Genomic DNA, 274283 nt, shown 5'->3' with positions numbered 1-274283 from the left:
TCTCCCTGTCCCCGGTGCCGGCTGCCACGGGCTGGGTGCCGCCAGGCTGCTTCGTCTCGCCCGCCGTCCTGCACGCTTCATTTTTCAGTCTGGTGTGAGACAGCTGCCGTGATTAATCTCACCGGGGCTCTGCGAGCTGAGGACACGGCTGAGCTCTTCTCCCTCCATCAGCGGGTGGGTGCTGGTGCTCCCGGCCCCTCTCCCCCAGCACCCCCATCGTGCCTGCCGGCAGTGCTGCTCGGCTCTGGAGCGGCTCCAAGGACATCGCCTGTTTTGCCAGAGATGTTTCCCTCCCCAAAGCTCAGTGTCTGCTGTTGGGCCCCAGCCTGTGGCGGCATTTCCCAAGGCTTCTGCCTCTGCTGTGTTTCGTCTGCTCCCAATCAGTGTCTTCTGTCAGTGTCTTTGCAAAGACCATGAGATCGCCTCTCCTCACCGCCGTCAGCCCGCCCGCACCGCGGCCGCTGCATCCTTGAGCGAGAGCAGCCGCAGCGGGACTCGCCGGGGAGCTGCCGCTGCTCCTCGCTGTTGCCTTTGCGGGAGCGTCTCTCCACAGGGAGGTAGGGCAGAGGATGGAGCCTTTTCCTGCCACCCGAGTTGCCAATTAATTTTCCTCGGGGAGGCAGCCTGCAGCGTGGGTGTTGGAGGCGCGGGGATGCCGGGCAGTCCAGGTGCGCTCCCAGCGCCCGCAGTGGAGGATGGGGATGCCGCTGTCTCGCCGTGATCTGATCCCAGCTGAGGTGTGCAGCCGAGTGTGCTTCATTTTTAATTGCTTTTGGAGAGGGGAGGATGGGGTTGGCCTCTCCTTGCTGCGGCCTCTGCCCCGGGCAAGTTGCGTGGCTGAGCTCAGCCCTGGCACCCTCCCCTCTGCCTAGGGGGGAACGGAGGTCGGGAAGACCCCAAATGCAGAGGCAGCAGCCCCAAATGCAGAGGCAGCAGCACACGGAGATAGGTGGGGATGGCAGTGCTGGCTGTTGTCTGAGCCTGGCTATGCCCGTGACAGTGATATGCTGGTGAGGATGGCAGCCCTGCTGCCAAGCGAGCAGCAGAACACTGCCAGGCTGTTCCAGATGTGCCAGGGAACGCCAGGCTGCTGCCACAGCAGCCACCTTCAGCCACCAAACAGTCAATTCTGTCAGGGGGAGGTTGCAAGTGCATCCATCCTGCGCTTCCCCATCTGCAGACCCCAGGCTGAAGCATATTTGGATTTTCTTTTTGGTTTTTTTTGGCTCTTTTTGGTCTAATCATTGTGGTCACAGCGTGCCCGGGTGGCAGGGAGAGGGGCACCACGTGTGTTCACGGCACAGCTTTATTTGTATGTGCTGCAGCCTGGAGTTGGGGCTGCAGCTTCCCCCCTCCAGCCTGCTGTGCAATCATTACCAGCCAGTATTTGTCGAGTACAAATTACAAACCATTCAACGTCTTAAAGTGCTGTCAGTCAGCTCCCACTCATTATCCTAATCAAATGCACTAAAAATAGTGACAAAATTTATTAGTAGGGGGAAGGAGAGGCCATGAAAACAAACCTGCACTGGGGCACGGCCTCTGCATGCTGACACTGGGATATTCCCCTTAGAGGAGGTGTGAAATCCGGGATGTTGCCCTTGGATGAGGTGTGAAATCTGGGCTCCAGCTGGGACAGAAACTGTTGGGATACTGCTTGGGGCCTTCGAGTAGGGTCTGAATCCCCTCTGTGCCGGAGCAGGAGCCCCTCGGGGCTGGGTGAGCAGGGCTGGTTGGAGAGAGAATTTCCTTTCTGTCGGAGAAGGGGGAGCAGCTCCTGCAGGAGCTGGGGCTGGGAAAGTGTGGCAAAGCCCGGTGAGGGCTGCCCTGGCTCTGCGGGGCCATATCCTGCTCTGCTTTCTACCTGAAGCTCTGCCCCGAGCTGCTGCTGTTGAAAAGGGTCCCCCATCACTCACACTTGTGACATAAACCTGTCCTTTTTGAAAAATTCAGCTAAAATACGCTTTTCTGGACGAGTCGGGGCTCGGGCAGCACAGGTTGCTCCCACACCTTGTGCACGGTTTGTGCCGTAGCGTTTGTCTCTGCTGTTGGGAATGGAGCAGGTGGCTCATCCCGGGGGGCGAGGTGCCTGCTTGGTGGCCGACCATGCCTACCGCAGGTCGTGGCTGTCCGGAGATGGAGCAACAGGGCTGGGAATGCTGCTGTGTGTGGAGGAGCCGGCTTCGCTTTCCCCCAAGGCAAAATCCCTTGCCGGGCTGGGGCTGCCTGTGCTCCCCTTCCACTCCGGGACACGGCTGCAGCCGCCTCCCCTCCCATCCCCAGTGGGGTTGATGAAGCGGAGCAGAGAATCATCCCCGCTTCACACATGAGAGATCAGAGCGAGCGGCTGGGAGCTGCCGGCCCCACGCCGGAGGGCTGGGATGGCAGGAGGAGGAGGAGGATGAAGGCAGCCCTGGGCACCGGCCCGTGCCGTGGGGGCGGAGGGTGTCGGGGCGCGGGTGCTGCCGCTCCCTCTGCTCGCAGGCTGCGGCGGGCGCTGCGCGGAGCTCCCGGGCGGCTCCTCCCCGCCCCGCGGCGGGGCTGCGCCGACAGCAGCGGTAAGACATCGCCGACGGCCGGGGAGCGGGCACCGAGCTGCTTTACCCTCGGGGGGCTCCCAGCCGCGGCTCTGCGGGCTGTGCCGCGGCCGGACTGGCCCGGGGCATCCCCGGGTGGGCCGGGTGCGGGTGGCACAGCCCTCGGCGGCTCTTCCCCTCGGCCCGGCCGGCGGAGCTGAGGCCTCGCAGCTCATGCCGCTGGTGGTTGGCGATGAGCGGCTGGAGAGCGGGGAGTTCCTGCAGGCTGCGACGTGCCCGGGGTGTTGATCGCCGCCGCAGGAAAGCCGCCTGTCCGCGCCTCGCATCGCTCGGGGCCGGGCAGCTGGCCGTGCTCCAGCCCTCTGCACGAGCCTCGGGAAGGGGACAGGGGCATTCCTGCTGGGAACCGGCCGGGATGGGGAGCAGCGCTGAGCCCCCCGTGCCGGCACTGCCGGCTGTGAAAAGCACAGGGCAGCGGGGCAGTGTCCCCCTGGGCATCAGCCAGGCTGTCCCGAGGAGCATCCCTGCAGCCCGCTGCGTGTGGAGATGCTGGACTTAGCAGACATAAATTTATCAGACATACACACAGCAGAGCTGCTGGCGGTGGGTATTTTTTGCAGTCTGGCTGCTGCCACGTTGTCCCACAGCTCCCAGTGACGCTGCTGGGCCGTGCTGGTTGCCACCACACTTCTTCCTTCTGCCCTTTGGCTCCGGGGGGTTTCATTGGCGACTGTGCCAGAGGCAGGGGGGATCTGTGCCTGATGCCTCCCCAGGACCTGAGAGCACAGCACATTCCTGCTGTCATTAATCACTCCTTTGCCAGGCTCTTGCACAACCCAGGGGAATCTGCACTCTTTCCTTTCTGGCTGCTGAGAGGATGTGGGAGCTGTAAGGGTTTTCTCAGCCCCTCTCCTCCCTGGGGGCAGGTGGAGAACCTCAGGGCTAAAGCCACATGGTCGTGTTGGCTGGATCACCTGGGACTCAGAGTGGGGGTAGTGTGAGGCTGCCAGTGCCTCTGGGCACAGTTTGGGGTTGCCAGCCTGCGTTTTGCGCTGGCCAGTTTGAAGTCAGAGTGTGCAGGTGTGTAGATGCAAAGCAACAGGAGAGCTTGGAGTGGGGCTCTGCAGCCCCTTCCCCAGAGAGCTGTGGGCTCGTGCCTCCTCCTCCTTCTCCTCCTCCTCTATCTTTGGCTCTTGCAGCCAAAGTCCTGACAGCTGGACTGGGCCCTGTCAGGGCATCGTGTCCCAAAACCCTGCACATCCAGTAAAGGATTTGCCTGGGAGGGTCAGCACCCCAGTGCGGGGTGGGAGCTCTCCCTGCCCAAACTGCTGCATGAGGAGGGATGAACTCACAGTTCAGGGTGTTCCTGGCCAGGACATGCCTGGAAGTTGCACATCCTGTGCCCACAGGCTCACAGGTGTGAAGGTGAAGACACCCCTGTTTTAGGGAAGTGCCTGGGGGATCCCCTGTCCTCTCTCTGCTCTGCTCCTGGCTCATCTCTGGGCATATTGACTATTTTATACCTTAATTTCCTCAGCACACTGATAAATCATTTTCAGACCCACGCTCAGAAAATGTCCTTGGGGGACAGTTGTGTCCCCAAAGTGCTGCTAAATCCACCACCTTGGCTGGGCTGTTTTCCTGCCTGGGGAAGTGCTGCTTCCAGGGGAAACTCTGAGCAGCTCTACTCTTGCTCATGGTCCCGTGGGGAGTCACAAGCCACACGGTCACGGCCCTGCCGTGCTCCCACTTTTCTCCCTGCACTGCCACTGGCATCCCGGGAGCCCCAGCGGGTGCCGGAGCCCCGGGCAGAGGTGAGCACGGGGCTGGCTGGGGACAGGGAGGTGGGGGCTCCTCGTCATCACTCCTCAGGTCTTGCTCTCCCCTGCAGTTCTGCTTCTACTGCAACGAGCTCTTAAAGTGCATTTATTTACTGGACAGACTCGTTCCCCTTGGCTGCAGGATCTGCCTCTGGATTGCCAGAAGTGACCATTTGCAAGTCCAAAGCTTTTGTTTGACCCTTATTTGCTTTGTTTGACCCCCAAAGCTTGGCACAGATGTGGGTGAACTGAGTCCTGTGGCAGAGAGAGGCATGGTCCCTCCCCATCACCTGCATCCACGGGAGGAAGGACAGCTCTGCTGCCCACTGGAGTGGCTGCTGGAGCCTTACCCGGCACAAAAAAATCAGTTTATTACATTTCCCAAACCACGGCAGGATCTGAGCCTGCCGGCATGGGTCACACAAGGACGCTGCTGGTCCTCTGTGCAGTGTGGGAGCTGGAAAACAGTAGATGGAAATTGTGTCTTTTGGGAAATAAGCCCTGATCGTCAGTCAAAGCCCTTGCTGTGGGAGGGGAGCTGAGAAGGACAGGGAGCAGCTTGTGCCTGGCACCCCTAAGCTTTCCCACAGCAAGAGCCAAGGGCTTTGCCCCAGTGACACTGGGGCTGTGCAGGCTGCTGGGGCTGCCCATAGCTCTGGGGGGCTCGGCCTGAGCTGGGCTAGAAAAAGCCTCTGTTGGATGAGACTGAGCCCTCCCAAAGCCTCACAGATGGCTGCATCCAGGTCTGACCCTGTGGGCAGCAGCTGCCTCCTCTGCTGCTCCCCTGCTTGTTTTCTTATCAGAGATCCTCTCCTCCCTGCTTGTCTCCACCTCCCCTTTCCCTCCTGCCATGCGTGAGCTAGCCTAAATATTTCCTTCCATAGCTTCAGGACACTGCTGGGTATCCTGCCATCTTTGGAGACTGCAAATAATTCCCTGCCTTCATTTATGTCATTACCTTGAAGGTATTTATAGAGCGTGGTCTTGAGTGGAAAGGAAGGCTATATATAAACTATTTGACTATATATAAAGGCGAGATCCCTTGGTCCTTAGCTGCAAACTGCCTGGAACTGCTCCTGATTTCAACTTTTATCTTGTTGGCTGCATGTTTTGGACTTCAAAGGCCCATCTTTAGTACTTAAATCCCCATTCTGGTAGAAAGTCATGTGTAGGAGGGAACATGTGGGGCCTGAGCTGTGTCCCGAGGCAGATGCTTGGCCCCAGAGCTGCCACAGACTCAGCACACGTCCAGGTTCCACGCTCAGCATCTTTGCTCTGCACTCCCACGGCTCAGCGTGCTTCCCTCTGCTCCCAAAGCGTGCCCTGGCAGTTTCTCTGGCTGCTGCAGCCACACAGGAGGTGTCTCCATGTTAATGAAGGGCGATGGTACCCCAGGGCAAGGGCAGGATGGCCAGACTGCCCAGCAGCTGCTGCTTCAACACACCCCAGAGGTTGTTTCATTTCCTGGTGGGCAGGCATCTGTCACTCGAGCCCTGGGAAACAACTTCTTATTAACAGTTACAATTACAGTAACAATAACAATAATAATAATAATAATAATAGAAGCCCTCTGTGTGTCCTCCAGCCCGGGACCATGGGGAGCAGCAAGAGCAAGCCCAAAGACCCCAGCCAGCGCCGGCGCAGCCTGGAGCCCACCGAAAACACCCACCACGGGGGTTACCCGGCCTCGCAGACCCCCAGCAAGGCGGCTGCTCCCGACGCCCACCGCACCCCCAGCCGCTCCTTCGGGACCATGGCTGCCGAGTCCAAGCTCTTCGGGGGCTTCAACACCTCTGACACGGTCACGTCTCCGCAGCGCGCCGGGGCGCTGGCTGGTCCGTGTGGGCCGGGGCTCAGCGGGGCGGGGAGGGACCGCGGCTGCTCGCCGTGGCTTCGGGGCTCTGGGCTTGGGGGAGAAGCAGGTCGGTGTTGTCGGGCAGTGGGAGGATGGTGGCGTGGGGGGTGCCCGGCGCTGCGCCCCTCCTGAGCGCTCTGTGTCACAGGCGGAGTCACCACCTTCGTAGCCCTCTACGACTACGAGTCCCGGACCGAAACGGACTTGTCCTTCAAGAAAGGAGAGCGCCTGCAGATCGTCAACAACACGTGAGTGTCCCTGCGGCCGAGCCCACGTGCTGAGCCGTCACCTCTGTCCCTCCTGTGGACCCCCCAGGCCAGCCCGGCAGGACCAGCTGTCCCAGGGATGGGCTCAGAGAGATGTGCCAAAATGCACACACACGCACGGTGACTTGGCCGAGGACACTGACACTGAAAGGGGTCATTTACCTGCTTCCTCATCCTCCTGGCCCTGCTGCTGGTCGCTGTGGCCTCACAGCCTTGTCACCAAGCCACATCCTCTCTTTGCTGGCCGTTCTGTGCCCTACAAGCCAGAGCCACATCCCCACCAGTCCCGTCCCCACCCATGGTCAGCTCCCTCTTGTCAGCCTGGGTACATCCCTCAGCTTCACGGGTGCTTTTCCCTGCGCTTGTACGCTGTCTCTGGGCTCAGCTTCTCTCTTGACTCTTCTTTCTCTCCCTCCATGCTGTCGTTTAGGAGAAAAGTGGATGTCAGGTGTGTATTGCACATTCTTACTGTTATTATGAATGACCTAAATGATCAAAGCCTGTCTGCTGCCCACTTGAGGGCAGGTTGGGTGGAGCAGGGCTGGGAGGAGATGGTTTCCAGATGGTTTTGAGGTCGGTTGCATTTGTCCTCTCTGAGTGACCAGAACAGAGCAGGGAGTCCCTTCCCATGCTGGGGAAATGTTCCATCGAGAGCTGTGTCTGCACCTGGGAGCTCTGAACCCATCCCTTTTCCTTGTCCATGCGTGGCTCCTCTCTGCACTCTCTTTCCCGTTGGCTCTCCACTCCCCCCTGCCCTTCACATTTTTCTTTTGCATTTTTAAATTTGACTTTTGTATTTCCTGAGTGGCTCTGGTGATTCAAGGTTTTCCTTAGGGGTCTGACCCCCTGGTTTGCTCCACGCTGGTCACCACGGCACATCCATCACGTGCAGGGCAGCACGGCCAGCTGGAAAATGCTCCTGAAACTGATCCTGTATTAACCCCACGTGTGGTCTGTCCTGACAGGAGGCACACACAATCCAGGCTGGCAGAGCTAATGTCCCCAGTGTCCCCAGCTACGGAGCTGCCACAGGGTCCTGAGGGTCTGCAGCTCCCCCTCCACTGCTGCCTTCCAACATGGGCACCCAGCCCAGCAAAGGCAGAGGGTGGAAAGACAAGGGAACATCCCAGGAGTGAGATTTCTCCTGCAGTGCTTGGGCAGTGTGGCACAAACATGTTTTCAATCTGATCCTTGTTCTCATTGTTCCAGTGCTGTTTATTAATGGTGATTTATTTCATGTATGAAGTCTGGGATGTGCAGCATTTCAGTGTTGCAGGAAAAGCCTGAATTTGGGAGTTCTGCTGCTTCTTACTTTCAGTCTCAGCAGTGTGTGAGCTCCTTGCTTGAGTTCTGCTTTCCAGCTGTTGCAAAGTGAGCTCTGCCCATGGGGGTCCAGACCAGGTCCATATATGAGGGGTTTTTCTTTACATCTTCTATCAAGTCTGGGAGTTACACAGATAGAAATTCAGTTTCCTCTACTGCTGTTTGCCAAAGGCTCGGTCAGAGGGAAGTCTGTGATGGGCTCTGCAGCATCCTGGGGAGGGAAAGGCTTTTTTTGGTGATGCAGTCCTTCAGTGGAGGGTGCAGGATGTAGCTGCCAACCTTCCCAGTGCATGTGTGGGTGAGATGTCCACAGGGAGAGAGGTGGTGGAGGAAGTTGGGCAGTTTGTGCAGTGCTCAGGGGTGAATCACTCTTCTCAATGACCTCCCAGAGATGCTCACACAGTCTGGGAACAGCTTGGGCTGCTGAGCTTTAGGGACAGCAACAGACAGATGTGTGATGTCCCCTTCCTCTGGGCTCCCTGGCAGGACAGTCAGTGCCCTGGAGCTGCAGGGAGGGGACTTGGGTTCAGTCCAGGAGGGTGCTGGGAACAGCAGGAGCCCATGGCCAGGGTGGCTTTGCAGGGTGGCAGCAGGTTTTGGCTGCTCTCATGGAGCTGGGGTTGCTCAGGGTGAGATAAGAAGCCTCCACATCGTTCACCTCCCTGCTCTGGGTCATCCTACCAATCCACCCAGTGCAGAAAGGCTCTTGTGGCACCATTTCCAGTGGGAAGAAGTCTCCTCCCAGCCAGCAGGCAGCCAGCTGGGATGTGGTGGAATATTTTGGGTAAGATTGTGCAGAGAATTGTTGAAATGCTTTGTTTTGATGATGATGATTATTATTATTTTTTTCCCCACGGAGACATTTTTGGAATAGTTTGTTTTGCTGAATTCCCAGCTTGTAGCCTTGCAGCCCAAGCTGGAATAAAGCCACAAGTCAAAAGCTGGGCATTTTTCAAGCAGATGTTTGCTCTGGTCCTGTGGGAAAGGAGCCCAATCAGCCTCCCGTCCCCTTCAGAGCCACCTCAGGAGAGGTGACTGGGGCAACAGCCCTGGCTGAGGAGCATGAGCTGCCTGCCATGAGGTGTGCTGGGGCTGGGAGAAGCTAAAATGTCATCCGGGGCTGCTGTGAGGCTGTTCCAGGGGAAGAGCCCAGCTCTATGAGTAGGAAGAGATGCCTGGAAGGTCTCCACCATCCCCACCACACTGACAGCATTGCGGGGAGCTGGGGGCCGTGTCTGGGTTAGCCCAGTGCTTTGAAGCACCCCTGGTTTAGCTGGGAAAAGCACAGGTCACAAGCAGCTGGTGAGTCTGGAGGAAGGATGGAGGTTTACACGTCTGCAGGGTCAGGGATGGCTCTGGATGTGGTCTGGTGATCCCTGTAGCGGTGACTGAGGTTCTTGGTGTTTTTCTGTAGCATGTTTGTGGAGGTTTTCCTGCCAAGTTCTTGTATCCTTACAATGCTGTTCCCACGAATCTGCACTTTTCCCTTAGCCTCGTCTCCCTTGCGGTCAGGATGAATTCAGTGACTGTCTTTGATGGGCAAGAAGCTGCAGGTGGTGGGAGGAAAAGCCCTGCTGTCCGCAGGAAGGGGAAGCCGCCTCCTGCCGCCCTCTTGTTCTTCACTATTTGTTGTCCTTTGCAGCCCCGTGCGGAGCAGGAGCCGGTGGGAAGGAGGGCAGAGCCCCCTGCAGCTCCTGGGACGTGCTGTGCCCGGGGCAGGAGGGCTGGAGGGTGGCTCAGCCGCAGCTTTCTGGGACAAGGAGCCTCACTCGTGGCCGTGCAGGCACAGCCCTGCCTGGGGCAGCGGGAGGCTCACGGTGGGGGCCGCGAATGGGACACCAGGGCTGGACAGATCCCGCTGCATCCAGGCTGGACACCACGGATGGGCAGGGCTCAGCCCCTGCCCAAACCTCAGCCCCGTCCTGCTGCTTTTCTGCAGCCTGCGTTTAACTAACTCCCTTGGGTTTTCCCGGTTCCTTTTTCAATCGCTGCCGTCGTTCTGTCGCTTCTCCACGTTTCCTGTCCCTCCCTTTGCCTGCTGCTCCCTGCTGCCAGGACCCCCAGTGCCTCCCACCCTCCAGCCAGATACCCTTCCCCTTCAGGGGGCTCCAAAGGTGTTTTGGCTTTGCTGGCTGCCCTGCCTGATCCAGGTTTAGAGCATTCCCTCTGTGCACGGGTGGCCGCAGTAACGAGAGCTCATCCAAGCAGAGGCACGGGCTGGCAGCAGGAGCGCTCCTGGCTGGGGCTGGCTGTGGGGCTGGGGGCTCTGGGGCTGCACCTTTTCCCCGTGGGGCTCTGCTGGCTCATCCTCCACCTGTGGGCGGGTGAAGGGCTGGCCGGGGGGCTCCTGCCTTCACACTGAGTGTGTTTTGGTTCTCTTGCAGGGAAGGTGACTGGTGGCTGGCTCATTCCCTCACTACAGGACAGACGGGCTACATCCCCAGTAACTATGTCGCGCCCTCAGACTCCATCCAGGCTGAAGAGTAATTGCCATCTTTTAGACAGTTTATAAGCAAGGGATAGCAAACACACCCCTCCATCCACCCCTGCCCCACTCCTGGGAGAAGCCTCCAAGCCCTCTGGGTTTTTCCTTTTTGTTAGTTTTCCCCTATTTTTGTGCAAACCAGCCTTTCTTTAAGGCCGTAAGTGCAGTGCTGCAGCGTGCTTGCGTGGTGGAGGGTGAGTGGTGGCATAGCAGGGCTGTGGATGCTTTTGGTCTGGTTTTTATGGAGAGCCTGGAGAAGAGAAGGCTCCAGGGGAGATCTCATTGCAGCCTTCCAGAACTTAAAGGAGATTCTAAAAGAGAGACGTCTTACGAAGGCAGAGAGGCCTGTGAAAGGACAAGGAGGAATGTTTTTAAACTAAAAGAGGAGAGATTTAGATTAGATGTTAAGAAAAAATTCTTTACCCAGTGGATAGTGAGACACTGGCATAGGTTGCCCAGAGAAGCTGTGGCTGCCCCATCCCTGGGAGTGTTCAAGGCCAGTTTGGATGGGGCTTTGAGCAGCCTGGGATAGCTGAAGGTGTGGCAGGAAGGTTCCAACCCCGATGGCAGTGAGGCGGTGCCCAGCCCAGGCTGTACGGGGATGTGGCACACACAGAGGTGCCCGAGCCCAGACACAGCCCCTGCCCTCCCAAAGCTGCAGTGGGTGGGCCAGGGCTGAGCCCCCTGCTTGGGCAGGCAGTGCAGGGGGTAGTGCCAGGCGCTGAGCCATTGCCTTTCTCCTGCAGGTGGTATTTTGGGAAGATCACTCGCCGCGAGTCTGAGCGGCTGCTGCTCAACCCCGAAAACCCCCGAGGGACCTTCCTGGTCCGGGAGAGCGAGACCACGAAAGGTGAGCAGGGCTGGGGGTTGCTGGCCTGGAGGAGACCCTCTCTGGGCGTGTGGGGGTACCCTGAGCCCCCTCAGTCTCTCCTGCTGGTGCTGGTCTCCAGGGAGCCAGTGCTGACGTGGCCATCACGTCCCAGTGACACGTCTGTGCCAAATACAGTTACACCACTGAGGCCGTGGGATGGAGGGATGTGCCCTCTGCTCTCCTGCATAGTGAGTGCCCTTCACAGGGGTGGTTCAGCTCATGGCAGGGTGGGAGCCAGGGGTCTCAGCAATTCTGGCAAGACCACCAGGCTGGATGGTCTCTTTTCCTCTCTTTTTTCTGTTGTTGGTTTATTTGGTTGGGTTTTTGTACACCCCCAAATAGATGTTTTTTTGGTTTTCCCTGATTCCTGTTTAGTGACTAAATGTTGAACATGTTCTTCCTGGGCAGCCAGGCCAATGGAATGATGAACTTTAGTCCTTTCAAGTTTGACACTTCTGAAAGTGCGGGTTGTGATCTTTGAGGTTTGACTGCCTGAGGATGATGTTTCTTACGTGGTTTAGTTTGGTTCTAAATGCACCTTTGGGAAAAGCCCCTTGATGTTCCTTTCTGGTTTTATGCCTTGAACTTATCACTATTTGTTTTATTCTGATGGAAGTAGCGTCTTCAACCAGCAGCTGAAATCTTCCCCATAGCATAAATCTGCTATCTGTGGCTCCAGCAGCACCACTTTGTTCCCCTGTGGGCAGAGCAGGGCAGAGCTCCTGAAGCGATGTCCGTGGTGGGATTTGTGCAGGAGGGAATTGGGCCCACCAGCCCCTTAGCACCTCTCTGAGACACTGAGGAGTTGTTGGGCAGCAGCTCCCCCCAGGCTCTGCCTGCTCCCATCCCCTGGTTAGCACATCCCCTAGGAAGGCTGCTGGCAGAGCTGCTGTGCAAGCAGAGGGCAGCTGGAGGTTGTGATGGTGTGGCATGGCTGTAGCTGGGGGATATGTGCCGATCCTCCCTGGCACCTGGGGCCAGCAGCTGCCGCCAGAAGCTGCTCCTCATCCTCTGCTTTTGGGTGAAGGCAGCACCTCCACGCCCAGTCCTGCCTCCCCCGTGCCCACCTGTGGTGGGACCCCGTGGGGAGCACCCATCCGTGGCACATCTCCTGCAGCCCCTCTGTCCTGCCCACAGGTGCCTATTGCCTCTCTGTGTCCGACTTTGACAACGCCAAGGGGCTCAACGTGAAGCACTACAAGATCCGCAAGCTGGACAGTGGCGGCTTCTACATCACCTCCCGCACCCAGTTCAACAGCCTGCAGCAGCTGGTGGCATACTACTCCAGTGGGTAGCCATGTGGGTCCTCTTGGGGTCTGGGGGGCACCCTGGGTGCTGTCCCTGCCCTCGCTGCAGGGCGGGTGCTGCTGGGAAGTCACCGCTGCACTCGGGGACACCAAACCAGCTGTGTGGGGCTGTGGTGAAAAGCTGGGTTTTAGGGCAGAGGGTGAGGGTTGGGCTATGGGTCCCCAAGGTGTTTACAGAAAAGGTGTGGGGTAAAGACATCACATGCCTAAGTACCCATGTGCCACCCTGCTGTTGTCCCTTCCTGTGCCAGAACATGCTGACGGCCTGTGCCACCGCCTGACCAACATCTGCCCCACGTCCAAGCCCCAGACCCAAGGCCTTGCCAAGGATGCCTGGGAAATCCCCCGGGAATCGCTGCGGCTGGAGGTCAAGCTGGGACAGGGCTGCTTCGGAGAGGTGTGGATGGGTAAGGAGCATTCCCACCCTGCTGTCCCCTCTGTGTCACCACCTGCATCCTGTCCCCAGCCATCTGCAGATGCCTGAAGCCTGTGGTGGGCTGGAGGAGGGACACAGCCCCCTGCCCGGTACGTGTGTCCTGAGCAGAGTGTCCTGTGCCACAGGGACCTGGAATGGCACCACCCGGGTGGCCATCAAGACGCTGAAGCCTGGCACCATGTCCCCAGAGGCATTCCTGCAGGAAGCCCAGGTCATGAAGAAGCTCCGACACGAGAAGCTGGTTCAGCTCTACGCTGTGGTGTCCGAGGAGCCCATTTACATCGTCACCGAGTACATGAGCAAGGGTGAGCACATCAGGGACACCGAGGGGCAGCTGAGCGGCTCTGCTCCTCCGGATTGCTCTGACCGTGGTCTTCCTCACAGGGAGCCTCCTGGACTTCCTGAAAGGTGAGATGGGCAAGTACCTGCGGCTGCCCCAGCTCGTGGATATGGCTGCTCAGGTGGGTTTGCTCATCCCTGGCCTTCCTTCATTCCTTGTGGGGACTCTGGCTGCCTGAGCCCCTCACTGGGCTGTAGTGGCTGTCACTGATCAGGTGCTCTGCAGCCTTGCTTGGCTGGGTGCCACTGTTGGGTCTCAGCCCAAAGCGGGGTTGCGCTCTGGGACCATCATTTTGCCCATTTCTGTTGCTGCCAGCTCTCCCTGGCCAGCAAACCCAAGTCTGCATGGCATTTCTTGGGCAACTGGTGCTGAGCATCCTGTCAGCGCCACGTGCTGGTCCCCACAGATCGCATCTGGCATGGCCTATGTGGAGAGGATGAACTACGTCCACCGGGACCTACGGGCAGCCAACATCCTGGTGGGGGAGAACCTGGTGTGCAAAGTGGCCGATTTTGGCTTGGCACGACTCATCGAGGACAACGAGTACACGGCTCGGCAAGGTGCGTGCCCAGGGCTGCTGGCACCGGAGCGATGGCCCCTGCTCCCCACGCTGTGTGGTGCCCGGAGCCAGCATGTGGCTCTGGTTGCACGGGGGGTCCTGGAGGCACCCCCTCACCCCGCCTCTCCATCCAGGTGCAAAGTTCCCCATCAAGTGGACGGCCCCCGAAGCAGCTCTGTACGGCAGGTTTACCATCAAGTCAGACGTCTGGTCCTTCGGCATCCTCTTGACCGAGCTGACCACCAAGGGCAGAGTGCCATACCCAGGTGAGGGCTGGCACTTGCTGGCAGAGGCCCTGTCCCCGTTGTGGTGTCCAACACCAGCTGTCCGTGCCCAGTGCTTGCCCCTGATCTGCCCCTTCCCAGGCTGGATCCTGCCCCACTGGGTTGAGCAGGCCAGGATGCAGCATCCCAGCCAGCCTGTCGCACTCTAGTCCCTGAGTAGGGTGACAGGGACAAGTGCTGCTAGGCCAGGGGTCCCTGGGTCACTGGGATTGCCCCTAAGGCATGTCCTGGCACCCTTGGTGTCCCCTCTGGCACTGTCGTGGTGCAGGACCGGCCCGGCTCTGATCGGTGCCGTGTCTCCTCTGGCCGCACGCAGGGATGGTGAACCGGGAGGTGCTGGACCAGGTGGAGCGAGGGTACCGCATGCCCTGCCCGCCCGAGTGCCCCGAGTCCCTGCACGACCTCATGTGCCAGTGCTGGCGGAAGGACCCGGAGGAGAGACCCACCTTCGAGTACCTGCAGGCGTTCCTGGAGGACTACTTCACCTCGACAGAGCCCCAGTACCAGCCTGGAGAGAACCTATAGACACGGGGCTCCTCCTGGCACCAGGGACACTGCTGTCCTCCCCGCGGGGCACCGAGGGGTGGCCTCCCCACCGAGGGGCTGTGTTTGTGGAGCAGCCCTGGAGCAGGACAGGGCATCGTCTCCAGATGCAGCCAGGGGAGCCGCTGGGTGCTCCCATCGCTCATTAAGACTTGTGGCCCGTGTTTAACGAAGCGGCGCTGTTCTGCTGGCGAGAGGAGCCTGTGGGCACCAACAGAGCCAGCTCAGGAGGGCAAGCAGAGTGTTTCCTGCCAAGAGACTTGAATCTTGGGAGACTTTTCCCCCCACAGCTCTGGGGTGAGCCAGGAGGAATTGGGGGACAGCATCACCCCATCTCAGACACACGGTCCCAGTCTCCTGCGACCCTTTCTAAATCAGCACAAATTTCCCTGCCCCTTCACCCTCCCCATCTCCCTCTTGGCTCTGGCTCTCCCAAGGGTGCTGGCAGAGATGTTTTGCCAGAGGGATGTCACAATTCCAGGCTGGCTTGAATGGGGTGATGTGTGGGGTGGTGGTGGCGTGGGATGACAGCAGAGCTCTGGTGGTCCCTCTGGCCTTAGTGGCTGATGGGTTCTGGGACTCTGAAATGTGACAGCTCCAGGCTCTGGTGACCAACGCTGTCCCATCAGAGCACCCGGGCACACGATCAAATCTTCCAGCTATGTCTGTTCCCTCAAGAGGCACATCTCGCATCTCTGAGGAGCAGGACTGGGGATGCCAGCAGAGCCCTCACCCTGCTGCCCTTTCTCCCACCACATGCTCCACGTCTTCCAGCCAGACCCTTGGGAAGTACCCCCAGCCACCCTCCCCAGCTCTGCCACCAGCTTTCCCACCAGCAGAGTCCCCTGGGCTGGCCCTGCCACCAAATCCAGTGCCACTGTGGTGCTTGGGTGCATGGCCCATGTAGCTGTTCCAGGCGTGGGGATGTTTTGGAGGAAGTACTCGACTTTCACAGATGGTTTTGTCCACCTGGTATGTTTTTAGCCGCCTTCCCTCTACCCACTGTGTCTCGGCTTCCAGGCAGCAGTCCCCATGCAGCATCCCCAGCCTCATACCCCCGTCTGGAAGTGCCGTGCCACATTTGCATCCTCATCCCCCCACTGCTCGCTCCCAAAGGCCTCAGCCGTGTCTCAGCTGTGGGTGGCTCTTCCTGCCCAGCTTTGTCCCACACACATCCCGTGGGGCTGATCCCTGGCAAGGCAATGCTCATTCCCTGCCCTCTCCCACCCAGCACCGGCCTGTACATAACCCTTGAGCGATCCTGCACCGTCCCAGACCCTGACTTCATTGCATGTGTGTCGGTTTTCCCTCTCCTATGGCTGTACCCAGCTGGAAACCTTTCACCACGGTGGTTCACAAAGCTTCATTCCTTCACCTCCCGGGTCCCAGAGACCCTTGGGGTCTTTGGATGCTCTCCTGGAGCACGGTGGGTTGGGGGCTCAGGGGGTGCTCTGGGGCAGGGGTGCTGGTGGGAAGGACCCAGAGAGGGGAGGCAGTGGCTGTGCCCTCCTCTCAGTCCTCAGGCAATGGGTTTTGTGTGCCTCCACGTCACCCTTGGGATGGTGTTTGCCTCTGGAACAGCCTCCTTACAGGCAGCAGACCCAACCCACCCCTCACCAGCCCCTGCCATGGTGCCAGTGTCCTACAAAAGCTGGGTGGGAGCCAAGCTTGGGCAGGAGGTGGCCAAAACCCCCGCCCCAGATCTCCACCAGAGCAGGACCCAGGCAAGCCACTGCCACTCACTCACTCACTCACTCACTCACTCACTCACTCACTCCCACAGTGCCCTGGTGTGGTTTGACCCAGCCACTTATTTATGAACCAAGTACATGGTTGGTTGTTTGGTGGCTGCTTTTTTAATGAGTAAAACATTTAAAATCAATTTGAACAGGCTCTTCAGCAGTATGGAGAAATCATGCTGGCTTGAAGAGCAGCAGCTGGTTTCATGGATTTTTTTAAAATCATTTTGGGAGTTGGAGCCTTTTCTCCCCCCCGCCTCTTCCTAGCAGGTTGGCTGTGTTGGCATTTCTGTGTTTGGGCAGGGACTCCCCAATCCTCGGTGTTCTGGGTCTTCCCATGTTTGCAGCCTTTAGGGATGGGCAGCTGCCACAAACGCCCTGTGCCTTGGTAGCTGTTCCAAGGGGTGGCTTGTGCCATAGCTCTGCCTGAATTACGCAGATCCCTATCCCTGGGAGAAACCTTTTGCAAATGTAATGTGGAAGCCAGATTTAGCCTGGAAGCTGGGGAGAGAGAAGGCAAGCACAGGTGCTAAGGCTTGGCCTTTGGTTGTCTGTGGCACGTGCAGGGTCTTGGGTGCAGCAGGACAGGCAGGACTAGGCAAGAGCAGCCTCTGGCTCTTTCCAGAAGGCAGCAGGTGCAAGGAGCAGCCCGGGATGCCTTAATTCCCCAAGGCTTTTTGCAAGATGTGGTGAAGGAGACGTGCTGGGGACACTTCAGGACAGAAGGCAGTAAGGTAATCCCAGAGAAGCCCTCCTCCATGGGGCTGTGTCTACATGTCCGTGTGTCCATCCGTGTTTCTGTGCAGCGCTCGTGGTGGGACCCAGCACCCCCGGACTCGCCACCACAGCCAGCAGGACCTGGAGGCCCTGGGAATGCAGAGCTTCCCCTCCATCATCATCCTGTCTGCCAATTTACTTTTTTCAGCCAATAAACTCCAGAGGGGAGCCCCCACCTAAGGATGCTCTTTGGCTTCCTGGGGTCCATAAAACCCTACAAGTCATTCTCCTCTGCTGTTATAATTTTTTTACACAGTCTTTTGTAAGATCTCCAACTGACTATGCAGAGAACGTGTGGATCCGTGTCTCTCTCCCCAGCTCCCCTCACTTGCCTTTTTTGGTGTCTAAGTAAAATATTTAGCTTTATTTTATTTTTTTTTTTTTAATAGTAATAAAACTTTGGAAAAAAAACCTGAAAAGGTCCAGCTTTGTGGGTGGTGGGGGGGGTGGAGACGCTTTGAAACTCTAACATTGATGTAAATACTTTGCTATTTGATAATTAAATACAAACAGACCTCACAAAACAGAAGTGTAGCTTGTGAATGACAGGACTAACAGCTCCTTAGCCTTCCTGTTAGAGAAGCTGATGCTCCCTGGGGCACGTGCAGTACGCATGTGGAGCTCCTGGTGCTTCAGACGCCTTTTTTTGGAAGATGCTTCTGGGATCTGGCGGGGCCTCTGTGCCACTGGAGCCATTCCCCAGACAGGCTCGTGGTTCAGCGCAGGATCAGGGCCATGTCTGGCATCTCCAGCAGTCCTGGAGGAAAAGCAAGTGACACAGGCATTGCAGTTAGGCCCTGAGGGGTGTTCCCTGTGCCCCCAGCCTGGGACACGCCAGCAGAGCGGGACTCTGCCATTGTGTGGCCCAAAGCAAGCGCAGGGCAGGGCAGGGGTGGTGCTTGTGCTGCCAGAACCCGGGGCATGGGGCACGGTGTCCTTGAGTGAAGCCACCCGGGCTGGGCTGGGGGGGACAGGACAGGGACAGCCTCCCTTCAGCAGAATCTGCTTTATCAGCAGCTCTAAGAAACAAGCCTGCTGTGTTAAGGTAATTAGTGGGTGCTGATTGGGATCCCTCACTCGGTGATTAAGTAATTGACATAAAGCACAGAGCTGGGCAATACGGGGTTTTCTAAATTGCGAGTGGATGCTGCTGCTGCTGCTCCTTCACCACCACCACCATCACCACCACACTCTGGGGTGGCTTTAGTGCCCCGAGTCCCCCAGTCTGGCTGCTTGCTCTTCCTCGGACTGGTAAGTGACTCGGCCTTATCACCTTTAAAGTTGAATGCTTTATGTTTTGTTTGTCTTTAAAGCAATTAAGCGATTGAGGGATTATCTCTTGTGTGCAGGTGCCTTGGTCTCTGTGCAATGCGTGGGCTGGGGGTGGGCTAGCCAGGTCACCCCGGGGGGAAACTGAGGCCGTGGCTGCGCCAGCCCTGGGATCTGCACCTTTGGCGCTGCTGTTTGAGCATGGGATGGCCATGGGGGGTGAAATGGAGCAGGACGTGGTGGGTGCTGCTGTCCACCTAACCTCTGGGGAAGCGCAGGGAACTGAGGTGGTTTGTGTACAGGGGATGAGGGGACTAGATTTGGTACTTCCAAGCCCTGCCTATGGTACTGTTTGTTCCCTCCTCTCCCTGTCTTGTCCTCAGCCTCAGTGGCAGCTGAGGCATCTTAAGAAGGTACTAGGGTGGGGCCGTGGCTGCCCCTGAGCAGCTCCAGTGAGGAAGCAGGGGTCTGTGCCGTGCAGTTTGTGTTGGCAGTGGGCTCTAAAATGGTGAGGATGAGTTGTTTGACTTGAGCATCCCCTTCACTTACCCACAGCTCAGTGGTAGTGCTCCCCAAGAACGTGGAGTCCTGGCTCCCACAGGTTAAATGCTTTTGAGGACACGGGGTCAGTGCAAATCCTGAGTTGTGCTGAGGGTCTGGGGTCTCTCCCACAGGCTAAATGCAGCAGAAGATCCCCTGGGGCAGGAGCAGGGTGCTGTATGTTAAGGGGCTGGCTCACAGCAGGACTGTCCCCGTGTCAGGCTCTCAGGTTTTGCTGGCAGTGCCACCAGAGCTCCCACAGTGCCCGTTACTCACTGGTAACAAGGGGTGGACAGGAGGCTGCCAGCATGTGTTCTCTCAGAGGACACAGCCTGTTGTCACTTGGATCTCATCTCCTCCAGCAGCAGGTCTGGGTGGCACCTGAGCCATCTGTCCTCCCTTGCCCTACTCCGAGAGGATTTGCCTTTGCAGGAAGAGTAGCAAAACCCTCTTGCCAAGGGTTAATCTTCAGGCTCTGGAGGGGAGGGCTAAAGTCCTTGCCTGACTGTAGCTTACCTCCCACGGCTGGGAAACAAGCTGGTGCCAGAGAAAAGCTGCAGGGCAGGGCTACCTGTAACCCTGAACGATGTTTGTGGCTTGCCTGGCTCGGCAGATGGGCTGGAGCAGCCTGGGTGACAGCATGAGGGGACAAGGCTGGTGCTCCGTCAGTGGGACTGTGCCTCTGGACTTGATGGCCTCCTTGAGCCCACTGGTGGGTGCTTCCAGCCCAAATGGCTCCTCCACAGGATCAACCTCTTTCCTCTGGCTGCTGCTGTTTGTAAGGCCACGTTGTGGGCCTGTCTCAGGGTGAGCATGAAGAGAATCCAGGCAGGAGGCACTAATCACCCAGCAAGAGCCCTGGATGGGAGGCAGACGCTGGGAGAGCAGGCTGATTCCTACCTGCACCCCGAGCAGTGCTGGGGAGCTCAATTGGCAAGTGTCAGATCCTGAAATGATGCACTGTCATGGATATCAGGCAGATCTAAAGCTTCCAAAAAAAGGCAAGCCTTGTGCTACTCCAGCTGCTCATCCTGGGGGTGCTCCCTCTCCCTGAGAAGGCTTGAGGAGGAGTATGAAAAGCCCCTGGACCCTAAGGCTGTACTGGGGAGCCCAAGGACTGTCTGAGCCAAGCTGCATCTCTGTAAGGATGGGAACCTGGGATGGCTTTTGTTTTGTTTTTGTTGGTTTTGTTTTATTTTCCTTTATTGACCCTGCTGTGTCACTGATCTGTTATATGACCTAGAAAGGAAAATGATCTCTTCCCTCACACGGAAAGACAAAGGAACAGCTTAAGGCTCCAGCTCCCTGTATCCAGGGAGCATCAGGCAGATGGACACTGTAATTCAGCAAGGTGAATGAGACTCACTCGGTGCCAAAGTGTCAAGTGACACTTGCGGGCAGCGTCCAGGCTCAGTGGAGCCTGGCACAACACAGCGGTTGAGTTCTAAATCCCACTGGTGCGGCTGCCCCTCTGTGCAGCCCCCACACAGAGACCCTGTGGTGGCCCCAGGATACCCGGGGACAGAGCCACCCCACTGCTCTTCTGGCAGAGAGGGACAAAACACCTCGCGTGAGCATTTTTCCATGTAGCTGCCAAACGCCTGGCTGAGCTGTGTCTGTCCAGGCTCAGCCCCATCTGTGGTGCACAGGCAGGGACGGTGATGCTGCTTTTCAGAAGCCATCGGGTTCGACCTGTTCTGCAGTCACAGGCTGGTTTTTCACAGTTTCTTTATGGAGAAGGATGAACCAGGCATTAGCATGGGATGTGAGACTTTGTCGGGTTCCTCCTTCTGCCCGAGGCTTTCTGTCTGACCATGACTAAGTTGCTTTACACTTCTATCTTTACAATGAAGATGGTATCTCAGGGCCCTAAAGAGGGTAATAGTGTGCTGGGGAAGGCTGTGTGCATATCAAAGAGTGCTCCTTCTCTGCATTAGGGGTGGGAGGCTTCCTACCCCACTGAAAGCTGTCCTGCAGCCTCCCTCTTTTGAAGTGCTTTTTTCGAGCTGGGTTTCACACAAGGCAAGAGCCCGCAGCTCTATCTTGTCTTGAACCCCACGTACAAAACCAAGGCTTGCTCTCATCCAAAGGATTGCCTGGCTTTGTGGCTAACATTTATTCCAATTGCTGTAAAGTGTAACTTGGCTAGTGAGCAACAGAAGTGTTCTCTTGACAGAACAGAGTGCATTAGCTTAAATACATTGGAACTTAAAAGTTGCTCAGAGTGTGGCTGTGCCATGCCTTGCAATGAGTGCCCTCCCCTCTCCTTTCCACTTGTTATTTATTCCTGAGTTGATGTGACAGCTACTGGGATTTCCCTCAGCCTGACAGGTGACAGAGCTGTCACATCTATTTTTGATGTGGCGCATGCTTTTATTTAATCATGTAAACAAAACTACGCCCTGAACTCTTTCCAACTTGGACCTGCTCTTCAGAGTAAGGGATAAAGCCAAGCCTGTTTCAACTCCAGCAACACAGTTTTCACACCCTTCAACACTCTCAGGTGCTGCTGTTGGATCCCAGAGTCTGTCTCTCCCCACTCTACACAGGGACACGGCCAAGGCTGGGGAAGCACTCACCACTGCGTGTCCCCCTGGATGGCTGGTGGCAGCTGGGGCTGCCCTGAGCACAGGGACAGGCTGGGGTGAGGTGGTGTCATGGGCTGGGCTTACACCACGTGGGCAGACACTTTTACTGTCGGCACTGGGGATTAGCGGCTTCCAGGACACAGCTCGGGGGTTTAATTCCATAAGCAGCAAGAAAAAGGGGAATCTGTCACGTAAGTGCAGAGATACACGCGACACAGGAGGTGCTTCTGGGTGTGAGATGAGGCTGTTTATGAACTGCCAGTCTGGCTCCCAGTCAGCCCAGGGTCAGTTTAAACAGTCAAGAAGAGTCAGTACTGGGAGCTACAGGGCAAACAGGCTCTGCCTCTTGCTGGAGACTGTTTGGGGTTGCTGTGCTGGGAACAGAACAATGCAGAGACACGTGATTGCTGGGCTAAGGCATCCACAATGAGCAGCCAATGCATCATGCTGGGCAGGAGGCCATAGACCAAAGTTTATAAAGCTTTATTAAACATTTTGAACAGCTGTGCAATGAACAAACAATACTCTGGAAGTTTCACAACCTCATAGCTTGAACTGCCTCAGGACAGCAACAGCCACTTCTCTGCTGCTCTCCACCAGAAGACTGAAGGAAAGACAAACAGATGGCAAAGGGGAGGGAAACCTTCAAAGTTTAGAGGTGTTTTGTGTCAGCCTTTAAGTCTTCTCACAAACCAATCTCTGCCCCAGGCTGTAGGCCTGACCCACCACCACCATGGATTCTTGACATCCTTCTGCCAGGGAAGCTGCAGACACCAGGCATTTTTTCAGCCTCTGCCCTTCTCTAGTCAGTACCACCAGCACCTTCTGTCACCTCTGGCCCAAAACCATCATCTCTGAAAATGGCTGAAGCATCTACTGCTTCAAGCCATGTCTCCACCTCATGGACCCTTTCCTGCCCCGCCCACATCCAGCCTTTTGGGCTAGTGACTTTTGTAGGATAAAGTTCACAGTGGCTTCCAAACCCCTGTGTCTTGCAGCATGCTGGTTCTTCCTCCCTACAGTCAATACCTTGGTAAACCCGGGATATGTAGGAGGAGGGGAAGAGATAGTCTCTGCTGCCTGTCAGGCTTTATAAAAGCAGCAGCATAACTGAGGCTTTCAGGCTGGGATTTTGGAGCAGAGAGTTCAGAAAGCACTGCACACTTCTCTTTGGCAGGCTGAGCAGGAGGAGATGACTCAACTGCCCCTGGCTCCAGCAGCTTTTGGCCAAGTCCATTTGTGAGCTGTTGCACTCGCCCTTGATCAGCAAGGTGGGAAGGCTGGCTCCCCTCAAAGAGAGGCTGAGAGAATCTTGTAGCTATTCAAGCAGGATCAGTGGGCCAAGAGCCCTGAGTTAGACCACCATGGCCTAATGCAGACAAGTGACACGACTCCAGTGCTCCCAGTTGGGCAGGGGCCAGCGGCTCAGGCTTCCAGCAGTGCTCAGTTGACAGGGCTGGTGTCTGTTCCCGGTGATACGGGAAAGGAAGAAAAAAAAAAAAGACTTCTGCTTCTAAAAAAGCAGGTGGTGCTGCCAGAGTTCACACAGTAAACGAGTCGAATTCACAGGCAGAGTGGGAAGAATTTGCCACTCCAGTCCACGCACAGTTACAGGAAACAGGTTGTCCTTACTCCAGTCCCATACCCAACACCCCCCTCCTCCCCGGCCCCACCCCCTTTTTAAAAGCAAAACAAGAGCCCTCAGCAGACTGGAAGATTACGATTTTCTAGGTGCCCACTATGTTGGGATCATGAGCTGATTCCGGCAACTGGGATCCTGTGCAGTGATACAAGAAGCAGTTCCCCCAGCAGCTGTAGCAGATGAGGAATAGAGCTGCCAGGAAAACCAAGGCACAAATCGTGCAAGGTTTCCGTTCCAGGAGAAAACTGAGCAGGTAGAATCCCATGAACATTGAGTGACTGAACCACAGTGCTGGGTTGAGAGGCTTGGGTATGAGCAGGACAGGCAGCAACCACTGAAGGCAGTACATCGTGGCTGGCTGGGGCCTTGTAGGCAGTAGCAGTCGGATGTGCTCCAAAACAGGCCCCAGCAACTCCTCTGGAGGGCAGGTTGCTCTGTAGGAAGGGGAAAATGTCAGACTGTCAGAGAAATACAGGGAAAAAATCAACTGACATTTTTCTACAGCTTCATTTACTCCCAAGCATCATATGCTGATGACTGAACTCCCTGTACTAAATTCTGGTGTGTCTTGGAGCTGGTGGAAAGCTTCCTGCTTTCTGAACCACTCAGCTGGGGACACGATCGGCTAATGCTGGTATAGAAGTGTGTCCTGTGTGCTCTGTTTTTCAGGCCTTTACCCAGACTAACAAGTGAGACCCTTTTGGCATAGTGCAGGAACAGAAAGGGGGAGGTGGAAATGGGAAACAAACTGCCACAGCCTTCCCTACACACACTGATCCAAGACAGTCCAAAGGCTTGAGGGATGATATAAAGAAATGCAGTTGAAGAGTAATCATTATTTGGTGCTACAGAGAAGTGTTAAGGAAGGATTTGTGTAAGGAATTGTTCTGCAAACAAATAATTAAGTCTTCCAGCAGGACAGCACTAGACCGGGTACACATCAAGCTACCCAGGAAAGCCCTGGCAGCGTCCAGGCTGTTAAAAAACAAAAGGGGAGGACAGTCCCTGCTTAAGGATTTATAATCCTTGCCAAACAGCTCAAGTCAGATAAGACAAAGTATGTGAAGAGATCAAATGGGGGACAGGCTCAAAACGGCAATTTCCATAAGTGCTGTAAACACAGGATTTCCTCACTTGGATTACTGTAAAACCATCTGGAAACTAAGCTTTAAGGGCTTTCATAGGCATAGGACAGCATATTACAAGTCCAGAAAACCTGCTCCTACCTTTAGAAACCACCTCGATGACACCAAGTGTGCGCTTTTGTTTTTTCCTTTGAAGCACTACATACACCTTCAAGAATTTCAAATGGCTTTAAAAACAATAAATGCCTCAGCCCCAGTAAGGAGAGTCTGGTGAGGACAGCTCCTTGCAGCAAGCCTTGTATCTGCAATTACTCAATGGAGCAGTGCTCCCTCAGAAGGATGAAGGGCTCAGCCGAGCTGTTAGGATTACAGCTGGGGGGTGGGAAGGTTAGTAGGATGAAGGAGTGAGAATGTAAACAAACAGCACATTCCACTGGCTCCTGTTGGCAGGAGAAGGGATTTCCGGGCAAAGGGAGGGAGAACGAGGGATTGCAAAAAGCCAAGAGAAAACCACACGAGGTTCTCTTCCAAAAGAGAACACTGAGGTCAGACTTGTCTCACAGGTACCAATGGGCTCTGCTGTCAGCAGCAGGAAATGCTGCCATCCTGCACAGCACAATCTGTTTTAATGTTAGTAGGAAAATGCTGGCCAACATCTCCACCAGCACAAACATTATGTGGGGAAAAGTACATTGTGCTGGTGCTCCTGCAAGGGAGTGTTCTCTAGCAGAAAGGGCAGCTGGAGTTCAATTAATAAAACTAAGCTGAAGCTCAGTAGCCAAAGAGTAAGGAAGAAGTTATTTTATGCTGCAATACAGATAAAGACAAGTCACGGGAATAAAGCACCCAGTGAAACAGTCCTGTTTCAGGCAGGTCACTCACTTGCATCTTTAAGGGCAAGTCTAGCCCCAAGCCTTTTGCCCCATCTATAAACTGGAATTAGCTACTACTCATTTCATAACAAAACATGCTGTCTGCTAGACTTTGTGAATTGCTCAGCTGTTTCTGGAGTGAACAATACCACAGAAGTACTAGAGAACTTTTTTTTCCAAGAAGAAGAATGGAGAGAAAAAGATCTAACAACAAATATTTGAACAGGAAGGTAATTAAATCCCATCACCCAGGTTTTCAGTTCAGATTGCATTGGAAGCAGCAAAGTTGTACTAAATCAATGATTTGCAGTTGCCTTAATTCTCCTGAAATGTTCCCTTCTTGAAGTTTCCTGCAATTTTTTTTCTCACAAGTGCTCCAAACACTGAGCATTAAAAATCACTGCCTAAACACCATGTCATGTTTTTGCTAGACCCAGCCCTAAGTTACATCAGCTTGACTTCTGTGGCAATTTGTGTCACTTGTTCTTGAAACTTCAGTTTAAAGTGCCTACTTTGCTTGGGGTTTTCTGTCTCCAGAGTAAAGAAATGGGTAAACAATTTGTCTGTTAAGCAGCACAAGCCTGAAACAAAGAACTAGAATTTTTCAGAGCTAATGTCACAAATCTCTCAGCTTTAATAAGGTCACACGTATCACTATTGAGCCTTTAGCCCCAAACTTTAAAACCGACTACAGTTAGAAAATAATTATAATTTGTGTTGTAGCCACACTTCGTACTTCATGATCTGCCCTCCTCACTCCTACAATGCTCTTAACAATAACACTCTAAGCACTGAGTTGATTCTAAGCATCTAAGCTCTGCTTGAGCACTTCCTACAAACACAAAGCCATCTCAGAACAAGGTACTCATTTTTAAATATTAGTATTTCCTGCGAGAACCAGTTGCTTTTAGCAATCAATACAACCACTGCAGGATAAAGAATCATTTAATAGTAGTTATTTTTACTATGAGGTTTCAATGCCAATGCCCTTTAACCTGCAATCCTCTTGGATTTCTGCCAAATGCAGCCATTCAAATAGCTGCTCTTTGTATCTGTAATCAGTCTGTTGTATTCTCACCTGCCCCTTTGCTACCAACTAGTTAAAGGCTGGCCCCTTTGCTGTATCCCATAGCTGATCCTAGACAGAGTACTTACTACTGGAGGCTGCTACAGCTCTGTCTCCTCAAGGGACTTTCCATTAGTAAGAAAAGTGTTCTTCACTAGAGATTCTTTGTACAGCTGGCATTGAGACTGCGTTTTCTGTACACTCTACGATCAAAGAGAAACAGCACCTCCTGCTTATCAGCTCTTTACTGATCAGGGAACATTCTCCTTCATGCCCAGGACAGGCAGATCCTTCTGGAAGCCACAACAATGTTCGGTTTTGCCTGGTTTCTCAAGCAAGGTCAAACTTGCAAATTAAAGCTTCCTACCTTGTCTTTGTCCCCTCCTTACAATCCAAGCCAAAGATTACCATGTTCCAGAGCAAATAATAACCTGTCACCCCACAGGACTGGTTTCACAACTGCATCCTGTTTTCCCTCAACCAGTTGCTCTTGTTCCCCCCTGCCTGACTTACCTCTTGCCTCAGCCAGCCCAGTGTCCCGCTATCCTCAAACCTGCTCCTGTGCTGCTCATGTCACCTGATTTGGAGGCCACTCATATTTACCTGACAGCTCCCTTCTCCTTCCACCCCTCCCCAGCACCTGAATCCACCTGAAGTCACTTCAGACCCCTCAGCAGCAGAGCTGGTGATGCTCTCACTGTGGCCCAGTCTGATCTTCACGTGTTGCCAGTTCCTGCAGGCAGAGGAGCAGCCAGGGGAGGTTCCCTGCACACCTTCGTAAACAAGCACCAATACTTTCCCACGTGCTTATTAGCCGGCTTCCATTGCATTCCAAGCCCTCCCTGCTGTCATCTTCCCTCCCAAAATCATTCAGGTCCTACTGGTGGATGTTTGTGCAGAGGATTTTGGAATTCCAGTGCAAAGGCAGTAGCAGACCTTTCCAAAGCAGAAACAAAATTTCAGTTATGACAGGTCACTCTAGTGAGTAGCACAGTGCTTTGCAATAGATCAATCACATTTTGGAATAAATCCATCTGAGGAGCTGGCAAGCTGTTCCTTCATATTCTACAAACTATCTCAGCAATTAACACACTGAGAGTTGTTCCTACGCCATAGGTTTGACACATCAATGTGTCAATACCAAGTCTGTACCTTTCTCAAGAACATTTGAATTCTTTAAAGGTCTATTTACCCTGGAAGGGGAGAATAATCAGCCAGCATTCCCCAAGCACTTCAAGGGCAAGCTTTACTAAGGCAGCCTTTAAGCCAGTGCTGTCCACACAGAACTCTCCCAGCAGATGCTACAGAAAGAGTATGGCGGGCTGAGAGCTGAAATGCCTGCAATAGAACACTGAGTAACCTTTTTATTGGGGCATGCTGGTATATCATCCTCTCCCTTTCCCAAAAGCTTCATGAAGTCTCTGCTTGTGATGAAACCCCACACTGGTTAGATAAAAGTCTCTCAAGTTATCCAGTGCATATCAACTGAAGAGTAAGTCTCAGGGATGTGTTTCTTACCTATAGTGCTCACCTGGCTGCTTAAAACCATTTTAATCAAAAACCCTGCCACAACTACTCACTGATGTGTGTGAGCAGTGCTTCACCCTGTGTTCAAAACCAACTCAAATTTATCACATAGCACCCAAAACAGCTGCTGAAAAACACACAACACTGAAAGTACTGGGACAAAAAGACAGATGAAGAACTATCAAGTGACAAGTTTGAAGAGTTCAGCTAAGAAAAGCAACAGCAGAGCAGCTTCCCAGATGCCAACCCTCTGTCGTAAACCCAAGAACCGTAACTGCTCAAACTTTAAGACCTATTTGCAGCAGGGATTAACTTCTCTAGGGTTTTTTTTTAGCCTTGCCATTATTTCAATTTTTAAAAAAGCTTTATCTGCTGGTATGACTCAGCTGGAAAGAGTCTACAATTTTTGGCAAAGGCCTTACCCTAGTCTTGGATCATGCCTTGGACACTTGATGTAGACTCAGAAATGGTGCAGTGCAATGACAATAGTTTCCAAAAGGAGCAACAATCTTTTAATAACCAAGCCTTGAGGTTAGTGTTCTGATTTCTCAAGCTAGACACAAGCCAAAGTAACTCACTTGGTGAAAAGTGGAGGCTCTCTGTTGAGCCACCACTTTCAAAGCTGCCCTCTGAGCTTCATTCCTGATGGGGGATGGATTAGCTTTTGTCCAGAGGTGGCACCCATTCCATCTGGACTGCAACGCCCTCACAGCACCAGGGTGAATCCTCCTTCACCCAGGAGCAGGAAGGCAGAGGAGAGATCCAAACTAAAACTGTTTTTTTCAGAGAGCTTGGAATGGGCCTGGAAATCATCAGGAATCAGAGGAGCAGAAGCTTAAGTCAGCCAGCTCTGTGGTGGGAAGAGATGTCAGCAGTCACAGTTGTCATCTGAAGTATTACTACTTTCATTTGTACTAATTCATTAATTTTCAGAAGTCCTCATTCTCACCTTTTGCCTTTGTTTAACTGCCAAAGATCACAACTTCCAGGCCCATTTCAAGTTCCTGGAGAAAAGCAGTTTTAATCTGGACCTCTTCTCCACCTTTTCTGCCTTCAGCAGGCCTCAGAGGTCCAAATACAGCCTGATAAGGGTGAGTTTTCTGCATCTCAGATCAGGAAAGGTAAAAATGCTGTTTGGGCAGCTATGAGGAATTGTGACCTATACTTTGGAAAGACAAAGGTTACTGGACTATGACAGTACTTGCAAGGTCCATTGAAATGCTTCAGTACCAGGGAAACATGGAAGATTTCAGCATGTTGTGGACTGCATTTAAGAGCTTGTTTTCCCTCTTCTCACGCACTTCCATGTTTGGGCTATCATGAGCAATGTTCGTATGACAGAACAGCTTGTAAACTCGCTTTGTAGCTGGCTCAAAGCACGTATGGGGGCTCAGGGAGGGTGCCCGGCTGGGCACAACAGCGACGGAGAGCGCTGTATTCACAGACTATCGCAGAATATCCTGGCTGGGAAGGGACCCACAAGGCTCATCCCAGTCCAGCTGCCTGGACAAAAGCTTTGCAGAGCATTGTGCCGCCCTGGGGAGAAACCGGCCTGGGTTTCCTTTCAGAAGGCGCTAACCACAGCTACGAGATGTTGGAGGCCGAGAGCAGAAGGAAGGGAGCAGAAGGAAGGGAGGGGAGGGCACACGCAGCGCTGTTATTTCCACGCTAGCACCGAGCTCGGGGTCGGTTGGAGCCTTTTCCATCCCGACGCGCGCAGGGCTACGATCCCCCTGGCAGGGTTCCCCCGCTCCGCCATCGCGCCGGCTGGGCCCCGACCGCCCCCCGCCGCTCCCCGGCCCGTACTCACCGCGCGGCGCCGCCGCCTCTCGCCGCCGGCCCGGGGCCGCCCTGAGGAAGGAGGGAGAGGCCTGCCGGGAGGCGGGGAACGCCCCGCAGGCCCCACGCGGCCGGCCGGCTGTCCCCGGGAGCGCCGCCGGCCCCGGTGCGCTGCTGCTCCGGCAGCGGGAGCGGGGAGCGGCCGCTCCTCAGGCGGGTCCGGGCAGCCCCGCGCGGCGCAGCGGAGCGCGGCGGGTACTGCGCCTGCGCGCACCGCGCTGCGCCTGCGCACGGCGCCGGCAGCCGGCCTCGCCCGGGCTCTGCGTTTGTGGAAAGGTTTTTGTGTGTTTGTGGAAAAGTTTTTGTGTGTTTGTGGGTTCTTGTCGTGAGCCGCGCTCGGGCTGCTCAGCCTGGAGGACGCAGAGGAGGAGGCCTGAGCGCTGCTTGCAACTTCCGCACGAGGGGCAGCTCCGCTCTGTTCATGACCAGTGGCAGGAGCCGAGGGAATGGCCTGAGGTTGTGTCAGGGGAGAGTTAGGCTGGGTGTTAGAAAAAGGATTTTCGCCCAGATGGTGGTCGGGCACTGAAACAGGCTCCCCAGGGCAGTGGTCACAGCACCAAGCCTGTCTGAGGTCTAGAAGGGTTTGGAGCCCGCTCTCAGGCACACGGTGGGATTCCTGGGGTGCAGGGCTAGGGGTTGGACTCGAGTATGCTGATGGGTCACTTACAACTCGGAATGTTCCGCGGTTATTATTCAATTCTGTTTGCATTTTCCATTGCACCTTGTGCTGCGCTGCCTCACAGAGCCGCGGAGGCCGGCGGGGCTGGGCAGGGAGCACTGCAGGCCGTGCCAGCCTCCCCCCTGCTCTGCTGCATCCCCTCCAGCACAGTGCTCTGGATCGTGTTCAGGGGCATGGGAATATCTCCAGGGAACGACCTGAGTGGCAGCCTGTCCCAGTCACCCATGCAGTAAAGTTCTTCATGTTCAGGTGGAACTTGCAGTGCTCTTGTTACCTTATCCCACCGTTCAGCACCACCAGGGGAGCCTGGCTCCATCCTCAGAACGCCCTCCCTGCAGCTGCTCACAGGCATTGATAAAGTCCCTTCTCAGTCATCTCTCCCCCAGCATAAACAGCCCCAGCTCCCTCAGCTTTTCCTACTAAGAGAGATGCCACCTTCACAGCCCTTGCCTCTGGGAGCTCCATGTCTCTCCTGCACTGAGTAATCCAAGGGAAAGAAGAAAAATAGTTCAGGAAAAACAAAAACAAAAGAAAAAAACCCCCAAAGACCAAGATTTGGCATTTTTGCAACCATTTAAAACCCACCCAGCCACAGTTGCAGGGCTACCCACATTTCCCACAGAGTTTTCCACTTGGCTGGCCTGTGCATTTGATAGCTGTGATAAGACCTGCTCTCCCAATGGCTGGCAAGCGTGTACCAAGCCTGGGAGAGTTTCCCTCTGCTCTGCCATTATTCTGAGCTGACCTCTTTATGGGGTGTTTAAAATTCCTGGTTTATGGCACTGCACAGGAACGGCCCCTAAAGCCTTTGGCTGATGCCAGCTCTTGTGGTTTGCAGTAAAAATAACTACTAGATGCCAGCTGATGATTCCCATGGCAGCCCATGACCACTCAGGGACTTCCAGGATCCCACCTAAGGCCAGCAGCAAGCAGGCTTCATCTGGGGAATTGAGGTGCTCCGAGCTGCCCCAGCACATGCTGCTGGTTGCAGTCTGCAGGACTGATCCTGGATCCAACCTGACACAACCTGAGTTTTCCAAATCATTATGCTAGCTACAGTGTGGAGATTCATGCCTAAGACTCTTGCCCTGCTGTGGGAGCTGTGTGCTTGCTTGGGTTTTGGTTGTAGTTCCAGCTTTCTATAAATTCTGTTTTGCACTTGAAACCTGGCTCACCAAGCTGTAGCTGGAAGCAGCATGAGCTCCCAGCCCTGTGGCACCTTTTTCAGCAGGCAGGAACAGAGAGGGATTGTCCAAAACTCGTGTTTCAGCAGGCTCTGCAGGCTGCATGGAGCCATCCAGTGGAGTGGATCTGTAAGGAGCTGCAGAGTAAAGAGCACCTGTGGCATGGAAGGGAAAGGTAATCCCAGGCCAGTGAGAATAGATTGTTCTGTGCAGGACAGGAGGCCGTGGGGTTTTTATGGCCTTTCTGTTCAAGCAGAAGCTTTTAAAGGACCTCTGGCTGTGCTCTGCTCTGGTTCTGAGGAGTATTTCTTCCAAAGATTTCCCTGTCCTTTGTTTAGCTGGTTGTAAGCAGTGTCTGTTCCAATCACAAAAGCCACATCTGAGATGGAGAGGGCGTACCCCTGAAAGCAGCACTGTCAGAGGCCGAGCAGCACCACCACTGACCTCCCGCTGCTCCGTGTGAACCACAAAAGGGTGGTAATTTGTATTTTGAGAAAATAACTGAGGAGCACAGTGGTGCCAGTGTTCTTAGATTCCCAGCCCAGGGCTGGCTGCAGCTCAGCATTTGGAGTCTGCTGAGCCAAGGCTCCCCAAAGCTCCAGGGACACTGTGGGTACAGAGGAGAATCTTGTGCAGTGGCAGAGGGGTGAGCAGGTGGAGGGTTTCAAAATCCTGCAAATAGAAGTTGAGCAAGAGAAGCTTTTTCCTGTGAAAGAAAATAAACCCTTGCTGTTGGTGAGGGGGCAGACATACGCTATGCCCAACAATTAATTTTCAAACTGGCTCCAATGTGGCCAAGTGTGACAGGACACGTATACGTGAAACATGGCAATTGTGAAAGGGGAGATGTTAGATGTTAAATGAATCCTTCTCTTTGCTGCAGATCAAACCCCCTTGCCCGGTCCTTCCTGCATCAAATCCCAGCTGATCCAGGCAGTGTGCTACAGACTTGGCAGCTCACAGTCTTAGAGGATCAACTGCCTGCGAGCTGAGAAAACAAAACCAACCAGAAGCAGCACAAACATACAAAACACTCAAGTTTATTTTCAGCACCATTCCCGGCATGTAAGTTACACCTCTCCCAAACAGAAGTCTTTTACTTTTCCCAGTCCCATAGCAGTGCAGTTCAGTAGTCAATGGGCTTAGAGCCATTTCCCATCTTAGCACTGGAAGTGGTCTCTCAGCTTACTGGATCCCAAGAGAGATTCAGGCAGCAAAGCAGAACAAGCTCCTTCCAGCAAGACAAGTGCAGTAGTGTTCTGCTATCTCAGTGTCCCCACAGAGCCCTGCAGACAGTGCTGGCTGCCCTGGTTCCTCTCAGAGTGGGGGTACCCCCCTGAATTTTCGGATGACGTTGGCCAGCCGCTTGGCCAGCCCGCCCCGGCTCGGCTCCTCCACGTGGAACGTTCTGGTCAGCAGGTTGTAGAAGGAGCCGTAGCACACGGCCACCACGGTGCAGGTGAGGCAGATGACGTTGTAGGGCATGCTGAAGTCTGGTGTTGGCAGGTTCACCAGCAGTGGCTCCGTGTACAGGCGCACAAAATAGCTGGAGCCATCAGAGGAAGGAAACCTGGAGAGTGGAAGAAGGAAAGGCAGGGTCAGCCTGCACAGGACCAGTGCTTCATGCTCACCAGAGAGGATGAGGGCAGCCACAGCCCGCAGGTTGTGGCACAGCCCCAGTCCCCAGCACAAGCGCACTCACAGTGAGGTGAAGAGAGGGCTTTGCTCCACATCCATGTTCTTCATTGCAGTGACACTGGGCACCAGGGCACTGAGCACAGATGAACTAAGGGCAAAAAAAGCATGCCAGTGTCAGTCCTGACAGCAAAGACATCTCCAGAGACCGGGACAGTAAGTCCTATGCAAAGCCCCGAAAGAGATGAGGAGCTGAGGAATGTCATTACCCGACATAAAAGCCATGATTTGGGTCAGGTGGGTACTCTGTCCACTTCAATAAGGCCCTCTCAAACTGGATTGTGATCTTGGTGACGGAGTTGGCTGGCAGCTGGATCAGCATTTCCAAGAGGTGGGGCCGTCTCCGGTCCTGGGCTGGCTCGTAGTGGATGTAACCTAACCCCAAAGAGATTTCAGCAATGGGAGACCTTGTCCAATCTCACATTGCCTGGACGTCTCCCATGAGGTGGGTCCTCCTGCTTCCACTGTCCCAAGAGAGGTTTTTTGGGCAAGTCAAGATATACCCATAGCAAAATGCATGTCTTAAAGTTAAATTTAGCTGGTCTTTAAAGCTACTGACACATGAAAGTCAGGTATTCATAAGAAGAGATATAAATGCAAAATAAAACCCAATCATAGCTTTAAATTGAGCTTCCTGTGCTACAAAAATTAATTCATGTTGGTTTAAACCTTTGTTTAACACCATCCATGTGCCTCTTATATTAAAACAGACGTAATGGTCTCATCTGCTCTGCTGTGAGCACTGAACTTGGAGCTAGGAAAACATCCTAAAACATTTTGTTTTACAATCCAGTTCCCCAGTGATCACTGTGGCCTGAGGGAGGGACTAAACCATCTTTGGAATGAGCTGCTCATGCCAAGGGAATCGTATGGCATGTGCTGCCGAGAGGGTTTACTTACTCGGCTTGTTTTCCTTCCCTTTGGTGATGATAGTCAGGGTGTGCACGTAGAGCCGCAGGTACCAGGGCACAGTCTCCAGCAGGATCACGGGGAAGGCTCGGTAAGGGTGAGTGTTGTAGATGAGGGTGCAGATCTCCCCGGTCTGCAGCCCGTACCCCCCCACGTAACGCTGAGCGTGGAGTATGGGAATGGGCATTTCCGCTGTGGAACAGGAAGGACAGCAGTGGGGTGATTTTCAGCCCCAGAGCCCTGGCCAGTGGTGCAGATGAAGTGAAGTTCTGCTCACTCACAGCTGTCTTGGGGCCGCTGCCACTTCAGCTGTACATTGAGGCTGCGAGATGTGTTGAAGAGTGAGGGGCTCAGCAGGTCATAGACAGCATAGGTTTTCTTGTCCCCCTGGACAATAGCTTCATGGACTGATGTTGGAGGGGGGGACACTTCCAGTAGCTCATTTTCCTGAGGAAGGGAAATGGACTATGAAAGGAGAAAGTGTCCCTTGAAGAAACTGGCACCACTGGGCAAAGTCCCTCCAGGTAGCCCTGAACTTTCCCACCCAACAGCCAGCTCCGTGCTCTTGCTAACACCACCAGGCTCATCCTCTCAGAGCAAGGAAATCACCTCCCTTTGTTAGCCCCTGAAGGGCCAGGCCATGCAGGGGATGGAGGTGAGGATGTTTCACAACCACATGAAGTGGCTGAACTGAGGGAGCAGGGCATGCTTTCTGACCCATGAGCTTACCTTGTTCTTAGGGGAAATGTCAACGTAGACTTTGCTCTGCGATGCCAGAGGACACGTCTCAGTCAATGTGCGAGAGAACATCTTAAAGAGGGACCAGTCTGTGGGAAGCAAGGTCAGGTGGCAGGTCAAGTGCTGCAGGCTGGGAGCACTCGAGCACAGCCACCAAGCTTACCTTTCTTTCCTTGGCCACTGGAAAAGAAGTCAAAGACCACAGTGAGAGTCTGTCTGAGCTCCCAGGACACAGCCAGGCAGGAGGCATCCTGGACAAGAAAGAGACAAGTGGCTCTGATCGCACTTTCTGGAGTGAGGGGACACCAGGATGGAGCTGGAACTCCACCAGGATTGCGAGATTTCCATTGGGGTTACCAGAGAAGCAGGATGACAGCTGTGTTAGACACAGTGAACCCATCACAGGGCAGCTGGTGTGATACCTTGCAGTGTGACAAGGTGGCTTTGGATTTTCTCTTGGGGTGCTCAGGAAGGGAGCTGAGCCCAGCACTTACCCTGCAGATGGGGCGGATGTGCACTGCCTGTGAGTGGTAGCTGCTGTGGAACAAGCGCTCGGCCTTCAGCAGCACAGCGAGCCCGGCCTGCAGGGAACAAAGGAGAAACTCAGCCCCTGCTCTGTCCTCTGCTCCCACCAAGAGAAAGGCCCTGAGGGAACTTCCCAGTGCATGCTCCCAGATTGCTGCTGGGAGCCCAGCTCCATCAGGAGTGGCCCAATTAGGCAACAAGACTTGTCTTTACCTTTGAGCCACAGGGCAGCAGCTTCTTCCAAGGGGTGAGGTTCTCTGTGCAGACGACTTCCCTGGGCAGGACAGCGTAACGCAGGAGATGGTGATCTGTCCCTGGGCAGGGAGAGGGAGGTCAGCAGGCTCTACTGCTACAGGAATGAGGGACAGCAGCAGATCTGTTCCACCCCCAGTGTACCCACATGCCACCACCCTCTCAGTATGCCTGAAATGCCGTGAGCACCACCAGAAGTAGATACCATTCTGTTCAGAGTGGTTGGAAAGAATAGGCAAGGATATACCCTAGCAGTTTTGTTTTTTTTTTCATGAGTGCTTTAAATCCTGTAGTCCTCACTGTTTCATAAAACACTTTTCATAGAGACAGGTAAGAGCCTGGGAGCATCTGCCATGAACTAGTGAGTTTCCCCTGTTTGAATCCAAGCCTTGTTTGCAGGGAGAGGAAATCTTTCCCAGAAGAGGTTAACAGATGCTGTTGTACACACCCAGACCCAGAGTCATTGCAGGATCTGCACCTGGAATGCTGGCAGTGGCATGGAGCAGAACTAAAGTGAGAGGGCAGAACCAGGCTCACCATTGGCTAAACCCAGGGGTTTGAAGGATGCTGTTGGAATCACTGTGTTAGTTGAATCAATGAAGTTGAGAGAAGCACAGAATATTCCCGAAAGAATGTTACTCAGTTCTTTCCAGGCTTTATCAACACTGTGTGAGAACAGACCAGAGATTACTCAGCAGCTCAAATCCTTGAAACAAGAAGTGTTAAGTCAGTAACATTCAATAAATACAGCAGGGTGACCACACTGCGCTACCAAGGCTGCATGGAGTGTGCAGAGAGACTGCTGGGCTTGTACTCCCCAGCTCTCTTGGCATTTTATTCTGACACATCAGATTTGAGGGACAGCAGGGACATCACAGAGCATCACAGAGCCAAGGGACACGGCAGTGGGCACATCTGGTATGTGAGGAGTGAGGCCAGGGGAGCAGGGAGCATGCAGGAGGTGATGTGTGTGAATGGGGATGGGGCTGTGAGACCCAAAGCAATGCCTTGGTGCAGCTCCAAAGGCTGACCTGACCGGCAGCCAAAGAAAGGACACTTGCAGGGAGGAGAGAACTCTGTGAGTCCCCACAGGGCTGCTGCAGCTTGAACAGGGGTGGTGTGCTAAGGGAGATGGTGACAGGTGTTGGATGGGAGTCAAAGGAAGTGAGTCATGGATGAGAGGTCAAGATAGAGCCCCACTGTACTAGTGCAGCAAGGGGTTTGTCATCACAGAGCCCACAAGGGAATTCCTTGGGCCTTTAGTGAACAAGGATTTGCCCTCAGCACCACACCCTGTCCTGTGAAAAGGTGGGGCATGTTCTGTGGTTTTTCAGAGCTGCTCCTGGGCTCTTCTTTCCAGCAGGAATTTTCAGCCCAGGAGGCCACACACTGTGGCTGCCTCATGAGAGACGAGCAACAGCTCCTGGGAGCAGTGGCCACAGAGGGGACCCAGAGGGACAGATCCATGGCTGGGGTACCTACTCGGTGACCGTGGGCTGGAACCAGACCCAGAGCTCAGCGCCAGCGGGTGCCTGCAGGGGCGGCTGCCCCCAGTAGCGGGTGCGCCAGAAGCCCTGGGTGAGCGCGAGGTGGAGCTCCCGCACGCCCAGCGCTGCCACCAGCCGCCCCAGCGCCTTCGGGAAGAGCCTGTAGTGAGAGACTGTGGGCAGCGTTAATCCCTGCCCATCTCATCCCCCGACCCCTTCCCCTGACATCACACCGGCCCAAACATGACGTCACCCAGACACTGCCTCTGCTTACACCATCAACACAGCCTCTCGTGTGACGTCACCGCAACGCTCCGTCACCACAGCCTCCCTCTGCCCGGTCCCTGCCCACCTCACCCCCGCCTCTGACGTCACTCATACTGGTGACGTAATCGCCGAGGCAATCAATCACATCGCGTGGTCCCTCCGCGGTAGCCCCGCCCCTGCGCCGCGCCCCAGCCAATAGCAGTGCGGTCCGTCCCCGGGCCAGCCAATAGCCGAGCCGTCCGCCCCCGACCCGGCCAATAGCGGCGCGGTCCGCCCAGGCCGGGCCCGCCCTACCTGAGCCCCGCTGCAGGTCCGCGTCCCAGCGCGTGCGGAACTGGAAGGTGGCGGCCACATCGCCGGTGGGCAGCGGGCTCAGCAGCAGCTCCTCCCGCAGCGCGTCCCGCCGCTCCCGCCCCGCGTCCGCCCGTCCGGGCCCGGGCCCTGCCGCCAGAAGCAGCAGTAGCACCAACACCGCCGCCATCCCGCCGCCCGCCCCGCCTCGCGCCGCTTCCGCTTCCGCCCGCGCCGCCAATGGCGCCGCTTCCGGGGCTGCCATGGAGACGCTCCGTGCGCCCGGCCTGGCACCGAGAGCTGCTGAACGGAGCCGGCCTGGAGCCTCCGCGGGGCAAGGCGCCAGCCTGGCTGTGCCTGCGCCTGCCCCCAGCCCAGCAGCGAGCGCCAGCGCTGTCACAGAACCGCAGAATAGTCTGCGTCGGAAGGGACCCGCAGGGATGATCGCGGCCAGCTCTGGTGGTTTGAGAGGGGGTTAAGCGGCTCCCCGAGGGTTCCCTTCCACCGCTCTGAAATTGGTGCTGCGGGGGAAACCCTGGTGCGGTCTCAGCTTGGGTGGTTCCCTGCAGGGCTTGGCTGTGCCCGAGGACGCTGCGAGGACTGTGCCTGTCCCCAGGTGACTTCCACTTCTGAGCTTTTCCCTGAGGGAAGAGCTCTCCCTCGCTCCTCATCTCCTTTGCGGAGGCCAGGAGATGCCAGATGACCGTGGCTCGTCTATCTCCGGGTGCAGAGCCATCCGGGAGAGCCCCGGGGGAAGGGAACGGCAGCCACGGCAGGGCAGCGCCGGCGGTGATGGACCGATGGAGCTCACACCATCTCCCGTTCCCCGGTGATGGTTTGAGTGTAGTGATGATTTCCTCCAGTAGAAAATAAGCATAAAAATCCTAACAGCGTGTGGTTGTCACTTACCAGCTGCTGTACCTTATTGATTACCCACTTACTTGCTCAGATCTAAGGTCCTCATGCAATGTTAACTTGGAACTGACAATGTGATTCAGTATTTGTAAAGAACAAGGAGTTACTTTATATCTTTTTTCCCTGTTGTTGCTAATTAGTGGCTTCACATAAAACCAGAAAGTCAACTTGCCCAGGAAAAAAAAAAAAAAAAGTCATATTTACAGAGTGTTGTTGGGTTTTGTTTTGTCTTTTTTTTTACACTGGGAAACTTCTTGCAACAGGATACTGGTAGGTAGTAAAGGTTTAGATGCATTTTGGAAGCAATCAGCCAAATTAAAGGTGAAAGCATCCAGAACTGTTAATTACCCTCTACCTAGGTAGGGAAGTCCATGTGCTACAACCTGAAAAGCCATGAAACCTGGTCCTTTTTTCTTGATCAATTTCCCAGCTTAAGGAAGCAAAAGCACGTGTTTGTGCTGCACTCAGATATGGGGTACTCCAGCTGATCCCACAAAGTGTTGGTTGACACAGGAAGAGTGCAGTAATATCTCAACACCCCCCAGGAAGCAGCCAGGACATGCAGCATTCCCTGGCTTCTGTTGCTTATCTCCCAGGCTCCTTTCCCCGTGGTGATCGCAGTTGTGCTGATGCAGGGGCAGGGACAGCGCTTCCCCTGGCCTGCAGCCACTGATGGTGGCCAGGGGCCTGTGGCCAGCTTTGTGCCCAACTCCTCTTGGCCTGGCCTGCAGGGACCAAGCCAGGGGGCTGCGAAGTGGCCTCGTGTTGGTAGTACTTCCCTCACTCGTGTGGAGCAGCTGCTGGTGTTCTCTCAGCCCATTTGCGTGGGAAGTCCCCACGGTGCTCATGGCTGGTGGTTCCAGGTCATGAGCACCCCAGCCCTGCTCAGGCCAGCTGTGTCTGTGCTGGCTCTCTCTGCAGAGCCCGAGTTGCTCACCATCGTGACCTGCTGCACCAGCAGCCCTTCTCTGCCGTGGTCTGTGCTGTCTGTTCCTGCCCTGGGCACAGGGACCATCCTTGGGCTGTGCAACAGGAGCTTTCATTTGCACACAGTGAGCACTCTGGCTTTGCACTGCTCTCCATCCTGCAATCCACTCTGAGCCCTCATCCATCCCCCAGGCTGTTTGCTCCCAATGACACGCACACCCGCTGCTTGGTTAGATCAGTGTTATTTCTCTCTGTGCCGTTGTTAAGTGCTTGTCTGGACAGAACCTTTGTCAGTAGGGCAGGGGGAACTGGGATCCTAAGGGATGGCTCTCTGGGAATGGTGGGGCTGTGGGATGCAGAGCATGTTTGGGGGGGATGAAGCAGGGAGTGTTAGCAGCAAAGCCTGAAGAGTTAATTTTGGGAGCTTACAATACCCCTTTCCTTCTCCTTTGGCTGCCAGGAGAACACATGGAGGGAGAGGAGGGTGAAACCATCTCTCCCCTCTGGCAGAGCGGCAGTCCAGGATGGGGTTTACTGAGCACCAGCGGCTTTCCTTCTTCTGGGCTGGCAAGTCCGTAGGGAGGAGGCTGGGAGCAGGGCAGAGCTGGCTGCTAGCTTCCCAGCACCTGCTCTTTGGGACTGTCCTCCTGCAGGTCCTCCTCATCCGACTGCACCACGGGGGTCTCGGCCCCCTCCTCGCTGGTGTCCAGGCTGTTCAGATCCGTGGAGGCAGAGGACGTGGAGGAAATGCGAGACTTGCTCTCAGCTGCGTTGGGCACTGGCAGGGTGATCTCCTCTGGGCACTGGCTGGCATCTGCCCCTGGGGAAGAGAGCAGTGTGAGAACGAGAAAGGCTTTTGGAGGTTTACTGCTGCCTAAGCTTCATGGATGGCCCCTCCAAGACTCACTCCTCAGTGGGCTGTGCGTTCCTGGCTGCTCCCCATGTGGCTGTGCACCCATTCCCCGCCTCACGCCCCCGGCTTGGCTCAGGGAAGTTGTGCACATTCCTTCCCCGTTTTTGGCAGTGGAGCCTCTTCCATCTTGCCTGAAACAGAGCTCAGAGCCATGCTGTGTGAGGCTGTATGCTGCAGCAGGTGAGGAGACTTTTGCTCTGACCTCACCACGGTGTGTGAGTGGGGAGGAATGTGCTGGCACCCCATGCTTGCCCTGCAGACCCCAGCCCAGCTCCGTGGGGTCTGGCTGGGAGGTGGAGAGGTTCTGCAGCCTTCCTGCTCAGCACAATGAGCTCTGCAGCATGGTGGGGACCTTGGGAGCTGTGACAAGGAACTGGCTGTTCCAGAGAAGCTTCGGGAATTTGACTCACAGACTATGGAAGGTGCCTGGGCTCTTCAATCTTCTGAAGCACAAGGTATTTACAGGGGTCTCTATGTCTGGGCTGTGGAGGTGGATACTGATGTGGACAGCCCAGTGTGAGCAACTTCACAGACCCAGCACCAAGAGGTATGGTTCTTTGGATGGGTATGGTTCTGCCCACAGGGTGGCTGGGGCTAAGGAATGGGTCAATGTGGGCACTGGGGGCAGGAAGGGCTTCCAGCCTGGCCCACAGAGGGCTCAGGACTGCACATACCTGGCAGAGACCCAGCAGCGCTGCTCTCCTCTGTCCCACAGCCCAGAAACACATCCACAGTGTCCTGGTCTGACAGGTCCAGCACTTCCATCTGCTCCAGCATGTCCACGTTCACCTCCATGGAGGAAATGCTGCCTAAGGGGGCTGCAGAGACAGAGGCCAGTGAAAAGATGAGTGACAGTGCCAGGCTAAGGGCACCATCAGCTCTGTGCAGGCAGGATCCTGAGGTGGGAGACCAGCCTTGCCACAAGGACCTGGACTCTACTTGGTGGTAAGAGGTCCCAGGGAACTCATGTTTCCTCAAAACATCCATCTGGAAGCCCCTGCTGTGTCACTGCTCCAAAATGCAGCCTGCCCAAAGGCAGACTCTACAGGGCACCAGCCTGGGTACCCGTGTGCCTTCGGTTAAGGAGTGTGAGTAATCCCCAGCACACCCACACACAGCCAGTGTGGGCCCAGCTGGGTTCAGGACATGCACGTCTTGTTTAGACTGAGGTGCCCCACCACCCTCCAAGCCCTGTGCCATTGTCCCCTGAAACGCCCCAGCCCTCTGCTGGTGCCCACAGCACGTACGTCTCCGGTGCTCTATCTGCAGGTGAGACATTGGGAAGAAGAAATCCACATCATGCTGGAAAACCTCCTCAAAGAACTTCTGCCGGTCCCGTAGTTTCAGCTGCTGCTGCTGCATCTGTTCTGCGTCCAGGTTCCGCTGGGGCTGCTCCATGTCAGCTGGGGAGAAAAGGTGAGGAGAGTTGGACCAGGCAGGGCTGTCTGAGCTCTTCTGCCTGTCCCAGCTCACACTGCATGGCTGTGCTGGATGGTTGGTGGTTCCCTTCTGCTCTGCTTTACCAGCACACATTGGTTTAGTCACCATGGATAGATGTTACACACCAGAACAGCAGCGTCACCAGCACTTGCTGTGCTGGAGCCTCAGATCCCTCTGCTGAGGTGCAGGGCGGCCAGGAACGGGGAGCTCATGCGCTGTGCTCACGACTGCTGAAGGGAATTACCTATCAAGGGGGAAAGGGAGCTGGTGTGAGATCAGCTGCGGTTTGCACACGTTCAAGTTTCAGTTTCCCTGCTACCAAACAGAGGGCTGTCCGAGAATGCAAACGAGCAGGGGAACTCCCGGGGTCAAGAGCTGGCTTCGGGCTTTCTGGGCTGAAGGATGTATAAGGAATAAAAGGAACCAGCAACCCTGTCACCCTAGCCGTGCACACCCCCGCCACCACCGTCACTCTAAATGCGGCCGCACCCACGCTCGCAGGCTCCCGCTCACACCCCCGCTCGCAGCCAGCTTGGCTTCTGCCTGCACAAACATTTTCATTCCTGTAATTCCTCGCGCAGTTCACCGCCGGTGCCTGTGTCCCCAGCTCACGGGAGGGAGCGATGGGAGCCGCTGGGCTGTTGTTGAAGGAGCTTGCTGCTGCATCCCTGGTCTTGGTAGCTTCCTTTTTGGGCTGGGTACCCAAAATAGCAAGGGCCCAAGTGGCACAGGGAGGCGGTGGCTGGTGGCCCCAGCTGTTCCCAGGCTGGTGTTTGACCTCAGCCATTCCACATTTCCTTTCTGCTGCACTTGGCCCAACCGGCAGAAGGAAAATGTGATTATTGGAGCAGGCAGTGTAATAACCAAGGAAACCAAACAAACATCCTGTGCTCTGCCTGAGCACAGCCCAAACCCTCCGTTCCTCCAGGCTGGGGAGGAGGGAACAGAGGGAGCAGCATCCCCACCCCGTCTGGCAGGAACAGGGGCAGGGGCAAGGACAGCAGTGGAGCTGGCTGCCAGCAGCATGGAGCAGCACAGGAACCACGGAGGAGAAAGGTGATGAGCCTGGTGAGATGTCATGGAGATCAATGTCACATCTTCCTGAGAGTTCTTCCAGAGCTTCTCTGCATCCCGTTTCTAGGGCATCCTTCAGTGAAACCCCATCATCTGCAGGTGGCAGCCCCGGCGGGCTGGGCTGGGTTGGCAGCACCACGTGGGGATGCACCATGACTCAGGGCGACTCACCACACTCTTTCTGGAAGAGGCTCTGGTCCTCTCCTGGCTGCTCAGTGTCTTCCTGCTATGCCCGGGGCAGCAGTCCAGGCTGCCTGAAGAGGTCTTTGCCTTGGTATGTCTGACCAAGGCCGGGTGCCTGCTCTGGCGCTGAGGCTCCGTGCAGGGCCCAGGATGGTGGTGCCAGTGAACCTTTCCTCCTGGGACAGCCGACTCACCAGGTGGCTGCAGCCCAGTGCTGCTGGGGCACAGCAAAACCCTCTGGCCTCCCTGCGCTGCCTGCGGAACAGAATGGAGCCAGGGACAAGGAGGAGATGATCAAGACACCGATTATGGAGCTGTCTCTCTTTAGCAGCTGGCTGTCCCAGGCAGAGCTGTGCTCCCCGGCCCAGCTGTGCCGAATCCATGGCAAACTGCCGCAGTTCACCACGCTGAGGAGAGCCCATCGGGCTCCAGCCGTGGGGAGGCTGGGCTCAGGGCAGAGGCTGTGCTGGCTTCGGGATTCAGGGTGACAGACCAGCTCTCCACGGTAGGTCTTGCCAAAGGGACCTTAGTGTGGAGGTAAGGACCAGCGTCCAAATTCTTCTGCAGTGCGAATACAAAATAAACCAAAATGCTCTTGCGTGCTGTCCTGAGTGCCATGAATGTGGCTGATCTGGGCTCTTAATGCTCTCCCCAGCACGTGACCGATACTCCAAGTGTCCTTGGGGAGAGTGATGACGGCTGCTGGTGGCAGCATTCCTGTGGGCGCCAGGGTTTCTCTTGAGGGAGAAATTAGCAGGACCTGTTTATGAACTTGTTTTCGAGCTCTGGCCGGGGAGTTGGGCACGAGCACTGAGATCCCATTATGTAAGGAACGCCGGCAGCGGGAGACAGCAGCTGGGGCTGTGCTTGGCCCTGCCTGACCCGTGACCGCGGTGAGAGTCGGGGATGGAGCCTTCCCCCCCTCGCAGGGCTCTTCCGGGCCCAGGGGGAGCGAACAGCCCCGCTAGTGTGGCTGCCCCTGGGCAACCCTGGCCGGGGAAATAAAGGAGCGCGGCGTTCCCTGCCGCGGCCCTTCCCCATGTGACGGCCGGTCACGCTCCGTGGCTGCCAGTCGCGGGGATTGTCTCATCCGGCTGGCATGTTCCCACCGCGGGACACGTTCGCACGCACAATGCGGCCCCTGTGCACCGCGGGGGATCTGTCGGTACCTGCTGGTGGCCTGGCTTTTATTACTATCGCCATGGTTATTACTCCAGCCCGCTGAGCCGAGGGGCTGGAGGCTGATCAGCATTCAGAGCCAGGCTCTGCCCCGCTGGCTGAACCGCCCAGCGCGGCTGCGGCGGCTCCGAGCGCCCCGCTGCCTTCAGATCCTTCCGGCTCTTACGGGTTATTCGCCAGCGCAGCTTGGAAGCTGGGAGCTGGGGCCGAACGCTGATGCAGAGTTTGGGCGGGCAGGGCAGGGCAGGATCCCCCGCAGGAAGGGCAGGCTGGGGTTCCCTTCTCACCTGCTGCTAGGCGGGTGGCCACAGGGCGGGCTGTGGGCGAGGACCACGGCCCCAGGGGTCCCTGTGCCCCGCCAGGGCACACCGAGGAGCCAGCACCCCTCGCGTTGTGTGGGCTCGTGGCCACGCTGTGGTGGGGAAGGGCGTGGGAGGGCTGGCTGAGAGGCAAAGCTTTGTCAGCTCTCCCGCCCGCACCTTCTCCAAAGCAGGCTTGGGAGAGGAGCAGCTCCTGGGATGCAGTTTAGATGGGACAGGGGCCAGACAGGGCTGGAGGGTGCTGGGTGTACCAGCTCAGGGTGTACTCGGACCCAGCTGCCTTTCCACTGGGAGGGAATGAACTTTTCTTCCCTCGTGGCCGACAGGATCCCGGCACACCCCCCTCTGTGCCGGTAAATAGGAGGGGTGTGTTTGGGCTGGGAGAAGGATTGTTAGTGAAGGCACAAGGCCAAGAGAGGATGGGAATGGCCTTTTCTTGAGGCCACAGCTCTGCAATATCTTGCGGAGGTTTTGAGGGATTTAAAGAAGGTCCTAAAAATATTATGTGCTGTGGAAAGGAGCAGCAAGTGCTGGGGAGGTGAGCAGAGTTTAAGTGGGAGATTGCTCCAAGCATGGGTCAGTTCTCTGATGAATAAAAGAGCTAGAGTAAGCTGCCTTTGCCCTTCTCCCTCAGCCTTCCTGGAGCCCAAACCCTGACTCTGCTCCTCCAGAGAAGCCCAGTATGCCCCACTGCTCCCAGCTTGCCAGAATGCACCTTACCCCCCCACCCCCCGCAGGTCTGTGAGGAGATGATTGGGGGGCAATGCAGCTCCTCAGCTGCCACGGCATCTTCTGGGAGGCTGTGCAGAGATGGCAGAGCCTTTCCCTCTCACCCTGCCCCAGCACAGCCCCTGTGGAACAAGGATAACTCCCAAGGGGTTTCAGCTCCTTCCGCATTGGGAGAAGCGGCTGGTGAGGAGAACTGGGAATGCCCCAGAGAATCACGCAGGGTCAGGCCGTGCAGAGGTAGGATGCTCAGACGCCGGCTGCCTGAGTGTTAATGCCCTGCACAGCTCTCCATCGGCACGTCTGACCTCGTGTTGCAGCACAGCAAAAAATAACCCTAGTCCTGATGAGAGGAAATGCACCAGGCGAGTGCGAGGGAGGCAGTGGTTTTGGCAGGGCTGCTCGCTGGGAAAAGCAGGGAGGGGGGGAACGGAGAGAGAGGACATGGCACCTCGTAACCCCTGTGTGTGCCGCGGTTTCATCGTCTGCGCTCCTCCGAGCGATCTCCAAATCCCCTGCGTCTCAGCACTAAAAATATCCTTCCTTGCCGCCCGGAGCTCTTCCCCGGCAGAGGCTGTGTCATAAGACCCTGCTATTTGCGGGGCCCTGCTTCCTTTCATGCGAGGAGAAGCATGAGAACGGGGCAGCGCGGTGCCCGAGGCACGGCGGGCACGGCCGGGGCACGGTGCCTTGGCAGGCTGCTCCTCTACAAGCCCCGCTCCCCCGCTGCCGCTCGCCGCTGAGTTTGCTCTGCTCAGCATCCTCAGCCCTGTGGGTACGGGGGGATCCGCTCCTTCCGGGAACCACGGGGCTCTGAGGGCTGCCGATGCAGCTCCAAAACCAGCCCGCGACCCAACAGGTTCCCGAGCTCGGCCACTTCCCAAGCAGGTGTTCCTTAAATCCCCCCGAGCATCCCCGTCCCAGGCGCGGAGCTCCCCGGGCAGCCCCTGCCCTACAGCAGCCGGGCAGCGCGGCCGGAGCAGGTCGGTGCAGCCAGGGGCTCGGGGGCGGCCGGGGCTGGAGGCTCCGGGGGCGGCAGGTGGGGCACAGCCGCTTTGCCAGGGGCATCAGGTGGGCGCCGCGGGGAGGATGCAGGGGATGCGACACCCGATCCCTGCCCTCCCGCCCGGTGCCGTGCCCCGCTCCCACCCCGCGGCCGGCACTTACCGGGCAGCCGCCGGCTGCGGCTCTGCGCCCCGGGCCCCGACATGCGGCTGCTGCCAGCGGGCCGGGCCGGGCCGGGCCGGGTAGAGTGGGGGGACGGGGATCAGTGCGGGCCCCCCCGCCGCCGCCGCTCTCCCAGCCGCGCTGCGGGGCGGTGCTCGCAGCTCGCAGCTCAGCGCTCGGCGCTCGGCGCGGCACGGGGCGGTCCCGGCGCGCCCATCGCCGCCGCACCGCGGCCGCGCCTCCCGCCCGCCGCCCCGCCGGGGTCCCGCACCGCCGGGGCCACCGGGAGCCCTGCGGCGGGGACGGAGGCTCCGGTCCGCGGGCACAATCAGAAGGTCCCCGCGAAGGGTCCCCGGCCCCCATGGAGAGCGGGGTCCCCGTGCGCGGTACCCGGTGCTCCGCGTTGTCGGGACCCACGGCGGGGCCCCGTGCAGGGCCCCTGGCCCCGAAGGGTCCCTCAGAGGGTCCTTCCCCAGCACAGCCGCCCCAGGCAGAGATCGGTGCCTGGGTGGTGGGCTGCCGGCGCCCTGCTCGGGCAGGAGCTGTGCCCCGCGTGGCAGGAGGTGGCAGGGGGAGGCCGGGGGAGGCAGGGGCTCTGCCTGGGCACGGAGAACAGTTACCATTCATGCTTGCTTTTTCTTTGCTCATCTTCTCAAAATGCCCAGCTCACGCATTCCCGCGGGAGAGAGGACAGCATGATGTATCGACGGGCCTTCCCCATCTCACTCCTGGCCTTGTGAGACCCTTATCCCCAGCAAACCCCACTCCGGAGTGCTTTCTCCCACGTTCAGCCCTGCACATCAGGGCTGCTCCTTGGCAGAGCCGAGGACTTGGCCGCCGCCTCCTTCCTGTGTCTCAGCAGGGTGAGTCAGTGCCTCGCCGTGCCCAGCGCCAGCTCTGCCCGGAGCCTGGTCACTGCCAAGCCGGAATGGGGGACATCCACTGTGCCCTTTGCTGTGGCTGGAAGGGAGTTTCCAGTGTCTGTGGTGTGTCCCGCCTGTCCCGATCTCAGTGTGTTCCTCTCACTCTCTCCATAACGAAAGATAACTGTGTATTGTTTGTGTCCCGGCTTTATTTTGGCTACTGTTGCTTTGCTGTCCCCCCTATACCTCCTGGGACCTCCTGCTGCCGAAAACCGGCTTTGTGCTGGGTACCCGGAGCCTGCAGCCTGGGGCTGGCTTCAGCTTGCACGGTGGTTTTGAATTTTGTCCACGTAAATGTTTATCCCTATCCATAAGCACTCCCAGCCCTTCCTGCCTGATGTTTGCACGCAGTGTGGGATGCCAGCACTGCGGTTTGGGGGCACCAGGCCGGTGTAGCACGAGTGGGGGCTTGTGGTCTCCGAGCAGCTGCATGACCAAATCTCTGCCGGCGCTGGCTTGTTCACAGCTCCGAGTGGCCCCTGGGCAACATCAGCCTGCTGGCACCGTCCCTACTGCCCCCCTGCCCTGCCCTGGCCGCTCCTGCCGGCGGAGGGGCGAGCAGGCAGGGCCGGGGAATTAGCTCAGGTCTCTGCTATGTGACACGTCCGTGTCTTTTGGCAGTGGCCGCTGCCGCGAGGCGTGGAGTCTGTTTGTGCACGCACGAGTTTCCGGAGCGCCCCGAGGTCCCCAGAGCTCACCGCATCCCGAATCCCCGCTGTGGGGACGGCACATGTGGATGCTGCCCGCGCAGAGGGACACGTTCCCAGGCCCCTCGCTGTCGCGGCCCCTTCATCCTGCCTTGCCGGGAGGGCGTTGGAAAAGCACTGATATCATCGGCACCGAGCCTGACTCATCCTGGCTCTTCAGCACAAGCCGTGCCGCTCAGCGGGGCACACATTTTATTCCAATTAAACCATTGCAGGCAAGCCAGCACTACATAATGATTTTTTTTTTTTTTTACTCATAGCAAAGCGCGCCTGCCCCGGGCCAAAAGGTGAGAGGGGACAGAAGTGACACTGGAGTCACTTCTGGTACAGAGCCCTAAGAGTAAGTCTTGTCAGGAACCTGCAGGGTCTGTCTCGACTGCTTCAGCATCTCTGCCTCCCGTGTGCCTCCAGAGCAGGCTCACAGCACTGTCTTGTGTCAACAGCCCTCTCCCTTACCAAAAATGCCCAGGTCACGAGCCCAGGTCAGAATGTCACCTCTTCTCTCCACGACACAGAGTCCAGCTCCTGCCAAAAGACCCCAGGGAGGGCAGCATCAAAGCGCACCTGTCATTGTGGGAAAATGTAAGGTGACTTGTTCCTCCTGCCCTTCCTGCTCAGGTTTTTCCCGTTTATTAGAGGTTTAATAGGTGAGTCAGGGAGCTGTGGGGTGAAGATGGAACTGGGGAGGAATCGGCAGCTAAGGGAAAGGCAAATCATTTCCAGGCACAGGTGAATCACTTGCTGGTGAAAACACATCTTATTCTCAGGGAGGTGTGCGTGGATGGGGCTGGGAGTGAGCAGCAGCTTGACTCCATCAGAAAATTGTGGAGTCAAGAGAAAAAACAAGGCAAGACAAAGCTGCTTTTCCAGTAAATGAGGCGATACATCGCAAAGGAGCAGCCTGCAGCCGGCAGAGCTCCAGCAACCCGTGGTCCTGCGGCTCCCTTAAAAGGGGCGATTTTAGCCTGGGACAGCGGGGAGACAGAAAAGCCATAAACACCCTCAAAGGAATGTGGCTGCCGAGAAACAGAATCTCCGCCGGCGAGGCGAGGCGAGGTGGGGGGAGCCTGGATGGGGTTTGCAGAACCACTGGAGCCAGCCAGCCTTGGCCATGTCCTGTCCCGAGGGAAGGACCCCTGTCTCGGTGCTGACAGTCCCGTGTGGTGCTGGGGGAGGCTCCTGCCAAGCCCCGGGGGTGTCATGTCCCCACGTCATCGGGCCCCACGCCATACAGACATCCCTGCTTGCCAGCTGCTGGCACGAGAGCAGGTAGAGCTGGGAGGTCGTGTGTGGGCAGCAGGACATCAGCCTTGGCCAAAGAAGGAGCAGGCAGGGCTGGGAGAGGGTGCCTGTCCCAGAGGAGTTTCTTCTTCATCATATTCCACTTCTTTACAGGCAGCTGAACTATTCTGCACAGACTTTGCTCTTAGTGCTATGGAGCAGCCCTGTGTCCTGGGACATTGTAGAGGTTCTTGGGAAGAGCCCTTGGGGCTGGCTTGTCCCTGCAGGTAGCTGTGGGCATGTGGTGACACCTCTGGGCCAGGCTCTCGCCTGCATGTCCCAGGCTGGTGGCAAATGGAATCTGCAGCAGTAGCCTGACTGAAATGACCATGCTGCTTGCTTTTCTTTCAGGACTGATGGAGATGCAGCATGTGGCACTCATCTGTAAATAGATGTTGTAGTTCGTTGTTTTTGTAAATAAATAGTCTTTGGTTTTCACACACCAGTGCCTTTTGCATTAGATTTGGGTACATGCAGTGTTTGCAGTGTTGTGGTTCCCAATCACTCTGGGTTCCTGGGGCTGGAGTTGTCTGGGGGGTGGTGGCACAGCTGCCCCAGGGATGAGGGTACCCGTGCACAGAGGGGTCCCTCTTATGAAGGTCCTGGTACTAGTCATGTTCGTGGGCTGGTGCAAAACAGTGTCCCCAAGAGCAAAGCTGTCACCAGCAAAGAGAGGGGTCTGACATGACCAGCTTCCACAGCAATGCCACCAAAGCAGGCAGGAAACTTTCTGTTCCCCTTCCTGCTGCAGCAAAGGAATTCCTGGAGCAAGAGCTGGGATCAGGCCACAGACCTGCAAAATCCCAACTGATGCCACAAAGGCCATACAGCCTTGGGAATTGCTGGAGCCAGGGTCTGGGCAGAAGGTTTTGGAGCCGTAGGTGCTGATGTTTAAGGCTTTGATCCTTCAAACGCTCTGGTCTTTGCTTCCCACCCTTCATTGTGTTCTCCTGCGCTGTTCGAGAGACTCGAGCCGAGTGAAGAGATCCTCCGCTCCCTGCCCGGAATCCTGCTGCTGGCGGCGGGCACTGTCCCATGTTCCCGAGCCGTGTCACGCCTGGAGCGGGCAGCAGAGCTGTGGTGGGCAGGGGGCGGGGGTCTTTGGGGTGAGGATGCCGGTACCGGGGCGCTGTGGGCGCTGGCGCCCGGAGGTGGATGCAGAGCGTGGGCAGCGGTGGGTGCTGGCAGAGTCTCGGTGAGGTGAGATGCGATGCGGAGCTGCAGGGCTGTGAGATCCCGGGGCTGCGGGCCCGGGGGTGCTCCTGGATGCTCCTTAGCCTCGGCCCAGCCCCCTCCTTAATTAGCCGCGGCCGAAGCCGCTCATTAGTGGCGACTGGGGACGGGTGCCCTCCCCCCGGGAGGGAGGGGAGCGCTGCCGGCCCCGGTAGTGCGGGCACCGGCACCGGCAGCGGGACTGGAGCCCGAGCCCGGCGGAGGGATGGGGCAGCGGCGGGGCCCGGCCGTGCTGCTCCTCGCCCTGGGTGAGGGGATGCTCGGGCGGGGTCGGGGCGGGGGGACCGGGCGGTGTCTGGGGTGTCCGGGGGGAGGGGAGGATGCGATGAGGTGTCCCCTTCCTCCCTCCCTCTCTCCTTTCGTGCGGGCAGGGTCCCTCTGCCGGGGCCGCTGGCCGTGCCCCCGCCGGTCACTGTCCACTGTCTCCGGCGTGCCGGTGTCGGGATGGCAGCCCGGGCTCACTGGGCTCGGTGGCCCCGTGTCCGCCGGGATCTGGGCAAACCCCGACAACGCCGGGCACTGCCGGGGGGCGGCGGGGAGTCGAGGCTGTCCCTGCACGGAAGGGGCCGCTCGCCGAGCCGGGACACCCCGGGGCGGAGGTGCGCTCTGTCCCCAGAGGTGCCGGGGCTCACTTCGGCTCCCGGTGCTGGCAGGGCACCTGGCCGGGCTGCTGGCAGCGGGACCCGCCTGTGCCGACTCTTACCGGGGCCTCTCGGACTGCGTCCTCAAGCTGGGCGACAGCATGGCCACGTACGAGGAGGAGGAGGGCATCGAGCTGCAGGGGCTGCGCCGAGTGTGCAGGTGAGTGCGGTGCGTGGCCAGCCTGGATTTTGGCATTGCCCCTGTCTGAAGCCTCCTGCCTTCCTGAGTCCCTTCGTGCCTGCACGCATACATGTGCTCCACACATCACTCCGGTTTCAGACAGACCCAGTGAACTTTTCTCTGTCCGTCCGTCCGTCCATCCATCTCCTACCTGTCTCCCCCCGGAGTTTGGGCTCCTTGGCAGCAGCTGCAGCACCCAGCACTGGTGCCGTCAGACCCTGCATGCCTGCAGCCAGGAGGAGCGGCGCTGGAGGGACCCGACCCACTCTGCACCCCAAGAAAATCGCCCCTGGACCCCAGGTTTCAGGCAGTGCTCTGCCCCAGTGCCCAGCGCTGCCGGGAGCAGCCTGCAATGGCACCACGTGCTGCCCAAAACAAGCTTTCTCCCTCCCTGTCTAGACCCTTCGTCCTTCAGGCTTGGATTTGTCCCAGCCCTGGTTTGCCCGAGTTTGTAGTGATGCCCCGAGATGATGATATTTAGGAGGATGTTAACTTTAACAGAACTGAAGAAGAGATGAGTAATGAGGGGTGGTGTTGGGCAGGTTTGGGGAAAGGTCCGCTTAAAAAGCAGATGAGCAGAAGCAGGAATGTGGATGTAAAATGTTTGCAGAGATAAATGGAGGCAGCTTTGCGTCTTCAGAGCGAGCTGGGGGAAGCGGAGTCACCAGGAATGAAGGGAAAAGCCATGAGCCTGGGGGAAGTGGAAACCTGGCAGAGCAAGGTGGAGGGCTGAGTGCCCTGAAGTCGCGCTTTCTGAGCTGCTGGAAACCACCCTGCAGGCTGTGACCTGCTCTGTACTACCCCTTCTCTGGGAGACAGCCTGGAGGAGGATGGACAGCCTCTCTGGGGCCTGCCTATGGGTGGGTTGGAATGAGACCTGTTCTGGTTTGGAGAGAATTGATACTTTTTGGGTTGTCTGTTTTTTTTGTTTTTTTTTTTTTTTTTTTTTTTTTTTTTAAAGGAGGTTTTTTGGTGTTAGAAAACACCCCAGCAGTCAGCCCAGCCCATGCTGCTGCTGGAGGAGCGATTCCTTTGTTGGAGCTCGTGTGAAATGTGTGAGCTGAGTTTTTCTTACAGCTCAGAGGCACAGAGCATCACCGAACAGGTCCTGGGATTTTCCCTTGCAGGAAGCTTCCTGACAGGAAATATTTCTGAATTACTTGCCTTTGATGTTCAGCCTTATCCACTGCTGCTTGCATTTCTGGTGCCGCGGTCCCCTCTCCAGGAGGGTGGGTGAGGGATGGACAGGGAGCCAGGAGCTGCTGTGAGGGCTGCTGGTGTCTCAGCTGGGTGTGCGGCTCTGCCCCAGAGCCGGCTGGGCAAGGCGCTCAGCAGCAGCCTGCCTGAGCAGATGGGGGCTGTGAAGGGTGAATCGCTGGGAATTGCCATCCCAGCTGAAAGCAGATCCAGGAGCTGCCATTCCCCTCCACCTTCCCTGAGCTTGTCTTTGCCTGAAGACATGAGGCAGGTTTAACTCTTACCTGTCAGAGCTGCCTGCCACTGCTGCAGATCAGGAGCGAGCGCCGGAGGTTGCCAGGGTTGGCACCAGCTTTTCTCATTATCTGGGGACGTTTATTCTGCCACAGTGACTCGGTTTAATGAACTCCCTCACAGCTGGCGTTCTGACGTAAGCCCTGGTTCTGAGCAAGCAGAGTGCTCAGGTTTGCCTGTCTGCACAAAGTGTCACCTCCAGCACAGTGCACTCAGCACCGTGCTGTCCTTTCCAGGTGCACAGTGTCCCCTCTCAGCCAGCTGGGCTGCATCCCTGTCCTGACAGGTGTCATGTGTGCCTGGTGTGTTGGCAGACACAGGGAAGGTGTCAGAGCCATTGCTCCTGTCCTCTAGACTCCTGTCTTCCAGCTTGCAGGGAGCTGGGCGTGGTGCCCAGCCCCAGCCCATGTGGGACAGGACAGCAGAACAACTCCCGCTTTATTCCCTCAGCACCACGGGTTATCTTTGCCTGCTTTGTCTTTTCCCTCTGATACTCCCCAAAAGCTTCTTTCCACTGAACAGCTTCTACTTGTGAAAGCAACACCCAGCAGATAAATGGAGATGATTCTAATGAGAACACCGTGAATAACTCCTCCTGCCCCTGCCCATACCTCAGTAAAAGCTGTGACAGCCTGTGGGAGCTCTTGTCCTTCTCCATGCTTTGTGCTCCCAGTTGCCCTTGACTCTGCTTGGAGAAAGTGATGAATGAGATGTGCTGGGCCTTTGTTTGCAGCCTGTGTGAGATACTCAGCTAAACATTTGTTGATGGAAAATAACGGATTTTATTGACTTCCAGAGAAAAGGGGGGGAAAAAAGGAATAAATAATTTCAGTGTTTTGAGATTTGGAGTTTTAGCCAAGATGCTCTGGCTGATGATGGAGGGGACGAATAGTCTAGGCAACTTGCACAAAACACGAGGGTTGTTGCTGCTCAGAGGGCAGGCTCAGGGCAGCAAGGCTCTGCCTGGCATCCAGCAGTGCAGGAGTGCAAAGGGGCTGACATTGTGGTGTCTCCATGGCTGCAGGTATTGGGATGAATTCCACACCTGTGCCCTGACAGTGCTCTGGGAGTGCCAGAAGGAAGCAGCAGCTGTCTGGGAGATGCTGAGAAGGGAGTCCCGAAAAACCAAATTTCAAGGCAGCTTGTTTGACCTCTGCAGCCCCAGCATGGCCCAAAGCTTTGCCTGGACCCGTGTTCCCAACATTTCCATCCTCAGCATCCCCCTCATCGTCACTTGGCTGAACTTATAAACTGCAACTCTGTGAGTATCCCAACAAAAGTGGTGGCAGTGTGTGGCGTGGCATTTTTCAGATCTGTTTTTCAAACCTTTGTGGAATACATTGTGTGGAGCTCAGAAACTCCATCCTGCGCCTGTGAGACATGGAAGAGCTCGGCAGCATCTCCAGGGTGTTGAAATGTCTCTGTAATTTGGAATAACTCCTGTCCCTTTCTGCCTCAAGGCACAGGCACAGATCTGGCTGTTGGGAGATTTGGGAACTTGTAAATACGGGGCACAGAATTTGGGGAGAAATGATAAATCCTGGAAAAAGGATGAATGCTGGACACTTCTGCACTTTTTGATGGCAACTGGAAGGAAACCTATTCACCTTGCTGACTCTTTCCACCAGATCAACTCTCCAGGTTTTGATTTGGGCACTCAAAACAAGACAGGTATTTTTCCCACTGCTCCATGAGGTGCAGGGAATGGTGTCTGTCCTGTCACAGGCTGAAGGGAGACCTTACTGCCCTGTATTGGTCTTTTCTCTTTGAGGATGTGGCAAAATCCCTGCTGAACAATAATCACAGTTGCATGACTTCTCTTGCACACATCTGAATTCCCGAGTAACTTCTGTGTTATGTGTAAATCCCTTTTCTAAGAATGGAGGTGAAAAATATTTATGGGGAGAGGGAGTATCAAGCTAGAAGGACAAAAGGCATTTGTAGCAACCCTACTCCTTTAAAGCTTACCCCAAGGTACCTGTAAGCAGCTGTGGGTAGAAGTATGTAATTCCAGAGTATTAAAGCCTGTTGTAGAGCCAACAGCATGGCAGAAGTTATTTGTCTGGCTCTTGCTCGACAGCACAGTCTCCTCTTGTCTCCTTTGTGGCTCAGAGTGTCGTCAGTTTTGCAGCTTCAGTATAAGCATGTGAGTGTTTGGAACAGAGAGGTGTTTGCAAGTGATTGCTGAGAATGTTGGAGAAACACAACAATATTATTGGTTAGCCTAAGGCAGTCTGTGTTTTAAGGATGCTGATGGATCTCTGTGCCCTGCCTGGCTGCACGGGGCCATGGGGTGTGTGAGCAGGGAAACCAGGCCCTGCTAACTCCACAGATCCCACCATGTGCATTCCAGGCAGTGGGCAAGCTTCTGGAGTAAAGGATTTTTTCCTAACAGTGGTGTTGGGTCATGCTCCTTTCCTCTGGCATTCACATGTTCTTCCTCTTACCTTCACTATCCCTCAGCCCTCTGCTCCTGCAGCAGCAGCAGGAGATAATGAAAAAATTGGGGCAAATTCCAAGAAATAAGCCAGAGCAGAGCAGCTGGTGTTCAGACAGCACTTCAGTGCACAAGTTGTTACTTATGTATTCAGTACTCAGCATCTGGGGCACAAAGCCTCAGGGTGAGCAGCGGAGAAAGTGTAAATCAGAGCATGGGAAAACCTGGAGTGAACCACTCAGATGCTTCATTTTTTCCTTCTTACTCCATGTGAACAGCACTGTTTGCTGTTTGATCCTGTTCCCCCTCTCATATTAACTCTTGTGGCTGGGGAAAGCTGAGGCAGAGGAGTCATGTCCAACCAAGACTGGAGTATTTGGCCTCCAAATCTCGTACTGGTTCTTTGTTTAGAACAGCTGATTAATGCCTTTAGGAAAAGAAGTAAGCATAGCCTCCTAAAATCCTACAACCCTTGCCTTCTCTTTGAATTTGGCAATTCCTCTCTTAAATTTTATGTTGAAACCGCTTTGGGGAAAGGGAAGGTAAAAGTATCAGATCTGCATGAAATCTTTTTGCAAAACCATGGGTGCAAATGGCTGCCACTGTCTCTGAGAAGAGCAGGTCTTGGGACATATCTTCCCTGGAAGCAAATCCCTCAACTATCCCTCAAAAAAAACCCCCAAAGATTCATTAAGAAACAAAGACCATCTGCCACTGTTCTGGTATGGAGCAGCAGATTTTTTTTTTTAAGCCAAAGGTGCTTCTAAATCTGACTGAAAGCATGTGAGAGAAAACTAGGTCTCACAGTATGGGAGTGATGAGTTTCCTCAATCAGTATTTCATTTTTAGCAGAACTTCCTCTATGACTAGGACAATTACAGTAGAAGTCCTTAAAAAAAAATAATAATACACAGATTCACTTCTCCTAGGCAGTCAGCAGCCTTTCAGAAAGATCTCTGATCCTACAGCACACTTCATGCTGATGCAGTGCAGCTCCTGGGATGTCCTACAGCCTCAGTATTAAAGCCCCATTTGTCAAGGATTCTTCTCATGGCCTTGCCATGAGTTTCTCCAGATACAAAGCTCCCCAGATTTCATCCCCCCAGGGAAGCTGCTGAAGTGGTTACAGCATAGCTCATGTATTCAAAAAGAAATGGGTTAAGTGTTCCTTAGTCCAAAGTCTTCACCTTTGTTCTTGCAGGGGAACGAAGGTGGCAGCTCTGTTAATACAGACCCACAGCAACTCTGGGAGCAGCTGCAAGAACGTGGCTTTGTCTCCTTGCTCTCAAATTCACCCTAATTAATCTTTAGCTCTCACTTGCCTCAAGAGGAGCCCTCAACACAGGAGTTCACACCATGCTTTGGTGCGGCATTAAGCCTTGAACTAAACCTGTAAACCTTCCCTGTCCCTGCAGGACTGGGATGTTCTTTCTCAAGAATAGCATCAAGAAGCAGCAGAGGACAAAAAGACCCTGAAGGAGTCTTAAAACGACTAACAGCACTGCCAGTGCTTGTCACCCCGAGGCAGCACTGCCCTCTGCCCCACGCCCTGATCCCAATCACATGCACACTCCCTGCTCCTTTCTGAGGGAGATACTGGCACCTACTGGAGACCAGTTTATATCCAAGCTGAGGAGACTGGGAGAAAGGCAAGTATCCTTGCATTGAAAAATGAGCAGATTTTGAGAAGGGATGGACTGTCTTGCTGCAGGAGCAGCCCTAGGAAGTGACCTGGGGGTGGCCCTCCAGGCTGGTTCCTGCCCAAAGAAACACTTGTGTAAACTCTTCCCTCTGAAAGGCTGCTGCTATTTGAAACTCTGCTTACAGGGGCCTTGGTCAGGAAGGGCTCCTGGTGAAATCCCCCAATATAAAAAGTGCTGGTTACATTTATTCAGACAGAAATCCTCCTCTGGAGACCTGCTGAGTATGTAAAGCAGCAGGACGTCATCCTGCCCCAATTTACAGTGTCTGAGTGTGAGAGCAGGGACTGAAACACAGCTCAGCTCCCCTGTAACAAAAGTCAAAAGAGCAGCTTCAGAGAGTTTATCAGTCTCACATCATCCCACCATTTTCAACAAACTGAATTAGCAAACAATTTATGCAAATTAAAACTTACAAACATTAACACAGAAAGGGAAGTTACTGCAGCAAGATGCTGCACAGGTGAAAAATCTGTCTCTAGACCTGGCTTTGCCCTTGTTTGGGATTGCACAACACGGCCATCCCTCAGTGGAAACCAGGCAGGATGTGGGGCTGCTTGCTTGGGCTGTTGGATCTGGAGGAACCACCCAGCTCTTGACCCTCAGCAATAAGGGGATGTCCCTGCCTTATGAAGTTTATTTGAAGGGCCTCTAAATATTCAAGAAATAACAGCAGTCTCTTACTTAATATCACCTCTACCAGGCCAGATCTGTTGCAGGACTGCTGAAGCCTGATGGGAAAGCCCATCCAAGGGGGAAAGAGCATCACGGCTCCTGGACATTTTTGCAGGTTTCCCCCAGGCCAGTGCAGGCCCAGGCTAGACATGTGGAGATCCTGGACTGCTGACACTCCCTCTGAAATGGGATTATGCCAGCTGACTTCCCAAAACAACACTCAAGAATGTCTTCCTTTTAGAGCAGAGGTATGAAATGTTTATTGTAGGAAATTTTATGTGCCCCAGACAGTGGGCACCTCACAGCCAAGTGTTCTCTGGCTGCATCCTTCTGTTGCCATGATACAGACACTCATGGTATTTCTTGAAGTGCTCAGCTTCCCAGGAGAGCCATAACACTCACAGCAACATTATATTTTTATTATTACAAAAGATTTCTTCAGCAAACTGCTGTCTTTCACCTCTATGTATCAAACATGGAAACAGCAAACAAACCCATCTAACGTTACAGGTTATTTAGTGTCTCAGCTGGTGATTCAGGTAAGTACAACTATTTTCTTTCTCCCCATCCATTCACTTCCTTGACTCTTTTCCCAAGCAAAGCCCAAACAAGTCAGAGATTGGAAGCAGCAGCTCCCAGCCCCACTGCTCACCGTGACAGCTCTGGCAAGAAGAGCTGACCATTGCATTACCCATTCGGGGCACTTCCACATCGTTAAATTCCAAATGCTCCTCACACGCCAAGTTTTGCCACCTGGCTTTTAACAAACAGTCTCACGAGTGAAGAGTTTAAGGGTACGCTCTCCATACAGTCATATTAATACTTTGTGTTAACAAAATAAACATCTGCTCCTCCCCCGTTGTCAGCTGATGCCAGAGGAGACGCTCACGCTCATGCAGTCACCGAGGTCCAAAAAAAAAAAAAGAAAAAAAAAGAAAAAAAAATCATAAAGTCTAAACAGACCTGCTGTGCTTCTTCAGGGATGATTCCGAGGCATTGGATGCGTTGTGCTGGGAACAATGACATAACGCAGCACGTCGTTGCCAGGGGCAGTCTATACGTTGGATTTGGGGGCGGAGTTGAGGGGGATCTCCCGCAGCTCTATCCTCATGCACAGGTACTCCCCGATGGCCGCCATCAGCGCCGTGCACACGATGTGCACCAGCCACCACGTCAGCGTCGAGGGGAAGCGCGAGTTGTAGATCCAGCAGCCCAGCAGGTGGAAGAAGTGAACGGTGACGGTGAAATCCAGGCACTGCTTCCCTCGCCGGATGAAGTACAGCAAGGCCAGAGCGCTGCAAAGGGGAGACAGGAGATTAATGAACTCCACCGGACCTGCGGAAAAGGTGGGGCAGCGAGAGCCATCAGCAGTTGTCAGTGCTGATTACACAGTAGGTTAAAAAAACCCATCTCAAATATTTAAAACTTCTTCAAATATTTTAAGAATATGTGGTTTCTGACCTCTCTCCTGGCTGCTGCAGCAAGACTTACAGGCTTACAGCTTTTTAGTTACGTGATTGCAGAAAAATGAGATTTTAGTGCAGGAATTTATAGATTCTCCTCTAGTCGTATCTGTTCAGTGGCAAAATACATTAGTGTTTATAGATCAGTGTTTGCTGAGATCTATTAATTCTTTTAGTAAAATCTCCCACAAAAGCAAATCTCATTCCAAGCTGGGAAACTGAGGCAGTGAAGTGAAATGATTTTTCACTTAGAAAAAGCTAAGAGTTAGCAGTTCCCAACTGCCCTCAGCAAACTCAGTTAAGAAGGCACAGGGATTTTGGGAGATGTTTGGAGAGAGGCAGTACATCACACTGAATTCTTTTACAGTTTAACGGTACAAAAGGACAAGGTGCAGGTGCTCCAGCTAGCTGCTGACTTACCAGGTGAGTGCATTGAGGATGAAAGCCATCATGGAGAGCCTCCCCGGCGGGGTTGAGAAGCCTAAAATCTACATGGGACTATTAGTAGGAACCCGCGGCACAAATCGCAGCCTGAACCTCCCGTGGCACAGCCCTGCGTGGATCAGGATCTACAGGAGGAGCTGGACATGTCTGTCTGTCTGTCTGGGGGCACGTACGGGAAAGGGAAAGGTCTGGTTCTGTGCTGAGGGGAACCACCGAAACTGGGGGTGGAGGGTATGCGTCCATACTGGGTTTATTTCTCGGGGGTAGGGGAGTTGCCTTTATACCGGGAGTACCTATACAGGGTATCTCTGTAAGGGGGCATCACCTATAGAGTGAGGTGCTCTCTCTCCAGGGGTACCACCCGTACAGGGTCTCTCTCTCTCTCTCTATGGGGGCACCATACACCGAAGTGCTGTCTCTGCCCCGCGGTACCAGCTATTCAGAGGGAGGACTTTACCCCCATTCTGGGGCACCTACACAAGACAGCAGGCCTACGTGTTAGGGGGCTGCTACACGGGGGAGGGGAACTCTGCGCCCACACCGGGGTGCTCCCTGGGCGGGGGGCTGTCCCTAACACCGGGAATGCCCACACGGGAGCGGGGTCTGTCTCCCCCAGGAGAGCCCCAGCAACTCCCCCCTGCTCCAGGGGCCTGTGCCCACGGCGGCTTCCCGGGGCGCGCCCTCACCTCGTCGCTGAAGACCTGCTGGAGGGAGGGCCCGGTGCTGCCCAGGGTGCCGAGGAGGGCGAGCCAGAGCCCGAGCGAGCTGTAGTATCCCGCCTGCAGCAGCACCATCTGCGCCACGATCAGCGCGGGGTCCCACACGTAGCTGCGGAACTGCGCCGCCATCGCCCGCCCGCCTCCCGCCCGCGACGGAAGCGCCGCCGCCGCCGCGCCAGAGCGCCCCCTGGCGCGGGGGAGGACCCGGTGCCGCCCCCGAGCCCCGCCTCTGCCCCGACCCCGATCCCGACCCGCCCCCGGTCGCGATCCCGCTCGATCCCGAACCGCCCTCGATCCTGATCCCTCTCGATTTCGTGCCGCCCCCGGTCGCCATCCAGCTCGATCCTGATCCCGGCCCGCCCTCGATCCCGATCCCACTCGATCCCGATTCCGACCCTCGCTCGATCCCGACCGCTCCCGCTTGCCCCCGACTCCGCTCGATCCCGACCCCGTTCGATCCTGATCCCGACTTCCCAGCGCGCCCGCCGACCCTCCGGCGCTCTGTGCCGTGTCCAGCACCAGCTCTCTCACATCTCCCCGCCAAGGGCGGCCCCAGTCCCGTCCCCTGCCCTGGGTGGGTGCCCTCAGTAACGTGGCCAAGAGTTGCTGAACAGGGACACAGTCCCTCGTGTTCCCCCGTACCCCTTCTGTGATCCGCCCTTGGCTGCGGGGGCTGGGTGTGGGGGCCTCAGTGAGCCGCGGTGTTTGCTTGGCTTCAGGTATGAGAATTGGGTGTGAACGGTGAAATCCCCGAGGCTGGGGGACAACGGAGGATTTTGGAGATAAGGCTTCCCCCGCCCGTCCCTGCCCATCTGCACTGGTGTCAGTCTGCCAATAACTTGGCTGAACAGCCCTTGCTAAAGACGCAAATACCAACCATACAAGAAATTATTGTCCCCGGGTATTTCCTTTCATTTCCAGGCCCGTTCCTGTAGGCGCAGAGGCTCTTGGCAGCTGCTGCCCAGCTGTGCTCATTTTAGCTTTAGGCCATTGGGTTCCAGGATGTTGTTCTGAGTCCTGGTATGCCCTGGCAGCACCTTTCCGTTACAGGGCTGGGTTGGCTTCTTTTGGGAGGTTTCTTTTTGTACGTGCTGATTTCTTCTATTTAACCTCATGACATGGCCAGGTGCCAGACACCCTCATGCTCCGCCGTACCCCTTCTGTGATCAGCTCCAGGCTGCTGGGGCTCGCTGTGAACCCTGCTGCTTGCTTGGCTTCAGGTATAAGATCTTAATAGCAAAATCCCCAAGGCTGTGTGGGACAACAGCAATTTGGAGATAAGATCTTTGGAAAAAGGAGAGGAGGCACCCACAGGCTGTTTCGGTGGACGGGGGAGTTGCCACAAGAGCCGTTTTCACCTGGAGAAGGGGGGAGAAGGAATAAAAAGGGGAATCCAGGTTCTATGGGAGGTGGTAGGCTCACATCGGTCGTGGGTGTGGAATATTCTGGCTGTGGGAACTCAGATTATGATCTCTGACAGGCTCTCATGACGTTTTTTCCATGCCTCTTATGGGAAGTTCCCTATGCAGTTCTGCTGTATGTTTTCCTTTCCTCATTCTGTGAATTTCTGCGCTGAGCCAGGTTTGACACATTTTGTTCCCTGTTCCCAGACCATCTCCTAGGAAAGATTGTGCAAGGCAGAGGCACATGCGTGCTGGATGTGGGCCACTATTGCTGAGTTCTCACTTAGGCCTTTGGAGAATTTATTTTTGCAGAAGCTCCAGCCTTAGCCAGTGCAGAAATGAACAGAGGAAAATCCCAGCCTTGCCAGGGCTGTCTTCTGCCAACACATTGCTGAGCGTAAATTGTGACACTTGACGCTTCCTCTGTTAATTCTTGGTAGAAATTGGTTTCCTTTCCTGAAATCTGCAGTGTTTGGCTCTCAGAAACAGGCAAGCCGTCACTTAGATATTAATTCTCACTTACCTCTTTCTTTCATAGTCCCTTATAAGACTCACTTTCCTTTGCCAGCAAAAAATTTGTCAGTTTAGACAAAGCTGAGTAAAACTCCAAGATAGTGTAAGGTAGGACTGTTGGTATCATTGCTGGGTGTTTTTCCACAGACAAATGTCTGATTTATCCAGAAGTCCACGGTATCACAAGATGCAAGCCAGTGTTTTGGGAGGTGTTGAATTGCTTTGGAATTTGAGGCTCTTTCCTGCTTGGTTGCTGCCCTGTGGCTGAAAGCATTGAATAAGCATGGCAGCAGCCAAGCCTGAGGTGTGGTTTGAGGCTCCCCCCTGCCCTGGGCGGGCAGAGCACCCATATGGACATGGGGAAGTGCTGTGGCACGGAGACATTTGTGCTGCGACTCAGCTGTAGCCCTGTTTGCGAACCTGTTTCCTGTCTGACTCTGTGACGGCATCTTTATGGTCGTGTTTGTTTGTTCCTGTTCCAGATTTGGCTCTCTCTCCTCTCCAGGCTGCTCCAGCATAAGGGACTGTGCCCTCCTTCTGGAAAAGAGGGTGTTCTCCCTATGGGGTGCCTTGCTCCACACCCCTGCTCTGTGAAATAAGGTTTAAAGTGGAGCTGGAAAGCAAACAGTACTGGAGAATCAAACAGCTTTCTTAATTCCTCTTTTCTTCCTCTTTAGTTTAAACAAAAAGTTGGAGGCAGCTGTGAAGGAAACATGTTAAAGAGGAAAAGGATGTTGAAATACAGAGATCATGATTTCTAGGGTGCCCCCACAGTGTGTGCTGCTCGCCTGCCTTCTGGTTAGAGCATCCTTTTTAACCAATGACTGTTCTGTGTGTGCCCCCTGCGTGTTGTGAAGAGCAGCCGGTGGAAGAAGTGGTGATATGTCCAGGACCCAGACGATGGCTTAAGGGTGTACCCAGATCACATGAAACTATTGTGGTCACTTCTTTATCAGGAGTGTAGAAAAAGATATTTCGCCACAGATTCTTTACATTAAAAATAGCTGTCTAGGAGGGTATTGTTTTTCTCCTCAGGAATTGTTGCCTAAACCAGAAAGCTGTTTATTTAGGTGATCTGTATTTTACCAGCTGGTGTACAAAGGGCGGTGCTGTCTGAATGACTTTTGCTGGAGTTCATTTCCCTCATGACAGGATGTTAGGAGTTGTGCTAAGGTCACCTTTGCAAGGCTAAGAGCACACATTTCCAGAGTAATTCAACATTAGGTGGCTCAAATCATGGGATGAGAGTTTTCAGTCGCTCCTCTTCCTCCACCCACGTGGTGTGCAGGTATGTTTTTCCAAAGGCTTCAGTGTACTGAATAGACTCTGGAAGTTGGGATTTTTTTAAAACTCTACTTAAGATTTCTTTTTGCTCGAGAATCCTGCTCTAAGCTCCTTTAAAAATTTTGCTGTAGGAACTGTGCTGAGCTTGGCTGGAGAATCTCTTTTCCTGATTAGTGAATGCAACAGAATTTATGATCAAGTTGTCTAAAGAGGCTTGTGCATGGCCTTCTTGAGATTAGCTAGACATTTCTTGATGTGCCATGCAAGAGTGAGATTCCCCTCACCCTCCAGATGTGTTGTATTTGGACACTCCATCCCACTTCCAGCATGTTTGTGTTGTGTTGGTAACTGACAGCTGTTTATTTTGATTTTCAACATGAGGGTGAGGTAATCCTTCACCGCTGAGCACTAGGTTAGGAACAATGGTGGCCAGCCTGTGTTAGTTCTCTGCCAACTGTGATTTTCGTATGGAGAATGCAACTGACACACCTTGAACGTGAGAATTCATTGCCCAGAACAAATCTGTTTCTCAACATGCATTTTGTTTTGCTTCTGCTCCTCTCCCTTGTGGCAAAGTTTGAGGAAAGGACATTTCAGTGGTGCATTTTTGCTCTATGGGCCCATTTGTCCTGTTGTTCTCTCTGCGTGTTATATACCCACGGATTTTCTGCATCATTCCAGAGAGGAGAATGTCAGCGTTTTGAAAGGGAACACTTGAAGGGGAAAATAAAGGCAGCTGTTTTATGGCTATGAGTTTACAGAACCATATTATATTTTTTATGACTGCATTTCCTCTCATTCTCTTGAGATACAGTCAGAACATGTGTGTGTGAGGAAGGGAGGTGGATCTACACAATGCACTTAAAAAATGTCATCGGTAAAGTCGCAGGAATTTGTTCTCAAGGTTGAAAAGTACATTAGGGTTCAGTTTAATTTTCTATTCTGTTTCCAGAAGCCCAAGATCAGTTTGCCTGAAGGATTGTGCATGCAGGTGTGACATGGATGGACAGTGTGTGGTCCCTGGGCCAGGGAGACTGACTCCTCTCCATTCTACCACAGCAGAACTTCCCTGGGAAGGAAAACACGGTCCTGTGCCATGCAAGGGGATTTCTTGGTGGAAGGGGTATGTGTTGAGGGGTATGATAAGCAGGAGCTCGGCATATTGTGTTTGTTTGGAGAGGAAGTTAACAGGTGAGTGAGCAGTATTTGTAGCCACAATACAGAAAGCTGGTTTTGAAAGCATCTTTGTGGTGGTTGCTTTACCTGGAAGGACGTGTAAAGAGGTCATGGCCACATTCACACAAATACTGGTGTGAATTTAGAGGGTTCGAGGGCATGGAGTACTTCTGGCCACGTTGTGCTGCTGAGGCTGTCTCCTGTCTGGCAGATGTCTCTTTGCACATTTGAACCAATCTGCGTGCTCTTGTTCCTCACCATCTATTGCTCCCCATCTCTGTTGAGTGTCCAGAGCTGGAGATTTATGGGAGCTGGGCTCCCTAGCTGCACCAGCAGGGATTTTTATCAGTTCCTCTGTGTGACAAAGTGAGGGTAATAAGGAAGGGTAGTAACCCAGCACACAGCATCACAAATCCCTCCCTCATGGCCTTGGGTGCTGAGGTGAACTGAAGGGTCAGTGACATATGGCTGTCCTGAGCAGAGCAGGTCAGCAAACACAGCCTGTTCCAGGTAGGTTCCTACCATTACCCACATGTGTGCTCTCTTCAGATCTTAACTATTTTTTAAGCGCTGAGCAGTGCTCTGTGTCACTTCGTATCATGCCAACAAAGCTCCACAGCCAGCTCAGCACTGTGCCGCTGGGAGATCCCTCCTGCCAGTGGTCATGTGTGTAGGCACAGTCCTAGCAAACACTGGAGACACATCTGGATCTCAGCTCACATCCTCTGCAGCTGTTTAATCCCAAAGTATCAGGCAGTTGGAAAGGCTGCTTCACCTTAGGCATCTTTTTGACTGGAGATGGGACAGCGGGAAGTTCTCTCGGGATAGCCTTGTAGTGCTGGAGGAGGCTGAGAAGCAGATTGGAGCTGGCATCCGTACCTGGCATGTGGGAGCATGGCACATATGCTTTGCTGTGCATTGTTTCCCTGCTGAGAAAACATTTTATTCTCCACAAACCAGAACCCAAGTGCAAATTGATGTGGCTGCAGCGTGAGCACGGGGCTGAAGTGTCATGGCATTTCAGGTGCCCCGAGGTTTAAGGGGCTGAAATAGATACTGTCAAGCAAATTCTTATGGTCAGGCAAAGTTATTAATGTGAGAAGAGAAATGGAAATAGTTAAACTGTGCTGTTGGGTTTTCCCCCGTCTTTATCAGTGTGGGTTTTTGCGCTTGCCGTTTACAGAGAAGACTGAGGGAACGGTTTCGTGTTCCATCCCCGACCAGCCCCAAGTGATGCAACACCCAGCGGATAACCGCGGCGGCGACACGCTGCCAGGGACGGGCTCGCTCTCGGTTTTCTGTAAAAGTGATTGCCACTCGTGGAATGCTGTAAAAGCGGATGCTGTGTGCCCGCTCCCCCCACTTTCTCTTTTCCTCCTTCTTACCCCCGCTTTCCCTTCCCTTTTTTCCTTTCCCCTCCTCTTTTCACTTCTCCCCCCTCTTTCGTTTTCCCTTCCCACCCTTTTCACTTTTCCCTCCCCTTTCCCATCCTTTCCTTTTCTCCTGACCCCTTTCTCTCTGCCCTTTTCCCCCCTTCCTTCCCTTTTTCACCCGCTCCCCCTTTCTCCTGTCCCCCTCTTTTCCTTTATCCCCTTTCCTTTTCTCCCCGTCCCTCTCTTTTCCTTTATCCCCTTTCGCCCCGCTCCCCATAACGCAGTGCCCGCGGCCGCCGGCAGTGCGGGGGTCCCAGCGGGTTCCGGAGCCGGGCCCCTCCGCGTCCCCCTGCAGTGCCTCGGTCCCAGCCCGCAGTGTCCCGGCAGTGTCCCCGCAGTGTCCCCGCAGTGTCCCCGCTCCTCGGCCAGCCCCGGTGCCGGTGCGGGGCGGTTCGCAGCCCCCGGTCCCGGCGGAGGAGCGCGGCCGGGCCGGGGCATTCCCGGCGGGGCGGGGGCAGCGCCGCTCCGCCCCGTGCGCTGAGCCGGCCCTATAAGGGCGGTGGCGGCGGCAGGGTACGCTCAGACCCGCTCAGATCGGACCCGCGCCTCGTCTCTCCGTGTGTCCCAGCCCAGCCATGCCGCTGCCCCGCGTCCCGCTGTGCGCCGCGCTGCTGCTCGGCCTCCTCCTGCGAGCCGCCGCCGCCGAGTCGGTGAGTGCCACCAGCCCCACGGGGACAGCGGGAAAGGGAGGGTCTGCCCCGGCAGCGAAGGACTCCCGGTGCCCGGGGGACGTGGGTGAGCCGCGGGTCTCGGGCCCCGCTCGCTAGCAGCCGGAGACCCGGTACCACCGCCGCCCCCCGGTCTGCCCATGCTGTTCGCCCTTCTCCGGGGAAAGGGAGGGGTGGGTGAAATAAGGAGACGGCGATAGGGCCGTTCCCGTTCTTCCTCCGGTTCCCTTGGCTCGGACGCCGCTTCCTCCGCAGACGCCAAAGCAGCGTCGTGCCGGCCCGGCCGTGCCCGGTGCCGCGCTGTCCCCGCGGCTGTGCCGCTCCTCACGTACCCCCGCTGCCCCGTGCTCGGGGTGCTGGCCTTACAGCGCTGCAGGGGACCCGGATACCTGGTGGAAATCAGCTGCTCTCCGTTACGGTTTTAATCTCCAGCTTCTGGTCGTGAAAATCCTTTAATTCTTCTTTTCTTGTGCGTGTGTGGTGGGTGGGATGCCCGCGATGCGTTACAGCACCTGGATAGGCTTTCCAAAGCCTTGCCTGATGTTGGTTGTGCTGGTGCCTGGTGTCTTTCTGCGTCTATCAAACCTTCCTCGCGTCCTCATGGGAGTGAAAAACGACGCATTACCGTGGAGGGTTTAAAAATCTCTCAAACGTATAATGGGGTGAAACATTTTGGATGCTTCAAGGCGGCGCATGTGGGGTCTTCGTGGTGAAGCATAGATCTGGGGATCCTGGCTTCCCCGCTGTTTGTTTTTGTGTGTGACCGTCTTGCTGATAATGCAATCAGGGAAGATTCCTCTGTCAGTGTGAAAGAGCTGCTGAGATTAAGGTAACTGCAGGAGATCAGGGGTTCCCAAAGTAGGTTTAATCATCCACATTGGTTTGTTTTGGACTGAAGGCTGGGTGGGCAGATCTGAACTGGTAAGGCTCTGCTGCTTTCTAGTAGGGGCACAGGGCTCGGGGCGGGGGGTTGCTGATTGTAGAGCAGGAATCTCCCACAGAGAGCATTTGTAGTAATTGTCAGCTACTCTCTAAAACCAAGCCGCCCAAATCCACTTTACTCTAATCTGGTGTGTTTATCCCTGCCATTAAGCACGTGAATTGGTCGTTTGGGAACTGGCCCAAACTAGTAGGGCAAACCTTTGGGGCAGACAGCATCTGGAAGTTGCACTGACCATGTTTGGTATGAAATGCAACTTGGTGTCCCTGGGGACTGGACTGGTCTGCAAGCATCAGGTTTCTGTGAAGACAACAAATTTTGCACAGATGTGGTCTAAATCCTTGTATAGAACTTACGTGGAATATTTATCTGTGACTTTTAAACTACCTAAGATTGAGTGTATGCTTGAGAGGTAACACTGGCCTACTATAAAACCTAATCCAAACAAATTGTTTGGGTTACAGGCTGTCGGGGAGGAGACAAGGATGACACACCGTTTGGGAGAGTTCTGCTGGCACTCCTCCCTTTTTTTTTTTTTTTTTTTTTTTTTTTTTAAATAGCACTGCCAAAACGTGCAGGGCTGCACAGCATGTGGCTCTTGGTTTTTCTGTGCGGGCAGGGTGAAGACAGGTAGCTGTTTCTTAACAAGATGGGGATTGTATTTCTTGTGCTTATGTAAGAGCGTGGATGTTGAGAGTGATTCGGTGCTTGAATATTTCCCCAAGCCTGTACAAACAAAAATGCCTTGGCTCTTTTCCCCTTCAGCAGCTTTCTGGTGTACATGGGATTTCTCCGAGTGAAGCAATCCTGGATGTGTAAGAGGGTGGGGAATATTACTGAAGTGCCTAAGTGTGACGTTGGAGCCCAGGCTGTGGGGTGGGTGGGTTGTGTTACAACAGCTTTGTGTGAGAACATTGCCTTCTTCCCGTGGGGCCGAGGGGGCTGGAGCTGATGCCTGGTGTCACCAGGTGGTCCCCAGCCCTCTCCGCTTGAGTGCCTTGGAAAGCAAAGGATGTGTGGGCAGGATGCTCCCCTCTGTGCTCTGCAAGGATGGGCTTCCTGCAGAAGATGCTTGAGGGAGGATGGACAGAAAGTCACCAGTGAGTCCAAGATGTGGGATCAGTGGGGTTAACAAAGGACGTGAGGTCTGCCTTGCTTGGGCAGAGTGGCCTGGCTGAGCTTTCCCTGTGCTTTCAGCATCCAGAAGTGCCCCTGGCAGCACAGGAGAGAAGAAATGGGTATTTCCCCATGGCAGAGGGCTTTCCCTCTGCTGCAGGCTTGGGCTCTGCTCAGTTTGTCCAGGCTGCAAAAGGGCCGAATGCTCAGCAGGGTTGTAGCAGTGCTAGTGGGCTGCAGGCTTGTTGCAGTTGTCCTACTTTTGTGCCTTGAACTATGCAGAAAAAGTCTTCGTGCAGCACCACATCGTGTCTGTGTCCTCAGCAGTACAGAGGAGCACATATCCAACCCAGAAGCTGCTGGTAGGGGATTGCTTAGGGAGAGGCGGGGGAGGCTTCATGCTGTTTGTGGGCTCTGTTTGCTGGTTTAAAGCAATCATGCTCAGAGGCCTCCTGATTGGCAAAGCTGGTGTCTTGTTGATGATAGCTGTGTTTGGAAAGTAGTGCAGCATTATTAATGTTAAAACCGGTTTGGCTTGTCCTGCTGCCATTGATCCCCGAGGCCTGTTCTTTCTGCTCTTTGCCCAGTTTCTCATCTGTCCCTCCCAATCAAATCAAGACATTGCTATCTGCACGTTTTACTTTATTTTACCTTGACTTGCCATGTTCACATTTAGAGCAAATCTCTGCTTTGCTTCAGTCTCCCAAAACACAGAGCAGCAAAATGACAGTGTCTGAAGTGACATCCCTTAGCCCTGAAGGGGAAGGAGCTCATGGCTTCTGGAAGCCAAACCTATAGCTGTTGGGGTGAAATTACTGTAATGTGTAGGGAAAAGCAACTTCTTTAGCGCCCTGTACTTTCTTGAACTGCACGCACAACTCCCGGGGTGGGAGTTCAGGGCTGCACGGTCCTTCCACAGCTGAGCACCTTGGCTGTGGATGTTCCCAAGGGTGGGAACAGTCACCCTGCAGCACTTGGGGCACAGTCAGGGAAGCAGCATTGCTGCCCAGCTCTCATCTGTCCCGAGTGCTGCCAGCTCCCATGCTGGAGAGTGCTTTCCTGTGGTTCAGATCTTTCCCGAACATCTTACGCAAGAGGCGAACTGGGGCTGAACTTGGTACTTTTCAGATTTGTGATACCAGAGGCTCATTCACCCTGGGAAGTAAAGGCTGTTACCCAATCTGATTGCTTTCTTTCCTGCCCCTCCTGTTGCTCTCTCCCCGAGGTCTCAGCACTTTGAGATCCTGCAAAGGTTTGCATCCAGTCCAGCATAGGAAAAACAGAAAATGTTCCTATGCATCTTCCCCTCTTCCTTCCCTTCCAAGCCTCTGTTAATGGCTGTACTATTGCCTAGAGCTGTTTGAATGGCATGGAGTGGCCATTTGCTCTCAAATGCCTCAACTAGAGCCTAATGTGACCTTGCCATGATTTTGCTGTAGCGTCATACTGCCTTTTCAAAATGCTTGTGTCCCACTTCCACCACAAGCTGGAAGCTGCTACCCTGACTTTCCAATTGATGATGGAGCGGGGGGCACACTGGCTTGCTGCTCAGCATGCAGGCTTCAGCACAGCTCCTACAGCTACTTTTCCTTCCCTTTTGGCTCCTGGTGCTGGTAAATGCTGTGTTGGAAATATTCTGGTTGCTTGAATCCCCTTGACTGTAAGTTACCACTAGGTTGTGTTGTATTTTGTGTGTAACTTGTTTTTCCTCAAATGAATGGATTGATGGACTTAGGTTTAAAGACTTCTCTTGATTAGTGATAGTATCTGTAGCTGTAAGGGGCATGGCCACTGTGGTTCCACGGTCTCCAATGTAAATTACTTGGTTTGACTTGTAAGATTACTTGATGAAGTTACCGTGGCTCTGCGATCCCACAAGAACTCCCCGTCTATCACCTCCAGCCAGACTAAACGCAGCATCCATCCTTCAAAACACTTCCTAGCTCTTGAGTTCCCATTTATCCTCTTGAGCCTGCTCTTAGGTCTTGCAGCTGCATTCTCCCCCTCTCCTCGGTACATCCTGTTCCTTTATGCCCTGTAACAACAGCCGGGCTGTGCTGCTTTTGCAGCCTCAAACAAGAAGCTGGTGCAGTTGAAGCACTACAAAACCGAGGGGACAAACCCTGCACACGCCTGACCTCGGGGCTGCTGTTGAGGAGCATGTGTGGCTGTTTGTTTGAGACTCGCTGGAATGCAAATGCTCGAGATTAAGGATTCAAATGATTTGCACTAGAATGAGACTCTTGTGATGAGACTAGGCTTGGTGGCTCTGAATAGACAGGGCAGCCCAGTTAAGAGTTTCACTTGTAATAAGCCTCTGCTCCGAGGGGCTGTAAAAGATCCTACACTAATGAGCAGCTAGGGCAGTGCTGCTAGGTTAGCTCAGACATTTTTTTGTCTCTAAGTGTGTGCCTGAATGTTTGTCCAGTAAATGCTGCTGGTCAGAGGACCAGCTCTGCTGTGTGTCGCCCTGACTTGCAGCAGTCATGCTCTGACTCAGGTTTCTGGCACTTGGCTTGGCATCCCAGCTCCTGGGGACACTGCTGTCACCCTCTGAGTAACGGCCCTGGCCCCTTACCCAAAGCGGTGACTCAGACTTCTGAGGCACTGCAGCACAGAGCCGGATCTCTTCTTCTGGGGCGAGAAAAGGGGTGACAGGCAGAGCTGGTGCTGCTGCTTGGCACCCAGTCTGTGCTGCCCTTGGCACCGAGCGCCTTTGCTGCTGCCTCCTGTTTAATCTGGTTGTGGCTTTGGTGGGCAGAAAAGCTGCTGGGCTCTGACATGTGACTGCTGCCAGCAGCCGAGTTGGTGTTGGCAAGGACAGATCAGAAAATGGCCCTGTCTTGAGCAGCCGTAACTTGCTCCGGCAGCTCCCTGGTTCCTTCGTTTTCAGGCAGATACTGTTGGGAACAAGAGTTGCATTGGCGAGAGGAAAGCAGCAGTATTATCCCAAATGACTGAAAGCTTTCAAAGCGAGCTAAAGGAGCATAAAGTCTCAAAAGAGGGGGTTAAATACTTAATCCTGAATCTGGAGAAAATGTCAGCGTAGGAGGGGGAAAGCATGCAAGATGTAGCTGTGTCCCTCTCAGTTTCTGAATGCTGGATGACTTGAAAAGTGTGCTTCTTGTAAAAGTCTTTTTTTTTTGCTGGAAGTATGCACTCTTGTCAGTTTTATCCTTAAATCCTTTGAGGCTGAGACTCTGCTTATGAAATGCCAAGAGGCTGTTGTTAGACAAATTATTAGGATAACTTAAAAATCAAAGCAGCTAATTAAAATCTCAGGGAGACACTCCTTGGGGCAGGAAGGAGACTGGGAGACCCATGGCACTGTTACCCAAGCAGCTGGTCTTATGTCAACCAAAACCACGGCTGCTTCTTGTTTAAACAAATTGTGTTTTGTCAGGGAAAGCAAAGCCTTCCATGGGAAGGATTTCTCTCTTGCTGTTGCGCTGCCTTAGCTGCTGAAGGGAAAAAGGTGTCCTCACCATGGTTCCTCTGAAACTGTGCTGCTGTCAAACTTGAATACAAAGAGATGTGGGCTTGCCCCAGTTACTTTGCTGTGAGGCTAACCCTGCCTCCTGCCCTTTAGCTGCTGTTACAGTCAAACTAGAGCAATAAAAAGCAATGCTAATGTGCATTAATGACTGTGAAAGTGCTTGGATTTGCACTGGAGTGGCCTGCACAGCGCAGGAGCCAGAAATCTCTGTGCAGCAGGCAGAGTGACTGAGAGGAGTATGGCTGGAAGGAAGGCACCAGGTGTGATGCTGTGCTGGCTTGGAGAGGAGTGAGACCCATAGGTGGAAGGACAGATGCTGACTGGTGTGGTGCCAGGAAGGTGGCAGGAGCTGCTTTAGTGGGTTAATGTCCTGCTTTAAAAACAGAGACTCTCCTACTCTCCTCCAAATGGAAATACAGCCCTTACTGATGTCAGGAGCTTTTGCTTGGAAGATTCTGTTCCCCAGCGAGGTAAATATTTATTGCAAATCCGCAGTGTGCAGTGGAGCAGAGTCTGGAGCCAGGCTCTTGCAGGAGACTATTTATGCGCGGGCTGTTCTTGGCGCTAATTCCAAATTTCCTGAGGCTGAGTATGAGGAGCTGGTCCTGCGCGTTGCTTACTCACAGACTCGCTCGTCCAGCCGAGCGTGGGCTCTGCAGGGCCGGGGAAGGAGTGACCAAAACAATAGCTGGGTCCCTCTGCTCTGGCTGTGGCACTGCAGGCGCTCAGATGCGGTCAGGGAGGGCTGGAAAACTGCTGCTGGCGGCTCACCCTCTGCTCAGAGAGGGGAAGGAGCCTGACTGGGAGTTCAGAGCCCTCAGAGGGAGGAAAACGCTTCTGGAAGTGACAGGTTTCCTGAAGTACAGCTGCATTATCCCGAACAGCACGTGCTGGGTCTGCTGCTTTCTGGACCCAAGCCAAGCCATAAATAGGCAATGTCTTAGTGAAGAAACAAACCAAAAAAAACCCCACCAAACCCCATGCCCTGAAAACCCAGCCTCTGGTGCTGCAGCTAGCCAGGAAAATCCCTGCTGTTGAAATGTTTGTTTGTATAAATGCTCACACGGGTATGGCTGATAGCGTAGCAGCAGCACTCCACTGTCTCGAGTGCTTTTGTGGTGATAACTTCCTCTGCTGCTGTTCTTTGCTGGCACCTTTGCCAGCGGAGCAAAGCTTGAAATAGCATAACTGTGCTGGCAGAGCTCAACTGCCTGGGCTAAGCCTAAATCTTTGGGCTACTACTTCTGATTAGATTAAAATGGACTGTGGGAGGGAGAGCATTCGTAGGGCGCAGCACTGGGAATCTTGACTGTACAAACAAGCTGAGATTAGCCGCATGGTGAGCCAGATAGGAAGGGCACTCTTTGAAGTTGGGTGTCTGCTTGGCTTAATTTTGCTAATGCTCTGGCAGGGGGGAGCATAAAGATCCCAAAAATGCATGTCACGCATTTCTTGCCAAGTGGAAATTCTGCTTGTGTGAGTGTTCAGGAAAGTATTGGGGTGTAGCTGTATTCTAGGAAAGGACAGTGAGGGCAGGCCTCTTCCTGGCATCAGGGGGAAGTGTGACATGTGAAATACCCAAGTCTGAAGTGTCAGCATGAAAAATCATCCATCATGGAAAAGCTGCCTTGCTGGGGCATTTATATCCTTTTTTTTCTTCCACAGACAAGGATGCACTAGAAGCATTTATTATAGACCAGAGCAACTCAGAGTGAGTTGTGAGCCAGAGAAACTGTGAATTCCTTTTTTAAGCTTGAACAGAACTTTTCCAGCTTTGGAGCTGAGCTCTGGACAGTGAAGCATACTAACTACTTTTTATTAAGTTTGTAAATACCGTAAAGCAAATATAATCTCTTTATGAAGTAGGTGTGTATCGTGGCCTGTGACCAGGAGAACCCTTCAGGGGTGTGAAATGTCTCTGTCACAGTTATTTTCCTCTTGAGTCACGTGAGAGCTCCTGCTTTTTCCTCCTGTAGTTTTCCTCTGAACTTTCTTTATTTGCTTCGGGGCAGGTGATGGACCCACAGCCATCTGCAGCTGCCTGCTGAGCTTTATCTCCCTGAGCTGGAGTGGGAGGTGGTCATCTCCTCCCGCTCAGGCTCCGGAGCTGGGAATCGAGTGTTTAGAGCAGCTGTTTTGCCACCATTGCAGTAAACACATCCCAGCATGTGCCTGCCTGGCAAAGGACTCGATCTTTATGGCTTTGCTCATGGCCGATAATCAGGTAAAAGCAGTTAAACGAGAGTTCATTCCTTTTTAATCTCCCCATCCTCCTCCTGCAACGTGGCCAGTGCGCAATGCGGGCTGGAGGGAGCAGGCTGTGTGCAAGCGGGAGCGCAGCAGCTCAAAGGTAACTGAGGTATGACTTTTTAAGTGCAAGGAAGCCTATTTTGAGCAGGCAGGGCCTGGGAGGGTTCATCCCTGCTGCAGGGGAGGCACCCGTGACAGCGAGTGGCTCTGCAGAGCCCGGGATTACAGTGTGATTGTCACGGGGATTACGGCTCTGCTGCTCGTGGCCACACAGCTTAAAGAATCCCAGGGGAGCGGGGCCGAGGGGGGAGAGGGCCAGGCTGGCACTGGGGTAGGGCTGGATGTGCCTTCTGCACGTGGGCTGTGGGGTGTGAGCACACCGGGCTGCCCGGAGGTGCGAACCCGGACACGGACAGGGCAGCATTCCCCGAACTCACCTTGAACAGGTGATGCCCTAACAGCTGAACGGTTCCCCAGCCTGCATGTCGCTTCTGCCATCTTGTTAGGCAAATCAGTTGAGAACAATTAAAAAACAATTCTTTTCCCCTTCTTTGGCAAGAGGCACAGACTGCGTAGTAAGTGCTGTGGGTGCTGGAGCTGCCTGCAAGCCCTGGTCTGGAGTCCTCTCTGATTTCCCCCTCAGTCCTACTGCAAGCCCTGGTCTGGAGCCCTCTCTGATTTCCCCCTCAGTCCTACTGCAAGCCCTGGTCTGGAGCCCTCTCTGATTTCCCCCTCAGCCCTCAGGGTGCCGTGGATTTGCCTTTATGGGTCACTCTGGTGGGAGTGCTGGACTGTGGCTGTCAGAGGAGATGGACAGGGCTGGCTGTGGCCCTGCTCTAGGGCTGCTTGGAAAGTGTTGAGCAAAGGTGGTGTTTAACTATGTCTGGAAGCCTCAGGTGATCCTGTCATGCAACTAAATGCAAACATATGCCTGGATGGAAGCTGTTTAACTTTCGTCCCTGGGCGCAAAGGCCAGTGCAGGCCGTGTGTGCTGCAACGTATGTGGGACAGACTGACCAGGAACGGGTGGTAAAATGATTCCTCCAGGCATGGTCATAAGGAGCTGGCACAAGTGGATCTTTAAATTATTTTACTGTAGCTGATGTGTTAAGGGAGTTCGGTGTGACTTTGATTGAAATGTTGATATTTGCTTTGCTCTCAGGACTAAAATGACTTTTGTGTATTTATTTTCTTCTTTCTTAGACAGGACTGAAGCATGGAGTGAGGGAAGGGAGTGAAGGGCATTTTGGGGAGGAATGTAGACCCTTCCCTCACTTGCCTGGAAGGAGCTGCCTCTGCTGGAAGCTCCTGTCACTTCTAATAAGGTTTTTTAATGCTTATTCGGATGGGAAGATAGAGCAGTCTTTGCCTGTTGTCACTGCACACCTCTCTCCTCTGGAGATCAGCTCTGTTTGGCTGTTTCACACTGGTTTGAGCTGCCCTGTTTCCAGTGCTGTGTGGCTCCTCTGCTTTTGGGGGTCTGTTGTGGCTTCGAGGGGATGAGCTCACTCCTAACCCCTGCTCTTTCCCGTGCTTGGCGTGAACTTTAAAACCATCCTGGTTTGTGGGCTCCTGCAAGAGCTGGGTGGAAGTGAACTGGATGGAAATCCCCTCTCTTGGGCTCGGTGTTTCACAGAGCCCTGCATCCTTGCAGCTGCTCATGTTGTTCAGGAGCCCTTCCTGGTTATGCTGATAGTTGTGTGCTGTGGTGGTGTGAGGTGACACCTGTCTGTGACAGCACAGGGTCTGGGGGGGATATTTTGTGTATTGCTGCTCACTGCAGTGAAATGAAGTGATTTGTATGACTGACCCTGAGTGCAGAGCACCTGAGGAGCCCTGGGAGCAGCTTACACCTACCTGTCCCTGCAGGCTACGCAGAGTTAACAGGTCTGTGCCTCTGCCCTCTTCTGCCACCTCCCAGGCTGCCCCAGCTCCATGTGCTTTTGTGTAGCAAAGGTTGACTTTCACCTTGCTCCTGTTTACTCCCAGGTTTATGTACACAGTGCTGGGGAGGGAGACCGGGAGCAAGCGCTGGGTCTCCATGCCAAAATTATAAACTTGATAAAGGGCTCTGTACACTGTGAATGCCCCAGTCCCTGCAGGTCTGACTCCCTTTGCAGCTTGCTGGCTGTGACCCTTCAAAGGAGCTTTTAATGGACTGTGTTTGATCAGAGACAAGGGACAGCTGTAAAAGCCAGCTCCACGTCTGGAAAACTTTGTCTCTGCCCCAAAACACCATTTGGGTTTTTTTAAAAGTGTTTGCAAAGGCTGTGGTGAGGACGTGTGGGCTGTGGCAGGTGAGCTGCCTGGGTTTGTAATTTCCCAGAACTTGCCAGTGGCTGGGGAAATTCGCGCATTGCACAGAAACTTTGCTTGCTGTCTCAATAGCTGATCTTGCTTTGATAAGAGGTGAATGGTATTCTGGAGCCATAAGGGGAGACCCCAGGAGCACGAAATGGAGTGGGATGTGTTAGGGATGGAGCCCAGCAGGGCTGCTGGGGTTTCAGGGGTGCTATTCCTGTGCCTCCACTGAGCAAAGAGTGCCTGGCATCAGCCAGTAGTGCAGTCTGTCTCTGTGCCCAGCTTTCCCTGGAATGACACTCACAGTTCACGTGCTGGACGTGCTGGTTGTCTGCCAGGGAATAAACTCTTATTTATTTGCCACTGGCAGGCAGGAAGAGCTTCTGCTCTCCGGCACGCTGTTTAATCTCCCTTCGTGCTTACTGGGGATAAAGCCGCTTAACATGAGGAAGAAATCCTTGAACTAGACTCCTGCAGGAAAGGTTGGTTCCTGTACAGACCCCTCCTAGAGAGGAGCACATTAACAGTAGGACTGTGCTTCAGCTGCCAGGGTGAGGTGGGGCTGTGCAGCCGCCCAGTCCGACTCTCCCAGCGAGGCCCTGGCCTGGCTCCAGCACAGGGAGAGCAGGTGGTGGAAAGCAGGCTCGGAGCAGTGCTGGTGCCCTTCTCCAGCTGGCAGCTGCAGGAGGTGTTAAGCTGGATGTGGCCAGGGATGACTTGGCAAGGGCTGGCCATCCTCTTGTGGCTGTCTCGGAGCTTTTCCCTCTTGGCCTCAGCCTGCAAGCCCGGAGGAAGTACGGGCACCTTCCGTGGTGCCTCTACACCAAGCGGCAGAGCTGCAGGGAGGACTGCATGCTCTTGGAAAGGGATGCACTTTATTTAAACAGTACTCCAGGGAGCTCTTCATGTGGCACTTGGGAAGCCCGAAGCTCTTGTTTAAGTCCTGTGGAGGTGCCTGTGTGCCCTCTCACAGGTGTGTATGCAAGGAATGTGCCTGCTCCACACCTGCTCTGTGAGCAGTGCACTCCAGTGTTAACTCTTCCCAGCCTGCCCATGCCCAGCTCCCAGGCAGAGCCTGCTTCCTAGAAGTACGTGCCTTGAGACCTGGAGAGTAATTGTGGAGGTGCCCAGCAGCCCTCTGACTTCACTGTCAGATGAACCTGTAATGTGAGGCCACTGCCCACAAGAAAAGTTTCCTGTACAGTTTGAGGAGTTCTTGTGGCTTCCAGGAACTTCCCCATCCTTGCTCAAGAGGATGATGAAGAATGAGTTCAGGGAACGCTCCCATATAATCTTATTTATGCTTGTGAGTCAGTAATTTCCTTGTTATGTGCTCTGCTGTAAACACTGTCTGTCCTGATTCAAGTAGGGGTTTTTGATAGCCGGACCTGGTGTGTTCCACAGCGGTGCCCTAATCACTGTGGCTGTGTGCCACCACTCAGCTCGTGGCTGGGCTGATCTGATAAGGCCAGTGGGCTGTCTGGCCACCCCGGGCCTTAAACCTGGGTTTTCTTGAGCCACCCTTACTTGGACATTACTGGCTGTGACTCATGGTGAAGTACAGCATGAGCTGGCACCGGGGTGTGGCTCGGCACAGCACTTGCCAATATCAATCTGCCTGGTGCAGGGCTTTTTGGATCTGCAGCAGATGTGCTCCCCAGCCCCAGGAATTGTGTTCTTCCTACCCCTCCATGAAATGGCCAGAAGCTGCCCTGGGAACAGCTACTGCAAGCTGGCAAGCAGTTTCCATCGCAGGGCTGGCTTTGGCTGGGTTTCGAATATCTTGAAATGAATTTGCCTTGGAGCAAGTGATCCGTAAAGTTAGGAATGCCTGATTCCAGGCTGGGAGAGGATTTCTTTCAAACTGACTTTCCTCCCAGCCCCCTTCCCAGCATCTAGTGCCCAGCTTGGCACAGCAGAGAGGGAGGGTCTGGGAGGAGGGCTGGCCTCAGCACTTCATGCCCTCTGGGCTGTTCATCTGGTTATCCTGGGTTGCTGGGGAAACCAAAAATGCCTCAGTGAGCAAGGAAAAGCACATCCAGTGCCGCTGCTCCTGGTGCAAAATCAGCAACATCTTGCGCTTTTTAGTGGCAAGCCCCGTGTGCCAGTGGGCAGAGGAACGGGAAGCGGGGCTGGGGCTGTGGGCAGAGGAAGCTGACAGACACATGGCTTGTGGCTGGTTGTTTGCCTTGGTTAGAGATCGATAGCGGATGTAATTCATCACCTCTGGGCTGTGGGATGGGCCACACCTGGCCAGGTGAGCAGGAGGGCTGATCCCGGCTGCTCAGGGCTGGGTGGTGCTGCCATCCTGCTCTAGGTGTCCCCAGGAGTCTCCGTTCCCCCTCACCCCAGTGAGGCTGTAGCCCGGTGAGCTTGTACCCTGAGAAAACCCCTCGGATGTGCAGGACTGTGGAATGCTCTTTGGGGTAGACAAAACCTTTGTCAAGATTTCCCGGCTGTCCTGTGAGGACAGCACAAAAGAATGTTGTCAGCTTAGCCCCCAGCTAAGGGACCCGTCCATCTGCATTGTGCCCCTTGCCTTGGGGAAGGGGTTGTCCCCCTCCTTGGTGATGATTTCAGGTCTGTGGTAGCATCTGGAATCTGTGGGGTGGTGTTGAGCAACCCCAAAGCTCATACCTGTGGTACCCTCACCAGCCTGGCCCCAGGGCTCTGGGGTGAGGAGAAATAGTTCTGGGAAGTTGCATAACTTGGGTGAGGGCAGGAGATTTGGGCTTGTGGCTCCTTGAAGGTCCAAGTGCAGATGAGCTCGGGTGTGCAAATTGCCATTGTGGCCAAACAGCTGATATCTGGGAGGCTCTCCAGCTGTTGTGCTGTAACTGCACTTCCTGGGCCCTTTGGATCCCGGAGATATTTTATAGGTTTGTTTGTTTACATGCTTTTTAAAAAGGTGATGCAGGGGAAGCTCTTCCTTCAGGCAAGTCATTACTGATAGTGAGTGCTCTTGAACTCAGCCTGTATTGCACTGCAGTTCAGCTTTTAACCCTTGGGTGATAAAAGAGCCTTGTTCTCAGTATAAAGAGTGAGGAATTGCTTTGGCATGAGGCTTTGGTGCTATGCAAAAAAACACGTGACATACTTTTTTCCTGGTAATAACAAGTCCTTCCAAACTCTCCCTTATCACAAACTGAAGGTATTGCTTTTCCACATGCTTTGCCCCAAACTCCTGACCAATGTCCTGTTGTGGTATTTTCACCCTGTGTATTCAGACGAATCTCTTCAATCTGTAACCATCAGGAAATTCCCCTCCCAGATCGGCTCTCACTTCTGTTCTGAGAAATTCTAGGGAAATTCAGCTGGTAAAGATAAGGCTTTTGGTGGAGAGGAAGTTCAGCATTTAATGTTTTTCTGGTGGAAGTGATGTGCTCGGGCTCTGAACCTTCTGTGAAATGCTTCTGGAGGGTTGTCTCATATTCAACTTGTCTCCACCCCCATTTACAGGTGAGAGAAACTGAAACCATGGATGCTGGATGGCTTGACTACCCTGCCTCTGGGGACTTGCCAGACGATGAAGACATTGGTGAATTCAGGCCTCACTTGACCTCTGATGGGCTAGATCTAGATGAGACATCTGGGTCAGGAGGTAAGTGGGGAAGTGGATCTCCCTCAGCTGTTGCTGTGAAATTTCCTTCAGCACCAGCCCTTGAGTGATGGGCTAAATCACAGCCAGAGCTCCAGAGGAACCTCCGTGTCAGGGGGAGATGAAAACTGTGACTCGTAGTCACTCAGATGAGAACAGTGAAAGTAGTGGTGCTGTGATGTTGAATCACTCGGGGAGGACAGATGGAGTCCAGCCAAGCTTGTCTTGCTGCAAATGAAAAGGCCTTGTGCTGGCTGGATCTTTTTCCTGTTGAGCTCCAAAGAAGTGCTGAGACACTTTAAAAAAAATATTCTATTGTTGAGGCAGTGTTAAAAGGCTTAAAGTTAATGTCTCAGCTGAGGCTAAACAAGGTAAAGGACTAACTGGTGTTCAAGTGAACTCTCTGTGACATGCAAAGCTCCCTGCCCAAACCAGTTTCTGTAGCTCTGTGTCCCTTTATGTGAACATTTGTTCTCTAAAGGTAAAAGAACAAATGCTGAAATCGGTGCCTGGCGTGTCTGGGCAGATCTGGAGGGTTGGTGAAGGATCCTTTAGGGATGGGCGGTGGGAGCAGTGCCCTTCTTTGGCATTGCCTTATAAGCTGTGGCAGACCTGCTCTGCAGGGGCCAATGGCTCCAGCTGAAGATCCCTCCCATCGGAGGGGTGTTGGTTTCAAGATTACATCTGGTGGTCTTGTGCAACCCAAGTCATTAAATGATAAATAGTATTAGCAGATAAGAGCAAATTGTAGATGACAAGAGCCCTGGTTTGCGTGCAGTTGCTGGTGTTGCAGGAAGTGTCTGAATTCTGTAAAAACAGTGTGTAATGAGGCAAAAACTTGACAGCCCTTTCTCTTTTTTTATTTATTTTTTTTTGTCCCTTCTGCAGACTACCCAGACTCTGAAGATGGCTTGTATCTGACCACCATGGATACCCCTGTGGTAGGTATTGCCTCAGTGTGTTTTTAAGCAGCATTTAGCTCCTCTATGAAACTTTCTGAACACCCTCCCCCCCTGCAAGACGTGGCATCAAGACGAATCCACCTGCATGGGCAGGCACAGTGTACTCACAGTGCACTGAGCAAACTTTTCAATTCCCTGCACACCCTCCTGGTTTCAGCTGTGGGAAGGCTGGGTGCTGCTTGCTGACGGGTGTGGTTTGTCTGTGTTCTGTAGATACCTGACAACTATATCCCTGGAGATACTGGGAGAAAGATAGAAGGTGAGAAGGAAAACACAATGGTGGACAACGAAATCATTCCAGACAAAGCTGTACCTGTCGAAGAGAACCTGTCCAACAAGATCTCCATGGCAAGCACAGCCAACAGCAGCATCTTTGAAAGAACAGAAGTCCTTACAGGTAACACTCCACCTTGTCCTGGTAAATCATTAATATTGAAAATCAAAATGGCTTCTGTTGCTCCCTATTTCTCTGGAGAGCAGCTCCCTGCTGACAGGGGAATAAGTTGCTTTACCTCTGTGACTTCCTGTAGCAGGGTGACTTCTGCTTCCCAGTCCTTGAACAACAGCAGAGCCTGCTGCTGTCTTTGCTGGGATAAACAGCTTGGTTTTGAGCCTGCCAGCTGACTGTTGGCTTAACTCATGTGGCAGCTGCTCTGCACCCAGATACTGCCTCCACGAGAGGCCATAAAGCAGTGACATCGTAGCCTTTCCTATCACATACAGGCATTTTCCTTCCAACCTCTGCCCAAGTTCTGCCTTTCCTGAGCTTTGCCAGGAGCCAAGCAACCCCTCTAAGGGATTCCAGCACGTGGTCAGCTGTAGGAATCTGAATACCAATGTCTAGGGCAAAACCAAGTTACTGCCTTCCCCTATCAGCACATGGGGCGGGTCTGTCTCCAGCATGTTGCTGCTTCAGGCACCTGGACTGATGGCCCAAGTACAAACCCAAGCCCTTTGTGCTGATCTGCAGCCACCCTCCCAGTCAGAGAAAAGAATGGAAGAGTGGATTGCAAAACCATCTAGCAAAGAAGCTAATTTAGTGCAAGGAATGGGTGTCACAACAAGGGACAAACGTCAGTGGAGTCTTGTTGCCACCCTTGGTGTGAGGAGAGAGGAAATCATAGTGGGTTTTTTGCAGGTTTGTGGGTTTTGGGTTTTCTGATTTCTTTTTTTTTTTTTGAGGGAAGTGATGTTGGTAATTGGATGTTGATGAATTGAAATACAGACTCCCCAGGGTGTGCTCACACAGGTAGTTAACAAAACATTCAGATTGGAGCTGTACCATTTTCCTGTGGGTTGTGGTAGGGCTTTTTTGTGTGGTTGGGTTTTTTTTTTTTCCATTTTGTCTCTCTACAGGGAGAACATCTTTTTGTCAACTTTTTTTTTGTTTGTTTGTTTAAACTGGAAAATTAGCTCAAGCTGGTTAATGTGGAACATGTGATTATTCTGTGGCTGGACTGGAAGCAGTCCTGGCCTTTCCCAGTAACATCTGCTGTTGCTGAAAGTGCCAGCACACACAGTGACAGGCACATGGACACTGACTCTGGAGGCAGCTCTGGGCGCTGCCACTCTTGAAGCGGATTTTGTGTTGTCACTCGTGGTTTGGGGTCGTCCAAGACTTACTCCAGTCTCTCTTTCCTCCCCAGCTCTCATCGCAGGAGGAGCAGTGGGTCTCCTGTTTGCCATCTTCCTGATCCTGCTCTTGGTGTATCGCATGAAGAAAAAGGACGAGGGCAGTTACGACCTGGGGAAGAAACCCATCTACAAGAAAGCCCCCACAAATGAGTTCTATGCCTAAGGCTCAGCAGCACCTTGTGCCCATCAGGGGACAAACAGACTGTACGGAAACACTGTGCCCTCAGATGAGATGTGCTGAACAAATGCGTTTTTTATGTTTTGGATTGAATTTCAAAGCGACTTTGAGAAAAAACAAACTTCCTTCATGACCCTTCCCGTCCCACTCAGCTAACAGGGGCCCAATGAAATACAAAGAGTCTGAAAAAAAACCTCAGTGTATTTTTTTTTCCTGAGTTAGTGTAAAAAGAGTAAAGATGCCAAATTTTCTGCTTGGTTTTATAGAGGGTATATAAACACAAACCAGACTGTATGGAAGCAAACACCATGTGTTTGCATCCAGCGTGCCGTGCTGGGATTGGCTGCTTCTATAGAAGATGGCTTTTTTTTTTTTTTTTAAATAAATCTTGCTACTAGATGTCTTGCAGCAGGCTGTTGATGTGAAGCATTTTTGTGGAGAACTATTTATGAATCTCTTACACTACAGATAATGTTGCCTTATCAGGGAGTAGAAAGCCCACAGGGGCTCAATATCCCTGAATGCCATAAAGGGCCTATGGGAATGTCTTCCCCAGGAGATTCCTGTCTCTTCCTGTTGGCCCCAGGGCAAGGGTCATTAGTCCTTGAAATCAGGACAGCCAGTTGTGTTTGGCTATGGCGACACCCTTTCCTTGCCTTCAGTCTCTTACCTTTTTTTAAAGGATTGCTTGTAGGATTTTTTTTTTTTTTTAAATAACAAAATTTTAAAGAAAATAGCCTAATGTTTATATAAAGTTTGTAGAAATTGTTTTGAAATAATAATAAAAAAATAATCTACTTTTTTAATTTCCTCAGATTTATTTTTTCAATCCCTTTGTGTTTCCTTTGGCCGGGCATTTCTCTAGAGATGCTGTTTTATATGATTCATGTTCTGAACTGAAGCAGAGTTAGCTACAGAGTGTTACAGGTTTCTTCTAGTTCTATAGCAGCTCCTATAGAGGGTAAAGATATTTATGGTTTTCTCATAACTTTTCTAGGATTTTTTTTTTAATAGAATTATTTATAGTTTCTGAAATGGCTGCTTTCTCATTTGGTAACTTTTATCCTTTTTATGTAAAACACTAATATAATGAGTCTCTGTGAAAACTATTTAAAGCTTTATTCTGTGAATTTCAATTACAAATTCAAGGCAATAACTTCTGTATGCAAAGTTGGATGCGTAAATATGATTGAAGTAGGGAAAAGACGAGTAATTCTAGGCTGTAATATATTACAATCAGTCCTATAGAGCTATATATTATATATTTTACTGAGATATATACAGATGAGAATGAAAAGGCTGGAGTTAATTCTTCAGCAGCCTTATGGTGCGTGTAAGAGGCTTTTGATCTTGTTTGTGCTGCTGTTTGTCCAGTGTCTCGTGTAGAGCACCAGGGGCTTGTGCTTGGGGAGGAGCCCGGGGGCTCCGTGGCCGTGTCCTGGCTCCTGGAGGTGGCTGTGGCCAGGATGTGCTGGGTCTGATCCACAGTCAGAGCAGAGATCCCCACCCCGAGGTGCCCTTGGAGCAGGCGTTGGAAGCTGGCAGTGTGGAGGTGATAACCTCTGCCCTGCCGTGCTGTGCTGAGCCCTGCCCCTTAGGGAAGGCTCCATCTGAGCTCTGCCTGGGTGGCATCTCCCACCGGGAAGCACTGAGCTTCCACAGGGGCAAGCTCTGAACTCCCCCGCTGTGGATCTTCCTTGACATCCCCTGTACATGGCTCCTACCTCCACTGAGAGTGGGACCAGCCCCCCAGTCCCCCAGAGCAAAGGGTGGTGTGTGCCAGGAAGGTGTTACAGAACCGGGAGCAAGTTGGGTCCTCCTGCATCTCTGAGTCTGACGTGGAGTGAGACAGAAATCTCAGTGTGGGTCCCCAAATTGAGCACCTGAGCAGGCAGCACTAAACCAGGCAGTTGCAAAGGCTGGTTGGAAATCTTGGTGGCTCCTGAGGCTTTGCTGTAGGCTTGAGGCCAAATCCAGAGAGGGCGATAGAAAAAATTGTGTCCCCTTCTCGGGGTGAGGCAGGAACATGTGTTGGTTGAGACATCAGTGGCAGAGGAGAGGTCCACCCCTGGGTGACTCACTTGGTCCCAGTACAAGTGTGTTCAGGGAAACTGTGGGCTCTGGGAGGCTCTCAAAGCTGCACAGAGTTCACTGGAGGCTGGAGAGGGAGGGCTGCACTGCCTGGGGACAGCACTGCCAGGCAAGCAGGAGCTGCGGCTGCTTCTCGGGATATTTCGATTCTCTTATGTAATTGCTCTTGGGGATTTTCCACTGTTACTGGGTTTTATTTTTATTTTTTTTTTTCTCTCAAATAAATGGTACTTTCTAAAACTGGCTTTTTGGACTGTCTCTGATCTGAAATTACTTTTGGGAGCTGGATAACCGGGAGCTAATGTTTGTGTAACTGCTTGCTTTACTGACTGGTGAGGCACGCTGGGACCTGCTGTGGTGACCTGCAGCTCAAAGGGGCTTTGTCAGCAGCTCCTGAGCTGCCTCCAGTGCCTGACCCACACATGATTCCCTTAAGACCAGCAGCCCTGGGTCTCTGGAGCTGCTCAGCTCCTCCAGAAAAGTAAAGCAGAGGCAGCACAGTGCCGTGGGCTGTGTCCTGCCTTGTAATCAGTTTTGTCCCCTTGTCATCAGGAGGGGCAGAGGGAGGTAGAAAGAGACCTGTGCCTGTCCCCTGATGGCAGCAGCACCTGCCTGTGCCCTCAGATGAAAGCAGTGTACTGGGTATTTTGCTTAACCAAGTTCCAAGGCAGCCCTGTATAACCAATGTTGGCCTTCCCTGGGGTGCAGAGCTGATCAGCTGCTCTGGGAGCAGGGCCACAGGTGCCTTTGTGCTGTTTGGGACTAAAACAGCTGCACTCTTAGGCAAGCTCTGGAGGAAGCTGCTGTTTGTCCAAGCCCCTGTGCTCTCTCAGCTTGGTGCTCTCCATGGACAGGACCCATCTCTCTGCCCAGGCAGGTGGGGAGCAGGGCTCTTTGCTGGGAACAGTGCTGAGGCTCTTCAGAAGTGCTGTATTTAAATGGATTATCATCATTGAGAAAATCTAATTCCCCTCTCCCTGGTGGGAATTCCTGCTCCAGGTGGTTTGGATTAGCAGGGACATAGGAAACAAATTGGGGCTAGTACACAGGCTCCCTCAGGGTGAGGGAGTAGCACATGGTCTTCTGCTCCTTGTTGCCTGCTCTGGGCCAGGTGTGCTCTCCAGGGTCCCCTGAGACTCATCCAGTGCTAAGAAAAGCAGAGCCATGTGCTCCCAGAGCGCTCCTGAGCTCCGTGGGAGCTGCTGTTTGTCAGCACATCAGTGACGTCCTCCTGCGATCTCCATGTTCTCGTGGCTCTGACAGGTTCTTGGAAGTGCTGCTTGGAACAACCTATGTTTGTTGCTTTTTTTTTTTTTTTTTTTTTTTTTTCCTTCCCCTTTTCCCTTTCTTTCTCTCCTGGGCTTCATCTCTTGGTTGCAAGAATCCTGTGTATTTTCCAAAACTGCCCTCAGTGTAAAAGTGCCTTGTTTTTGCAAAGCGATCTGGACGGGTTGTCTGCAAATCCCCAGAGCACAAGCCTGGCTGCCTGCCTGTCCTTGCAGAGCCCCAGTTCCTGAGATGGGTTTGTCATCATTCCCTCCATCTGCCCTTCTTGCTAGCCTGCCTGTACCTGGTTGTGTGCCGAGAGGCACTAATACCTTGAGAATTCCTGGTCTTCATCTCTGACCTCACAGATGGCAGTTCTGTTTTTCTTCTTACTGCTGCTCTGGGTTTAAAACTAAAAGGCTGAGGATCTGCTTTATCTGGCTTGAAAACAGCTGGAACCTTCCCAGGTACTGATGTGATCAAGCAGCTGAGGAAGGTCTGTCATTCCCGAATGCTCCCTGAATGAGGGACATGAAGGAGCTGCGAAATTAGGTGTAACCTTGCTGACCCCCTTTGCTTTATGGCTTCCAGGGGATTTTGGGGTGATGTTCGTGGTGTTTGGCTCCCTTGTTTTGCAGTGTGAGCTGAAGCGCTGGGGTGTGTGCCGTGCTGCGCGCCGAAGGTGCCAAAAGGGCTCACAGCAGTGACGTGCCGCTGATTGTGGTGCCTGCCCCAACACCTCGAACCTGCAGAGTCTGGGAGGGCACAGTTCCTGCACCCTGGAGGTGTGGTGTAACCCATGAGCATCCCATGAGCCTCGCCCAGCCCCCTGGGTACTGTCAGGTGCACAGCTGGGCTCCCTGTGGCTGCAGGTGGGGTCAGGGTGAGCCCAGGGGATGGGAGCCCTCCTCTGCCCACTGGGGCTGGACTGGGGCATCACTGGGCTCCCAGTTAGCTGGATAAACTGGGACTGTCTGGGAGGTAACAGGGCAGATTGTCCTCGGGGCTGGGGTCTGCCAGGTGAAAACCTTTCTTCCTCTGGCATCGCTGGGTGCAGGTGACCCTTTGCTGTAGGGATGTTCTGATACTTGGGGCTAAAACCTTTCAGTTCCTCCTTTCCTGTCCTCTGTCCCATCTTGCTCGGTGCGAGTCACGTTGCAGGTGGTGATTCCCAAAGTTCTGGTCTCTTTGGAGGGTCCAAGCCTGTCCTCTGTGCCGAAGTGTCCTTTCAATGGTTGCGTTTCACGTAATCAGAGTATGCCTTGCTTTGAAAGGGACCCCCAAATCTGATCCCCCACCGCCCCTGCTAGGGGCAGGGACAACTTCCACCAGACCAGGAGGCTCAGGGCCCCATTCAGCAGGGTTTTGGACGTTTCCAGGAGTGGGACAATCAGAATTTCCTCGCCGAGTGCCGCCGCATCCCCCGGCCCCGGCTCCGTCCCGCGTGTCTGCTGCGCCCTGCTGGGCGCGGCGGGCAGGGCGCGCTCCCTCCGCCGGGGGCTCTTTTTGGGGTATCCCCGATGGCTCCGACCGCCGGGAGCTCTTTTTGGGGTATCCCCGATGGCTCCCTCCGCCGGGGGCTCTTTTGGGGGGGCACCCCGATGGCTCCGACCGCCGGGAGCTCTTTTTGGGGTATCCCCGATGGCTCCCACTGCCGGGGGCTCTTTTGGGGTATCCCCGCTGCCTCCCACCGCCGGGGGCTCTTTTGGGGTATCCCCGATGGCTCCGACCGCCGTGAGCTCTTTTGGGGTATCCCCGATGGCTCCCACCGCCGGGAGCTCTTTTGGGGTATCCCCGATGGCTCCCACCGCCGGGAGCTCTTTTGGGATATCCCCGATGGCTCCCACCGCCAAGGGTATCTTTTTGGGGGCTCCCCGCTGGTTACAGGCTGTCCGACTGGCCCCCGCTGCGGGTGGGAATTCCTCGGCGCCAGCGGCTTCTGCCGTAGGAACTGCGGTCCGCGATCTCAGTAATGATGGTGAATCCTGCTGGATGCGGAGGTTTTTTCTTCTTTTCTTTTTTTCACCTTTTTTTTTTTTTTTTTTTTTATTTTTTTCCCCCTCCCCTGTGCTTTCCCCCCTGCCCCTTTCCGCCCCTGGGGTTTGCCGTGGGCAGGGGTTGATGCGAGTCCCCATGGATGTCCCCGCGGCTCTGTGAAGGTCCGGGCTGCTGGGGGCGTCCCCAGTGCCAAAGGCATCGGCTGACCTGCGGGCGCTGCCCTGTTCTGCAGTCACCCTGCCAGCCCTGGGCGGGGCGGAGGCTTGGGGCATTTTGCCCACTATTGGAGGGGGAAATCCTGTTTTTTAGTCACAGGCTGCTTATTTTGGGGAAGCGGGGGGTGCGGGAGGTGGTCTGGCTGCTCGAGGCACATGGAGGGGAACAATGGAGCCACTGTGCAGCCAAACGCCCCGGTTCCTGTCAGAAAGGTCCAGCGAGGGGTTTTCAGCACGTTTCTATTCCGCTGCTCAGGTATAATTACAGGGGGGAACAAAGAGCCCTTCAAACCCACCTGTTCCCCCAGGCCGGGGCTGTGGGCACACACACGTGTGCGGGGTGCCAGGGGACAAAAGCAGCCCAGCGGGGCTGGTGACGCTGGGCAGGGCTCGGGAACAAACCCTGGGTGCTTCCCCAGCTTCCCTGGGAGCCACAGCTGCAGTGGGGAGGCTCCTCACCCAGAGCCACACTGCTTGAGCACCCCAAGGTGGAAAGCAAAGAGAGAATCCTCCCCTGCCTCTTGGCACCCATCCTGCTCTTGCTGTTCGTTTAGACATTTGCTGGAGTGGGTTTATGAAGTTCCTTCCCTTCTGCCTCCAGCCAAGTCTGCTGCAGAGGTGGGGGGCACCAGTGGGACAGCTGAGGCTTCACCCCTAAGCTGTCCCAGCCCAAACCAGCCAGGGCAGGAGGTTGGATTTAGCAGGATATGGGGCACGGGGGTTCTTGCAGCCAGCACCACTGTGCCAGCCTGCTCCAGGCACGGTACTGCACGGTCCTGCCTGCTCCTCACAGTGCTCTGGCAAAGCCCCACAGCCCTGGGGCTGTGCATGAGCACCCAGGGGTGCTGCTCAGCTCCTCCACTGGCAGCTCCACCGATGCCAAATCCCCCCTGGCCTCACGGGGAGGGAGCTGCGTCCAGTCCTTTCCTTCTCAGCGCTGATCTGTTACTGCCTGCCTGCTCTGCACCCTAATTACTGCAGCAGTGCATGGAAATCAGGGCCGTGTTTTTCAAGCCCAGTTGTTTATTTAAGCTGTTTGGAAAGCTACTTTCCTTCCCTGGTGAATCCTGAGAAAAACTATCCATGTGTTTCTTTTGAGAACAGGATGAGAGGAGATTGCCAGTGCCCTCCATCCAGCGCCTGGTCACTGGATCCCAAACCCCCCAGCAGTGCTGCAGTGTGGGGCTGACCACAGGAGCCGTGTCCAGCACTGCCCCCACACCCCTAATCAGGCCATCAGCTTCAGCCTTGGGGCAGTGACCCAGCACTGCAGCGCTGTGGGACACTGCTGGCCCCTGGGCTCGGTCCTTCCCTGAGTTGCAGGGAGTCCAGAGCTTGACAGGAATGAGTTTGTTTGCAGCTTGCTTTTAGAAAAAACCAAAAACCACTGACAAAAAGGAAGCCTAATTTTCCACAGGCTTTTTGGCTGCCTGGGCAGGGCTGAGTGCCCAGGGCTGTGGGCACAGAAGCGTGGCAGTCTCCACCCCTGAACCGCCCATCTCGGGCCCGGGGTTACTAACACCCGCTCCTGGCATTGCTGGTGACATGGGCACCCATGGGTGCCTCGGGCTCACTCTGTCCTTGATGCAATTTGGGTTCATTTCAGAGCCTGGTCAGCAGGGCCACACGCCTGAGCAGTTCTCGATGTGCTTGAAGCCTCTCGAGCAGGTAATTGTAATTCCTCAGCAACCCAGCTCAGCTTATTTTGGCCCCAGCATAGTTTTGCATCCTGAGGCCCAGCTGGGTAATTTATAGCTTTGTCAGAAAAAGGATAAAATCAGCACAGGGTTTCTGGGCACTGTGCAAATCCATGGCCCTGTGAGCTGGATTTAGGAGTGCCCTTGGTGGGATGCTCAGGGACCCCACTGGGGTGTGTGGGTAGCGCTGGGACCGGGCTTGGCAAGGGAGAGGGATTTTATGGCTTGTATCTGGCCCCTTAGTTCAGTCTGGTTGGCTGAGTCCCTTCTGTGCACTGTCAGCCCTGGCTGGCGGGCAGAGCAGCATCCCCACATGCCCTGTTCCTGAGGGCCAAGGATACAGACACTTACACTGAACACTGTGGGCCATGGGTCCCCTGGCCTGCCTGGAGGCTCTGCCTGGGCATGTGGGGCAGGGACAGCCCCAGGAAAAGGGCTCAGAGCAGGGGAGACAGGCTGCTCTCAGTGGGTGTCTCCAGCACTGGCTGCAGCACTCATCCTGAGGAGATTCCCTGCTGATTCTGGCCTACAGCTCTGTGATTCCCTGCAGGGGATGGACAGGGACCACACTCGTGTCAGGGAGGTGACCAAGTCACAGCACAGCAGAGGGACCTGCCCTGGGGCAAACACCTCGGTGGTACAGAGCAGCCCCGCTCTTTCCAGCCCCCTGGCCAGCTCCCCCTTGCACTCAGAGGTTGCAAACCCCCTGCTTTAACCAGAGTTTTTCTGGTCTTCCTGCAGGCGTTGTTGCAAACTGCTCTACAAGCAAGCCAGCCCACCTGCCAAGAGTGGTGTCACCGGCTGGACGCGGGCTGAGCGAGCAGGCAGGGGACACTGCCCACCCTCCACGTGTTCCAGAGCCGCCTTCCCCTGTCTGAAAAACACCCAACCAACCCGCCGGGAGCCCTGACGCGTGATGTGGGGCAAAGCGCAATGCAGCGGCTGTTTGAAAAGCACCCGAACTCTTTGATGTGGACAGAAGATGTCGCCGGAGATGGCCAGAGGTGCCCATCAGGGTGTCCCCCGGGCTGGCCTGAGCGCCGGGCACCGCGGGCAGTGCGGTCACCGGGCTGGGCTCACTAGATGGCAGCAGCTTCTTTCGGACGGGCAGCGCAGTGACCGCCCGCGCGGGGCGGGAGACAGACCCGAAACGGGCTTAGCGCTCCTCTGGGACACGGTGTCACGGCGGGAAGGCCGGCGTTTCATTTTCTTCTTGATGTCTTTAAATGTAATGCTCTCCTCTGGGACCCGAAGGGGCTGCCTGATGTGGTGGGGCTGCTGGCAGCCCCGGCTGCACCCCGCCTACTGGGAGCAGGGGATCCCCATTGCCTTCAAGCCTCACCATCACCTGGAGATGCTCGTGCCGCGCCGCATCTTACACGTGAATTATCCCGCGCATCCCTAAAGCGTCCGATGCTTTTCCTAAACCCTCAGCTCTTGGAGCGCTGTAAATGTTGTTGGTTTTTTTGGTTTTTTTTTTTTTTTTCCTGCTCGGTTTTATACCCAGCCATGTCTCTGGCTGCCTGGAGGACAGGGAAAAGCTCCAGGCAGAGCTCAGGAGCACAGAGCAGAGCTGTCCGACGGGCTCTGCGGGCAGCCCAGCTGGCCAGAGCCGGCGGGACCGGCCGTGTTTCCTTCCCGGACGCATGCTGGATTATTGTGGGATCCGGCAGAGACAGGCGCTGCTGACTCCCGAGCGAGAACACGCAACTGGCTGCCTGGCTCCTGTCCGAGACGTTTGTGTTAATCAGCGATTATGCAAATAAACAGCTCTGCCACGCTCCCGGCTCCGCCGCGACGTGCGGCATATGTTCCTCGTGGCAGGCAAGTGTCGCCTCCAGGAGCTCAAAGCTCCTCGCTCCCAGTGCGGGACCTGCTGTGAAAAGCAGATTAAAGGCAGCCTGTGGCCGGTGGGGGAACGCAGGAGCCCCTCGAGGTCCCCCAGCCCGCCGCTGCCACCTCTCCCCTTTCCCCATGTGGCTTGAATTACTGCGGCTGTTTGCTTAATCCATCAGGCTTCAAGAATGAGCCACTCAGTGCTTTCTTGGCCTCTCCATCCAGCAAAGTGCTGCAAACATAACAAGGCAGGCTTGTTCCAAGCCCCTGAAGTCAATAAGCAGTGCTCCTCTTTGCCCTTTGGGTCTGGGTTAGTGCTAAATATAACCCAGGGTGCTTTCCATTCATAAAATGTGAATTATGCCCTGGCCTCTGATGGAGGGGAGCATGTTGAGGAGCCTGTGTGCTCTGGACACTCCTGATGCAGGCAGCAACCAAAAGGTTTCACCCCATCCTTCCACAGCCCTCCAGCTCTTCACTGAGCAGATGGGGCAGGAAACGCTTTTGGGGGAAATCAACCTCTGTCTGGGTTGATTAAAGTGTTTTCTTGCATGTCACCCTCAGGTGCACTAGGGCTGGGGTGGATTTTCTGGGGAGGGGAGTGCAGGGGATGGTCAGTGTGGGCTGATGGGGTGGCCCAAGCAGCAGCAGCAGCACAGGGGAAGCCCCCACTGCCCCCACCCCTGTGTAAGATACTCGAGCATTTTCCAGAAAGGGGAGCAGTAGGGTCTTGTACCACTGCTCCCAACGCCTAGTGAGCACATTAGGACTTTGCCACATGCTTGAGGAACTTGCTTTTGGGTCCCTTGTGGGTCTCTGTGTGATCACCCTTCTCCTGTCCTCCAGCCTTTTCCTCCACTCGCCCTTGGCTGTTGGCATGTGCTCTAATATTCTCCCAGTTTTTCCCCAGCAGCTCCAGATGCAGAGATGTGCCTGCCAACAGGTTTTTACCCCCAGTGAAGTTCCTGTTTGGGGGAAGAAGGCACCCCATCTCCTGGTGGAGTGTAGGGAGGTGCTGCTCCCTGGGAAGCCCTGGGTTAGGATGCTGGGGACCCAAGCTCTTGTGCTCCCATGGGAGCCAGGGACAGGGACAAGCTGCAGAGGGAGGAGGCCAAGACTCCAGGCATGCCTGAGCATCTCCCTGCTGGGTGGTGTGAGGCTGTAAATCCTCTGCAGCCCCAAATTCAGCACCTGGAGCCACAGTGTGGCACGGGGTGCACACGAGGCTGGGGATGGACAGCATGCAGGGCAGTGCTGCATCTGAAACATTCCAGATCACAGGAAACACAGAGGCAATCGGGGGTGCTGCTCCAGGGATGCTCATTTGTGCATCCTGGGGTGCTGCAGGTCATGGGGGGCTGTGCTTCCCCTGCCCCGAGGTCAGGGTGGAGTGCCTACCACTGTAGTCTGGCTACTGGGTTGTTTCAAACCCTGGCTCAGGACTGCCAAACCAGAAGGGTTCCAGGTACTCCATGGGCCTTTGGATGCCATGGAGATCTAAATAAAGCCTTTAAGACCCACTCTGCAAAATGCTCGTGTCCAGCTCCAGGAAACCTGGCTGCTTTTTATGGCCTCTAAATCAGCAGTTTCCTGCTGATGCCAGCACTGCATTTCTGCGTGATTCTAATTGTGTAAAACAACAGAGCTTGGCAGAGCCACGCCAGCTAGGGAGGAGCTGGGTTTCACACTGAAGTTTTTTTCTCTCTTTTTCCCTTTTCCTTCTTAAATAACCCCATTTGGGCCTCCAATAAAAAACCAAAACATCTGGTGCTGGGTATTTGGCTGGTGGGAAGCAGCTCCTGCTGAGCTGAAAAGCACAGCAGCAATGCAAGGATTCCTGGTATGGATCAGTTAACACTTAAGGTCGCATTCTGGCGTTATCCTTGTCCCTCCTGGCCTTTGAATATATGGGCTGGGGACACTGAGGGAGCTGTGGTGCTCTATGCCAGCATGCAGGTAAATCATTCAAGTCAGTAAAAAGGCAATTGAATCAGTAAAGAGTCCTTCAAGCCTGATTTATTGATGCTCTCATGTGAGATCTCAGCAGTGTTAAGATGCTGCTGTGAGAAAGAGATAAATGAGTAAATCCCAGGAGCATGGTGGGTGTTGGATGAGTGGGGAGAACACTTTGGCAGGGACACCCCAAGCTCTGGATGAGCCCCCCAGCATGGCTCAGGCCTGTTCCCCTTCCCTAGGCCAGCAGCGAGGCCAAGCCTCTGCCCGCCCAGCCTGTTAGGTCTGCATGAAGAGGTGGAAGTTGGTCCTGGTAAACTCCTGGTGGATGCTGTCGAGTAATTTGTCTGAGTCCTGGGGAACATCTGAGAGGATCTGCTGCCCTGGGATGCAGCTCTGCTCCGGGGTGTAGGTAAATGTAAATGAGCTGGAGTAGATGAGGCCATCGTCCCTGATCAGCAGGAGCGGGACCGTGATGGGATATCGCAGCCACCTCCAGTCACTGCCGAAGGCAGAGACATCAGGGACGACACACACAAGGGACTTGGGGCTCCTGGCAACAGTGCAGGAGAGGAAAATGTGCATTAACCCAGGAAGGTCCTATGCAGGAGCAGCCAGCAGTGAGTGACGGCACTTCTCCTCCATCCTGGAGCTCAGTGTGAAGCCTTCAGCCAGCTTCCTCTCTCCTCCCAGTGTTCCATTCCTCTCTGCCAGGGTTGCTTGGTTGTTTGCAGTTCCCTGAAATCCCTGTTGTCCCCCACCCACGGCTGTCCCCAGACTGCAGCCAGGGCAAAGGACAGGCACCCTCATCCCTGCCTCTGCTTGCAGTGCTCATGCTTGCTCCTGCAGGACGGGCAGTGCAAATGTCCTTGTCCCCAAGGTCTGCAGCCACATCCTTCCCAGATCTGCCCAGCACAGCCCACAGCTGGCTGCTGTTCCCTGCCTTCTGCCCAGCTCCCTCATCCCTGTTACCTGTACATCGTCTCTGCTTCCACATCTCCGAACCAGACCTTGAGGTGTGCATGGAAATACTCCCCCTGCACCTCCAGCATGGCCACGTCCCCGCCGCCCGTGAGCTGTGACGGGCAGAGAGCGTGCCAGGGTTATGTGCCACAGCGAGCCAGGCTCCTTCTCCCACAGGACGCTCTGCCCTTGCATCTCATTCCCACAGCGTCCCAAAGCTGGGAGATGCCACAGGAGAAATGCCAAGGGCTCAGGAGCAGCAGGCACGAAGCAGGCAGGAGAGAGAGAGGGGACAGCTGGTGGCGGTGCCTACCTGCAGGGCAGCGATGAGCGGCACGGGGCTGACGGGCTCACGCACGCACGCCAGGCTCTCGCTGAAGGTGTATTCCACCGTCTCCGTGCTGATGATGGTCCAGCACGAGCCGTCGTTCAGCAGCTCCCGGTTGGCTTCCTTCGGGCAGGGAGATGCCTGTGGAGGGTGTCGGAGCTCCAAACACGCTGCGGTGCAGGTGCTGGGGAGTGGGGCTGGGATGCCTGGGTTCTGCCCTCAGTGCCTTTCCAGCAAGTGACTGCTTTGCTCATGTGGAAATAGGGATCATGATTCCTTTCCAAAGACCTCAATTTCAGTGTCCCCACCAAAGCTTTGCTGTGATTCTGGCCTTAGTTTGGGTGCAAGACCCCTCCCAGTGACACTCTCCCCTCCACAACACAGGAGTTTGGAGAGATGACAGCAAGCACCCTGGGGTCCTCACCTGCTCCTGCACTGCCATACCTGGAACTGGATCACTTTGTCTGTGGAGAGACACAGGTACATGCGGTCACTGCCTTGGAACTGGAAGGCACACTTGTGCAGCTGGGAGATGGGCTCATCCACGTCCAGCATGGCGTACTGCTTCATCACCTTCCGGATGATCTGCGGGCGGCACAACCCTGGTATGGCACACCCCTGCTACGGCACATCCCCAGTATGGCACATCCCCGGGATGGCACATCTCTGGCATGGCCCATCCCTGGGATGGCACATCCCCAGTATGGAACATTCCCAGTATGGCACATCCACGGTATGGCACATCCCTGGCACGGCACATCCCCGGTATGGCACATCCCCGGAATGGCACATCCCTGGTATGGCACATCCACAGTATGGCACAACCCCGGCATGGCACAACCCCGGCATGGCACATCCCTGGCATGGTAAATCCCCAACATGGCACATCCCCAGGATGGCACATCCCCGGCATGGCACATCCCCAGCATGGCACATCCCCGGCACAGCACATCCCCGGCATGGCACATCCCCAACATGGTAAATCCCCAACATGGCACATCCCTGGCATGGCACATCCCCGGCATGGCACGGCCACTCGGAGCCGCCAGCTCTGCGTGTGCCCGACACCCGCGGGGACGGAGCTTACCAGGGGCGGCAGGGTGACGCCGGTGGCCGTGCAGACCAGCTGGACCACGGAGCCGTAGCGGATGTACCCTTCCCGCAGGGGGAACTCGCTGCGGGCGCAGCGCTCCTCGGCTGGCCGGGAAGGAGAGAGGCAGAGTCACCGCCCGGGGTGCGGGTTAACCTCGCCAGGCACGGGTCTGGCCCTGCTCCTGCTGCTTTCTCTGCTCTCCCTGCCCTGCACCTGCTCAACCTGCTCAGTGCTTGGAGAGAGCAGCATTCCCTGGGAGCCCGGCACGGGAGAGCAGGATGAGGATGCAGTACCTTGCAGGGACACTGCTGGAAGCAGCGTGGGCAGGAATACTGCTGGGCTCTGGCCTCTTCCAGACAAGTAATTTGCTTGGATTTGTGAGCCTCTAGACCAGCAAGCTCTTGCTGCCCTGGTCACAGCTCCTGTGCCCTCAAAGCCAGTGGGAAACGTCCAGAGACACCCCAGGAATGCCAGGCAGAGGTGAGACTGAGCAGGATTCCTGCACCTCCAGGATAATTCCCACACTTTTTGCCCCCAAGAACTGGCTTTGCAGGACGGGAGAGCCAAGGCTGGAGGCAGGCAGCCCTGGGCGTGGTGGCATCAGTGTCCCTTGAGGGTCCTTACCCAGGTGGAGGGTGAAGGCTGCCCACTGCCTGGCGCTGGCGATGAAGGCTCCTCCCTCCACAGACAGGTACCGGGTGCTGACGGTCTGGGAGCGCAGGCGGTTGAAGAGGGACACTTTGGAGCCCGAGGAGATGCAGACTGTGGGGAGAGGCAGCTGGGTTAGTGCTTGTCAGGACTGAGTGGTGGCTCTGTCAAGCCCTGGTTCCAGGACAGCACCCTGCCCACTGCCTTCCTCTCTGTGTGAGCACAGGTGAGGCCCATGCTGTGGGGTCCACTCTGGCATCAGGTCATTACACCTCGTGATGGGTGAACCATTTGGAAATGAGACATCTGTGTCAGATACATCCTCTTTTGGGAGTTCCCATGGGCTCTGGACCACTCCAGAGCCAAGCTGTGAGCAGAGAGCATCCCATCTTGGGCTGGCACCCCCCTGCCTCCCCACAGAGGATTCCTGCACTCACGGTCTGTGTTCTTCAGGGACTGCTTCTTCTGCGAAGGCTTGGAGATGACCTTGATGAGTTTGCTGTGGAAGGTGCCGATCTCCTGCCCGTTGCTGAAGAAGAGCTTCAGGACCAGGCGGAAATGCTTGCGCTTGTCCGTGTCCGAGATGTACAGGGCCTTGGCACAGCTGAACCCCTGCCAAGGGCACAGAGGAGGGGTCAGCAGCTCCAGCCCAGCCCCACCAGCCGTCCTCACCCTCCTCACCACCCCACGAGGACATAATAGCGCCCTTTCAACCAGCCCCGGGTTCATTTAAAGGGAGAAACGACCAGAGATGTTATTACAGGTGGAATGAAGAGCTGGGGATCGGCAGAGGCTTTATTTACACTGGGGGCAGAGTATTCCTTATGGAAATGAATGTTATGTGTGATTTATCCCACATAACATGAGAAATCACCCTGGGTTTATGGTTTCCCTCATCCTGGCCGATACGCTGTGCCTTAGCTGCAAGGCAAGCACTGCGGACAAAGGCTCTTTCTGTGAGGTTCCTGGCCTGCCTCAGACCCCAGGCTCTTTGGGGACCCCAGATAATGCTTTTTCTCCTTTTCCCCTCCAATCAAAAGATGCCAGAGTTCTGCTGAAGCTTTTGAACTTTGGGATCCACCGTGTTTTCTTTTTTTTAGCTGTTTATCTGCGAATGGAGGACCGGGCTTTCATTTTGTGACCTGCAGCAGTGCTGCTCATCAGGAGAAGGAACCAGGGCTGAGGGAACTGTGCAGATTTTGGCAGCCACAGGGCTGTCCACCTGAAAACATGGTTCCAGAGAAAGACAGGGATCTTTGGGCTGCCTGGATTGCTGCACATGCCACAACAGGCTGGCAGAGTGGGGAGTTATGGCTGGGAAGAAAGAACTGTGACAGGCTGAGGGTGTGTGATGTCCCAGGGTGTGTGGTGATGCTGGTGACAGCCCAGCCCCTGCACAAGGGGGATCCCCACAGCCCCAGGGAGCCATGGGCTTTACCTTTGCATCCGGCTGCTCCTCAAAGCTGAGCTTCTGGGTCTCCATCAGGCTGCTGCCCATGCTGTCCAGCCCCATGTACCCACACACCCGAAATCCAGCCTCTCCCAGGTCCCTGGCTGGAACAGACAAGGGGAAGCACCTTCCAGCCCCCTGCACAGGCTCAGCTTCTCCAGGAGTGGAGCATGGCCGAGCTCCAGCCCTCCCTGGGTCTGCATTCCAAGGAGCTCAGGCTTGAGCAGGAAAGGAGTTTGGGGGGCCAAAACCAACATAAACGGACTCACTGTCCCCTTTGCAGAGGCAGAGGGCAGCTCTTCACAGTGCAGGAAGGGAGGGAGGAGAGGTCCAGGGCTGCTGCTCTGTGCTCACCTTTTATCTGCTCCTGCTTTAGCTTCCATCCTGGCCCACTCAGGTAAACACAAGGTGGGGGGCAGAAAAACCTGCAGAGACAAGAGGGCATTTTCTCACTGCCCTTCAGCCCATGAAAATGTGCTCGGGAGCGGCTGGGTGGCTGTGCTGAGGGCAGAGACCTTCACTGGGGACCACCTGCACTGGGGACAACCCTGCAGCCGGGGAGGCACATGGAGCTCAGCGAGGGGCTGGGGACCCTCTGCCCTGCACCGCCTCCAGTGCCTGGTTCCAGCCTCCACAGCTGCCACATCTGGTGGTGCCACTGGTGGCCACGATCCCACCAGTGACAGGGTGGCCCTGGGATGGGGGGACAGGGACCCTGGCACCCGCACCTCCAGCTCCCCCAGAGACGGGGAGGGATCACACCCTGCCTCTGCCTGACCGCCATGTGGCACTTTCAGCAGGCTGGGAACAGTTTACATTCACAATCAGTTTTGGAGCCCAGTGCAAATAAATCTATAGCCAGGGGTTTGGAAAGCCATTTTCCTGTGTTTTATTTGGGTTTCCACTGTCTTTGCACTTGTGTGAATGGTGTAAATTCATCCTCTGTTGATACTGAGTAATGCACTAGCAGAGAAAACACCAGTGCAGGGGGGATATTTTGGAGCCCTAAAGTCCTGGGTACACGTTTATTTAAACAACTCATCCACAGCACAGCCTCCTGACTGTCATGCCACTGTTAAGGAAAACAGCAGCAGCACCTTCAGACTGTAACCTGGGACCTCTGTGCAGGTTTTCTCTCTTTTTCAGACCTCGTATCTGATTTTCACGCTCATCCCTTGCACAGGGTCAGGAGCAGAGGAAAGAGGCTGTGCTGAGAGGGCTCCCTCCTGGTTAGGAGATTCAGTCCTAAAATAACTTTTTTTACCTGTGGACCAGCAGCCCCTGGCAGGAGACTGGATGTGGTGAGAACTTTGTAGGCACAGCCAGCCCATCCCAGGGGTCTGGGTGGTTCCACCTTGGAGGCTGAGCTCGTCGCCTCATAGCTATTCCATACTCGGTAATAACGGAGGAGTATTTATATCACAAGGATTAATGGAGGATTAATTACATTGCAGTGCCGCAGTCTGACGTCACTGCCAGGGAGTGGCAATTTTGGAGATTCAAGCCAGAACCTCAAGGTGTTTTTGCAGTGTGGGAAGGATTTTCAAATATAGCAGCTTTTTGGAGACCACTGGCGTTGACGGAAACGCCCCAGCCCCTGCTGTGGCCGTGCAGATTTTAAGACATGAGTTACAGGGCAGTTAAAGTTTCCTTCTTGGGGGATGAGATTTGAATGGAATCTTGACTTCTTTTACTTTATCTTTCTTTACTGCTTCATGGAAAGAACCTAACCCTGGGAATGTCTAACTGGGAAGGATGCAGGGCTATTGGAGCTAACACCTTTCTGGTGTTATTCAGTCTATGGAGACTAAATGATGGTTTTGGATGCAAAGATGTCAAGAGTGAATGCAGAGGGGATATGTCAGATAATTTGCTTCACCAGCTTAGATCAGCGAAATCCTGCAAGGCTGAGATCAAGCTGTAGATAGCTGGGTTTAGAAGTGGCTATCAGGGAAGCTGGAACTATCTCCCACCTTTTTTCGTTGCCGTAGGATTTCTGTGCGACTTTGGCGTGCAGGATCAGCACTGTCTGGTCTGCTGGCAGCTGCAGGTACCTCCGCACGCTGTCCTGGAGCACGCTGGCTTGGTACGGGTTGGGTCTACGAGACAGAATTTCCCTGGCTCTGTGGCACCAGAGCCAGCTCCTGCAGGCAGCAAGGAGCTCCCTCCATGTCCAGCCTGATGGGGTGGGGAAGGTGGGAAGGCTTTCCCATCAGAAAACACTGCAGCCCAGCTGCTCAAAGAATGGGGTTAGCATTGAAAAATATAAAGTTTGGATAATGGAATAACTGCTTCGTCAGTTTGCCACCTAACACACACAGGACATTCCTAAGTCTTCCAGCCCCGTGCAGTGGTGGCTGAGCTCTAACTGAATGTTAATTTGTTTTTCCCCCTGATGTGCTTGTTGCTGCGTGGCTTTTGGGTGAGTTGGGAAGCGATGCTGCTGAGCTGTGAGTGCAGCTGGGGAGCTGCCATGCCAGGTGGAGCCACTCCTTGGCTTCTGCAGGGGATGTTGGGTGAAAAGAGCTGCATTTTTCTCTGAGACCTAAGAGGTAGGTGGTTCTGCTGATTGTTTCTGCTCTATTAACTAGAAGGACTTCCCAAGCACCTGGCATTTATCTCTGCTAACTCGGTGGGTTGGGTGTTAACCAGCTGGAGAGAGATGAGGTGGGTCTGAGATGCCCTGCTCTGCCACCTGGGCACACGTGCAAGGACTGGGGAGTGCAAGGGGGGAGAGCTCTGGGATGTCAGCTGTGGAGGCCCTCTGTGGTGCTGGCTTGCCTTCAGGGGAGGTGAGAGCACTCACTGAACAACACCAGCTCCTGCCCTGCTGAAAGCCCCTAAAGCCCTGAGTTTGGGGCAGGAGCATTCCCTCATTTTGGGATATTTGACTGGGTAAGATGAAACCAGAGGAGGAGGAAGAGGAGATGCCTGTGTCTCTCCTTCGCACTGAGGGGACCCAGCCCGGCTGGTGATGACTTTCCTGCCAGACAGAGGAAAAGCAGTGGCCAGGGAAGGCTCTGAAGCCCCAGTGGAAAACATCACAGAGTAACTGTGAGAGAGCATCTGGGGGTTGTGGGCAGCACTGGGGGATGACTCAGAGGAGAAGGGGTGACAGTAGGGACATCCACCACAGCCATGCAAGGAGGAACTTGCAAGAGGTGTGCAGGGGAGCATTCCCATTAAGCACAGTCTCTCTTCCCCATAAATGAGCTAAAAATGGAGAAAAGCTGAGAGCATAAATGATCAGATGTGTGAAGAGAGGTAAGTCTGGTCCTGCCATCAGCCCAAGGCAGGCTCCTCGTGGTGAGCTCCTCTGCCAGACCAAGCTCCCAGGGAGGGAAGTTCAAGCAGTCATCCCAAGCAACCTTCTAGAAGAGTTTGTCTGCCAGCTCTGCTCTTCCCAATGCAGTACTTTTAAAAAGGCTGTGCCCCTTACAGCTTTTAGCACCCATGTTGCAATTCACTTTAAACACATATCACTTCAGTTCCAGCTTTCCCACCTCTGGATGGAGCTGATCCTGTTGTAGGAGGAAGAGAAACACATGTCCCACACAAGCAAATATTTACCCAGTGTCTTCTCTGAGCAGTGCCATGGGGACCTGACACTTTGCACTGCACAGATGTGCTCTCTTTGGATACTAGAGGGGCAATACAATCTCCTGCCCTCCTCGTTCCCAGTTCTTTATCCTAGATGTGTTATTGGATCGCTAGTAAACATAAATCAACAGAGGCCTGCCAGAATCAGATTTACAGCCAGGGCCAGTGTCAGTGTCACCCACAGCATTAACTGCTACTCTGTGCCTGGAAAATGAGTATTTTATGGCCATTCCTGACTGCAGAGCAAAGGCTGCCACCAGGCTCTGCTGTTGTGGCAGTCCCAGAGCTGCTGCCAGCTCAGGGCTCAGGGCTTAGCTCTGGCTCACCCCAGGGCACTCATGGCAAGGCAGGAGGAGCTCCTTTGCCAAGGCTGGACCTGCTCCCTCCATCGTGGTGCTGGGAGACGCCTGCTCCAGCACACTGAAGCAGAGCTTTATCAACCAGTATCCCACCAGTGGCTGCTCCGTGGTGGGTCACTCAGTCTTGCTGAAAAGTTTCACTCCACTTTCTAGCCAAAGAATAGTTTATATCTTTGCACAGCCAAAGAGATCCCATAAGAAAGTTATTTAATCTTTTTCCATAGTGGCAATCTGCAGCTGTTTCACTCCTCTGCTGCCAAGCAATGGTGTGATTTCAGCTTTGATCCGCCTTTGCTATTTTTCCCTTCATATAAAAGCACTGTTTGGGAATCTCAGCAAAACTCTGGGTTGGTTTGGGATTTTTTTTCCCCCCCGGTTTTCTTGTCATTGTTTTTGTTGTTGTTTTTGGTTTTTTTTTTTTTTTTTGTTTTTTTTTGTTTTTTTTGTTTTGTTTTTTTGTTTTTTCCCCAGAACAACTGATTATGATTGGGATAAATGTGGAGATGTATCCAGGAAATTGGCCTGACCCTGGATACTCTTTTACACTAATGCCACACAGTGTTAAATAAGTACTGAACCCTGCTGGCTCCGCTCAGGAGCATTTCACCCTCAGTTTGTCAGAGACAACGGGCACACAGCAGGGAAGAGCCAGGCTGGGTGTGTGAATTTTTTCCTGGTGAGTCTCATCATTCAGTGTGCTGTGTAAAATCAGGAGTATAGCTTCAGGTCCTCGTGTCTCAGCTGCAGAGTCACATGCTGCATCCCTGTTCGTGTCACCAACGCAGTCACCAGCGCCCACCCATGCAGCTTGGGGTCTCCCTGTGGGGCTCCTCTGCCTTTAAGCCTTTGGCAAAACACGGAACAGCCTGGTACGGAGGCCAGGCAGTGGCAGGGAGTGTTCAGGAGCAAATTGCCAAACCCTGTGGATTAAGACGTGTGCTGACAGCTTGTGCCGCACCAACGCCTGCTCTGCAGAGCCTCCCGCAGCACTGGCCCAGGGCAGGGCCAGGCTTGTGCAGCTATCACTGCTCCCTGCCATCCTACATAATGCCAGAGGCACGTGGGTCACTGCCTGGAGCTAATTAAAGAGCCTTCTGGAACAATTACCCACATGATCCTTACTGCCTGAGGTGGGAATGTGCAAGCCAAAGGCAGGTAAAAAAAAGGCAGCTCTTCAGATTTGATGTCCAGCTGGAGGAACAACTACCTAGAAACTTGTCTTTCTTTTCTTTGTCCGTTCTCTGCAGCCCTTACCTTCCAAGTTTTGGGGCTAAATTGTGTCAGTGACGCACTTCTGAACAGTGCTTGCCATTCTGCCCACAGAGGCGACCACCCAGCATCCATCATCTGGTTTAAATTTATCTTCAGAGAGTCAAAGGGCTATTGCTAAGGCAGCTCAGTATACCCACTTGGCTCCTTTTGGCACCTACAGCCTCCTCAGGGTTACAGAGAATTATTCACTCCTTCTGACATTTATTATATTAAATTATTAAAATGCTTTGGTTGTAGTGCAGTGTTAGTTCAGTGTCATGTTAGCAGCACCACACGGGCCGGGCTCTTACAGCTCTCACTAAAAGCTGCCTTTTCAGAGCCTGAGCTCTTGGCTGGGGCTCGGCTGCTCTCCACACAGTTGGGCATTATGTAGAAGAAGGGGGGGAGCGAGGGGGGATCCACCTCCTTTCTCCTACACTGATTTCTGTAAGGCTTTCCCCTTCCCTGCTCAGCCTGGCACCACTCACCGAGGCTTTTCCTTTGCTGTAGGTCAGGATGTGCCTCAGGAGAGGGTGTGAGCGCATTTGTGGTGCATCTCTAGGGTGGCTCTGCCCTGGTGCTTGAGGTGGGAGAGACCCAAGGTACACAGGGAGATTTGCAAGCCCTGGCCAGGTCGCTGTGCCCTCTCCCATGGGAAATGAAGCAGAAAAGGAGGAATTTTCTGTGTGCTTTCCACAGGAGACACACAGCTGGACCACCTTGCAAAGGGCTGTTTCATGTGGGCACACAGGGAGCCCAGACAGGCGCCGAGAGGCTTTGGAAGGGTTGGACCCCACAGTCCCATCTCTGATTTTAGGAGAACTGATGTTTAACACCACAGCTGAAAATTATCCCTCTCCCTCCCAGCAACAAGTGTTCAAGAGCATCACTCAGTGCTTTGTCCTGCCTCCAGCTGGGGAATGCTGCTCCCTGTGTGGGACATGCCCTGGTCCAAACATCACCTTCTTTGTGCGCACCCTTGGGCAACTGCAGGAGAAGAAAAAGCACCTTGCAAGCACTGGGAGAAGCAAACTGCCCTCTGCCCTGCTCCTTTTCAGTTCAGTGAGCTTCACCAGCTCGGACTGCTGAGGAAGGGATCTGATATATTTTGTCCCCTGGGAATAAAAGTACCCGACTCTGGAGACCAAAACACAATCCTGGCAGCTATTGTTTGAAACTGGGTCTTCAAATCACCTCTTTACACAAGAACTGTAACTCACTGTAACAGTGTCCCCAAGTGCAGGTAGCACTGAACTGAAGGGCAGAGACTTAATTTGCTGCTTTTCTCACCAAAAAACGAGCTGCAGTTTGCCTCGCTCAGGACACAGCTGCCCTGAGACTTGGTGGGGACTTGCTGCCACAGAGGGCAATTGTTCTTCCCTCAGTTTGGGGAAACCAAACATCCTAATAAAAAATATCCATTTTAGAGGTCTGGGTTATATTTTGTGCAGATCAGGGGAGAAAATGCCTGCAGTGCTCTTGGGTATGGAGTCAACGCAATGTTTATGCAAAAGGAAAAGCCATTAGAAATCACAGAAATGAGAAGCCTGCAGTTTCTGGCTTCCCTCATTTTTCAATACCTCCTTTAATCCAGACCAACCCAACCCACAGCCCTTGTATGTGCATGGGTATTTATAAATCCTGTATTTTCCTCGCTGCACACACAAGTGAAATTCAGCCTTTTCTAGGCCTGGGGGATTTATCGACCACACCAAGGGCAAACAGCGGCCGAGAGCAGGAAGCACAAAAAGCCTGAGGCAGTGATCTCTGCAGGGAGCATGGGGCCAGCTGGGGTGGGCACCCCAGCAGCACCAACACCCCCAAAATGCCCAAGTTTGATAAAGCAGTATTGACACATCTGCTAGCAAATTCAGACAGTGGGGGTGATTTTATGGAGACTCCTTTCTCTGTTCCTCGTGTGCAGAGAGGAAGGGAAGTGCTGTTAAAGCACCACAACACAATCCTATAAAGCACTAAAGGTGGTTCCTGCCACTACCAGATTGATCTAAGTGCTGGGAGACGTGGAGGACTGGGAAGCTCTCTTCCAGGGTTTCCAAGAAGCCTCTGCTGCTGATCTCCAATGCACATCAGTTGAACTTCTTGATGGAAGCTTAACCTGAGGCTCTACAGCCCTCCAAGCTCTGGTCTGCAGCTTCCTAGTTCAAACTCACCTCCCCACACTTCAGCCACTATCTGCTGATGTTGCTAAACTTCCAGGACACTGTAGGTCAAATGAATATTAAGCTTAAAGTCTCCTTTTTCCATGAACTTTTGAGTTTATGGGGCTCCCAGGTGCATTCCCCCAGCAGGGGAAGAGACAAGAATAGGGGAAAAAACGAAAAAGAAAGAAAGAAAGGGGGGGGTAGAAAAAAAAAAGATTAAAAAACTGATAAAATGGATAAAAGAAAGAAAAATATAAAACTATAAAAAATAACTAAAAAATAAAGAAATAAAGAAAAATAAAAAAATAAGAAAAAGAAATAAAGGAGTAAAAAAGGAAAATTAGAGAAAAATAAAGAAAAAATGAAAATAAAATACTAAAAGCAGCAGGGTTAGCCCACGGCCGTCCCGGGCCGCGCACCCCTTCGGTGCCGGCTCCACCTGCGCGCAGCTCCCGCGGGGACCCGCACGGGGGGCGGGGGCAGGTGGGAGCCCCCGATTCCATCCCCCCCGCTCCCAGCGCTGCCCCGGGGCCGGGCCGTGCCCGCCCCGCCGCCCCCCCGCTCCCCCGCCCCGTTAAATGCCGGCGGGGCCCCGCCGCCTCCCGCCGCTGCTGCCGCCCCGCACCGCGCACCGCGTACCTGAGCCAGCAGCGCGGCGGGGAGCGGCTCCGCGGCCGGCACGGGTGAGTGAGGGGCTCCGCGGGCACCGCCGCCCCTGCGGGGAGGGAGAGCAGAGCAGGAGGGTGAGGAGAGCGCGGGTGAGTCCGGTCCCGATCCCTGTCCCTGTCCCGATCCCGATCCCGATCCCGACCCCGCTCCCGATCCCAGCCCGAGCGCTGCCGCGGGGATTGGCAGCCTCCGAGGGGGCTTTTCTTCGGAGCGGTGCCGGCAGGAAGGGGAGCGGCGATCCTGGGCGCCAGGAGAAGAAAGCAAAGCCGGGAGGAGGGGAAGTGCATTTGTTCCAGAGGATTTTTCCTCCCATCCGTGGGCTGGAGCCTTCCCGACCCCCGTCCGCACGGGCTCGGCCCCCGCAGCGGTGCCGGGGTGTGTTCGGGTTCGTGTGTCCGGCGTGGCACCCGCTCGGTGCCCCGGTGCTGTGTGAGGGATGTGGACTCTCTGCGCTGTCGGGATGGCTCAGGCTGCCTGCCCCGCTCACCTTTTGCCTAGCTGTCGGGCAGGTCCCTGCTTACACAACCGAGGAGCTCTCAGCAGAGAGTGATAGGGTCGGGTACACCTGGGCAAGGAGTACTGAGCAAGAGGAGATCGAGATCCTGCAGAAAGATAAGCTCAGAAGTGTGCCCTAAGTTTGTTATGCACCGTTTCTGCACGACTGGAAAATTGGGTCTGTGCATACTCGTTTGCACAAGCAATCACCCACCTTCGGCTTATCATTCCAACTGTTCCGCGGGATAAAATTAGCTTTGGGCACTTCTGTTCCAAGCAATTACATGGGAAAACTTGTTTGGAAAATCAGATTTTTCTGCACTCATCCTGTTTGTGTGGGCACGCACTCGTGTGAGCTAAGCGGAGCTGAGCAGAGGCACGGCGTGGTGCCGTGTGCTCTGCTGGGGCTTTGCCCCTCGTTCTGCAGGGACAGCCTTTGCTGTGGGGCAGAGAGCTGCTGAATCCATTCGGGAGGCAGGCTGCAGAGTGGGAACTGGTGTGGCTGAGGGGGCTGGCAGGGAAACAGCACTGTCCTGTGTCAATGGAAGCCACCACGGGTGTGCAGTGGGACTGAGGGGAGCAGGGCTCCACGAGAGGGGCCTGTTCTCAGCCCCAGCTCTGAGATCGGGCACAGAGCTTTGCCTCTTCTGCTTAGATACACTGGATTTTTGCTTCACTTAAATCCAGATTATTTATAAAGTTATTATGAAGTTCTCCCTTCGGGACCCTTCCCTGTGGGACCCTCTTCAGCATCTCTTGACAGTAAAGATTTTTTTTATTATTTTTGAAGGACAAGAGCAATTAATCCCAGGCAGTGAGTGTGCAGGTTCGCAATAACGAGTAGAAACTGCACTTCACAAGCAGATTCTTGTGATCTGTGCAGGAATTCATTAGGTTGCTGTTGATACCAGCAAAAATATGTGTGTGGGGAAAATCTCTCCCATCTCAGCCCTGATATTTGCCACCAGGATATGGATAAATTCTGCCTGATCCGAAATGCAAATTCCCTCCTGGAAGCCACGCGACAGATCTTGGTGTTTGCAGTGAAACAACACCGTCCATCGAAGCAGGCAGGGTATTGCTGCATCCAATGGGAGAAAGCTGTTGTTGATTTTTGTGGAAGTTGTAACTTTCATTTGTTGTTGAAAAATTAAAGAAACCATATGTGCTCAGCGCAAGACGGGCTCGGGAGCTGCCCTGGTTGGCGGCCGTAGCAAACAGAGGAGCTGTGGCCAACAAGGCAGCCCGTTGTAGGCAATCTGTGGTCACAGAAGATGTTTGTGCTCCGATTGCTCATAACATAGCGTTTCCCTCGAGGTTGGCATTAGGGGTTAAAGGTTTTCAAGAGAAGTCTTTGTTTAAACATCTTTAAAGTTTCCAATAGGGGCCCCTTTGTTCGCTCTGGAGCAGCGTGCCTGCCTTGTTAAAAACTCAGCGCTCATAAAATGCCATTTACAAATGCCTGATGAATAGGGCTGAAATGTGGAGGGGAGATAAGTAGCATTTGTATCTGCACACACAGAGGACTTACAGACAAGCCCTACCGTGAGTGAATACATGGGACCTAGAAAAAACACGGCCGAAAGAAATAGATGGAGTGGTGCCTATAAAGAAACTTATAAAAGTCAGCTGCTCCCCCAGCACCACTTGGGTCCTTTCATGCCAGATATCTCCTCCAGCTGAGCCAGGAGGCTGAGTGGCTCCTGACACTTGTCACTACCTCTCAGTAATTGTGTTTTCTCCACTTTGGGCCCAAACAGGAGCAAATTGACCACTTGGGCTCCATCGGGAGCTCATGCAGCTGCCATACGGGCTCCACTGATCTGGTGGGCACAGGGACCCTGACTCCGTGCTCTCATTACCTGCTGTGGGCTGGTGAGCATCGTCCCTCTGTAGGTACTCACAGCACAGATGCACCTTTAGGTGCCAGGTAATGTTTTCAGCTCTTAGAAGGCTCTGGCTCTCTCCTGTCTTGGCTAAATTGAAAGGGTTTTAAAGCATCTCTGTTAAAGCAGGAGAGGGTAGAGGCGTGTGTTCAGGAGACTCCAGAGGCTGGTTCCCAGCGAAGCCAGCATTTCCATGTGGGATGCTCCACACTGCTGTGTCTTATCCTGTGTCTGAATCTTTTGTAGTTCTCACACAGCTTGTCCTTCCTGGTGTTTTTTTACTGGAGTCAGAATTCATCTTCCCCACCAATATTCTGTCTTTGCCTGTCCATCTGTGAACTTCTGATCCTCTTACCTTGCAAGCCCCTGCTTGCACCTGTGAGTCCATACCTAGCCTGGTCCCTCTGGTGCCCCTCAGGGAAATCCATAGGGCTCAGCTGTTGTCCCTCGCAGGGAGGTGTCAATACCTTGGTTTCTCTCCAGACTTCAGCCTTTCTGTCTCTGGGCTGTGTTGTGCTTTGCCAGTGTGTAAGCTCAGGAGCCTTTGAGTGTAATCTGAGGGCCCATAGGAGTCCATGGTCTATGGCAGGAACCAGTGAGAGCGGATCTGTTGACAGCAGAGATAATCCCCTATACAAGAGTCTCTGTCTGGGCTGGAAAATTAGGCAAGCTCCACACATGGGAAAACAGTGCCTTTGGGAATTCACGGCTCGTACACCTGCAGCTGGGCTTGGATGTCTTCCTCAAAGTGTTACCTGCTCCTCAGCGTGGGCAGAGGGGAGGCCACAGCATCTCCTAAGGGCTGAGGGCACCCCAGTCCCAGGACAGCAGTTCTCCTGCTGCCAGAGGGACGTGGAAGCTGTGAAGCTGGGTGTGAGACATTTCCTGGGCTACCTTTGAGGTTCTCCCTGTGAAAAGCATCTACACAAAGCTTTTCTGTTCTGAGGAGGGACAAAACGTCCCTGCGTGCCTCTCTGCAGCTGCCAAGCGCTCCTCACTTTCTGCTATTTCAATTAAACACATAGCAGGAGGGGTAGGATAAAGGGGAGAGGCACAAGAATATTCTCCTGGCGTGTTTTCTTATGCCAACGCATTGAGTCACATCTCTAGAGTGAGAAATATGATATAAAGATTTAGAGAAGGAGGTCAGGCAATGAATCCATGATTGCTGGGCTGGAATAGCAGGCGGTCTCTGTGGTTGTCTGTGCCATGTAAACTTCCTGGAGGTCAGCTGGGGATAGTGGTCCTAGCAGATTTGGGAGACAGATGTGCTGCTAGTAACTATCAACCTCATACCAGCTCTGCTGCATCAGGAGCTCAGCTGAGAAACTCTGCACCAGCCCAGTAGCTGATCTGGGCCATGGCTTTTCCTTTGTGGTTGAACATGCATATTTCTGGAGGGAAAAAAATGCTCTCTAACACCTTCCTCCGAAAACAAGACTTGGGCAATGGACTGCTGCGTCAGCTTCTCTGGTGGATGGCCAGGACATCCTTCTCTCCAAAGTTTGAAGTCTCTTGGCCCAGCTCAGCTGTCCTCCAAGGACCTGTTTGTAGGAGAGCGTTTGCTCTTAAAAGAGATTCAGTAAGGTGGATCTGTCCCTTGTTGATCATTCTTCCTCAAAATCAGAGTTCCAAAATTGCAGTTTTGTTGAAAATATCAGTTAGGAGGTGGGCTGAGTTTGCCTGTTGTGCAGCTCTGGAGACAAGTGCAGCCTAACGGTCTCGAGTGGGACAGAGAGGACCAGAGAAATGGCACCAGCAGTCCTGAAACAGGAGCCATCTCTGACATGATTAGTTAAACAAGGAGATTTGGCAGATGTGTTTTCCTCTAGCCATGTTTTCCTCTTGGCTAGATCTTTAACATTTTAATTTGCAAGTGAGCGTGGCTTTTATTCGTGCAGCTGTTGCCGAAGCAGCCCAGGTACAGCTTGTTTCAGTGCAGGGCTTTCCTGCCAGGTGAGTGCCAGAGCACTGGGAGGTCTTTTAGAGATAGACTGATGGCAGAGAAAGAGCCATGTGCTGTTGTGGAGAACATCTAGAAGGGGATTCTCTGTCCATTGCTATACGCAGCATTTCCTTCCCAAGGGGACTTCAAATGTCGTGTCACAAGTATAAACCTGCCAGGACTTGTATGAGTCTATGAGCTGTGAGTCAAAGACATCTGTTACTGCAAAAGGACATGGTCAAGAAACCCACCTCCCTCCTGCCCTCCCTGAGAATATACAGGAGTGGGTCCCATAAAATGAGGCTTTCGTGGGGAGCAAGCAGAGCAAGAGAGAAGTTCCTTCTGCATCCAGCAAGGTTTTCCTGTTACAGCACTCCTGCTGATTTGCTCCTGTTGAGTTTGGAGCCTTGATGTGCTGTTGGAGAAATACAGCCTTGTTTTCCAAACAACGTGTCCTTCCAGGTGGCGCTTGGCCCAGGGAAACTGCCATAGAGTTGTAACTGGAGAGCTCTGCGACGTCCTGGAAAGAGTCTGCTCTGGTTCTCCCACAAGTGTTTGGGAAAAACCAAGGACATATCAGTCCTTAAACTGGGGGGAAAAATCCCTTTTGGGCTGGAAATTCATGCCATTTCCATGGTCTCGATGTGCTTGTGGTCCCTGAGTCTTCCTTGCTCTAAAAACTGCATTGCTGTCTTCTCTGGTGGGATTTGCCTTTCATCACCCAGCTGCTGTGGGGGATGAGCACTGAGACTTCGGAGCTGTGATTGAGTGCAAGGTCAATTCTGCCTATAAAATGGTCCTGAGGGTGGGTTCAGTGCTTGTGAGCAGCAGAGGTAGCACTGAGAGCTGAGCATCTGCAAGCAGAGAGCACCTTGAGATTGGGGATTATTGTTGGCAGAATCTTCGGGCAGCTCTCCAGGAGAGGGTGGATCCAGCTCCAGGGCTGTCTTGGGTTTCATCCTTTCATGCTGCTTGCAGGCCTTGCAAATACATGGACAATGTGCCAGCAATTTATTCATGTTTACACAACAAATTTTGGCATAGAGAGGATGATGTAAGTCGTCTGTATCTCTCCAGGTAGCTCTGGTTGCTTCATTGTCCTCTGGGGCAAGACACACATCACTCTTTCTCCCTTGGTCCCACATGCACTTTTGAGCACCTGTTCTCCCAGGCATGGGCCAGAGGGATGATGACTTGCTGTCCTGCTGAGGACATCACAAATTTTCTCCCCACCCTCCAGCTTGAGGGTGCTCTTGCTGTCTTTCTGCTGTTGTCCTGGCAGAACTCAGATGTCCTAAGCAAAAGGACTCAGGGCTGGGCCATATTTTGGTTGGGTTTTTGACATGCTTTCATCAAATAACACTGATGGAATTGAATTTCTCACAACCGCCTGGTTGAGTCTCTGCAAAGAAAAGCTCTGCAGCGCAGAGGAGGGTGCATGGAGAGGCAGATGAGGAGGGGGAATCTCAGCAACATCATGTCTAGGGCCTCTCTACCATTGACCAAGGCTTCCAGCACAGAAATAGGTGCTGTTAGCTTGGTAGCACGGGTGGGATCAGTGCCCTCACCCTGACATATGTTGTGCCTGGACCTGTTGTGTGTGCCTCCTCCTGTGCACAGCCCTGCTGCATGGGACAGCCCTCTGGCTTGGCTGGTGCTTGCTCACAGGCTCCCAGCTCTTCCCCACTCCTTGCAACTCATGGTGATCCCTTGTCCCAGCCTCTTGCAGGGTCGGCAGCCACATGGCTCCACAGCCTTGGTCCACAACCTGCTTTCCTCCCTGTGACACTATGGTCAGGGCTTTTCCTGGGCTGTGAATGCAATGCCACCTCTCCTTTCTCCATCTGCTCCATCCCCTCCACAGTTCAGTGCAGAAAGCCCCATCCCTGTAACAGCAAGGAGGGCAGGGAGCTGGCGGAATTCCCCACCCTGCTCCCTGCCATGCCCTGTCCTTTGGCCTTGCCCAAGGTAAGGTGAGCCCAGGTCCAACTTGTCACCATCTGGACGAACCAGAAGAGGAATATTCAGAGTATTTCTGTTAACCTGTAGCCAGGAGAGAGCTGCCAAGGAGGCCACGCTGAAACCTGAAGCGGCTGTTTTTCCTGAGACTCAGCATTTGGCAGGGAGAGCAGACGGACAAGTGGTGGAGCAGGGAGGGATGCAACTGCCCTGGGGAGCAGCATTGCCACTGGAGGTGCCCAGGGAAGGTGTGCTGGCTTACCTGTTTGCCTCTGGGGATCCATCTCCATGTCCTCCTTGTCTGAGATCACCTGCAGAGTCAAAAGGAGGTGACTCTTCTGTCCTTACACGTGGCTCTCCCCTTGGTCACCCTCCTTGCATCACGTACTGAGCATCTCCTTCGGCAGTGAAAAGCAATAACTGTTTCTCCCCTTGAGTTGCTCAGAAATGTCAGGAATGGTCCCAGTGTCCCCCTCAGGTGATCTGCAGGGTTCGGCTGAGCCAGCCCAGACAGCAGCACTCACCTTGCCTGGACCTTTTTTCCTTTATAGCTCGGTGTTATCTCAAGGTCTCTGGCGCCGTGTTTGCCTTGTCTCGCAGCACCTGCCTGCCAGCCGCTCGCTTCCCACGCACTTCCCTCCCACTCCTGCACAGCCTGGGGGGTGGTGTGCGATCCCTCAGGGGGTGAGGAGTCCCTGCACAGGGATGCGAGTCAGCCCCAGGGAAGAGAGGGAAGAGAGAAGTTGCCGAGTGAGGGATGGTGAGAGAGATACCGGGGGACATCCGTCCCATCATCTTTGCTTCCCCGTCCCTCTGCTGCTGGGGCAGGGCTGGGCATTAAATTGAATCAGGGACCAGCCTGGTCTCTGCTGCCAGGACCAGCATATGACTGAGCTGCCATGCCCTGCCCTGTCCAGGCAGCATCAGCCCATCCAGCCGTGGGGAGAGCCAAGACTTCATCCAAAAGCTGAGATGCTGTTAAAAATAGATCAGTCGTGAACTGGTTTTCTCCTTCTTGGTTCCTGGCCCGACAGCTCATTCCTCCCCCTAGGCTGTCTTTGAAGCTCTCTGGATGCTGTGAGGCACAGGCTCCATAGCAGCCTGCCACTGCAGGGAGGTGGGGAGAGAGGAGAGCTGCAGAAATGTTCTAGGTGGCATAGGTGTCCCAAAAATATTTAGTGGTTTGTGAGCGCTTTCTCCCAGGAAAGAAACAATGCTGGAAAAAGAATCTGCTAAATAAACGGGGAAACAAAGCTGGGGAAGGAGCACTGTTTGCCCCTCTGCTTGCATGTGGTGAAGGGACACACGTGTCTGAGCAATCCTGGCCACAAAGCAAAGCTCATCTCTGCCCCCTGGAAAAGCCCTGTCAGGTTTCTGTCCCTGCTCATCCCCTCAACCCTTCCTCTGCACGGCTCTGCAGGAGCTCCCGGTGTCCTGGGCTGGTGGGCTGCTCACCTCCAGGGAAAGGCCACGGTTTGAGACGGCCGTTGTGGATCCCAGTATCCTCTTGTACCCCTTTTCTGTCCTCCTAATTCTTTAATACAATTTTCCAGGTGTGAACACTGAGTCTCGAGACAGTTTTAAGATGCAGCTGTTAAACCTATTATCAGTGTCCCTGCTATCAAAGACGTGGTGTTCAGGGCTGCACGTAACCACTGAGCAATTAAACAGCAACCCTGGTGATGAATTACAACTGAGACCTCCTGGGGCTAAATAAATACTGGCCGATAACTACCGATAAAATTAATTTTTTGTGGGTTTTTTTTTTCTTAAAAGCACCCTGTGCCCAGTCCTGGCACTGTACATCTCCTGGGGAGAGTCACATTATCTGTGGCATTTCCAGCCTTAGCACCCTGGGTTTCCAACCAGAGCTGGAATAAAAATAAGCTAAATAAATCCATGTCCCTGCAGGACCCAGGAAAGGCAAGGCAAGACAGCACAGAGATGGACAGGGAGGGAGAGAAGCGACAAGCTGAGGTTTTGGTTAACGAGTTTAAATATCTTTTCCCCCAATGATCCCACCCTAAAAACATGAAAAAACTGTTGAGGTGCAGAGTATCCACTGGAAAAACCTTTAGGACAGGGAGAGCTGCAGAGTGCTGGTGGCAGAGTGGTGGGGACCCCGAGGGGATGTGAAGGAGAGCTGCAGGCTGGCAGTGCTTCACCCAGCCCCTGGCCAGGGGAAGGGGTGTGAGCCCACCTGCACAGGCACCCTCACACCCTCCACCTGCAGAGGCTTCTGCTCTCCCAAGGCAGTTTGGAAACAGGCAGAGAATGGAACTTCTTGGAAAAATGATCTTTGCCAGTGACTTTGAGAGACTTCTGAGCAGGTTTTGTCTGTGCTGGCGTTTCATCTGGGGGCTTCTCTTGTATGAGGAGGGCTGGTGCTCTGCATCCCTGCGTGCAGCTTTCTCAGTCTCCACTGGCTGCAGAGAACAGCCACACAGTCAGGGAAAAAGCATTTGGCTGAACATCCCCTCTGCCTGGTTTGCAAGTGAAAATAAAGCTTGTCCAATGGCCAGCTCCACCCAGAGCAGAAAATCAGACCCTTTGGCAGAGTCTTGCTACTGTAATGAAATTGAGCTGTGCTGAGACTGTCAGTCCTTGGAACAGGAAAGATTCCATGGGGGTTCAGAGAGGTTTGGGGATGGATCCATCAAAACTGCTGCTGCTCAGGGTTTTTGGCACTGCCCGGGCACACCCACCACAGCAGAATGCTGCCCCTTGGCTGAGCCCACCCCCAGCACTGATTGCACTTTGTCTCTTCCCTGCAGCACATCCTTCCAGCACTGGAACTCTGTCATCTCGCAGAGCCACGATGAAGCTCCTTCCTGTTGCCTCTCTCTTGCTTCTCCTGACAACACTGGAAGCCAGACCAAAACCTGCAGGTGAGCCCTGGCTGGTGGGGAGTGCATGGAGGGAGGGAAATGAGAACAAAGGGCAGGGGAGCCGTCAGAGGACAGTTTGCTGTGTGACGTGGGGGGAACATGATTCTCTTCTTTGGGAGCATCCCCAGGAGGATGGAGGATCCCTCCAGCAGTGGGACACAAACTTCCTGGCCCTAGCAAGTGGTGGCTCTGGTTCTGCTTGCTCTGGGCACCTTCTCAGCTGTGACACAGCTCTGTCCAGGGCTTGTCACCCTCCAGGCTGTCACCTTGGCAGGAGGTGCAGCTGTGAGGGGAAGCCTCCTCCTTGCTTGACTCTTCAGGTGCAGGGGACAAAGCAAACCCAGAGGTACCAGCCTGTCTCCTCCCAGGATCTAAATCAATTTTAGTTTAAAAGAGTGAATGTACCAAATGGAGAAAGGAGCAGGTCTGTCTCAGAGACCTTCAGGGCAATTGAGATTGGCATCATCCAAAAGGGACTCAAAGTGTTTCCTTATGATTAGGGCCCAATTCTCCCAGGCTTGGGTGCACACAGGCCAAATGAAATATGTCCATTGGCATTTCACTTGCTGAAGACTCTCCCAGTTTGCACTGGAAGTAGCATCCTTATGCTCAAGAGTAGCTCTTTGGCTCAATCTCTGCCAAGCGTGCGCCCTTAGCTTTGCTTTTTACTGTCTTATTTTCTGCCCTTAAAAAAACACCACCACAACAACCCACAGCCAGGGAGTGTCTCCCCAGCCCATTGGCCCTTCTTCCACTCTGCCGCCACCTTCTGTGGATTTACTGGGCAGTGGAAAGGTGCCGGTCTGTGGGGGCTGGCCAAACCCGCTCTCTCCATCCCTCATGAGCAGCCCCCAGCCAGCGGGCAGAGATCCCTCTGCTCCCCGCGGACAGCCACAGGACTGAACCTTCCCTTTGCCTTCTCCTTAGCACTGAAGTGCAGGACGGGTCCCCTGGACATCGTGTTTGTGATCGACAGCTCCCGCAGCGTGCGCCCCTTCGAGTTCGAGACCATGCGGCGCTTCATGATGGACATCATCGGCAACCTGGACGTGGGCCCCAACGCCACTCGCGTGGGGGTGATCCAGTACTCCAGCCAGGTGCAGAACATCTTCTCCCTCAAGACCTTCTTCACGCGGGCCGACATGGAGAGGGCCATCAACGGCATCATCCCGCTGGCCCAGGGCACCATGACGGGGCTGGCCATCCAGTACGCCATGAACGTGGCCTTCACCACGCAGGAGGGCGCGCGCCCTCTGCACAAGAGGATCCCCCGCATCGCCATCATCGTGACCGACGGGCGGCCCCAGGACCGCGTCAGCGAGGTGGCCACGCAGGCGCGGAACGCCGGCATCGAGATCTACGCCGTGGGAATCCAGCGGGCAGACATGAACTCTCTGCGGGCCATGGCCTCCCCGCCGCTGGAGGAGCACGTCTTCCTGGTGGAGTCCTTTGAGCTCATCCAGCAGTTTGCCAAGCAGTTCCAGGACAAGCTTTGCGGTGGGTGAGAGCTGCTGCTGTGGAGTGGTGAGGGGGGTCCTGGTGTCTACTCCTCACCCAGGCCAGGAGGTGACCTTCAGAGGGGTGTTTGGGGTGGCTGCCCATGCCAGAAGCAGGGTAGAAGCAGGGAGGTGCTAGGACAGGGCACCGCACAGCGTCTGTGTGCTGGAAATCCGTGGCTGAGCACTGGGCTGGCAGGGCTGGGGCTGTGTGGGTTGTCACACTGGCTTCTGCTGCAGGGACAGGGCACGTGCCAGAGCCAGGGTCCCCATGTGTCTGGTGTGCCTGTAGCCACTCTGATGCCCGTTCTGTCTTGCAGGGGTGGACATGTGCGTGGAGAGGGAGCACGGCTGCCAGCACAGCTGCATCAGCACCCCTGGCTCCTTCTACTGCGAGTGCAACCCAGGCTACAGGCTCAATGTGGACGGAAAGACCTGTTCTCGTAAAAACCCTTTTTATTTTCTGAACTTTCATAGGGAGCTTGTAGTTACGGGTCCCACGGAGGGAAGCTGGAACACGGCAGAGGATTCAGGGAGGCCAGCAGCAGCCTGGGTGCTCTGTTCACTGGGGCCACTGCCCCCCGGGTCTGTAATGACTGCAGACATTCAGCACTGCTAAATCCTGGCCACCTCTCTGAGATGGGACACTCGTGACTTATGTGGGCACAACCAGCTGCCTGTCAGCTTAGGGGTCCAGGGAGTGAGTACCAGAGGATTCACATCCCAACACCAAAGTGTGCAGTGCTTTTTCCCTGGATTTTAATGCAAAGCCGTGTTAACTGGTCAGGCCACCACACCAGGACTTTGCCTTCTTGTTTCATGGTGCTGGGAGCTGCTTCGAAGCCCTGGAGCAGTGCTGCCCTGCTGCCCCAGGGAGGCTGGCCCAGGAGGGTGACGGGTGTCCTGTTCCCCTGCAGCCATCGATGCGTGCGCAGACGGGAGACACGGCTGTCAGCACCACTGTGTCAGCGTGCGCGGCTCGTACTCGTGCCGCTGCCGGGCAGGTTACTACCTCAGCCAGAACAAGAGGAGCTGCACTAGTAAGTGGCTGTCCCCCTCCCTGTCTCTTCTTCGCTTGTTTCCCATTCCCTCCCTTCTCGCCTTTTCCTTTCTGCCATCGCTCACCTTGTCTCTCCAGTGATTGATTACTGCAGCTTCGGAAACCACAGCTGCCAGCACGAGTGTGTGAGCATCCCCAACGGGCACTACTGCCGCTGCCGCAGCGGCTTCACGCTCCAGCCCGACAGCAAGTCCTGCAGGGGTAGGTGCCAGCGTGCAGGCTGTGTGTATAACACGTGCCTTTCCGTCCTGCCCGGTCCCCAGGGAAGGGCTGTTCCCAGCCCACCCTGAACGGGGATAACCCCATGCCCTCGGCTTGTCTTCCAGCCACCGACCTCTGCAACGGGGTGGATCACGGCTGTGAGTTCAAGTGCGTGAGCACGGAGGGCTCCTACCACTGCGTGTGCCCTGAGGGCCAGCAGCTCCAGGCTGACGGCAAGACGTGCAGCAGTGAGTACTGGGACACAGCCCTTGACATTCTCCTTATCTGCGCTCTGTGCTCCTGGAGAGAGCTCACCTTGAACTGGGCTGGGGGGCTCTGTCCCCACTTGGGACTCTAAGCTAGGCTGGAAGAGGGTGGAGGGCTGGCTGTGGTTGGGAGAGCAACCTGGCTGCCATGGGGATGGATGCTTGTGTCCTCAGAGACATGGCCCAGAAGATGCAACAGCTTTAAGGAAAGGTTCAGGAAAAGAGAAGCCTAGGAAAGGCTTTCACAGGGTGTTGGGGTGCCAGTGGAGGTTTTTGGGCTGAGTTCCCTGGGCACTGGGACTGAGTCTGCTCTCCTTCCCAGCTGCAGTTCCAGGGTGTCCCCACAGTGTCCTGAAGCCTCAGAGCTCAGCCCCAGCTGAGGCTCCTTCTCTCTGACGTGGCCATGGCCAGGCTGCTCCTCTCTAACCTCCCCCTGTGCCCGCAGAGTGTGGAGCTGGGCACGTGGACCTCGTGATGGTGATCGATGGCTCCAAGAGTGTCCGGCCCCAGAACTTTGAGCTGGTGAAGCAGTTTGTGAACCGTATTGTGGACCTGCTGGAGGTGTCCCCCCACGGCACACGGGTGGGACTGGTGCAGTACTCCAGCCGTGTGCGCACCGAGTTCCCCCTCAACAAGTACCACAGCGCGGACGAGATCAAGAAAGCGGTGATGGACGTGGAGTACATGGAGAAAGGCACCATGACAGGCCTTGCCCTCAAGCACATGGTGGAGCACAGCTTCTCTGAGCTGGAAGGTGCCAGGCCTCTCTCCCACAACATCCCCAGAATCGGGCTGGTCTTCACAGATGGGCGCTCCCAGGATGACATCTCCGAATGGGCCAGGAGAGCAAAGGAATCAGGTGTGGGGGGTTTGGGAACCCCGAATTGCAGGGTTTTGGGCACCGGGAGATGGTTCCTCGGGGTGGCTGTCTCAGGGAAAAGCTGCAGCCTCCAGCCTTGGGGAGCTGCATGCCATGGTAGATGTGCTCTGTTGTGGCCATGGGATGCTCTGAGCAGAATCCTTCATGCAGCAGCCTGCACCACCACAGCGCTGCCATGCTCCTGCCTGTCCTTCCCAAATTACTGCCGTGTATTTGGGAAGCCCAGAGAAAATCCTGCATCCTTGGCTTTGCTCGCTCTGGGCTGGGGGCTGCTTGCTGCGGGGCGGCCAGGGCAGCGCTCAGGATCTGTCCGTGCCTCGCAGGGATCGTCATGTTTGCCGTGGGTGTTGGAAAAGCTGTGGAAGAAGAGCTGAGAGAGATCGCCTCCGAGCCAGTGGAGCAGCACTTCTCCTATTCAGCAGACTTCACCACCATGACCCACCTCGTGGAGAACTTCTCCCTGAACATCTGCCCAGGTGGGTGTTCCTGGCCACACCAGGGGATGTGACCCCAAGCCAGGGAAGGCCCTTCTGTCCCCACAGGGCCAGTGGGGTGGCTGTGTGTCTGTGTGTCTGGCACCCTGTGTCACGTACCCCAAGGCTGAGCTGGGCTGGTGTGAGCCCAGGCTGTCTCAGGATCTCTCCAGGCTGTTGTGGATCTCTGGGAGGGTTTTGGAAGAGGAAAAGGTGAAGCTGGGGAAATGAATTAAAAATCAGGAGGCGTTAATACAAAAGTATTAATGTGAGCAACCACTCCCGTGCCATTGCATGGGCAGAATTCAGGAGCGGCACCCTGCCTTGTGGGATGCTCTGAAGGTGGCCTGTGTGCCCTGTTCAGACCTGTGCTTCTGCTGCTGCTGGATGCAGGGTTACTGTGAGGGTCTCCCTGCCCTGGGACAGGCTGGGGCTCCCCAGGGCCCTTGAGACCCCCACAGGGCTGCAGATATGGAGTCTACCTGCCCCCTGCCACCCCAGCTTGAAGGCAAAGTGAAGCTCAGCACTGGCTGTCCTTGGCACGCTGTGACCACGCGTGTGACAGCTCTGTGGGATGCCTGGCAGAGAGCTTGCTGGATCAGCAGGGCAGCCTGACAGACAGCAGAGAGGCTGAAAAAAGAGGGCAAAATGCCGGGGAGAGCTCTGAGCCCCGGTGGGTGGCTGCAGGGACAAGGGACCTGTCTGGGAGCAAGGCAAACCGTGGGGCCACGGTCTGACTGCAGCCAAACCCCCACTGTCACAGAGGAGGGCAAAGGGGAGACGGAGATCCGCAGCCCGTGTGAGTGCGAGGCGCTGGTGCAGTTCCAGACGAACACCGTGGCCATCCTGCAGAGCCTGACCGAGAAAAATATCCTTTGGGGCGATGCCTGGGCTTGCCAGGGCACAGAACGGCTGAGGACAGAGCACACATGGGGGAGGGAGGGTTGGATTAATGGGAGAGGGGAAATTTTAGGCTCTTCTAAGGGGGTGAAGCCCTTTGCCCAGCAGACTCTGGCTCACGCTGTTTCCTTAACACGTCCACTTGCTCAGATGACAGCCAGACTTGAAGACTTGGAAAAGCAGATTGCCAACAAGAAGTGATCCTGGCAGAGGGCTGCCGTGCTCGGCGGGGCACGGGGATGGATGTACAGTAGCTACACGACATTGTTATTGCTAGGTTATCATAAAGCATCAGTGTTTGTTCTTGTATTGCAAAATCCCCAGGGGGGCGTGGACTGTATTTAAAAAATCCTAAAAACACACGAAAAAGGAACTTGAACAAAGCCCCTGCTGCAAAGCCAAGGGGTTCAGTTGTCGTTCCGTGGCAGGTCTGGGATGAGGGGGAGGAACTATGTGGGCAGGCTGGACAGACGTGACACCTGGTGTCCCCCAGAGGGACTGAGGTGGCACAGTCCCCCTGGACCCTGGCAGGCTGATTTGCAAGAGAAAAAACCTACAGTGGTGTCACCCTGAGAGCTTCTGTTGTCTCAGCATCTGCTGCCAAGGGGTGGGGCAAGGACAGCTGGGTGGGGCAGGCAGCACAGGGGGTGCCTGGTGCCCAGCTGGATCCCAATGGGGTGCCCAGGTGGGCTCCCATGGGAGGGTGGGCGGCAGGAATTCTTAGATCCCCTTGCCCTGGTTTGGCAGAATAGTTTGGAAATTGGTATTAATCTTGTTTGGTTTTATAATCACATAGCAAAACGGTAATTATTCTTTCTATCAATCTCTATGTGTGTGTGTATATATATATGTATATTTAATTCTGAGAGCAGGGTAGCGCTATTTTTAAACTCTTGTTTTCTATAAAGGAATTTCTATCGTGACAATAAACACCCTTAAGATTTGTATGACATGTCCCTCTCCTTTCAGCTGGGCTGCAGGGTGACAGAGGTGCCTCTGTGTCAGAAGTGGATTTTGCAGAGGCTCCTGTCCACAGGATCCAGAAATCTTTTGAGAACATCTTTGTTGTGTGGCACCCCAGGGTGCTGCAGGCCCAGCCTCAGCTGGAGGGAGCCAGTGTGGCATGGACACTGCATCCCCATGGGCAGGGTTTGCTTTGGAGCCTGTGCTTGTGGGAGCACAGGGAGCTGAGAGCTGAGCTGGGCACGGACCCACAGCCTGGCCAAGGTGCCCACTGCAGCTGCTCTGGGGTGGGTGCTGAGGCAAAGGGACACCGGGATCTGCTCCTGATGGATCCCTGCAGACTTCACAAAGAACCTCTGCTGACAGCAGGACTCTGCCTGAGGCGCTCTCCATTCTCTTGATTTTATCCCTCAGCAAAGAGCGCATTTAGTTCCTCTCAGGGGACAACACAAAACTCCCCTCTGCTCCCCATGAAGCTGCAGCCCCCACCCCAGGACCCATCCCTGCCTCCAGCTCTGGGGTCCTGAGCACAGGGAGGACCTGAAGCTGCTGGAGGGAGTGCAGAGGAGGCCATGGGGTGCTGCAAGGGCTGGAGCCCCTCTGCTCTGAGGAAACGCTGAAGGAGTTGGGGATGGTCACCCTGGAGAAGAGAGGGCCATGGGGCAGCCATGTAGGGCTTGAAGAGTCCCACAGGAAAGATGGGGACAGAGTGTTTGACAGGATCTGGGGTGGGAGGAGAGGGCGAGGATGGCTTTCCACTGCAGGGGTTGATTTGGGTTAAAAGGAAGCTGGTTTTTACACTGAAGGTGGTGAGGCACAGGCCCTGGCTGTACGTTACCACTGCACAGTATGACACAGCTGAAACCTTCTCCCAGTAAAGTGCACAAAACAACCACTGGCCCTTGTGTTACCCACACTGCACCCTGCTCTGAGAGCAATGCCATCACCCTGCTTGTCACCAGGTCCCTGACACTGTCATCAGTCCTGAAAGGTCCCTGCTGCCTGGATCTTGCACCCTCCCTGCAGGATGCTCACTTTTGTCCCAATGAAGGTACAGTGCCATTCCATGGGGGTGGACACCCCCAACTGCCTGGGGTGGGCTGGGGCTCTGTGGGGATGGGACAGGGACCCCACTCTGAGGTTTTGCTCCCAGTGCAGGCTGTCAGAGACACTGGGGAGGAGATGGAGGTGGGCATTAAGATTGAAATGGAGAAAAACATTGAAGCAGATGTAGATTATGGAGAGGAAGAGATGGAGTTGGATGTGGAGGAGGAGAGGGAGGTGGAAATGGAGGATTATGTTGAAGACATGGAAGTGGATGAGAAAGGTGAGGAGAAGAACATGGTCTTGGGATGAAGACCAACCCCAGCAGCAGGACAGGCAGGTGCTGGCCATGCTCTGCCCACGGGCAGAGGAGGTCCCCTGCTGCCAGGCTGGGCTGGGCTGGGTGGCCCCACTCAGGGACACGGTGCCCAGGGGGTGCCCTGGGTTCTGGTGGCACAAAGACCACCCCCAGCTGCCCTGTGCTTGCTTTGGGCCATGCTTTGTGTGTCATTGCCTGGGGCCCAGCCCTCAGCCCGAGGCAGGCTCAGTGCTGGCAGCAGAGTCCCTCTCTGCCCACGTGTCCCAGCCTGGGGGCACAGGGAACAGCCCTCTGTGCCTGACTGGAGTGACCGTGTCGCTTGCTTTTCTTCCAGGACTGATGGAGATGCCGGACAGGGATGCCACCCTTCTGGATAGATGTAGATTGTTCTTCAGTAGTCTTCTGTATATACACTTTAGAGAGCGTTTTTGTCTTTTGTAGAAATGTTTCATACGTAGTTGCTATATAGGTTCTTATATAAATACATTTTATAGTTGCTGCTACAGGGATTCTTACAATTTAAATACATGGTGTAGTTCACTGTTGTTTCTGCTCTTCTGTAAATAAACAATGTTTATTTTTCACACCTCAGCTCTGTTTCCATTTGCTTTGGGCACAGGCAGCATGTGCAGAGTTGTGGTTTCCTCTTGCTCTGGTTTCTCCGGGCTGGAGATATTTGGGAGTGCTGGGTTGGGGGTACCTGTGCACGGAGCAGGTCCCACTTAAAGGTCTGTTCACACTCGGTATTTGTAGAGGCAGATCCCACAGGGCCCTTTCCCGTGGGATTCCATCGGGGAGCAGGGCCGAGCCTGCGTGGTGCTGCAGAGCCTCATCAATGGCACTTCACTAGGTGGCACCAGACACCAGCGCTGGGACAGCGAGGCCGGGCCGCGGGCACCCCCTTCCCTCTCCCGGGCACCCCGAGCGGCTGGAGCCGGCCCGGGGCTGAGCGGAGCCGTGAGCCGGGGAGGGATGGATGGGTGGGTGGGTGGACAGGGATGGATGGATGGATGGATGGATGGATGGATGGATGGATGGATGGATGGATGGATGGATGGATGGATAATGGATGGGTGGGTGGGTGGGTGGATGGATGGACAGGGATGGATGGATGGATGGACAGAGGGATGGATGGATGGATGGATGGACAGAGGGATGGATGGACAGGGATGGATGGTGGATGGACGGAGGGATGGATGGATGGATGGATGGATGGATGGATGGATGGATGGATGGATGGGTGGATGGATGGACAGGGATGGATGGTGGATGGACGGAGGGATGGATGGATGGATGGATGGATGGGTGGATGGGTGGGTGGATGTGTGGATGGATGGGTGGATGGATGGAGCTCATCATCCAGCTGAAAGCTTTGTATCCCCTGCTGAGGGACTAGGGCTGCTTCACAGGGCACGAGCTGTTCCTGGGGTGCTTTGTGTATCCGGGTAAGGCTGGGGGACCTGGGCTACTGGTCACCTTCCCTTCCCTTCCCTTCCCTTCCCTTCCCTTCCCTTCCCTTCCCTTCCCTTCCCTTCCCTTCCCTTCCCTTCCCTTCCCTTCCCTTCCCTTCCCTTGGAATACAAACTGCAGAGCTTTGCTCTGGCTGGGAAAATGCAGCATCTGCCACAATACCCTCAAACATTGCACAACTGGGGCCTTGCAGCTCTGGAAGGAGGGACAAAAAGTGGTTTTCATGGAGAGGACCGTGGGCCCTGTGGGATGGGGACTGCTCTGAGAGGTGCTGGGGCAATGGGTGCTGCACAGGTAACAGAATGCAACATGAGGACTGCAGGCAATCCTATGCACAGAAATGCTGGGTCCTGGTTATTTCATGGGAGTTTGCAACAAAAAGAATTCACACTTTTCCCCCTGCTATGAATAAAGCATTCTTCTTTAGGTGGATTTCTTTCCCCCTCACTCCCCCAATCTTCTCTTCAGCTTAATCCAAGCCTTGGTCCTTGATCTTTTCTCTTCCCTAGGAGGCACAGGTCCAAGCACCACCTCAGCCAGGTTCTGGCACCAGCTGGGAGCACAGCATTGTCCTCTTCAGCCCCAGCAGCAGCTGAATGGCAATGGATTGCTTAAAAATTAATCCAGTGCTTGTATTTCTCATTAAAAGTGCTACATTGTTGGTGCACGGCCCAAAAAATCTTTTTAGGTTGGCTATATTTTCTGCACATTATTTAATATATGACTTCACAAAGAGCTAAATGCGGCCACAGAATCAACAGGGAAATTGGACAATGATTAACAGATGCCAGGTGAGTTGAAGTCCACTTAACAGGGTTCATTTAAACTTGAGAATGGAAGTCTGAGCAGGAAAGGGCACAGCGAGATGCCCACCATGCCCTGGATGGAAAGTGGCAGCTCCAGGGGCTGGATCAGTGCAGCTCTGGGGGGTTCAGGGGCTGCACAGAGCATGTAGAGGTGATACTGGGCTTTTGCTGCTCTTTGTCCCTGCCTGGTTGTGAGATCAGGCAATGCCCTTTGCAGGACTAGGGGAGGTTGGCTGTGGGAGCCTTCCCCTCCCCAAGCATTCCCAGAGCCTGTTTCCAGGACAGCTTGGACTCCTGCCAGCCCCAGAAGTCCCACAGAAATGTTTCAGGAACCTCTTACACAAGCTGAGTGGGACATTGACCAATTGGTGGGAAATGGAGTAACTTCCCATTGCCCAAGGGAAAGAAAACAGAAAAAGAAAACAGATTTACCTGGAGGCCAGGGCAGGGCTCCAATTTCCTTGGGAGGGGGAAATGGGTAGTGGGACCTTTGCCATCCAAACAAGGAATACAGCCCCTAATCCCTACAGCCATCAAGAGTTCGGACTTAGTCAAGTTGTCCTTGTGCTGCATCACGGCTGGTGACAGGTCTATAAGGAGTGGATTATCCTACCCCAGAGAGGTCAGCCACTTTCTTCCAGCACCAACCTGCTTCCCATATGGCAGAAGTCACCCAGAGAAGATACTGGGGTTCAGGTGACCCCCACAGAGCTTGAGAAAGACTCACCCTTGACTAAGCCAAGCTGTTTTCCCTACACCAGTTTATACTCCCAATGGGGCAGGAGTAAGGAGGATTTGGAGCTGGGGCAAATTACCTCTGGGAAAAAACCTGAAGGATCATCCCTGGGAGGGCACAGGCAGTCTCACGCTGATTTGGATCATGCTGTAAGGTTTGGTTTGCATGACCATTTAACAGACCTTCAGAAGGGAACATGGTCACCACGAGTGTGACCTGAAAAAGGATACCCGGAGAAGACACCTGCCCAGGAGAAAGCAGCTCCACTGCCTCCAGGCTGTCAGGGTGGACAATGCCCTGGCTCATGTCCCCTCGGCTTGTCCCTCAGTCCCAGGTGTGGCTGCAGGGGCCAGTTGTGCAATGGGATAGCTGCTCTTTGAGCAATCCAACAATCACACTTGAACCTTGCGCAAAAGGCTTTTCTGGAAAACACAATGCAACAGGCAGAGGAAAAGGGTACAAACATTGGCGTGTGCCCGGCCCTGCTCCCCACCCCCATCCTCCCCAAGGGTTTAAATGTTGGTGTCCCCCACCTCCCACGCTCGCACCCCTCGGGGACACGGCAGCATGAAGGCGGTGGCCGCCCTCCTCCTGGTGGGGATGCTCATCCTCTGGGCAGAGCTGCCAACAGGTAGGAGATGCCCCGGGATAAGGTACGGGGGGCAAAAGCTCAGGTGCTGGGGAAGAGCCATGTTTACATGAATCCTGGGGAAGGGAGGGGAAGGAAGGGGAGAGGAGAGGGGTGTTTTCCGGGCAGCATCTCCCCAGTGTCCCTCAGCCGCCCCGGAGCAAACCTGTCCCTCCTCCTGCAGGCAGCGCCTGGTCCTGTCCCCCCGTCCGCTTCACCTGCGCTCTGCACAACCCGCGGAACCAGTGCCTCCTCGACCGGCACTGCCCCCGCGGCAAGAAGTGCTGCCGGTCCTTCTGCGGGAGAAAGTGCCTCTCCAAGCCTCCTGCCATCCCCGTCTCCTACGGTAGGAGCTCAGGAACAGCCCCGCCTGCTCCCGGGATGGGATGAGGCGGCTCTGGGCAGGGAGCTGTGTCCAGCTGGGGGTGTCCGGCCGGCCTGGGGGGTGACTTGTGGACAAACACGTGGGATGGGGTGAACACCAGACCCGACCTCTTCCTTTCTCTCCCTTTCCTCAGTGTGAGCTCCGGCTTCCAGGACAGACTGAGGGTCATCTCAGCATTCCCATCCCACCTCAGCTGCAGGATCACTCTGGCAGCTGCTGCACAGTGCTCGGTGCCACTCGCTTCCCCTCTCTGCTCTCCCACCGCTCCTCTATAACAAATAAAAGAGGCTTTTTCCCAAGGGTGTTTGTGATGTGTGAGTCCTTTCCCCACCTCCTCCCTCCTCTCTCCATCCTGGCACACAGTCCCACTGCTGCTTTCACCCTGGAACTTCTGCTGGAGGAAGAGGATGAAAACAGCCTGGCTACACACCTGCAGTGTGGTTAGGGATGGCTTGGGGGCGAAAATCCATCCAGAGGCACACAGCCTCCAGGAGGAGAGAGCAATGGGAAGGGACTGGAACAAAACAAGGCAGGTTGCTTCAGGAAGGCTGGAAGGGCCCTGGAGAGCGGTGTTTCCTCCAGGCCCCTCCCAGCTGGACAGGCCCATGGAGGGGGACTGACCCTGCCTGCCCAGGGGGCACAGAAGGCAGAGCCGCCCTGTGAATACCCTACTTGGGGCACATCTGGAGAGCAGGGGAGGGGGTTACACAGACCCTAACCCCAAGAGGTGCTGAGCCCCTCACTGAACCTGAGCTGGTGGGGAAAATTCAGCTGAAGAATCTTGCCTGGGAAAGCCTCAAACCAGGGCGATAAAATCATGGATCCGAGGGGTTCTTGTAATTTTTGTACAGCTGACTGCTGGGGACAAAGATTCAGGAAACGCCAAGAATCATCAGCAGAAGAGAGTGTGTGCAGCCTGAGGGAGCTGCTGGCCTCTGTGCAGAGGCAGAACCAGGCACTGCCACTACCCACTGCAGGGGCAGAGCATCACCCAGCCTAACACCCCAATAGGGCCTGCAGCCGCCCCAGCTCATTGCTGACGCCAGGCTTGCTGTTCTCAGCAACCAGTCCAGCCCAGACTGGGGGGGAGCTTGGTCCATGTGCTCACACCGAGGGAACAGGGGAGCTGCTGCTGTGTAAGAGCTGAGCTAATGATCCCCACGGCCAGGCACCAGCAAAGCAGCCTGGAGAGCAGCACCAGCTGGCCAGATCTTAAACTACCCACAAACGCAGCAGGATGAAGGCTCTGGCTGTGGGACTGACACCTTGCATGGACCATGGGAGAGGCTGGAAGCTTCCTGGCCGAGACTGGGGAGAGCATCTGCTGGAGCGAGTCCTTCTGTGGTCACGTCCGTGCAGGTGATCTCTTCTCTGTGGAGGAACCAGAAGGAGGTAAAGACCCAGAAATTACTCTGGCTGAGAAGGAAGAAGTCCTGTGGTGAAAAAACACAGCTCTTTGCTTAGCCTGGCCACGGGAGGGCAGAGAGAACTGGAGAGCTCATGCAGCACTGGGGAGGCTGAAAACGCCAGGTGATCCAGCAGGGACAGGCAAAACAAGAACTGGGAGCTCATCAGCCAAGCTCGGAGTAAAATCAGACCTTGCTTCTGCCCAGTGTGGAGTCCTTGCAGGGGAAAACCCTCCCTGACACCAGCCCAGAGCAGGGAGAGCTGTGCCACACGAGCCGTGGGCTGGGAGAGCTGAGCCCCAGCGCTCCCGCAGCCGGGGCAGAGCCTGATTACACCTCCCGCGGTCATTAGTCACAGATCGCAGCCCTCCTCCTCCACCATCAGCACCAGCTATCATCAGCTATTAAGCAGGCATTTCCATACAGCTGGCTAATTTGATAATGCCGCAATTATCTTGGTTTGTTAACAAGATTAAATTGCTAATTGGTTTGATTAAGCACAGAGCTCCAGGCACGGGGTGCCTCTCAGCTGGCCCTGCATAACCCTGTGGACGCTGTGCCCGGGGCAGCAGCTCCTCTGCAGAGACAAGGAAATGGCAGGAAGGGTTCACCCTCCCCAAACCTGCTGCCGGAGGCCTCCAGATCTCCCTGTGAGAGGTCCCGCTTCCTGCTCTGAGACAGCTTTGCTCATGTCACCACTGTCACCTGCCTGCTGGCCCAGGAAGGCAGGAAGAGGTGGCTTTGGGCCGGAGGATGCTCTGAGGACATCTAGTCTGTCTCAGTCCTGTGGCTTTCTGTTTTGGAGCCGTGCAAGTGAGAAATCTCTGAGGAAATGCATCAACTGTGGCTCCACCTGCAGCTGTGTCAACAAATCCTCTGCCTTCCTCTTCCCAGGCACAGGTCCCTGCCTCCTGTGCATTTCCAGCTATCACCAGCTGAGCTGAGGAGCCTGGGGAGCTTCCAGCACTGGGTTAGGCTCACCTCTGGTGAGGCAGCACCCACCTGGGAGGAGCTGGGCAGTGCACCAAAACACACAGGTCAGGATCACTGATTGTGCTGCGTGCATTGGCTGGAATCCGTAGTTTCAGGTCTCTGGTGGGGAAGAGAATTTCCCTCTCTGTTCTAGATAGGTGCCAGCAAGACAAAGGGAAAAGCAGTGAGTGCTGTGTCAGGGAGATTCTTCCCACATCATCTGTTCCCCAAGGCCAGGGCAGCCTGGAGATGAAGGTGTTCATTTTCTCTGCCTGGGGGCTCAGGACTTCTCCTGGGACAGGCCCACAGCGTCTGGTGCTGGGAATGTGGGCAAAGGCTGCACTCAGGGGCCCAGCTTTGGGTTAGAAACATCCATCATGGATGGCACATCACAGCAGCACCACTGCAGGGCAGGCTGCAGGAGTGGCTTACTCCATCTCCCCTCAAAGCAAAGGTTTTCAGGCCGGTCCCTTTTGGACAATTCCCAAAGGAAACATCCAACACTCCCCAGCATCCCAGGGGATGGAATCCAGAGTGTCTCCCCGGGGATCCATCAGCACCACAGAGCATCCTTGCTCCACACAATATTCTTTGTTCCACTCTGAGATGTACACAGGACAGAGGATGGAGAAGTCAGGTCTCACCCACAGCAGTGCAGAACATCTCTAATATTTCCTTGGAGTCTTCCCCTGCAGATGTTATGGTCTGGCTCAGAAGACTGGGTGGTTGAGGTCTGAATACAGAACAGTTTGGTGCTCAACAGTGATGTGAGACCTTCTCAAGAGACGATTCCAACCAGCTTAATAAGAATTACTACAGCTTTGACAGCCTTTGAAAGGGGAGGGTTATTTAGCTAGCCTGGCCTAGGACTGGGAATCTGTAGTCCCAGCAGGATCTCAGCAATCACATCAGTTCCAGAGGAGAAAATACCCTGGGCAGAGCAGATGCAGTCAGCAGCAGCTCTGCCCATGGTCAGGAGCTATGCATAGCCCTCCTCATTCCTGCTGAGGAGCAGCAATATCCCAGGAGGGAAAAGGAGTCAATAGCCTTCTGCTCCCCACCACAGAAGGAATAGATACACACCTCTGCAGAAAAACAAACCATCCTCACAGTTAAAGGTCAACAAATGAATGAATTCACCTGTGCTTTTGCCCGTGGGATGTTTTATACAAACCCAGCTCCTCACCTGGACCTGGACCCTCTGCAGTGGCAGGGAGAGAGCGGTCTGGGCCAGAGCTGTCTCACACCAGCTGCTGCCCTCCAGCATTTTCTTTCTGAAGACACAGGGGTGCTTTGTCTTACATGGCCAGGATACACCAGTGACCTTTCCCAGTGCCCTCCCAGTCTCAGCAGTGAGCAGCAACACAGGACACCCACAGCTCCCACCCTGCTGGGAGAGCAGAGGGGAATCCTGGAATTAGGCAGTGGAGGGAGGCAGCGTCTGCCACCAGGGCACATCTGAGAGCAGGGATGGAAGCTGTCCCTTCTGCCTGGCTCTGGCACATCACCCCAGCAGTGCACTGCCCCCAGCCCCTGCATGGCGGGGAGATCCAGAGAGGTGGGGGCGGGCAGGGCACGGAACCACGGCTGAGGGATGCCAAAGCAGCCCGTTGTGATTTCTCTCCTAAAGCGTTGCCAAAGCTCACAAGCTGCTTGTGACGAAGGCTTTCAGTCTGGCAGGGAGCAGCTCTGCCTGGCCCAGCCAAGAGGCAGCAGAGCTGTGCTGAGCTGCTTGGCTCCAGCCTCCCTCCATCCCACCAGGAATCCTCAGCAGATTGCTCTTTGCTGCAGCCTCACAAGGCTGCACACACCCAGGAAGCCGTTCAGATGCTGGCAGGACTTCCCTGAGCTGGGGAGCCAAAAGAAAGGCAAAAAAGATGAGGCACTGACAGCACCCTGTAGCTGAGGGAGATCCCTACATGCCAGCAATCCTTTTCCCCATGCAGAAAGAGAAGAAAGCAGACATATCCTTTCTCTGCAGTAAGCCACACCACATGAAGACACATGTGAGAGCTCAGCAGGAAGCTGGCAGTGGTACAGGCAGGGCAGCTGGGCCTCTTCGTGTCCCATGGCAGGCAGGGCAGCTGGGCTCCATCATCCCTGCCCTCTCTGTAGCCCCATCTCTCAGCAGGGCGCTCCCTCCACAGTCCCTCAGAGAGGCTGATGTCTGTGTTCAGGCAAGCAGCTGGGATGTTCCACAAATAACAGCTCTGGCAAAGGCTGGTGAGACACTCAGAGACTCACATGAAGCAGTCTGCAGGGAGGAAAGCAGCTCCCATAGACACCAGCCCCTGCTCATGCACCAAGCCGCAGCACAGATCCCACCTTGTGGCCCACACTCACCATCACTCCCAAATCCACCAGCACGGGAGCAAAGGTACCTGCACACCCCTCCCAAATGGGGCTGCTCACCTGCAGAGAGCCCCTCCAGCCCAAACCAGTGCCTCCCTACAGCAAAGTGTTCTGGAAGAGGAGGGCAGGCTATTTATGCTGTAGGGCAGCCCAAGGAGCTGCTCTCTCTCCCCAGCTCCAGCCATGCAGGGGAAGCCATTTCCCAGCTCCTTCAGGTCCCACCAGCGGCACTGCACGGGGGAATTCCTGTCTCTTCAGCCCCGGCTGTGCCAAGGCACACACAGCTGCTCCTTTCCCTGACATTATGTAGGTTAATAACATGCAATGTGATGGCAAGACACAGGGAACCGCAACGCGGTGTCAATATTTAGCTTTTACACATTTGGCTAATTAGGGAGCAACCTGCGATCCCCTGAGAAGGAGGCAGGGCTGCTTGGCCCCTCTCCCTCCCCTGCTGTATGTTCCCCGCTCAGATGGGATAAACGTCAGCTCCCTATTTCTGGAGTTCGCCGGTCGCAAACGGTCTGTCCCAAAATGCTGTTCCCAGGCAGTGGATGTCAGAAATCATTATACTAAATAAAGCTTCATGAATGATTCATGAGGCTGGATTTCACATTAATCAGGGAGAGGATGGGCAAAAGCGGCAGAGCGTCGCCGGCCGCCCGGTCCCGTTCCTGCACAGCCGGGCAAACGGGAAGATTTGGACCTCCAAGGCACAGAGCAGAGATACGGTACCAATCAGAGGAGCACCCTGGTCCCAGCACGATTAGAGCCTGACCCAGCAGAGACCGAAAGAGGCAGCGGACTGCTGCCCAAATACCTTTCTGCTTCAGGAGCTCCGGTGACTCGATCGTGTTAATGACCCCAGGGCTGCTGCTCCGAGCATCCCGAGATGCACGACTGCCTTCTGCAAGAGCTTGGGAATCCTGTACTGACTCCCTGGCTTTGTGCACGATGGCCTCTAAAAATAGAAAAATGCTTTCCTGAAATGGCATCAGGAGGCTCTTTCCAGGGCTCAGGCAAACGGGGCTTCTGCCTGGATGCCACGCTGCATCCCGGCAAACCAACAGGCATCTTCCTGGGACACAAATGCTACTTCTACTGCTCCAAGAGTTTGGAAAGAAGGTCCATGTGTCCTCTCTCGGTACCTGAATCTGCCTAAAAAGGCAAGCTCTGAACTCCGTCAGGATCAATGAAAGAATGAGGGGTGCCCTCAACATTGCAGCTGGTGGAGGAGGTAATGAAACGTGGGATCCCATGTGCATATTGCAGGAGCGAGTGCCTGTGTCTCCCCCAGCCATCCAGACTCAGCCAGCAAGCTCTCATCCACCTGCATCCTGCATCCTTGGCTTCTCTTCTGCTGGCTGCTCAAAGATTCCTGGTAAAAAACCTTCAAAACTACAAAAATCTAGTGACGAGCAGCCAGGATGGCTGTACAGCAGGGAAAGATCCACAGCCAGCATAGCAAACCTGGGCTCTGACATGGAGACAGCAGTGATTCTCCATGCAGCAGCAGAGGAATATCTATCAGGGGACTCAGGAGCTGTCAGACACCCCTGCTCCCCCCTGCCCTGGCTCTGCAGCCTTCCCAAGGCTGGCAGTGAGTCACAGCCACAGAACCACGGCACGGCTGATCTGCTGCCAAGGGCACCTGGGGGGCTTGCGGGGTCCCACGCCAGTCTGGTCCCCAGAGCCACCCTGCAGCCCTGGGTGTCTCATCACCATCACCCCACTCCCCAGAGCTCCAGAATCTCCAGCCCCACATCCTTCTCCTTGGGCTGAGCTGTCCTGCCCATGCTGGGATGATGTCTAAAGGAGGGAGAGGCAGAGATGGGATGGAGGAAGCCAGCAAGTCCCTGGCATCCTTCAGAGCCTCAAGACCTGAAGACACTCTGGCAGCAGAGCTCTATCACCACCCCCAGCACGGCCTGAACCTTCTGCAGAGAGCCCAAAAGATGCATCCTTGCAGAGACAGGAGAGCAGATCCTTCCCTGTGCCCAAATATCCCCAGCTGTAGCTGCTCCTGCATGTTCATCCCTGTCAGCACAGAGGCAGCTGGAGGCAGAGCTGGAATGGGAACAGGGCACTCACCCAGAGCCTCAAACCACCAGGGCACTTCCACCTGCAAAACTACCATTGTGATAATTCACCAGCAATTTTAATTTTGAAATTCTCAGCTGTGTCATCACAGCTGGGCAGAGACCGAAGAGCCCCAAACCCAGTGGCCACTCTGTCTCCGGCTCTGGTGGAGAGGCAGAGCCTCAGGGCAGGTTTGCTGCTCCTGCTTCCACCAGCACCAGGCCCTCCCCTGGGTCTGCTGTGGGATGAAATCACCTACAGATCAGATAAATCTCAGGGAAATCACCCTTTAACTTGACCCCCTTATTGCATGAAAAGGCTGATTTCCAATTTGCCTCACTGTATCATTTCTAAATACTAATTTATGAGGCATTTCCACTTGCAGTGCAGCACAGGGGCAGGTGATGGACCTCCCTGCTCCACCCAGCCTGGCCTTGCTGGCAGGAATCAGAGGCCACCCCTGGCTCCCTCCATGGCCATGGCCTTGGCTGTGCACAGCTCCCAAAAGCAAAATTCAGGGCAAGTGTCCTCACTGCATGAGCCTGCAGAGAGTCAAAGCTCAGCTGACACTCTTGGTTACTTGCATCATTCAGCCTGCAGTATTGTAAGGTTTAATTGCAATTAAAGCTGTGCTTCCATCTTCACCTGTCTCTCTCCTGGCAGGGGACCCAAGCAGTGAGCCCATGCTGCCTGTACAAGTGTGGGTATGGTGACTGGGGTTTGTGGCTTTCTCTGTGCTGGTCAGTGAAGTGTGACTGAGCTGACACCAAAGATGGGTGACAGGGAACAGCAAGTCCTGCCATGAACCTCTCCTCTGACACCATGCTGCCCTTCTGCCAGCATCCCTGCCTGAGACAGCTCCTGGCCCTGCTGGGAATGGTCTGGAGGGGGCTTGGCCTGTGGGAAGCCCTGGCCTGAAATGCTGCAACAGGTTAATTATGAACCTGGGAAGACCCTTTGCTTTTGAAGAATTCAGTTTTGGTAATGTGTCCTGGGTGTTGGAGGACAGTGAGACAACCTGGAGCAGAACCAGAGCGGATGGAGGGGATGCAGCACATGGAGGTTGCAGGTTGCTGTGGGATGGAAGTAATCCATATGCTCAAGGCATGTGGGAACTCGCCAGACAGTAAATCAGCGCTCTGAAATGTCTGACCCTACACTGCAGCATCTCCCTGCTCCCTCACTGGAGGCTCTCCATCTGCATAAAAAATAGCCACTGCTTCGGTACAACTCTCCAGATTTTCTCATGTTTCCTGTTAGAGTTTTGGAGTCCAAACACAGGTCAAGGTTTCCAGCAAGTTGAATGAATGTTCATTAATCTTTCCTGGCTCAGGCACCCAGTGAGCTCAGTAAAAGTCAAGTCCAGAAGAGTTCTGGGCTGTCAGAGGGATGGGCTGTTGCAGACCATACTGAGAGCCTGTCCCAGGCCTGCTGCAGATGGGTTCCAACAAATCACCTTTCTGCAGGGGCCTGAATATGCAGGGGTATCTCAGGGCTCCAGAGACTGAATGAAGCTGGTTAATTAATTTCCAGCACGGAGCAGACTGACACGCCCCTGTCAGCAGCATCTACAGACACTCTGTGGCTCTGGGAGGAAGATGGAGGTTGTAGGGATGGAATCCTGCGGAGTTTGTATCCACATTCTTCTCCTCCTGCTCAGAGCATGCTGCTGTCACAGCTCACTTTCTCTCCTGCCAACCCATGAACTGGCTGCAGGGAGAGGCAGGGAAACTGGGACAGTTGATGGCACAAGGATGGGAACAGCCAATGGCATGGGAAGGAAAAGCCCCAACCCCTCCGGCTGGAGCAACCCCCTCCCATAGCTCGGGTAACGAACACAGCGAGCACAGAAACCGCCAGGAAATTACGGTATTAAGGAAAGCCCATGTATTGAGTATTAAGTCTTTGCCACTGAGAAACACAAGACCAGGCTTTTGCGTCTGCCCTAATTTAGCTCTTTCCCTCTGGAAAGGACTATTTGTGAAAAGCTTTGTGCTCATGTCCCCGGCATTAATCAGCCCCTGTCAGCCGCCAGCCCCGCGGATCCCCCTGCACTCGCAGGTGCGCTGCTCTATCCCACCCTCCCACGTGGCAGGTACCCAGCGGCTCCAGCCTTTCACAACAGATATCCAAGGGGCTCAAAAGTGCCTGAAGATTTTTCTTTTAATTAGAGGAGCTCTGGAGACATGCTATATTCATATGTATTTCCTGCTATTTTTTAATTTATTGCTACATCAGCTATTAAAAAAAAAAAAAAAAAAAAGGCAAAAAAGAAGAAAAGAAGGGAGCTGCCACAAGCTGAGCGCCTTTTGGGATGAGTCACTGCAGCACTGAAATGGCTGCTGGCTTCAGACTCACCCTGCCTCTGCGATTTGCTTCCAGACTGCAGAAGAGACCACGGCGAGAGGTTTTGCCCCCCGTGCCCGCGTGGAGGATTTGCCGTGTGGGTATCGACATAACCCGCCCCGGTGTTCGGAGACCTGCCTTCCTCAGGAGAGGAAGATGGGGGGAGACAGGAAAGGAAGAGATGGCGAGGCGTTTCCAGCTGACCTGATTTTGTGCTTGTCCCCATCTCCACATCACTGCCAGTGAGCTCAGGAGTGGCAGCGGGGACACGGGGCTGGCCCGTGCCCTGGGGAGCTGCGCCTCACCAGGGCCATCGCAAACGTGGCTGTGCCAAGGAACAGCCCTTACACCTCGATTTGCTGGAAAACAGCCTTAAAATGGGAGTCTCCCTTTCCTGCCACAGCGTACCGGTGTCAGTGTGAAGGCAGGCCAACGGGCTCTGGTTGGCTCATGGCAGAGTCAGGCCTTTTGCCTCTGAATTTGTGCAGAAAAGGGAAAATTCACCTCAGGTGCCACTGATGCAACAGCCAAGTCCCCTCTGAAGGATGCCGTGATGCCAGCACAAACCTGCACGGGGCCTCTGCAACCTGGGAAGCGAAATTCCCTTCTCTGCAGTTGCTTCCAACCAGAGCCTTGAGCTGGAGCAGGAAACACGGAGGTATCTCCTCTCCATGTGTCTCCAGCCCCTTCCCAGGGTGATCCCTCCAGTCTGGGGGCGATAAGGGCAGAGCCCTGGCAGCTCTCCTCCCACTCATGATTCTGCTCCTCCACACAGCCCAGGGACACTCAGCAAACATCCTTGTACTGGGACAGCTGATTTTGGGGGGACAGGGCTGAGGTCTACTCTGTAGTAGAGCATAAACAGGGCTTTGGTGCAGACACGAAGTGCCAGATGGAGTGGGTGCCCTTGCAGCGCCAGGCACAGCTCCTTCCCTGAAAAATGGCTGGATGAGAACTATTTTCAGAAGGGAAAAGAAAATTCACCCTGATCACCATATGTCAGTGACAGGCAGAGAAAACCCCACGTGGGAGCCAGCCCTCCTCCCACCCCGTGGGCTGCACCCCGCTGGGGCTGAGCACCCACCATCAGCCAGGCTCGCAGCTGCCTGGAGCAGACAAGGATGGGCATGTTTATCTTGCGGCTTCCAGGGATCCTCAGCCATCTCTAATTGCCATAAAAATAAATGCTTTTTGCTTCATATCACAGAACAGAGGAATTTCCCTCTTTTTTTTTTTTTCTCTTTTTTTTTTCCTTCTTTTTTCTGAGGCCTCCCTCAAAGTCATCCCTTCCCCCCTCCCTCCGCTGCTTCCTTGCCATGTAAACAAGCACAGGCACACACAGTCTGACACATCACACACATGGAGACACGCTGATGGCCCTGCAGCGGCCAGCACTGCCTGGCACGGGGACAGGACTGGCAGCACACGCGGGAGGCGGGCGTGCGGGCAGGGGGAAGGATGCTCGCCACCAAAAAGAGCTCTCAGTCCTCCTCGTGCGAGCCTGGAGAAGGTTGAGAGTCCTCAGGCTCCAGCCCCTCGGACTGCAAATCAGCCAGGCGGTGGAAGGGATGCAGAGGGTGCTGTGAAGTCTCGCCCCGTGCGAGCCGCCTGACAGACACAGCTGCTCTGCACTGGCTGCCAGAGCAATGAGCCATCGCTGCGGGGACACGCAGCCCCGGCCGTCACCCTGGGAGGGTCCCTCTCCCATCCTCTCCTTCCCATCCCTCTGCTCCAGCAGCTGATTCCGGGGGGAGCTGGTGCGCTTGCCGTGCTCCCCGGGCTGGCTGGGGATGGCCTCGGGCGGCGGCGGCAGCTCGCTGACCTGAAACCCGGCGTGTGCCATGCCCGGGACTCGCTGCCTTCACCCACCCCCCAATGAGCCTTTAAAGAGACACCGAGGAGCTCGGCAAGCCAGGGGAGCGCTTCCCCGCGGGGCTGCCCCGGTGCCCTGCACGCTCCCAGCTCCACGGAGCAAGATGGAGATGGATCGCATGGACGGCGTCTGCGAGGGCAGGGGTGCATCGTGTGCCCGGCGGCTGCCGGGGCCCTGCTAGGCCTGAACGGGCTCGGCTCGGCTCGGCTCGGCTCTCCCAGCTCAGCCGCAAGGGCAGCGGTTGCCGCCCGGGCAGCTTCGCAAAGAGCTGGGGTAGCCCGGGGCCGGGTGAGAAGGGTTCCCCCAACGCGGCTGCCACAGCCATCCTGTGAGCTCCCCCGCCTTCCGAGGGACTTCCAGCAGGTAAGACTTGAGGAAAGCCAGGGGTACCCTCGCCTGGTGCAGATTCCCGGCTGTGGCGGTGCCGTGGCAGGGGACACCGCCCGCCTCGCACGGAGCCGTGCCGACCTGTCAGCCGGCTTCGCCAAAATCCGGTCGCTGGTCTCGTCCGGTGGGTTCTCCCCGGGCATCCTTAGCCCTGTCCGCTGTACAGAGCTCGGGAGGGGCTGCTGGGAGGCGGAGGCAGCCAGGAACCGGGTACCGGCGCTCTGGAACCGGGAACAGGGAACCGGGGTCTCCCCGGCTGCTCCCGCGGCGCGGGCGGGCGGGGGGCGGCACCGGGAAGGGCGGCGGGCGGGACCCCCGGCCCCGCGGAGCTTGAGCCGCCGCCGGCTCCGCAGGGCTCGCTGCGGCGGGGGCGGCGCCGAGGCAGGTGAGCGGCGGCGCGGGGCCGGGCTCCGCCACCGGGGTGCTGCGGGCACCGGCAGCGCGGGGACCGCGGCACCGGCACCCGGGGCGGGCGGGGACCAGGGCAGCGGCGTCCCGGGGCGGGGTGGGGACCCGCGGCGTCGGCGTCCCGGGGCGTTGCAGGCACCGACATCCCGGGGACCCGCGGCATCGGCGTCCCGGGGCGCGGCGAGGACCTTAAGATCGGTAACGCGGGGACCGGGACACCGGCAACCCGGGTACCCGGGGTACGACCCCCGGGCGTTGCAGAGATCGGCGCCCTGGGGTGCGCCGGGGCATCGGCGTCCCGGGGTGAGAGGGCAACCGGAGCAGCGGCATGCAGGGATGAGCGGGGAAGCGAGGCACCGACATCCCGGGGTAAGCGGGGAGCCGCCGTGCCAGGATCCACACCCCGGGGTGCTGCTGGGTGCCGGGGCGCGGGGACACTCCTCCCCGTCCCTCTGCGGGCGAGTGTAGGGGAGTCCCTGGCCCCGGAGCCTGCCCCCCCCGGGGGCTGCATTCCCCCTCCCCTGGGAACGGAGCACGGAGGTTCCTCTGGAGAGCTGTGCGCGCACAGCCTGGGACCCGGGAGTGGAGGCTGTTGGTCATCGCCCTCTCCTGCGCCCGAGGCGAGCAGGGAGTCCCCCGTCATCTCCATCTCCGGCCCCGGGCATTTTGGTGGCCTCTCAGCGTACAGCAGCAGCTTGTGCTCTGCCTGCAGGGAGCAGCCAGTAGCGGGAATCCCCCTTCCATTCTCCCCGCTGCCCGCCTGGCAAACCCCGCACCGCCCGAGGCAGGGCTTGGTCCTGAGCATCTTCGAGCCGACGAGCGCAGAGACTCTCAGCGATGGGGATGGGGCACTGCAGGGGCAATTTTGGATGACCAGAAAGCAGATATCACCCCAGTCCTGTCCCAGCATATGGGGACACCACCCTGCAGGAGCTGGGATGCCGCCCAGCCCCACTGGCCCCCTCTGGCACTCATCAGGGGACCCCCAGTCGTACTCCAGTGCCATGGATCTCTTGCACTGGATCTCCTCGGTGGTTTGCAGCCATCGCCCCTGCACACCTGGGACGTGCACGGTCACAAGCCCCGGGTGACAGGGCATTTAGGTCTAGGCTACAGGCAAAGGATAAGAGGTTCCTCCTCCTCCTCTACGCATTTCTAATGGCTCCTTTGAGACAAGCCACACGACTCCCTGCTGGGAAGCCTCGCTGAGCTGTAAGTACAGGGGTTTTTATTTGGACTGTTAATCTGAATCCATTGTACCTGGTTGGGAAAGACCCTGTGTGCGATGCTCCCTGCACTTGCTGCATCCTCACTTGAATGTCTATTAGCACCTTCCTTCCCACTCCCTTGAGTTCCCTCTGCCAGGTAGAATAAATATACATAACTTCCATTGGAAGCCTTTGAGAAAAAAAAAAAAAATGTTGTCAAGGGAAACTCTTCTAGCATTTCTTATAGACATACTTGATCTGTTTTATATTTTATTTTTGCTGTCATAAATGCATATATCAGGGATTTTTTTTTTTTGCTCCACAAGATAGATATTAATTTGAACGCCCAACACCCAGCTCACACTGGGCTTGTGTAATTCTGACGGTTGTCTCAAAATAGCTTACAATATATTTCAGCATTTGTCAGAAAGAGACTGGCTTTATCTGTTCCTCTTTTCCAATAATTCATGGAAATTTTGGGTCAACTAAAGGAAAATTTTGCAAATTCACTATAAGCCAGACAGACACATTTGTATTCTCTGCCCGTCATGCTTTTAAATAAAAATCACCCAAGCTTCCCAAAGTAAGCTTCTGTTTCCCAGCTGATACTCCTGCAATTGTGAATGAGGTGCATGCTTTGGTGGTCCAGCAGGGGAGATCGCACTGGGTCCCAGTTCAAAGCCCAGTTTTGTTCTAAAGCTGAGCTTAGCTGCTTGTGAAACAAATAGGCGAGAGAGTTATAAAAGTATTAATTGCTGCTTTAGCTTCCTAGATGAAAGCTGTATGTGGGCAGAAATAATTTGGTCTATTCATAAGGGAAGATCAGAAAGGAACATCTCTGGCAGTTCGTGACCCTTCTCCTCGTTCTGCTTCCAGTGCAGGAGGGATGGAGGGATTTCCCTGGCGTACAAAGCTTGCAGGGTCCTGACATCACCTTTTAATTTTGAGCTGGGAGAGAGGTAGGAGCCTTCTCCCTTCAGGCTGTCAGGGTTTGGCACGTCTCACCCAGAGCGCCAGCCGTGCACTGGGGATGATCTGTCTGAGCTGGAGCAATGCTTCAGGCTTGTCCTGCCATCCTGGGCTGTCCTGTGCCCCGGCTCAGCCCTCAAACCACCTTGCCTTTGATTTTAGTGGCATTTGGCCTGACCTTTCAGAGAGGCTGCTCTATAGGGAGGGTGTAGAGAGAGTCTGAGGTTGGTTTTGGGATAAGCTGGATCCCACAGATGCACCTTCAGGGCCCCCCATCTGTGTGTGTGCTTATAGCCTGAATGCATGAGCATCCTTCTGGAAGAAACCTGGATTAGTCATCCCTACCCCACAGATGGGCTGTGTGATGTCTTCTCTGGAAAAGCTAATCTGACACTGAAATCCCAATTTATCCCTGAAAGAAGTGTTTACACCCCTTCTTCTCCCTAGCTTTTGGCTTAAGCATTAAAAAAATGGATCCTTCTCCTTCTTCCCTCCCCCTTGGAAGGCAAGACAACGAGTCCATTAAAGCTCTGAGGTCTGTCACCAGCTGGTGTAACGGGTGCGCTGGTTGTGGCGCAAAGCCGTGTCTTTAAGGAGCCCTGGCCAGGAGATGCAGTGGAGTTCTCAGACGCCTTTGCCAGGCTGTTTCACACAAATCTGGCATTTCCTGCACCCACAGCCCTGCTCAGTGTTAAAAACACCTCGGGGCCGGGGCTTTCCCGTGGCTCCATTACCTGTTCCTCTGCAGCTCTGTTCTGACCTACAGATTTAGGTGTGACCGTGTCCCCCAGGTCTCTCCCAGTCTGACAAACCTTTTACACCGAGTTTCTCAGACTAGAAAGCAGGTAGAGCCCTGGTGTTTGCCCCACAGATCCTATGGGATGGATGACAAGGAAGAAGAGGTTGCAGTGGGGTACACGGGACTCCCCAGGGTGGAGGGACCCAGCTCGTGTCACTGACCTGGCCGTGCTGTGGGAGCAGGCTGTTCTGTGTGGGGTCTGCAGGCACCTCCCCATCGCCGCAGGGGCTGCAGCCTTTTCTCATTTGGCTCCTGCTCCCTGTCTGTGCCCTCTGTCCCTGCACCTCCTAAAAGCTTGGAAAATTCTGTGGGTGACAAGACAGGAAAAAAAGTAATTCCTCAACCAAGAGGGCAAAGCAGTGTCCCTCAAACCCCTCCACTCTGTGTCAGGAGCAGGGGGATCCCATGAGTACAGGGCTGCTCCATGTGTCCCCTGGTTGTTCTGATGAATAAGGTAGGTGGAAAATTCTGATTTCAAGGTGGTGCATACAGATCACAATGCTTTTTATTTGCCTTTTTGCTCTAAATTTCTGGTCAAGACAGGTAAATGCATCTGAAGGTGTGGGAATGCTTCCCTTTCTTTGATGCTTTAACTCATTAGAAAATAGAATTTCTGCTGCACGAAAAAGCCTGGCTCCCTGAAACTTATAAATTCCTAAAACACAATAGAAATCAAAACTCCGTGTTTTTATTTTCCCATTGACATTCAGTCATCAATGATTCTGAATCATGTTTTTGTTATGTTTCAACATAACCAAAATAATCTTAATATTTTACATGGTAGAACACACAAGAGGAAACAAAACAGGCAGATGAATCGTTTTGACACTTCTTCCTCTCAAATTCTTCCTAAAATCAACACCTTCTGTGATAATACTTTGATTTTGGCAAAACTGTGCTGCTGGAAAGATTGCACCATCTAAGGACTTTTGGACCAGGTCTAATTAGCAGCGTAGGTAGTGGGGCTACAAAGCACTTTGGCAGAATCACAGCAGTGGTGATTTGACAAGATCTAATTTTCCTCCGGGAGACTCTTTGGGGAATAAATCTTCTCTTCAGTGACTAATTACCTGTTTGAAGAAGGAGAGCCCCACGGGTGAGGTGCTGGAGGTGCATTAAACTGCCCTCCTTAGGCCATTGACAGCCTGCAAAGGGAGAAACTTTAGGAGGTAAAAAAGCAAGGAAAATTTCACATGGAAAAATCATTGGCTTTTCTTTTTTTAGCTTCCATACCACAGGAGAATGATGGTCTAAAGCCATTTCTCTCCCCCTCTCTCTCTTCGGTCCTCACTTCTCAAAACACAAACATCTCTCCCCATGCCCCAGGGTGCTTCTGGCCCCACCTCACCCAGGAGCACCCCGATCTGGGGGAGCCCTGCATCCCCTCCAGCCCCGCTGTCTCATCCACAGGTGGAACCCGCTCCTGCTCTGCTGATCATGGTCAACAAGACCTTAAATTACTGGGGTCCCAGTTTTGAGGAGGACGTTATCAACATCAACGTGGGGGGTCTGAGGAGGCGGCTGAGCTCCAGCGCCCTCTCCAAGTTCCCCGACACGCGCCTGGGACGGCTGCTGTCCTGCGACTCCGAGGAGTCCATCCTGCAGCTCTGCGATGACTACGACGTGAGCGCCAGGGAGTTCTACTTCGACCGAAACCCCGGCTTCTTCCTCTACGTCCTCCACTTCTACCAGACGGGCAAGCTGCACGTCATGGAGGAGCTGTGCGTCTTCTCCTTCTGCCAGGAGATCGAGTACTGGGGCATCAATGAATTCTTCCTGGACTCCTGCTGCAGCTACCGCTACCACGAGCGCAAGCTGGAGAGCCGGCACCACAACTGGGACGAGGAGAGCGAGGTGAGCAGCGTGGACACGTCCCCCGATGAGATCTCCGACATCAACCACGACCTGCTGCGCTACAGCACCCTGCGCTGCGGCAACGTGCGCAAGCGCCTCTGGCTCACCATGGAGAACCCCGGCTACTCCATCCCCAGCAAACTCTTCAGCTTCGTGTCCATCAGCGTGGTGCTGGTGTCCATAGCTACCATGTGCATCCACAGCATGCCCGAGTACCAGGAGGTGGATGAGAACGGCAATGTGCTCGATGAACCCATCCTGCACAAGCTGGAGTATTTCTGCATCTCCTGGTTCACCTTCGAAGTGTCCTCCCGCCTCCTGCTCTCACCCAACCCCAGGAAGTTCTTCAAGCACCCGCTGAACCTGATTGACATTGTCTCAGTGTTGCCCTTCTACTTCACCCTCCTGGTGGACGTGACCATGGGCAGTGACTCGGAGCTGGGCAACCTGGGCAAGGTGGTGCAGGTGTTTCGGCTCATGAGGATATTCCGGGTGCTGAAGCTGGCTCGGCACTCCACTGGACTGAGGTCACTGGGGGCCACCTTGAAGGTAAACTGTCTCTTTATGTCCTTATCTACTCCTTTAGGGCAAGGAGGAGACCTCTGGCGTGGCTGTGGGATGTGGAAGACCCTATTTGCAGTGCGCTCCCAGCTCTGGGTGGTGCCCGGCGAGCTGGCTCACGTGGTGGGTTGAGCTGCTGGTGGTCTGCTGAAGCAGACGAGTGTGAGGAGCACTGACTGCATGAGTGCTCTGTGCACAGAGCACAAATCCATCCACCACTGGTGCTTCCAGGGTCTCAGCCAGCCCACTGTGGTATGAAAGCCTCATTGCACAGCACTGGAGCAGACTCAGCCATGCATGGGTGCGTGGGCATGTCCCACCAGAAGTGAGTCAGTGCCTGGTAGGGCTGAGAGTGACCTGCTGAGCAGGTAGCAGGCCAGCCAGCAGCTGCTGAGTCTGCCAGCACTGGTGTGTATGGCTCAGGGCTGCTCCTGTCCCCGTTCTGGGAAAAGAGGAGCCCTCCTAGGGCATGCTGCCAGCTGACCAGAGACCAGTGTCCAACCCCTGGTGTCTGCCCATTTAGGGAAACATGGAAATCCTGCTCCAGCTGAGTTGATACTTGAATGCTTCAGGATACAGTGAGGTAGGGAATGGCACAAAGCAGCCATAGAAAAGCAAAGGGTGAGTTGCATGGCCTGGACCCAGCCCCAGGCAGGGTCTATGCCCTCAGCAGAGCCTGGGTTGCCAGCAGCTGCCCCTCAGTGTGATGGAAAACTTGGCATGCAGGGCTGGAGGAGGCTGGTCCCAGGACCACATGGTCCTCGGGAGGAAGGTCTGGAGGAGGAAAGACTGACGTGTGGAGGACTGGGATTCAGGTAGGCCTAGAAGTGGAGGTTTGGTGAGAGGGTCCACATCCCCCATAACATGCCCCAAGGCTGTGTTTCTCCAGACCCCCACTCACAGTACCCCTGGCCTCTCCCGACAGAACAAGCGCAACTTGAAATCTGTCATGCAGTCCTCACTGTCCCCATGCTGCAGCCAGACCTGCATCACTGCAGCTCAGTGGTGAAGCAGGACCAGCTTCCACACCCAGTGTGGTGCTGCTCACCCCCACCATCTCAGCCCTGCACCTCCATTCTGCTGAGGGCTGTGTTCCTGAATCTGGGGAGAAGGAAACTCACCTCCTGTGCTTACACAGAAAATCCAGCCTGGTTCTTGGTGATTGCATCAATAGGAATCCTAAAGCTGATCCTTGAGCCTGCTAAGACTCAGAGTGACACAAGCTCCCAATGCCCCACCACACACGAGGCTCATGCTGGGCACAGGGGGATGATCACCAGGGAAAGCACTGCCCCTTCCTGGGGCAAATGCACAAATATCCCTGTGCTTTCCCCACTTCAAACAACTGGAGTGTCACAGCAATGGCCAAGGAAGCAATCTGTAAGAGACTGAAACTCAACCTAAGGGCCACTCTGCTCCCACTCAGTGCCTGGCATGGGAGGGAGCTGCAGCTCCTGATGCTGCTCTCTCTGAAGGGCCATGACAGGGATGAGCAGCTGGGGACACCCTGTTTTCACTGCTGCAGCAGTGACAGGGCTGGCATGGGGTGTACTGGCATCGGCAGATCTCGGCTGCTGGGGTTGGACCCATTCCCATGGCTGAGTCATGGAGAAAAGCAACCATTGAGTGTGAATGGAGGTGAGGATGGGCAGCAGGAAAGGTCTTCTGCCAGCTTCGGCCGTGAAGCAGGATCAGCCCTGCCCAGAACTAATCTTGCAGAGCCCACAGAGCATCAAAATATTCCTGGCACCCTCAAAACCTGAGAGTCTGGGGTGGATTGTTTGAAATGAAGACGCCTGAAGTCCTATCTGCATCGTACTTACTTCTGAACGCTCACCTTGAAAGAGCACTGACAAGTGACAGACCCAGGTAACACTGCTGGTGAAATTTAAATGGACTTGCACACGTGGAAAGGGCTCCCTAAGTCCTGCTGGTGCTCCCTCCGAGCATGAACACCTTTCAGCAGACAGGCACTGATGGACTCGTGCATGTTACTAAGCAGCAAAGGAGATCTGGAGAGCCAGCAGTGTCCCAGCTCCGGCTTCTGACGAGCGGCTGATTCACCCAGTGACGTGCTGGGAAGTGCCTCTTCCTGGGGACTCCGTAGCCAGCTCTAAATGGGGATGAGCAAAGACACAGATCTGATGCAGCAGCTTGGCATTGTGATTTAGTGGGCACATAAATTACGACGTCTTGTTAATCATAATTTACTTCCTATTGCGAGCGCAGAAAGCAGGGGCAGAGCGGTGCAGGCTGTTAACAGCCAGGAAGTGGGAGCGATGGCTCTGGCAAGCTGAGTGATTGTTCCCCTGCCATGGAAGTGCTAGCAGAGGGAATTCTGCCATTTGTGCATCGTAAACCCTGAACGGCGCTCGGATTGCTCGGGGCCTGATCCACAGCATGTTTAATTTGAGGAGAGGCTTCCTACACATCTCTGCTCTCCCTCCCCGCCATGCCCCACATCCATTGCCACTGCAGCTCTGTGGGTGTGGGTTTGGATCCCCTCTCCTGCTGGCAGTCCATAGATGTTTGTTCCTGTGTAATTCCAGCACAAACAGGGGTCTTCAGGAGTTGCTGTCTGTCCCCTCAGGGGCCTAAATATGTAAAGAGGTTGGAACTGCACATCACATGTCACCCTGCTGTCACTGCCATGGGCCATCTCTGCTCGGGCTCCACACCGGTGCTTCTGGCAAGACTCAAGGGGGGCTCTTCCATTCCCATTGTCTTCTGCTGCATTGGAGGAAAGATGTGCATTTGGAAGTGGAGGCTGCTGCTTGGGGGCTTTTTGCTGGAGTCTTTTATTACCTAGCATTGTCTCCCCCAAATCTGGCTATTTGCTAAGCCTGCAACCCACCCAAATCCTGGTTAAAACTGCATCCCACCCAAACCCTATCCAAGCCTGCATCCCACCCGATCCTTGGCTAAACCTGCATTCCATCTGAACCCTGGCTAAGCCTGCATCCCACGCAAACCATGGCTAAAACTGCATCCCAGCCAAACCCCAGCTGCAGCTGCCTCCCCCCTCAATCAATGAGCAAAGCAGAAGTTTTGCAGATAAAGGGCTGCAAATAGGTGGCAGCCAGGGCCTGAGGCTCAGCTGGGAGATTTCTGGAGCCTTCCCTGTGCTGCAAACCCTGACCCTGCTTGTAAATTGAAGCGGCAGGAGATATGGAGCTGCTTGGCTTCCTCTTTGCCTCCCCCCTCCAACACATCCCAGGGCCAGAACCGATACTCTTTTAAAAATGTATGAGGTTATTTGGTGCTGCTGGTCCCCAGCTGGGATGTACAAACCTGCTGTTAACTTCCAGCCAGGAGCAGGTCCTTCTTAGCCAGGTGATACACCCTTGGATCTGAGCTGCTTGTCCTCCTCGAGGAGCTCCCCTGGCACTGCTATAAGGCATTTGCAGCCACAGGTGAGGGAGGAGAAAGGGAGGAGAAGGAGGAAGGGGAGGAAGGGGAGTTTATTTGGTATTACTGGCATTAGCTGAGCAGCTTTTGCCAGCTGTCTAAGCAAAGTCTCCTCATTCCCTGCCATGAATCCACCTCCTTTAAGTCTCATCCTGACCACAGAAGCCGTTTCCCACATCTGCTGCTGTTTGCTTTGCTCAAATGTTATTTCCTTTAGCCATTATGTGGTCTCCAATAAAGCATTCTCTGCTTGTTAGGAGACTGGGAAAAAATCCCCACAATCAAAGCTCTGCTTTCTTTTCCCCAGAAAGATGAAGAGCAAGCTGGCAGGTCAGCGGGCAGAAACATCCAAAAAATTCGCTTGTGGATGTCAAAAAGTGATTGGAGAAGCCATGCTGGGAGGATAGTGGTGGCAGTGTGACCCCTGCCAGTCCCTTCCTGGCATGACTGCTGCCTTGTCCTCCAGCTGCCCGCTGCCTTTTCCCCCTGGATGCCTGGCACAGGTTTATACTTTGTTCAAATATTACAAATATACAAACAAAGATTGCAGCACAAAGGTTTTAGGTTGAAACCAGAGAAAGGATTTCGTCAAGGAGCATCGGGTACCACTGCCATCAGAGCTGGGTGTCCCACGGCTCTGTTCCCACCAAGGCTCCCAGATCCCGTGGGCTGTATCTCTTCAAGCTGGGGCTTGCAGCACCTGTAGGTGAGACCAGCCCATGCTGACACTGGATGGGTGCCTGGACTGCCCTGGTGACCAGGGATGATTGGTTTCGTGTCAGCTCTGATGTGATGTTTCTACACGTGCGTAAAAAAGGGTTTCATGAATGCTGAGCGGTGGTGTTGGGGTACAGCAGGGAACCTGGGGCTCAGGTGTCCCCGGGGAGCCTGGGCTGAGACCTGGGTAAGAGCTGAGCTGAGCCTGCAGCAGAGACCACGTCCTCCCTGCGAGCAGTGCCAGCGACTCAGGAAGGTACAAATTGCTTCTTTTAGTGGCTGCCTATTAGGTGGTTTCTGGGGACCTGCCAAGATAAAAGGAAAATGTGCTAAATACTGTTAGCTGAGATCAGGCCACAGTGAGTGCTGGAGGCAGGGGAGCAGCTCTGCCGGGGATGCCTGGCTGGGGAGCACAGATCTCTCTTCCCTCCCAGCACTCATAGGCTGGTGGAGTGCAGAGAGGCAGCTGGGGGTGCCAGGAATGATTCCTGGATGCACCACTTGCTCCAGATGTGAGTCGCCCGTGCCAGCGCCACCCCTGGAGCGGGACATCCCGCAGCAGAGGCGGACGGAGGCACTGAGATCCCTGTGGAGGTGTGCAGGCAGTCAGTGCAGGGCTGTGTTTGCACTGCGGGAGCTCCGTGTGCTGCTCAGTGGCCCCCGCTGACCGAGGCTCTGCTTTCCCTTCCAGCACAGCTACCGGGAGGTGGGGATCCTGCTGCTCTACCTGGCCGTGGGGGTCTCTGTCTTCTCTGGAGTGGCCTACACTGCCGAGAAGGAGGAAGACGTCGGCTTCGACACCATCCCGGCCTGCTGGTGGTGGGGCACGGTCAGCATGACCACGGTGGGCTACGGCGACGTGGTGCCCGTCACCGTAGCAGGGAAGCTGGCGGCCTCGGGCTGCATCCTGGGGGGCATCCTGGTCGTGGCGCTGCCCATCACCATCATCTTCAACAAGTTCTCCCACTTCTACCGCAAGCAGAAGGCGCTGGAGGCGGCCGTGAGGAACAGCGGGAAGAAGGACCCTGAGGAGAGGGGCAGCACCTCCAGCCGCGACCCAGACTCGGAGGCTCTGAGCGAGACCTCCCTGGACAGGGGCAGCCCCGAGCGCCGCGGTCTGACCCCCGGTGCCCATCCCAGCCCCTGACCCCTGCGCTGCGGCCCTGGGCCACGTGGGACCTGCCTGCTCACGGTGAGCACAGCACCGCATCACCCCTGCCCTGCGAAGGACAGGAGGGGTCGGAGGAGATGCCCAGCGGGTGCTGGCTGCTTCCAGACCCTGCGCCTGCCTGGACGTGTCTCAGCCTTCACCTTGTTCACCCGTGGCCGCAAAGGGAGGTTGTGGTGCTGGATACAGCTCTGCCAGAAAGGGAGGCAGAAAATAAGAAATACAGGTGACCCCCGATCAGATGTGCCGAGAGGGATTTTCCTCTGCCATAAGGTTTTGTGCTGTCCAGGGTGAGGTTAAATAGCTCAAGGATGAGGCAGCCCTCAAGCAGGCTGGCAGCCCTTACAGATCCTGTGCCAGGCCGACATCTCCAGCCCCAGCCTTGTCCTACCCCCGGCTGGAAACAGCCTCAAACGGCTCAACTGCCCCCCCAGGCATAAAGGAAAGGGAATGAGTCTGTACGGGAGGAGAGGCAGTGTCCAGCTCAGGGTGAGCCCCATGGTCCCCAGCCCTGCAGTGGGATCGACTGAACCTCACCTTGCCACTGCAGTCGGATTTCTCTGCTCTCCTGCACCGCCACTGCTGGGACCCCCAGGGATCAGTGTCCACTTGGGGGAGGGACAGCAGCTGGGGATGAGCAGGCAAAAGGAACACTGTCCCCTGGGGCAGCAGCAGTCAAAGGGGTCAAGCTGGGGGAACTGAGGAGCCAATCCCAGTGGGGCTGTCCCCTAAGCCCTGGTCTCCCTCGCCACAGCCCCTAGCCTGGCTTAATCCTGCCTCTTCCCTCCCTGTGTCAGGACCAGGCAGGGGCAGGAGGGCTGTGAGGAGGGGGTCACACTGCCCCGGGTGTCCCCACAGGGGGCTGAGCTCCCCGGGTGCCGCTGCACTCACCTTCCCTCTGCAGGGAGAGCTGGGGCAGAGGGGACCTGGCACCCCTTTTGTCACAGCCTGGAACACCAAACCCCCCTCCTGCCTGGACCCCCAGCCCACCTGAGCACTTCTGGGGCTGCTCCCAGCACAGCATTAATTCCCTACAGAGTTTTTCCTTGCCCTCCCAGCCCCTGTTCTCTGTTTGGAAATCGTGCAGCTCCGTTGCACGCAGAGGAGCGCACCCAGCAACGCCCGTTTCGAGCAGGAGAAACGTGCATCCAGCAATCCCACCTCAAACTCGTGCTGAAGGCTGCAGCATGAGCCCAGGTACCTGGATCACGGCTTTGCTGCTCGTTGTCCTGGCTGGGTTCCAGCACAGCTGCAGTTGCCTGGGCTGGCTCTGCTGGCCATGGCAAGGAAAGCCAAGCCACCACTGGTGCAGGTCCAACCTTCCCAAACCCAGTGGGACGCAGGGAGGGTGCCCAAGGAACGGCGCTGTGGGATGGGCGGGTGCTCACGCTTCTGGCATCATCAAGTCTTCCAGTACCAACAGCTCATGGTCTGCTCCGTGCTTATTCCTGCTGGGAGCTGGGACTGGAGAGCAGCACCCTCTGCTCCAACCAGCTCCTGCTGCACTTTTACTTGAATACAGGAAGGAGTTTCCCCTTCTCAACATAAATATTCCAGTAGCAAAATGTATTCAAATGTGAAGAGTAAATTACATCTATTAATCAAGAAGCATTATGCAAATAATTAGGAGCATGTAAATTAATTTTCTATCTATGCATGGGATGCATACTGTATATTTTATTAAAGATCTCAATGACCTGCTGTGGGTGCTGGTTCCTGTTTTGTCTCAGCTGGATGTGCTCATGTGGCCCACGGGCTGGGCCAGGGCCGGGTCGAGGTGAGCAGGAGCAGCCAAGCTGCTCCCACAGTGCTGCAGGTCCCTGTCAGCCAGCTCCAGCCCCACCTTGGAGCTCAGCGGAGTTCCCACCTCACCCCTGCTCCGGATGGTGTGCTGACAGCTACTCCTCGTGCCTGCACCACTGCTGTCAGCCTGGCTGGAGCAGTTTGAACAGCCCACCTTCCTGAGGCTCAGTGAACGAGGTATTCACGGGGTGTTGAGGGAATGGGTTGGAGCTGGTGGGCTCTGGGAAAAGCCTCTCAGGGAGCCAGGCATCACAGCTGGGAAGGAGGAAATCCTGATGCTGTGTGTGGCCTCTCTGAGGCTCTGGAATGAGGGGGTGTCTCTAGGCTGCTGCTCTGCAGGGGCTGGCTGGGGAGGGCACGACTTAGCGCTGCTTTCCCATTAAAAAAATGAAAAATGCACATGCTGCTAATCGTTCCAAGGCAAAACCTCCCCCACCTTGGGGGCTATTAGCAAGGCAGGATGTGCTGTGAGCCCCTCTGCCCCACGGCAAAGGCACATCAGAGGGGGCTGGAGCACGAGAGCTCCAAGCTGGGGTTCGGGAAAGCCACGGAGGATGTTTTCTTTTTTTAGCCTCCTGCTCTCTGTGAAGACATTAGGATTTGTATGGCTCTGAGCAAGTGCACTAGGAGAATCCTCCCACTGCTGTGCAGGCAGATCTGGCAGAGCTGGAGCTGTGCAGAGCAGGGAAGAGCTGGGTGCAGGAAGGTGCCCAGCAGCAGAGTGGGTGAGCACAGCCCACGCTCCCCAGTGCGACACGGCTGTGCAGCACCGGGCTGCAAGGACGGGCCTGACTTACTATTCTAAGGCAAGTAGGAAACTCATGTTCTTGTGCTAATCCCTAATCAGTTCTCCTGAGTGGCTGCATTTTCATCTGATACAGTGGGTAAATCAATTACACACTTTATCAGGTTATTCCTGCAAAGCTGCTTTCCACATTCACCAAATGATTGACTAAAGCATGACTCTCCTGCCTCCAGGGAATGGTGATTAAGGAGTGACCTAATTAAGCTATTTAATACAGCTGAGAATTAGACAACTCTGCTCAAAGAGACAAAGTAAACTTCATTACCTTTGTTTAAAACTTCTTGTCCTTTGCCAACTTTCAGATCCTTGACTACCCTGAGAATGGTCTGTGCACTTGACTGGTAATCAGAAAACCAGATTTTAACGGGCTTCATCTGTAGGAAGGAAAGACTCCTCACTAGTAGTGTTTCTGGGATCTCTCTGGATTCCTACAACCCTGCTGGCCTCAGCAAAAATGAGATCCCATTGCTTGAGCACACTGCTTGACATGTTGAATCAGTGTTACTTCTATTTGCTGCACTATGTATGGAGATCAGTAAAGACAAACAGTGCAGTAATTCCATTTTTCTTCTTTTTTTTTAACAAAATAATGCTGAACAACTTTTGCCTTGTAGTGGGCCAGCCCTGAGGTCTGCATATACTTATGGGTTCACTTTAGCCTTTAACTGAACCCAAGCTGCTAAATTATTGTAGGAAAAACACAAAATCAAGATTTCTATTCTAACCATCTGAGAAAGCCAAATGAGCAGCCTCGAAGGCATGGAATTAAATTAACCAAATGTGTCTAGACAGGTCACACCATTTCAGGGAATAAAAACCACAGGCCAGGCATGCGGGGAGGCACAGCACCAGCAATGCATGCTCACATCCAGACCTCGAGTCTGGTGAGAGCAGCAGGGTGGGAAAAACTGCCCCACATTTCTTTGAAGACCATGCTCCCTGTAGTGAAGGAATGATGGTCCAGAGCTTGTGAGCCCCTTGGGCTGAGGAAAATGCACCCCACAGCTCAGCTGTCTGCTGGCTGTGCACAGAGAGGTCGGCAAGAGGCTGCTGTGACCACTCAGGATGGGACTCAGGGACTCTGGGCTCCCTCCACGCCCAGCACTGTATTGATTTAGACAGCAACAGCCTAGAGGGGAGCAGAACGGTCCTTTGTAGATGGAATTGAATTGTTTTAAAGTTTTTAAGCACATTGGCTTTCTTCCTGGGCTCTTAAATTAAAGAGCAATTAACTTTCAGTCTGGAAAGAGCTGATGGGTATTTCCTGGTTTGACTCTTCAAAATTTTGCCAAAATGATTAGTAAAATGAAAAATTGTCAACTCTCGAGGCAGGGCTGTCAGCCAACACTCAAAGCATTTATCCAAGCTCAGGCTCTCCTGGCCTGTGGACAGCAGGAAATGGTACAGAATGAGGGTGTAGGAAATGAGTAGCTGGGCAAAAAGGACACTGGCACAGCAGCTCCTGTACCTTAATGCTAATAATTATTAAAAACTGCTGGTGCTGTGTGCTTAGTGGAGAGCTGACACTTCCCCATATGGGGGAGAAACCAAAGCTCAGCGTCATTCCCAGCATGTGGGGACCCGCTGCTGGGTTTGTTAGCCACATGCAGAAGTTTGTGCAGCAGGTGCAGCGCTGCCAGCACGGAGGGAGTGCACACAAACACTCCCCTGGTACGGCTGCACAACCCTCCCTCCCTTTGTTCTGGGGCTCCACAATATCCTGGTAACGTCGCTGAGAACACGTGAGAGCTCCAGGCTTCCCCAGTTACCAGAAAAGCCGGCAGCCTCCTTCCCTTTGATTTCCAAGCTCCTTCCCAACATTTAAAAGCTCAGATCTATTTTGTTTCTTCCGGAATTGCTAACCAAAGCTGACTCCTGAATGAATCCTGTCTCAGCTCCAGTTAGTCATCCCTCCAGGACAGATTTAGTAACTGCTCAGGGAAACCACATCGAAGCCAACAGTTCACCATTGGAAGGCAGCACCCACTTGCTGTCAGCCTCATCTTTTTCTGAGCTAGAAAGCTCAAAGTGCAGCAAGTGAGCCAGAATTAGGAGTGAGCCTCTAGCCTCACCTGTTGTGTAGGAAGGTGGATAAATTGATACGTACCTAGCCCCAAATCTGCCTGCAGGCTCAGGAAAGCTGCTGCAGAGACAGCAAGGATCGACAGCAGAGCTCAGCATCCCCGTCTGCCGAAGCACCCCGTGGGGAAAACATCCCTCCTGCATGGCTGGAGCTGCAGGCAGGGCTGCTCCCTTCCTGTTGGAACTGCCTGAGCATCACCTCCTGAACCCCACAAAGCTGCCAGCACATGGAGTTGCCTCTCTGCTCAAGCAATCTCACCCCGAGCTGCAGAATTAGTAACGTTTTAAAATGTGTGTCTGACATGTTCACTGCCTGTGCTCCTGAAAGCTTGTACTCTCCTCCAGAACATTGCATAACATTGGCTGACTAGAGGTGCATCACATTAAAATTTGTCCTGGTAAACAATAACACTAAAATTTGTCCTGGTAAACAATAACACCCCAAAGTATTGTAATGCATAAATACGAGTCACGACACTGATGCTTTCAGGGAGGGACAGTTTATTTGCCCCTTTGAACAAATAAGGCAAGATATTTCAGAAAGATCAAACAAAATCTCCTGTATCAAACTGAGAGGAATGCAATAAAAGTTACTGTTTCATACATATACAAACTAAAGACCCAACACTATTATATACAAACAGCCAGATCTTACAAAACAGCATTTCAAGTCAGCAGTTTATGCCAGTGTTGCTAATTTCTTTGTTACAAAAAGAGTTAAAGCTACAAACTTCACATTTGTAAGTCTCACATGACTGACACCATCAGTATCTCTGGGTTTTAGAAGCAAGGAGAATGGCTTGTCCAGAACCCTTTCCACAGTGCAGATGGACCCAAGGAGCACATGAATGCAGCTTCACAATTAAGCAAGTTTTTTGCTTAGAACTTTGTCAAAACATCCTTCCCTTATGGTACCAGCCTTGTTCATAGCTTGGAGGATTTTGGAGAAATGAACAGGTACTTTGCTCCCAGACGTTCTACAAAGGGACCAAAAAGGGAAGTATTTTCTCCAACAAACTGAAAACCTGTGAAGGGAAAAATAATTCCTCTGCACTACAGCTCCAAGTGCAAGAAACATCATAAAGTCTCACCCACTGCAAGCACTTAGGAAAGGTTCCAAGACAGTTAAGCCATTGGACCAGTTTTAGTTATTTTGGTTCGTTTGCTACATTTTAAGACAATCACGTCAGCAAAGCAGAGTATTTCAAGAGTGCTTACATTCAGTTACAGCAGTCACAGGTTGCATATTCTGTAAATAGACACCACCCCGTGGTGTTTCACCTAAAAGCTGGGGTTTCTAATGCCCTCTGATCTCTACAGAGTTATCTATACAGTGCAGAAGAAAAAAATCCTTCCAGCAGAACAGGCTTAACCCAGGCCACACAAGCAGTGCACAATTTACCACGGCACAGATCTGCTTGTCACGCCAGAGGTGCTGGGCCACATCCATCCAAATGACTTACACAAGGTCCAACACTGGCCAGAGAGCTCCCTGCTAATCTGGAGGAGTTTCTTTGATGCAAAGGATGCTCGTGGGAATCGCTCATCACATAGGGCAAAGCCTATTGCACAGGCTCAGAGGAGCACGGATCGAGCCCCGATGCTCCCCAGGACCTGAGGCTGTCACACTGCTGGCTGTCCCAGGATGTACTCCTCCTGCAGCCCCCTGCACACCCTGCTCACTGCCTCCCCTTTCCTTAGGGACAGCTGCGATCCCACCGCATCACCAAACAGACAAACCCATGCGACGAGCCCTGCGGAGGGTAAGAATGGCTTGGTTCCTTTCACAGCTGTGGAGCAGAACTGTGAGCAGCAGCCAAGAGCCTACAGAAACATGAAACAAACACATCACCTCTGTAGCAGCACTTGATTCAGGAGACACTGCTGTTTAATCAGCTAGGTGATGTACCAAGGCCTAGCTCAGAAGCACGACGTGGAAACCGTTCCCTCTATCAGAGCAAAATAAAAGAATATTGGCAGAAACACTTGCTCTGCCCAAACATTCCATCATATGCTAGGAACACCTAAAACCACACAGCTGTGCTGTTAGAGCCCAGGGGGCAGAGGCAGCGCTCAGTCTCTGCCCTGCAAACCGGCTTTGTGCTGCTCTCCACTGATGTGAGCTGATTGCACCGTCCTCACTGCGATTGTACGTGCTTGGGGCATTGCGGCTGATTGAGCTATGCTGGGCTGGGATGGCAGGGAAATTAAAAAAAACAACACAAGAGCATCCAGAGGAACTGGAAGAGGCTGAACCTCTTCCAGCAGGACATTGGTAATTGTCTTCTCATCCAGATCAACTCCGCCTTTGCTTCACCACCATAAATGCACATCTTTGTTAATTCAACAGTCTTTACTTTGTTTGACTCTCCTGATGTGCTAAACCTTGCAGAAATGTGAAGGATTGTGAAATCAAGTTTTTATTCAAGCATCCAAAGATGTAAATTTGAAATAAAGCCTATAAAATATTTCACAAGCTGTGGAGATTTTTAAGTCTTCTTAGACACAGCTGAAGTACCTAATTCCTGAGAGAGGTTCACACAACTTCCACCCATTCAAACACCGTTTTTTTTTCCCAGCACTCCATTCTCAGCAGGGTCTCCTGGAAGGACATTTCCAAACAGACAGACAAAGGGGTAGCAGATCACTGACTGGCTTTTGGTTTTAAGTGGGCGTGGATTTTAAATTACAGAATGTAATTTCTTATGGAGGCACAACATGCTTTATCTACTCGTATAAATTCATGAAGTACACAAAACGAGGACAAAACTGAGGTCTTGAAGAAATCACACTTGCTTAAAGCACACAGTGTAAGGCATGGGGCTTATTACAGGCTTTTTAAAAACTGAGATTTAAGTTTCTTTCGAAAGGCTGGAACGGATTGTACATGTTCTCACCTGCTCTCTTCAGTGACCTAAAACTTATCAGTACCTTAACAGCAGAAACAGTTAACAGCTTGAAATTGAGTCTGTGCATTCATGAAGGGAAACAAGAACAAAAAAACCCACAAAAGAATCAGCTGTTACAGACAACAATCTGTATTAACTTAAACCAAAACGGACTCCTGAAAGTTCCGTTGAAAAGAGAGTGAGCCAACTTTCATTAGCCTATTTCTATCTGGTTCCTCTGGTTTAAAAACAATCCTCCCAAAACCAGTAACAGAACTCTTTTGGGATAATGTTTTAAATATATGTCTAACATTAAAACATACAATCAGGATTTTCCACGAAATGGCATTCCTGAGTTCACAAAGGTGCTATGGAAAAATAAACGAGCAGAAGTATTGCCCTCTATTTTGCTAGCATATTTCAATAGAAATCAATCTGTTCAGTAGTCATAAAAGCAAGGGGCTGATTGTTTGAGGATGGAAGAACGTTCTACCCATGGCTCAGAAGTTCTGCTGCCGCCGCTTCTTGGCTTCGATGGCGTCGAGGATCGGCTGCCGCTTGGACTGGTACTTCTGGTGAATCTCCTCGATCTCCTGCTCCATCATGGGGTCCAGGGCAGAGAGCCTCTTCTGAAGCTCTTCCACGCTCCAAGTCTTCAGCTAGCAGGGAGACAAAAGAGGAACAGACACTGGCATCAGTGCAGCCACCACCCACACACCTGCAGGGATCCTGCTGCTCCTCTGACGGCCACGGCGCATCTTCCAGCAGGGAAAGACACTGAGAGCCCTGCTCCAGGCTGCTGCTCTCAGGGAGAGTGGTGTGAGCCTCAGATACTGCTTCTGCTCATTTCACAGGTGTATTACACGCTCTGGTTACCAGCAGTGTGAGCACGCAACCTACCAGTGAAATGCTTTCCCCACGGAGTTGCTTTTCTAATGCTTTGTTTTGCAGGCTAAGGACAGAAATGCTGCACTGAGATGGGAGGAATGCAAAGTTCTCTCCTCCTTCCCTTTCCTTGTAACTAAACCTCCTTATGCTAAATGAAAAAAGGAGACATAGGGAACAGGAAGAGAATCATATCACTGACAAAAACTGCATGTGAAAAAAAAAAAAAAAAAGGCAATTATGTCCAATCAGACTGAATCTCAGTCATGGTGAGGAATTCAGACACTGCCACACCAGGAATCCCAGAGCACAAACACGCACCAGGCCACTTTGGGTCAGCCTTGTACTGATGAAATATGCAAGTACAATTTGTATTTTCCTGTACATGTGAAGATGTCAGGCTCATCTGGACAAGCTCCCTCTGAATTCTCTCTGTGCCTGACCTCTGTTTAACTGGCTGCCTTGTCTGTGCCAATCTGCTCAGAACTGGCACAGGAAAGTTTTGCTCTGTTATTACAGGTGCCAAGTGTGGCCTGGGACAGTCTAGAATGTCCACAGCTACAGCCTTTATGTAATGCTGTAATATTATAACTGGTGGAACAGACAGGATTTTAGTATCATGTTAAAAATATGGACGCTGGAAGCGCTTCAAACGTTTACTTAAGCACCAGTCCTTTCCCCATCCAAGACCAAGTGACCACAGGAGAGATTGTTTTACAGGCACTCCAGCAGGACAGAAATGACTGTGCAGCACCTGCTAGCAGTAAGCACCTGCTGTGGATGCTAAGAATATGCAAAATAGTTTGGGTTTTTTCTTGTGCACAAAGAACTGTCAACTTTTTTTTTTTTTTTTTTCTTTCAACAAATGTCATAATTAAGTGACTTCTCTTTATTTTCATGCAAGTGGGGCTGTCCTAGTTTAGCTGTTAATTAGTCAGCCGTCATGGTTATTCTTCAAGCCGTTTCTGAACCAAAACAGGGAGTGAAATGTTTGCTGCCTACTATAAGGCAACAAATGTTTAATGGCAGTTTGCATGACTCCTTAAAACTAAGATATGGAACTCCTGATGCCTTTTCCTGAGGTGGAAGAGATACCAGTCCCTATATATCACAAAGTCACCTGTGACCAGATTTCTCACAATGTCTTTTGAAGTTCTTTAACATACTCTGCTAAACAAGATCCTTCCTAGTTGCTGTTTCAAGATCACAAATCCATTTTAATAATCCAGGCACATATAAAACAACCCTTCTGCCCAGGCTATAAAGTCTTTCAGCCTTTCCAATCAGGCAACTGTTCATTAGAAAGACAAAGCACTTCCTCCACAAAGATATGTATTATTTATACACATTAATGCAACTTTTAACAGGCAGCAGTTTAAGTTGATGCATGGCACCAGTTGCCTTTTCACACTAATTTATTAAGGAGCAGGTAATTACTCAATATTCCACTTCCTCACAGTCTAGGGAATTGAAAAGTCAAATAAAAATTCAAAAGAGAAGAAAATATTAATACAAGCACTGAATACATATACTAAGCAGCTACAGCTCTCCCAGTGCCAGACTCCTTAAAGAGAGTATTGGAACAAATCTAAAACTCCTTGCTCAAGGCTTCAGCCAACTATTAGATGTGAGAAATTGCCCTAGGGCTGCAGCCTTCCAGGGATGCCCTTTGAGCCTTCCCTGCCATCCTCCTCAAGTGCCTGGGTGCTGCTCAGAGGCAGGAACAAAGTGCCTGAGCTGGCAGAGCAGATGTGCAGCGACGGGCTCTCCAGAACACGCGGCAGCAACACGCTGCCCTACTGCTGTCCTTGAAGGGGATGGAGCATCAGGGGACATCCTTCATGGACACGGACACAGAGTCTCCCTGCAAAGAGTAAGAGCTGCTTGCCAAGGGAACAACAGCTTTGACAGCTCCTGGGACTGTGTGTGTCAGGACAGATGGCTGAGCAGCGTGGAAGATGCTGGAGCACAGCTAAGTCTGGAGTGGGCAAAGCCCACAGGTTTATATTAAGATGAACCAACTGGAAGTGGGTTACCTGCACGACGCAGAGCAAAGAGCTGCTTGCAGAGCCTCATCACGGCTTAAACACCACGGGGATGGTGGGAGAAGGAAGGGAGGCAAGTCCCATATGGCCCAGGATCCTGGGAGCACAGGAACATCCTGCGTGCAGTGCTGTGCCAGCGAGGATGAACCATTCACAGTGTTTCCGTCTGGAATAACGGCACACTGTCTGTGAATGCCACGCTACTCCTGGAGGAGGCAGACAAGCCAAAGTGCAGCACTGGTGGAAGGTTCAGGAGGTGACTGCTCAGCCCAGAGGAGCTGATGGGAGACTGACAGGCCCCCAGTGGGTAATGAGAGCCCAGGCACCTGGCCTGGGCAAACACCCAGCCTGTCCTTCCACTCACACACACACATCTTTAGAAGGAAAAATACCAACCAACTGTTCAAAATGTGATGGCCTCCATTTCACTTTGCTGCCTGGCATTTCACTGTAAGGCAATGCCACAGACAGGCTTTCTCCCAGAAATGAAGTTTTAGACTCCAGCATATCTGTTTCTGCACCTCTGGGACACTGACATTATTCTCTTAGAGAAACGCCAGGAGCAAAATAAGACAAGAAGGACAAGGACAGCATCTCATGACAGACGATTGCTCGGGGTAAAGTCTCAGCGCTGAGCAGCTGCAATTAGAGCTGGTTTTAGCCACGGGCTCAGTCCCATCCCTGTCCTCACTCCTCAGCAATTCCTCTGCTCTAAGAAGTCCAACTGTGTCTGTAAAAGCTATCTATTTTTGTCCATGCTGATCAAGTACCTAAGAGAAACTTTTAAAGGAACGAATCTCATTTCAAATGTAAAGCCGGATAAAAAAATACTTGTTCTAAGGTTGGCCAAACAAATCTATCAAAATGATGAGGAGGCAGCACAGTGAAATTCTTCCAGCAAGCTTCTATGTTGAAAAAGCTAATTTTTAACTATTTGATTAGCAGTTGTATTTTTACTTGAGGCTTTGAGAACGATCTTAACTCTGTCAAAATGCCCAACTGAAGACAAAGGTCAGAGGTGGAGGTGCTCATCTGAAAGCCTCAAGCCCACAGCTGTTGGATGCTGTTTGTTTTCTTCAGACACCACTGACAGCAATGTGTGTTAATATGCTGATGACTTCTACTGTGTAATTCAGAAGGACATACATAATTATGTCCTTTGGAAGGACATAACCTACAGCCTTTCCACACCTACGCACCAGTGACGGACAAATCAGGAGCAAATCATTTGAAATACAATTTCTCCCTCAAGGAGAAGATTTGTAAGATATTCATGACATTCCTTTGTCAGTGTTTCTGACAGATTTGCAGACAACTACCCCACTGAATAATGTTCAACTCAGCAAACTGCTTCTGAGTTGCAGTTCTTTCAAATCAGCATTTGAAAAACAGGGGGGGGGAAAACCACCCCACTTGCATTTCTTACAGTCAGGTAAAGTGTCACAGCAACATATTCTACTGAATGTAAATGAACCTAAGCAGCAAAAGGAGAATAAATATAAGCTTTCTGCAGACACAGCCACAGGTTTGGTATTCAAGGGCACCATGGTCTGAACTTTATACCTCTGCTGTTGTGTCCTAAGCAGGACTCAGCCCCAAACCCTGCCATGGTATTTTTAAACAGCCCATGCCAGATTTCTGTTTCACACAAAGCAAAAAGAAAAATCTGTTGTAAAACAACACAAAGCCCGGAGAATTAACTCAGCCTCTGCCCTGACCCCAGGAAAACCAAACAAAATCCCCAAATGGGAAAACTTCTTGAATTAGAAGCTGATGCAAATAATTTATCACAGTCCTCTTGGTACCCCCAGCCCTCACACCGAGGAGCACCTGGGCTGGTTTGCCTACAGCAATGTCTGCACCTTGACCAGTCTGGGACTTGGCAACTTCTCTGGTCCCTCAGCAGCAGCACAAGGTCACCATTGCCCAGACCAGCCTGCTCTACTGACATAAATATTGTCATCCAGTAACCCCTGAGCCACTTCAGCCACCATTCTTATTTGCTCCTCTAGCAAAACCACCGCCAGCCAAATCTCCTTGCTGCGTGAATTACGAGCATCAAATAGAAAAAAGCTGTTTCCCAGCAGCTTTCACACATTTATCCCCCAACAAAGAGTTCTGGCCAAGCTCTAGCTCACTGACTGCACAGGAATCAAGAAATGTTATCTTGGGGCAAGTGTTCCTTGTTCCTCCTGAAGCTTTATTTTTACTCACTGACACTGAATTTGATCCCTGCATTTAGCACAAAGCCTTTTCTCTGCATGCCTGCAACGTTTCAAGCTACCTGGGCTTTGCTTTTAAATCCTGTCTTTTGAAGTCCTGAGGCTTGTGCCAAACAGGAACCCTCCATCCCCTGGGCGGGGATGCAGCTTTTCTACCATCACTTTTCAAACGTGCAGATGGACCCTGACTTCTGGAACAAAACTGGAATATGTATGACACTAGCAAGATGAAGTTACTTTCCTCCCCTTGAAAGCGTTCGAACAATTTTTCAGAAGGAGAATATTTTCAAGCCTTGGTACTACAACCAATCCTACAAATAAAATTTGGAAGTTGTTCTCTTCTTCCTTAGCCCTCTAGACATATCCCTCTACCATAGTTCCTGGAAGTTTGAGCACTTGTCTTCCACATGCTCAGGGTGTTTTCTGAATATCCTCCCACTTTTACCAAGAGCTTGTGGCTTCTTAGAAAGAAAATACCCAGCTGCAGCAATCGCTCTGCCTTCCTTTCACCCAGATATTCCAGGTGGCATTTACTACTCAACATAACTTGATGTCAAACTTTTAAGTTTTATATAGCCTTTAGAAAAACTGGCTTTGGCAATTATCACTTCATAAGGGGCAGTGGGAGTTTGAAGACTAAAATACAGAAGTAATAAAATTGCAGCTTCCCACGCTACACAGGGAAATAAATTCTTAGTAGAAAAGATACGAGCTAGATGGGAGCTAAGGAAAAACAAATTAATTGTCTATTTAGCACAGCTTTTATTGTTATAGCTTCCTTTAAAGCCTAATTTCATGCTGCAATCTAACGGCTCCTGACTGCATACTCAGTGATCAAAGCCCCCCATAGAACTCATCAATCCCACCAGCAGGGAGCACAGCCCATCACTCTGCGTGTGTGTTTAGACAGGCAAACTCCAAACGTGGCTTGAGAAGGGGTTTTACCCAAACCAGGTTACCCAAGCCATGCTAAACATTAAATGCCAAATAGGAATTTGCTGTTAGAGATAACGACAAGAATTACCACGGTAATAACAGCAGCAGCAAGCTGCTTTGGAAAAACAAACCCAGGACAACCAACTGGGACTACAATTGTGTGGAAGCCCCTCAGGGGAGGCTGCTGATGATCAGAAGTGGCTACACATCAGAGACAAGTATAAAACAATTCCTCCAAGTTCAATTAAATATTCAGGTGTCCTTTAGGAAGGGAGGCTCTTCACAGAAGAGAGTAATTAAACTCTTGCTTCACTTCACCTTGGCTATCAAGATGCCTCCCTGCTGATAAAACCAAGGGCACACACACTTCCTCCTCCAGAACGCCGCAGATCAGTCTGATGTGCAACCACCTCAACTCCTGCACTTTTCTCCTATCACCTCCTCAAAGAGAGTTTTATTTCTGGGAGGAGCTCTCCCATGGGATGCCACTCGCTGTGGCTGTTTGCAGCACCCACCCTGCAGGACTGCAGTGGTGCTACAGACACCACGAGCCAGGGAAGGGTGTCAGAGCTCAGGGACCCAGGAATGTGAGCTCTGACAAGTGCAAGAGCTGAGATTATCCTGGAATTAGCGTTCTGTAACTCGAAAGACTGGTTAAACAAGCTAGCCATTAAATGCTCATATCAAATATACTCTGAGGACGCAGATTACTCAAAAGTACTACGCACTTTTTTTTTTTTAAACCAGAAAAAAAAGAGTCTTCAATTTCTCTGGCCAAAATTAAATGTAGAAGGTAATTTCTCACGCTAAGCAGTGCTCCAGACTTTAGATCTTGAGGATGGTGATATAAATTGGTGTTGGAACAGCATGCCATTTTTTCTCATAGCATTTTTCCTGAAATGCTGCCTCAATACCACTTGGCATACTTTCAATCACTGCTCTAAAAATTAAGTGCCTTGTTCTCGTTTACGTTTCCAGCACAAGGAAGCCTTGATGTAATGTATGAGCAGGCATTAACTATTTATTCACTTTAAGTTGTCAAATGCAAAGGACACAAGGATCTATTGGCACTTTCTGACCATTCTTCCTCATCCATCAGGTCCCCAGAACTTCACAGATCTGTCAAGCAGCCACGCTACAGAGGGGCTGCAGTAAATCAGAACAAGCCCTTGTGCCTACACAAGCACTAATTATCTTGATTTTCCTCCCTTTTAGCATCAGCATGTCAGTGAAGTTTCTCACTGTTATGAAAGCGGTGGATGAAATGCACTCATTGTGGGATTTCATGCAAGATTAAAAATACAGATATTAATCTTTCAGAGGATTTGAAAAATAAGTCTCAGCAGCACAAGCTTCTGCTTTTAACGCACCTTAATTATTTAGGCAGTGTACTGGCAAAACGCATCATGGACTGCAGCATCCAGCACCAGCCAAAAGAGCACTGCAGCTACAACTGCCCAAAGACAGAGAACAGGGGCTGTGCTCAGGGCACATCTGGAGACTGCTCTCAGGACACCTCACCTGAGCAGCACATGGCTTTCCATGAAGAAATAACACTTTCAATGGCATCATCAGGTGACCTAGAGGTCAAAGTCAGCTTAAGCCAGTTAAATATTTAAGCGCAATCACAAGCATCACTTTTGTGGAAGAAAAGATGGACACTACCACACACTCAGCTTTTGATCCCCAGCTGAACTGGAAAAGTGCATTTTCACAGGGAGTTCTACCAGAGGAGACCCAGGGCCTCTCAAGTGAAGTGTTTGGGATCTATCTCACTTGCACAGATGTGGAGCTATGGAAAGCAAAGCACTTTATTGCTATGATGCCAGTAAGGAGTCCAGTTCATTTTCCATGTAGCTCTGCGTACCTGATTAAAACAAAGGCTCACAACACCAGACCACAGTGCCTGTACTACCCCTCCATGTGTGCCACCCTTCTCCCTGCCAGACACACTGGGAAGATCGTGTCTGAACTGGAAACTGCCTCTGCAGGAATGACAACTGCCAGGACCCCTCTCTCTCTCCACCCTGCTACCTCAGCAAGGCTTCTCCCAAGCAGGCACAGGATCACAGCTCCTCACTTCGCTGCTGGAGCCTCACCAGGGCCTGCTGAGGCCACTGCTCCTCTCTAGCAAGAACTGCCCCACTACATCTTCCCTCAGGCTGCATCTGCACCCAGTGTGTGATCCTGCTGGGTCAGCAGGGACCTTTCTCAATCCCACCCTGAGCCCATTGCTGTGGCTGCTCTGGAAGAGACACACACGCTCTGCACACACAGCTGTTCCTGCCCAGCCCAGGGACACCTCTGCCTGCACACACAGCTGCTCCTGCCCTCTGCACCTCTGCCTGCACACACAGCTGCTCCTGCCCTCTGCACCTCTGCCTGCACACACAGCTGCTCCTGCCCTCTGCACCTCTGCCTGCACACACAGCTGCTCCTGCCCTCTGCACCTCTGCCTGCACACACAGCTGCTCCTGCCCTCTGCACCTCTGCCTGCACACACAGCTGCTGCTCCCCTCTGCACCTCTGCCTGCACACACAGCTGCTCCTGCCCAGCCCAGGGGCACCTCTGCCTGCACACACAGCTGCTGCTCCCCTCTGCACCTCTGCCTGCACACACAGCTGCTCCTACCCTCTGCACCTCTGCCTGCACACACAGCTGCTGCTCCCCTCTGCACCTCTGCCTGCACACACAGCTGCTCCTGCCCTCTGCACCTCTGCCTGCACACACAGCTGCTGCTCCCCTCTGCACCTCTGCCTGCACACACAGCTGCTCCTGCCCTCTGCACCTCTGCCTGCACACACAGCTGCTCCTGCCCTCTGCACCTCTGCCTGCACACACAGCTGCTCCTGCCCAGCTCAGGGACACCTCTGCCTGCACACACAGCTGCTGCTCCCCTCTGCACCTCTGCCTGCACACACAGCTGCTCCTACCCTCTGCACCTCTGCCTGCACACACAGCTGCTGCTCCCCTCTGCACCTCTGCCTGCACACACAGCTGCTCCTGCCCTCTGCACCTCTGCCTGCACACACAGCTGCTGCTCCCCTCTGCACCTCTGCCTGCACACACAGCTGCTCCTGCCCTCTGCACCTCTGCCTGCACACACAGCTGCTCCTGCCCTCTGCACCTCTGCCTGCACACACAGCTGCTGCTCCCCTCTGCACCTCTGCCTGCACACACAGCTGCTCCTACCCTCTGCACCTCTGCCTGCACACACAGCTGCTCCTGCCCAGCTCAGGGACACCTCTGCCTGCACACACAGCTGCCCCTGCCCAGCCCAAGGGCACCTCTGCCTGCACACACAGCTGCTCCTGCCCTCTGCACCTCTGCCTGCACACACAGCTGCTCCTGCCCAGCCCAAGGGCACCTCTGCCTGCACACACAGCTGCTGCTCCCCTCTGCACCTCTGCCTGCACACACAGCTGCTCCTGCCCAGCCCAAGGGCACCTCTGCCTGCACACACAGCTGCTCCTGCCCAGCCCAGGGGCACCTCTGCCTGCACACACAGCTGCTGCTCCCCTCTGCACCTCTGCCTGCACACACAGCTGCTCCTGCCCAGCTCAGGGACACCTCTGCCTGCACACACAGCTGCTCCTGCCCAGCTCAGGGACACCTCTGCCTGCACACACAGCTGCTCCTGCCCAGCTCAGGGACACCTCTGCCTGCACACACAGCTGCTCCTGCCCTCTGCACCTCTGCCTGCACACACAGCTGCTTCTGCCCAGCTCAGGGGCACCTCTGCCTGCACACACAGCTGCTGCTCCCCTCTGCACCTCTGCCTGCACACACAGCTGCTCCTGCCCTCTGCACCTCTGCCTGCACACACAGCTGCTCCTGCCCTCTGCACCTCTGCCTGCACACACAGCTGCTCCTGCCCTCTGCACCTCTGCCTGCACACACAGCTGCTCCTACCCTCTGCACCTCTGCCTGCACACACAGCTGCTCCTGCCCAGCCCAGGGGCACCTCTGCCTGCACACACAGCTGCTCCTGCCCAGCCCAGGGGCACCTCTGCCTGCACACACAGCTGCTCCTGCCCAGCCCAGGGGCACCTCTGCCTTCCCACCCTGCCCACGGGCTGCAGGTTCTCCCCTGTTCCTCGAAAGGCTTTAGGAAGCAGAGAGCAGCTCTGCTGTTGGCAAGGTACCATGGAATTCCCACTTTCAGAGGATTACAGCAAACATGCCATTCCCCCTCGTACCCAGACAGAACTGTGGGAACACCACAGCCCACAGGGACAGCACTGGCACCCCTGGGCTGCTCTTAGCCACGAGCTGCACCTCACTAATCTCCGCTCGAACCCTTCCAAGGCTCAGGGAAGTTCTGGTGTCACAGCCAGCACAACCACAGAACCTCTCCAAGCTGTTACTACCCTCAGCATTGTCCAGAAGTATGAAGGAAGAAAACCCATCCAAAGGTCTGCTCGCTGATATGAGTGCTGAGTGATCATGAAAAAAAAAATAAAATAAAGCTTTTTTAAAAAAGAACAATTCATTTTAATCTTCTAAGCTCCAAGATTAAATTTCCTTTTTCAGCCTTTGTGTCAATTATGAGTATGAATAGCCCCATTCACTTCCAAAATCATCCCAAGTCCTGTACACACTTAACCTAAACAAAGGGAATGACAAATTATGTCAGTGTTATTCCGCAGCGCTGAAGTCCAAACCTTGAAATCCTTTAGGAACTTAAAAAGTGGCTGACTAATCCTGTAACCACAAAGACAAGTTATCTCACTGCTATTCTTTTTTCAGTAACTGAATTACAAAGCAAGCTAAAAGGTCAGCCTGTCTGGACAAGCAAGCAAAAAAGAAAAAAAAAAAAGTGCAAAAAAGGAGTACCGTTTGCTTTTAAAAAGCACTTGCTTGCCAGTGGTTTGATTAAATAAAAACAGCAGGGTTTTTTTTTTTTTTTTTCCTTCCCTAAGTGATTATGATTTAATTTTCTTAAGTAAGAGTACAAAAATACCTCTGAACATGGTAAAATAAATCATGTCATTAGGCCATGACGATCTGGCTAGCTGCACAACTCAACTATAAAGTACAGAGCTGACCAACGTGGGTTTTTTTCTCTCTTTTTCTTAAGAAGAGCAATCTGTCAGAAAATGCTGATTCCTTTAAATCAAACAATTTTTTTTTTTTTACAAATCTGAATAGTTTAATGAAGTTCTTCTAGGAAGGGTACATATGTCCATAACAGAGCTCCCCTCCAGTTCCAGGTACCCTTCATCCCTCTCTCCCTTGCTCCTAAGGGCTCTACCTGCTGAAGGATTAACAATTAATTTCTTCCCTCAGGATCACTTATCCTGAATAAAGCAGAACAACTGAAGCAGTATGAATACCTGAACTCAGAGTGATTCATTCATACAGTATTTCTCAGAATGAAACACTAATGTAACTGAAGTGGCGGCCAATTAATTAACACGAAATCAGTACTCGAATACAGCCTTTATTAATGATGTGGAGTAAGAAGCATCATTAGCACATCTGAAGACTTCACACACTCAAATCTGCAAGGGACACTGAAGGCTTAAAACACACAGTTTCTATTTCAAAGGCTTAAGAAAACATCATCCATGGCAAGTAGCCATTATAGCTTTAAATTATTTGGGCCTACTTATCTTAAGAGTATTAAACTTTATTCAACAAACATTTTTGAGTCTTAGACTCCCATTTTAGTCCCAGCTCCAGAAGAGCTGTGAAAAGGGTTTGTTTTCAGGAAGACCCCACATTGTCCATCCAAAAGTGAGGCTTATTACTTTGGTCCAACAGTGCTCTGCCTCCCCTGTTTCAGCCAGGGAAAGGAGGAAACAGCTGCAGCTTGAAGGCAAAGAAGACAAGAGAGAGAATTACAAGCTTTCTGAGGAAAGACTGAATTACAGAGATTTCCAGGGCATTCTGGAAAAATGAACAGCTGCATGTTCATGCAGCTGTCTTTAAAACCAGGGGCATGTGTTTAGTATTTAAGACGCAAGGGTTTTTTGGGACAGTCCCCAATTGAACCATCTCAAATTAACCTGCAGAATTCACTACGAAAGGTTTGCCCAGTTGTTCACTATTACTTGGGTATCCATTTATAATGATCCTGCATGATGGCAGGACACAAAACAAGAAGGATTTAAACATTTCATTTCTGAATAGTACTCATTTCAGACTGTATCCGTCTATATGTGTTAAGCTGCTCTTTCTCTCTCTTCCTGAAGGTCAAAGATTTGCTTATGAATCATAAAATGATTTGTGTTGGAAGGGGCCTTAAAGATTATCCAGTGCCACCCCTGCCATGGCAGGGACACCTCCCACTGTCCCAGGCTGCTCCAAGCCCCATCCAACCTGGCCTTGGGCACTGCCAGGGATCCAGGGGCAGCCACAGCTGCTCTGGGCACCCTGTGCCAGGGCCTCAGCACCCTCCCAGGGAAGGATTTCACCCCAATATTTGATCTAAGACACCCAAAGTTTACACACAGCAGCTATGCTGGCAGTAAGCAGCGCCTCGGTGCTCCTGCAGGTTTTAAAGTAACACAGGAAGAGGCTGCACAAGGTCGAATGCACCAGGTCCAGCAGTCAGAGCTGGGATAACTTTGCTCCTCTCACAGCTCATCATTTCAGGCACTTGTCCAGATGAGACCCTGCCCATTGGGAAGCGTTCACAGAGGCCTGATGGAGGCTTCATCCCCCGGCTTTTCCAGATGGTCCAGACTCCATCCCCCGAGAGGAAATCCAGAGCAGCTATAACAGACTCTCCATGCAAAGAGCCTCCAAAAGGAGCCCTTTCTGCTACAGATGAGAAAAACCTGGACAAGCCTGTCTTTTTAAGCTACATTACCCTTTACAAACATTTGCACTGACAGATGAGCTGGAAGAAGATTTCAGAGGCATTTCAAATAGATCTCGTTTCAGCAGCAGTGTTCTTCCTTTAAGGGAGATGCTGTGCCAAGAACACATCCAGCCCTGAAAACACATCTCAAGGCATAACAAGGCTCAAACATGTTTTCTAAAGAATTCATTGTGGTCATAGAGTATTTTTCCAGCATCACACCTTCAACTACCAATTCCTCTCCCCTTTCTCCCAAAGCAGAAATGCAGCCTTAACCATGCAGCAGCAGTGGAACAAATCCAATAATCACAGACCCAGGAGGAAGTTCTCTTAGTTACTTAGTTCATCTGCAAAACTTTCAGTCAATGTCTTAGCAGATTAAATCTACAGTAGGCAAGGGGCCTCTAAGATAGTCCAGGATGTTGAATTTACAAGTCTGAGTAGTCTGATATGAAGCCGATTTCAGGTTACATTAATTCAGTCTCCATTAAGGGATATGACCTAAGCAACAAACTACAGCAACTCGTTTTACTTCCCACTCACTGCAAGTTACATCTAAAAGCCTCGTGCCACAGAAGGCCTGCTATATACAAAAATATAGCAAAAAAAAAAGGAAAATCTGACAGCAAGTTGTGGCAGAAAGTGCTTTGCAATCAATGTCAGTTTGCACCAAAGCAAAAGCCAGGTGGTGAGCAATGACCCTGTTACCAAATGGAAGAGAGCAGGGATCTATTCTCTTCCCCAGCGGAGACAAGAGTCACGTCTCTGAAGCACCTTTCTCAATTTTAAATATTGCTAACAAATTTTAAAACCAAATGTGGTATATTCTTCTTTCTGTCGTTGTTGTTATAAAGGGAATTTGGAAGGGTTTATAAAACCTACGTACGCAGAACTTGCTGTGAGTCACGCTGGTGGTTTGACACAGCCACGAACCCGATGAGGTTTGCAGTGAGGTTCAGAGTGTCTCCCTCATGCAAATGTTACAGAAGATTCAAGACTACCTAAACAATAAAAGAGGGAAGCAAGCTGCTCCTGGGATTATTTTTAAAAAGATTGTTTGACTACAAGGTGACAGAATGAGCCATTTGTCCTTAATAAAGATGTCACAAGTTAAAAGCATTCGCTGGGAAGAACATACTAAATATGCTGGAACACTAATGCTTAAAAGAGAAATAAACAATTAACAGAGCTTTAAAAATTCTTGGCAGATGGCTGAAGAGGAAAAAAAAAAGGAAATCCATTCAAGGAACGTCAATGTTATGAATCAAGACAGGTGACATTTAAAACCAATGAATAAAACATCAGGAAAACCTGTCTCTTTTTATAAATCATACTTCACAGTGGAACTACATCTACGTAATACATTTCAAGATCCTCCTCAATAAGCAGGAGATACCAGGGGGGTACAATTCAGGTTTGAAAGTTAATAGTTGTCTATCCTGGACTGCCTCCTGTTTGTCAGAAAAACAATCCTTTTATTCGAGTTTGTCTCCCTCCCTCCCACAAAAAAACCCCAAAATTGTAGCCTTAATGCTCTCCCATAGAAATAAATCTTTATTTTAGATTCAGGACAGCAGAAACAAGTATCTCAAGTTTTGTTGTTTTCCAACTAGGGATCTGCCCTCCTTCCACAGGGCTGAGACAGAGATATCAATCAGCCATCCCAGATCTGGCTTTACCTCTCAAACTGATGAATGCTCCAGCAAATAAGTTCACTTTATGTTCAAAGTAAGACTATTGGAAGAAATCAGTGCCTGAGAAGTAATTTTTATTCCAGTCACCACTGGGAAAAAAGAGAGTTCATGATAGATGAAGGGAAGAAACATTTAGACAGAGAAATCCCCGAAGATTCACTCAAAGTGTTCATTTTAGTCCTCAAAAAACGTTATTGAAAAATGCTCTACTTTAACCAAACTTTTTTATTCTTCTACACAAAACTATATATATTCAGCTGAATTTTTTGAACAATCAATCTTCGTTCATCACACAAGGGTCACAGAAACTTGCTCTCTTAGAAAATAAAGAATGTAATCTAAGTTTCATAATAATTCAATAGGAGTCACAAGATTACTTGATTTTCAGTGATGCCATTTGAATGACCTACAAATGTGCACACTCTAATACAGCTTTTTTCCCTCCTGTTCAAGCAGTCAGACACTTTCTAGTGTCTCAGTAACCAACTCAAATTACTACCTGAGTAATTTGGCTGGGAGAAAGGAGGAACAGAAAGATTAGTGCATCTGACACCTTTACCAAGCTGCTTGAAAGGCAGAAGTAAAAAGAAGATAAACCTAAGAGGATGACAGCAAAGTCAGGAAACACTATAAAATGATAGATTATAAAAAGTGACACACCAGCAGCTTTCCCATATAATGCAGGTATTCCTAGCATCTGCCTTAACCCTGCATCCTCAGCACGGCTTCGTCCTACTGCTAGCAGAGACCCAAAAACCAGTTCCAACTAAATAAGAGCCAATTATTCAGTCTGCCATCCTTTTCAAAGCTGGCAATTGTGCAGAAAACACTCTCAAGTTTTTAATCGATTGAACTTTTAAAAGGACAAAAGGTAGTAGAGCTATAAAGCATCAATATTAGATTGCTAACAAATGCTATCCAAATGGATGTTCAGAGAAACCAAAGCCGTTGAATGTTCCAGGTACTGGCAGACAGCGAGCTGCTCACAAGACAAATGACACCTTCACGGACAGAACGCAATAAATTAGAGACCCTGGTCATTGTAAAGCAGCATGTGTTTACTGTTATTGATAAGCAATAAATCACCTGCCCTCCAGCAGTTCCTCCCTATAAATCACCTCCAGTGAAAGAAACAGATGGCTGCAGCATGCAGCCATTCCTCACCAGAGCTGGGAGAGGGAATGAGCCGTGCTGAGCCACGACCACGTTGGCTGCACTTGTTCCACAGGCTGCAGGGGAGCAGCAGCAGCTGCAATTCCCTGTGCCATGACCACGTTGGCTGCACTTGTTCCACAGGCTGCAGGGGAGCAGCAGCAGCTGCAGTTCCCTGTGCCATGACCACACTGGCTGCACTTGTTCCGCAGGCTGCAGGGGAGCAGCAGCAGCTGCAGTTCCCTGTGCCATGACCACACTGGCTGCACTTGTTCCACAGGCTGCAGGGGAGCAGCAGCAGCTGCAGTTCCCTGTGCCATGACCACACTGGCTGCACTTGTTCCGCAGGCTGCAGGGGAGCAGCAGCAGCTGCAGTTCCCTGTGCCATGACCACACTGGCTGCACTTGTTCCACAGGCTGCAGGGGAGCAGCAGCAGCTGCAGTTCCCTGTGCCACGACCACGTTGGCTGCACTTGTTCCACAGGCTGCAGGGGAGCAGCAGCAGCTGCAGTTCCCTGTGCCACGACCACACTGGCTGCACTTGTTCCACAGGCTGCAGGGGAGCAGCAGCAGCTGCAGTTCCCTGTGCCATGACCATGTTGCTGCACTTGTTCCACAGGCTGCAGGGGAGCAGCAGCAGCTGCAATTCCCTGTGCCATGACCACACTGGCTGCACTTGTTCCGCAGGCTGCAGGGGAGCAGCAGCAGCTGCAGTTCCCTGTGCCACGACCACACTGGCTGCACTTGTTCCACAGGCTGCAGGGGAGCAGCAGCAGCTGCAGTTCCCTGTGCCATGACCATGTTGGCTGCACTTGTTCCACAGGCTGCAGGGGAGCAGCAGCAGCTGCAGTTCCCTGCGCCTGAGGTTCCAGCTCTGCCTGTGCCCGGTGGTGCCAGGCTGAGCAGCACCTGGCGCTCCAGAGGGAGTCCTCACTGCCCTTCCCTGGCCTCCAGCCCACTGCCAGCCCTCGTGGCTGGATCCTCCCTGCCTGGAGCACAGGCGCTGATCCACGGGCACTGCCGGGCTGCTGTCTGCCCATAAAACACAGGATAAACCACATATATATAAAAGGTACCACGATCCCAGTGCTCTGACAGCCTTGCTCTGAAAAAATTCCGCTTTCTACACACTTTTCAGAGACTTCGATTTCTTTCTATCACACCAATACCTAACTTGTCCAGCTGGAAGGAAACGGATTCACGTTCACATTTTCACTGCAAACAAACAGCCTCCTGTTCAGGCTGAACAAGCTGAAGACACCATTAGATCAACACACTTTCCTTTTTTGCTGGTAAAGATACCAGAAGTGGGTTTTCATACTTATCTATTTATTTTTAAAATCTCTTTCCAATGTAACATTTTAAATTACTAAGTAAAAGCACAGAAATGAGCATGCAAATAATAACAGAATATCCCAGGTGAGATCAGCATAATGAAACACTGTCCCCAGTAAACAGAAAATTTTATTTTTCTTTACTACTTAAAGAAAAATAATTATACCTGCACTCAGGGAAGAGGAAGGTTTGCTTTTATCTACACTATACTTGTAAAAAAGAAAAAACTAAGCATTGGCTGTTCAATGCCCTGGCTAGAAACTGCTTACAGACACACAAAGAAAATATCATAGTTTCCTATCAAATAATTATAAATGGACATCCAGTTATTCAGCTATTTGAAGGAGACTGCAGTTGTGATACCAGCTCTTGCAATTTAAGATCTCCAAAAGATGCAAATACACTTTTAGAAACTGGACTTAATTAAATTTTAACAGTTCCCTTGATTATTTGCTTCAACCACTTGCCAGGCCATTGCTTTGTTTATTTACCTGGACAAACTACAATTCCAAGTGTGAAATAGGTTTCTTTTGTCCACTCCTTTGTCCCACTGGCTTGGTGGGCCAGCACCCAGCTCCTACAGCTTCCAGCTCGAAGGAGCCCTGGGCAGGACTCAGGGTAAGCAAACAGAACCAGAGGGCACTGTAAGTGGTGTACAGACACTTCTGAAATGAAGAAGTCTCATCTCAACACTGGTCTATTTTAAGGAGCATGTTCCACAGAGGAGTCCCATATGGACAGCAAATTGTGGCCTGAGCACTTTGGAAGCAACAGATCAAACAACTGGAAAAGAGATCTGTAGGTGGGGGAAGAGCTGGGTGTGACCCCACACCTCCTGCAGCTCAGGGCAGCTCCTTCTCTGCCCGTCCCTGACAGGCAGATTGTGGAGACCAGAACTGTCACTTGTACCTGGGGGCTCTGCCTGTGCAGCCCTGAGAGGAGTGGCAGCTGATGAGCTCCTGCATTCTTCCTCCCAATTAGAGGCAATTAACACCTCCTGCTCATCCTTCTTTCTTTTGGCCTGGAAAAATTTCATAAGCCACAGGTCTTGCTTGCAGGCCAGCCCTCCCCAGCAGCAGGGAAACAGATGACACTGTGATCACTGAGAAGTGATGAAGGCTGTTTTGGAATCCAGGGAAATCACGGCAATCTTTCCTGTCCAAAGAAATTCCCATCAGCAGCCAGCAAGACACTGCTCAGAGGGAGCTAAAAAGATGAGCTTAAGACAGGGAATGGCACTCACAGCATGGACACGTGGAGCTGAAACACAGGCTCACTCCCAGCAGACTGTGGGGTGGTGGCACTGGGACCAAAGGCCAGGCAGCTGCCACCTTCCACAGAAACGTGACAAACTGGCCACGTCCACTCCTTCCACCTCTGCAAAGCCTGACATTCTCAAGGGTGTAGGTTAGTTGTATTTTTCTAAGGATGGAAGCTCTTCTCCAAAGTGTTTCTGCCTCAGTGAGACAACCTGTGGATGTAGATCCTCTTCATTAAGCCAAGGAGAGAGCAGGACAGACCTACATCAGGGCTGTTGATAATTGCAGGAATGGGCAAGGTCTGACTCACCAAGACCTTGCAGATGCAAACAAAGTTTTCCCAAAAGAAGCAGCATACCTCTTAGGAAAGAGACATAAGCCTTGATTCTGGTTCTATCCTCCTTCCCAGCGCTGGGGGAGCAGGATGGAGACTGCAGAAAATGAGGAGGTCCTGCAGGGGAAGGGCACTGCCTCCCTTCAGGAGCCCAGCTCCCTCCTGCTGCTCGGCCAGGGCAGCACAGAGAGCAGCCACACACCAAGGGAAGGTGTCTGTACCAACTCAGCCCTCCACAGGCAGCCTTGGAATGGTTGGCAGATGCACAGGCGCTGGAATCAAAGAGAGCCTTGGAGCAAACAGCTCCGATTCCGTGGAGACTTGATGTCCTGCAGAACTCCTGCCCTAATCTCTCTTACAAGTTCATGTCCTACTTGACTTCACGTCCAAAGCAAGCCCCCAGGATAGCAGAAATTCACTGCTAAATGAAAAAAACTATGGCAGAATTACAGCAAAACCTAAGCTCGACACTACAGGTATTAAAAAAACCCCCGCAGTCACATCACGATGGCAAAATTTGAGACTCACCAGGGCCCAACTGCCACTGATTTTTACCCGTGGAATCACACTTAGGAAATAAAATTGAAAAGGTTTCAGTGCTGTCACAGCTCCCATAAGCCAGGAGTAGCTGGCACCTGCTAATTTGCTAACAAAACAGGCTTTCAATAAAAGGATTACCGATGTAATACCAAACATTCATGACTGGCTGGTCCACAAATATGTGCTACAATAGGTTTGGCAACACTGAGGGCCTTTCAAGCAGGGCCAGAATAAAAACAAGTGACAACTTTGGCCACAAGTGATATTAGAATACTGACCTGCTCAGAGCAGTTAAAAGGCTTTAAAAATAGAAATGAGTAAAGGATTTGCTGTATCTAAGGGCAGGAAACACTACAGAACTAAATTTCCTATATGTTACAGTACTACTGGAAGATTAAAGTGAAAAAATGTAGGACATTGTCTAAACAAATCTTCTAGCATTATTAAGTCTGTGCAACAGCATGTGACTAATGCTTGCTGGCAAAATTAAATGCAACTACAAAAATGTTGAGATCTGATTATGGCAATTAGGAATTATCCATATAATGCAGCCTGCCCATTATCAGCCTACCCCTGCAGCAACCTCCTGCTAGAGTTTGTTATATTCTTCCTAAAAGCAAGGATTTTTTGCCCATAATTAGTGTTTTTCTCCCCATGTTAAATAAATGATAATGTTGTTGAAAATATTGTTCGCAGTCAATCAGGGCTTCAAAGATCCTTGATCAAACATGAGAGGGGATAAACATTAACAGCATCAGGCACTGACTAATCATCTAATAACAACTTCTACTTCAGAAATCCATGGCTGGAAATACTTTTCTGGAAATACTCTGGATGAATGCCATCTCTGACCACAACCAGAACACAGCCAGAGCATCACATTTAGGAGGAGTGGGGTTCATCACCTTGCAGAACAGGATCTCTGGGTTTGCAGCCCTGCAGTGGATGGGGTTGACTCAGTCTAACCCTCATCTAACGTGACATTGCCATTGTGATATAAATAGTGTCTTATTTGCCTGCTTCAGAAGAACCATGCTAGTCAAGGAAAGGTCAAACGGTTTTGCCACAGGCAAAAAAAAAGAGGAAAAAATCTTTTGTAATTTAATTTTTTTTCTTTTTTTTCTCTTTTGGAAGACAGGAGACTCCAGGTGCTAGTCACACAGGAGGGAGAGGAATAGAGAAAAGAAGAGAAGGTATATTTATCCAGTCTGCAGAAACAGAAAGCAATAATATTTCAATCATTTCTTAAGGCCCAGAGGAGCTAATATTTACCTGGCATCTCACTGATCTCATTTCTACTTAGAATGCTGCAAACTGTAGAAAAAGGCTGCTCAAACCTGCCTACTTTGGCAATGCAGAAGTTACAGCTGCAGGCAGATCTAGGATGTACTGGATACAACTGATAAATACCTTCTTTTTTCTTATTCAACGGTGCTTATTACATTGATGCTTTCAATTAATAATCATTAATAAACATGACCTCTCCCCATAGATAGTCATCCAATCAATCAGTTTTTAGCCAAATGGGAATAATACATGTTTTTAAGTCTTTGACTACATTGTGCTAGGTGAGCTTGTTACTAACCCTCAGATAAGTGCTATACAAACACCCACGTTATTTATTAAGGCCGCTTCCAAGCATTTTTCTCATCCTACAGGAAAAAAAAAAAAAAAAAAGTAGCTCTTTTCCAAAATTTACATGCAAAGCAGGCTGATACATTTATACACAACTGAACCAGAGAAACCCACGGAGGTGGGAAGTGAAATTCCTACAAATCACTTCACAAAGGTGACCCAAAGGCCAATTCCTGGCTCGCTTTTATTGCTTCCAGCACAGTGGGAATCTGTGCACATGGCAATACTGCAGTACTAATGGAAATCAGTAAACAGGGTCACACATGCCACAAAAGCTGCTTTTCACGTTCTAAAAATATTTGTGGGTCCTGCTTGCTGGAAAGGCAGCGACCTTTGCCGGTGTTGCCTTCACCTCCAGCTCCCAGTGTGCCCAGGGGGGCGCATCCCACTCGGAGGAAACACACTTCGTTATCAACCAAATTAGAAAGTAAAATAATTACAGCGAATTCCCCCCCTTGGGCCATCCTCTGCAGACTACAAAAGACTCCGAAGATACTCGCAAGCAGCCCACGTCTCCTGGGAAATGCCACTCATTGAAAAACAATTGTTCATCATTCAATTAAGGTACAGCACGAGGTGAGTGAGATAAATGAAGTATGTGACTCGACTGGAATCGTGTGTTGGGCACAGGCTCTGCGAGACACGGGCAGCTTGAGGGTTATTTCTGCACAAAACACGTTTATGCAGTGGCTTCATGCCTTGAGACCAAAGATAATGTAGCGCAAAGGGCTGCCAGGGAGGGAATGCAGGAGGTCCCTTCAGCTATTCTTTGCAGCCTGAGGAAGAAATAAGGAGAGCAGGAGCAAAGACAGCAAAATAGCAGCAGTAAATCTATACAATCTACAGAAAAGAGGACGAAAAGCTCCAGCTGTTATCCCAGCCTTGAAGGCAGGCATCTCCTCGAGTTGTGAACAGCAAAGGGATTTGGCTTTGCACACTTTGTGAATATCAGCAGCTACTGCCAGAGTGACAACCTGAACCACAGGCAGCATGAGCGGGCAGTGAGAGGGCACCCAGAGCAAAAAGGGCTGGCAGTGCAAGATCACTGCAGAAAAACGAGGGGGGAACGACATTCGGCATCTCCTGGCTTTTTGAAATCAAGCACGGAATTTTACATCCTCACACACACACAAAAAAATTAAATCAAATTTACGGATTATAGCTCTTTCTTTGAACTTCTGAAAAGTTCCTGAAAATTCTAAGCATGTCAGCATCAGGAAGGAAGAATGAAAATAAGGATTCGAAAAGAGAAATGAAGACAAGCTTGATGTTTGTATAGTAAAACAAAATCCAGTGCCAAAGCTTGAGAAAAACAATTCAATAGTTCTAACACTGTTCCTTGTCAAACATTACGCACTGAGGATTTGAATTTTCCAACTGCCATCTGGAATTTATTTTTTAAAAAATTTTAAATGCATAATAGGGAACTGAAGCAAGACAGCTAATACCTTCATGTCCTCGGGCTTTTTTGTTCCTTTGTTTGCTTTTAAACAAGGAATGTTTACAGATAATGACTGGCTATGAGTACTGAGAAACACATAAAGAAAATGAGTTTTTTCAAAACGCCCCATCCAAATGCATTAATGAGCAACTAGAACCTCCTCAAGTTTCCATTAGTCAGACAAACAAGAAATAGTCTCATGGCAGCTGACTAAAATTCTTAAAGATCATCACATTGATTGAATTTCAAAGTATAGACTTACAAATTCGTAGTCTCCATCCTGTGGTACTTTCCAATCAGATGAATTTTTTGTCTGGCCAGAAACATTCTTCCCAAAGCTATTGATCTGATTCTCCTTCTCCTTCTGTTCAAAGTATTCAAGGAATGATGGTCTGGCTGGCTGCATCGTTTCATCCCTCCCTGGAAATATTAAAAATGAGAGAAGAATAGCTGTTTTGAAAAATACAGTTTTGGTTATACAGCCCTACATCATGCCCAAAAGTGATTTTCCTTTTTTTAAGCACACACTAAATCACACTGCACTGCGAAAGTACTTGCTAAAATACTATTTTTCAGCAGCTTTTCCATCGTAAAACTGACTGCACAGCGAGAAAAGGAGAGCTGAAAGCCCAGCACAGAAGCGATTACAATGCTGGAGGCCTTGCCCTCTAGACCTGCAATCCATCCCTGACAGCACACCCCAGGTAACCAAGCTCATGCACTGAATGCCAGAACCCAACAGCTGCTGGCGAGACAGGCTGGGCTTTTTCATCCATGCACTGCAAAAGAAGCAAGCTTCAAAAATAACCAGTGCTGTTCTACAAGCAGAAAATCACCTCTACTTTTGTGAACAGAGCAGGACAAAAAATGAGGCTTTCAGAGACCACAAACCTTATAAATATCACAAAATCTGCCTTAGGTAGAACTGGTCAAGTTTTCTATATTGTTTGGGTAGAAAGGCTTATTGCTTGCAAAACTTTTTTTCCCCTCTTCTTATAAACAGTAAGTGTTCAAGTTTACTGCCCCAGTTTTATTTTTGTAAATTAGTTCTTCCAAACCAACTTTCTTAGTGGAAGAAAGGCTCAGACTTAGACTCAAACAAGCCAGATATGCAGATTAACCACTCAATTCTAGGCTGCAGTTGAGAAACTTGGGGCAATAAGAATTGGGAGGGTGGCTTCATTTGTGGGGTGATGACAGCACAACAAGGAAGGAAGTGATGAAATGTGAGAGGACGGAAATGCTAATTCCCAACACAGCAGAAAAAGAGCCAAAACAGGAAGAAAACATGAAATTTAACTTCACAGCAAGTCAAGGTTACAAGGCTTCCAACTTCTCCAAGGGAAGATTTCTTCAGAAGAGCAACCAGTCCAGCAGCAGATGCTGCCCAGGCTCTGCACACTTAAACTGGGCTGTCCTGAGTTTCAGCACAGCTAATTCCTTGAGAAAAGTCTCAGTCCAAAGTTAAGAGGCAAGCTGTTAAAACAAATGTGCTTTAACAGGGCTGCAACAGGAAGAGGAGAGCTGCAGACACAGCTGAAGGCTGCTCACAGCTTAATGCCACTGCACCGCTCTTGATGATGAAATCACCAAAGCCTGCGAGCAGCACGGAAGCAAGCACTGCAAGCCACTAAATGGTTTTGTTCTGTAACACGAGGCTCTGTAGAATAAGTTACTCATACTTGGAGCATATGTTTGAGGTGATGCAGAAACCATAATTCTCAGAAAGCAGGATCAGGACTGGAGTTAACAGAAAATGGCATCAGAACAGCCTAAGTCTGGACTGCGGAAAGAAGTTCAGTGCTGAACGCCATACGTTTGAAACAAATCTCATCTGTCAGGCAGACAACCAACCAAGAGTTGAGAGCTTCAAACCAGCACACAGGGGATGTCCTGTGACGGGTTGGCAGGGTCTGTGTAATGCAGAGACTCTCCCACAAGAATCTGCACAGAAGGCAGGCTGTCACAAAACAGCCCTCTCTAAGGACATTCAGCAGTGCTTTCCTCTTGAAAAAATATTAGCTGCTCTGGAAACTCATTAAGATTTAATCACCAAATATTATTCCTGCATATAAAATTGCCACCCAGTGATCCAGAACTTCACTGGCAGACTCTGTCTGAACCTCAGAGAAGTGGATGAAGCCCGTGGTCAGCTACAAGATACTCAAGGAAATTATTTGTCTACAGACACGTTAAATACGGAACAAATTTCTACAAAGTATGAGAAATCTTGGCAGGATATTTGGGTTGTGATACTGAGAGAAGTGTGGCTCTGCACAGCCCTAAATGTCATGATGCATTTTGAAAAAGCCCTGCATCCTTCTGCCTCTCCAGGGCCAGCTAAAAGCTCAAGCATGAACTGAAGTGCTGATACTTTTGCACTATGACAACTGGAGCAAAGACAAATTATTATACCCCTGGCGGTCGTTCCCCTTTTTTAAAAAACAAAACTAAAAAACTCATCATAGATAATTAGATCAAGAAAGACACGTTCAGACCAGCAGCGTGAAGGTCAGGCAGGGAACACGTCTGCGAAGTGGAGAACAGATTTGCTGGTGGGAATAATTACTGAAATACAATCGCAATCCAATTACTGCTGAGTGATAAAACATTTATTTAGAATGAAGTAAACACACCCCTTGTACTCTGCTGCAGCTCAGCCCGCTTGAAGCAGGAGGTAAGTTATTATGGACAATCATGGCAATGTTTAACACCAACTAATTCCGTAGAAAGAGTGGAATTCATAACTAGCCAGGCTAATCTGTACACAGCTCACTGCCAGCCAGCCTGGGTCTCAGCAATTCAGACTTCCTAGGGGGAAATAAAGAGAAAATCTAAATCATGTTTGTATTCTGTTTTGAAGATTACCGTTCGCAGCAGAGGAGACCGTGAAAGCAAATGTTTCACTCCAGCGACATTGGCTTGTTCAGTTCTTTTCTATTTACTTACTAAAAAACCGTTCGCTCAAAACAGAGCTTAATTCGGAGTGTCAGTTAAAATAATCATGTTCATTTCCTCACATCTTGTGTTTTACCAAGAACTGCGGTATTTGCACTCTGCAGAAGACATCTCTGCAGCGTGCCCAGGTCCCACTGGTGGAATCCCTTCCCTCCAGCATGGCAACTGCACCACACAGCCCAGTGTTGTCGGTGGAAAAAGGAAGAACAGGGAAATTTATGTACCTACGGAAGATATTCCTGCTGCCCTTGATGTCCCTGGCCATGTTTAACTCTATCAGGGTTTTAGCTCTCCTAACCGGATCCCTGGCTGCTCAGACAATCTCTGTGTATTCCTCCCAGGCTACCTGTCCTTGCTTCCACCCTCTGGAGGCTTCCTTTTCGTGGCTGAGCCTGTCCAGGAGATCCTTGTTCATCCATGCAAGCCTCATGACACTTTTGTCTGACTTCCCCATTGTCAGGATGCATTGCTCCTGAGTTTGGAGGAAGTTAGCCTTGGATGTAAACCAGGTTTTCGGGCCTCTTTTCCCTCCACAACTTTATCCCATGCACTCTACCAAGGTTATTCCTGAAGAGGCAAAATCTGCTCTCCTGAACTTTCTGAGTGCCTCTCCCAGCGAGAGGAGGAGGGGAAATGAACTGCTGCCAAGGGTAACTCAGCTGAACAAAAGGAAGAAAGTTCCACAGCAGGGATGGCTGTGCAACAGAACGGGACTGGAGTGACTTTGCAAGGCCTGGAGCAACCAGATCTGACACTGCACTTGTGCCATTCCAGGGACAACTGCACGCTGGGGATCAGACTCATTAATGAGCACCAGAGCTCCCTGCCCACTCAAGCGCCTCTGTGGCACGTGCTCGTCACACCCACCACCAGACACCTCTCACCCTGCAGTCACCTCAGGCCTTGCAAACACAAGCAACATTTAGTCACCAATTTAAGTACATTTAGTCACCAATTTTAGTAATTTAGTCACCCATTTTAGTACGTTTCCACACGTCAACACATTACACTGCATCTTAGCGCTGCTTTGTTTTGTAACTGATATAAAGCAGAGATTGCTAACTGACAAAAAAAAAAAGGGGGATAAAAGAGATGGTGTTGTAAAAGCTGTGATGCAGATCTAAGATATCTGAAATTTTAGTTGCTGCTGTGATCTCTGTAGGGGTGTGGATGCAGCAAGACCGACAGAAACTCTCCTGCGGACAGAAAGACGTTACACCAAATCAATTATCATCCCAGCACGACTGAACTTCTTCTCATCAATCTTAGCACTTAACAGCAGTGTCATCTTTCCAAAGATGACCTGCTATTAATCCAACACAAGAGTCACACCATGATATCTTTAAAATTTTGGTAACAGGCAGCCAAAGACAAAAATCGATCGCTGCTATTTGCAGAGGCAGATGCTGCTGAAAGATGACACCGCACCAAATGCGTCTGCGCCAAAAAGCATTTAACTTCCTAACTTTATAGGGTTAGCCTAAAATATGAACGTTTGACAGAAAGTGAGATCACAGCTGTGGTAGAGAAGAGCCTTTTATGAGAAGGTCACCCTGTGGTGACAAGAAAGGCTTCACTGTTGCATCTATTTTGGAATCTAAAGAGTTGCTTATAAGGATGAGCCACGAGAGCTCCCTGGAGCCATTAAAGGTCTATCACTGAGATGTGCAGTCATCTTTTAGCAGCTATATTAATTACACAAATGGAACACCACAGCTCTGCTGGGGCTGGTCCAAGTGACTGCAGAACTGCAGGTTCACAGTGGCTGTGCAGAGCAGGGAGGGCTGCTCAGAGCTCAGCCTGCAAAGAGCAGAAGCCCCCCATGGAAAACTCAGAGGTGGTGCCTGGTTTTTAAGTCACGTTTAAAAAGCACAACGACATCAGTACCGTTCTTGTACTTTTTAAACATGAAAAAGCTGTGAAACTAGTGGGTCCAAAGGTAGAGAATGCTGTAAATTGTGCACAACAAATAGCCCTGTAAACTTCAATTTCTGTGTTATCCATCAGCACTGGAAAGCAACGTCCGACTGCATGTGGCAGTGTGCAAGCTGGGACAGTCCCTCTCCAAGCACAAACAGCCCAGCAAGCCAAAAGACAACTGACAGGTACAGGCAGGGCTCTGCAAGCAGCCAGCACTGCATCCTCTCCTCTGCCAGCCTACACCAAAGGCAACTTGTAAGGAAAAAAACTGAACAACAATCCACTCCTTTCCAAAAAGTGTCACCAGTCTGAACAGCTGAAGAAATGGAATAGGTCAGTCTTAGATGCTGAGTGCAGCATACAAACCACCCCACATGAAGAAAAAGATGACAAAGAAGGTGTGGAGAGCCTCCAAGTCATTTGCATTTCCTTATGATGCTGCAGGGAAAGCAGAATGATAAAGAAGAAACAGCCCAGCCAATCAAACCAGCAAGAGATTTACTTTTCATTCCCAGCAGTAAAGAATATGCATGAAACCAGATCATTTGCTATCATCTAGCCCCAGAAATCAAAAGACTCATTTCGTTGACTTTGCCAAATTAGCTCTCACAATTGAAAGTTTTCAGAAGCTCACGAGCTTCAAAGGATGCTTTCAAAGAGAAAGGGAGATTTACAAAGACCTTCTATGTTTCTGAACAAGCTTGCTGAGCAATGAAACTAAAATTTCTGCTTTTCTCTAAAATTATTCTTCTCTACTCAAACTTGACATCAGAAGAACCCTAGCTTTATTATTTTTTCCTCTTGTAAGGGATTGCTAAGGTCTACCTAGGGTGAATATTCTGGAGTTACAAAGCTTGCCATGAGAGGGAGAGTAAGATAACCTCAGGAACACATTTTGTGTGCACTTTACTCTAAGCAGTTTATACAGTTAACACTTAAATTCCTGTTCTTGAAGCCACAATGATTAGATTTCCTCTCTATACCACAGAAATTGGAGCTGGAGTTATGGCTGGGAACAGTCAGGAGATAATGCTACAAATTAATTTACAATGAAGTTGACATAAATTGGCAACAATGAAGCGATCAATTACTACATTAGTGATTTTGAACTAAAACGCGATCCTTGGGACGTGCATTTGTCAAAAATTCAGAGGCTGCAATCTCTACTAAGCCTTAGTCCTCACTAATCTCAGTAAGCCGCTGCTTTACATTCAATTATGTAACTTTAAGACTGAAAATACATACTTAGGATGCACAAAAAAGTGCCTGACGGTCATGTGTAAGCAACACTTCATCAATATTAAATTTCAAATGGAACTGCAGTTTTCTTTGCTTTGGGCTATTTTTTAGAGATCACAGATGAACTTTAGCAGCTGGACAGCATAATTTGTACAGTCTGAAGAGGACTGAGTCATTTTAAGCAGCAGAGAAGAGAGATGTCAAATTACTCAACCAGAGCACAAATTGCTCCATCGTTAATAAGTTTATCCCATGGAAAGAGGAGCTGAAATTTCCTAGTATTAAAAGCAGAACACGTAAGACTTTTTATCTCTTTATGAGGACAAGTCTTCCCATAATTATGGCCTATCTCAAATTAAATTAAACCAAAACACTCCCAACAGGTTCTGCTATTAATAAGAACATAAAAATCAACCTACATCTCTTAATGAATAAGGTGTGAAAGACATCTGAGGAGAAGAGCACCAACACTCACCCAAAGCTGCAACATCTACAGCGAGAACCCTTCCAAAAATAGGGGAGGAAATCCTCAGAGTAATTCAAGGTGCTTAAGGCCAGGTTACCCCCTTTTAGCTCTCCCCTGCTTTAAATCTCAGACATGATTATAAATATAGAGCAGCTTTCCTCCTCCATCACAGATTTTCAGTGGCCACCTCATGTCTTTCACCTCATTAGCTTGAATTGCTAATTTATTCCAGCAGCCAGAGTGCGTGACAGGCAGCGAGATGCGAGGGCGCATCGAGAAAGAAGTGAACATTTCCTATTCTGCATCCTCTGCCTCAGCTCCTCACAAACCTTAATGAGAAACAACCTCATCAGCAGGGATGGAGTGATGCAGTCTTCACATCCAGCACCTGTGGGTAACAGCTCAGGCTCCCCAGATGGCACAGAACCAAGGAACCACTTCCCAACTCCCTTCCTATTCATAAGGCAGAAACTCATTTGCTTATCTGGAGAGGACAGAAAACAACATTGCAATGAACATCTTTTTTCCCCTGAAGCTTGAAAATCTGCTGGTAGAAACAAATTTGGTTTTAAACTTCTGCAATGAAGGAATTTAAGAGTTTTTCTTATTCCTGCTTAGGAGTAAGGCTTTCTCCAGGATTTATTTTGATCCAGAAGGGAGTGAGTTTATTCTTAGAAGAGGCTCCAGTTTGCCTGTATGTGCAAATGCACAAATGTGCATGGGACAGAGATGTACTTACTAAGTGATCTACTACTATTCTGTCTCTTGGCTGAGTCTCCTGAAGCACAGTGCTCAGGACCCTGTTAAACACACCTCCCATCTTCTCCAAGAAAAATGCTTCTGTCCAGAAAAAAAAAAGTCTCCTACTTTCTATCCCCCACCCTAATAAGTACAGGAGTGCTGTTAAAACCAGCAAAAAATAGCTGTTAAACACATACACTCTTTCTCCAGTTTCAGTATCTCTGAAAAGATAAACAGATAATTAACTTTGTCTTAGCAATGAAGCTTTGTCAAACGTGCAGGACAACCAAAGGTAGACAAACGTCCCCCTTAGATCCTGAACTTAACTTCTCTTCATTCTGCAGCCAGGACAGATCCAGTATTTCAATTACTAGGGCCAGTGTTCAAAAAGAAAAACAAAGCACACAACAAAAAACCCACAACAAAACGACACAACACCTCCCATCCCTTGGAAATTCTGTCTGCACGTTCACACAGCTTAATACTCTTAAGCAAATTTTGCTGGCCACTGCTCTTGTCAAGCTTGCCAGCAAGGCTGCTATTAAAAATCAAGAAGCAAAGCAACATTTCTCTGTGCAGATTTGTATTCTCCACACCCCAAAAGTGGCAGTAGGATGATTCTCACAGTTCAAGAACAATTTAATCAATGTAGGAGTTTGCATAAGCAGCATGTTATTTAAATGCATAATGCTGAGAGTGTTTTATGGTTCAATTATGACTAAATGGACCAATTTTCTTTAAACACAGAACTGCACCACTGGACATTAGTAACACTAAGTAGTGGGAAGCTGCTGCAAAGAGCTCTTACTGTCCACGGAGAAAACCAGAGGCAAAACAAGTACCTTTGGGCAATATCTTTGATGCACACATGATGTAAATCCTGACAAGATGTGGAGTTATTCTCCACAGTAGCTACATGAGCAATTTGGAAAACGTGCCACTGCACTTCTCTGGACAACTAATGATATTATCATCTGTGGCTCCATCAGCTATACACCAGCAACACTTTAGTCAATTACAATATTAATGCTATTACATAATCCCTCTGCCACCCATTCTCACTCTGCTGCTCACGCTGCAGGTTTTACAGTCATGGCTTTAACGTGAAAAATCTCAGGTTAATTCACGGGGAGAAAACGTTTCCTGAGTCTTGGCAGAAACATTTCTCTGGCTTAGGTTTAAGTGTCACCCACTGGATGTCTCACACAGCCACCAAGATGACAAGCTTACTCTGAATCATTTTTCAAATAGGAAATTGCCAAGTTTGCATCTTAGCTCATTTAATTTGCTAATGAAGCCCAGTTCCCCCTCAAAAGGGGAAATACTTTTTTAAAATGGCACAACCATGCTCAGCAGTGTGGGCATGGTGAAAGCACAACAAAACCCAAGCCACCTCAAATTGTGCAAGAATGAAGACTGGATTTTTATTTTTTTTTTTAACATTAAAGACTTTTTACCAGCACATTACATTATCAAGGAAGAGACAATAGTGTTATTAAAGCTTCTGGTCTTCCTCTGCACCAGACACTGCACAGAATGTGTGCCACGTGAACAAAAACCCCACAACCCTTCCCCTGTCTCCAGATCCTTCATTCATCTCAACCCAAACACCAGACAGCCCAACTCACATTATTGTGGGCAGTTCTGCGTTGCCCAATACAATCCATCAATTATTTGTGCTTAAACAAGCAGGATGTGCTTTAACAGAGAAAACAGGGCAGATTATAGTACTAGACTAACTAGATCCAATTTCACTTGGATCTGATCATATTGCAGGGTTCAAGGAAGGCAACGTTATTATAAAATTACGTTCCACTCTTTAAATCAAAGAGACAAATTCATGCCAAGATTCCACCATCTAAACACGTACAGCAAGTAAAGCACAAAGAGGAAGAGTAAAAGCATAAAGAGTAAAAAATCCTTCATTGTTTACTAGCACCATATATCCTCTCATAGGAAAATTAAAAAAGGACATTTCCAGACATATTAACAGCTCAAAAGTTATTCCAGCTCTCAAGCACAATGGAAATGTCTGTTATTACAAATCATCGCTCATCCATAGTTCTCCAGCTACATTTAAAGTTTTCCTGGAATAGTTTAACTGCAATCCATAAGTAATCTTTCAGCAATCGATTTAGAAGTAAAATGTGTCGCAGCACAATTTAGTATCTGCGGTCTCAGGCAATCACTTGAGTGCTTTCAGAATGTGTAACAGAATGTCACTGTGACATTTTTAATGCTGCCTGACTATTTATATTGAGTGCCCCGAATAAAGCCAAGCAAATGAAAGAATTTAGGCAAACACAATTACAGCTCAATTGACTGCAAAACAAAACTTCCCCTACAATGTAAAATACTGGAATTTAAGATTCCTCGGAGCCTAAGACGTCACAAATTGATTTATGCAAGAATCACTTTCAAGTCTACTGGAAGCTGTCTGCACTTTCAAGGCTATTGGAAGTTGTTTGCTAGAGATTTCTAAGACAACCCTATCTATAAAACACTGAAATACAACACTTTAAACACTTTTAACATTAAAAAGAAGTAGAACCAAACAAAAAACTAGTTAAGACAGATTTATTTTTTTAATTAGAAAGAAGGGCTAGAACACAACTTCATAAGCCTGCAGTTAAAAAGTCCAGGACACCTAGGGAAGCTATAACGCCATGTAAAAAACTAACCAGAAGTTTTTTATTGACTTAAAAATAGGTTCTATTGTGAGTCATAACACCAACTGCCAAAAAATACATATAGATGTCTTTAAAAATATTATTCAATGAAGCTCCTTAAAACTCAGTTGTTCTCAAACAGCATTATTATATTTATATTTAGGATTAAAAAAAAGCACTTTCTCCAGAGGATTCCGCAGCAGGCTGATGAGCTTTAGGGCCAAATGCATTTAACTGAATGCTATGAAAATGTAAGTGGCAAGCTGAAAAATGGATCTGGAGGGAATTCTAGTGAAGGGCAAGCTGCTCAGAGACACTGCCTTGCATCCCCAAAACAAACTGAGAACTGCTCCGTGCAGCAGCCAGCACTCCAGAGTCACACTAGCAAAGGAGGAGGAGAAAAAGGTGTTGAGGTGAAGCTCTCATTTTCATAAGCATCAGATTTGTTGAATGAAGCTACAAGCGGGTAAAACACAGCACAAGCTGCAGCAGAGAGTGGGTTCACGGGCACCACTGGGTGAAGCCCAGGGGCAGGGAGCGGTCCCTGCGTCACCACCACCTCCAGAACCCCCAAATGCCTCCTGCAGCACCGCTGCCACACACCTGGCTGTCAACACCTGGCACAGCTGAAGGACAGAGGTTTTAAGGAGCCTGAAGCCTCCTTAAGAAGGGTTCAAAATAAAAACTCTTTCCAGTCCCGGAGCTCTGGAGGTGTCGGAGCTTGTCGCGGAGCTCCCTCTTGAGGGTAGAGCTGCCCTGTGGTAAAGGCATGGCTGCATCCTCGTAACGCACCCTGCTCAAAACCACAGCATGTCCTTGCCAAAGAGGTACTGTCAAAGGCATCTCCTCGAGCCTCTGAGCACCACCTCACAGACAGCGCGAGGAGCCTTTGAGTGAAAAGCACTGTGCCTTAAAAAGAGAGCGAGAAGACAAGCACGTGTCAAGCACGGAGGATAAACTCCAGAGGTGCTTCAGTTACACAGTGCCTGCAGTGTAGCAAAGCCAGCAAAGCCTCTGATACTGGGAGCCATGAAATGGAACAGTACACACTGATGATGAGAAACTATCAGCGCTGTCTTGGAAAAGAAACTGCAGCTTCACCAGGTTTATTTAATACTGTTGAGGTGTCCCTTTCTTTGGATGATGTTTTTGCTGCTTTAAGCATCCATCCATCTCCCTGATGGACCAACCTTGTCCCACCACACCATTGTCTTTTGCTGCCCCATGGACTGACAATGCTGGGTTTTGATGTGCTGAATCATGTTTACCAAAGTTTGGAAAAATCTTGAAAGGGATTGTGCTGAAATCTCCCTCTCAAACCCAACATCCTTTCATAAGCTTCAAAGGGCGCTGACAGGGAGGAAGCTTTCAGCACAGAAATTCCTGAGGAAAGGATTTTCCCAGGCTCCTGTGAAGAACAGCTAAAGGCTCAATATCAGATGGGCAAGGAAGCCTTTGGAAGCAGTGCTGGTGCCAAAAGAACAAGCCTTGCATGTGATGGTCATACGTTGAGTACTGCTAAGCCCACGGTCAGCACTTTCCCCAATCTTTGAGCAAATAAACATCCAGGCTGGCCAGCTGAGACACCCCTGACTACCTCTGCCTCAGGACTGTGAGGTTAACAAACCAGTGGGAATGGCTTTCTATGACAATTCATAATTCAGAAAAGATTCCTTTTCTTGCAGCGATACTTTTCCAGGAAGGTTCTCCCTGCCATTCCTTTAATCTAAGAAATGCTCTCAACCCTTTTGCAGCTCAAGCTGTAAGGTCTTCCATAGACTATCAGTCACATAATTTTAAACCTTACATCCTCTGACAAGGCTTGTGGCCTTAGTAAGCTTTCCTGTTTTAGGGCAGCATGGATTTTTCAGCTTGAATGTCTGAAACAGCAACACATCTCAGTCGGCTGTCCTCAGTGAGTACAGCAACGCTAAAGAAGCAAGCACACCAGTCTAGAGAGATGCCAACCCCTGCCACGTGTGTCCAGCTGGGGTGAAGCCTGCAATGCATCTGTCATTTCATAAATCTGTCTCTTCACTGAATGCATCACTCCTAAAACAGACTGACTGCTTCCGAAGGCCAGGTAACAGCCAGATCACCATCTAAAGCAACACACAATTTGTGATTAACCCCTTGTTAGAATCCCCCTCTATATTCTGTGAAAAATACAAAACTCAGCAAAATAGAACTGACAAAAAACACCCCAGAACTACTACCTAGAATCAGATCTTATTTGATTAGCACAAAAGCTTGTGGAAATTGTGCACTTCAGCTATATGAAGTGCAAGACTATAAATCATGTGCTGAAACTTGGACCTAGAAAGGTTTCTCTCTTGCCAGAGGGCACTGACCTATGAGTCTTGGTTCCCTACAACCAAAAGACAAAATAACCTCCCAAAAATATCAAAGCAGGTTGGGAATATGTATCATAGCCCACATGAAGATTTAAGAAACAGGCTAGAAATCAGAGAAGTTTTCTTACTTTTCATGGTGCCCTCCTCCTCCTCCTCCTCGGTGTTGATGACCATGGTGCCCAGCTGGGACTCCAGGGTGCCATCGTGCTCTATCATGGTGTTGGCTCCATCACTCATGGTGTTCACAGCCCTGATTGTGCCAGTTTCATCCCCGCTCGCCCTCACCATGGTACCCGAATCCGTCTCATCCTCCTCCTGTTCAAACAAGCCGCAAATGTAGGTTTTACTGATGGTGGTGAAGTCTCATGAAGAATGTCTGTCTTTAAGGACACTGGCAAGTCACACGAATCCAGAGGTTTTTATAGACACACACACAGAAGCAACTTTTGGTTTATGCATTTCGTTCTCTCCCTGTCATCTCCAAACAGGTAATGAAAACTAATGAATACTTTTCTGCCAGCAGGATAAATAAGAGATCAGATAAATAATCAGCAGAAACTCCTCAGTGCAAGTTGTATCTCCTTTCTGAGCTGGTGTCGTGTTTGTAAGAGTAGATTAGAACACTCAGTCAGTCATTAGCGTTTCTACCCATGCAGGCAGTTCTGAGAGCTGACCCTAACCCACTGTCTCCAGTGGCACAGCTCACTGAGGAGTCACCAGTGAGTCACTTGACAGCATCAGGTCGAGGTCTGGAGGGTAGGTGGCACATGGAAAGAAACACCCTCATCCTGGTTTTTTCCTATTTCTAACATTTAGGTAGCTCTACTCATTGTAAACTTCAGGAGCACTGAAGAAAAATGAACTACATTTGTAGATCTTTAAAAAGGATTCAAATAAATTATCAAAGTTTGGTAACTTTTTTCCATGAAAATGACTTCTGATCTTTCCATTTGTTTAAAGGGACTAATAACAAGAGTTGGAATTACTGCAGCCACGGCTTTGGAGACTGATCCTTTAGGAAAACACAACCTCTTCAAACCAATTCTGGCAGAAGAACTTCCTGGCAGAGTTATGTTAGCCAAAGGTGGCAGTTCCATCAGGTGGTGTGTGCTTCACTAAGTGCGTGTTGTGACTAAGATTTAATGAAGAACAGGGTGAAGATTTCCACAATCCATTTGGTTTCTTGGAAATGTGGACCAGCTATCCAACTGCATGAACAGAAGTCCCTTTCTAGGTTTACAGTAGAGTTTCTAGGCACCTCACCTTAGATGAGATGCTCATGTTTTGTTCTGAGGATGAAGTTCACATTCTTTATGTGACCATGGCCTTACTGATCTGTGTTAGTGTTAGAAGGAAAACACACAGGTATTGCACATCAAGCTGTAATACTCCATCTCAAGGTCTTGGAAAGAAAGAAGTCACCTCTCCACATTCTGGTGTCCCCAGCATTTTACCTGTTGTGTCAGGAGTGTTAATAAGTAAATAAAATTTACTTCCCAACCACAAAACCAATAACAAGAGAGGAGAAAATGACACAAGATGTTAAGAGAGGAGAATTAATTTTGTGTGGAGTTGAGTGGGTGAGAGGAAGTAATAAATTTGTTAGCTACACATCATTTAACAAAGGATTACATCAGAAATTTTCACAGCACTTGGGAAACATTTGGGAAGCTTTTCTGCCAGCAAAAACAGAGTAGAGAAGCTTCAGGAGAACACACACACCAACAGAGAAGACTCAGCTCCACCACACAGACACCATCTCAGCATTGTGACCCCAGACCAGTCAGAAACGAGGAAGGGATGGCAAAGACAAAACTCAGGGCAGGAACAGTACTCGTAGAATCGACATCATGGCAACATGACCAATAAAGTTACTTCCACACTGAATAAATATCCAGTCCTAGACTGCAAAACCAGATGCACAACGTGTTCAGCACAGACACCGTGACCATGCTGCTCAAGTGTCACCCCTGAGCAGGGCTGGCATACAACGCCTTGGGTTGCCCGTTTCATTTATTCAGGCTGAAGCAGGCAGAGGCTCAAAAACCAGCTTTCAACATGCTTCCCAAATCCACATGCTGTAACCACTGAAACAAAGAGCCGAACTGAAATTCACAGCAAGCCCTGAGCACTTCCCATGCCCTCACCTCAGGCTTCTGTCGGTTGCTCTTGTGTAGAAGAAAGTTTCTACAAGGGATGTTCTAAAGCACAATGGTAAAACAACACAACAGACTTATATCACAGTGCATCAGAGATGATATTATTATTCTATATGAGGAGAGCGGTCTAAGACCTGAATCTACAATGAAAAAATTCTCACTACGGCATAAATAACATAATCCAACTGGGAAAATGAATCAAACCCTCTGCATTCAGCACTTTGTAGCCCAGCTCAATCCCAGCTCTCAAGCTACACCATAATGTGAACAGTACCCCATACTTGCTGCCTGTCCCATTCAAACACAGCTTGAGCAGGACCAAGCATCAGGTTACACAGTCATAAAGCAGAAAACTCCAGAACTAAGTCAAATCCACTGGCAATTGGACAAAATATTGACAAAACCTGAAGCACTTAAGCCTAATGAAAGGAGCAAGAGTTTGGACTTTACACACTGCTGCTATTAAATACTCACTGAATTTTCTTCATCCTCCTGATCGAGTTCACGCTGTTGTGCCTCTTGGCGTTTCAGCTTGATGTCCATTGCTTCATTAATCAGGTCCCGCAGAATTGATACTCCTTTGGCACTTTTAACAAATGGATGCTGGGGAATATTTTAAAAACCAATCAGCACTGCATCCAAAGCAGGACAGAACAGTAAAACACTGTTACTATGGCCTACTTCAAATCAAATTAAGGTTTAACCTGAAACATTACTAAAATAGAGATCCAGTTTGGCACAGGAGCGAGACCTTCCACCCTCCAAACAAGTTGTGCCCTCCTCCAAGGGCACAACTGATGTGAGACCTTGGGCTCATTCACCTCCCACAGCTCTTCTTACTTTTTTCCTTAGCTTAGCTGTCAAGAACCAATTACACAGACCATGACCATGCCTGGAACATTCTGAGCAACCAGCCACATTTAGCCTGCCCTGTTTTGTGTTTTCAGAGACAGTTTCTTGGCAGTGCTGGTTGGAATTCCAAAATAAAACAACAAATCCAAACCAACAAAACAACAAAAACCGCCCAGAGAAGACAAAGGAAGTTGAAGTCAGACTGGTTCTTGGAGAAGAACTGAAAAGCTGAAGTTGAGTGTGAGATTTTTACAATGAGTTATTAAAAAGTAAAATCTGTAGTGAGCAGGAGCAGCAAGAAACGAAACCAACATCTCGAGAGCCACACAGCACAGCCCACCCTGGGCAAGCCTCCCCCAGAGCTTATGCTCCCCCAAGAAAAGGCAGACCTGCAGCAGCTGTGTCGCAGTGGCTCGCTGCTCCGGGCTCTTCACGAGACACTGCTTCACAAAGTCTGTGAAATTGTCTGACCAGAGCTCTGGTTTCCGGAATGTTGGAGGTGGATTGGTAGGAATCATGAAAATTGCCTGAAAGCAGAAGAATACTTCAGATTGCCACAACAAAGCTTAAAAGTGACAATTCAACATAAATGCACCCAAGCAGACGCTGGTACTACAGGACAGTGGACTTTTCAAGGTGCTGCCTCTGAGGAGTTTGTGCCAACGTTACACACAAATCTGCTCACAGGGATCAAGTAGCAGGAAAACAGACTTTTCTCACTAGGTGCTCACACCTGCCTGAGCCATTATGTGCTCCAAAAGTGTGAAACTGACATTTTCAAGTCTTTAAAATTTGTGCTTGCATTAAAAAAAAAAAAAAATCCACTTTGGATATTCCAGCTGAAAATATCTTTCACGTCCAACACAGAGCGTCAGCTATGTCTTGACAGAGGAGGATTGTGATTTTTTTATTCCCATGCAGGTTCTTCTTGACAAAGACCCATTTTTAATTTAATCAACAGTAGAAAGAACTGACATTAAACAACCTGTCCTATATGTTAAAAGCAAGACTGCATGCTGATATGTGATTCAGCCAGCTATGATATCAAACCTCTTCCATACAGCGATACATTTAAGGCCACAGTCCTTACCCTCATGGGATGAATATCTGCATAGGGTGGCTTTCCTTCAGCCATTTCTATTGCAGTGATTCCCAAGGACCAGATGTCTGCCACACAATTGTACCCAATTTCCTGAATCACCTCTGGAGCCATCCAAAACGGGGTCCCTATGACTGTGTTCCGCTTTGCCATGGTGTCCTGAGGAGAGAAGGATAAAGATCCAGACAGTGGCAGCTGTATTAGCCACAAACAGTCATTAATGAATTATCACCCTGATTATCTTGCATGCATGCAGATTATTAGACACAGCAAGACTAGAATATGGAAGCCTGCAAAGAACAATTAAAACATGCTCACAGAATTTAAAAGTATCGTAAAGAAAGCAGTAAATGCCATTGCAAACCATTACTTGGTTGTAACAGCTTCCACAGAGGAAGATCTGCTCTAATCTGCTGCTGCTTTAGCATCTCATGTTGATGCAAAGTGCGAAAAAGCAGCTATGAACAATTTGTCAGTCACCACAATCCCATCACACTCCCACACAGGTTAAAATGATAAACTGAAACGTACACAGCCACCCTGGTTTTACTTACTGTAAGCTGTCCTGCCACTCCAAAATCAGCAAGTTTAGCATGTCCCTCTGTATTTAGCAATATATTTCCAGCTTTGATGTCCCTGTGTATTTTCCTCATAAAATGCAGGTACTCCAGTCCTTTCAGGGTCGATTGCACTATTGTAGCAATTTCCTCCTCTGTGAGCTGAAGAAGGGAAGAGTTACTGCCAATGAATCAGTGGCTGAGACACAGCACCCTTGTGCTTTGGTCTGCGTTTTACTGAGATTCACTAATTGCCACTTAATTGCCTTCATTAAGGGTTGCCATACCAGTGGGGAATTAGTGACTTACAGCATTATGAGGCAGAATTAGATCACAACCAGCACACCTATACACACTCCCACATTTCACGTGCCATAAGCCTTACCCAACTAGTAATTCTTATCCTGCAATAACCAAAGAAAGGCAAAGCAGGGTCTTACTTGGAATCAATCTGGAAAGCAAACATACCAAAACCTGCTCCACCAATTAAATTATCCAGATAACCAAATACTCAGTGTAATCAGTTTCCTCATTTTTAGAGGAACAAGACCTGCATCTCAAGTTATAGCTAATGGTTGTATCAGGCACTGAACACTGAGAGTTATGCCCTAAATACTCTTAACTATTTATGTGGAATTGCTGGTTTTAAGCTTTGTTGCTGCACAGCCTCATTCCCATCCATACACTCAAAGCAGAAAGCACGTACGGTTTTATTTCGTAATCGAATGATGTCAGACACAGATCCAGCGCCGCAGTACTCCATGACTATCCACAGGTCTGTGTTCTTAAAATAGCTGCCGTAGTATTTCACCACATGAGGACTAGGAAAAAAGGATGAAACAAAGGGTCAAACACCAGTAACCAGCATCACTGAATAAGCACAATACACTGCAGAGACCCTAAGTACATTTTAGAAACTCGGTGCTGAAGTGCCACTGAAACCCAGATCTGAAGTATTCCAGAGCACCCCGAATCCTGCACAGGGCTCCCCAGTCCTGCCAAGCCTGTTTCCACAGCAGGGCTCATATGACCTGCCAGTAAGTCACTCCAGGGAGCTGAACTGTCCAACAAATCCCATGGAAACAAGGAGTGATTAGCCTTCGGTCTGGCTGAGCTCCCTGAACCTGGTGACAGCAGGGTCAGTGCTGGGGCAGGACAAGGGAATGGGAAACAGGCCACAGCAGCCCCTGGTAAAGCTGCTGCAGAGCATCTGCAAACAAAGGGAAACATTAAATAAAGCCCACAATTTTCTATCATGCTCACTGAGACAAATGTTCCCTCACTATCACATGAACTTACTTATCTCTTCAATTTAGTCCAGGATATATATTAGGATCTCAGCACCACCCAAGACTCTGTCTCAGTCAGCTATCTGGCTGCCCAAAAAGCAAACAACCTAGTAAAGTACAGTGTCCTCTGGAAAAGGTAAAGCAGAAACTAACAGAAAGACTGTCCCTGATTTGATGGGACTGGAGCTAAGGAACAAAAGTGCGTTTGATCTATTCTCTGCTGAACATTTTCTAATGAAAAAACCTGAAAACTAGCAAGTCAGTCACACTGCACAGAAATGCTTGCACAGAAAATGTGATGCTCCAGTGATTCACTCCCTCTGCTGTTCACGCCTGTAAGGTGTCACTTTGGGGCTTACAAGACTAATATTTAATTTAAGAGAAAGTAGTAACGCATTTCAAGTTACGCAGTCAGATTTTTCAGGAATAATTTCTTTTCAGGGTACACTCTGCTGCCTGCCCCAAAGTCATCTTCATCTAACTACGGTCAGAGTGGAATGCAATAGAGTAAGTGACTGGGACCACAGTTTTATACTGCTCATGTAATTTATTTTAAATGGCTTTCCACACAGGAAAGTAGTGTTCCTTCACTTCAAAGTAGTGTTTCCTAAGGCCAGATTCGTAATACCAAAGAAATGAGTGTATTTTAAACCTTCAGCCTCAGACTTTGAGAGGGTCTTCCCTACCCACAGGCTCTTCACTGGCTAAGTCACTGCAGCATCTTTTCCTATAAAAACATGCACAAAGCGGGACAACCATCAGCCCACAGAGCTGCCAGCAGGTTATTCTGGGGATGCTCCGATCAGCAGCCAGCTCGTACTGCAGCAGAGCCTGCACAGGCACAGAGGACCAGGAAGGACAGTCCTGCCACCCGAGCAGGTGACAGCACGGAGGCTGTGCACATGCAAGAGCAGCCATGCGTTAGTGGCTCTCATCCACGTGCCCTTTAAAAAAGAAACAATAAACCTCCTTCTAGTTTCCTAGGCCTTGCTGGGAAGCCAGCAGCCCCGTGGGCACAGAAGCTGCTGCTCAGCACACACACAATCAAGTTCCCCCTGTCCAAGAAGCCGGTGCCCGGGCAGCAGGGCAGCACGCTTGGCTCTCGGCTGCAGCCAGTGCAGGGTTACTCCACTCAGCCCAGGGCTCTCTCCTGCTGCAAGCTACGGTTCTGCTGTCTTACCTTTGCACTACCCAAATGTTCAGCTAAGGTGACTCAGTTGATGCGAGGTAACTTGGTTGTACAAGTCCAGCCTTTTAAAAAACATTTAAGGCAAAATCATGGCTTTTATTTGATTCAATGCCAGGTCACAGGCGATACTTGTCCTTGGGTATCAATAACACAGGCAGTGCACACTTACCTGTCACATTGCTGCATTATGGATATTTCCTTTATGATCTCTTGCAGGTCAGATTCCACAGGAACTTGCTTAATTGCAACAACTTGACCCGTTTCTTTATGGATGGCTTTGAACACGCTGCCGTAAGAACTAGAAAACAAACCATTAAACAAACAATGAATATAAAAATGCAAATGTTACGGCTTTGCTCTTTGCAAGTGTAACCATCAGGTAAAACATTAACTATCCTTTTATTAAAAATATTTTGCATTTTAATGTAAATAATCAGCCCAGAATTTCTAAACACTGTAATACAAATTATTCAGCACAGAGACAGTGAGGAAAAGAGCACACCATCGTTACACTGACCACAGCTTTGGAATGGCCTTTTGCACAAATTCAACAACTAAAATTCTCTCTTTCCAGCATAGGGTACAAACTGAGCATCAGCAAGAACTACAGCTCTGGTCAGAGAGGTTTGCTTGTTCCTGTCAGATATCATCATTCTTATTTCCAAGTTCTTCACTTACAGCAGCCAGGCAGATTTCCAGCTCAGTCTTTTCAAACAAACTGCTTAAGGCAGTGAACATGTCATCCCTGGAGTGTTCCCATGCTGCTCTGCCTCACCAAAGGGCACAATGTCACTGAAGTTCACTTCCACCAGGCAGATCTTCCACAGGAGGAACCAGGGATGAACTACAAAATCTCTTGAGTTCCCACAGAGCTCTACCAACTCCAGGCTGGCATTTTTCAGTAACTTTTTAACTCCCTACAGCTGAGCCATAACCTGCTATTTGGATTAAGATACCGCACTCTTGGGAAACAAATTCCTTATTCTGTTATTAACCAAACACCGTCTCTATGTTGGTAGCTTCCTTTCAGAAGCAGGACCATGACAAAAGCGAAACATCAGAGTCCACTGAACACACCTTCATTACACAGATGTGTTCCTAGCAAAATGTACATTGGACCCTCTGCAACACAACATACCCTTCTCCAAGCTTCTCCAGGACATCAAATACTTCTTCAGGTTGTTTGGTTAAACTGTCTTCATCTAACTTCTTCAGCTGCCTATGAGAGTAAGAAGAGAGAAATTATTACATTTAATTTTTTGGCAGTTTCAGGATCTATATGCTGGTGGTCACACCTCAGCATGGCAGAGTCTTGAAGCCATTGAATATAGCTGCTAAATTTCAATATCTGGAATGTAAGGATACCTACCAAGGCCATAAAAAAGGGAACATCACCTTCCCTGATGCTTAGAGTATGCGTGGAATACATTTGTTGGGAGGCAGTACTGCTCTCACCTGTACATTTTTAACATCTGAACTTCAGATCTTAACTTCATGGGCCTGGACACATACTAGGAAAATTCTATCAGGAAAAAGGAAAAAGTATCTGACTCTCAGGATCTTAATGCCGTCCCTCTTAAATGTATTGCTAATAAGAGTCAGCTGAAATAATTTCTGGAACAATAACCTGGCATGTGCTGTGATTCTTCACATGGCCCCCCTTTCCCCCAGTACAGCTTTTAGGGAGATCCTGTACACAAAGCAACAAGAGCAATCATATTTGTTTGAGTCTACACTGGAGAGCTGTTCAGCAAACTTCCTGAAACAGCTATGGACTACTTAACAAAAAAGGTCTGAAAACAGTATTTGATTGTCAGTGGTAAGAGCATCCAACAGCCCACAAACAAGTGTTCTTTCATTTTCACATGAGCTAAAAAAAAATCTGAAACAACAATAAACAAAACCAAAAACCAGCCAACAAAACCCCGTCCAAGCTCCCTAAACCAGCTCATACAAGTTTTTTAAACATAGAAACTTAAGAGCCTCAGAGTTTTTAGCACTGACTGGTGTTTAAAGCAAAACATACGGGGTTGGCTGCAAACGCAAATTACTCCTGAAAGCTCTTACAGCTGCTAAGGATCAGGACTCCAGTCAAAGGAATACTAATTTTTATATTAAATATATGACCTTTTTCCCCAATTTCTTCAGAAGCAGAGTGAAAAACCATTCATTAATCCCTGGCTATTACGGTCATGTACAAAAGCCACACGGGAGGAGCAGCTCACGCATGGAGCACATACAATGGCTTCCTGAAGCAGAGGAAACATTATATAGAAGCAGACTCAGGAAGTGGTGAAATACTGAAAGTAACTGCTAGCTTCCCTGCTCAGATAAGCATTGAACAGAATTTACTTGTCCCTGTGAAAATGGAGAGGGAAGAAGGTGTGGGAAAAGGGGAAAAACAAGTAATACAAGCACCAGAAAACACATAAGCCACCATTTCCAAGGAGCCCAAAAAGTGGAAGAGGCAGACCTTTCTTGTTAAAGCGGGGCCTAAATTCTACTAGTATAAAAGGAAAAGGCTTCTCATGTACCCAAACACAATAACCAGACAACCGCTGCACTTGCAGCAAACAGCCCAATTTCTACTACAGACCAGCAGCCCAAATATTTTGCATTGTCCTGTTCCACGGAGTGCACTCACCGCTGACACACTCCCGTTCTCCTGGGTGTTTATACCGCACAGATGTAACAGCAACAAACCCAATCTCACCTCTGCTGTTATTCAGATCTAATCTTAATCACCTGGCCTGTAAACACTGGCACGGGCAATTAGAGAATAAAACTAAGGTTTGGTGGTGTGGTTTGTTTTTTTTGTTTGTTTTTCGTTTTTTGTTCTTTCTTTCTTTCTTTCTTTCTTTCTTTCTTTCTTTTGTTTTGTTGTTTGTTAGTTTTTCCTTTTTTAAGAGACTGCATCGCTGTTTAACCAAACGGGCCAATGCCACTGGGGACCAGCGCCAGCAGCTTCCTTTGTTCGCTGCCGAAGCGCTCCCTGGGCCCCAGCTGCGAGCCACTGATAGGATTCTGACACTGACACTTCATTCAAGCTGCCGCCGATCTGCAGCGCTGCCCCGCAGCCCCGGCCCGGCCTGGCAGCCCGAGATAGGGGACTCACGGCTTCCCAAGGGGGTCGCCCCGAAACCCCCGAGGGTCCGGGCTCGGCGCGCCCGGCGTGCGGAAGGCGGCAGTGCCAGGGCTGGGCACCGCGCCTGGACACGGCACCGGGGGCACAGACCCCCACAGAACTGCCCCAGGGAGAGACGCGACGGGAGGACAAGTGACCGGGGCTGTGTCACCGCAGCGGCACGGGCCAGCACAGCTCGTACAGCCGCGGTACCCGGCGGGAGCTCCCGCAGCAGCGCAGGCAGCGCCTTCTCCGCAGGGTTCCAGTTTAAGCGGCTTCCCCACCTGAGTGCGGTGCTGTCCCAGCAGGGACCCGCCGGCGCTGCCCGGTGCCAGGCGATTGCTGCCCACGGCCCCGCGGCTCCGGGCAGCGGCAGCGCCCCGGAGAACCGAGGGGGCCGGAGCTCGGCACGCCCGCGGCGCCGCTGCGACAGCACGGCGGGTGACACGGACCGGAGCATCCCCGGTACCGACAGCGACACACCCCGCGCTTACCGGCGCGGGTTCCGCAGCTGCACCGTCTCCATGGCGGTCTGTCGGCGAGCCGGCTCCGTCCCTCACTGCTCCATGGCACCGCTCCGCCGCCGCTTCCGCCCGCCGCCGGATGCCAGCGGGGAGCGCCCGCCCCGGCCCCGGCCCCGGCCCCGGCGGGAGGGGCGCGGCTTCCCGGGCGCGGCGGCAGCGGCGCGATGGCCGCGTCCCCCGGAGCGCTGCGCCGGGCCGGCAACGAGGAGTTCCGCCGCGGGCAGTACGGCCCGGCCGCCGAGCTCTACACCCGGGCGCTGGCGCAGCTGGAAGCCGCAGGTAGGGCACGACCCGGGGCGGGCGAGCGGGCGGGGGCACCCCTCCGAATCGCGGCTGAATCGCGTGTGCCCCGCGCAGGGGATGCCACCGCCGAGGAGCGCAGCGTGCTGCTGGCCAACCGCGCCGCCTGCCACCTCAAGGACGGCGCCTGCAGCCTCTGCGTGGCCGACTGCACCAGGTGAGCGGCGACGGGACACCCGGTGGGACCGGGGGCAGCGCTCAGCCGCTTCCCCCGGCTCGGCCGGCGCGGGCAGAGGAGCGGCGGCGGCCCCGGGGCTCGCTGGCTCACGGCGCCCCGGCGCTCTGTCCCCTCCGCCGCAGCGCCCTCGAGCTGGTCCCGTTCGGGATCAAGCCCCTCCTGCGGCGGGCAGCGGCGTACGAGGCGCTGGAGAGGTACTCGCTGGCCTATGTGGACTACAAGACGGCGCTGCAGGTGGATTGCTCCGTGCAGGCGGCGCACGATGGAGTGAACAGGTAACCAAGGCCGCGCGGTGCCCGCGGCGGGGAGCACCGAAAGGCTCCGGAGTCGGGCAGCTGCGTGCTGAACCCTGCTCGTTCTTGCTGCCCTGGCACGGCCAAGCTGGGTCCCAGGCACAGCAGTGAAGCAAGGCCTGGCCGTGCTCTCTGTGCCTGGAGCTTCTTTCCGTGGTGCTGGTCAAGGTCTGGGAATGATTTTTGCGGGATTGTTTTTGCTTTGCTCAGTGTCTGGTTTGAAGGAAATAATGAACTAAGGTTCAGTACCATATTCTTGAAGCTTCCCTATGATTACTGTTTACAGGCTGCTGTAGTTCTGTTCTTACTGGTGCCCTCTGCTTTGCTTCATGGCTTGCCACACCAAGGAGTGAAATGCATGTCTCTTGCTCACCTGAGCAGTCACAGCCCCAGCCCGTGCCCTGTTGTATTTGTAGCCCTGCTGGTGTGAAGTTAATCTTTCTGCGAATGTCTTGTCAGTAGAATGAACCTAGCTGGGATGCATGTAAAGAAATTAGCAGAGAGATGCTGTTCTTAATACAGAAGCCAGGTTAAAAGTCACCCTGCTACTGCATGGGCTACGCAGCCAACAGCCAGTGTGACTGGGAGCTGTCTCTTCCAGGATGACTAAAGCCCTGCTGGAGAAGGATGGTGTGAACTGGCGTCAGAAGCTCCCGCCAATCCCCACAGTGCCTGTTGCTGCCCAGACGAGGTGGAGCATTCCTTCTGCCCAGGCCCCTGGGGCAAACACTCCTCCTGCAACTGCACCACAGGGACAACGAGGTGGGAACGTGCCCTTGGGCTGGGCAGAGAGCCCTGTAGCTCGCAAGGGTGATGAACAAGACAGCTGCCACGCCTGCTTGGTGTGTCTGCAGCCAGGGCTGAGGCCTGGGGGAACCAGGCCTGGTTCTGCCGCAGCCTTTTCGGTTGGTTCTGGTTCCTTTGATGTCTCTGTGTCTTGCCTCTGGTATGGGGATATTTGTTTTCTGTGAAGGTGTGATATCTTTGTTGGTTTTATAGAGTTCTGTATCCTTTCACACCATTTTTAGATGAGACTGCTGCTGGCATGGAGAGAGCTAAAATGCTTAAGGAAGAAGGAAATGAATTTGTAAAGAAGGGAAACCATAAAAAAGCAGTTGAGAAGTACAGTGAGAGTTTAAAGCTCAACAAGGAATGTGCAACTTACACTAACAGGTACTGTTCAGCTCTTTGCCCAACTACTTCTCGGCCTTTTAAAAGCCACCATGGCACTTCCTGGCAGAACTGTTTAATGTTTGCTCCTGAACTAATGAATACAACAAAGCCACCCCCTCTGGTTCACCCCAAGTGCAGCCTCCCCTATAGTATAACATTCTTTGATCAGGTACTACAGAACCCCTTGGAGACACTCCCCTCTGGGCTGCCAAGGGATTTCTCCCTTTGACTGCTTTGTCTGACAGGACAAGGGTGTGTTGAGTAGTCTCTGCTCTCCTACAAACCACAAAGTGCAGATTGCTGTTCTTAAACACTCAAAGTACTTCTAAGGCAGTTGCAGCAAGCAGAGCATATGCTGCACTAGCAGAGGCAGCAGCCTGCATCCTTGAAGTGCAAGTGCAGGTTCTTTAGCTTTAGAGCAGGCTGCTCTAAACCTCTTCCTCTTTGTCTCTTTGAAAAACCGTTTCCCTTTTTTCCTCCCTGTAAATAGAACAAACTTAAGCTCAAGAAGTAAGACAGCCTAAGGCAGGAGGATGGTTTTGGAGTCCAGCTTTGTGCTGCTCTGTGTGTTGTGGCAGTAGGTGCTGCTTTCAGCCCAAGGTCTCTAAGCAAGCGTGTGTGTTGCAGAGCTCTCTGTTACCTGGCCCTGAAGCAATACAAGGAAGCAGCACAGGACTGCACCGAAGCTCTGAAGTTAGATCCTAAGAATGTTAAGGCACTCTACAGGCGTGCTCAAGCACTTAAAGAGCTGAAGGTAAGTGGGGAGGTTCTGGAGGGCTTTAGGCTAGGACTGGATGGCTGCTGATGCATGATCACAGCCAGAGATACCCTTTAGGGCTTGTTTCTGTGCTACACAACATCTGCCACCAGACCTTTAACGACTAAGAGTCAGACATCACACTTTGCCATTTGAGTCTCAGGAGTTTGTCAGGGTCAGGTCCTGTTTCTAGAGATGCTGAAGGCAACTGTTTTTCACAGAATATGCTGAGTTGGAAAGGGCCCACAGGGATCCTCGAGTCCAGGTCCTCACCCTGCACAGCACCACCCCCAGCAATGACACCCTGGGCCCAATAGTGTTTTCCAAAACATTTCTTGGACTCTCTCAGGCTCAGTGCTGTGACCATGGCCCTGGGGAGCCTGTTCCACTGCCCACCCACCCTCTGGGTGAAGAACCTTTACCTGATACCCAACCCATCCCCTGACACAAGTTCAGGCCCTGCCTGCAGACCCTGTCCCTGGTCACCACACAGACCAGCGTTATGTTGAGCTTTATCTTTTTGGCTCTTGGGAAATTCTGGAGTCAGTGCTGGAGTAGATAGTGCATTGGTGTTGGACTCAGAATCCTCTGGAGTGATGAAATTATTGTCTCAGCCCTAGTTTGAGCATGTTTTAGAGCAGCTACGTCAAGGTCAGTGCTTGAGCAGTTACAGAGAGGGAGACACAGGTTTATTGTGCTGTCTTTGCCTCTGTTGCTGGGTAGTAGTTCTGCCTTAAACTGCCTTTTTAATGCACTAACCCTTAAAAAATACTCTCTAGGATTACAAATCAAGTATTGCCGACATCAAGAGCTTGTTGAAAACTGAACCAAAGAACACAGCTGCACTGAGATTACTGCAAGAACTGAACAGAGCCTAGGGTAACCAAGCAACAAGGAAAGCTTTCTTTTCCACTGCAGAGCAAAGCTTTCTCCCTTCTGTTGATACAGGGACCAGTCAATGCAGGATTGGTGTTGAAGTCTATCTTCCAGTGCTGCTGGGGTCTAAGGGGTTCTGTACCAGCACAATGATTGTTAAGACATAATCTGTCTCAAACTCTATTCAGCTGGCTGTATGATCATGCATAGTTTTAATGCTCCTCCCCCAGAGGCATTTAGGTTCATTTTCCTGGTTGAATTCAAATTGCCTCTTAACTATTGGCCTCAGGGACTCTTTACATGTTGGCTAAGATGCATAGGAAGTGGCTGTTCCTGTCTGAGGAGCTACAAACGGGGGGTTTAATCCTTTTTCAGGTGACAGTTTTGCTGCATTCGTGCTGCTATTACCAAAAGAAAGTCGCTGCAAGTTGCCAGAGCACCACGTACCCTTCTTGTGACGGGGCAGAGTTAACTTGCACAGGGCCAAGCTTGTTCCCTCTCCCCGTTGATGCCTGCTGGCCCTCAGCTGGGCTCTGCTGCTTAGTGTGGCTGGGCAGATGTTTACAGTAGCAGCTTTCTTTAATTATTCTGCACGTTTAAGAAAACAGCAGCAAGTTAAGCCTGCCTTGTTACACTGTGCACTATTCTTTCAGGTTCTGGGTGCTGGGGAATTTTGCAATGGTTTTTTGTCTTTTTTTTTTTTTTTTTTTAAACCACTTTAGCTCCTCTGTGCCTTTTGGAGCAGTTGCTATGGGGTGTTACAAGGAGGAAAATCTGCAGTAATACCCCAGCAGAGGTCTGGCTTACTACTTCAATGCATGTTTAAATTGCTCCTGCTCTGGTATTGATGGCACTGATTTTAAATGGTAGATAAAGATCCTCGGTGTTACTTAGTGAACTGTTAAAACCGTTCTCATTAAAGCCATGTTTATTTTCACTCTAGGACTGTGTTTTTTCTGGTGGATGGAATAGGGGAAGGGAAAACCAAAGTTTAATCACTTTGTACTGTCCCCTCTGTTTGTCAGAGGACTTCAATCACTGCACAGTGAGAGACGTTTCTCTTTCAGGGACCTCGGCTCATAAATCCAATTGGGGTTTGGAGAACCAGAAAGCCTGCAGCTCCAGGGACACTGGGGGTGGGAAAGGCACGCCAAGGAGAGCACAGCACTGCATCAGGGTTTCCAGCCATTGCTCAGCCTTGCACTCTGCCTCAGCTAGTAAGATGCTGGGCAATGCTAGACCTGATCCAGCTCATAATACAGACCAGGAGACAGAAGCTAGCCCGTGGTCAGGGTTCAGAAATCTTTGTTTCCCACCTTGCCTCTCCCAGCAGTGTTTCAGGCAGGTACCCCACTGAATTGAATTTAGAGAGCAATCCCTCTAATGCCATTGGAGACAAAGTCTTCTTATCTTAGCCTGACATTAAACAGCTTTTTGTAGGTCCCAGGGCTGTGCTCCATCAGCTGTAATGGGCCAGGGCTTGGAACAAGTCTTCCCCAAGGGGCCCAAATTGCTCCATTCACTCCATTCCTGCTTCTAAGCGTGGCAGCTCCATTGATCCCACAGCCAGCCCTTGCCCAAGCTCTTAGCAGGTGTGATGGATTTCAGGGTGTGGAGGCACAGCAGTACTTGGATAAGCAGAGAAAGGTCACAGAATCATGGAGCAGGACTGGATTCACGTGGTTAAGAGCTATTCTTTTGGCAGCCCTGCTGTTACTTGAATGGCAGGTACCTGCATTTCTCACCAGCAGCTCGTTACAGCACCCCTAAGTAGCAGCAGTCACCACCTCCTTCCCCTCAAAACAGCAGTTCTGTTTGTGCCCGATTTCCCCAGCAATAGCACCAGGCAAACAAAGATCATGCACAGCAACCAGACACTGCTGCAAGCTCAGGGTCCCTTCTGCTCCTGCCCTGTGCAGGACACTTCCCAGGTAGTGCTGGCCACAGGGCAACAGAGAGGGTTTGGCACAGGGACACACCTTCACCTGCCCCATTCAGAAACAGCAGCTGCTCCAGGCTGGAGACTCCAGACTCATTTGCATTGCTGCCTCAGCTCCCTAAAGTCTCATTCTTCACCAAGGACTGCAGCCAGGGAGCTACTCTGAATAATTTCTAGTATCATCAGGGATCCAAGTGCCAGCTTCACCTTTACTGATTATGATTTTAAAACCTCTGGTCCATGTTCACGTCCTTTCAGAGGCTATTCTGATATCCCCAGGTTCCTGGGCCCCACTTTGCATTCCCTCTGGGTTTAAAGAGGGCTCACCCAGCACAGCTGTCTGGCACTGTAGGTGGTGTCACAGGCACACCTGAACTGCCCTGTTACACCTGAAAAAAGGCTGCAGCCAAGCTAAACAGCAGAATGAAGTTTACCTGTACAGCTCCATTCCAGCTCTCCTTATCTGCATTACACTCATGCAAATACCTATTTTTCCCCTAGAGACCAAGCAGAAAAGCTTCCAGCCTGTGACACTTAGAGAGAAATAACAAATTAGGGTCCTGAATATAAGGTGAATTAAAATCCTTTATAAGCATCTCACTGAGGTGAAGATATATAAACAGTCAACAGTTCAGGCTGAGGCATCCACTGAGAAGAAAATAAATATTTAAGGAGGTCAGGGAAAGAACTTGTGAAATGAAGGGGAGAAAAAGGAATGATGAAAACCCCCAGTGAAGAATCCCAGTGGAGCAGAGCAGACACCATTGCAGGAGCAAATGTGTAAGTGGTTCTGTTAAAATGCTGGAAGGAAAACAAAAGGTAGGAGGGGTGACTCAGCAGGGAGCTGAAGCAGGAGTATGAAACAGCACAGAAGGAAGATTGAGACAGCAAAACCAGCACAAGCTGCACAGAAAGAAGGTGGGTGGTGCTGGTGTAGGTGTGCTCATGCCAGCTCAAGGAAGCTGTCAAGTGAGGTCAGTGCATCACCAGCCCCAAGTATTGAGGAGTCTTAAGGGCTGAAATTCTTTTCCTAACTAGGAAGAGCAGAGGATTAAGGCCAGGGTAATGGCAGCAACACAGGGAGCACAACACAGCAATAACGTCCCAGCTCCCCCTGCCAGCAGGAAGTGTCCCCGTGGGACACAACACAGGAATGCTTGCAACCTCTTCAGTGACTCCCTTGGAACCTCTGGTCAGAGACACACATTGGAAATGCAGCTTTTGATTTACAGCTACTCCACAGTACCTCAAAAAGTTGATCTTGTGCACCACAGACACATAGACAGACCCTGTGGTGACCAGCAGGAGACTCTCGAGGCCATTACTGCAGGGATACAAGGTTCATTACAGAAGAACAGCAGTCATCCATCCTGTTTTGCTTAAATCCATCCTCCTAGGGAATCAGAAGGGACTAGAGGAGCCTGTTTGTTGGCAATTTGTTAATGTAATCCTGTGTGTCCCTTCTGTCAGCTCTCCAGACTGACACCCCACAAACTTCACTTATTACTGCAGCCTGAGTCCATCCTTCCTCCTGCAAGAAGCAAAATATTGGCTGTCTTTCTGCCAAGGGAACTAACCCATTTGTGAGGGCAGAAGTATCAGTTCTTTATTAGTGTCAGCTACACAAACAAATAAATCTACAGAACCAAATAAATTCACTAAAATGATGTGTGATCAGCTCTCGTCATTTCCTGGGCAACTGACCCAGGCTGGGTTTCACACTACACTTCACAAGGTGCTTTCAGTGGTGAGAAGAGATTTAATGTGAGGATTTTTACAGGTGCAGGAGGAAGCAATTCTACAGGGGTTGCAATACACACAAACAAGAGGATGGGGCATTTGAAGACAAGCCAAGGTCACTGTATGGGAATGATCCCAACAGCATGGTGGGGTTCCTGCTCCCGCTCTTGAACAGCAACATTCTCAGGGCTTGCTCTTGGTCCCACAGTCTGCAAGAAACAGACAAACCACATACGTAATTTTCAACTGCCAAAGGAAGAGCTTCAACCAGAAAAGATGAAATTCACCTGAACTTGGATTAACACAGTTACTTTGATATCGTAAGTCAAGAAAATATCTGAAATATCTTCAAAGGGCTACACAGAGTCTGAATTGCTTTGTCAGTGTGTCTATCCCAGCCTCAGCAGCAGGGCCAGCTCTCCTGATCAAGCACATAAAAGGATATTTTACAGGGTATCTACTGTCAAAGTTCTGCAAAAAAAACCACTGGGAATTCCCAGGAAAGACTGTGTTGGTCTGTACTAGATCTACAGAAAAGCAAGGACCCTTCCCATATTCCTTTCTGGTAGCAGAGTCATTGCCCTCATCAGCATAAAAAGAACCCACTCAGGTCTCTGCTGTAAAACTAAATCCAGAAAACAGAGGATGCAATTTAAGAAACAGAATATTACAGTCAAGGACACTGATATTGCTCATTAAACCTCGCTTGGCCCAGAGGAGAAACCCAATCCCCAGTTTCAGAGTCAGAAACCAGAGACTGAGCTCAGCACGGCTGCCAGCACGCACCTGGAGTCACTGCAGGAACGCCCCAGCGCTGCCCTTGTGGGGTGCCTCGGTGCTCTGGTGTGCCTGGAGAACCGTGACCGCCTCCTCGATCTGACAACACAGCACAAGGGGGAGAAGTTGAGTTGCTCCAGGGTGAACCTGCACTGCACCAGGAACTCGGTATTTCAGGTCCCAATGCGGCCTCCGCACAGACACGTTTTCAAGAGGTAAAGGACTTGAATAATTACAAAATCCAAGCCTGCTGCTTCTGCAGGAGACTGATCAGCCCAAAGACCTTTTCTGTCTCTTACCAAGGGGAATTCTGGGTCATCTCTCCTTTATTATCAAGTCAGAACTTGCTAGACAGAAGTGAGATTTCACAGGTGAAGCTACCTGGCACCACCCAGCAGAGCCCAGGCTCCTCAAAAAGACAGCAGTGGAAGGGTGAAAGTGGCTCCAAGTCTCCAAGGAGCAACAAAAAAGGTGCAGTCAATTCACTCCAACTACTTTGATGGGAACCAAAGCTAAATATTCACTGGAATTAAGAAGAAAACTGAAGAAATAGTGCAGAGGGGCAGCAGTTTGTCTGATTTCTATTCTGAGGAAAAAGTATCTTTCTGGCTGCTTCCACATAGAGATACCACCCTGCTTTTCCCCTCTCACTTCCCAACCACCCTCAGGCTTGCCCTGTGCTATCAGGGAGCTGCTTCCAGCTTCTCCTTTTGCTGAAGGCAGGCAGACATTCAGACTCTGGGTGTGATGACACCAACATGGGGCTCCTTTTTCACTCGAAAATATGAACAGCAGCAACTGGCTCTCCCTACAGTGATCAGCGTCCTGGGCTGTGCTCACCTTTCCTTGCAGCAGCAGATAATCAGGCCTTTGGGAAGGGATTTGTTTGGGCACAGAGTCCCTCCTACCTTGGAGCGCAGGGAGTCTGGGGACTCCAGGAGCAGCAGCAGCTCGGAGTTGTCTATCTCCAGCAGCATCCCGGTGATCTTGCCGGCCAGCGAGGGATGCATCACATGGATCAGGGGGTAGAGGCGTTCACCTGCTCCAAACACCAGCGAGGACTTGAGCACCGTGCAAGCCCTCCTGCCCTCTCAAGCAAAATGGGATGCAAGGGTGGTGATGGTGGTGGAAAAACCACTGCTCACAAGCAAAGCTACTCCAGCCTGTCACAGCAGTGAGAAGCTGCTGGGTGAAGTCAGCAGCAGGCACCCACAGTGGGCACAGGGCAGTGGAGCTGTGCACATCTGCCCACCTGTGCACAGGTGAAAGTTCCTGCGGGAGCAGTTTCCTCCTGGGGGGGAAAGAGCTGGTCTGTGACCTGCTGTGCTTTGGCCAGGCCAAGCAATGCTGTCCCACATCAGGGCACTGCCTGCTCCACCACCTGACACCCAAGGGTTGTGTGGCACAGCTGACCTTAACCCCTACGGCCACCCAGCTGTTCATCAGTGCCCAGGAGCAGCAGTACAGGATGGTTCAGAGCTCAGGGGAATTGCAAATGCCCTGACAGCGCAGGCAGGGGGGATGGAGCTCTGCTTCTCTGCAAAGCTTCACCAGACACTGTCTCACTGCCAGGCAGCTCACCAGACAGGGAGTGGTTTTATTGCTCCCTTCCAGTTCCAACTCAGACTGAATTTATTATTATTATTTTTTAAAAGTGTCATAATATCAGAGCAATCCCACAAAGCCTTACAGCTTCTCCCAGCAGCTCAGTTTGCCTGGGTGCCCCCAGGGCCCTGCAGCTGGACCTGCTCCAGCAGAGCAGCCGTGGCACCCACCGATCATTTGCTTCTGCTCCTGAGGAGGGGCTGCTGCAAGCAAGGATGCTGTCAGTGGCTCCTGCCCCTGGACGTGCACAGCAGGTTCTCCCACCTGCAGGAAAAACAGAGACGAACAGCAACCAAAGGCTGGAAGGGATGTGAGTTACCTGGCTTGCAGGAATGGTGCTCGATACCAGCCACAACAGGGCTTTTCAGCCTTCCAAGACACTAGCATGGTCTGTGTTCAAACACCAGCTTCCAGAAAAGCTGGAGTCAAGTATTAGATCTGTGTGGCTACTTGGACCCACTGCCCCCCAACAGCCCCTGGGAAAGGTCCCCACAGCACCACGCACAGAGCCATGGGCATCCCTGGGGTCAGCAGGACCAGGAATGTCACATTTCGGTGGCTGCAGAGCACTTACCTGTGGGGCCACCATGGGTGGCATGTGCCCCATGGGCTGCATGTTCCTGGCAGATGAGGAGTACTTGTACTGCTGGGCTCCCCGTGGCAGGGCAGACGAGGGCACCCGGGTGCTGACCGTCTGTGTCCCGATGTTGGCTGCAGTGGGGACAAGAACATTTGTGAGGAGGAGTCCTTAATGCATGCCTACGCCAAGGAGGCTGAGGCCACAAGGACAGTGTGCTTGTCTGGAGGGCCTGAAAAGTCCCACACAGGCTCAAAGGCAGCTTCCCCAGGACAGGCAGGGCACTGCCACCCTTGGGGTGGTCTGATGCTGTGCAGAGGGCAGGAGAGCTGGCAAAGGCACCCACACCTCATCACCGCTCCTCCAGAAACCCATCTGCATCAGCAGCCAGAGAACAGGAACAGCACCGAGCAGGGTGGGCTGTGAGACCTTTGTCTCCCAGCTCATCCTGAAGGAAGGCGAAGGCAGAGAAATGAGAGGACGATGACAAAAGGAAAGGGGACAAGCCACAGACAGCCCCTCCTGGTCCCACTGCTCACTTCAGCAATTAGACACTCAATGCCAAAGACAACCTTGGGAAAATCCCATGAAGATGGGAAGGCTGTAGGCAGTCACTGCCTCAGTGGTCACGTGTGGAGGGGACACCCCAAGAGCCAGGGTCAGCCTCAGCACAGCCAGGCACTGGGGATTCCAGCAAGGTCTGGTTCTCAGCTCCAGACCCCTCTAACATGAGGCTTGGCACTGGCAGCAGTTCAACCAGAGCCTGTCAGATCCCTTCCTGTGCCCCCGAGATCCTTTCCCACCCTCTGCCTTTGTCTGAGCCCAGGTGCTGTGGCTACATCACCATCTGCTTTAAGGATCACATTCAAGGCATAGCCACCAACAATACCAGTCTGCAGATCAGAGACCTGCGCCACGACCTGAAAGATCCCAACCTTCCCCAAAAGTTACATATCTAGCTCCTAGACACCGCTCCAACTCCATCACACCGTCAGACTGCTCCATGAGCACCCCCACGACCCCATCCATCCTCAGAGGGGACCTGAGCTCACAGTAAGCACCCTTGCCACCACGGCGATGTCCCAGCTGGATGTCGTGGGGGTCCTTCCCCCACTCACCCACTCTCTGGGCCTGGGGGGGCACACGGGGCACCTGTGTGGAGGCCTGTCTGGTGGTGCTGATGTTGGACAGCAGGCGCCGGGGCGGCACGGCAGCCCTCAGGATGGGGGTGGCTTCAGGATACACTGCTGCGGAGAGAGGACACACATTATGAAGCTGCGTGGTAGCAGAGGCACGGAAGGGCACGTGGGGGGAGGGACTGTGGCTGGGAGCACCTCACCTCTGGTGTCGCTGCCAACACCTCACCTCCTGGTGCCCATCACCACGGCCCTGCACACCTTTCCAAAATAAACCCCCACGGTTACACGCTTTGTGCTGCTTTTAAAGACCCTCAGTCCCTGACCGAGCCCAGCTGGTGCCGAGAGCCCCAGGGGAGACAGGCAGACTCACAGGGTGGGCGGGAGGGCTGCGTGCTCCAGCGAGTGGCCGGGCGGACTGGGACAACGGGGCTGGGGCCGTAGAAGGCAGCTCTGGTTTGTGGCTGGGGAAGAAGAACACGTCATCCTACGTGACTGAGGAGCAGAGCTGAGCCAGAACCAACCCAGAGCCTCTTGGTGGCTGCTGCACACAGACAGACAAGCCAAAGCCATGCTCTGCAGGGTGCCAGAGCACTTTAAAGACCAACCTCCAGCCCTGCTGTCAGCATGTCCTCCAGCAGCTCTATTTAACTCCTCCTCAGGAGCTTCTGCACCTCTGTAACCCTTCTCCTTTGCTCTCCATGCCCACACTCTCCCACCAAACTCCTCCTTGCTTCCCTCCTCTGAGGAGCAGCAGGAACTACAAAATCCCTGGCCCATTTCCTGGAGCTCACGTGGAAGCCCAGGCAGATCCCACCAGTTCCACGGGATGTGCCCAGATCTGCACAACCCAAGCTCTGCTTCTCAGCCCGACTGCCACCACGCTCCGGGGCAGGCCTGGGGCCCTGTGCAAGGCTGCCATGGGGGAGCAGGACTCACCTGAGGCATGGGGGGGAGGAAGTACCCCGGGGGGGTCTGGAAAGAGCCCAGGAGAGGCCCAGGCAGGGCCCTCATGGTGGCCAATCTCTGCATGTACTGGTTGGTGAGGATTGCTTTCCTCTCCTCTTTCCTCTGGGCGAGCGCGACGTAGAGAGGCTTTGTGCTGACGATCCGCCCGTTCATTTCTGTCACGGCCTTGGTAGCCTCTTCTGGGGAGGAGAAACATACAAACCCAAACCCTTTGCTGCGGCCACCCTCCGTCATCACCTAAAATAGGATTAGAACAAGACAGGTAAGTCCAGAGATCGCTGCAGCATCCACAAAGCACGGCGCAGGGGGATGTGTGGGATCCAGGCGCAGGGGGCTGTGTGGGATCCAGGCGCAGGGGGCTGTGTGGGATCCAGGCGCAGGCACCTCATTTCAGCCCCCACACGTGGGGTGGGATGGATGGGACTGCACCTCCCTCACTGACAGGTTTCTCTGGGGAAGGGCAGGATTTGCTCAGGCAGGAGGTTTGGGAAATGAAGATGGCAGAGCCTGGACCAGCCTGAGATCGGGAGCCTGTGGTTGTCTGGGGGGAATCTGTGCCTCAGCCCCACAGGGCCCCATGGGCCAGGAATGCTGTGGTCCTAAATGCTGCAGGAGCCAGCAAGGGATGGGGATCAGCACCCTGACAAGGATCAGGCAGCATCTGTCCCTGGCAGGTTACAGGTAGCTGATCTTAAAGCCAGACCATCCCTTACATGCTGCCTTCCAGAGAACCCCGACACCAGTCCCAGTGAAGAGAGTGACATTTCCATGGTGTTCCAAAAAGGCCAAACACCAGCCTGTCACCCCACTGTCCTGAGAAAGGTGCCTTGTGGGTCATTTTCATTTGTATCAGTGTCACAGAGCAGCTGGGCAATATCCAGAATGTTGCAGCTTTAAGGTCCCATACCTGGCACCTCACCAGGGCTGGGATAACTCAAAAAAGCTACAAAATATTTGCTCCTCAGGGACACTGTGAGGTGAAGCAGCATGTCCCTTACACCTGGCTTGAGATAAAGCGGTCAGCAGGGAAGTGTAATTCAGCAGGATGATGATCCCCATCCATCTCCAAGGGCTGAGTGTCCTGGCTCACCAGCCCCAGGAGCTCCAGTGGCAGCTCCAGTCCCTCACCTTGGCACTGGTGATGGTGCCATAGGGAGAGAATTCCTTCCTCAGCCTCTCGTCGTCTATCCCATCATCCAAGTTCTTCACATACAGGTTGACCCCCTGCACACGGGTGAAAAAAAAAAGCAGCTTTGGAATCCCACAGTTTACAGCAGTTTGTCACACTGGATGCACATTTCACCAGCACCTCAGCTGGAGGATGGGACATCCCACAGAGACATCCCCTGCAGGAGCAGTGACGTGGAGAGGGGCCAGGATTGTGCAAAAACTCCACTCAAAGTACAAACAACCAGGTGAAGAGGGCAGCCACACCATCACTGTGAACCTGCTGAACATCATGAGGCTGTCTCACTTCCAGACTAATATTTCTGGAAATTAGCAGACCCATTTGTTCATTCCCAACATCATCCCGGGTTTAAATCTCTCTCCTCTTTCCTGATATTGCTTCCCAGAACATTCCCAGGCAGTGACTGTGAGACATTAATTTAAAAAAATTAAAAATTTTTAAGAAAAATAAGATAAGTTGCTAAATTAGCTAAAGTAAATAAGTAAGCTTTATTTACAGTTAACAGAAGCCAAATCTTAAATAAGCTATCCCAGATTTAATAACGCATTACTTGTCAGCTTTATATTGGTGTAACTGTGCTTGTAACAAAAAACAAAACTTAGTAAATAAGATATCAAATAGCTGCAGGTTTCCTACTTAGAAAACCCATTGAACACAAGAAACTGTAAGTTCTACCAAGGATTCATTTGTCTCGAATGCATTAAAAAATTTAAAAAGTCAGAACGAAGAAGACTCATCATCTTAATTCCTCATTTCTAGTGACCTCTCCCCAAAATAAACCCCCAACTCATTTTAAGAAACAAACTACGCATGCTTAATAGCCTTTTTGCCAATTAGCATACGGAACAAAAAATAAGAAGTGACAAGAATATGAATATACGTTTGTATTTTAAGTATTCAACACTTTTGTAAAAAAAAAAAGCTTTGTAATTACCTATAAATTTCGCAGTGCATATTAAAAAGCTATCCCACATGCTGCCCAGACATAATAAACATACACTTTCTAACTTTAAATGGTTAAAAAGTTTTTGTCCATCACAGTTAAGTATTGATATTAAATCAACACCCATACTTCTTTAATAAGTCAACTGGAGCCCTGATTGCAGGAGGTACGAACCACGCTGATCTGCTCTGGAGAGCTCTGTGCTGTCCCCAGGCTGAGAGCGTTCCTGGTGCAGACCTGCAGGACAGAGCACCCTGCTCTCCCCTTACCTGGTACCTGTTCACCCGCTCCTGCTTCATCTGCTCAAATTTCCTCTTGAGCTCGCTCTGGCGCTCCAGCCGCTTCTGTGCCCGGCCCACGTACAGCACCCGCCCGTTGATCTCCTTCCCGTTCATGTCAGCCACCGCCTGCCAGGGGAGGGAAGCGCTCTCGGCTCAGCAGGAAGCCCATGGCCACGGCTCTGCTCTTCACCCACCACCAGCAGACACCCGCTCCCCCTTGCCAGGGCCTGCCCACCCAGGTACGCAGCACCAGCTCCCAGACAAGCACAGAGCTGGTGAGGTTCCCCCTGAGGAGAGGTGGGAACATCACCAGGTGACAGTTTCAGAGGAGAGACGGGCAGTGAGGAGCCTCTTGCCTTCTGGGCTTCTTCGTGCTTCTCAAAGTTGACAAACCCGAAGCCCTTAGAGCGGCCACTGCTGTCCATCATGACCTTGACACTCAACGTCTTTCCTGCAGGAGGGAAGCAGAGTCCAGTCCGAGGGGTGCCCACCGAGGGGTGCTGCCAGCGTGCAGCACTCTGCTGGGGAGCCACCATGAGAGACCAGCCCAGCGATGAGACCAGGCAGCCACGGCAGCATGGAAAAGCCCAGCAGGAGCACAGATAACGGGATCCCCACGAGGCAGGGACAGGAGGCTGTGAGCTTTGGTGAGGGTGATCCCTCCAACCTGGGCTGCTGCTCTCATTGTCCTGGGCTCTTCAGCCTCTCCACCCAGTGCAGTGAGATCCTTTGGCTAGAAAAATCTCATCTCCTTTACACATGAACACATAGGAAGGAAAAACACAAATTCCCTGGGATGACACTGACCAAGCATGGACAGTATTGTCCACGGGCTGGCACAACACTAAAATCCATCACAGGAGGAATCTTCCAGTAGCGGACTAAAGTGACAAACCTGTTTTCTTTAAATTCAGATTCAGCAATTCTTATTCCCAGGGTTCCTGTAACCAGACAGCATGCTGGTAGCAAGACAATTAAAAAAAAAAAAATCCAAGAAAGAAAAAACATACTTTTTTCAAGACAACACCAAGTACAAGTCCTCTGTTGTAGCAGGAAAGCACATGTAACATCCTGACAAATGAAGTGACTGCAATCCTTTTATGTGGGGGATGTTAAACAAGTCACATCTCACTGAGAAAAAGGGGTTGCTCTTTCAGCCAAGCACTCCCCCAGCTGCCTGTTCAGCTGCCCCAACCCCAGTTTATCAGACACGAGGACATTTCAACAACTGCACTCACCAAACTTGGAGAATATTTCCCGCAGTCTGTCATCATCCATGTCATCCCCAAAGTTTTTGATGTAGACGTTGGTGAATTCTATTGCCCTAGCCCCAACCTCTGCCTCGCGCTCTTTGCGGGATTTGAAGTGTCCAACAAACCTGCGGGAGGAAAGGAATTGACCTCAAACCCTGCATGTCCCCTGCAGAGGGAAGATGGACTCAGGCACACCTGCCTCAGTACAGGCCAAGAGAGATCCCACCACCTCAGGCCATGCTTTGCTCATCCACACACTCACCATGAATTCCATATACAGCAACTTCAGCATATCCCACTCTGGTGTACTTATACCCAAACTCTCACTTGGCACTGCCGAAAGCAGGGATGTGTCACCCCAAGAGACATCAAAAGCCTTCAAAGGATGCCACCACCACAGAAGACCCAAAGGATATCACCAAGTGCCAGCTCTCTTCCTCCAAAGTGTTCTCAAACACTCTGGGCACCCATTGCATCTGTGGGCTGTAGAGAGTGAGGTGATGCAATGCAAGCAGTGAGAGGAACAACAACCAAACCTCTTCCTGCCCAATTATCTGATGGCAACAGCCAAGGTCAAGGACCAGCCCCACTCTGTGGGCACTCATTTCACCACCTCAGCAATAAAACCCAGCTTGGGGCTGGAGTCCTTCCTCACCACCTGGGAACAGCTCCAAACCACCACCACACTTCCACCAGCACCCACCACGAGTGACTCACTGTCCCAGCAGAGCTGCCATGCCCAGCAGGGACGGAAAAGGGAAGATGCAGAGCAGCAGGAAGGGGATGTCTGAGCAGGGCATGCTTTTACTGCTGATAGAGGACCAAGGCAAGGGAGGAGCAGAGCCAAGTGCAGAGCCCAGGCTCCTCTCTCTGGCACTTACACCTTCCTGTCATTGAGCAACATCCCATTCATGGTCTCAATGGCCCGAGCTGCTGCCTCATGCGTCTCAAAGTGGACAAAGCCATAGCCACGGGATCCATTTTCATCACAAACCACCTACAAACAGCACGAGGGGCAAAGGAAAGAGACAGACACTGGTTTTTCTCCATATTTGTACACAGGTACGTCACAGGAAAACCTCATCCTGGGCATTTTCCCTCCCTGACATCCTGCTCCCACTGCAGCTGAGCTCTGTTGGGGTGTTGGCAGCAGGTCAGGGTGTTGGTTTGGATGCTTTGTATGATACCCAGGAATTTATGGCTCCCCAAGACCCACATGCCACTGGTGGTAACATTTCTGTGCAGGGACTGGGGAAAAGCCCCCATTCTGAAGGGAAACATAGCAAGGCCTTTTGGCTTCAAAGCAGCTGGGAATTTGAGGAATATGTTGTGGGAAGTGAAATGAGAAAGTGAATTCCAGCTGGCTGGAGCTGAGCATGCTTCCAAGAGTGAGGGCAGCTCTGCAGCAAGCCCTCTCCAGCAGGGCCCTGGGCACACCCACCTTGCATGACAGGATGTTTCCAAAGGTAGAGAATGTGTCATACAGGGCTTTATTGTCAATGGAGTCATCCAGGTTCTTGATGAAGACATTTCCAACCCCTGATTTCCTGAGCCCGGGGTCCCGTTGGGACCACATGATGCGGATGGGTCGGCCCTTGATCACCTCGAAGTTCATGGTGTCCAGGGCTCGCTCAGCTGGCAAAGAAAGGGGAGGAGAGGGGAGTAATAGAGACAGATCTCCCTCACATCCTGCAGCAGCTGAGATGGGCACAGGAAGCAGGGACTGGCTCTTGTTAACCTAAATGGGATAGGCAGCTCTGCCTCCCCACCCCTACAGCCACACCACTCTTTGGTTAATTAATTTTTCATCTCCAAAGCACGTTGGACTCCCAAGGATCAACCATTTCACTACAAGTTCCAGTCACAGGCCCAGCTAATTTATCCAGTAAGGATTTTGGTCTCTAGGGCAACTAAATCAACACCTTCCCATCACTAGGGCCTCACTTCAGCACAGAACACCTTCCAATTACAGCACTGTGTCATGCAATGCCTGCCAGGAGAGTGGCCTCACTTTACACTGTGAGCCAGTGGGCAGCTGGGTACCCCAGGGGAAGGGCAGAAGGGGTTTTGGTGCCCTTCTCTGATGGAGAAGAAGGAGGGAGGCAACTTTTGCAAGTCACCTTCATCTCCCCACCAGAGCCCAGCAGCTGCATCACTTCCCAGACCCTAGGAAGAGATGGAAGCAGGATGGGTCACCATCAGAGAGCAGATTTGGATTACTTAGAACCAAGCCATTCAGACAGCTGCTCCCCCCTCTTCCCTTGCCCTCCCTTACATCACTTGCACTCCCAAGTCCCCGCTGTGGGGCAGTTCCTCAGGGCTGTGTTTTGGGGAACGTACCATCCACAGGCTGCTGGAAGTTAATGTAGGCATAACCCAGCGACCGGCGCGTGGCCACGTCCCGGCAGACTCGGATGGACATGATGGGCCCAGCAGGGGAGAACTTCTCGTAGAGCATGGCTTCGGTCACATCTGGGTGCAGGTCTCCCACGTAGAGAGAGGCTAAGGGATAGCCAGGGCCACTGGCATTCATGGTCACCCACAGAGCTCAGCTGCAGAAGGAGACAGACCCGAGGCTGCAGCAACCACAGAGCCACACCGGGGCTGGCCCCACTGCAGCAGCACAAGTCAAAGCAATGCCCTTCCCACCAGCAGCACTAGGAACAGGAATGCCCCAAGGAAGCTGCAATCCCAAAACTTTCCAGGACAGAACAATTTTGGTGCAGAAGTTGAGCTGGGATCTGCACCTCACAGCCCTTGCAAGCCCTGGAAAGATGCAGAGGGACACACCACAGACATTTGCTCCTTAAAACATGCAAGCCACAAAAGAAATAAAATGGAGTTTAATTTCTCAGAAAGTAAACCGCCCATCAGCACCAGCACCATTTTAACTCCTTAATGGCTCCCTCCAGCCAGAGCAGACCCAAGGAGCGGGGGTTTGTACTGACGCCCAGGGAACAGAACTGCAGCCCACGCTGCTCCCTGCAAACAACTCCATCTCTAACAAGGCAGACAAGGCAAGAAGGGGTTTTAGCCACCTCTTCCCAATTTCTCAGCTTGATGACTACTGTTCCCAGAGCAGGCAAATCGATGCTCAGTCTCTGCCTGGTTTCAGCTGAGTATAAAGTTCTGTGTGAAGACAACCCAGTCACTACCTGGGATCCCCGGGGTACCGCTTAGGAACACAGAAATGCAGGTCCTGCCCCAAAAGCTTATAAATCCATCCGTGGGGGCTCTTACCTGAAAGCTCAAAAGTCCTGAGGCACTTGGTCAGATACCTATAGATACCCAAAATGAGCACGCATATCCAGGACAGGTGCATCGAGCAATCCCCCGGCCAAAGGCAGGTCCCCACGGCAGAGCCGCGACCGGCTCCGTGCCACGGCCCCGCTCCTCGCACCGCCCACAGGCGCCTCCCAGGCCCCCCGAAACTAACACAGCGTAACAGAGCAGCCCCAGCACCCCTTCACAGCCAGCGGGGCAGGGAGGGAAGGGAGCTCAGACGGGGAGGAGGCGGCCGGAGCGGGGAGCGGCCGGGCAGAGGAAGCACAGCGCCGCCGGGGAGCCGAGGGCAGCGCACACCGCCGGACACGGGACGGGGCTGCGGAGGAGCGCCCCGAGCCCTGCCCGAGCCCGCCCGCCGGCGGGGACCCCCGGCCACCCCCGCCCCGAGAAACAGCCCCGGCAGCCGGAGCTGGGCGCTGGGAGCCGGCCCCGCACTCACACCGAGCGCTCGCCGCGGCAGCACCGCTCCGCTGCGGCTGACGCCACCGCCCGCCTCTTCCGCGGCGGCCCCGGGACCCCCGCCCACCGCCACACCCCGGCCAGGTGCCGGAGGGACCCCCCGCCCACCGCCACACCCCGGCCAGGTGCCGGAGGGACCCCCGCCCACCGCCACACCCCGGCCAGGTGCCGGAGGGACCCCCGCCCACCGCCACACCCCGGCCAGGTGCGGCCGTGCCCCGCCCCTGCGGAGCGGACAGCCCTGCGGGCAGGGCAGGGCAGGGCAGCGGCGGCCCCCGCGCAGCCGAGGGTCTCTGAGGATCGCAGCTCCTGCGAATCCCGTGCCTTTCCGAAAGGGCAGGGGAACTGCGCTGCGTTGTCGCCCTGGAACACTGACGGCGTGTCCCACCCACGCGCTTTTAGGAAATCGCATGCACCTTCTGGTATGTAATTCCCTGGTTAAGGAGTACAGGCAGGAGCCGTACTCAGCTCGGTTACAAATCCCGCCTCACCGCGTGCTCACGCATTTCCAAACTCCACGGCAATCTCCCTCAGGACCCTACCGAGACGCAGGGAATATGGCCTCTGCCATCATCACCTCTTGTCTGTATGGCCCAGGAGTGTTGTAAGCTCACTTTCATCCACTGATCGCACCCCAGCTGTTCTGGACGTGATTGTGCTGCTGAAACGCTGCACGAAAGCACGCAGGAACCTCGTGCAATTCCAAAGCAGCTCCCCCAGCATCTGGCTCCACCCCATCCTGCACCCTCGGAAGGGTCAGCTGCGGGGCCATCGGAACTCTCATCTTCACAGAAACCTTCTGGTGGTTTCCCACACTAAGATGCCTCACCCGAAGGTCACACGAGCATCAGTGCCAAGAATGAGAAGCTGCAGCAGCAACAGTTAGATGAGTCAAAGGTGTAGAGTGCACCTGGACTCATACTGTGGCTGGGCCAGCTGGAGTGCCCTTTCCCAGAAAGACAGAATAAAATAAAAAATTGAGACTCCCCCTCAATTCATCACTGCTGCAGACCAGCCTCAGCTCATGATTTCCTCAAAAGAGACAGCCAAGGATGAGAGATGATATGTGAGAGGACTAAGATAGGAGGTGGTCTCTGCACAGGAGCAGCTAGCAAACACAGGGATTTTTCTTCTCAGAGCTGACAGTGTCATCAGCGTGAGTCAGACTGCACACTATAAAATAATTTAAGATGCATGGTGTATTAAGATGTATAATTTAAGATGTGCATCCATTTAGGTATGTCCATAAAGGCTGAAGAAAATGACAAAGTAGCAATAATTACAGACATGGAGGCACCACCATGTAAAGCCACGGCATAGGGCAGAGCAGCGCTCAAGATTTTGGCCTAACGCCCTAATTGGTCAATCAAGAGCAGCCAAGTGACATTTTTCACTGCGCACACTTCTGTGTTGCCCCACTCCAGGAACAGGACCAATCTTCCTTGAAGCTTTTAGGCTGCTGGGGATCGGCTGCCTGGCTACTGCCATCCATCCCTTCAAGTGCTCTTATGTCCAGTGCACCTCCGCTATTTGTGGTGTTCCTTCAGCCCAGCATGGACTGTATGTGCAGAGGTGAGGCCAGCTCCGTGTTCGGAGTGGGGATTTAAAACATTCTCAAGATTCTAACCCACAGACTTTTCTCATTTACAGTGTGTTCAACCCTACAATATGCAATGACTCATGGCAAGTTAAATTGTTATTTAGAGTTGCATTTAAGCCCTGCAATGACAATATATTACAAGTATGCCCTCTATGAAGAAGAAGAGAAACAGTGTTTTCTCCTACAAATCTGGGAGGGTGTGTGGGAAAGTCTCTCGGCAAAGGAATGAGTAACCCAGTATTTGTAAACCATGAATCAACTCACACAATCCACAAACTGAAAACTGAATATAAGTGGTGATTTTACTACCACAGCTTTTGGCACTACTACAGCAAAGACAACAACAGACAACCAAATGATAAAATTTTTTTTTATTATTCACTTTTGAATTCTTTTACACTTTCCTGATTATTTTGTGTAAGGTGAAACTAGAACTGTTTAAAAGACATACACAAATCTAGTACATCAATAACCAGGTATTTCTTTTTGCTATACTATTCTCACAACCACGTGTGTGCTAGGCAATATAACCGTCACAGAAGCAAACTTTAGGCAGAATACTGGTCAGTAAAAACAAAGCGAAAAGAGCTACCAGATATACAGACAGGCTCGGTTCCACATTCACTACTGCATTTATCAAGCGCCAAGTATTAACTGCACAATTTGTTCAGCTAGTAGAGGGGAGTTTTAAAATCAGTGCATGAAATTCTCTTCAGCAGACAGATGGACAAACAGATGGATCCTATACCTAAGTGGAATGTGAAGGCAGGGGATGATACCACGGGACTGATAGGTGACTATTCCTAATCTTTTCCACTGCATTATTCACACAACTCTTACTAGGTTTTGTTAAATGGGACATGTTTGAAACATGACAAGGTGAGGACGTTTGGAGCTCAAATATTACAAGCATTACAGATGTGTAGGTCTGCATTCCGGTACAAGATGGGAAATCCTGAATATTTGAGCCAGTACTTGAGCCAGTTTCCTGGTACTACCAAAGAATGGCAGACAAGAGCTGAAGAATGCAACAGCCCTGGCAGCTCTCAGACACCCAAGGAAAAACCTGTCCTTGGTGAGGTGCAGGCCTCATCCACCATCCTGACATCACCAGGAACCAAAGAAAGATGATGTGTATGTGGGAGTCCAAAACTGCTTTAATGGAGTTTAAACAGGTGAGAGGGTCAAGGATGAACAGAGTCCAGTGGGAGAAAAATTTCTATAACGTGAACTTAAAGATGGCTCAGTGGATTACTTAAGTTTTCAGGATAAATTGAGAATGGGAATACCATGGAGATTTTGATTCACCTAAGAGTAAAGTAATGCAAAAGTGGCAGATCACTTCATGGTATCATCCAAACTAATAAGGCCATTCAAAAAATTGAATCTTCTCCTATTGCAAGTCCATGGCAGCGAACCAAGAGTTTTTACTACTGAAGAATATCTAAATTGTAGCTAGGTAAAAGTTATTGCTGTGGGAAGGGGCTTAGTCATGCATGTGGTATGAGCATGAAAGCACTTTGAGAAGTCAAATCCCAGTTATCTGCCAGTGTAAAGAGTTTGGAAATCAAGCTGCTAACTCCCCCGTTTCCCTCCTCCCCAAAGCAAACCCCATCCCCAGAAAGACAGGATTGACAAAGTGAGCTTTTGACTGAAAGCGGTGCCTCAGACTCAGTTACAAATGTCTACAGAGTGTGCCTGTTCAACTACCTCATAGCAGTGTCCCTAACTGGAATGCCATACATTGGATTGTTTTCCTTCCATGCCCCAGTGTAACAATAGAATCTCTATAACTTTCTGTACAACTTTACAACAGAATTGTACTTCGACTATTTTGGTGCCAAATTAAGCTCGCCAGAGTTACATAATTGATGTCTACTTTTCTACCAATAAGAGTTTTGTAAAGTCAATTGCAATCACAAAACCCTTTATTTTTATTATTATCACAGTGTTCAGTTAAAAATATAAACACGGTAATCGGAACTGTAAATGTTCAGAATAGGAAAGTTCGGAATGCCATTGGAATAACCGACCTCCGCTCTAGGTACACAAAACACCAACCAACCGGTTTTACCCCACAGACAGTTTTTGCTACGTTGAGGTTGTGAAAGTCAATGTACTATTCTTTTTGCTTGTCGCACAAAGGGATTATGTGTAGGATACAGGGTGACATTGAACATATAGTGAAGCGTGACAGCCATTAGTTCTCTCCCTCCCCAGCATCCCCTTCATCTCCCTGGTTTTCCGACGTCCATAGCTGTAAGGAAATACAAACACGTGTTTATGCTGGAAGCACGGTTAATTACAATTGTCAGGAAAGGGAAGACAGCGTAATTAGGAGTAGCTGTGCAATTTTCTCAGCTAAGAGCAATGCAGAACTGAACTTAATAGTAAAGCTGAAGAATAATAATAAACTAGAACATGAATAAAAGATAAGCAAGAAGCTAGCACAAGCTGGGAAGTTCCACATAAAACTGCTGAGAACTCCACTCTGTGTTACAAAAGGAATCTGTGTTTGTTACAGCAGTTAACAAGCGATTCCTAGTTTGAACAAGTAAGTCTAACTGGTCTGGTTACAAAAAGCATCGCAGTTAACACATGCAGTTAACGCCTCAGAGAAAGCTTTTAATGGCACAGAACAGCTTTCAGATGCTGAGTCCCACTTCAGAGTGCAGCAGCCTAGAGTGCAGTGGTTTGCCCCATGGTACTCACAGTGAGGTTGTCCCTAAGCAGCTGCATGATCAGGGTGCTGTCTTTGTAAGACTCTTCATTCAGCGTGTCCAGCTCTGCTATCGCTTCATCAAATGCCTAAAAACAAACACAGCCCTTTCACACGCTGCTTTCTGAAGTCACTTCTGCTTATACAGACCTTACAAATTTGCCACATTACTATCCAAATTCTGTAAGAAGGGCTTCCAGTATTTTTCTTTTCCACCACAAGAAGAAATGTAAAACAAAGTGAGCACCAGATCCCAGACAGCCAGGGGAAAACAGAAGTCTTCAGTGGTGTCCAGATAAAAGCCCAGAAAACTTTACGAAACGCCAGTACCAAGTACTGAAGTGGCAAGAGCACACTGTGCTACGTGAAAAATGGTTCACATAGCTTAAAGTCAGGTTAAGGCAACACTTGAAAAAACAGACTTATTAAAAGGAAGGTCTCACTGGTCTAAACAAGTAGTGAAAGACAAAAGTACTATTACTTGAATGAGTGTGTGTATACATACATACATACATACATACATACATACATACATACATATATATAGTACATGAGTAAGTAGACAAGAAAATGGAACACAAGATTTTTCAACAGTGGGCAGGAAGGTTTTCCACTTCTTTTCAGAACAGCAGAGGAAATCAGGTATGTTCCACTAGAGATTAACAAAGCCATTCTTCCCATCCATCTGTTACACATAAAAATCAATACTGTGAGTCTGAGAGCCATAAGTGCTATTTCTTCATTCAGGTTTGAAACAGATGTAAGCATTTTAACTAAAAAAAAAAGCAAGAACAGCAGCAGCATTTTCAGCACAACATCACTTCTTGTTACAAAGTCTTACTGAAGTGCGTATTAAAACACAAAGATTCACCTAATGCCATGTTATTCAAGTTACTACCAGACAATTTTCACAGACACAAAAAGCTCCATTTAGAAGACTAATCCTATTTTAGGGAGAAGGCTAAGGAAAAAATGACTGTCTATTTGTTTGCCACAACCCATCCCAAAAGCTCTCTTTGGTCTCTGGAGAGAGGGACACACATGCATATGGATAACAACGACATTTAGGGCTACAAAGATGGGCACACAGACAACACTTCATTTACCAGCTAAGTGCTCCAATTTAAATAAATATTTCACTTTAGAAGTGCTAAATTAATTCAAGTGTTTTCAATTTTGACACAAATACATTCTAAGAGAATTAGGTGGACATTAAACAGAGGCAATTTGTCTTCCCCGTCACTGGAACAGCTGCAGTAGCAAATTAGCCTTACCCAAAGCTAAGCTAGTCCAGCAAACCAACTTACCTGAAAATATATTACAATGACAACCATTTTATGACAGCATTTTTAAGGAATTTAATATGAAAAAGCATAATCATCTACGAAGTGTTACTGTAACCATGTAATTACCTCCTCAGCCTCCACAAAAATTGGTGATATGAAGTGTCTGCTTACCGTCTTTGCCAGATTACAGGCTTTTTCAGGAGAATTTAGGATCTCATAGTAGAAGACAGAGAAATTTAGAGCCAAACCGAGTCGAATGGGGTGTGTTGGCTGCATCTCTTTCTTGCTAATTTCAAATGCCTCCTGATAAGCTTGCTGGGAGTTTGCTACCGTTGCTGCAAGAAGCAATTACAACCAAATAAATACACAGTACATCTCTCTACTTCACGGGGGAAGCAATTATATTCCCAGCCCAGACTACTGTGCCACCAGAAATTCATACAATTACCTATGCACAGACACTTCTTTCAATGTTTTTACATGCAAAATCCTTCCACTTGCTGAACAATAAATGCTGAAATAGATTTTTTAATAGAAACTTAAAATTTATTCAACAAATTCCAACCAATCTCAATGGACACAAACTCTTCTCAAGTGTTCTGGTTTTAAACATTCATTTCCAGCCCAGCTGAAAAAGTCACAGTTATCAATAACAAATCCAGACAAAACCATATGGGGAAGAAGAGGTAACTGAACTGCTGCATCTAGGTCATGAACTTTGTATTTCAGGTTGGGGCTTCAAGGCAAAACCAACAGTCCCTTCCTAGCTGAGTAACAATAAGCTCCATACTGACATCAAGCTAAGTTTGCAATACATGGACTACATCAGACACTCACAGGAATTCAGAGAGTTCAGCACTACTTTCCCATTTCAGAAGTTATGACTTTAGAACCCAGGAACCCAATACCCCATATTTTGTGCAGAGAGTTTGCAAATAGTGAAGACTTGAGCTGAATTCATAGTTTAAACATGAGATGAAACATACTAAGCATTTTCCATGAGAAAGAAACCTACATTCTCCAGGAAAATGATTTTACACTGCCACATATGCTTGAAAACTAGTTGCTGTGGTGAGGGGCTGCAAGCAGAGTTTGACTGCATTGAAGAACATCTGTCAATCACTTCTATTAATTTTGGTGAAGCCTTTCTCCAGAAGTGACTTGCACTGCACCTATCTTCATAACTACAGAGCAGTAGTGAAAAGAAATAAATACAGGATGTTGAGAAAAAGAATACAAGTGTTTTTTATACTTGATTCTGCTTGGTCCACAGAGAGAGATTTAATTTCTACTTACTTTGCTTATTGTCCCCAGATGCCACCTCTGAAAGGTATCTGTAGTAATCACCTTTCATTTTCAAATAGAAGACCTTGCTTTCTGGCTGCGTGGCATTGACAATAAGGTATTTATCCAGGAGTTCCTGAGAAAGATTAAAAAAAAATGTTTCCTGAGTCAGAAAAATAATGTCTGAAACAGAGCCTTTGTTACAATGGTGAGCATGAACTGTTCAAACAGTAACAATGACTTCTGTCATGACTTACGCAGACTCATGTGTTAATCACTTTGCCTACTGTTGTCTAAACTCTGGGCAAAAAAAAATAAACTACTTGTAGCATAATCTGTGGAGAGCTGAAAACTTGCTAAGTTGATCCTATCCACAATTCCCTCCAGTAGGATCTGAAGGCTATCAGGGCTTAAGCCTGCTGATGCAAACCCACATCCATGACCAAACTAATGAAAAGCAGCAGCTGGAAATTAGCATATCTGGTCACTTTTGCTGCCACAAATTTGAATTCTATGCTGAGCTGTGAAACTGTCACAAGAAACTGATTCTATCTCCAACTTAAGCTGAAAAGTCTGACAGTGGCACAGGGAGCACATGTGCACTCAGAAAGATGCAAAGACTGACTGCACTGACAGCATCTGCTCCTGAGCAAAATCAGTCTGGGAGAAAAACAACATACCTTCTCCATAAAAAAAGTACTAAACAAGACTTGGGACATCAGCATTCATTAATTAAAGAATATAAGCAGCAGGCCTTTTAGCAGGACTCATGTCAGTGCCCCAGATGTAAATTTGTTTTCATGGTGAACGCCCTCCAGCCAGCAGCCAGGGGGCTTCAACATGGACTTGGTTGTTTTTTGCTGCTAAAAAAAAAAAATACTCTTTTATAACAAATTCCCTAAGAAGCAAATTAAATGACTTAGGAGCTAGAATTGGACTCAAGTATGTAGCTATGCAAAATTATTCCCGTGCTAAGGTGCTGCAGTGTCTACAGCACTACTAAAATTCCTTAAGCCTCTCTGAAGAATGCTGCAGTACTAACTACTGTTATTTTTGCTGTTGGATTATTACCAGAACATCATTGCAGATATCCTGCAATTCAGCCTCAATTTTCTCACGATATTCTTTTCCCATCTGCTGTTTCTTCTCGTTTCTCTCTGTTTTCTGTTCGATGCTGGAAATCACACGCCAGGACGAGCGACGGGCACCGACCACGTTCTTGTAGGCCACGGAGAGGAGATTCCTTTCTTCATTGGACAGTTCATGTCCCTGCTCAGTGACAGCCTTCATAGCTGCAGCCATGTCATCGTAACGCTCGGCCTGCTCAGCCAGTTTGGCTTTCTGTACCAACTCGCTTTTATCCATGGCTGTCCTGCAATTAGCAAGGAATAAAAATAGAGAAAAATGTCCTGATGGTCAGCACTGGGGCAGTTCATGCTGAAGAGTGAAACAGATCTTACGGTCAGTACTAAGAGGGAAATCTATCTACTGTAATAAAGCAATACAAAGGATTTCTTTTAAAAAATCTATTCGACCTTTTGCCAAATAGATATCGTTTCCATGTGTAAATGACTAATGACAATCCTGAAGATATGAAAGCATCGTTCTTCAAAGTGCAGCAAAAGTCAGATTTGGCATTAAGCACAGCCCTACGTGAATCTCTGCTCTTTCCTTTACCAGCCACAGCTCAACTGGGGAGACATTAACCAAGAAAATTCCAGGTTGCTGGGGCTTTTTCAGGTTGGTTTGTTTGTTGTTTGTTTCCCTCCACTGCAGTACCAGAGCAACTACTCAGGAGCACTGAAACACTGGACAGCTCCTGACACTCAAGATTTTCGGCAAGTTAGAGAAGATGTTTCTGTGGGTTTACATAAACCATACCCAGGAAAGCCGTAGTCGTTGGCAACTATGGAAAACACATTTATAATGTTCTGTCAGAAAATAATGTGGGGTTTTTTACATATGCATCAACATGCACATAATGGACAAGTCTTCACAGTTAGGGTGGCTGCAGTCTCAGGTTTTCAAGACCTTTTAAATAACATTGACATTCATAAAATCTGAATGGGACGTGGCCCACACAATGGTCACTGCTACAAAACAAATTGCTTATATGGAAACAACTTGTTTATCATTTCTGATAATGCAGTTTAGCAACCAAAGCTGTGAAAACACATCACATGGCCACAGGGTCACTGAAAAGCTTATGCCAGGGAGAATGAATAAATCACCCAGGGCCAGGCTCACAGAAGAAAGTAAAGTTTCTTTGCCTTTATCAAAATGGACCTCAATACTACACAAACTTACAGATAACCCAAACTAATCTGTAAGATCTCTCCAGGTGTGCAGGTTCACTTTTGGACACATCCAGAACTGTTATTCTCATCAGTACTGAGCAATAATTATCCCCTCCTACTCCTAAATCCTAATCGGGGCTCTCACTGTCTAGGTAAGTTGACAGGCTGAGAACTGAACAGCCTAAAATCAAGTTCTAAAAGAACAATAAAAACCAAACAAGAACAGTAAGTTTACATTTGTATTTCACAGACTTCTGTTCATCACAGAAGCACTTACAGTCCTATTAGAAAGAACCAACACACTCGAAGTGATTGTTGCAGCCTTTTCCCTGGCTCTCACCTTTGAAGATTCCAGTCTGACAGGCTTCTGATGGAGAATATCTTGCAAATACTGCTCAGCTTGTATTCTACTCCAAGGATCACCTACCACATTATTACAGAAGAAAACCAATCCCCTGTACTAAATGCTCAACCAGGACAATGAGATGCAGACCCAGATTCCCATTGTGTGTATGAGCAGTTCCATATACTGCTCACACCACTGAGGACGAGGCCTAACTACAAAATTATTTTGAGATCAGCACATTCTGTCCCTCCAGCTGAAGATATTCCACTTTAGCAAAAAAAAAATTAAAAAATCACTCAGGATATCAAGTTAAACATTGTTATTTCACATAAAAGCTTCTGAAGTAAACCCAGCAATCAAATGTACCTGCTCTGTATCTGCAAGTCACACTCTCTCCCGCTTGTGTTTGATCCTTTGTAGATCCTAATGCACCCATCTTCATAAGGCACTCAAAGGACATGGAATACTAAAGCCAGTCTCCTGGAAAAGGATCTTTTGGAGACTGGTAAGTAAAGTTGGGCTGTGGTTAAGCTCCATTTCAAGTGCTGTGTTAAAACCAGTGGATTCTGAGACCTACTGGAAGGTGCCACACAGACTTCAGATCAAAGCCCTTAACAAGACAGGGTGACTGTGGGCAGCAGTGTGACAACTTGTGGTAAGGCATGATTCATTTGGTTCTCCCCTCCCCAGTAAGCTTTTACCCTGGGGATATTATCTTTGGTTTCCACAGGCTTATCAAACAGAGAGCTCCTGATGATGAAAAAGGTTAAGTGGGATTTGTGATGTGTATTGTTTCTCCCTACTTTGAAGACTGTCATAGCACCAGTGCAGAACAAGCCCAAGGAAATCATTGGATTATTTCCCATTGAGACAATCCATCCCACTCCTCCCGTTGAGTCTATGAGACCTTGTAAACCATTCCCTTAACTCAGCACTAATTGCAGACCATGTGTTTAAGGCAGGAAGTAATTTGTGAGTGGTGTTTCTCTAGCCACTCACTAAAATCTGAACGTGAGCAAAGTACACCTGAAGAATGCTTTTTACATTACAAGAGCCAACTTTAAACAACAGGACATTGAAACGAAACAGTTTCAGAGCACTTTTAGTTTCTTCATTGTCTGCACAGCTTCCAGAAGTATTTCTACTGCAAACATCTTATCTTCTCCTCTTCTCATGGAATGTGATTGTTATGTGGAAGCAGCCTGCTTGTTGAAGTGTAGAGGCAAGTAGCTCCAACTGAGTTTACATTTTGCCATTGAAAGGTCTGTTAGTTTTATCTTTGAACTGCGCTTTGCCAATAGTGGTCTAATCTGTAGACAAGTCATCTGTGCAGAATTCCATTTACAAACAACAGAGTTTAGTTTTGAAAGGGTGCCGTTTGTTTTATCAAGCTCTCTGACATATTTATATTTAGATGCAAGACAGTTCACAGCAGTCAATGGGTTCATATAAGGACACATGAAGGAAATCACAAAGGGAACTGCACATGAAGGAAAACACGGGGGCAAAAAGACCTAACAGATAAAAGAGATCCAGAAACCAGTTTAACATATCAATTATACAAGGGAAATACCAGCACAAAGACTAGAATGTTGCTTCTCATCAAGCAACTTCCCTCAGCAATGTAACTAATTTATGCACATTAAAGTCATTTATGCATATACGACACTCAAACTCATCACTAAAGATGGTGCTCCTGAGAACTTCACTGGCTTAGTTTTGACATAAGAATTCAGTGTACAGGGGCTTGAGTTTAGTTAATTTGTGTTAATAACTGTACTGTTAGTAGGCTTGCCATGAAACACAAGTATTATTCAGTAACATGGATTTAACAGGACTTAAATGCAGTAAGAAAATCATTGCCCACACCAAAATATCTGCCAATGACAGTAAGCCTACCAGTACTTCCTTCCCAGGGTGCTGCATAAAGGAACACTTAAAATCCTCATTTGATTCTCCATTGCTTACCTTGTTAGAAGCTTGGAGAGAGCTTTGCAGAGCTATGCTGGCTTGAGCTCCAAAAGAGGGAAGTGTTTGCCAGAAGGAAAAAAGATACAAGGAAAGGAGTGATGTTTGAAAAGGCAAAGAAGCAACTATCAGTTATAACTGGTCCCTCCCAGAGAGGAGATGAAAGCCACACTCTAACAATGGACCAGTGTGCCACAGTCTGAAACAAGCAAAGCCTAGAGCTAAAAATACACCTAGGCCACACACAGAAGCCATCTACCAAAGGTTACCTGCAGCTAGGAGCAAAACACACAGAGGTGATGAACAGGAGGCTGACAGGAATGATCTATTCTAGCACTGATAAAGCCATGCCATGGCGGCAAAGGGGAAAGAGGGAAGATGGAAAAAGGAGCAGAGACGTGCAGATCACAGCCATGGAGGAGTTCTGAAAGTTGCCTGTTCTAAGCAGAAGATTCTGATATTTGATGCATTAACACAGTTCAGATTCTTAAGACACTGTCTTCTTAAGAATCTGTCCAACACAACTTAGTAGCCCTCCAAAAAGATGTGGCTGGACACTGTTCACAACGAGGAATGCCAACCACTGCCCAGCAGTCACAGCCAATAGCACCAGCTGCTAGAAATTTCTATTACTTGAAGTCCCACATTCAAATTTTTTTACTATTTTTCCCTCTATCTCCCATACAGCCTAGAGCTCTTTCAAATCTCTCTTACAAATGCAGAAGAGCATGTATGGAGGCTCTGTAAGTTACAAGTGCTTACTCCCACTTCATAAAAGCTTTACACCTGTGTGGACAAGACTGAAACATATCACAAAGCATCAAAGGTAAAGGTCAGAACCAGCAGAACTCATTAGTTTGTAGCTGCCTGCATCTTTCAGTGGAAAATGCAGTGAGAAGGGGATGGTGTGACCAGCCTGGGAACAGCACCTGGAGCCAGTACACCCATGGATCTTTCAAGAGTGGATGGACACACAGAACTGGAGGTTTACATCTCATTAACAGCTGAGGGGTAAAACATGCAGCTACTGCTCTTCAGAAGACTGTAGGATTTTGAGAACTACAGCTTACTCCTCAGCACTTACTCCATCTGCTCTGTAGCCTTTATCGTTTCCCATTCCTATGGACTCTTTAGGACAAAGCCAAAATGGATCAGAACTCACTGTATTTAAGGTCTGCAGAAATCAAATGAAAACTGACACTGAAAATAATCTGGCTTATATAACATATCGAACTGACAGGACAATACTAATAAGCTTACGTTGGTCTGAAGTCTGCTGCTCTTGATGACCTGTTCTTCTGATGCTAATTAAGTCATTGATTTTTGTGCACTGTTTTTCTCTCTACAGCAAGCATGAGAATCTATCAGATAAACACTTCCACTTTGCAGAAAAGAACTGGTGAGAAAGCAGTGTAGTTATTGCTTTGACATACTGGTCCCTAATGAGTTGAGCAGATCTGCAGGTTCAAAGACCTGCGTGTTTCACTCTGAGAAAGGAATACAAAACCAGATTTGGTGAAATGGGAGGCAATCTTGCTTCCCAGTCACAAGCTCTGTAAGTCCATTCAAATTCTAACAGGAAAAGCAGCAGACTGGTACAGAATTTGCAGTTCGATATTCCAACAGTATGTGAACATACCTTATTTGATTTCTGGATAGACAATTCATTCTGAAATTAAACAATCGAGTGAGGTGAGTGGTTTTTCAAATTAGAGTTTGATAACTACAGAGAGTAAGAGCCTTGGAGACATTATTTCTAAAATAAACAGAAAATCATTCTCCACCATTCAGGTATACACACGCTGACGCAAGTATCTGCAAGATGGGGATATGGGGATGGTATTCCCTGTGAACTGGACATTGCTTCCAACATTTATTTTTTACAGGAAACGGAGTGCAACTCTTTCAATTGAGTGCAAGGAACCTTCTTTGCTTTACTGCAGTGTTAGGCATTTGATTCCATGAGTTGTGTTTCTCCAGTAGGTTCCCTCAAAGGCTACCGTGGATTGTTAAATAACTGATTAGAAAAAGAATGGCTCTGGTAAGATCTGAACAGTAAAATCTTCCTGTCATTAGTTTGGGTATAGCAAGTTCAGTAAAATATCCTGCAAACATAACGAGGGAAAAAGGAAAATGACTTCACAGTTGTGATATTCTTGCTGACCTTGTGCAGCACATAACTTCAGCCTCCTCTGCATCTACCCTGGCCTTCAACTCAAATCTCTATGCAAATGTTGAGATAAAATTAACATTCTGTAAAGCCATGCCTCACCCTGCTCTGGCCATCTGCTGCCATCATTACTTGTTGCTTTGTAAAATTGAATAAAATGACACTCTATGGTTTTCAGTCTCCATAGAGAACTACAAAATGCCTATGGTGACTACCAACAGCATGTGGGAACACTGATACTGTACGGACATCTTAAATTTAGTGACAGCAGCCTCGTTCTTCCTAATGCCAGGCTGAAAAGCAGAGCTGTGCTCCCTGCCTATGGCCCTTTGCTCAGGACAGCTGCAGGTGGAGACACGCTGGCACAGCATCCCCACATGGCAATGCCTTTTTGTTCCAACCAGCCAAATTGTTTTTTGTTAGAATCCAGGTGGAAATAGTGAGTTAACCCCAAAAATCTTCCCCCGGGCATAAAGTTCACGCCAAACTAATCTATTCATATCACAGGTAAATCATTCTTGTTAATAATAAACTGACAGTATTTATATTACAGGGAGGGGCAAGAAGTGTGGCAATATAACAGACACACTACTGTAATGCCTGGTATTAGGATACCACACGGATCAGAGTAGGAGCTTTTACCTCATTAACCAAACAATTATTTACTGAGCTCCTCCTCATCCGAGTTTATTCACATGCATCACAAAAAGCTGCATACTGGCACAGGCCTGCTCAGGAAAAAATAAAAAGACTCAACATCAAAATAGCAGAGATCAGAACATGCGGTACTGACATAATGAGGTTGAGAAAACCGCACCAGGCCCATCTGTGCAACGAGTCTATCACTTTATTGGTACCAATTTAATAAACAAAATATGATACAGGGGATATTTTTGCAGTCCTTAAATACGAAGGGAGAAAATGGCACTCGTGGTCTTGTTTTCTTTTCTAGACCAGGTTATATCTCATTCTTGCTTCAAAATAAAAGTAGGCTCATCTTTTTTCATATAAAAGTATTATAATTTCTGACTGGGGTGTCCTGTGTTAGTGAACATGTGAAAACACAAATATTCCTACAGCCAGTGAAGATACAAAACATTAGAGACATTGCCAAAATCTCTGATATTTTTCCAGGAGAATTTAGTTTTTATGGCGCTGGATGATGTGTTTTTCATTTTCCTATCAATGGAAAAGATATTTTAACTATTAATAACGAATCTATCTGAAAGCAACCAATTTATATTGTGATCTTTGCGTGAGATGCGTTTATGCCAATACAGTGATTGTGTGCCACTGTCATTTCAACATCCCAATTAATACCTGGTTATACGTACCTCAAACAAAACCCACGGCCGTTAGATCTGGGCTACTGCCCAGCCTTTTTGTAGGCTGGGACTGGCTTGAACCAACCTTCTTTCCCTGTGGAGTCCTCCCTAAACGCATCTCTATTCCCAAACGGACAAAAACGATCAAAATTGGAAAATAATAATAAACGCATTTTGCTCCCTTCTAAAGCGCTCATACATGGCCACGACCACCTTCGGCCCTACGTGGGCCGGCTCACGGCCCTCGGCAGCTGCGCTCTCCCGGGCTGCGCACGGAGCTCCCGGCTGTGGGAAGCCCGAGGCCGGCCGAACCGCGCGGCGGTATGTGCGAGCTCCGGGCAGCGCCGGGCCCGGCTCGCTCCGGGCCGGGGCGCTCAGCCCTTCCCGCCGGGCGGGCCCAGGTGAGCGCGGCCGCGCCCCGGGCACCGAGTGACTCACCGGGGCGGGGCAGCGCCGGGCGCTCGGGGAGGGGCGGCGCCGCCCGCCCGGGCCCGCCAGCGGCCCCCGAGCGAGGGTCACACCGTTACCCGGGCAGGGGGACGCAGGACCGGGGAGGCGGAACCGGGAACCCTCCCGCGGGAAACCCCCCCCCCCCTCCCACGGCGCGCCCGCCGCGGCCTGCGGCTCCCCGCGCGGGGTGGAGCGGAGCGGAGCGGGCCGGGCGGGCGGGGGCAGGCCGGCCCGCGGGTTCGCGTCGCCGATCATTCCCCCCCCGCGCCGACGCCCGCCGCCATGGCGGCCGCGGCCCCTCACCTGGCGGCGCGCGCGGATCCCACGGGCGGAGGCGACGGGAGCGGCGGCCGCTCGCACGGACACGAGCACACACCCTGCGGCGCTCGGCCCCGCTTCCGCCGCGCGGCACGCCCCTTCCGGCGCCAGGGGGCGCCACCGCCCCGCGCGCCGCCCCGGCGGGGGCGGTCGCCGTGGCAACGGGGCTCGTCCCGCCCGGCCCGGCCCGGCCCGGCCCGGCCCGGCTGAGCGGGGGGAAGCGGGCCCGGCTGCGCCCTGCCCGCACCCCGGGCGGGAACGAGCCCCGGGACACGGCCCGAGTGTGGCACGCTCGCACCGCGGCGCCCGCCGCGCTGAGCGCCCTTTGTCTCGGCGGAGCTGCGCGCTGCCGCAGGAAGCGCTGGGGTGGCAGTCCGGGGGAGGGGGTGCTGCGGCCTGGAAGTGCAGCAGTTTCTCCGGCGACAAAAGAAGCAGTTTCTGGTTTTCTTGCCGCTTCGCATTGCTGTTCTTTGGCTGGACATGGCGGTAGTGGTCACAGAGTCACAGAATTGATTAGGTTGGAAAAGACCTCTAAAATCATCGAGTCCGACCTGTGACGGAAGACCTCCGTGCCAATTAGAGCATGGCACTAAGTGCTGCTCCCGGTCCTAAACACCTCCAGGGACAGGGACTCCACCACCTCCCTGAGCAGACCATTCCACAGGGACATATAAGGGACATATCCGTGGAAAACAGGCAGTGGGGTTATCCTGTGCACCCTCACAGAAATAAAATTTCACAAATTCCTTGAATTGCAAAATCGCCTTTAAATGCTGTTTTAGTAGGAGCTGTTCCCTACAACTTCAATTGCATGTTTTCACTGAAAAATCGAGATCCTTATTGACTAGATAAGTTTTATGCAACTAATAAACTACATTTTCTAGGGAAATGGCAAACGAGAACATTTTTGGAGCATGAGGAAAAGTCTAGCTTGGTCTCCAAAAAAGAATCCAAGTAAAAGAAGTAGAGTTTTGTAATCCATATAATCCTTTTGGATAAGAAGTGACAGGACACACAACTCAATTGCACTGCACCCAGATCTCAAATTTATGACAGCACCACTTGTCAAAGTGTTATTACTGGGGCTCAGTTCAATTACAGCATCCAGGAGTCCAATTTTCTCCTCTGCTTTCAGATACAGTCCTGGGCCCATCAAAGTCACTGTCAGATTCCTTTTTGGTGATGGAAGGACTTCATTAATTTCCTGCTTAGTCTCAGCCCAAAGGTTAATTACTTTGGAAAGTCAGAAGGAAAATTACTTGGCACCCACAAGTTATCTTAAGCTGCAAACACCGATTTCAGCTCCATCAGTTGCTGTCATCACTCTCTTTTTTCTTTTCTAGGCAAAACTTGTTTTTTCCCCTGATCTTCTCCATAGTCCCTATGTTCTCAGTTTCTATTTGGGCCATTCCCAGCGTTCTTGCTGAGGCCTTGGGGGTGCTGATTCATGGCAGAATTACTTGGTTTTGACACTCCTTACACTCCTTGCCTGCATATCCGTGTATCACACTCAGTTTGCAGAGGTGTGCTGTCGACACCTGTTAATTTAGACTCCCACTGGACCTCCCTCACCCTTCTCCCCTTGCTGCCTGTGTTGTCACAGCTCATGCCTCTTACTTCCAGTGAGGAGCACTGAGCTAACTCATACAGCTCCTCCGATTTGTCCACATAAAACTCTCATCATCACCGCCGAAGTGCTCACAGCCCTTCTCAAACGGTATTTTTGGACCATGAGATCTCCACCACTATATCCAGGTAGGACAATTCCATACTGTGTAGTCACAAAGGTGAAGTATCACCCTCTGCTTTCACAGAGCTCCTGCAGCTGGATCCCTGCTGGGCCAGAGGCCACCGAGACATAACTCTGTTAATGATACAGGTCATTCATTCCTCCCTGAGCTCTTCCTACCCCGGGGCCTTCCCAGTCCTGTGTCCTGAGTGCAAGAGATAAGCAGAGCACCCTGCAGTTCCTCCAGGGGTGGTGAGGGCTGGAATCAACACCAAACCTCAGCTCTGGAAAAGCTTGCACCAGCAGCGAGTGTGTCACCTTTCAGAGGAGGAAGTGCATGTTGGCTCAAAGCATCTGAGACAGGAGATACAAAACTCTGTGCAAGAGCAGCTGTTACCTCGGGGACAGGCTGGATCCATGAGTAAACAAGCACAACAGAGAGACCAGCCTGCCTGGCTCTCCAGCAGAAAACGTCCCGCTGTGTGTTTTCCCAAAGAGCCACATTACAGGTAGATAAGTGTGAGGTATAAATGGAATCTGGCTTTAGCAGCTGGTCAGCATTAACCCTGTCACTGCCCTGGGGAGCACAGAACAGCTGCACTAAGAGAGTGCTCACACTGAGAGTAAATCCAGAAGAGACGAAATCATGGGATTTGCTCTGAAAGAGGAGACAGCTCATGGCCGAGGCGGAATCCTTTCAGAGGAGGAGTGGTTCTTCACAAGGGCTGTGAGACCCGAGCCCTTCCCTGGATACACCACGGGATTCACCTTTCAAAGAAGGCTGCAAGGACAGTTTGTTCTGTCTTTTGCAACCGCTTCACTCTAGAGAGAGGATTTCAGACTCCAAAACATTCCTCTTGTATTAAGTTAGTACTTGACATCAATAGCAGGTAAAAGAAGTGGAGCCAGCTCTTTGTCAAAGACATCAGCTGCCAAGCAGGGAGGGCTGGCTGTGCTCCCCGTGCGAGCAGCGCTGTCCAAGGAAGCTGTTCCCAGCAGATGGCACAAGAGCTCGAGTGCTTCAGTCTCTGCTCTCGGCAGCCCGTACCTGCCCTCAGGTGCGCGGCTTCTGGTACAGGAAAAACGAACCTGAGATTTGTACTGAAATAAGTGCATACACTTTGGTTCAGAACTGCCATCCTGACGAGTCGCTCAATTTTTGTGGGTTTTTTATATATATGTATTTGATGGTTTTTGTTGAAAGTGGTGGGTCTCAGCTGCTGTGCCTACCAGGAGCAAACAGCTGATGGCACTGCATGATCGCTGTCCCTGCAGATGAGGTCTCCCTGCAGCCTGACTCCGAATGAAAAACGAGGTTGTTTCATTTCCGTGCTGTAGGAAAAACACTCACAGAATGTAATCGGCACGTATTAAGTATATTTTATTTCTTGATTTTTCTGGTACTAATTTTCCCAATCTTCTGCTCTAGGTATGAGAGTGTACAGCCTGGGTGTTTCAATTGTTCTAGAGCTGGATCTCACAGATCACTAAATAGTGGATTAGGTGATGGATCCCAAATGAACCGCTGTGGTGGTCTATGGCAGCTGTCACCACTGACCTGCTGGATGGAGCTGACAGCTGGGATGTCCACCAGAAGTCTCATCAGTATATTAAGAATTCCATCATTTGTCAATGCTGGTTGTGGTGTACTTTGAATTGCACACGGTGGCCCTAAGAAGGAGATTTCTAAGGAAGCAACAAGGAGCGCAAAAGAGAAAACCAGTAATTTTTTTTAATTAATATTTCTGCAATTGGAAATAAAAAATAAGCTCCAAGGAAAAAACTTCTGCATTTCTGGTCCGTCATGCATCTTCTCTGTGCATAAGCTGCTTGTGACATTACAGACTACTGTGATGAAGTTAAAACTAGAATTAGGTTAGCTAGAACTAAAATTACAACTAAACTGGGTTCAGGCATAAACATCTTGCATAGGATAGAACTATTAATAAGTTTAATTGAAGCAACATTTAAAGCAAAGAGCAGCAGGTTTTCCTCATGGTCCCTGCTAACTAAATGCTAGACTAAATAATACTTTGTTTGGGCATCTTTCAGTCCTTCCTTCTGTCCAAGGAATGCAAGCGGTTTAGTGCAGCTTCTCTATTAAATGTGATTTGGACCAAAGTCAAATAGCTGTTTTAATTTGAAGGTGTTTAAAGGTCTGAAGGTGACTTTAGAGAACACAGTTAAGAGCATAATTGCAAAGCAACTTACAAGAAGTAACTGTGGGAGCACAAAAATACAAATGACCTAAATAGTATAAAATAGTATGATGGGAAATATGGTTGGAACAAATGTCTTGGATGGGATAGGAATTCAGCTCCAGGAATGCAATTTTGGCAGTAGTGCCCCAAACAGAGAATGCTATTTCTGGGGAAATGCACTGAACTCTGGGTCATGAATTAAACTCAGGTAATTTATGTTCTGCTCATAAAAAGTGGCAGTGCAAAAAACCAAGCAGAAATGGAATGGAATATGTTGCTGTAAATTTTGTAGCTGCTGGGACCTGGAGAGTCGTCGTGTGCTTCTGATGCCAGGTAATGCCTAAGAAAAATTCAAGCCAAGGAACACATAGCAAACCCTCCAAAGCTGCCAACTCAGTGACCCTAAGGAAATTCAGTTTCAAAGCAGCATGTGAGAGAGGTTTGAAGAGGTGACTTCCCAAAGCTTGAACTTTATTTATTAGCTGTTTCTGACAAGCTCTAAAGAAAGGCAAATATCTTGATATTTTGAAATTGCATGGCATGTGTTCATTTTCATAGGAAACTCTGATCTTTAGGAAATACCAATATTATTCCATTTCCTGATTTCTCATTCTTTTCTCTCTTGGTATTTAATACCAGTCCACTGTGCAGAACTTCCAAGCCGGTGTCTCTTCCAAGGCTTGGTGCTTGGATCCCACAGCGCTCCAGCTTCTTCACAACCAGCTATCTTCCAGGTGCCTTTGAAGTGGGATTTCTGCTAGAAAAGCAGCTATGGAAGAAATAACCTTCCCTGTGGTAATGGCAGTTAGGTCTGCTCAAGTTTTGATAATGTTGCACTCCTCAGCATGTGCAGGTCCGCTGGAATTCTTTATGGGGAGATGCAGCCAGACAAGAAACCTTCACTTGGCAGAGGGATGGGTCCCTTTGGGATTTGGTGAGATCAGCTTGGACAAGTCCAGGCCCCTTATGGCAAGTTGGGAGAAAACTCTCCTTGATACACAGAGTGGTGGAGCTCCTTCTTTGGTATAATGCATGGGGGAGCCTGGCATGACGTTTTCTCTGGATGTCTCTGGGGAAAGGCAGCTTCTCTCCCAGCAATATGTATCTGTTTCAGGCCGTTCTTCAAAGTCCAGCCTGGGTTTTTGGTGTTTGCTTTTCTCCTTTTAAACAGGAACTATGCAAAGGGCTAAAAATCTGAAGTTTAAAGAACTATACAAGCTGCCTGGAGCTCCAAAATGTTTCTTTATAATTAGTATAAAAGCATTAAATATTTAACCTTCATCCTGTGAAAACCCTGACTTTTAAAAAAGAATTTACAGCAACGGGTGGAGTTTTATCTGCTCCTAAATAGGACAGCGATTTTCTTCCTTCCATTTCTGCCCTGAATCGCAAATTCCAGAGTGCAATGAATCAATTGCAGAGGAGGAGATGACTATTCATCCACCTCCCTGTGCAATTGACTCCCAAAAACTTGATTTTTCTCAGACGAGTCAGGGTGAGAGTTCTGAAGCAGCACGACTCCAGCTGGATATCTGTTCTTTATTCTGGCTTGTGGTTCAAGGTGTCTTTTTCTTAATGAGCACCTACCACTAGACTGTTAATAGTTTAACAGCCCACAGCTTCCAAGGAAATGCTTGCCAGCAGTCAGAGCTGGAAAATAACTCAGAGAATGGCATGGGCCTGATAAAAGGATTAATAAATCACAGCCCTGAGAGCTGTGAGTTCAGTTTTGTCTGACACGAGCTCTCAGGATTATTTTGTGCATTCAATGCTCTTAATTGCTTTTTCTCCCCGGAAGTTTGTGTGCAGCTCTGGGATAGATTTGGAGAGTTTTCCCAAGCCAACCGAACTAGATTTCTTCCTAAATTATATTTAAACTCTGGTCCTTACAGTAGACGCTTGTATTTGAGCTGTACTGAGGGGGCTGAAAAACAGAGAGGGGAGGAGTGACACGTCTTCTCATGGCAAAAGTGGAATATTTTTGCAGAATAAAACTGCCAACCATTTCAACCTAGCTCTGCTATTCCATTTTTACTGGAATTTTTCCGTCTGTTTCTCTGAAAATGAAAGTCTGTTTCTACTCCTGCCACCTGCTATTTCCATATGAAAAAGCTGTTTGGTTATAATGAAGGTACCATTTCTCCCAAGGGCGAAGTAAGGACATTTCATCACACTGCTCTTCCTGAAATTCCAGTAACCAGATTCAATATGTTACTAGATTTGATCTACTTTTTCACAAAGCTTAAAGCCTTTAAGGGAAACCTCAAGTTCTGCCTGTGAGTATTTACAAAACAAAATGTCATTTCCCTGCTGAACTGTAAGACAGTCTGATCTGGCAAAACAAAAAAGAGAATCCAAAACCAAGATTCACTTTAGTTTTGAAACTTACCCAGTGACAAGCTTTGGGAAATCACGATGATTTCCATGCACAGACCATATTTTTATCCCAGGCAGAAGTCAACAACAGTGTAAACAAAAAGTTCTTTCATGCTGACCTCGATGTGAGCAATGGGGGGCAGTTGAGATGGCCAAAGTTTGTGTTCCTGAGCAAGTCAGCATGTTGCAGATTCGTTTGTGTTTTTTAAGAAGCTGTTTAAACTGTCCCTTGACACCAGGAGAAACTCCAAATGAGTCACTTTTGACGCCCACCTTTTAATGAACACCTTGACATCATGAGTGTTGTTCTCCTACTTTCCGGGAACAGAGCAAGAAAACAGTCTGAAGGCTGATACCGGGCCACCTGAGTTTCCTCCGCAGGATTCCTGGAAAAGATTCCTGGAAAATTGACCCTTGCCTTAATATTTGTATAGCTGACTCAGTATCTAACCCATGACAGAGTGTACTCTGGGGTATGTGACACTCAGGAGTTTATAACAAAATGAGTTTGATGTTGCAGGCCTGGATTTACGGCGGGGGATTCCCAAATGCCTGATAAAGGCTTTGGCAAGGGAAAGAGCAGGGTCTGCCCTGGGCCATTTGCTGCACTTTCAGCAGTGCCTCAATTCACCTTTTCAGAGCAGTGCAGACACAAACAGAAGTCAGAAAAGATTGCACAGTTACAAAGCTCTTTTCAGCACTGTATCCTTTTCCCTGGTAGCCTGGCAATCCCCTGGGCTGAGATACACTCTCTGCTTTGTCCAGGGTTAATAGGTATCATCAGGGATGGAAAGGTACAGGCTGCATTGAACATTGAACAGAACACATAGCTGAATTTTTTCTCAAATCCCCAGAAAGCCATCAACTGTCACCAGAGCTCTGGTCAGGATACTACAGCTCCTTGGAGACTGTCCAGGCTCATAAAAACACACTAGACCTCCTGCTGCTTCTTTGACTCCTTTAGGTTCCAGCCTAAGTTGAATCCTGGAGGAATAAGGAATAACAGACTGAGGCTTTCTTGAAAATCCCAACTGACACTTCCTTATTAATATTAAAGATCTGCCTGGTTTTTGCAAGTCATCTTTATTTCAGGCCTGATTCATTTATCAAATACTCACAGATCAGCCAAAGGCCAGGGCAGTACATGGGAACATGTTAACACGTTCACTCTTGGATTGCCAAAACATTATCCAATTATCTATGCTAATGCCAGCTGCTTGGAACATGGAAAACCCTTCAAAAACAAAACCAAAAAAACCCTGGTAAAGAAATGATGAAATGAGAATAGCTGAAGATGTTTCCCCAGGCTGGGTGAGACAGAGATGCAAAGGAATAATAAAGTCATCACAAATGCACACCTAAACATTTTGCAAACATGAATATATCACGGGATGAAGTCATTGCAGCCCCAAGAATAGAGGCAGAGTGTGTCTTTTTGGTTTAAATCTGTTTTCTGACAGATTTCTTGAGGAAGCACCATAAAACTGCTGTAAGCCTTAACTACAAGCGTTACCAGCCACTAGATGTCCCAGAGCTGCACTCAAGCTGCACCCATCAGCTGCAGACAGAGGGAGGGCAAACTTGGCAGTGCAAGAGACAAGGTATAATTTAACAGACTGATTTGTCTGGAATCAGCACAGATACGCCCTTCTTTAGGGCTTGTATTGTACCTCTGGTGGTGCGAGGAAATAAAGGATCTGAACGTATGGATCTGAGGAAGAGTTTCCACACCCCAAAGCACGTCTTGCTTCATTTATTGTTACCTTAAACAGGGGTGCAGCAACCCTGCTACCACAACAGGAGAGCAAAGAGGGATGGGAAAGCTGACACTTCAGTGTTAATAAGCTCCTCAGAACAGCAATATGGAAGAGCAGAAGGCAAATATTTCTGATCTTGTCAAGCTGGTGCAACCGTGGGACCTGCGCGTGCACATAAAGGTGCAATGTCAAGTTGCTTTTCTTTTCCTGCTCCTCATTTGTGGTTTAGCATCTTTGCTCAGCAAGCTGCAGTGATGCAAGTTTCTGTACACACAGGCACTGCTCTGCGCCCACGGTTTCTCCCTTCGTTTAATTGCTTTTCTGTAATATTCAGAAGTGTTGTGATTCTCTATTTGACCCAGGAGAAAGTTGTGAACAGCTCACACAGAGGAAAAAAGCAGAAAATGGCTCAAGCATGGCTTGTGCTCCTTCCAAACAGAAGTGGTTTAGAAACATTCACCTTTCCGACATCCTGATGCCCACAGGGCCTCCTTCAGCCTACGTTTAACCTCCCTTCACCTCCAGTTCTCGTCTAATTCTTCTCTCTGAACAATCTTTATGATGATCAGCCATATCTCTGCTTGGATGAGGCCTTCTGCAGCACTGCAGTGCTGTCTTAGGGCTCCCATATTTCTCTTCTCCATGTTGCTCTGTCGCTCAGCCCGTCTGATACGGCCCAAGCAGAATGACTTTGCCTGACATGCACAGCATACCCTGGCAGTGCTCTGAACACACCCCTCACACATGTTTGGGATTCTGGGGTGCTCAGAAATCCTGGGAAAAAACCCTCAAAGCCCACTGCTCTGCTTCCTGCTTGAAATAATCTCCTACACATGATTTTTTCCCGATTATCAGGATAAACAGAAACTGTGGTCCTGCAACACTCCCAACTCTGCCTCTTTCCTATGGCACTCACCTGCCACTCAGTTGCTATTTCTTCTCCATCAGAGCAGTAATTTAATAACACATACCAGGATCCAGCCAGCATATCCAATAAAGGAGCAGAAGCAATTTAATGTGATTCATGATCAGTCACAACTAAGCAACAGGACATTCTTTGGCATTCATTCCTGGGAGTAAAGATTCAAGGAAAAAAAAATGATATTCTTGATTGGATTCAAAGAAAGTGGAGGAGTCTACAACCTCTTCCCTTCTTCCCTCAAAGGAAGGGAAATGAATCCAAGAGATAATTTTTTTTAATTTTTTTTTTTTTTTTTTGTAAGTGACCCTCTGCACTGCTGGATGAGGAGGGAGAAAGGATTGTGTTGGAGAACTGTGGTGCTGCCACTTGCCTCCTCCAAACCATTCCTGCCAGAGTGTAAAAAATTTCAGGAGACAAGGCTGGATGTGACAGTAAAGGTTCCTGAGGTACTCTGATATTTTTCCTGCTTCCCCTTGGTTTATCAAGTACTAAGCAGGATGAGATAGAAATGGGGTTTTGGATGCAGAAAGGTTGCATGGGGACATCTGCTCTCCATCCTGGTTCAGAATGGGATGTCACTGGTGCTTGGCAGGTCCTGAGGATGAATGATAGAGCACTAATGAGAATATCAGAAAGAAACCATTTAATAATTCTTCCCTTGCTAGGAAAATCCATCGTGTCAGTCCTCTGTTCCTTCTACCTTACTTACAATTGAGTGACACTGGGTGACATTTTTAGCTTAGTCATTTTGTCAAGGCTGTGAGATAAATCACTGCCCAGTGTGGGAAATGAGCTCAGCAACATTTATAGCAGTGTGGGGTCTCATGAAATCTTAATTTAATGACCTTTGAGTAAGAATAGAGGCAAATATACTCCCCTCTCAGGTGACCACATCCTGGACTCAATCAAATCCTACCGTCTACTTCTCTGGCTGTTCTGATCCTGTGCTGCAAACAGGCCCAGGTCTCAGATGATCCTCTCCTTCAGTGTAATGGGAGTGCCCAGAGAGCTCATTTCTGCAGCCAAAGCTGCAGGCAAGAGGGATAAATCCTTTTCCCAGGATGCAGCAGTGAAAGAGCCAGGCACAGGCTTCAGCTGATGGTTAATGCCATCTAAAGGCAGGCAGGGAGGAGCAGGAGAGGCTGCAGCCCTGCTCTTCTGAAGCCTGTCTGTGACCGTGGGAGCCACAGTCAAGCCACAACCTGTTCCAGCATTTTCACATCACATTCATCTGGCAAAGCTGCCATTTTGCACTTTGGGCCTGGGGAAGCCCCTCGATGGGCAGGATGGCAGCCAAGCCTCGATCTATGCATGATGTGACAACCCTGTCACTGTGCCTGGGGACCTCCTGTGGCACGAATGGGCCTGTGGTTAATGGCATTAACCCAGGAAACAACTGTAAAGGATCAGGACAATGTCCTGGGAACTGCACCCCAAAAGCTCAGTGATGACAACTCCACAGTGCAGCTGGACAGAGCTTGCGACCAGCAGGCAGCAAGACAAAGCACAGAGTGGGCTCCTGAGCAGGTGAGCTCAGACTGCCCAGGCTGTTACACTTCTAACTGTCAGAGGACTGGTGTGATGGTCCTTCATAGTACATCCCTCCAGTGCCTCTTTATCTGCCCACTTCTCTTTCTATGGCCAAGCCTCTGTGCTCTTCTCTTCACATATATCTAAATAAAGGAAGAAATCAGAAGAAACACTGGAGCAGCAGTGATGCCACTATTCCCATGATCACCATTATTTGTCATATCTACCATCAGTTATGTTTTGTTTGTGCTGGGTTTTGTCCAAAAGCATGGGAATAAGATATTCCTCAGCAGAGGGAACAGAGAGTGCAGTTTAGGATGTGATGCAACAGGTGGGGGTGTTTCAGACTGGCAGGGACCATCGCTCCCTGTTTGGCTGTGTGGCAGATCTCTCTGGCCCTGGGCAGGAGGCAACCAGGGAGTCTCTCACCTGCAAGGAAGCAAAGAGAGAGCGTTCGGTGTCAGCTTGGCCCGGTGATGAGGACAGGAGCGCTCCTCAGAAGTGGAGGAGTGGTTTTGCCAGGAAGCTGAACTCCTGGGTGGTGGGACGTGGCTGTCAGGAAGCCCGGCCAAATGTCTCAGAGAGCTTGTGACGTGGCACCGCTTCGCCACCACACACACACCATCTGCCACCAGCCGTCCCCAAGCACAGCCTCCGTGTGTAGCTGCTCTGCAAAGCAAGGCTGCAAATTAGCTCTGGGAGAAGGGGGCTGGTAGCAAATGCCACCCCAGGCAGGGGTGCTGAGTGCGGGCCCTGAAGCGAGGTGGGGGCACTGCGTGGTGTCCTGGCCACCAGTGTCTCCCATGGGTGATGCCAAAGGCTGCTCAGTCTGCCCAGTTCACAGAACCACCATGTCCACAGGGCAAAATGAGAAACCTCCCAAAAAAGAGAGAGAGGAGACAGCTCACAGTGGCAGGTTGACTCTGAGCTGAGTTGGGGTAGTGTAAAACGTGCACGTGCAGCCCCTTGCACCTTGGTTGGTTTGAGGGGATTTGGAGCCTCAACCCCTGCAGCCAGCGCAGGGGCCATCAAACTGCTGATTCCTCTGCCAACCTCATTCCTCTTCTGCAGCTCAGACACCCCTGGTTTCCCCAAGAGATGCTGCAGGGCTGAGTCTGCCTTCCACCCACAGCATGGCTGTGGAATGCACAAGGGTGCACAAGATAACCTGGAGCTGGAGTTTGCTTTCTGTAGGGCCTGTCTCCCACATGTGGTCCATTGCCTTCTTTACTGGCAGAACTCCCCTTGAACTAGAAGAATTTGCCATTTTAAGTGGGAACTATTATTGATGAGCACTAGGGTGTCACAGATTTTGCTGCCTCTACCATCTCCCTTTCCTCTCTTAATTTCCTTGCTGTTGGAGACAGCCATCTGCTCTGCCTGCCCCAGGGCTCAGCCCCTGGGATTGTAATATCTCCAAGCAGTCCTGAGCACAGGAAAGCTACGAGCCAGTAGACTCTGGAGCACCAGAGTGAGGAAGCCTCGTGGGAACTGAGTGAGAAAATAGCAGGCCCAGCCTAATCATCATCTTGGAGCACCCCCTTCACTTGGGAAGCTGAGACCGGCGGCAGAGAGAAGCTGCTCTGTGTTATCACTGCTGCACATGGAGCAAACCTGTGCCAGGCATCTTTCTTGGTTCCCAGGCTGCTTGGCACCTGTCTGCCACTCAGCTCAAATCCAGAAACTTTGCACAGAAAAAAAAAAGCCAGCCTTCCAAACTGCTTGCTAGTGAGTTTCTTCCCAAGAAGGAAAAGTGGCTTTCAATGCAGCTGCTGTTCTCCAGGGGTTTACAGTAATCAGCTGCAGCCCGACAGCACCGTGAGGACTCCAGCAAAGCCCAGATCTGTGACACGGTCAGCAGAGGCTGGACAGAAAGAGCTGGCAGCTTAGGATTGCCCCTTGCCTGGCCTTCTGCAGACTGGGGCTCCAGTGCATCTGCACGGGGCTGATAACCTGCTGCACTGCTTCCTGGGCACATCACAGAGCTGAAGGCATTGAGCCCCAGGACTCTTTGTCAAAAGGGTGGAATGTCAAGTCCAGCCTGGCCAGGAAAATCAATTCCTTCCTGCCCAAGGGCAGGGTGAGTTTAGCAGGCTGTGCAGTAGACAGCTAGCACTGACAGTTGTTTCATAGAGAGTAGGGTTGAGCTCCACCATCCAGGGCATTTTCCCTCCTCCCTCAGGAAACAGAACTCTGCTCCAATTTTTCCTCTCAGAACTTTCCTTTCTCTCTGCAGTCTTTAGTTAATGAGACTTCTCCACTCCAGAAATTCAGAAAAAAAAAAAAAAAAAAAAGATAAATTGTTGCCAGCTTTCTTCGAGATTCTGTTACAGGGAGTCCAATAAAGGACAGGAATAGATCTGATTTGCTAGAAAGTAGGAGTTGTTTTTTTCCCCTTAGAGCTTGTTCCTATTGCCACAGAGAAAGCCCCAACACAGTGATCCACCTGCACCTGGAGTGTGGTGGGAACAAGCGCAGAGGCAGGTGGTGGATCCCTGGCTCAGCAGAGCTCCTGGAGTGCTGGCAAAGAGCTCCGTGCTACTGCTCTGTTCACAATCACCTGGTGGGATTTTAAAGTAGGGCAGATGTACATCAACTCCCTTTCTCTGACCCTCCTGCCAGGTATTAACTCTACCTGCTGGAGATGATTGCATCTGTAAATGATTGATGCAAACAGAAAGGAAAGTTTCTACCAAACAAGAAGAGGTGACGTGGAGTGAGCCACAAACAGCCTTCCAAAGAGGGGGCTGGGTGTCTGGGAGTTTTCAGATCCAGGCTGAATGTTGTCCTCCTGAAGTAGGAATAGGGAAAGTGCCACAGCTCCACCCTTGTTCAGGTCACTGTGTCCAGCCCAGGAGGACCTAGAGCCCGCCTGGACTCCCCAGGGAGGGCATCTACAAAATCCCGTGTTTACAAAATGCCCCCCTAGTGCTGGAGCTGGACACACTGGGATGAGCGTCTTTGCCAGGGAAACACTCTCGCTCAGGGTGACAGGCTGCCTGCACCCCGCCCAGGCGTGTAGGACAGGAAACCAAGGAGAACAAATATCCTGTTCAAATACTGGAAGACAGCGTGTAATTACCTGAGCTGGGAGCTGGCCAGGACTCCAGGAGCCATAGTGCTGCAGGAGCAAAAGATGAAAAACGTGAGGGAGTGGCGACTGGGGGAGGTGGGTACCAGAGAACCAGGTGCAGATTTTTACTCTCTTTTAGGACGCAGCATCTCTGCACTGTGCCCATTGCTGGGGCTTTGATCCTGCAAGGATGGAGAGATGTGTGCGCCTGCTGCACCCTTCCCAGCCACTCCATTGCCCTGCAGAGCTGGGGAGCTGCCCAGGGGATGCTGTGGCCCAGGCAGCCCTTGTACCATCCCTCACTGCTGTGTCCTAGCCATAGCCCCTCACACAGCAGCTCCACGGGACTCTGTGCACTGGGCATGTTGTACCCTGTGCCAGACCCAAGGTGCATCCACTCCTGAATGCTGCTGGGGTGGCACAAAAGCATTTCAGCCCAAAGCACTCCCAGAATCTGGTGAGGGAGATGTAGGTGGGTTGGAGCAGTGCATCACAAAACACTTTGGGGACAGAGCAGGGAGCCACAGCCTTCAGCTGATGGTAGGAAACCCCTCTCACAGACCTGTGGTGCTTGCAGAGACCGGTCCACAATTTCAACCTCACCTCTGTGACCTTCCTCAGAGCTGGATGAAACCTGCTGAATTCCGACTCCTCCAGGCATTTCAGGGCTGTCAGGCACCAGGTCAGGCTGTGCTCTCTAACTCAACAGCTGCCAGCTGATGTGTGCATCAGGGAAGTGGCTCTGCCAGGCTGCAAACCAGGATGAAACCCTCTGAGGGAGGCAGTGCCAGAATCTTTGCTGAGGAGCTCTTTCAAATCGGGCCAGGCGCTCCTGGCTCAGTTTTGTGCCCCTGTTTGAAGGAATCTGGGCGCACACAGGATGATGATGTGCAGTTTTCTCAGGACTCTGCTGTCTCATGCTGTGCTTCACTTCCCCAGCCTCGATTCTGGTCATGACCTGTTATGTTTGGTGGTGAAATGGACCTGGGAGGAGACTGTCACCCCACAGGGCTTGGTCCCACCTCCTGTGGCTCATTCTTCTTGTGCTGCTGGACCACAGCCACCTTGCCTCAGTGGAGCCAACGGCTTGGGCTGAGATGTAGGAGCAGAGCCATGGCTGGCAGTGCCTGGGGGAGGCAGACAACTGGCTGGCTCTAGGGAATGTGTGCTAGCATCCAGGACTTACTATCAGCCCTGAACTTCTGTGTGTCCCATGGGATATCACAGCTGCTGTTGAACTGATTCAAAGGCCAGCCTGGTCTCAGGAGCTGCATTTCAGTGGCCTTTGGAGCTCTTGGCTATGCAGGTCCCTCTGTGGAGAGGTGTCAGCCTCCACCACCTCTTCCTTCCCGTCCACATCGCCACATATCCCGTCGCACTTTTCAAGAACCGTTTTTCTCCTTAATCACCAGCCCCAAGTTTCAAAGTTAATTTGGGTCTGGTGAGGTATAAATAGATGCTGGACCAGATGGAAACTCTGTCGTGATTTATAGCTCGCTGAGCCATCACATGTTCCACTTGTACTCTGAGCAAGGGCACCATTAATTATGACACTGCCCAGGCAGATCGCAGGGGAGGTTACAACAATGGCTTTCAAGCTGAGGACTTAAATAACCCAGGTTGTGACGTTTTGCTGAGTGAGCGAGATGCAGACAGGACCTGCTTGTTGCAGTGGCACCATTTCCAGCGCATTTCTCCAGCAAGCCCCAGAGGAGCAGGTGAAGCAGCTATTTTGGAGACTTTAGCATGGACAGAGCCAACATAGCCAGTCCTTTGCAGAGTCCTGCTTTTGTCCAGGCAAACTGCAATAAAGCTGAGGGATATTTTCTGAGCCCTGGGAAGGAAGAGCTGTGCATTCCTGGCCTGAGGAGACCAAAAAAAGAAAGGAGATGTGGGCATCCCATGCTACAAGCTCTGTGTCCCTGGCTCCAGAGCTCCAGCTGGATGTGGACCATCATTCATCACCCCCTGGGACTGCAGTGCAGGCTGCTGAGAGCAGTGGAGAGGGACATCTCTCCATGTCACTGTTTCCAGGGGGGTGTAAGGATCAAAGGACTTGCCGGAGGTCATCTGGGAGGGTCTGGTGCTGCACCAGGTCTCCTGAGTTTCAGGCCTCTTTTCATTACTGCCTGTTTCTCCCTGTAGCCCACGCTTAAAACTTCCGTTCAGTTATCCATTGTGAATTGGGATTTTGCTAATTACTGGAAGAAAGGGAAGCTCAGGGCAAAGGGGGTGACTAGTCCTGCCTTTCCCCAGGCCCTTTCTGCCTCAGGAACACACTCCCCATCCCTTGTGAAGCACCCAGTTCGACAACAGTTTGCAGTTGTCCTGATTTTCCTGGGACCTGCTGCTCAGAGGAAAAATGAGAACACAAGCCACAGCCTCCTCTTGCTTTTCAGAGGCATCGGCCTCTTGCATTCCCTGCACTGGGCAGCTTCAAAATGCAGACACGTGTCACACCCTACTGCCAGATACGGAGAAATCTTTACAAATTCTTCCTTGGGAACTCTTTGCATGACAAACTGAATAAGACGTGCAATTACAGAGCCATGATTTAAGAACTTAAAACCCAGCTAAGCTCAATAGAAGGTATCAGACTTAAAAACAATACGTAAGGAGAATTTAATCTTGCAGGGACTGCAGTTATTTGAGGGGAGAGATTGTGTTTGGGATTAAGAGTCAAATTACTCCACAGGTTTTTATTAAACCTTTATATTTTCAGCTGTACATTCTTATGGCTGTTTTGGGACAGGAGCTTGATTTTATGATGGGCATAAATTCCCCTGAAATAGTTTGGGTTCTCTGAAAGAGGCAAAACATGAACAAAATGGATTTAGACTTTATCTGGGCTGCTGACGACTAAGAGCCCACACACAAACATTTCATTAAGGCATGCAATTTTCCAGAAAGCAAAAAAAAGATCAAAAAAAAAAAAAAAAAAAATCTAATTTCCCTAGTATTTCTAAAACCCCAAAGAAGCCCTGAGCACATACACACACCCCTCGCTGGGAACGCTCCTGTTCTGTGTGCACACTCCTGCTGGGAAACACATGTCTGAGCATCCCTGTTTTGAATCCATCCCAGCATTGACACACCACAGAAACATTCACTTGGGGAAGCAACCTCCTGATTATCCTAGAGCTGCATCAACACAGCCCAGCTCCTCTGAGGGGATGCTGGGTGGGATTATTGTGCAGTTCAGGGCTCTGTCAGTGCCTGGATGGCCACAGCCCTGGCTGGACTCACCACGTGGCTTTGTGGTGTGGGGGACTGGGGGCTCAGGCCTGTGACTGTATCCACAAATTTCCATCTTCCACCTGACAAATTCATCCAAACACACAGACATCATGTGCTGGTGTGCAGTGGATGTCTCTGTGCAAGACGAATGTTTGGTTTTGAGCGAGCATCATTGCCGTAACAGGGAGGGCAGGAGCTGGGACAATGCTTTTCCCCATTGATGTCTCTGATTCAAAGTGGTTTTATTCAGCTGGCAGCCAGCTCTGGGACTGGGAGCTGAGCTCAGAGCTGCATGGAGCTGGCTGTCCCCAGCTGCAGGGTGGCATCCCTCTCCATCTGTGTGATGGCTGAGGTCACGCTGTCAAACCAGCGCTGCCTGCAAAAATACCTGGGAAAGAAAAAACAAGTGTCTCTGGCCTGATGCAGGCAGTGCTGGCCCTGAGGTCCCTGTGCAGCAGCTCATTGCAGCTTCTCCCTGGTGCCATCACCCAGCAGCAAGTGCTCTTCTTGCCAGGTGATATTGAACAAACCTGCTCCTGTCTCTGCACCTCTGCAAGTGGGGTGACAAATGCAAAGTGCTTTAAAGCCCTCTGTGGGAAATAACTCACTCCTACTGGCAGACCTGAGCGTGTGAACATCATTTTATCGACAGGGAATGCAGGTGCATGCCAGGTGAACGTGGGTATAGATCACATGCCATTAGATGAACCACGGAGGCCGGGAGCTGGGAGAAGGAAGGAGCAGTCTGAGACAGGGAGCAGAATGCTGAGCACACACTGATTGAGGTGTTTGCAGGTCAGACCCACGGCACCAGGAACGCTTCTCTGCTGTGTCTCTGCACCGGATCTGTGCCAGCTCCCGTGCAGGCAGTGTCACAGCTGACACGGCAGAAGGAGGCACGGTCTGCTCCCTGTCCCCTCCCGCTGCCCCGCTGCCGGCTCACCCACTGCTCCGTGATGGGGAGCCGTAATGCTTCGCTCTTTCCAGCCCAGCTCAGTTGCTCCATTCCTGCAGGGATTCACAAGGTGTCCTAAATTGGCTCAGCCTGGGCAATTCCAGCTTGTGTCAGGTCCCACGGACCTTTTCACCTTTGCGCTTTTCATTTGGAGAGGGCGAGGAAAAGTGGGGCAGCATCGTGTACCAGGGTACCTGAGGTGGGTACCAGGGAGCTGCACCTCTGAAAGCACCGGGGGCACGTGGACATGGGCATTAAACATTATCTGAGGAGTGGTGTGGTCACACACTGCCATGAAAGTGTCCTTGCCGCCGTGGCTGTGGTCACCTGCCATTACAGGCTGATCCAGGCAAAGGCCCCTTTCTGTGCAGCAGCTGTGCAAATGCTGGCTGCAGTGCCTGGGCCAGCAGGGCTGGCCTGCAGCATCCTCCCAGGGCAGCACCCGCCTCCCTGCCCATGCTGCCTTCCTGCTGGGCAGCAGAAATGTGAAGGGCAGGGAAATATTCACCAGGTTCAGGGCTGGCTTTGTACTGGGGACAAGCCCTGTGCTCTCAGCAGGATGAGCACTTCTAATTTATGGTGACAGAGGGAAGTCATTTGGTGTTTTCTCGTGGCTGCTCTCTTCTATCTGTCCAAACCTGACCCTGGTGTGAAGCACTGGCTCTGTGGAGGCAGCTGGCAGGAAAGGAAGACAAGGGCCCTTCTCTCCAGCACCTTTGCCCGAGCAGCACCAACCCTGATGCAGGGCTGCTTCCTCCTCCCGGAGCCACCAGCTCCTTCCCAGTGACCCGGGCTCACTCCCACTGCGCTTGCTGCCGTTCTGGGTGATTAATTCACTGTGAGTAATTTTGGAGCAGATGATCTCATTCACGTGGTTCCTGCTATTTCTCTGGCAGAATGGAGAGCAGGGGGAGAGGAGAGGAGAGGAGAGGAGAGGAGAGGAGAGGAGAGGAGAGGAGAGGAGAGGAGAGGGAGAGGAGAGGATGAGGAGAGGAGAGGAGAGGAGAGGAGAGGAGAGGAGAGGAGAGGAGAGGAGAGGAGAGGAGAGGAGAGGAGAGGAGAGGAGAGGAGAGGAGAGGAGAGGAGAGGAGAGGAGAGGAGAGGAGAGGAGAGGAGAGGAGAGGAGAGGAGAGGAGAGGAGAGGAGAGGAGAGGAACATGATGTCCATGAGAGTTGTCCCTCTGTACATGCTCAGGAAGCCCAGCACCAGTTTGATGACCATTTAGTGGTACAGTGCTACAGGCAGAGCAGAAGAAAATTTGCTGGCAAATTGGTTTCTCTCAGTAGAGGGCAATTTGATAATTTAGGCTGATATGAGCTCAATTACGGCTTTGTAACAAAGCCAGCATTTGGGGCAGCAAGTGGCTCCTGTGGCTGAGAAGCAGCCTGGCTCGCTGGGTTCCTGGGGGCTGGGAAGGGCCCCCAGTGTGGGTTGTGGCACTGGAAGTCTGGGTCCTTGGGGACTGCCAAGTTCTGCCCCCTCCAGAGGCTGGGGGTGCTTTGTGAGGAGCTGCAGGGACTCTCTGCAGTCCCCAGCTACCAGGAGGAAACCCCAGTGGATTTAGAAGCCTCCAACTGCCTGCTGAGAGTCAGAGACATTAAAGAAATCCGTGAGCCCATGTTTGGAGAGGCAGGACTTGCACTGAGGTGGCTGCTCCACGCTGGCAGCATGGGTGATGGGAGAGCAGGGCAGCAGCACTGCCCCATCCCGGGATGCACCACGAGCAAACTGGAATGAACCCCACAAAAATGGGATGAGATTAACAAAGCAGCTGAATTATTCTAAGCTAATAAAGTGCCAAGTCCAGATGGCTCCCACTATGAATACTACTACAGAGAAAAACTCAGGGTAAATTAGGAGATTTGAAGCTAAGGCTTTTCATGTACAGAGGATGCTCTGTGGGGTGGGCAGCAGTCTCATCTCCCTGGCTATCTCCAGGGGCAGAGATTTGGTGCTGTTTTTCAGCCCTGGAAAAAGGAACATGCACTCCTTTTCACTCAGTTTCTGCTGTCTTTCCCTTGGAAACCCATGCTTTTTCCTCCTGGCAGTGCCAGGCTTGGAGCCGTGGGGGCATCTTCCTGCCACACACACGTCCATGCAAACCCCAGCTGTCTGGGATCCACATGCAGAACAATTTCCCTTCCCTGGGAGTGGTGTGAGCCCCCAGCCACCCCTGTGTTGGCCCCCCTCACTGTCTGATGGGATCCCACTCAAAGACTTTCTGCTGAGGGAGTAGAAGACATGAGTTTGCTTCTGAATTTTGGTGCCTGAAATAAGCTGCAAGCAGCAGACCTGTGCTGTGGTTGCCGTGGGAAGGGCTGGGCTGTTATCCCTGCATGCAGAGGGGCTCAGCAGGAGGCTGCATGTGAGGCTCAGATCTAAAGTGCAGCATGCCAGGGGCTGTGTATCCATCCCTCAGCCTGGGAAATGGATCCTGTCGCCGAGACGCACAAAGCAGTCACACGCGGACAAGAGATTTTCGCAAGGCAGAGGTCCTTCCAATTCCAGCTCACAGCTGAGAGAGCCTAGAGAAAGAAGCGACCTTTGTTTATTTTTTTACTTTTTATACATTTCTGGGTCTAGCAGAAGATTGGCTTTTTGGGGTTTCCACCCCTCAGCCTCAGTGGCCAGACCAATTGTCAGTTACAATTGTTTTCAGGTTAGAAATATGCAAACAAAGGACAGAGAACGAAAAACAAAGGATTTGTTTATGTTACATCTGTGAAAAAGGTAGAAAACTGCTCTTAATATGGTACAGTAACTAAAAAGATCTGACTCCATTTAAGAAAATCAAAAGGCTCAGAAAACTCAGAAAAACCAGGGTAACAGATGCGGGGGCAAGAAGCGGCTGCAGAGCTGGGGCAGGGCGTGGGGCAGTGCATCCCAGGGTTCAGAGCACCTGTGACATCTGTGCCATGCAGGAGGGAGTGGCAGCGTGGGACATGGGGTTGACACCAGCCAGAGCAGCTCGGGGCAGGGCAGCAGAGCAGGCAGGACCCAGTGGGTGCTCAGAGGCACAACTTTTCCTGCCCACCGTGCTGTCTGGATGAGGATGGACATCTAAAGCACATCCTTGTTCCAAAAGGGAGGAGAGGAAACCGTGGCAGCGGGGGAAGGGCTGGTTTTGCTCCCTCCGCAGTGCCTGGGGCAATAGATGGCTGATCTGTTTCGTTTCTGAATTACCCTGATGAGATGTATAAGCTTGTTATTTGTTTTAATTAATGTGAAGGAAACTGTTAGAGTGCCAGAAAGTGTGAAGAGAGGGGGAGCAGAGAGGGGAGATGGGGACATTTGGAATTGAAGCATCCTATTAATATCTCTGCTGTTGAATGAAAGGTCACTAATGATCCAAAGAAAAATGAGCGTGAAGAGAAACAAGAGAACCAAATCCCTCCCTGCCTCCCATCACCCACGTTGTTAACAGAACATCTTCCAAGCCCTGCTGCAGTCCTGCTGCCCCTTGCTCTCTGCTTTTTTTCTGCTGTCTTTAATCTGCCACCCTCCCATTGGTGCTGGATGGGGTGGGAGGGTTTCAGGGAAGATGAGGGTTGGTGCCTCACAACACTGACACGGAGCTCCTCAAAACTGCACCCTTCTGCTGAGATCCAGAGCAATAATACCTCCTGCCTTTGTCCCAGGAACTCACCTGGACGCTGCATGCCTTGATCTCTGCAGATGGCATTGAAATACCAGTCCTTGGAGTGGTTTGGCAGCCAGAGGTGCTGCAACAGGCAGAAAAATAAACTTTGTTCATATCATTAATTTTTTCTGCTCTTTTCGAGGTTACTGTGACCAGTGTGTATTCCCAGCCCTGTGCTGAAGCTGTGCTTGCCCAGGAATTGATTTGCCATGCCTGAGGTGGAAGCAAACACAGATTAAATTTAAGCTATTTGCTCAGTATCTCTGTTACGCAATTGGACATCATAGATTAGGGAAGGTGACCTCCCGTAGCACAGGGGGGATTTACCGGTATGTTTGAGCAAATATTACGCTTCCTGGATCCAGCACAGCTCAGGATAAAGGAGAAGAAGGTACTGGCTGACTGCCTCCCTGCACAAACCCCAGCGATCTCTGAGCCCCAGGCTGGAGAATCCAGGAGCTCCAAAGCAGGGCCAGCCCTGATTCCTCCTGCGAGGAGGAAAAAGAGGAAAGGAAAGAAGGAAAAATGGAAGGAGAAGGGGGAAAATGAGCTTCTGCAGGGTCTCAACTACCTGCTAAACATGACCAGCCCCAGGAGATGCAGGATTTTATTCCAGTCACCATCGCCCACACTCCTGACTCCTGAGAGCTTCATGGTGTTGGTATATCCAAGGCTTGAGGCTCTTGCTTGCTGCAGGGAGGCTCCCAGGGTCAGGGCTGCTCCGAGGGCTGTGGCAGTGGGTGGGGAGCAGGCAGAGGAGAGGACACAGCTGTAGGGACCACGGGAAGGTTCATCTGCTCAAGAGGCCAGCAACGGACCAGCAGCTTAAAATTTCAGTCTGTGTGCTTAGACAAGAAAGGAAAGGAGCCAGCCGAGATCGGTGTTTGCACTGCAAACTGTCAGTGTGTGTTTGTGAAAAGGCTTTTGACTGACAGCAAAGTTGTCAGAGGCGTCTGACGTCAGAGCTGCACAGCGAGGTGTCGAGGCATCCGAGGGCACAACTTGCCAATGGCAGCAGCAGCATCAGCTGCCTCTGGGTAGCTCGGAGCTCTCCTCCTCCTCCTTTCCCTCCTTGGCTCGATTTTGGAGCAGACAAGCAGGCTGCCCCAGCACTGACCTGCTGCCTGTGGAGCTCCCAGGTGGAGGAGGAAAGGGGAGGTATTCCCCGGATGCCACATGGCTCCGGAGCTGTTGGACCCCTGGGTTGAAGACATCCTGGCACAGGATGCCCAGTGCCACCTCCTTCTCCCTGAGCCCTGACCTCCATGGGCTGGGACGGGCTCGGCTCTGGCTGAGCCTGGAAAGGGAGTGGGAAGGGGAGCTGGGATCTCACAGCAGCACTGTGCCATGACAGGGTCTGCCTTGCACTTCCCACACCCCTCCCACTCCTCCAAACCTCACCCAGGGTTTTACCTACCCAAGTGCTCCGCTGCCCCTTCTCCAGCTTCAGAAAATTCATGAACATGCCGAGTGCCAGAGTGTAACGCCAACCCTGGGCCTTCCCACTCTCCTTGCCTGGTTCTGTGCCACCTCCCACACCACCTGGACAGAGCTGGGGCTCTACCTGAATAAACCAGGCAAACCAGATGGAGACTAAACTTGTTCCTGCATGCTTTGGCACTGAAAAAATGCAGCAGCTCTGTCCATGGCAGTAGCAGGGCAGAGCTGGGGCAGAGGGGGAGGCTGGGGCGAAGGCAGCACGAATGGCTCACGTTTGCTCTCTGGATGTGAGGTCTTGCAAATGGAAATGATTCTCCAGGAGCATCTGTTCCTCAGGCAGGGGCTGTACCATTGCAGGCATCCCCCAGAGACATCACTGGCACATTGTGCAGATAAATAAATCAATAAAAACACCGGTTACAGGAAGGGATTTGGCCTTCTTGTCTTGGAAACACCCGAGTCACCCAGGTCAACCACCCTGTGGCCTTGGATGGATGGGTTTTCAGAGCCCTGAGACACCTGCCTGCTGCTGAAGTGGTTTAGCCCATCTGTTTAATGCTGCGCTAGCTGGGAAATTGTTTCTCTGCTTCAGGTTTAAATGATGAATTGTTGCCTGAAAGATTATCTTTTGTTTATCCCTGTTCCAGTGACCCCTTTGCTGCCTCTCCTCTCCCCTCTGCTTGGGCGTTGCAGCAGCCAGGGCAGAAGGAGCAGGGGATGTGATCATTCCCAGCCCTGAGTGTCAGGCTGTTGATCTTCTCTCTAAGCCATCTCCATTCCCAGGTAAAATTCTGCCTCTTGTCCAGTTCATGGTTTCTCCAGAACACAGAGCAGGGCCTGGCGCTCCTGAGACGGGAAATGAGCACCTGAAATATGGAATAGCTGGGATGAGAAAGGTGGGGAGGAGAAGGACCCTGTGTGGGCACTGCCTGTGTCACTCCAGCACCCCACACCCCAGCACCAAGGGCACCTCTGTGGCCCAGCTCAGATGATTTCCTCTGTTTTCCTTGTGTCCAACAGATTGGTCTTTAGAGCAGGAATTTGCCTGCTTGATTTGCGTTTCAGATTAATTCCCTTAGAAAAATCCTTGGGCCATAACTCCCTGTGAAGGGCCCAATGTTTTCTCTCTGAAATCTGGCATGGCTTGCTGTTCTGTAAATGCAGGAGTGAAACTGCTAAACATCCAAAGCCAGCTGGGACTCCAACCCTAAACTGATGGGAGCAGCAACCCCAAGTCCCAAAACCACCTATGAGAGCTCCCATTTCATTTGTGTGTTCCTGAGAGCTGCAGCCTGAATTCCTCTCTGTTTCCTGACAACTTGCACTAACTACTCGGGAGCCAGGTTTTCATGCAAATAAATTCAGAGAGGAAACGAAGCCATTACGAAAAGGATTGGATCTCACTGAGGGAGCTTCATGCAAGAATAAAGCGATGAATTGACAGGATGGATCAGCCTTTAATTTGGTTAAAGCTGGGGTGGCAAACCTGCAGAAGGTCACAGTGACACTAAACAAGCGTCTTGTATTGAGCCCAGCTCAAGTTTTCATATCTCGGTAAAAGAGCTGGAGCATCTATAACTAGTAACAGGTTATTTTTGGCATCCCAACCTATTTTGTAGCTCCCAGGAGGACAAAACTGCTTCTCTTTGACTTTGCAAAGCCTGGATTTCTTTTTGTGTCGGCAGGATGCTGGGATCTGCATTTAAATTCTTCTGCCACTGCCTCTCCTAACAAAAACTCATAGGTCCAGGCAGTACCTGCTCTTGCTTGCTTTGCACAGAGCAAAGAGCCCAGTCTAGATGAGGACTGTGTTCAAAATAACAACAGAAAAGTTGAGTGACCAGCTCTGAGGGGATTTGAAAGACAATGTAGATGTTCATGTCTTGAGGACATGGATTAGCGATGGTCTGGGCAGTGCTGGCTTAAAGGTGGGCTCAAGGATTTTACAGGTCTCTTGCCACCTGAGTGATTCTGCCATTCAATTAAAAGGTGTCACAGCTCTACAAAGCCTCGACCTTTAGATGTCCAAGGGGTCACTCTGTTCCTGCCTCCTCACAGGCCACAGCGTGACAGACATTTGTTCAAGGTCCCTTGGGAAGCAGCGGCAGAGGCGGCTGCCAGAGCCAGGCCACCCATGGTTTCTGTGGCCCCGTCACCAGACAGGTTTTTCCAGGACTCTCCCCCTCCTTTGCTGTCCCTCCCCGGGCCCCAGCTGCCTCCACACCGTGTTCCCACTCTTCCCGAGGCTGTTTGCCGGATGGGTGCCAGATCTCCAGCTCTGCAGCGCGTGCTGTGACATCTGCTCTGCCTTCCCTCCCGCTTCTCCCAAGTGGAGATAGCCGGAAAAATATTTTAGCCAGCATACACAGGGCCATCAAAATCAACGTACTTCACGGAATTTACTGCGTTTCGCTGGAATTTTGTTTGGAAATGAAGCAAACAAACAAAAAGTCTGGCGGAATCAAGATATCTTGTTTCAGCGTTTTCAGAAGAAAGAGAACCTTCCTGTTCTATTCTGAAAAGGCTTTTCACTGCTGAGATTGTTTCAGAAAATAGCTAAATCAAGCAGAAAGCAAATATAAAAGTCACAGTTTCTTGGAGATGGATCCAGGTTCCAGATTTTTCTCTGACTGGCAGCTGAGAGGAGCAGTGCCCCTTTGGCATCCCACAGGTGCTGGCCCAGCACTGCTCTCCTCTGGCTCCCTGTGTGTTCATGGAGGGGACAGGGAATAGCAGGGATGTGACCCTGGGGCTAAAACCTGGGAAAACCAGGCAAAATCAGGGAAACCCTGCTGTTGGTGAGGAGCTTCTCCTCCTCTCATCAAGGATAAACCTCCAGAATGAAGTTGTGCACTGATGAGAGGCAAAGAGGACTCGAGGTGTGACAAGAGCAGGTGTCCTAGAGGTGTTCAGAGAGCTCCTGCCTCTGTTTGGGGAAGAACTGGGTGGGTTCATCCATTGCATCAATGCACAAACCCCCCACGGCACATACGTGGGGACAGGAGTGTTCCCACACTGTCTGAGTCCTGTGCCAGCAAGGTGGGGACAGAGCTGGTGCTGCAGCACCCTGCAGCCCCCCCAGCAGCCAGGTGATGGGGTCAAACCCTCCAGAGCTGGGGTACAGCTCGCAGGCTGCACGGATTTCTGCTGCAAAATCCATGTCAGGAGAATTTGCGTGGAATTCAGGGCTCTGGCTTAACCCTGGTTTTCAATTACCCAAACATCTCATCTCTTCCTCTGTCAGTATTTCACATTTCCTTCAAATATTTGGGTGTGTGGGCCCCTCTAACACTCGCTGGCTCTATGCAAAGCAGCCTCGTTAGGAAGTAGAGCCCCTGGCACAGGGAAGTTGGGCAGGTGCCTGCAGAGCCATCAGCTGGAGGTGGGGAAAGCGTGTACTCGCTCCTCTCGGTCCAGGGCTCCACATTGCGTGCATTTGGCCTTGAAAAACAAGAATCAGCATCTGCTCCAATAAGTGATTTGCCCAGGGCAGCAGTGCATCTGCTGGAGAAGGAGCACATCTGTGCTCAAGGTAAAAGTGGAGCAGTCAGTGGAGCTGGGATGCTGCATGGGAACAGAGCACAGTCCCAATGGCCCTGGGAAACAGGGATTACACCCCCAGGGTACATCTCTGCAAGAACTGACACTTACAGGTTGAATTTGGCCCTTTGTCCAAGGAAAATGGAAGTGGATCCAAGCCACTGAACCCCCCCCAGTGAGCTGGAGCAAGAGCTGAGGAGTGTCACCAGCCCACAAAGACCTTGGGCAGGTGCTGCTGGATAAACAAAATCCCCATCTCCTTTAGTCATGTGAATTTTAGAGAGACAGCAGAAAAAGAAACAGACAAGGTGTTTACAAAATTTAAAAAAAAACCCAAACCAAACCTAGACCTAGGGAAGGGACTGTGCTGTCCCCCCAGTCCATCAGGGATCCAGCCAGGAGCCGGAACAATCTGTGCTGATGCATTATGAGCAGTGAATCCCTCCTGCCCATATTTCTACATCCCCCACAATTTTGCTGATATAAACTAAAAGCAATCTCAGGCCTTGTAAGACAAGGTAGTTATCTCTACAGCCAGCCAGCAGCAGATTTATTGACCTCTAGGATGCATTCAAACCATATTTGCTTTCATATGACAAGTGTCCTGTTTTATTGAAGCAGTTTTTCAGCAGTCCTGAATCACTGCTGCAGCTCCATTTTGTCAGAGGCAAACTGAAGATGTTTTCCACTAGAGCCGAGGCAACCTGGCATAATATCTTCGTAAAATGGGGGACATCAAGCCATTAATGATAAGAATTGAAGCAAAAAAAGGGCAGATTTTCAGGCAATGATGATAAACACTTCAATAGCTGAACTCTAAAGTGAGGGAGTCTTCTTGGCAGCAAAAGCAAAATATGCTAAACTGTTTTACAGTACTTTTACTAAGTATTTGAATGAGTGAGCCTAATATTTTGAAGATTGGAAGCAATCTGAATGAACTTGAAAATTTTTCCTTGTTAAAAGTGTGAAACGCCGCCTGAATTGCATTAGGAATGCTGGAAACCATGCCCTCAAACAGACTGGGGAAAAAAAAAAATAAGTGAATGATTTGAGGAGACTGCAAATGTAAAAAAGAGTTGAAATTAAATGTGAAGAGGGGAATAAAAACAAGACGTGTGAGATAAGAAATGGAGTGATATATTCCAGTACTTGGGGTGAAATATGGTGTCAGTAAAAACATGAAAACATTATCTGGATTTTCATTGGTACTACCAGTGTATCTTTAGAGGCAGATGATAAGAAATATAATAACTCTGAGAGTACTAAAACAATCAATGGAAAAATATATTTCCAAGACATGCTTGTAGTGAATTTCATCGTGTGCCGCTTTAATTTTAAACTTTCAGGAGATACACATTCTGCCCAGTACAGAATCCCCTACATTTCCTTCTATAGTTTTCTATACTTAGAGATTTAACAGAGGAGTTACAACACTTGAAGGAGCAGTCTGTTGATGGCATATATAGATAAGGCATTTTGAAAGGTAGAGCACTTTTTTGTTGTTTTGGTTTTTTTTTTTAATTTTGGGACTGTCAGAAGGCAGAACGGAGTTGTGAAGCTAAATGTGAGCTTGCTGGTGATAACGACAACAGGTCATTGAGATCTCTGTTTATTTTCAAGCAGATGCAATGTTTTAGGGTATTATGATCAAACATGTGTTATCACTTGGTTGATCAGCATTGGCCTTGCTTTCAGTTTGTAGTTCCACAGTTTGAGTCACAGCTTTGAACTATTTCTCTTGTGTGGTGTTCTATAGACAATCTGTTAGGGGCTTCTTATGTAACATCATTCCTCTCAAGTTCAGCAAAAAATGCTGCATCGTGAAGAATGTGCATAATGCCAAACAAATTTAGCCCCTCTGCTAACTGCAGACAAGTGACTTTTCTTTCCATTTGGGGACAGAGTTACCACAGCCTGGAGGAAGGAGGGAGGGAAAAGGCAGGGCAAAACAAGAGGAAGGGTTAAAGCAGCTTCTGTGACAGAGCCATAAACATGGAAACACGCTTCACCAAACTGTTGTTAGCATTTGAGATGAAGAAAAGGCATTTTCTCCCTTCTCCATTGGCTTCTAGTGCCTTGCCCAGCACGGTGGGGCACAAAAAACCCTTTAGGCTGAGACCTCCCCCAGCCCAGGCGCAGGCACAACATGGAAACATATCTGAAGTGCCCTCAAGTGCTTACAGGGATTTGTCCCCCCAAGTTCCAGTTGTGCTGCAGCTGCATCACCTCATTCCATAAATCTGCCAGTGTCCATCCAACCTGGGAGCAAATCCGTTTGCTACAACTTTTACAGGTACTAAAGCCCATCTGTAGGAAGCTTCACGGAGGATTATTTCTGTCCTTTTCTTATTAGCGACTCATTTACAAGAGATATTTCACAAACCTGTTGCCTCCCAGGCTTTCAACTGTGTGCAAAGGGGCTGTAGTCCAGAAGTCCCTGACTTCAGCAGCATCCATGGCCCTGATGGGCCTCTCCTGCAGGGGAGCAGAAATGCTGAAATGAGGCAGGTGGCAGCGAGGAACATTTTGTCCACATGATTATATGTTCTGGCAACTGAAGGACCCAAATCCTAACATTAAAACTAAATTAAATTACCATTCATTGGGCTGCTGAGAGGTCTCAGCTCCAAGGTGCATTTATGGCAGAGATTGCAGCAAAACCAGCAGGTTGAGGATGGTTCTCTCTCTCTGCTCTGCTCTGCTGTGGTGAGACCCCACCAGCAGGGCTGCATCCAGCTCTGGGGACCACAGTGTAAGAACATGGAGCTGCTGGAGTGACCCCAGAGGAGGTCCCAAAGATGCTCCAAGGGCTGGAGCCCCTTTGCTCTGGAGACAGGCTGGGAGCATTGGGGCTATTCATCCTGGAGGAGAGAAGGCTCTGGGGAGCCCTGAAGCCCCTTCCAGTGCCTAAAGGGGCTTTGGACAAGGATTTGCATGGATTGACAGGACAAGGAGAAATGGCTTCAAACAACCAGAGGGCAGGATTAGACTAGATGTTAGGAAGAAAGTCTTACCTGTGAGAGTGGTGAGGCCCTGGCACAGGTTCCCAGAGAAGCTGTGGCTGCTCCATCCCTGGAAGTGTCCAAGGTCAGGTTGGATGGGGCTTGGAGCAACCTGGGATGGTGGATGGCGTCCCTGCCCACAGCAGGAGGGGTGGAAGGAGATGGTCTTCAGGGTGCCTCCCAACCCAAATTATTCTGTAACTTCATAAAACCCAAACAAAACCAGCTCCCAGAGAGCCTGAGCCCCAGCAGCACTGGGCACAGAGCTGAGGCGCCCTCATTTGCTGGGTTTCTCCCAGTGAGGAGCTGGTTTAGTGCTGGAGGGACTGTCCAGGGCATGGGCTGATCCCTGCTATGGAATGCTTCCCAGAGTGCCTGGGAGGGGTCCAGCACTGAGGGCTTCTGTATGCCAGGTGTGGGGGTAGATCACGAATTCATCCTTAGCTAAAAAGCTAAATTCGCAAACTCAGAATAGCAGAAAGATGAAATGTCTGTGATGTTATGATTCTATGATTCTATTTTTTTATATTCCTTCCAGGAAATGCTGTAGTTGCACAGGTAGCAGAACTTCCCAGTCTTGGCACTGAATATTGTTGCTACAACAGTATTTAAATATTTCCTCTCCTTTCCTCCGTGCCTGTGTGAGTGCACAGGGGAATCAGATGGAGACACAGCCCTTTGAGTGGCAGTGAGAGAAGCAAGCCTGAGTCTCTCTAAGCCTGGCCTGGGATGGCTGCCATACTATTAATATGTAATTTGGCTGGGTAGTTCTGAGCCATCTTAATTCTCCAGCCATCATTATTTTGCTTGGTTATCATTCATACATTTCTATGTGCTAGTTTGCTTGGAGGAAAGAGATTGGACATTTAGAGTGGATGAGTCTATATTTCTGAAATTGGAGCTAAATTACCCACCAGTTGAAGCACTATTGTGTTTTACAATAATTGCTGATTAAAATTCCAATGCACTAAATTCCACCTGTCATTCCCAGCATTGCCTCTGTTATGACAATGCCAACACCACGAGCGGATATGAACGAAAGGACCGAAGGAAGTGGTTTGCCTGCAGAATTCCATCCTTCCATTCTGCCAAAATCTGCCAAACTCCTCTCCCAAACCCTTGGGATATTTGCCACAAAGTGTCCGCTCTGTCAGATGCTTCATAGAATGAAAACCCCTTGGTTCAGGATTCCAAAGCAGCCTCTGTGTTTTTACACCCACTCGGGACAGGCACCCACCTGCCTGAGCTGCACCCCTCTCTCATGTGTGACCAGTCAGCCAGGTGCTTTAAAACACTGATGCTCATCACTGTTGATGGGGTTTCCAGATGGGCTCCTCTCTTTCTGGAGGAGCTAGATGGGCTGTTCGTGTACACAAGCTCCTACTTAGTGTCTCTTTTTCTCCTGGCCACAGGATGTGTCCAAGTCCATTTCTTCAGCTCTCTTGAACTTGCCTCTGGCTGAGAAACTTTTTTGGACTGGTTAAACTCCCCGGTTTTTTCCTTCTCCTCTTGTGCCTCCCACACTTCTGCATTTTTGGCCTCCTTCATGCTTTTGATCTTCCATTCTCTTTTTCCCAGATCTCAAGCTTTTCCTCACTGTGCCTAGCCATTTCCCAGCCTGGAGAGCTGAGGAATAGCACAGCCCTTGGGGAGATGGTTTGTTTATTATAAATCAGGGAAGTGGATAAGCAAGTACTTGCTCTTCGCAGCACTTTCTACAGGCAGGTGCTTCCTCTTCCCCTTCGCATGTGAGTGAGTATTGCAACAGACAATGTGTCTGCAAATCACCACTACCCTGCACTTCATCAGTCTGGGTCTGCATTTTAGTCCTCAGAAGAGGATCAGCCTAATTTAATACCCTTTTACTCATCCTGGCTGGCCGAACCAAAAAAAAGCCTAACACAAACCCCAGCATTGAGAAGGACGCAGTGAAGCAGAAGATGATCTGCTGAGTTATACCCCGTGGGAGTGTCCAGCCCATCCAAACTCCTGCTGCCAGGGGTTGGAAGCCACTGAATGAGCTGAACCCATGCATTTTTAGTAGACACCAACAGTATAAACAGAGTACAGCATGTGCTGTGGAGCCTTGAGTTCTCTTAACTCAGGAAAACCCTGGCTAGACAAATGTGAGAAGAAGCAGGGCTAGCAAGGGACCCAAGGCTGACGGCTCAGCCTCTCATTACTCATCCTCTGGGCTCTGTCTCACTAGTCATTTAGCACCTTTGTGAGCTTGTTTTTGATAGCTAGAGAGGGCGTGAGAGAGATGTGACTAAAACAACAGGATCTCTGCTTTTGGATGGGGTGTCAGGTTTAAGTAAATGCAGAGCATTGTGAAAGGCTCCACACAGGTACCAGCCTGGCTGCTCTCTGGGCATTGTGTGCTTCAGCTGTGTGCAAACCAGAGCACTCCTGGCTTGCCTGAATCCCAGCCAACAAAGGACGTTGTAAAAACCTGTCTGGCTTATAATTTAATTTTGCTAAGGTTAGAGCATTTCTTCTATTAGTGAAAAGCAGAAGGTAGTTTTGAGATTATGGCAGGAAATCTACAGTCAGTTCCTAGCTCCAACAGAGATTTTCCTTATACAGTGTTGGGCAAGCCAACTAAAACTCACATGCTTTGTACCCTGAACTTGTATTAAAAAAATTATACTGCCTTCTGTTCTTTGTCTTGGCTACTTGGACAGTGAGAACTTGGGGAAGAGAAAGGCTTTCACTCTGTATTTACACTGTGCCTGGCTCTTCGAGGCGTCAGCCTGCAGTATTCCCTCTACACAAATAGCAAGAAAGAATTAAATAAAGTAAAATGAGTGTTTTTATGTAAGGGTACAACAACCAAGCCCAGTGAAGCTGTGTACTCGGTGTGTTGGGCACATGAGCCAGTGCCTCTGAGCATCCCCCTGGACTGATGCCATGCCGTGGGACCACAGGCCCTTCTCCAAGGCTTAGTCCCTGGTTCTGTGTGTCCATGCTCAGCACATGTCACCTCCTGCCCCCCAGCCTGCCCAGAGAAGCCAAGAGGAGCTTCTAAGTGGAATCAATTAGAGCCCTGAAGAGCAGGGATGGTCAAGTCCACATTTGGTTTTGGGTGCTGGAGAACATCTTGTGCTGCCAACCAGGGGCTGCCTGGCTCCAGCATCAGCTTTGCTCAGGGCAGGGGAAGGGTAGCATGAGACAGGGAGGAGCCCAACCCTCCTCACCCTTAGGAATGCTGTATTTACTCGGAGTAGATTTATGCATGAGATGTGTTTTCACTAGCCAGGCTTGTTTCTCTGCTGCATTTGAGCTCCCAGCATGTGGACTATTTTTTGAGCAAGCAGTGGGCAGAGGGAGCAGAAAGAGCAAACATACACAAATCAGAGAGTTTGGTTTTCCTTCCAAACAGGCATACACAGAACCATAGGGAGCCCAAGAGAGAGAGGGCAGCATATCCTCTTGCTCCAGTATAAAAATGAACTTCCTAGGCTGGCCCTAAGAGTAAAGGCAAAAATACAAGCTACGTGACTAGTGGGAAGAGAAAGAGCCAGCAGGAAAAATCTATCAGAGCTTTCCATGGTTCAATCAGTCAGAGCCTGCTTCACTGGGGAAACAATCAATTAACCACTTCCACTAGGGCACCCACAGACGTGCTGTTCTGGAGGTAGTAAGTCTTTGAGTTTATTTGTTCTCGATTGCACTCTCAGCTTATTTACAGCATCACAGGAATCTTCCTCCCTGTTTATCCTCACTTCTGCAAGTCCCTCCCAAGGATCTTTCTGTCCATGTTGATCAATGAAGAACTCTTAGAGATTAACAATTTCCAGCTTCATTGCAAATCTCTATTTCCCTTAAGCAGGCAGCCAAAACAAAGTTTCCTCCAGGCATCCAGAGGGCATTACACCTTGAACTGTCCACCCGATTTCCAGCTGTCAATGCATTTTGTCTCACTTTAATGAAGATGGTTTTGGTTTAGGGTATTTTGACCCAACCAATAATCAAAGAGCCCTGCAGGACACATACTTGTCCCTGCCTTGAGGAGCAAAATGTCACAGTCAAATGAGAGGCAGATGACACTGAAGCTAAGGGATGATGTTTAGAGCACTCAGCCCAAACCACTCCGTGGCAGACAGGGGCAGAGAAGCACTCGAGCATGGCTGGTCCCACAGGTATCCTAAAGAGGGAGGTGGAAGACAGCCTGGGAAAAAAATGCACAAAAGGAGCATTTAGAGAATGTGACCAAGTGATGCTGAGTTGTGCAGGTGCAAGGAGTTCAGACTGTGCCTCTGGAGGAAGCTGGCAGATGGATGAGCATGGATAAGCGTGCACAGAGGTGGGTGGGGATGATGATGGTCCTCCTCAGCACCTCAAAAGGGGGTCTCAAAGCACTAAAAGCAGAAGGGTCTTCAGTCTTAGTATGCTGGTGAAGGAAACAAGTGTTGGAGGCAGAGATTCGCTCTCCAAACCACAGACCTGTGTCTGCCATCACTGTGCTTTCAAGACGCAGTGAAACGAGATATTTAGATGGCCACAGCATAAAGCTGAGATTAAACTTCTATTCCCCATTGAACATTTTTATTGCGGTCTTTAAATGAAAATAAAGCAGTTGTCAGCACTTTTAGGTAACTTCTGTTCCTGGCAACCTGGAAGCAAATTTTGATTCACAGATGTCTCTTGCTCCTCTGATCAAATGCGCTGGCAGGACTGGTAGACAGGAGCTGTCTTAACAATTTTAATGCACCTAAATTTGTGCCTGTAGCTGCTGTTAATGCCTTGATTGGTGCTATTGAAATCTCTTCTTAAACATATGGTAATACATTCCTCACTGATTCCCCTGCTTTTCAAAACTCAGACCTGGAGATATCATAAGTTCATTCTGTTCCTTCTGCTTTACTGCCTGCCTGGCCTAGCTTTGATGAAGTAATTCACATAACTCACTAACTCCAGAGCAAGTTTTGATTAGTTTTTGAATTAAATAACATATTTTCTTTTAGGAAGTCCTGCAAACTCATCTTGGCATCTGATATTTGTATGACCTCTGTCGTTCTGGATGCATCCCCAGTAATGAAGAAGCTGGATGTCAGGGCTCAGAGTGCACTAGTTGCACTTTGGGCCTTAATTGCCCCAAAAAGCTTCGCCTGGACCTCACATTTACCCTCTCTGTCAGGAGCTCCATTTAACCTCCAAGCCTGAGGGGCTTCTAGCTTTCTAGCTCTTGCCTGGGCTGCAGGTGAGACTGTCTCAGAGCTGTTCCTGACCTGATGTTTGGCTTTGCATGGATGACTTTTGAGCTGGCGTGTTGATAGGAGCCATTGCCATCCCCTCCTGCTCTGCCTCCCATGCCAGGGGACTGTCCCTGGTCACAGGGTTGTCCCTGCCCTGTGCAGAGGCTGCTCCTGGCACCCCTTCCCTGCGAGCCCTTGCTGCTTCCTAGCACTGGCAGCCACAAATACAATGCAGCTCTGGTAGGATTTTCAGCAGATAGAAGACTTCTAATGGATTGATTTATTAACTGTTTGAGAATGGAGACTACAGGCTGTTGTTCTGGAGCACTCAATGTATAGTAGCCACGCTTTTCCCAAGGGAGATATTGGACTCTTAATATGCATTTTTGGTTTAGCACAAGCAGGCCTGTCATTTCAGTGGGATGACATTTAGTTATCAGGATGGGGGGACAGACCAAGCAAGAGGAACATCTTCCCTTGTTCCCTGAGGGAACAGCAACCTCTCTGTGCAGACCATGTCACTAGTGGGAAACACTCTGTCTAATACCATCCCGGGAATTTTTTTGCAGTGAATAAATAGGGCTAAACTGTGTTTCCTTCCCCAAAGCAGGAATGGGAGATGCTGTGATGTCTCTGCCATAGGCAGCACCTGTGGACAGCTGGCAGTCTTGAGCCACTAATTCTCGATACAAAAATGAGGTTTGGGGAGGGATCTAAAATTGACTCATTTCACAGAGCACAGCAGCTTCTATCCCACGGTGTGCTGCAGAATGGGCTTAATGCTGAGCCACAACAGGCACCAGCCTTCCCTTTTAATGTAACACACCATGGAAAACTGCCCGGTTTATGTGCTTTCTGCCTGGGAGCTTGTATACATCCAAATAGAGGCTTTTATATTTTGGGGAGGGATCTTTTTGTGTGTCTAAAGAGATATACAGAGTGGCAGAAGGCTGGGAGCCAGGCTGCTCCTCCATTCACACCGGTGTCACTTCTATCCCCTCTCTTCCTG

The 274283-nt window shown here is 51.4% G+C and overlaps 15 protein-coding genes across 39 annotated transcripts in view; 7 read left to right on the top strand and 8 right to left on the bottom strand.

The window, feature by feature from the left end:
- The window catches only part of SRC (SRC proto-oncogene, non-receptor tyrosine kinase), a 27299-nt gene extending 9814 nt beyond the window's left edge, over positions 1-17485 (top strand). The window contains exons 2-13 of one of the 2 annotated variants that reach the window (XM_040080072.2): positions 5943-6192; positions 6361-6460; positions 6909-6926; positions 10186-10284; positions 11033-11136; positions 12295-12444; positions 12716-12871; positions 13026-13205; positions 13285-13361; positions 13647-13800; positions 13934-14065; positions 14400-17485. In XM_040080072.2, the coding sequence (XP_039936006.1) occupies positions 5952-6192; positions 6361-6460; positions 6909-6926; positions 10186-10284; positions 11033-11136; positions 12295-12444; positions 12716-12871; positions 13026-13205; positions 13285-13361; positions 13647-13800; positions 13934-14065; positions 14400-14608 (1620 nt within the window). In that variant the 5' untranslated portion in view covers positions 5943-5951 and the 3' untranslated portion in view covers positions 14609-17485. The remainder of the gene's footprint in view (positions 1-5942; positions 6193-6360; positions 6461-6908; positions 6927-10185; positions 10285-11032; positions 11137-12294; positions 12445-12715; positions 12872-13025; positions 13206-13284; positions 13362-13646; positions 13801-13933; positions 14066-14399) is intronic. The other variant, XM_040080073.2, reaches the window with a different exon arrangement.
- A 4499-nt stretch (positions 17486-21984) lies between these two features.
- BLCAP (BLCAP apoptosis inducing factor) lies at positions 21985-29653 on the bottom strand. 3 transcript variants are annotated; one of them, XM_040079933.2, is made up of 2 exons: positions 29542-29653; positions 21985-23615 (listed from the first exon to the last, which is right to left on the bottom strand). In XM_040079933.2, the coding sequence occupies exon 2, from the start codon at positions 23528-23530 to the stop codon at positions 23267-23269; it is 264 nt and encodes an 87-aa protein (XP_039935867.1). In that variant the 5' UTR covers positions 23531-23615; positions 29542-29653; the 3' UTR covers positions 21985-23266. The 3 variants fall into 3 exon arrangements, with proteins under 3 accessions (XP_039935867.1, XP_039935869.1, XP_039935868.1); XM_040079935.2 differs by lacking the exon at positions 29542-29653 and adding an exon at positions 28681-28824; XM_040079934.2 differs by lacking the exon at positions 29542-29653 and adding an exon at positions 26294-26317.
- Positions 29654-32457: 2804 nt separating this feature from the next.
- PIGT (phosphatidylinositol glycan anchor biosynthesis class T) lies at positions 32458-37787 on the bottom strand. The gene is made up of 12 exons (XM_040079931.1): positions 37601-37787; positions 37035-37212; positions 36090-36217; positions 35514-35614; positions 35270-35356; positions 34939-35026; positions 34767-34864; positions 34319-34484; positions 34029-34229; positions 33338-33503; positions 33136-33219; positions 32458-33003 (listed from the first exon to the last, which is right to left on the bottom strand). Exons 1-12 carry the CDS (start codon positions 37785-37787, stop codon positions 32751-32753), a joined length of 1737 nt encoding a protein of 578 aa, XP_039935865.1. The 3' UTR covers positions 32458-32750.
- Positions 37788-39665: 1878 nt separating this feature from the next.
- DBNDD2 (dysbindin domain containing 2) lies at positions 39666-47329 on the bottom strand. Of its 3 annotated transcripts, none has more exons than XM_040080146.2 (4): positions 47062-47329; positions 41600-41755; positions 41027-41170; positions 39666-40259 (listed from the first exon to the last, which is right to left on the bottom strand). In XM_040080146.2, the coding sequence occupies exons 1-4, from the start codon at positions 47087-47089 to the stop codon at positions 40051-40053; spliced, it is 537 nt and encodes a 178-aa protein (XP_039936080.1). In that variant the 5' UTR covers positions 47090-47329; the 3' UTR covers positions 39666-40050. The 3 variants fall into 3 exon arrangements, with proteins under 3 accessions (XP_039936080.1, XP_039936079.1, XP_039936081.1); XM_040080145.2 differs by lacking the exon at positions 47062-47329 and adding an exon at positions 46442-46574; XM_040080147.2 differs by lacking the exon at positions 47062-47329 and adding an exon at positions 41918-42047.
- Positions 47330-50766: 3437 nt separating this feature from the next.
- On the top strand, positions 50767-57027 carry LOC120760149 (neuritin-like). Of its 3 annotated transcripts, none has more exons than XM_058422731.1 (4): positions 50767-50833; positions 51239-51386; positions 53923-54159; positions 56537-57027. In XM_058422731.1, exons 1-3 carry the CDS (start codon positions 50791-50793, stop codon positions 54146-54148), a joined length of 417 nt encoding a protein of 138 aa, XP_058278714.1. In that variant the 5' UTR covers positions 50767-50790; the 3' UTR covers positions 54149-54159; positions 56537-57027. The 3 variants fall into 3 exon arrangements, with proteins under 3 accessions (XP_058278714.1, XP_039936041.1, XP_039936040.1); XM_040080107.2 differs by lacking the exon at positions 56537-57027 and adding an exon at positions 54527-55179; XM_040080106.2 differs by lacking the exon at positions 56537-57027 and having other exon boundaries at positions 53923-55179.
- Positions 57028-57949: 922 nt separating this feature from the next.
- On the bottom strand, positions 57950-60496 carry SYS1 (SYS1 golgi trafficking protein). 2 transcript variants are annotated; one of them, XM_040079969.2, is made up of 3 exons: positions 60304-60496; positions 59594-59661; positions 57950-59005 (listed from the first exon to the last, which is right to left on the bottom strand). In XM_040079969.2, exons 1-3 carry the CDS (start codon positions 60463-60465, stop codon positions 58765-58767), a joined length of 471 nt encoding a protein of 156 aa, XP_039935903.1. In that variant the 5' UTR covers positions 60466-60496; the 3' UTR covers positions 57950-58764. The 2 variants fall into 2 exon arrangements, with proteins under 2 accessions (XP_039935903.1, XP_039935902.1); XM_040079968.2 differs by lacking the exon at positions 59594-59661 and having other exon boundaries at positions 60304-60475.
- Positions 60497-66671: 6175 nt separating this feature from the next.
- Positions 66672-85625, top strand: SDC4 (syndecan 4). Of its 2 annotated transcripts, XM_040080239.1 has the most exons (5): positions 66672-66795; positions 80376-80517; positions 81403-81455; positions 81690-81873; positions 83123-85625. In XM_040080239.1, the coding sequence occupies exons 1-5, from the start codon at positions 66721-66723 to the stop codon at positions 83272-83274; spliced, it is 606 nt and encodes a 201-aa protein (XP_039936173.1). In that variant the 5' UTR covers positions 66672-66720; the 3' UTR covers positions 83275-85625. The 2 variants fall into 2 exon arrangements, with proteins under 2 accessions (XP_039936173.1, XP_039936172.1); XM_040080238.1 differs by lacking the exon at positions 66672-66795 and having other exon boundaries at positions 80295-80517.
- An 8999-nt stretch (positions 85626-94624) lies between these two features.
- On the bottom strand, positions 94625-113486 carry RBPJL (recombination signal binding protein for immunoglobulin kappa J region like). Of its 2 annotated transcripts, XM_040080042.1 has the most exons (13): positions 113416-113443; positions 109590-109597; positions 106839-106894; positions 100801-100926; positions 99182-99252; positions 98816-98931; positions 97815-97989; positions 97354-97491; positions 96724-96833; positions 96081-96221; positions 95622-95777; positions 95318-95421; positions 94625-94898 (listed from the first exon to the last, which is right to left on the bottom strand). In XM_040080042.1, the coding sequence occupies exons 1-13, from the start codon at positions 113441-113443 to the stop codon at positions 94625-94627; spliced, it is 1503 nt and encodes a 500-aa protein (XP_039935976.1). The 2 variants fall into 2 exon arrangements, with proteins under 2 accessions (XP_039935976.1, XP_039935975.1); XM_040080041.1 differs by lacking the exon at positions 109590-109597 and having other exon boundaries at positions 106839-106914; positions 113416-113486.
- Positions 113487-115932: 2446 nt separating this feature from the next.
- Positions 115933-122261, top strand: MATN4 (matrilin 4). The gene is made up of 10 exons (XM_058422716.1): positions 115933-116041; positions 116969-117538; positions 117858-117980; positions 118455-118577; positions 118676-118798; positions 118924-119046; positions 119510-119923; positions 120268-120420; positions 121181-121285; positions 121460-122261. The coding sequence occupies exons 1-10, from the start codon at positions 115972-115974 to the stop codon at positions 121516-121518; spliced, it is 1863 nt and encodes a 620-aa protein (XP_058278699.1). The 5' UTR covers positions 115933-115971; the 3' UTR covers positions 121519-122261.
- A 4899-nt stretch (positions 122262-127160) lies between these two features.
- On the top strand, positions 127161-127941 carry LOC120759922 (waprin-Enh1-like). Its single transcript, XM_040079642.1, has 3 exons — positions 127161-127286; positions 127468-127629; positions 127802-127941. Exons 1-3 carry the CDS (start codon positions 127172-127174, stop codon positions 127804-127806), a joined length of 282 nt encoding a protein of 93 aa, XP_039935576.1. The 5' UTR covers positions 127161-127171; the 3' UTR covers positions 127807-127941.
- A 10367-nt stretch (positions 127942-138308) lies between these two features.
- Positions 138309-151876, top strand: KCNS1 (potassium voltage-gated channel modifier subfamily S member 1). Of its 4 annotated transcripts, XM_040080376.2 has the most exons (4): positions 139655-139860; positions 140204-140703; positions 143878-144870; positions 149699-151876. In XM_040080376.2, exons 3-4 carry the CDS (start codon positions 143905-143907, stop codon positions 150152-150154), a joined length of 1422 nt encoding a protein of 473 aa, XP_039936310.1. In that variant the 5' UTR covers positions 139655-139860; positions 140204-140703; positions 143878-143904; the 3' UTR covers positions 150155-151876. The 4 variants fall into 4 exon arrangements, with proteins under 4 accessions (XP_039936311.1, XP_039936308.1, XP_039936310.1 ...); XM_040080377.1 differs by lacking the exons at positions 139655-139860; positions 140204-140703 and adding an exon at positions 138309-139059; XM_040080374.2 differs by lacking the exon at positions 140204-140703 and having other exon boundaries at positions 139654-139860.
- Positions 151877-155349: 3473 nt separating this feature from the next.
- On the bottom strand, positions 155350-203254 carry STK4 (serine/threonine kinase 4). 5 transcript variants are annotated; one of them, XM_040080121.2, is made up of 12 exons: positions 201160-201258; positions 200902-201054; positions 200671-200751; positions 199702-199830; positions 197761-197875; positions 197052-197216; positions 196489-196656; positions 195788-195925; positions 195021-195149; positions 192516-192702; positions 180303-180460; positions 155350-158412 (listed from the first exon to the last, which is right to left on the bottom strand). In XM_040080121.2, exons 2-12 carry the CDS (start codon positions 200922-200924, stop codon positions 158254-158256), a joined length of 1452 nt encoding a protein of 483 aa, XP_039936055.1. In that variant the 5' UTR covers positions 200925-201054; positions 201160-201258; the 3' UTR covers positions 155350-158253. The 5 variants fall into 5 exon arrangements, with proteins under 5 accessions (XP_039936055.1, XP_039936054.1, XP_039936056.1 ...); XM_058422732.1 differs by lacking the exon at positions 155350-158412 and adding an exon at positions 178094-179375 and having other exon boundaries at positions 201160-201260; XM_040080120.2 differs by lacking the exons at positions 200902-201054; positions 201160-201258 and adding an exon at positions 203151-203254.
- A 90-nt stretch (positions 203255-203344) lies between these two features.
- On the top strand, positions 203345-207699 carry TOMM34 (translocase of outer mitochondrial membrane 34). The gene is made up of 7 exons (XM_040079952.1): positions 203345-203459; positions 203538-203637; positions 203781-203933; positions 204553-204713; positions 204980-205124; positions 205752-205878; positions 206661-207699. Exons 1-7 carry the CDS (start codon positions 203345-203347, stop codon positions 206757-206759), a joined length of 900 nt encoding a protein of 299 aa, XP_039935886.1. The 3' UTR covers positions 206760-207699.
- Positions 207700-210435: 2736 nt separating this feature from the next.
- PABPC1L (poly(A) binding protein cytoplasmic 1 like) lies at positions 210436-222964 on the bottom strand. Of its 5 annotated transcripts, none has more exons than XM_058422707.1 (17): positions 222891-222964; positions 222407-222444; positions 221507-221718; positions 220608-220801; positions 220048-220163; positions 219152-219291; positions 218270-218364; positions 217902-218039; positions 216629-216724; positions 215471-215737; positions 214905-214995; positions 214448-214642; positions 213393-213529; positions 212989-213082; positions 212122-212252; positions 211223-211312; positions 210436-210645 (listed from the first exon to the last, which is right to left on the bottom strand). In XM_058422707.1, the coding sequence occupies exons 3-16, from the start codon at positions 221697-221699 to the stop codon at positions 211229-211231; spliced, it is 1971 nt and encodes a 656-aa protein (XP_058278690.1). In that variant the 5' UTR covers positions 221700-221718; positions 222407-222444; positions 222891-222964; the 3' UTR covers positions 210436-210645; positions 211223-211228. The 5 variants fall into 5 exon arrangements, with proteins under 5 accessions (XP_058278690.1, XP_039935844.1, XP_039935845.1 ...); XM_040079910.1 differs by having other exon boundaries at positions 214457-214642; XM_040079911.2 differs by having other exon boundaries at positions 214514-214642.
- A 1902-nt stretch (positions 222965-224866) lies between these two features.
- Positions 224867-238762, bottom strand: YWHAB (tyrosine 3-monooxygenase/tryptophan 5-monooxygenase activation protein beta). 4 transcript variants are annotated; one of them, XM_058422661.1, is made up of 8 exons: positions 238659-238762; positions 235495-235584; positions 234411-234457; positions 230871-231171; positions 229812-229935; positions 228687-228850; positions 227223-227318; positions 224867-226767 (listed from the first exon to the last, which is right to left on the bottom strand). In XM_058422661.1, the coding sequence occupies exons 4-8, from the start codon at positions 231162-231164 to the stop codon at positions 226711-226713; spliced, it is 735 nt and encodes a 244-aa protein (XP_058278644.1). In that variant the 5' UTR covers positions 231165-231171; positions 234411-234457; positions 235495-235584; positions 238659-238762; the 3' UTR covers positions 224867-226710. The 4 variants fall into 4 exon arrangements, with proteins under 4 accessions (XP_058278644.1, XP_039935640.1, XP_039935639.1 ...); XM_040079706.1 differs by lacking the exon at positions 238659-238762 and adding an exon at positions 237915-238020; XM_040079705.2 differs by lacking the exon at positions 238659-238762 and adding an exon at positions 236050-236079.
- Positions 238763-274283: the final 35521 nt, after the last annotated feature.

Source organism: Hirundo rustica, chromosome 16 (assembly GCF_015227805.2).
Source record: "Hirundo rustica isolate bHirRus1 chromosome 16, bHirRus1.pri.v3, whole genome shotgun sequence".
NCBI lineage: Eukaryota > Metazoa > Chordata > Aves > Passeriformes > Hirundinidae > Hirundo > Hirundo rustica.
Note: the sequence above shows the minus strand (reverse complement) of the source record. Positions and strands in the feature narration are given on the sequence as shown.

What these genes read in the sequence shown, in the direction of transcription:
- BLCAP (XM_040079933.2), bottom strand. Translation starts at nt 23,530, where the DNA reads ATGTACTGCCTTCAGTGGTTGCTGCCTGTCCTGCTCATACCCAAGCCT.
- PIGT (XM_040079931.1), bottom strand. Translation starts at nt 37,787, where the DNA reads ATGGCGGCGGTGTTGGTGCTACTGCTGCTTCTGGCGGCAGGGCCCGGG. An exon ending in ACCCCTGGGTTTAGCCAATG is followed by an intron (nt 35,615 to 36,089) that starts GTGAGCCTGGTT and finishes CTCCCTGCCCAG; the next exon opens with GGACAGATCACCATCTCCTG. An exon ending in AGCCCTCTCTTCACCTCACT is followed by an intron (nt 33,004 to 33,135) that starts GTGAGTGCGCTT and finishes TCCACTCTCCAG; the next exon opens with GTTTCCTTCCTCTGATGGCT.
- DBNDD2 (XM_040080145.2), bottom strand. Translation starts at nt 46,484, where the DNA reads ATGTCGGGGCCCGGGGCGCAGAGCCGCAGCCGGCGGCTGCCCG. An exon ending in GCAGATAGAGCACCGGAGAC is followed by an intron (nt 41,171 to 41,599) that starts GTACGTGCTGTG and finishes CTGTCTCTGCAG; the next exon opens with CCCCCTTAGGCAGCATTTCC. An exon ending in CGCTGCTGGGTCTCTGCCAG is followed by an intron (nt 40,260 to 41,026) that starts GTATGTGCAGTC and finishes TCTCTTCCCCAG; the next exon opens with GGGCAGATGCCAGCCAGTGC.
- LOC120760149 (XM_058422731.1), top strand. Translation starts at nt 50,791, where the DNA reads ATGGGGCAGCGGCGGGGCCCGGCCGTGCTGCTCCTCGCCCTGG. An exon ending in CGTGCTGCTCCTCGCCCTGG is followed by an intron (nt 50,834 to 51,238) that starts GTGAGGGGATGC and finishes CGGTGCTGGCAG; the next exon opens with GGCACCTGGCCGGGCTGCTG. An exon ending in GGGCTGCGCCGAGTGTGCAG is followed by an intron (nt 51,387 to 53,922) that starts GTGAGTGCGGTG and finishes CCATGGCTGCAG; the next exon opens with GTATTGGGATGAATTCCACA.
- SYS1 (XM_040079968.2), bottom strand. Translation starts at nt 60,465, where the DNA reads ATGGCGGCGCAGTTCCGCAGCTACGTGTGGGACCCCGCGCTGATCGTG. An exon ending in AGCAGGTCTTCAGCGACGAG is followed by an intron (nt 59,006 to 60,303) that starts GTGAGGGCGCGC and finishes TCCCCTTTGCAG; the next exon opens with CGCTCTGGCCTTGCTGTACT.
- SDC4 (XM_040080238.1), top strand. Translation starts at nt 80,295, where the DNA reads ATGTGCTCGGGCTCTGAACCTTCTGTGAAATGCTTCTGGAGGGTTGTC. An exon ending in TGAGACATCTGGGTCAGGAG is followed by an intron (nt 80,518 to 81,402) that starts GTAAGTGGGGAA and finishes TCCCTTCTGCAG; the next exon opens with ACTACCCAGACTCTGAAGAT. An exon ending in AAGAACAGAAGTCCTTACAG is followed by an intron (nt 81,874 to 83,122) that starts GTAACACTCCAC and finishes TTTCCTCCCCAG; the next exon opens with CTCTCATCGCAGGAGGAGCA.
- RBPJL (XM_040080041.1), bottom strand. Translation starts at nt 113,443, where the DNA reads ATGGAGATGGATCCCCAGAGGCAAACAG. An exon ending in GGATCCCCAGAGGCAAACAG is followed by an intron (nt 106,915 to 113,415) that starts GTAAGCCAGCAC and finishes CCCTCCCCGCAG; the next exon opens with GGGCGGCGGTGCCCGCGGAG. An exon ending in GTCCCTGAAGAACACAGACC is followed by an intron (nt 97,492 to 97,814) that starts GTGAGTGCAGGA and finishes CTCTCCCCACAG; the next exon opens with TCTGCATCTCCTCGGGCTCC.
- MATN4 (XM_058422716.1), top strand. Translation starts at nt 115,972, where the DNA reads ATGAAGCTCCTTCCTGTTGCCTCTCTCTTGCTTCTCCTGACAACACTG. An exon ending in AGCCAGACCAAAACCTGCAG is followed by an intron (nt 116,042 to 116,968) that starts GTGAGCCCTGGC and finishes CCTTCTCCTTAG; the next exon opens with CACTGAAGTGCAGGACGGGT. An exon ending in CGACAGCAAGTCCTGCAGGG is followed by an intron (nt 118,799 to 118,923) that starts GTAGGTGCCAGC and finishes CTTGTCTTCCAG; the next exon opens with CCACCGACCTCTGCAACGGG.
- LOC120759922 (XM_040079642.1), top strand. Translation starts at nt 127,172, where the DNA reads ATGTTGGTGTCCCCCACCTCCCACGCTCGCACCCCTCGGGGACACGGC. An exon ending in CTGGGCAGAGCTGCCAACAG is followed by an intron (nt 127,287 to 127,467) that starts GTAGGAGATGCC and finishes CTCCTCCTGCAG; the next exon opens with GCAGCGCCTGGTCCTGTCCC.
- KCNS1 (XM_040080374.2), top strand. Translation starts at nt 139,828, where the DNA reads ATGAGCGGGGAAGCGAGGCACCGACATCCCGGG. An exon ending in CGAGGCACCGACATCCCGGG is followed by an intron (nt 139,861 to 143,877) that starts GTAAGCGGGGAG and finishes TCTCATCCACAG; the next exon opens with GTGGAACCCGCTCCTGCTCT. An exon ending in CACTGGGGGCCACCTTGAAG is followed by an intron (nt 144,871 to 149,698) that starts GTAAACTGTCTC and finishes TTTCCCTTCCAG; the next exon opens with CACAGCTACCGGGAGGTGGG.
- STK4 (XM_040080120.2), bottom strand. Translation starts at nt 203,182, where the DNA reads ATGGAGACGGTGCAGCTGCGGAACCCGCGCCG. An exon ending in TTCGATTACGAAATAAAACC is followed by an intron (nt 197,217 to 197,760) that starts GTACGTGCTTTC and finishes TCCCTTCTTCAG; the next exon opens with CTCACAGAGGAGGAAATTGC. An exon ending in AGGAGGATGAAGAAAATTCA is followed by an intron (nt 192,703 to 195,020) that starts GTGAGTATTTAA and finishes TTGTTTGAACAG; the next exon opens with GAGGAGGATGAGACGGATTC.
- TOMM34 (XM_040079952.1), top strand. Translation starts at nt 203,345, where the DNA reads ATGGCCGCGTCCCCCGGAGCGCTGCGCCGGGCCGGCAACGAGGAGTTC. An exon ending in GGCGCAGCTGGAAGCCGCAG is followed by an intron (nt 203,460 to 203,537) that starts GTAGGGCACGAC and finishes TGCCCCGCGCAG; the next exon opens with GGGATGCCACCGCCGAGGAG. An exon ending in GCGCACGATGGAGTGAACAG is followed by an intron (nt 203,934 to 204,552) that starts GTAACCAAGGCC and finishes TGTCTCTTCCAG; the next exon opens with GATGACTAAAGCCCTGCTGG.
- PABPC1L (XM_058422707.1), bottom strand. Translation starts at nt 221,699, where the DNA reads ATGAATGCCAGTGGCCCTGGCTATCCCTTAGCCTCTCTCTACGTGGGA. An exon ending in CTTCCAGCAGCCTGTGGATG is followed by an intron (nt 220,802 to 221,506) that starts GTACGTTCCCCA and finishes TTTCTTTGCCAG; the next exon opens with CTGAGCGAGCCCTGGACACC. An exon ending in AGCGGGTGAACAGGTACCAG is followed by an intron (nt 216,725 to 217,901) that starts GTAAGGGGAGAG and finishes ACCCGTGTGCAG; the next exon opens with GGGGTCAACCTGTATGTGAA.
- YWHAB (XM_058422661.1), bottom strand. Translation starts at nt 231,164, where the DNA reads ATGGATAAAAGCGAGTTGGTACAGAAAGCCAAACTGGCTGAGCAGGCC. An exon ending in ATATCTGCAATGATGTTCTG is followed by an intron (nt 229,936 to 230,870) that starts GTAATAATCCAA and finishes AATCTTTCTCAG; the next exon opens with GAACTCCTGGATAAATACCT. An exon ending in ATCTGGGGACAATAAGCAAA is followed by an intron (nt 228,851 to 229,811) that starts GTAAGTAGAAAT and finishes TGCTTCTTGCAG; the next exon opens with CAACGGTAGCAAACTCCCAG.